The sequence below is a fragment of the Lagopus leucura genome, unplaced genomic scaffold, assembly GCF_019238085.1.
Source record: "Lagopus leucura isolate 7727_CA_CO unplaced genomic scaffold, USGS_WTPT01 Super-Scaffold_100015, whole genome shotgun sequence".
NCBI lineage: Eukaryota > Metazoa > Chordata > Aves > Galliformes > Phasianidae > Lagopus > Lagopus leucura.
The window spans coordinates 11,246,053-11,534,410 of NW_024962269.1; the positions used below are offsets into that span (position 1 = coordinate 11,246,053).

Here is a 288,358-nt window from a genome sequence, read left to right on the forward strand (position 1 = left end):
GTTAATACAAAATATTATTTACTCTTTGTCAAGGGAGAACTCTTCACCAAGTGTTTTAGAACACATCATTACCCACCAAAGATTGAAAACTCCCTAGATTTTCTGAAAGTTTAATAGCTAGTGAAATCTTAAAAAAATAAAAAGCCTCTTGTTTTACAAATGCTGTAGTAACTTCTAATGTCAGGAATCACAAACAAACAATGCAAGAAAAATATTTCACTCTGGTTTGGGGAACCAGTTGCCCAAAACAATGAGGCTCCGACTCCAAAACTGTCATGAAGCAGAAACTAATGCTAGTCTCTCAAGTACTTGAGCTGAGATGAAGGCATAAATATTGAAATAGGGTGAAAATAGGATTCCCTTAACATTGACAAAAGATTATTTAAGCTGCATATTTCTGTCTACACATCAAGTTATTCATTTCCAAATGGCTATGAACAGTACATGTGTAGAAATGTTATGATCTGGGGATAAGAGGAGACCTTAGTGCTGTTAACTTTAGCCCACAGAAAATTCATTGCAGTTCCTAACCTGCCTAAATTAGAATTGACTTTCATATTCACACAAACCCTGGGAGCCCAATCTTAAGATCCAGTGCAGATAATCTACCTCTGTATTTTTGCATATAATACAAGATTTGCCAGAAACATATGGGAAAGCACATTCAAAGGCATAGGTGAACATTCAGGCTCTTTTCTTCCTTTGTACTCTCTCCCATCAAGTTATGCAGATACTTGGATGCTCATATAACCCAGTGGCACAAATTGGAAATGAAGTGCACCTGACTAATGCCTCTTCTGCTGCAGCTAGGAAGGCAGAGGAACAAATTATGCAGAGGTTTCCTCTTTCCTTAATCTGCATGCATGTTGCATAATGTGTCGTACTTCAACATTAGGACCAAAATTTTTTATTATACAAACTTATTATGACTATCAAGTTCTCATTGAGTGTTAGCAAGCTCTGAAAGATGCTATTAAATATGTCAGTTTAACTTTAAATTGGAGCCTATGTATTTTTAATTAATAAGTAGATGTATATGAATGTAGCAGAGGCTGCCACTAACTTTGCTATCGGGTTAGGGAATGGCAAGAGTTCCTCTCTAGCGCTGGCTGTGAGAGCATATTCTCCTTTTTTAAACTTGGAAAACAAGGTACAGTGTTACAGAGCAGAGGACACACTCATACCTTCCATTTCATATGTATCACTGATCTCTACACCCTCACTCCCATAGTTTTGCCCTTTTCTTCTCCAGTTCCCACCTGCATCTGAAATCAAAGGGTGTACGTAGGAGGGGTGGCATGGGCAGGATCTCAAGGGGACGGTGAGATGTTTCAGCTGGATGATACATAAGAAGAAAGAAGGACCCCAAAGGCTGCTATGCACGGGAGAAGTATCCTCACAGCATTGGCTGCTTTCTGTATTCTGGTTCAGTCCCTCACTGACTATACTTGAGAGCAGACATTGGGGTCTAGGAAAATATTTGTGAGGCAAAGATTTCTAATTTTGACACCCTTTGGAAAACCACCTTCCCATGGTAACTTGTCTTGGAGCTGGCTGTGACACAGATGCATAACCCTGCAATGAAGGTGATGTATTCAGGAGCCTTCTTCAAGGAAAATCTGAACCCTCTGAAATCCTCCCTCCTAGCTTTGGAAAAAACAGCCAGGGCTACTAATGCCTTGGGCATTCTACCCAGAACGTGGACTTCTGGTCTTTCGAGATCAGGAAGAGGATCTGAAGAGAAGCAAAGGGATGTTATCTTTAAAAACAAGCAGTTGCTGGAAAGGTGAGATAAGCAGGTTACAATGCACTCTGGGTGTAATTTTAAATAATTGACAGAGCACTCACAGCCCATATCAGGATGCTTTTTCACTGTTCATACATCAAAAGGAATTAAATACATTAAATAAATGTATCTGAAGAGTTAAGTATGTTGAAATGATAAATGGATACAATCTGTTATCATGCAAATTCAGATCGAGTAGGATGAGATGACTGCCTGTATTGCGTCTGGCTGAAAACAGCAGTGGAGAGAAACTGTGCTATTCCTTCATGCCTTTGCTATTAGGCTTTATTACCTCTACTTCAAAATCTGTCACCCAAACAGGCAGCCAAAATGGAGGGGGAACTTGCTCTTTGGTCTGAGCCCAGTACCTTGAGTTTTGTCATTCAAGGTCATGTGTGCTCATCCTAAACAGGTTCCTTGGTGCCATTTAACACATATCAGATATAAAACGAGGAGAGAGGAAGATCCCTAGGTCCTTAACTAAAAACAGAAAGCACCATTAGCTCAAACTCTCTAAGCTCCTGTAAGTCACAGACCACTGAATTCAACTCTGGTATTTCTGTTGAGTACATGAATTTGTTCCTGGCTAGATTGTCCAAGCATCTGGTCTGGGAACTGAAGGGATCTTCTGATGAAGAAAGTACAGATTCCCTTAGTAGTTTGTTACAGTGGTTAATTGTTCCCCATTATCAAATGTATTCCTAATTGCTCATTTGAATTTGTCTGGTTTCAGCTTGTAGCCATTGAGTCTTGCTGAGCCTTTCTGCACTAGATTAAAGAGACTTTTAACACTAACTATCTTATGCTTATAAATGTATTTATACATCCAAGTTAAGTCACCTTTTGCTTTGATGTTTGATGAACTAAACAGAGCTTTCTAAGAATTCCAATTACATGGTGTTTTCTCAATGTGTCAAGTCACTTCTAGATGTCCTGCCTGCACTCCGTCTGATTTTTCATCATCAGGTTGCCAACATGGAAAATTAGGTCTAGATTCAGTAAACTGAATTTCACCTATTATTTCTTACTGGTTGCCTGTATGCCTTTAGAGGCACCTCTCTGCTTACACACTTAATGCTCGCCCTAGACCATTTGCCACTGCTTCACAGGGTGTTCACATTCAGTGAACTGTTGACTCTCGCTCAAGAACCCATTGCAGCCCTACTTTCCTGGAGAAGCTACCTATGCTGCAGGTCTTGTTTCCAGGTGTGTTCCTGCCATATGTTTGTGATGAAAGAGGATGATAAAGAGGCAGAAAAGCGAATCGCCATAAAGGGTTGGGGAGGAAATATGGTAAAAAACAAACATCAGAGCTGAGAGTGGGGGAGTCACTGTGCAGATCAGGAATGAGTAGCTGAGTATTAGCCTTGTTCAGCTGAAACTGGTGACGCACTGCCCTTTCTCTGCCTTGCAAGATCTTTAGCAGCTCCACCTCAATGTGTTCAGAGGTATCTCACAATGCTGATGAACATCAGTAGCTCCAGGAAGGCCAGGATCTGTCTTTGTGAAGCACAAATTCAAAACAAAGAATGCTAGATGTGTTGAAAATATAGCACCCTGTTCTGAACTCCCAAAGGTTGAGGAGAATACATATATGCTTGACATGCACGTGCTTAAACCAACACACCAAATCACACAGCTGCTAAAACCATGCAGCTAATTAGCAGGCTGACATATTTCTGATTGCAGGCCAGATAACTGTAGGAAAGAAGGGATACGTGCTCAGAGTGTGGGTATTTGTATGTGGCTGTTAAAAAGGGTTACGGAAATAAAGGAGTTTTTCACACCCTCCTGCTTTGAATTTCACTTGTCAAACCAAGAAACCACTTTGGAATTGCTCTGATATCCGTTTAATTCCTGGTTATTTTTCTCTGACACATGCAGTCCGCTGGTGCCAATTATGTGCGATATATTTCTGCCAACTTTGCTGTGCTATTGCTTTTAATAATTTATATGAACATGCTTCATATGCTTATGTGCTGCTCTGTACGTGTGTGTGCGTGCTTGTGTGTGCTTGTGTGTGTTGTCTCTTCCCAGTTTTGAAGCCACTTAAGCAAAGAAATCTTATATAAGACCTCCGTAATTCCAATGCAGAAAGAGAACTCTAAGCCCCCATGTCGAAACAGCCAGGGAGTTCTAAGGAAGCTTTTTCCCAAGCAGGACAAGCAGGAATTTAAGTCAGCCTTATCTAGTACTGTTGTTATGCATCCTTATCTTATGAATATCAACAAAACCCAAACTGTTTTCCTGCTGAATTTCTATAATATTTATAGCTGGGCACTCCAGCATAGGCATGATCTATTGCTATAATCTAACATGTCACCAGTCTCACCGGCTGGAAACCCAGCAACAGTATGGTATGGTATGGACTGCTTTGCAGACAATGAACATCTTAATAGGTAACAATTAAATATTCATTTAGGAAGTGATGGAATCAATTCAGTGGAGATACAGCCCTTCTAAAAAGCGCTTTCCACCAATAATTATCTCACTTGTGCAAAAAGGTTTTGTCTCATAATTAAGTCTGTAATCCTGTAGTAGAAATTGGGATGAGGAATCTCTATGCTTCTCTCTCTCTCCACAATGCTTTCTAGGGTTATTAACAGTATGAGATGGTAACAAGAAGGCCAGTAGTTCTCTCTGACCAACGTGATAGGAAAACTGCTGTTTGGCTTCCAAAGAGGGGAAGAAAAAGACAATTCAAAAAAAGACTGAAGTAAGGGAGTGTTTGGAGAGCGAGAAGGGGCATAGACATACACTAAATTTCCTTTATTCCAGCAACAGCAATAAAATTCCCAATATACCACCACTTCATCTCTAGTTCATCAAATTCTCCTCTGAGGGGCAGTTAGCTGCAAAAGATCTCTTTCATGGCAGGAGGAGAGTAAGAAAGAGCTTCTTTGTCTTCAGAAAGAAACCATTTCTGCTTTTGAACTACTTCCTTCAACACTGATAAAAAAGGCCTTTCATCCTCCTCTAAGTGCATCCATTTTAAGCTGGACTCAGTCAGCTTTTCAAAGTTAACACAACTCGATCAAAACTGAGTTAGCCTTGGAAACTGCACATTAACTAGAATTTGATGTTAGATTAAGGAATCAGGGGAAAAGAACAATGAGAAAAGTTCTCTGACTTTAAATATCCCCTGGAGGAAGCACTCAGGCACTACCTCATCTGTTCTGCAACTCAAATGAGAGAGGAAGACAATACAACGTACTTAATATTTAGACATTAACTGGGAGGGATGTGCCAACCCATACTCCAATGCTCTTCTCCAAAAAAAGTCTTTGTGGGAGTACAGCAAATGCTGAAAGCAGTTGGAGGTAACTAACAATGGGATAATGCTGCTTATCCCACATCTGTGTGGTAAGAGCACGTTTCCCTCATAGCACTTAAACCCACCACCCTGATTAAAGGTATCATGGCACAGATGTATCAGCTAAACAACTAAGAAATGATGGTGGCTATTGCACATGAGCCAGTTTAGGCTTCTCAGCTTGGTTTGTTGAGACAGTGAATATGGATGAGTGGGGGAAAAGTCCAACAATTCAACTACAGCAACTTCTGGAAAGTCACAATTATCACTACAAGACAATTAAGGCAGTGATTATTTCTGCTATTGCTATCTATATGCTAAAAGTGGTGTCCTGAAACACGTCATCCCAATATGTTGTTCCACTATCAAAACTTAGCCTCTTCTTTAGAGGATTGTATTGCAGAGAGTGGAGAAACACTGCAGACAGAAAGGAGAGACTGATTTGCAGAAACACAAGTAACTGGGGTTGCAGTATCAAATTATGAGTACAATAGCTTGGGTATTTCAACTCATAAAGCAATTTCTGATGGTTCTCCTGAGAGTCTGTAGCAAAATTAAACCCCATAGGTTCTCCTAGAGGTGCTAGTAATATTGCTGCTGCAAGAGTCCACGTATTTCAGACCTCAGTGACTCTTCTCAGCCCTATTGCCTGTGATGTGCTTCTTAATACAAATATTACACAGAAGGAGTTAAGCCAATTTCCTGTACTTTAGAGGCAATTTACTAGACCTTTCCTTAAGAACTGTTGGCACATTTTTTAGTGATACAGAAATCTCATCAGCGCCCAAGCTACAGCATTATTGAATGTTCCACTGTAAGTTGCACACATTTATGTGAGTGGAACTAATCAGCTAATTAATGTTGCTACCTAAATTATCGTGTGTTTTTCTTATTTATGTGGCCAATTTGCCCACTAGAAAATGGTTCTCAAATCACAGACTACAAAGAAATCCTGAAATTGCAACTCCTATATTACAAAGTCTAAAATGCTCTAACCCAGAGATGCTCTCATGTATTTGGAGCAAACCAGAGGCTTCCAAGGGAGCGACGGACATTGCAGCTTCAGCTGGCTGCACTGCTCCTTTGGCACCCTCACAGAAGGCAATATGCTGATAGCTGATTTATGCAGAGATACTCGCTTCCATTTCCACCAGTCACACTTGATTTGTGAGGATTTTCCCAATAGCAAAAATGTGGATGCACAGGAGAAAGAAATTCTACCTGGAGGGGCTCTGCTATCCTGTCTGTTTCATTGCTGCAGTCTGAGGGAAGAAGGATGGAGCTGTTTATGGTATACCTACACTGAAACCACGAGAGCTGAGAGAAGCTGGGCTCGGGCACTGGAAGGCTCGCAATGGAAAGCAGGCATGTCTTTTCCATCCTCTCCCCTCCATGCTTCTCTCGGAGGAACCGGGCAATCCGTGGCCCTGACAGCACATGAGTGATGTGCTGGTGGCGACTGCCACCTCGTGGGCGACCAAACCAGAGAGAGATGGAGCATTCAGCGCGAGCAGCCCTACCGGTAGAAACCACTCAGAGGATTTTCAGCAGTGGACATGCTTTTTCTTGGCCTGCCTAAACCCGCTCATAGTTTTCTGTAGTTATAACAAATCTCCCATTTTTCACCAGGGACAGAGCTTTAGCTTCTTCCTTATCTGGCACTCAGCCATAACACCATGATTTTACACAATCAGTGTTAATTCTGTCTTGTTCAAGTTGCACGTGCAGAACGCTTAGCGGGGAACATTATTATTTGATCTGCCAACAAACGGGGGCTTTTCACAGGGCTCAGGGTTGTGGATTGATGCAGACAGCAATCACCAGCCACAGGAAGGGAAAGGGCAGAGGAACCCAGGAAACGTTTCTAGGCTCTAGCAATTTTACAAAAACCCAAACTGGCAAACTCTTGTTAACCATGAGCCTTTCCTTTATGAGCAGCTCTGTCCCTCCCCTAGAAATCAATCTAAGTTTGATGTGCTGTTTCCATAACAACGTATAATTAATACAAACCCTCTGCCCCTGCCCAGTGCAGGTAGTATTGCTGCCAACATTTAACATGAAATAAAAGCAAAGAGCTCAGGAAGCAAAATGCCTTGCTTCAATCTCAAGTGTGTTTACAACAGCAGCACGGCGCCTCTGCGCTGAGGATGGGAGGAAATGCTCTGGCTTTTAATTACATGAGATGTACATAGCAAGTAATTAATACAAAGCAGAGTCTGGAGAAGCCTGAGCTTCCAGCCCTCTGATCATCAGCACAGTGCTGGCTTCTGGGAACACACGTGTGGGATGCAGCAACCTCTGAATGCACAGTGTTTGGAGACTGGGATACAGGCTCGCCATATGCCTTCCTCAATACTTGAGTGTTAGGCCCCAAATATTTCTGATTAACACTCTATACACCAGCAGAAGATCCCCTCTCCCCTCCCTGCCTGGCTGCACTCCCCTTCGGGAGCCATTTCTGGAATGCACACAGGCTGCAGTTACAGTGAGGCATTAGAAACAAACAATTCTTATCATTTATATAAATTGGAGATGTGTGGAGACTTTTCTGATAATAAATTCAGAGTTGCAAATAGATCAAGCATCCGCTGGTGTGGTTTCTACAGATAACACAGCCTCTATGTTTTTGCTTATTATGGCAGAACACTGTCCCAGCACATTTTCCAAGGCATGAAGTCAGGCAAGATGATATGGAGAAAAAGAGAAGTCATTATGCTCCCACTGAGTCCCCAGACCAATCTGATTATGGAACACCACCCAGAAAGTATGTGAGTACGTGAGTTGGGTCGAGGTGTCAGCAAAATCCCAAATAAATAACAAACTCTGGAAACCGTCATTCCTAGAAGGAAGGAAGGGGTGCTTCTGAAAGATGATGCTTGGACTCTGCTCTAAAGGCTGCCTCAGCTGGGTGCCTCTGAAAACCCATCAAAAGGCAGAGTTCATTGTCTACTCTGTGTGTACAAGCATGGCTTTCCCATGGCATTCACGTCCCAGGGGTTTTTTGGTCTCTTTTGGAAAAACAAGAAATGCCAGAAGCTGCTGGAGACACCCACTACAATTCACCACAGATCCAGCACATGGAGAACCAGGTTTCATCCTGCTTCTCCGCACAGTGTGGAAGGGACCTGCTCTGAATGTCAGCAGCTGCATTTTATCCTGACCTTAAAAATGAACTTGTTTATCAAACAAATGTGCTATCCCAGAGGTTCTCCTTTAACCTACCTGTTCTGCCATGTCACTTATCAGCATCTGAGTATTTTCCTTTCCTGAAGCTTAATCTTTGCATCTGTAAAAAGGAAGCAAGGCATCCAGTGAGAAATTTACAGTGAGCAGTTTTTGCAGTGAAAATAAATTAAAATGCACACAATGCTTTTTGTTAGGAAACTTCTACTGAAGGAAAAAAAAAAAAAAGAGGAAAAATTCAAGCTTCAGAAAATTTTAAATAACAGAATTTAGAATCAGTCACTGAAATTTAGTGCCAAGTAGAAGAAAGGTTTCACGAATGCTGTACATTGTTTACTCCATAATTTCCCCTGGTGTGAAGAAGGCAGAGGAAGAAGAAAAAAGGAACTTTCCCACTCAAACTCAACAATATCTGCTCTCCCAGGGCCCCTGCAATGGTCTGTTTGTTAATCCCCAGTGAAAAGGCCCTCTGAAAGCACTTTCAAATCCTCCTATGGGACACAACAAAAACAAGAGCCAAACAACAAACCCCAGGGGCTCGGTTCTTTAGCTGAAACAACACTCTCAATCTCTATTACTTCAGCTTTATAAAAGCATTACTATTTACCAGTACATATGACTATTGATTTGGACATGAGGGGATGTCTAAATTAATGCAGGCAGGCAGGACTGATACGTAGCTGGCAACTCTGTTTAAGTTTACAGTAAGCACCCCCCAAATCAGTCTAATTAACAGCAAAACCAATGAGCATCTGGGCCCTGTGAAGCATTTGGCAGATATAAGCTTAAAGTCTCCCTTCTCAGCAGAAATATTCAAGGATGTGTCAGTGGTTATGGGGGGACATAGAGACTGGAGGAAAATAATTAAAGGAAATCAGTGGGAAGGGACTTTATAAATTCAAATACATACCAAATAGTGCAGCTTTCAGCTGGAAGAGCTCAGAATGTGAGAGAGGTCCGACTGTATGAAAAGATGAAACACTGTATTAATGATTTGAATGCATAATGCTGTGTTGCACTGAATGGGAGGAGAGGTGGAGGAATCTACTTGTACCCGAGCACCTGCTCTGGCTGGGGCTGTGTTGAGCAGCATATGGGACACAATGATGACCTGTGGTCCCTGCCACAATAGGATATTACATAAGTCTACAACTACATGTCATTTTCGTGTGCTGCACAAGAGGCAGCAACCACAAGTCTGCTAAAATTCCATTTTTCTTTAGTTTCCTTCATTTTTTTGGTGCTTCTTCTGGCAATGACAAGCAGGCTGTCTTCAGCAGGTGCTAATACAGCTATCCCAACGCAGAAGCTGAAACTCAAAGGGCATTTTTTTGTAGGTGATTATTTAGAGGGAAAGAGAAGAAAAAGAAAAGTCTGCTATGAAAGAAACAGAGCTCAATTATTTGGTTGCAGCATCTGAGAGCATATCTTGTAATGAAGCCTTAAACCTCTGTAAGATTCTTTTTTTCCATGGTTCTAATGAAGAAATTGAATGACAGCTGAGAAGACTCAGGCCTGAAGGGAAAGAGTGGGGCATGGATACAACTGTCTCATTAGGAAGAGAAATATCCTGTTAAAATTAGTGCTTTTCTCTTTAGCAGAGGGAGCTCAAAGCAGGTAACTTTTTTTTTCATCTGTTGCATACTAAAATTGCTGTCAGAGCTGGGTATGGATTTTGCATGAGGCCACATCTGTGGACATAAGAACAGAAATAAAGCCTGGGAGCAACATAGGGGAAAGGAGACAAAAAGAAGACTGGTGACACGAACTGCAAACGATTTGGTTTTAAAGCTTATCCAAACTCAGCTGCTCACCTAAACCCACCGCCACAGCTGCTGGAGACCAATGGTGGCTCATGCTCCTGAGCCCTGTAATGCTAAGCCACGTGGGCAGATTTGTCTGGATTTTAAAACAGAAAATGTTTTGGCAAAGGTGTGGTGACGTTTCAACTCCATGGGCTCTTCAGTCATTCCTTTGGGCAGCAGAAACAACATAAACTGAATGGGCAATCACGTGAATTTTCTAATGCATGGGCTGCAGCCCACATCTGGAAGAGCATCACCTAGCCCTACCATCTAGAAATGGGAAGGGAGTAACTGAGGGATAGTGGAAAGGAAGATTGGCTTGTTTGATTTTGGATCCCTACCTTTGACACCATTTGTAAGTGGTTAAAACAGTTGTATTGAGTTTAAATGTTTATTTGGTCGGTTGTTCAGTTTTTTTGTGGTGGGTTGGTTTTTTTCTTTCATTTTTATGGGAATATACTTTTCATTATTGTGGTTTTACTTTGCAAAAAAATAGAATTGGGAGGTTGAGTTCATCTGGGAACAGGCTTGGGTGGTTTGTGAAATGTTCACCACTAGAGGACTCTACAGCAATAGTTAATTGTCTCTCCACTTTTTTTTTTTTTTTTTTAGTATAGATCCCATTCTCCCCAGATAAAGATAAAGCCAGCTCCAGAAGCCCTAGGTGCTGAGCCCCGGCCAGCTTTTGCAACAGCCTCCCAGACAAGGCCAGATTGTGGTTGAACAGCTTGCCCTGCTCAACGTGGAGAAGAAATGACCTCATTTTCAAGACAGACGAAAATTCAAATGCTACACTACAAGGAAGGAGGATGCCGAGATGCTCCTGGACTCAGCACTGTGCTTTCTGCACTTGTTCCAACACAGAAGAGAGGGTCTGGGCTGATAGAGAATCCCTGGGCTCCCTTTGGAGCCAAAGAGGGCAGACAAGAAGGCTGCTGTGCTCCCCATTCCCACTTCCTCTCTGCCTCTCTCACATTCAAGAGATGGCAGAAAATTGGCCACTGACAGAGGAATTAGGTTATTGGGAATGCTTTTTGTTTATTCTTTCCCCTCTGGAGCCACTCAGAAGGAAGCCTGGATCTAAAATACAGACATGAAAGCTGCAGGCAGCCAGCCAAGGCCTGCATCTGCTCTCAGACCCCGAGTGCTGGGAGCTTCACACCGCACAGCGGCAGCCCTGCTGGGAGCCCCATGTGCCGCTACGTGCGGATGCGCTGGGACCAGCTCTCCAGCTGTCCTTGGAAAGCTGAGACCTTGTGCTCTTCGCTATTTGCCAGACCCTTGAGATTCCACGCTCACAAAGCAGCTAAATCCAAGGCCTCACTGGCAGGCTGGCCTCATTTGGCACAACCTCATGGCACAAGGACCTCTCTCTTTGGTCTCAACCACATAGGCACCAAACAGCATGAGGATGGCAGCTCGGATGCTTTGGATGCTTCTATCTTCACTACATGAAAATAATACTTTGCTTGGGCAGCCTCTGAGGGCAGGGCTGCCTGTCCATGGGTAAGCTGCACCTGGCTTCCCTGCTGTCCCTGACCCACAGTGGATACCCTTCCCCAAGAATCTGCTCCTGGTACCTGTTCCCCAACCCATCATGGGTATATGCCAGGACGTGATACTCCTTTGAAGCAGAATGGTGATGAAGAAAGAAGTGTTTTAGGACATCCTGTAACATATCTCTGCACCGTTCTTTCAAGTTGCTGAAAGTTGTGTTGGTGCCAAAAAAACTCTTTTCTTTACTGCAGCACTAAATCACTTGTTCCAAAATGTCTTTGATCTCTGGTGATTTTCTAGCAATGTCTGGAGAGCGTTGTTTGAAAACAGCAACAATTTCTGTTTCTGAACATTTTTTAGGCCTAAGAGGCATGAATGGAGGCAGGGATTCAGCTATGCTCAGGCATATACTGGACTACTGGAAATAGGGCACGAACCAGGGTCCCCATTAGCAATGCCCAGAAATGCACAGAACAACCCCAAGTACCACACTAGCACACGTTGCTAGAACTCCAGCAGTTAAGTGCAAAACCTCAGCACAATGGGGTTCCCTGTGGTGCAGGCCAATTTGTCAGCTAGGGTCTAGGTGTAAGCTTCATGGCCTTGGGGAAGAGGAGAAACAGTGTCCAGTGCTCTGCTTTAAGCCATCCTCACACGCTGCACACCACAGGGCACATTTTGTGGTTGAACACCTAATTGAGATGAACCAGGCCACGCTTTCCACCTTACGCTTCTTTTCTTCCTTGCTGTGTGTACTGAGAGATCAATTATCCTAGGCAAGGCACGTATTATCGATCTTTCTGACTCTATTATTCCCACTTGTGGTAGCTGCTGTAAAGATTTCGGCTACCCTTTAATCTTACCACACCTCAGAGAGCAGTCAGGGCAGGATCTGATTGCAGCGTAATGCTAGAATTGTTTGCTTTGAAATCCAAAACTAAATCACTGACCGCTTGCAAATGAAATAAGTCTTTGCCAATTACATTTTTATTTTGAGTGGCTTGGATAGATTTCAGAATGAGGAAATTCTCTGGGTTACCCTATTGCATTATGCACTTCATCTGGATTTGGTCCAGGGAGGATTTCTGATGTCTTTGTATCTACTTCCTCACGTTTTTCAGGATCGTGTACACATGGCCATTGTCCTGGGGTTGGGGAATAGTTCCCTCTGAATGCCTAATTGAGCTCTGATTAGCATTTCTTCTAGGAGCAGATGCAGCTTATCCAGCCCAGCAAACAATGCCATCTGTTGTTCTCTTGCTGCAATTTCCATCTGAAAGTCTGCTCTGCTTCTATATTTAATTGTGAAGTATCCTACTGCCAAAAAAGTAAGGTTGTTTAAATTTGCCATTGGACAGAAAAGGCAAAGAGGAATGGAGGGAGATTGGATTTCTATTGTTACTGCAGGGAATACTGAGCTGGTACAGTGTGACTGACAGATCTGCAGCCTACTCTCCTGCGCAGGACCAGACCAGGTGTGAAAGCCTTCATCAAGTCTTCCATTGCATCACCTCCTTGACCTCAAGGCTGCTTCTGCTGGGTCTCTTCAATTGGGTTTCTTACCTTAGCTACTACCCTTCCCTAAATGTCTGAATTACAGGTGACAGCATGGTCTTCAGATTCTGGCACCTTGTAGTGCTATAAAACTATAACGTGATGGAAAGTACACAATAACAGCAGGGTGGCACAATCCTAGGCTGCAGCAAATAAGAAAAAGCCCAAATACAACAGCTGTATACACAGAAATAAAGGAATAAAATTGCTTACCATTAGAAAACTCCCAGTAAGCAGGGATCTCCAGCAAAATACCTTTACCCCCCCCTGCCAACCCTTAAATGAGGTCTGAGAAAGGGTGGATTCTGGCTCCACCTCTTCTCACCACTCAGATGCATTGCAAACACCTGAGCTCCCCTGGGTTGGCCCTGCCTTTTCACCATGTGCTCAATCACCGTTTCAGGCCATAACAGCATTTCTACTACATACCTATAGCATTGTGATCTCCTCTGAAGACTTCTGGCATTCACAACAGGGTGAAAGTATTCACTAGCAATCTTGTCCACGTTCATAGCCCCAGGAATGGCTGAATTTACATGGCCTCTTCAGTCCTTCACTAACTTGCTGTGACTGCCAACAAGGAAGTCAATTGGAGAAGTGATTTTTAGGCATTTATCAACTGCTGTCTGGCTTGAAATCCACTAAACTGATTTCACACGGACCATTTAGCAGCCATTAGCTGGTTGCAGCATGGGCTGTGGTGGATTGCAACCGCTGACCTAGGGAGGGAAGAAATAAATGTTATTGTTTAACCTCTTGAACAGCTAGATGTTATAGAAGAGTTCAGTGAAAAACAGAAAATGGTGTAACATGATTTGCTGGCCAGATTTTACCCTTCCTGCTTCTTCTGTGAACATCACCTACTTAGTCATCTCCCTCAGGGACTAGATCTATGATATAAATGGATAAAAGCAGCTAGGGAATGAGGAGTAGGGTAAACCTTTGGGCTGTCTACCTTCAGGAAAGTGATGATTTAATGGGAACAGAGCAATTAGGGCTGATTTCTATAACAAGTCAGATTAAATACTTAATTTTGCAAACGTTTAAATGCTCCATCATTGATCAATGTTACAGTTAACAAATACAGCCATGGGGTAAATGCTACTTATTTAAAACTTCGTTGTTTTTTTTTTATTATTTCCCAATTTTTAAAATATTTAACCCATATTGCCTTTGACAGGTCATGATGAGTTTTCCAGTTTATTTTCAAAACACAGACTAGTTGCAGATCACTGTCCCCCAGCTGGCTAGCACCACTTATGCATTATGTACATCAAGCCAAAGGTCAACATAGGGCATGATTTGTTTAACAGTGCAAAAGAATTTCCTCAATACATTGAAACCACAACCACAGCACCAGTCCCTGAAATACCCTGAGGGATGCTGGAGGCCAGTATCGTATGTAAGGAGCTCGTATTAACATTCATTCTAAATTAAGCTTCTTTTCCCTACACACGCTTAGATCTTAAATCCTCTTTAACAAGAGGTTTAAAAACGTTTTAAACTATCTGCCTAGGGTTTCATGTGTTTTTTTTCCTTCACTATAAAGCATTCCCATTACGCTCCCACTGCCTTCTCAGATGCCTCAGCCTATCCCTCTTGGCCCTGCCATGTGCCCACAACCCCAGGATCTGCCAACCACCTTTCTGCTCCCCCAGCAGGGGCATGACTTGTCTGCAATGTGCAAGCGGGTGGAACTTGGCCAGGCTGCTCTATTTGGAATTACAGACCCAGGGCTGATGATTACACTGGCAGGAGTCAGCAGTGATTGCGCTGAGATCAAGAGCTAGATGTTGATTTCTAGCATAGCTAGAAAGCTGGTGGGCGGGAGATCAGCATTAGGCATTATGTCTTGGGAACATCTCCTCACACAGCTTTGCAGGAAGCTCTGTGAGCTTTGCAGCTCCCTGTGACCAACTGGTCCAGAAGGAAGGCTGGATTCACCCACACAGCTTACTGGGCCAGGAGTGGGCTTTTGTAGCGGCTCCCTGAAAGCATTTCGGAATTAAGACATACAACCTTACATTGTTCCACAGCTCTTTCATACAGCTGGGTGGAATTCAGCAGCAAAAGGGAACAAATCAGTTTTGCCTTTTGGGTTGCTGCTACATAACAGCTGCACTCAGGATGCTGCCACACCTACCTTGTACACAAATCCCTGCTGTCTTCCTCAGCAGTTCATTAAAGGCATTAACAAGCCCCACAACAATGTGTAGGCCCTCTGGGAGAAGCCATGTTGAGAACTGGCAAAGGAGCAGTGCTAAGAGTTAAGCTGCAATGACCTACAGCAGACCAAAAAGCCAGGAAATTGATACACATCCACATTTCGGTGTACTTTGTTATTTACCGTCTGCAGCCTCTGCCAGCTGTAGCTGGGAAAAAGGGCTGTATTTTCTATTTATTGGGATTTCAGCCCCTATCAGCCCCCTACTGCCTGCTCCCGTGTCCAGCTGGTGTAAAAAATACCAAGCTGACACTTCTGCAATGCAGGAGCCTGAAAAAGCTTACTTCCATGAGGTAAAATGCAACTCCACATCGCATGCCTGCAGGTGGGCACCAGGCTGCATCCTTCCATCCTGCAGTGACCTGGGGGTTGCAGGGCTGGGCTGGAAACGACCGAGCAGCACGCAGAGGCTGGAACTTGGGGTGCCCGCCTGGCCCAGCACCAATGCCGCCTCAGGGACACAGGCCCAGCAAAGCCCTGAGTCAGGGAGCAAAGGCCGCGGCCGGGCAGAGAAGCGTCCCGCGCTCTCCCCGGGCCGGCTTTAGGACCTCTAAGGCCTCCGTAGCCCCGCCCCCCTGCCCTCCCATTGGCCTGGCCGCTCCTCTTGTCCCGCCCCCAACATGCGCCTCTCCGCAGGGGGTGTGCGGGGAGGGACGGCCAACTCCTTCCGTCACGAGAAATACGCTCTCTGATTGGCCATCCGCTCCTCGGGCGGCCCCGCCCCCTGCCCCACGCGAGGCAGGATCCAGCTGCAGCTTACATTGTGCCCAGGGCGCGCGCGGGGCCGGGCTGGGCTGTGAGGGGGGGGGGGGGGGCAGCACCACGCAGCGCAGCGCGCGTGGGCCGGCAACGGCAGCGCTCCGCCCGCGGAGCCGGGGGAGGCTGCGGCAGCTCTGCGGAGGCTTTCGGGACACCGGGAGGTTGCGGAGAGAGGCGGTGAGTGATCTCAGCTTTCCCTGAGCCGATCGGGTACGGAAGGAGCACGGGTGGAAGTTGGCGGAGGGACGGTGCGTTGCGAGCGCGGGGCTGAAAGCACGGGGAATTCGCTGCAATAGCGGAGCGGTGACATCGGTGTGGAGGAGCAGCACCGCAGAACCGAAGCTCCCGTTCCCTCCTGTGTTCGTTTTCCTTATCCGTGGGAGTGCTGTCCGGAGTCCTGCCCCGTCCTGCACGTGAAGGCTGTGTACGGGACAGTTCTGGTAAGGCGAGCAGTGCTGCTGTTTGCAGTGGTCCCTGCAGTGCTGGATGTGGTCGTTTAGAGAGGTAAGGATGGGAATAGCAGTGCGCACACACAGCTGGCAATGCGGGCAGCAGTGGCTGCAGGAAGCGCTGAGCTGCAGCGCGCTGCCCCGGCCTGACCTTTAACCACCATCACATCAACCTCTGCTTATCAGCTTCGTATCCCTGCTGTGAGCATCAGTGCACACAAAGGCTCTGTGTGCCCCCATCACTCGTGCCTGGGAGCACTGCGTGTCCCGTAACTGCTCTCTGCTTGATGAGCATTACACTTTGCAGAGAGTTTTGTAGGAGAGCCTGCCAGACCACGGTGAGTTTATTGCTGTGGTCCCTGTGTTTTGCTTGTGTTGTATGCACAGATGCCAGGACAGCCTGCCTTGCTGCATGCTGATCCGGGATGTGCAAGCTGAGCATAAGGTTTGATGCTGTCCTAGCACTGAAATAAAAGCACCAGAAGTAAGAAGACCAAACAACACACAGAGTGAACCGGCCAGGCACAAAGTTCAAACCCTGAGGACAGAGCTGGTGGGAAGGATGAGAGGTCCCTCCAAGCATGGGAGCACTGCCAGGAGCAGGGCACAGCGTGCAGGGTGGGAGGATGTGGGCATGCCCTCTGCAGTCAGCAGCTCCAGCGGTTATTCTGGCATTAATTTGACACACACCACATCTCGTCCTATAAACCCTCCCTGCAAAGTGGCATGTGGTTCCACTTGTCTCTATTTGAAGCTCCCTGTGCAGCATATTAGCAAGTTGGCTTGCTTGAAAAGGACTTTGTCCCGCTCAGATGGGACTGCGGTGCATACCACGATCCAGTCAATTGTTTCCATTTCGGAGCCTTTTTGAGTATAATTTGGGAGACGGGGCTGAAAGCTTGCTTGCTTCTTCTGCAGCCCTGCATTCATTTTGCAAAGCGACTGTGATTGATCTAGCAGAAGGGAATTCATTCACCAGCGGAGCTAGAGGGCAGGCGGGGAGGACAAAACCCCACAGCAGCCTCTGAAATGAATCATGGGGTCTGAAAAGATCCACTGGGGTTAAGGCGTAGCAATGAAAAGCCATTGTCTGGAGCCTGAACCGTGGCCAAAAGCATTATTTATCCTGATTTGGTTAGTGGTTGTAGGAGGGTGTGGTATTCCCAGGGACTGCAAAGCCAGCGAGCTTAGTGGTGAGTGTGAACTTGGTGTGATTGCCTCACAGGTACCTTCAGAACCTGTATGGAGTAACTCAGCTGCGGAGCAGCAAATCCAACTCCTGACTTGCAAATACAACTGCGTCTCTTGCATGCAGGGCAAGTTTCCTATAGGTACTTTTATCTTGGTTGGAAGATGGTCCCTTTGGCTCAGGTTAGTTTGTGTCACAGATTTGGGGCAGTGCTTTTGCAGGATAGAAGAGCTGATTGGTATGGCTTGGAAATACTGCACTGGGTTTCTATGGTAAGTGACATTCAGGTGGCAGATTCGGGCCACATACAGGTTTAAAGTGAGGGATACTGGGAAGTGTGGGATAGGGAGCAGTGATGGACAACCCAAGTTTCTGCGTTCTGATGTGCTTCAGTGAGCATGTTGAGATACGTGCCCGGACCTTCTCCAGACAATCTGATCTCCTGGAGTCTACAGAACTGGCCTTGGAAAACCTCCCAGTTTCTGTCTGAGCCAACAGAAGGAGCCTTTCACATGGTCTCTCTGTTTTCTGTCCAGGATGTATAGCCAGACGAGAAAGTGAGAAAACGAGAAGAAATGATAAGGAGACCTTCCATTCTCAAAGGCTGGGATTGAACCCCAGATCCTGCTTTTGGGGGCTGGGCTTAACCATCTTCCCTTGTATCGCAGGTATGATGAAATGATGAGAGTTGGTCAGGAAGGCCGAGCGCAGCTTTCTCACAGCAATACCCCTGATTCACAGCAGGGTTACATTGCCCAAATTCCAAGGTGAAAAATCACCGTTGCATATTTGCTGTGTTAGTCATCCTGCAGACAACAAATGAGACTGATGCTGAGCTCAGAGGTGTTGCTGGAGTTGAAGCTCCCCTGTCAGGGTGCAGAGCTGGCTGAGGACAGGGCAGAGGTTGCGTCCTGCAGGTGCCATGCAGGTCCCTGGCTGTTGCCCCCTGGCTGCAGCCCAGGCTCTGTGCCCAACAAGTGCAGTGTTATGCTGTGATGCCAGCTGCTATTTTTATTTCTTTCATCACAAGCACTCTTTGCAGAAGGATGTTATTAGAACTGAGCATTTCCAGCAGCTCTGTGCTGTACACTTGATAGTCCACTGTGTTCTGGAAGGACATGAAACACATCTGAAAAACCCCTTCAGATTTGTTCCCCTTTCTTGCTGACTGCCTCCTTCCCCCCACCTTTTCCTGTTTTGTGTAAGGGTTTTTTTCTGCTTTTGAAGCTCAAGCGGTGCCCATGAGTAGGTGATGAAAGCCTTCGTGTGCTGCAGTCCCCTTCTTCTCAAACCTTTTGACAAACCTTCACTCAGCAATTGCTTTGCATGCTTTGGAAACAGGGCTGCATCTGGGATCTGTATCAGTGCATTGCCACACTTCTCTTTGTCCTGAGCAGCTTCTGCAAGGAGCTCTTCCCCATGAAGATGGAACAGTGACTTTATGTTTCTGCATTGCAACTCTTGAAATAAAAAAAAGGGGAATCAGCTGTCCTACAGCAGTAACTGTGTCCTGGGGTGGTGTTGCTGGCCTAAGCACCAGGCATTGCAGTTCATGAAAGCACTGGAAATGCACAGGTTTTCAGGACTAGTAAGTGGAGAGAACATTTATTCTAGGAAGAAACTGAACTTTTTCTGAATTCGAGGTGGCATTTCACCACAAAGGGTGGATATTGTGAAATGAGGGAGGAAAAGATGAATCTTACACTTGTTTCCTTGCAAAATCAAGCACTGCTGCCTGCTTGAGGCTGCTCTGTTCTGTTGCGTTGTGTCCCAGCCTGGTGCACACAGGTAAATGACTTCTGTCCCTGTTGCTTGGAAGTCAGGCCATCTACCAGCAACCGTGTGGCAGGAAAAAGGAAAGCAGCCAAATGAGCCAGGAGTAAATCATGGAGGGAAATGATGAAAGCTCTGTTGGGCCTGAAGCCTTTGATCTTACCCTCACACAGTTAGCAGTTAAATCCTTCTGACAGCCCCTAGTGTGCATTGCACAGCCCGTGCTAAATCACAATGCTCCCAGGACAGGGGAGGCAGCTCCCCAGCCTCCTTCTTCCAGGTCTGAACAGAGCCAGCAGGGATGCCTGGCTGCTTGTTTGTTTACTTATTTACCACTTTAAATAGCTCATAGTTGAGCAGGGTAGAAAGAAATGCGTTCTGCTTGCTGCTTCTCAGAAAGTCCGATTGGCAAACAGAAAGTGCCGGCTTCGGTTCATGGGATTTGGGCTCTTTGTTGGTGTGCAGCCAACCTTTGCAGTCTGGGGACTTTCATTTTCCAAGAAGAAATGAACCCCCAGAGTCTCACTGGGAAATATCTTGTTTGCTCCCCAGATATTGTCCTTTTAAAAGGTGAAAGCACTGTAGCTATGACCTGGGATGGGACTGCACCCTGCATGTTAGCAGCACACAGGTACAGTCGGATGGGGAAACCCAGATCAGCTCACAAGGTGCAGATGGCATGCCCAAACCAGCTGGGGATTCCCTGCCTATAGGGAATGAAAGTGGAGATTTGTGGATATTCTGCTGGTTTAAGATGGACAGGGGAACCCCAAGCCTTGCTAAATATAGTTTATGTATACTTCTGGGTTGTCCTCTCATACACAGATCTCTTGTGATGTGAAACCTAGGGCTGAAGTGGCTTCAAAGTATTCATTTTCTAAGGGCTGCTTGGATTTTTTCAAGATGTGCTTTGTTTTCTTGCCCTGTTCTCTTTGCCAGCTTTGTTCTGTCCACAGGCATTTTCTTCATGAGCTGGGATCAGGGGGCTGTTTTCTCCCTGACCCAACTCCAGATCTCTTTTTGGATTTCTGGCTTCACGGGAAGGATTTCCAAAGCACCCTTATCTTGCTCCACTGGAAAAAAATTCTCTTTCCTATATCTGCTGTAGAAAAGCAGCAGACAGCCAGGGGAACATTATAGCCAGCAGACAGCCTGGATAGCTGTCAAAAAGCTGCTGCTTCTCTGCACTCATCCATATGGGAGAAGGGTTATCATCTGCCTGTGCATGCAATAAGATCCTCTAAAACGCTTTGCAGCAGATATTTGCTTTTTTTTTAATAACCATTTTTCAAAGGACAAAAAAAAAAAAAAAAAATTGGAGAAAGCCAAGAAGCAGTTTGTGCAGGTCGTGGCTTCTGCTGTTTGAGTGGTGCGTCTGGTGTAGTGCTCTCATCCTGTGTGATGGAGGATGCAGCTGTGAGCTCCAGTAACCCCCTGAGTGCTCACAGAGCAGGTGGGAGCATGGAAAGAGGCACTGACAGGTTCCTTTGTGTGAACTGTTCCTCCTTCTGAGCAGTTCTGCTTTTTCTCTTCAGCTCAGTAGCCGGGTGAGGGATGCGGGGAGTGCAGGGGGGAAGCAATTCTGCTCCTCTCTGGAGTTCAGCATTAATGAAATGGAAGCGTACATTTGTGCACATGACAAACACAGAAGATCCCTGTAGCTGCAGGTTTCCGAGGTTCACAAGGCTGCTGGATTTTGGAAGAAACCCATCAGGTGAAATGTCTGCTCCCTGCAGTTCCTGTTCATCTGATAGGTGTGGGATGATGCCAGATTCTCTGTAGGCTGCGAGAAGCACTGGGGTGTGTTTGCAAAGAGAAGAAATAATGACAGCCGCTTTTCTGCTTGTCCCAGCTGCAATAGGATCCAAGAAGTAGGTGAATTGCTCTGTTTGCCCTCAAAACAACCCGCTTGGAAGTTGCTGAATAAAAGAGAAGCAATCCTTGCTGTTGAGATGGCTGAAAACCAAAGTTCAGAGGCTGTCAGCTTTTGGTGTGTTGGTCTGTCTAGCCACAACAGTGCCAGGAAAGGCCTCCAGCTTTCAGACATGGCTGTACTGGGAAGCAGTTGGCACCTGCACTGGGACATGGCAGTATGAAGAGCAGTCCCAGTAAGGGCAGGTCTGCAACCCAGCAGCTGTACCCCAAGTGCTCTTCAGTACCCATGGCAGAGAAATACTGTTTGGTTCTCATAGGTGTGATGTTAAATGTTAGATGCTTGAAGGTTGTGTTTTGTTTTTGTTTTTAGTACGTGATCACAGCTTTTATATAGACATTTCTTATTTCTAAACAACCTGTTCCTTCCATTCTGAGTACTTGCTCTTCTAATCTTAGCATCAGAATAAATGGTGCTGCCCTCCTGTAATCTTTTTGTTTGTTTCTATATCTGTCCTATATAAATAGCTTGATTTCTTCTTGTGGATAAGCAAATCAAAGGTTAACATTGGAAATGTGACCTGAGCTGTGAGCAAAGGAAGCACTAGAGATGGCAGGGTGGTTTCTGAGGTTGTAGGAGTAGGAATCTAAATCGATAGCTTTTAGCAGCCTCATAAATGTTTCATTTGTTTTCCTCAGTCCAGCATTACAGAGCTTCAATACTGGAATACATATAAGCTCTTAAATTAATGTTGTCCCTGAGCTGGTTGTGGATGGTGGAAACCAATTCCTCGAAATGCGTTTGGATCAGCAGTGGCATTTTCCTTCCTGTTTTAGAGCCCTGAGCCCACACAGCCTCCCATCACAAATGAAATGAGCTTGGCAGCCTCAGCACAGGCTGTGGGAGTTCGGGTGAGGAACATGCAGAAGCCTGGAGAGACCTTTTCCCCGCACTGTGACACAGCCCTGAGGAATGAGCCATGTCTCGGGAGCACCAACCTCAATAATTCACGGTGGCTGGGGGGAAGGAGAGACATGTTTGCAAATATTTGCCCAGTATGGGCTCTTTGGAGGCTCTGGAGGATCAGGGGGGTAGGAACATGTGTGCAGAACATGATTCAGGCCGCTTATCTGGCCATCAGCCTCCGCTTGAGGTCATTGGGCTGCAGAACGTGGGAGGGCTGTGCTGCTCCGGGTCTTGGTGAGGTCAGTGAGCCAGAGCTCAGCGTGGGGCTGAGGATCAGTCCTGCTTTGCCCTTATCTTGCGCATTGCCAGCTGCCTGGGTGCCTGGGCTCATTTCTCACAGAAGGGAATTAAAGGAGTGACATCAGGTTGGAAGGTGATGTGAAAAACCTAACTCCTCAGTCATATCTCAGGGTTGTTTTTTTTTTCAAGTCTCATTTTTCAAATCTTGGGACAGTCATAAATAAAGCCAATAGCAATTGCATTTCCTAAACCTGCAATAGTCTTCATGAAAAATTTGATTTCTGCTGAGCCTGGAGCAGACCAGTACCCTTTATCCTGGATGGAATGCTCTCTTAATGCTGTTTCCTAAGGAAAAATAACTCTTCTGCGGTTTGCCAATACCCTCTAGAGACACTGAGAAGATGTACCACCAAGTTTGGGTTTTGATTGCTTCACATTGTTGCTTCATTGCTGAAACCAAAGGGCAGAGTTTCCTCCCCTCTCTTCCGCCCTGCTGGGTTACATTTCAAGAGGATGTGTGAGTGCAGACACTGCTGGAGATGTGGGTGCTGCCAGTCCGGGCACAGGAGCACCTGTAGAGCTGGGGCTTCGGGTTTGGGGTCCACTGACAGTGTATCAGGGTTGGATAGCAAATGCACATGTTCTGGTGCTGGCTCAGTGCCTCGCGTCAGTAGGAGCAAGAGAATAATTTTCTGCTTCTTTCTCTGCAGGCAATAGATCTGTCATCATGTCAGTCAGCGTCCACGAGAACCGCAAATCCCGGACGAGCACGGGCTCCATGAACATCCTGCTTTTCCACAAAGCTTCCCACCCAGACTGCGTCTTATCCCACCTGAACACCCTCCGGAAGCACTGCATGTTCACCGACGTCACCCTTTGGGCAGGAAACAGGTCATTCCCATGTCACCGCGCAGTGCTGGCTGCCTCCAGCAGGTATTTTGAAGCCATGTTTAGTAATGGCCTCAGGGAGAGCTTGGATGACGAGGTGAATTTCCATGACAGCCTCCATCCAGAGGTGCTGGAGCTGCTGCTGGACTTTGCTTACTCCTCTCGGATCATCATCAACGAGGAAAATGCGGAGTCCCTCCTGGAGGCTGGAGACATGTTGCAGTTCCACGATGTCCGAGATGCGGCAGCTGAGTTTCTGGAGAAGAACCTCTACCCTTCGAACTGCCTGGGCATGATGCTGCTCTCTGACGCCCATCAGTGTCGGCGGCTCTACGAGCTCTCCTGGAGGATGTGCCTGGTTAACTTTGAGACTGTTCACAAGAGCGAGGACTTCAACAACCTTTCCAAGGACACTCTGCTGGACCTGATCTCCAGTGACGAGTTGGAGATTGAGGATGAGGACAAGGTCTTTAAGGCTGTCCTTCAGTGGGTGAAGTATGACTTGGATGAGCGGAAGGCCTATCTCCCGGAGCTTCTGAGGAATGTCCGCTTAGCCCTGCTTCCTTCTGAATGCCTCAAGGAAGCCTTGGCTTGTGAGGACCTGATCATGGTGGATGAAAGGAACAAGCTTGTCCTGGATGAAGCCATTCAGTGCAAGAAGAAGATCCTCCAGAATGATGGGATTGTCACCAGTCCCTGTGCCAGGCCTCGCAAAGCTGGGCACACCTTGCTGATCCTGGGAGGACAGACCTTCATGTGTGACAAGATCTACCAAGTGGATCAAAAGGCAAAGGAAATTATCCCCAAAGCAGACCTGCCAAGCCCACGGAAAGAGTTCAGTGCCTGTGCCATTGGCTGCAAAGTGTACATCACCGGTGGCAGGGGCTCAGAGAACGGGGTATCCAAAGATGTATGGGTTTATGATACTGTTCATGAGGAATGGTCAAAAGCTGCCCCCATGTTGATAGCACGGTTTGGGCATGGCTCAGCTGAGCTGGAAAACTGCCTGTACGTGGTTGGTGGACACACTGCTGTGGCTGGGGTCTTCCCTGCATCACCTTCTGTTTCCTTGAAGCAAGTAGAGAAGTATGATCCTGCATCCAACAAATGGATGATGGTGGCTCCTTTGAGAGATGGTGTGAGCAATGCTGCGGTGGTAAGCGCCAGGCTGAAACTTTTTGTCTTCGGTGGAACCAGCATCCACCGAGACATGGTGTCCAAAGTGCAGTGCTATGATCCAGTGGAGAATCGGTGGACAATCAAGGCGGAATGCCCACAGCCCTGGCGCTATACTGCAGCCGCAGTTCTGGGCAGCCAGATTTTCATCATGGGAGGAGACACAGAGTTCACGGCAGCATCTGCCTATCGCTTTGACTGTGAGACGGATCAGTGGACACGCATTGGAGACATGACAGCCAAGCGCATGTCATGCCATGCCTTGGCCTCAGGAAATAAACTCTATGTAGTGGGTGGTTACTTTGGGACTCAGAGGTGCAAAACGCTGGACTGCTATGACCCTACATCAGACACGTGGAACTGTATCACAACGGTGCCTTATTCACTGATCCCCACAGCTTTTGTCAGCACCTGGAAGCACTTGCCATCATGAGAGGCGGGGCTCGAGGGCTTGTTTTCAGAAGCTCAGTAAGGTGAGGGTGTTCTCTAAAATTTTAAGTACAGTTTGGACTCAAATGCATCTCCACACACTGCACTGAAGCCACAGACTGCAGTGAGCTTCCTTTTTATGAGAAGGCTACATTAAAAGGTGAGAGGGACATAGCACCAGAAGAGAACAGTCATCTCTGGTGATGCTGGAAGTCTTACTAGCTCTTGGTTCAAGATGGTCCCCTCTGCATCTTATGAGATGCATCTACATTAATGGTTGTGAGGAGGCTGCAGCCCCTTTGCCTTCATTCTGAACTAGCTGGCTGTGCCAGCATCACCCATCTAAGAGTGGGTGGGGAGAGAAGGCAGAGCCCATACCCGCTGTCATGGACAGGACAATGGAATACATCCTGTCCCCATTTTATGTAAGAGGTTGTGGTATCTATGAGTAAAAGCACTTAAATTTGAGAGCAGGGAGATAGTACAGCAACAAGTGCTTTGGAAAACATCTCAGTAGGTTGATATTTTTGCTCATTATCTTGGTGTTCGCTTTGATGAATATGTAGGCAAGTGACCCCTAGGATGCTGGGGAATCTTGCATCTCTTATTGTGCTGTCTATTTTCATTTCAGTGGGCAGCAGAAGCTGAGAAGCCATGGTGCATTTGATGGTTCTGGTGTTTATTTAACATCCAAACTGTTGCTTGTTATATCGGTACTTCTGAGACTTCAGTGTGAGACCTGAGTGGGAGGAAAAGGGGCTTTGTAATCAGAAGAAGAATGTGTTCATTGGTGTTTGGGGTGTACGGGAATAAGAAGATTGGTGTCCTGTGTAATTTCGATGCTCCGATTCTCGTGTGCTCAGGAAAGCTACTACTTCAACACCAAATGGAAGAGAACTTCCTCTTTTCCTCCCCAGTGGGATGTTTAGTTGCTATTCTGGTTACCGGTTTTGTCTCACTGAGCTTTGTACATTTTCACCAATCTGCACCAAGATGTAGATGGCCAGGAATAGGTCACAATAGCACAATTGCTTTGCGCTGTGAAAACAAATGCCATCCAAGTGCAAAGTTAACTTCCCAGTAAGTTTGTAACACCTCTGCTAGTTCTGCTTACAGGTTTCTGGCTGCCAGCAATGCATGCAGCCTTGCTGTAGTGGTTGCAGGTGTCTTCCCAGTTAGCTACAGGAGCCGGGAAACCCTCACCCATGGGGCGAGATCAGCAAGCCTCAATTAAGGTTTTCCTTGGAAAATGAGATTGTGGGGAGGGGAATTCTTACATATCTTCATCAAAATCCACTCCACTTAATACAGGGGAAAAAGAATGCTGCCCAAAGCATCTGACACCCGCTGCTTCCCTGTTTCGCACTTTGTGGGGTTGGTGCAACCAAGAATCACTGAAGTGCTCTGAAGTTTCCCAGTGATCTCTTTGATGGCAGCTGGGAAGCCAAGGGGAGCTCCTAGCACCCTTACTGGGCTTTTGCCCAACATGGCCACCTGCTTGTCTCCGGTGGAAAAAGAACCTGGGGTGTTATTTATAATGGCCTTTGATTTGCAAAATGCCTGGCTTCAGCATGCGATGGGCCACAGTGAGGGCATGACAAGAGTGGAAAGGGCTAAAATGAGATTTCCAAGAGCTTTCCCAGCACTGGGAGATAATGGCCTTTCCAAATTCTCCTCCTCAGACGTTGCCTAGCATCCGTCACAGTGGCTCAGTAATCTAATTAACTGCCACTCAGCTATTAAATATTGCAGCAAAGAGTGTGAGGACTCCATCATTTTCTATGTGGGCCAATGGGGCCCCCCTTTAAGAGCTGCCTTGGAGCTGAAAATTCATTTCCTCTGGTAGCAGATGTGTCTGAATATTAAAGCTCAACATCAACCCCGCTGCTTGGAGTGAGAATAGGGAACAGCTTGAGGTGGGAGTTGATTCTTCAGCCACTGAATAAAGAACAGTTTCCCAAAACACTTGTACTTTCTTCTCCTGCCTTTTTACTCTGTGCTCTATTTGGATTGTTCAGGTTTTATGAAGCTCTTTGTAGGGGATAGGTAATATTTCTTACTGAATGCTGGAGCCTGGCACAAGTACAAGAGGAGTAGGAACTGTAATATACCAATCTACAAGAAAAGCTGGTGAAAAGTCAGTGTGTAAGAGTTTTATATGCTTTTTTGGCTTCATTTCTAGTCTTCAGTTAAAAGAAGTATTTAAAGTATACATACGATTTTGCCCGAGAGAACATCTCTTTGTTTTATTTTTCTGGAGGGGCTGTGTGTGTGTGTGTGTGTGTGTGTGTTTGTATGTGCTTGTTGTTTAAATTAATGTTCTGGTCTCAGCCACTGACATCTCCGTAAATAAAGTACCAGGGCTGGCTGGTGAGGACCAGATCCAAATGTTTCTGACATGCAAGCGCAGCCTATGCCTTACTTGTGACATCTCCTACTCTTGTCTTAGCTGGTTGTTGTTGCACCTGAGTCCCCAAGACCTGGGATAACTGGCTATAGGATCCTGTAGCTACTCCATCATCCTAAAGAGGTCTGGCCAAAAGGGTTGCTGGCTTGCAGCTCCTATGATGAGGGGTCTCTGCTACAATACCTGCTTTGTTCCCTATGGGATCCTCTTTCAGGAAGGGGCACCTGGGAGCCAGGTAGGCACTTTCCTCATGGGTTTCTCCAGGTGCTGGTGCACTTTGTGAGCAGGCAGCCATTGCTAATCCAGAAAGGAATGTGCCTCAGCTGGGGAAGGCATAAAACGGCTCAGCTGGAAGCGTGTCCCCAAAGGCTCAGCCTCCAGCCCTCCTGGAGCCAAGGGCAGCCTTGTGCTAGCGCACCTTTGGGCAGTACTCCCAGCACTCCTGCCAAGCATGCAGCATGACATCAACATGGTGCATGCTGCCAGCTGTAATTCCAGGGATCAAGCATGATTAATGGCATAAAACGTGAAAGCCTGGCTTCCTCCTACGTGTGACTGCTGAACTGATGAGAGTGACTCTGGTGATGGTGTGAAATGGGGGAGCTGCACTGCTGCTGTTGGATTGTCCTGATGGGATCTGCTTGGATGTGTCTTTGCTCTTTGCAAACATCACCTGGCCTCTGCCCTGGCTGGAGGCAGAAATTTTGAGTAAGAGGTGTTAAATTCAGGCTGATCTAGGGGGAGAGCTGGCCGAGCCAGCTTTGTCATTCCCGCAGGAATTATGGCATGATGAGACAAATGATTGCAAATGGGAAATGCAGTACTGAGCACTCTGCTAATAATGGCTCTGTGTTTATAAACACAAGCAAAGCCTATGCAGGAGCTTAGGGTGTAACGCTGGGATGATGTAGTGTTGTTCTGAAATGAACAGCAGTGACAGATGATGGGGACAGCTCTGTACCTCCCAGGAGGTGATCTGGGGCAATACCAGGAGCAAGTTCTTCAAGCTACGTGTCTCCAAATTAGAATTGGCTTCTCTAAACTGTCTGTCCTGTGCGACAGCCTCATTTCCATGGGATGAGGTCACTGATGGGCTGGGGACTGGCTCACAGGTGCTAAATCCCAAGTCCCATCCTAAAACCAGTAGATCCTGTACAGGTGACACAGTGACCGCAGTCCCCAACACTTCTTGCCTGCCCTGGGTGAGGCGGCATTGCTAAGTGGGCGCTTATTTTGTTCTGGCATTGAAAAGCTGAACTTTGATCCCAAAGTACCGTGAGGATTGAGGCAACCTGCCAGGCCCAGCACTACATTCTAGTACTGCCAGGCTGTGGTCACAATAAACATCGGATCTGTTCAATGACTCTTTTCCTGATTATTTAATTACAGTGGAGATAACAAGCCTTTTATGAGCATGAGCTTGGCTTCCCTTCTGTGTGGAGCTGGGTCAGCTCACGCCATGCAAGAAGCCGCAGGTTTTTGCTGCCATGCTTGCAGCCAGCTACCTTGCCTTCAGGACAGCCCCAAACCTGCAAATAACCTCCCTGCTCCTAACCTGCTTGCTGCTGAGTTCGATGCTGGAAACCTGTTAGAACCTTGCTGTTATTGCCCAAACAAAGTCACGGCCAGTTTCTGTTGGTGGCTCCTAGGGAATGCCATTTGCATGTACGTAACAGCGAGGCAGGCTGAGCAGGGAGGGCAGTTCTGCTGCTGTTTGTCTCTGGAGCCAGTTTATCAGGCAGTGTTGGAAGGGAGTGGCTGGCCCGGGGAGGAAAGTCAATGAAAATCAGGCTTTTCCGAACCTGGGCAGATGGAAACATGTGCAGTGTGTGCTTGGCCTCAGACTGTGGTAAATCAGCTCCTTGGAAATCACAGTCATATGGATGGTTTTGGAGGAGCTGTAAGCTTGCTGTTGGCAATGCCTGTGGAAGCATTTTTTATCAGCACAAGAAGCTGAGTGTCAGGGGAACCCAGTAGCTGCCAACATGCAAAACCTGTTCTCTGCATGACACCGGCTCTGCTCCCAACACAGAAATTAACTCCTTTTTTCTTTCCCTTCTCAGATGCCGGCATCACATCCATGTCCCCTGCTCACCGCTGGAGCTGACACAGCCACTGAGTTCCCTCCCATTTCCCACAAAGGGTGCCTAGGAGCCTCTCTCATCCCTTCCATCACTACGGGGGCACAAAGGACCTCCTGGCTGGTGGATACTGGTGGATACTGGTGGATACTGGTGGCCCAGTGTGAGCAGGAAGATGGAGGATGTGCCCCAGGCTGCGTCCCCCAGAGTTACTTCACGGGACGGGAGGGCGGGATAAGAGTTTTTAGTATTTTTTCTTATAGCAGTGAGCTTGCCGTTGGCGATGCCTGCTGTCTGGGTGATGTGGAAGCATTTTTATAGGGAAAAGGGGCTGGGGAAGTGGGGGAAAGGGAAGGGCTGAACCCAGAACTCAGCACCTGGCTCTCCGGCCGCAGCACAGAGACTGCAGCTGCCAAAATATCAGAGCGTGGGAGCTGCGCACAGCTGCCAGCAGCACCCAGTGCCTCGGTGGGACGGGGCAGGTGCCTTTGGTTTTGCACCGTGGATCTTTTTTGGTGTTTTCCCTCCTTCCCGGTGCTGGGCCTGAGGCCAGGCTGCTCCCGGCACACAGCTGCCAGGCCGCGTGCTGCCAAAATGGCATCACTGTGGTGAGATGCTTCGCCAGATAAGAACTGCTGCCTGCTCGGAGCTGGGCCTCTGCTTCCCCTCCGTGTGCTCTCTCAACAGTGTGTGGGTGAGGGTGTAATTAGCAAACGAGCAGGAACACAGGCCTTGCTGCGTGGCGGGGCCTTGTCGGGCCTGCAGAGCAAGCGAGGCCTCTTGCCTCCTTTCCTGCAAAGCGAGGCCAAAGGGAAGAGGCAGCACAGGGCTGGCATGAGGTTGGGCCTCAGTGCCCCACAATTGGGTGATCTCTGCACCCAGGCTGCACTTAGGGTCACACACAGAGCCGCCACAGGCACCCTGGCCTGCCTTTCTCCCTGCGTGGGGCCAGCTGGGTGATGCAATGCACTGCAAGCCCTCACCATTGCTTCCAACAGCGAAGGCCTTTTAGGGGCAGCAAGTGCCCTTTGGTGCTGGGAGGAGAACACTTGGTGCACAGCCCTTCTGCAGCACTCTCAATGACACTTATTCACATTTTGTAGGGTTTTGTTGTTGCTGTTTTTTCTCTTCAGCTGCCTGCAAACTTCAATAAAAATGATGATCTGGGAAACCATGTGTGTGCTTTTCACAGGAGTCTTCTTTCCTAAGCAAGTTGGATTTGGGTATAATAACAGGAATAATAACAGGCTTGGCACTCAGTGGGGTGGTTCACAAACAACCAACTCTTGCAGCCAGCCTGACTGTAATTATTATTGCTTCAGAGCTTGGGAAACTGAGGCACAGCATTAAGTGTTACAGTGAGTGACAGAGCTGGGAATAAGATCCAGGGCTTCTTGTGTTCACTGAAAGGCACAGAACACCCTGCTGGGAACAGCCTGCGTGTCATCCCAAAGCTGCGCAGTGATAGCAGAACTTGTGATCAGACCATGGCCTTGTAAAACCTGCCAAATAAGCTGAGTGGGCCGGGCTCAGACTGAGCCGTGCTCCTGCAGACCAAGCCGGTAATTTATAAGGAAGAGGAGAAGCTTTTATACTTCTGTTTTCCTTATTTGCCTTTGCTTGGCTGCTGCAGCTCCTGAAAAAGAGGCCCATTGACAGGCAAAATGGGCTTTCCAGCTGTGTCCCCTGCTCACGCTGCTCTTCCATGTGCTGCTCTCCCTGTCTCAGAGGAGCTGCTCTGAGAGGATCCGGGCTCCACACCTGGAACATGACAGCATTGTTGCTGGGCAGCTTCTGGCACAGCAGGACCTTGCAAATTTGTATTTCATACTCTTCTAAAAGTGGATGCAACAACTGGGGAGCAAAGCTTCCTATGAGCAGCACACACAGGGACTCAGAGGGGTTAGGAACCTAAATATCAAAGCTGAGACCAGGAATACAGCCCCCTAACCCTAAAGCAGAGTGTCAGTGGTGTCAGCAGACCTGAGCTGAACAGAATTGAGCGCAAGGCTCCATAGAAAAAGCTCATTAGTGAGCTCTTTTGGAAACCAATTCACAGCCCAGAAATTAGTGTTGGATGAGCAGGAGAATGAAAAATAGCAAGAGCGTGTGAATGAAATCCCTTTCAGTTTTGTTGATTGAGGTTTTATACAGAATGCTGGGACTTTAAATAGCGGATCAGAGGCTCTCCAACTGGCTAGCTTTGATACGAGCCATGCAAAGACGTGCTCTTTTGTATTTATTCTGGAGCCTGCCCGAAAGACGATTCGAAAGCAATCACAAGCAGCCGTGACAGCAGCAACCTGTTGCTAAGGAATTACATGCAGTGCAAAATACAAAGGTTTCTAAGTTAGCAGCAACAAAGTAAAAAGGGAGTGGGCAACGAACACAGATGAAACAATGCAATGCTGCAGCCAGAGCAGGTCGGGTTTTTAACTGGAAAGGATAGGAATGAATTTAGAATTTTTTCTTTTTTAAAAGAGTTTTTCTGCCTTCTCAGTAGGTAGGGCTCACTTTGGTGGCTTCTCGGGGGCCCTGCATTCCCACTGCTGCAGAAAAGTGAAAAGTGCCCGTGTGCCATGGTCAGTCAGCCCTTGCTGGGGATGGTTCAGGAGCTTGGACACCACCCTCAAAGCAGCCAGGAGCCCAGCCTAGAGATGGCCCCAGCATGCAGGGATCCAGCGCCCACCCAGCTGCCTGTCAGCCCCAGCTGGGATTCAGTTATCGTTTGGAGTAGAGCAGAGGGAAGAGCAGGGAGCAGGAGCTGGGTGCAGACCTCTCCCAGGCCCCTGCTCCAGGTCCCAGACCTCCTTCCCCAGTGAGAAACCATCTGGACCTCCCTGGGGACAACAAGTTGAGGCTCCCATCATTTAAATGAAATTCAAAGTGCCCTGTTGGCTTTTAAATACGCATTTTCCGATCATGACCCCAGCTGCCCTTGAAATAATACTGTTGTGCAACGAATCCCTGTAGGGAATTATCATCTGAGCTCATTCGCTCTTTTTCACTGGAGTCAATTAAAAGCAGAGTAGTTGGTGATTTAATACCTCCGGTGTCTGAGGAAGCCCCGCATCCACACAGAGGCTGGCTCTGGCATTTTGCTTGCCTGTTAGACATATTCTTGGAGTGATGCTTTTTCCAGCCACCCAACATGTTCTCAATTTCACCCATGTCTTTACAGAGCACTGAAGTCCTGTGTCCTTGGCTTGTCTTCTTCCCCTGCACATTAATTAATGCCCAGCATTGCACATCCTCCCTGCATTATGTCCCAGGGCAAGCTGTTCTCCATTCCCCATGCTCCTTTCTCTCTTCAGATAAACCCAAAGCACTTTAGTCTGCGGAAAGGGCCATTCAATGCAGTTACGGTTATATTTCCAAGAGCAGCAGAAACCGTTGCCACCAACTCCCTGTGACCAACTGCGGGAATTTTAAACTGGGCTGAATCCCTCTTGTTCCAGTGCTGAAATGCAGTAGGTGAGTCTGCGAGAGGCTCCTGGTGAGTATAAAGCAGAGGCTGAGCCCATTTGTCCACCCCATTACAGTCTCCCTTGTTCTTTCCATTTCATGACCTCCTTATTTAATGTCATCAACTGTTGTGCAAAACCATCAGCGCTGTTTGCAGCAGTGTGACCTACTTTATCATTTTTTTGCTGACTTCCTAACTGAAATCGTGAGCTTGGAGCCCACCCAAGCCATTCATTGTTTCTCAGCTGAATAACAAATCCAATTAAGTGGAAGAAAGCCTGGCTTTCACGCTGTCAGTGCCTGCACATCTCACTTCCCTCTCCCCGGCGTGAGCTGCACCGCCAGTGTCTGCATCCTACACAAGGAACCTTCTGTGTACGTCTGCGCCCACCTCCAGATGCTGGTGGGGAACTGGTTCCAGAGGACGGGTCCCATTTGTCCTTTCATCCCTTCTGATATCCTTTGTTTAGAGCAAACACTGTAGGATCCTCCTGCTCTCGAAGTGCCATGGGCAGTCGGTACCATGGAATTTCTGGCAGTCTGGGGCTGGTGCTGGGCTTGCTGCAGATGCAGAGAGCTGCGTAAACACCAGTTACTCTCTTCTGGGTCACTGGAGGAACAGCAGATCAGACACATGCACTCAGACAGGTAGATGATTCCCAAGCCTTGTGGGTCCAGCCCCCTCCTCTGCCCACGCTGCTCCCTGCAAGGCCAGGGCACTCCTGAGCTCACTGGGCTTTCCCACAGGGCTCCACTAATGACTCACTGCTCTAATTGAAGTCCTGCCTAATTAGGCTCACCAGCCTGGATGGGAAGATGCAGCTGGTAGGAACTGATTCTTCAGTGAAAGGAAGGCAGAAGGATGGGCACCAGCAGCTATGGTCAGCAAAGGCTTCATGAGTGCTCTGATCTCAGTACTGCTCCAGTGCTGCGTTATTCTTGCACACGTAGATTAAAAAGGTCAAAGCAACATCTCTTGTACCAGCAGCTAATGTCGAGTATTATCTTCTCCTTAATTGAAACACATTCCAACCCTAAACAAATCAACACTTTGCAGTGTTTAACATCCCTCTAACTAATTAACAAAACCCAGGTGCCTTCAATGGCAAAGCTAACTCATCCCTTTACCGTTCACCTTGCATCTGATCACAAGGCAGTTCAGTCAGTGAATTAATGAGGGTTTGTCTTCCCTTCTCTTCATAAAGCTTCCATGAATGAGAAGCCTGTCTGCAAGCTCCAGCCCAGCTCGCACCTGTGCCCTCCCAGCCCTCCAGTTTGCAGCCCATGCCAGGACTGAGTCAGCAAGGGCAGCAAAGAGGATGCACGGAAAGAGCAAAAGGAAGAGGTGATGCTCAAGAATTGTCTAAAATAAGCTGCCCATGTGGCTTGGAGTCAACTCCACCCATACTGCCCAGCAGGCTCTGCAGCAAAACTGTCATTTTTTACTTATTATAAATCACACATAGTAAATGTGCTCTTCCTCCTCCTGTGACTGATGCCCATGGCATGGCAGCAGCTGGGTCTATCAGTGCTGCTGCATTCAGTGCACCAGTGCAAGGGCTTGGGGTGACTCCTGCCTGGTGCAGGGGCACGTGCCCCCAGAGTACCCCATGCTCCTAAGGGGAGAGTCACCTTTAGGTGGGGATTCTGGAGGCACCCAAAGCGTGGGGCTGAGGGGGCTTACAGGAGAAAAAACTCTTAAAATGCTTTGGTAAATAGGTGAGTGGAGATGAATGGGAATGCAAATAAAAGGAGGACTGTGATCAGGCTTGAAGGTACAGGAGAGCCCTTTCATCTCCCATCCCACACCCTGGGAGCTGTCAGGCCCTGAGCTCCATGGCAGCAGGCACATCTGGGGCACAGACACCAGGCGGGTTTTATACACAGCACAAGCAACAGAGAAGTGATGTGGGGGGAAACGCAGCACGCTGCTGGCCAACGGGGTGTTGGAGGGGGGCTGGCATTTCCCAGTGCCTGGTAAGAATCAGCTCTTCTGGCCTACAGCGTTCCCTCCACAGTGTGAGGCAGCATCTCCAGTTCTCAGCCAAATGAGATAAAACACCCTGGGACCAGAGTTACCCAGGTTTTGACTGAGATAAGCCGTCATTTCAGTGGGTGACAAAAAATACAGGCCATAAGAGCACCTGCAGCCACCACCTGCCAGTTATCTTGGTGCCAGGAGCCCGCCTGGGAGCTGAAGTGGTTGAGATAATGGCTGTGACAATTCATCTTCTTGTAAAAGGATGAAAAAGAGCGGGTGAAAGAGCTGAACATCACTACGACCCTTAAGCAGATTGTAAATCTTCAAAGAGGAGAAAAATAGAGTCCAAGGGATGCATGGTGGAACCCTGGTGATAAAAGCCATGCAAACGTTCAATTACAGGTAGGGCTGCAGCTATCGCTTTGCCCCCCCATGCCACAAAGTCAACAACAGGAATACCAGAGGGGTGGGAAGAAATCAGGTAGGAAAACTCAGACTTAAAATCAAATTTATTTAGAGGAAAAATGACTTTACAAGAGGTTGATGCTGATAACTAAAAAGGAAGATAAATAAAAGCTCGTTACAAAACCTAATGGTTTCTGGCAAGTTACAGGAAAACTGAAGAATTTTACACAGTCAATAACCTGCTCACTTTTTACATAATTACAAATTAACATACAGCAATTAGGTTTTACCCTCTTTTTTAAAAAATTCCTTTTTTTTTAAAACTTTTTTTTTTTAATTAATTTTTTAATGGGTTCAACATGAAAATGCAAAGCATATTTTTTATCTCTCTTTTTTTTTTTTTAAAGAAACAAACCAAAGGCAGAGGTATATGGGGTTGTTGTAATACACCCCCTAACGCTCCAGGCATTACTCAAGTGCATTCCATATTAGTACAAGACAAACACCAGGCTAAACTTTAACCATAGGCGAACTGAACTGGATGTCAGATTATTTTTGTTTTGACTCACCGTTTAATATCGATAGAACAATAAAATACTTCAGAGCATGGAAATGATTGATACCTATAGACAGCTTAAATACATACAAAGCTCACAGCTGTAGGCCAAGCAGTGAACGTCATCCTGCCCCCCAACCCCCCAAGCGAAGGAAGCAGAATATATTTGGGCGAAGCATCAGTGTCAGTGAAATGCGTGTGGAAGGAAAGGCATCGAGCCCCAAAATGCAGGTGGGCCGGGAGCCGACGCTGTGCTTCCCGTGCCCCAGGAGCCAGAGGTGCGTCCAGTTCAGCTCACCTATCTTTAAAACTTAGCTGCATCGTCGGATCAAGAACTCATCGCTGATTGCTGCCCCTTCTGACAAGCGACGCAAGAGTTAGGAGCAGTAGGGGAGGGTTGGTTTTTTTTCCTCTTTAAAAGGGTGCCTTAAATTATGTTGAATTCCCAAACCTGACCAGCAGGCAGAATAACTTCCAGAGTTCTGGTTAACAAGGAATGTTTTGTTGGATTTGAGCAGATGCTCTCTCCTGTGCCCCCTGCCCATTCCTCCCTTGTGTCAGACACCCTACACAGCTTCCTTGGCGTTTGGCACCTGATGAACCTCTCCTGACCCGGTGGCAATGGGAAGGGCTGGGTTCGGGCGTTTTGCTAACAGCTTTGAGATATCCTCATGCAGCAAGGAAGGTGCAAAGACTTCAGGCTCTACAGATGCTCTTCCCTGTGTACAAACCCGCTCGAGCTCATGGCATTGCTTCTCAGCAGTGGTCAAACTCCAAGAGGAGGAGGAGGAGGAGGATGGTGGTAGTGTGAGGTCATACAGGGTGACACAGCCAGGCCATCAGAAGCCAACTGCTCCACTCCTGATGCCTGCTCCTAAGTGCCATGGTGTGAGGCCAGGAGGGCTCCATGAGCAAATGGCTGCTGGGCTCTCCCGTGGGGAAAGGGCTCACCCTGCCTGTGGTGGGACCGTAGTCACATTCACATCCACTTTGGTCTAATAATGATACAAAACGCTTGGCCCTTTGTCCCCCCCCCCCCAAAACAAGGGCAGGCCGGTGCTGGTAACACTGCTGTGCAGCTTGGGCTGTGCTGGGCATGCCGAGGGGAAAGCAATTACACAGCTGATTGTCTCCACTTAACCAAACTGAAAAGTGACACGACCAGTTCCATTTAAAGTGCTTTAAGGCATCACACTGAGAGAAAGTCACATGCTGAGATGATCACATCATTTAAGAGAAACTAAGGCAAACCCCACACATCTGCACCAAGTCCTACGCCTACAGCTGCTCCCTGCTCCCGGAGTCTCCTGGTGCTCCCAGCTGATAATGACCACCTTTGTACTTCATCTGAGACAGTGCCAGAACTGTTCTATGCCCCAGGAATGCCTCATGGGATGAGGAGGTTTGGCTCTCTGAGTGGGATTGAGGCTCTGGGAACCAGACCTGGCATCAGGTTGGGTTGGAGGAAAGACACCTCAGCACCTGCAGGATGGGTGCCAGGCCTGGATCTGAAGCAAACATGATTTTAAGGTTGGGAAAAGGTGCTGTAAAACTGGGACTGTAGTCTAGCAGACAACATTAAGCAACCTGCAGGGATCAGAGCAGGAATCAGACTGAGAACCTACGCCAGGCATTTCCAAAGAAAACCTGAGTGGGAAAAAAACCAAAGGCTGAAGAGGTAAAAACAAGTCCTCACCTTCCGATAGGTAACAGAAGGAAGAAGCTGTGTGGGAGTGAAGGCTTCAATCCAAATAAAGTGAGTCATGTAGCAACGTACATCCTCCAGTGACAAAGCTCTGCCCGCTGCGATGTCAGACACAAACAGCTTTGATGTGCAGTATTTCCCTTCAGGATAGTTCTGATTCAAACCCACAGCATCTTTGACAAATGGGCCTTTAGAAATCATGAAGCAAACACTATTTTCTACGAGGGCCCTGGGCGCTCAGTTTAGGTTGCACAGGTCAGAAGAGGGACTGAAACCAGGCAGACTCAGCCCTGCTGCTCTGGGTCTCCCTACTGAGGCCCTTCTCAGAGCTACAGGACACTTCCCTGCTTTGTGACTTCAAGCACTGCTGGGGAAAAGACAGGGATGAGAAGAAAAGCTCAGACTGGCAAAGGCCATTACAGACTCGAGGGAATGCTCAGAAACATTGAGGACCCGATCTCTGTTTATACAACACTAAATGAGCCAGGCACTGCTTTGGTTTCCAAAAACTTCAGCTTGGCACATGTGTTTTCCCAGCCATGCAAACAGTGGGGCAGAAGCTAACCTGCTCTGTGGGTGCTTTTCTTGTTGAGAAGACAACACCAACACTTCCAGCCAAGAGGAGCTGCCCAGATCCACCCAGGCCCTCACAGCACTGCAGGACCCTGTGGTGTTTTGCTCTTCCTTTGCCTCCGAGAAGCATGAGAAAACCCAAGGAAAATATTTAACCCAAGAAGAGAGCAGACAGGACTCTTGTCTGAAGTCACCAATTCTCTTCCCAGACTTTTCTGGCCTGAAGATGCTCTGCCTTACAGAAAGCTCTCAATTGAAATCACGCAGCTCTGGGCACAGCACTGCCCACCCCCCCAGTTGGGTAGGAACCAGGGAATCAGAACGTTGGGTTTACCAATCTTTTGGTAAGAAAATAAAAACAAAATGGGGGGCAAAAAAAAAAAAAAAAAAAGGGAAGAAAAAAACCAAACCACCCCCAAATCCCCAAACAAAAGCAAAATAAAAAAATAAAACCAAGTAAACTTCTTTAAGAAAAAAAAACCTCTTTCAAATAAACAGAAAGATAAATAATTTTGCAAGCCCTGCTTGCAATTAAGAATGAGCACCAAATAACATTAAAAAAAAAGGAAAATAAAAATAAAATCTCAATCCTTTTCCTTTCTTCCTTTTTTTTTTTTTTTTTTTTTTTAATTCTATCTCAGCAGTTCAGAGAGCTTCAATAGCAAGCAGGTGGCTCTTAGGGCTCCTGCACAGACCTTCAGAGCATCCCCCTCACCTGCAGCGCTGCCGATCTGCATCAGCACCCAACTCTGAAAACTGCTGTGTGTTCCTAGCTTGGGAGAAGCTAAATCAAACAACAGTGCAACTAAAGAACTGTGGTGTTGTGTGGTTTTGTTTTTTTTTCATTAAAGCAAAACTGGCAGGAAAGGAAATGCACTCAGCAGCTTCCAACTCGGAGCAAACCCTTGAGTTATTTTGGAGCTGATAACGTCCTATCACTGTTCACAGATCCACTCGGCCAATTGATCTCAGAGGGTTTGGAACAATCGTGCAAGGAACAGAAGTGGCTTGCTGCATTGCTCTTCCCTGCTGTACTCCACAGCTGTATAAAACACCTCACTGTCGGCACGTGCTTCTTTAGAGGCAGACTTGGCAGTGCTAGGTGAACAATTGAGCTTGATGATGCTAGAGGTCTTTTCCAGCTGAAATGACTATGATACTGCATCGAGAGCTGTCCTCAAACCTTCCCCTTCTGCTGAGGGTGACACAGATGTGCTCACACAGCAAAGGACGTGCACCTGGCATGCCAGCTTTTGGATCTGCTGCACAGTGGTTTTGTCCACGTGAATACATTTTTCTGTCCAGAAACAAGAGCACAATGCTGCAGAGGCATGGGTCTGAAGAGCTGCCTCCTCAGAGTTCTCTCTGCTCTGACCTATCTCACCGATGTGCTCTGAAACTGCTGGTGTTCTGCCTTAGAAACAAGCTGGAGAAGCTGACAAAGTCCGGAGGAAGAGAAGCCTAGCGGTAACATAAAGAGTGGAGGAAAGAAAGCACAAATAACAGAACCAAGGTCCCTCAAAGCAGATTTCCAGCCACCTTTCCCATAAGCCATCAGGCTTGCCTGAAGGGATGTCAAACAACTGGAGAAATAGATCCTGGCAATACAAATCTTTATGGGAAGGAGTGAGCTGTAGCTCCAAGAGAGTTCTTAAAAAAAAAGCTGCTTAGCGTTCTTCCTACTTGATGACCTTCTGTCCTGGCTTCCTAGGGTTGCCTTCCAAACCTCCCAGTTTCAATTTTCTGCATCACTTTAAATATACTCCAAGTTCTGCTTGATTCTGGAAACAGTTTGACACGTAACTCCTCCACCCCCCATAAATCTCTTTGGAGAGCTTCAATTTTATTTGTTTCCTGATTTTTTTTCTTTTGAACACCATTACTCTTCCCCAGCGTGCAGTGCCTTGCTGAAAGCCAGCACCCACACCATGAGCACCAAGGGGCGTGCGGGTCAGTGGCGTTACAGCTGGGGCAGTAGGACAAGATATTTGATGTCCAAATGCTCCCTGAAAGGCATCACCTATCCCCACGGGCCGAGCTAAGCTTGGCTGTACAGACCTAAGCATATCCCAGAGGATACATAGATACAGAGATGGGTATGTACAGTATATCTATATATGCCAGTGTGTACGCACCATTTGTAGAGTCCTAATCTTTTTCTGAATGCTTGGTTTTGGTTACCTTCCCCAGAAAAGGGGAACATGAAGGCACAGACCCCTTAAGGCTATGTTCTCTCATCCCTTAGCAGCACCACAGACTGCAAACATCCGTCCCAACCGACCTGAATCCAGGTTTGCACAGGGAGATGGTACCACTTGCTGTGTGGGAAGCCTCTGCGGTGACAACTCACGCAAACCCAAGGAAAGAAGCTCTTTCCCACCACTTTATAAACTTGCAGAACGTTTTAATGAAAACCTCCAGATGCTTGTCAGGTGCAGGTGCAGGCACCAGCACTGTGCTGTGGGTCGGGCAGGGAGATATCCGCTGTATGAAAGCTGAGAGTGACCGACGGAGCCGTCCCCACTCAGCAGAAGATCTCCTCACCCTCTGGAGGTGCTTCTGATGAATGAGAATCTGAGGAGAAAAGAAACAAGTGCGAATCACTACGGGGATACAGCAATATAGCAAGCAGAGCGGGACTCCCTTCAGATACGTGGAAACCCTGTTTCTCCGCCCAATCCTCTGGGGACCTTGAAAGATGTTGAGTTCCCAGTGAGCTACAGGAAATTACAGCCATTGGGAAAACTGCTGAATTTCCTGGACATGAGCTGGAAAACATGAATGAATCAAGATGTATCAGCTGGTCACCTGAAAGCCTGAGATCAACTTGTGTATGGGCAAGAGTCTGAAGTGCACAACAGAGTGCTATGGGGATGAAACACTGGGGGGGGGGGGGGGGGGGGGGGGAGTAAAAAAAAAAAAGCCACATTTAGTTTTTAGATCAATAGACAAGGCAGACCAGCTTGGGGGAAGGGAGAGTGCATGGGAAGGGTTGGAGGCATTGCTTACAAACTAGAACAGAACTATAAATGTCAGCAGTGCTGCTGGAGGGTCTCGAGGCAGACCGGAAGATTCCACGCAGGCTCTGAAAGCATGAAAGCATCCCTTCTGAGGCAGAGCAAGCTGAAAAACACAGAGAGAAGCCAGCTTGTGGAAGCTGCTCAGAATAGGACATGGAAGGGAAGGAGAAGAGAGGCAACATGTCCCTCTGACAACCCCAGCGGCTGTAGAGGAGGTCAGTTGAAGCTGGGAATTTCACTCATCAGACCTGATCTTCTCTGTCCTTCTCTGTTACCTTCTCCGTTCAAGGCCAAATAGTTTCCACAGGTTCACTGGCTGAAAGGGAATTCCAGCTTATTGACCCTAAAAACACATCTGCGACCTCCTGACACTCACCAGATTCCTGGGAGCGATGTCCCCTGCCCTTCTTCTTCTTTTCCTTCTTTTCCTTTGGTTTGGATAAACTGAAGAGGCGAGTAGGCATCTGGGGCTGCTCCTCAGCTGCCTTGTTAGTCAGGTTTGTTGTGCTAAGCAAATGGGAAGTGCTTTTCTCTTTGTGTGTCCTTGAAAGATTGTTCCTTTTGGGGGAGACAGACAGTTCTGCATCAGAGTGCCCTTGCTTAGGAAATGAGGGGCTCTTCTGCACAGAGGTGCCTTCGAGGCTGGACTGGGAGCAAACCCTGGCAAGTTTCTCATGTCGATTTGACACCTATAAAAGAAAAGAAACAAGTTTCACTGGTGCACAGAAGAGGGTAGTGGAGAATGTGGAGAGAGAAAAGATGTTTCCAAGACCACTCACAGAGACCACCACTCATTCAGCAGCTACAAAGCACAGCCATGCAGGCAAAGCCCTTTCTGTGTAAGACAGGCGACGCATACAGAGTACCGCTCCAGTATCTTTTACTCCCACATGTAAAATCAACAAACCAAGGGCAAACATTCTCTAAGATCTCGATACCACGACTCACCCAGAGCTGTTAGTGAACACAGACAGTGGCAGCAGGCCAAGAGGAGCGTGCCTCTCCGGGCAGCATGCAGCACCGGCCAGGCATGTGGCAAAGGAAGCCTTCCCAAGAGAAAGATGAAAGCAAAACATTTCCCTGATTTTTCTTAACGTCTGTCTCAGGGTATAATTGAGCCCTCGCATTCAAAGGGAAGATCAAAACAACAGCTCAACAAAGCCTCGCTGAGCCCTCTATTAATAGCTCTGAACTGTCAGTGAGATGCCTGCATGAGAAGGAGCTTCCTTCCCTTGATCCTGAGCCCTCAGTTACTTTACCTCTCAGCCTCTCCCATAGCACGCATGCCCCATGGATGCTGAGGAAGCTGTGCTGTGTGCTCCTGGCCTGACCAGGGCTGGGCTGGGAAGGAGCAAGCACTCCCTGGGTGATTTGCTTTACAGAGTTTACTGCTGAGCTCTGCAATTAGTCCATTCAGGCACCCAAAATAATTTCAGTTCCGCAATCCAGCATTTACAAGCTAATTTTGTTACAGCTCTAAGCAAATTGCATTCAAAATCAGGGAGTTATAAACAAACAAACGTTCAACATCTGGCTTAAGGTTCAAACTCAGCCCATGTTTTGCAAACTGATGCATGCTCTCCCCAGCATGCTACAAAATGCACAGCACAGAATAAGATCTGTGCTTTTTAGCTGTGGACAGTCCTACACCAGAAGCTTCTCACACCAGTGCAAGTGCCCTTTGGACCACGTCTGGACTGCAGATGTCTGGCCTCTTTAGGACAGGGACAACACTTGTCTCTGCTAGATAATGCTTGTGGAGGCAGACTTAAGCCCACAGTCTGCAAACAGAAAGACATTCACAGGGCCACTCTATGTCAAAGTAAGCAGTAATATTTGGGCTGTTCCTGAGATCAAATCCTCAGCTGCCTCAATGCGCCACAAAGCCAAACCCATGTGGAGTGAATGTGGAAGGCAACACTTCAGACATTCCAGTACATCCTCCCCACATGCCTCTGCCAAACAGAGGCACAAGGAAGCAGGAAGAGCTCAGCAGCAATGCTTCAATGGCTTCTGAGGTGTAAGGAAAGAGCCAGCTTTAAGCTCAGGCCCTGCATACCCCGGGCTGGGCTAAAGCCAGGCAGTTGGTGCCTCAGGGCAGGCAGCCGACTGGGAGCTCCCAGCAGAGCACAGCTCATTGTGAGAGCCTGCCTGCTGCCAGCATTTACCTGGTTGTCATCATGCTCCAACCACATTTGAGGTTGTCGCTCCATGTCCTTCTTGAGTTGCTCCCACTCCTTATCCAGCTGCTTCTGCTTACTGAGAAGTTTCTCCATTTCAAGCTGGTAGGAGGCTTTCAACTGCCGCAGCTCATCCCGCCTGCACTCCAGCTCCTGCCACCCTTTCTGGATCTCCTCCTCCCTCTTGGTCAGTTGGATTTCCAGCTCCGCCAGCTTCTTCTCCCGTGCTTCACACTCCTTCTCTGCCCTCTTCTTCTCCTCCTGGTGCTGAGCCTGTTGCTTCTTCAGGTTGGCAAGTTCCTGGCGCTGCTTCTCCAGGTTGCGCTGCTTCTCCTGCTCCAGCAGCGAGGCTGGGCGGAAGAAGCCTCGGGACAGGGCCCTCTCACTCAAGGCCAGCTTCTGGCCCTCGATGTAGGTGTCCTGCTGTAGGACAACGCCCTGGGAGGGAAGGAGGGAGACATCACTGCAGGGCCCACTCCAGGAGGAGCAGCTCCACATCTGAGCAATCAGGGCACCACCAAACTGCAACTTTTTCTACCATGTTTAGCATTCAGCTGAGGATGCCGTAGTGGCAGCTCTGCCGGTCGAGGTCTAAACATCCACCTGCAGCTTCCCAAATGGAAGCAGCGTGCCAGGCAGCAGCTGATTACTGTTGCTGTGCCGGGAGGCTGAACACAAATCTGCTGCAGGGTATTGGGCCATGCAGGAGTGGGGAAGAGGAAGGGCTTCTGGACTGTGTCCAGGCCTAGGGCACACAACACAAGAAAGGTGTGGAGCTGCCAGAGCGGGTTTAGAAGAAGCCATGAAGATGCTCAGAGGGTTGGAGCTGACTGAAGGAGCTGGTCTTGTTCAGCCTAGAGAGGAGAAGGCTCCTGGGTGAGCTCATTCCATGGTTTGGGCAAGCAGCGTATGGAACCAGAATGAGAGGGCAACATACCTGCAGAGCATTGAGCAGCTTACAGAGGCTGGTAACACTTTGAAGGACCTGCTGCAAGAAAACAAAAGCACTGTTATTAGACATCACATGGTGCTAGGGAACTAATAAAGCAGCTTCCTTTTCCACTGTGACCCACTGGTGAGTCCAACCCGCATGGCTGCCCCTCTGTACCTTCTGTTTTTCTCACTCATCACCTGCAACAGTTCTATCATTCCCTGGTACACAGCCCTCTTTCACCCTGGCAGACCCACACAAATCCTCTTGTCGTTTTACAGGAAAACTGTAGCGCAGCAGACACAGAAATACAGCAAGTACACTAAGGAAGGTTCCCAGAAAACAGGTACATGCAAACACTTGGTGCACTGCCACGTAGCCAAGAGCAAGACACTCTGGAGTAATGCTCTAGCCCAAAACATATGTTTAGCCCAGCTAAAAAATTCTCTGAATCTCAGTTATCCACCTATTGAAGAAGAAAAAAAGCACAGAATAAGAGGAAAACACAGTGGTGTTTGCAATATTGGTGCTATAGCCAGTGTTAAGAGAACAGCTTCTCATTCTGACTTTAATGCTAATTGGAGTTATGAATGTGTATCAAAGGGAGAATAGAAATCTAATTGCCCCAAATCACTGCACCTGCAACATAAAATTAAACTCCCTCTGTCTGCAGATGCACAATAAATACAGTCCTGCACATCCTAGTGGTAATTAACCCCTGATGCCTATAATCAGCACATATCATCCCGCTGGCAAGCAGATGACAATTAGCAAATTCCCTGTCTGAACATCCAAGGTTAAACAAATAAACGACACAGTGGGTTCAGCTGAATGTATTTAAAAGTCCATGTGTGCTCCAGCTAAAGTAATGTCTTTTCTTTTACATTATCACCTATTGAGACAAATTCACTTATCACTTAAACGAAGAAAACAACAACAGAATCGATTCTTACCTCGCTGTTCCTTTTCAGTATGAACATCAGGTTAGCATTTCCAGCCTGTGAAAAGATCACACTTAATATGAGGACAAATGAGAAATCGTAACAAACGTGTTGTGAAGCTGAACTAACGACAGATGCATTAACCCCCCTCCCCTCCACGTTCGATTCTGGGACGATTCATGTATGTTTTCAGGTGAGTTAGAATGGCATCAAATCACACATTAATTAGGTATCATTTGGAGTTATGTGATGAATCGATCCCCAGGAAGAATAGGTGCAAGGCTCCGTGTGACCCTGTCATTTCAATAATGATGCAAAATTAAACACACACTCCAGCTGTTCTGCAGACAGATGGCACAGCCTCTGCCATAAAGGAATACCATTGATTTTAAATGCTTCTCAAGTCAGGATTTTAACTGCAGCGGTGTTTTGGACTCCATACTTCCAATTTGATTTTATATTATTAGGATACAGCTCCTTGCCAACAAATTCAGGCCTTTTTCAAGACTTGAATTGTCATCTTCTTGAACTCAGAGCAGCCCCATAAATAAACTGTGCGATACCTTCTTTAAAACACCATCTGACTCTGTTCTCCGTAGGTCCTGAGCATCGTCGCCTTCATCCTTCGCTCCACCTAAAGCAAGAAGCCAGCATTGACACTGGTTATTCAACGTTTTAAGCCACAGATGAACTTGCCAGTATCTGAGATTTCATACAGACAGCTGGGATGTATCACAAGAAGGGCCACAGAGCTCTCTGCACTTCAACCAGATGTGTTTGCTTCCTTCATGCACTCATCGTGTGAATTCAGACAAAGGCTGACTTTGGTTTCAAACAATGTTCTGATAAATGCAACATACACCTTTCCCTTGTGCTCTGTCTAGCCCCCAAAGTGCTTTCTGCAAAAAAAAAAACACCAAAAAAACCCACCCACATTTACATTTGCTAACAAGTCATGAGGCAGAACAAAAGCAGATGGAGAAAAATAGCAATATCATCTCAGAGCGTATTATTGCAGGCACAGTTTCAGTGCCTCTCTGTCCAAATGTAATTTACAGCTGGGTTAGACTGCTGTGCAATACTGCTGTGTGATTTTATGTTAACAATTCCTCAGTAGTCTTAGTCATCAGAAACCTCTATCTTCAAAGGGATACTGGACATCTCTGTCTAGCTTCTCCCTGCATGGCTCCTATCACTGCTCCCAAGCACTGAACTGACTCATGGGGCCAGGAGGGCTGCAGCCATCACAGACCCATTTTCTCACTACCCTTCTGAGGCAGACTGACCCTCACCCTCCTAACAGACCTTTTTTTTTTGCTGCAACTCATCGTGGGACCTTCCACAGCTGAATAAACAGGCCATGCTTTATTTTCCTAACATCTCCCAAGATCCTCTAACTATTGAACTACAATCTAATTCAAAAGATGGTGTTTCTAGGGGAAAAAAATATTTTAAAAAATCACACATCAAACAAAAAACAAGCAACAGAAAGCAAGGAGGGGGGAGAGTGCTGGGCAATGAACAGCCTGAGGTTGTGCCATTCATTCATCACTACAACAGAAAGAGGCCCAGCCCCGAACAACCAACCCCCTCCAGCCCTCAGCATGAATATATTTGTCACGATGATGACAAGGCCTGTTGAGAGCTTTGCAGCTTTCCAATAGCCGGGAAAATCTCTACATAGTTCTCATGTCTGACTGTCTGCAGCTAACACTGCTCCTTTAATGCAGAAGGTCAGACGGGGTCCAACATCCCAACGCTGAGACAGACACTAGCGCAGCAAAACTGGCTGTACTGGGAGCATGAGAGAGACCACAGAGAAAGGAATTTGAGGACAGGGAAGTTTCTGATGACTAGGGGAAAGAAAGAGAGCATTGGGAAGATGCCAACTCCGCAGCCGAAATGAATATTCAGTCATTTGCTTGAGAGAGATTAAATTGCAGGAATAACACACGCAGTTGTGTGTGGAAATCAAATGCACAGGGAGCACAGACAGAGGAAGGTGCTTGGCACAGCAGTGCCATCACCATTTGCAAAGGCAACAGCACTGGTCTCCTGCTGGAAGGCAACTGAAGGATGAAGAACAGAACTGCGGGCAGAACATGAAGAAGGTACTTTTAATGAAGCCAAATGTTTGTGTGTAGCACGTAAGTAAAGCAGGAAAGATGATTTAGAGAGAAAATAGTGAGACGGGAGCGAAGAGTTCAATCCTCACATAGCCACAAGTTCTCAGCTACTATTTCACCTGTACCTTTTTTCCTAATCTGATATTTAATCTACCTACTAGCATTGCAGAAGAGTAGAGTAATCTAAACAGACCATCTGCTCAAGTCCTTTAGAAGGAACAGGACAGGATGACATGAAATATCATTAACAAATGCTGCTATGGGAGCACGTCACTACTTACCCTTGGAGGCATTCATCTGGTGACTGTCGAATCCTCCAAAAGTTTCTGCCCTTTTAGGAAGAGAGATGGGGCCAACTCCTCCCTCTTCATCAATGGCAGCACTGCTGAGTTGCTGCATAAGGGTGCTGCCCAGGTTCCTGTTCACCAGCTCTTGCAGCAGTTCCACTGGGAAGATAAAATCAGCAATCTGTCTGTTACAGACCACCTCAGGCTTCTGAGCTATTTCCACCTCTATTTTCATGTGTTTTTCTATACTAATAAAAGAAATGTTTCTACAGTGACACAACAATATGCGTCTCCCTTGCAAAAACTCACAACAGCATTTAATAATTTTCACTCTTTCCAAAAAACAGACTGAAAAGTTGTGTGAGTTTTCATTCAACCTCGCATTTGCCAGCAGATCACTTGCTCCTTGCAGACACCCTGAATACCTGCAGGAATTGGAGTCCCCACAAACCTTGCTGAGTCCAAGACACAGTGAAAGACAGCACGGTCTGTATTTCAGACAAGGATGAAATCTTGGGCTGTCCCTGACCTCAGATTCAACACAGGGTTGTTCTCTGTGCTGAGACTTCTTTTGTGCCTTCTTTCAACAGCCATCAATATCTGCTTCCTGTCCTGATCCTCAGTATCTGTCCCTGACACACCATGAGTAGCAGTATCTGTTTATCTATGCTGTTATTCATTCACTGGGAACAAATAGGCTGCCCCTGTAAACGCCGTGCTTGAGAACCAAGGGATTCACTGAAGGTGAGAGCGCTGTTTAGTGCCACGCTGACTTGCTCACCTTCATTTATTGCAGTTTTCATAATGGCTTCTCCTTTTGGCGCTTCTTCAGTGTTGGCTCTGAAGAGCAGTCTGGAGCCCGGCATGTCCTCTTGCATAGAGGAGTCTGCCAGGTCACTGAATATTTTGGCCTTTTCCTCCAGCAAGAGGAGGATCTGTCTATCCTTCTGCTGAAGTTGTTCTGTGGGGGTGAGCAGAAAACAGGAATGAAGATTGAAAACAAAAGCTTTGGGAAGGAAGGAGAGCTATTCCTGAGATACTGGCCCCATCTAGTGGAACGCGGTGACACAGCTCTGCCCCTTGCAATCTTGCACAGCAACTGCATGCAGCAGGCACAAAGCACTGAGCTGTAAACAAGGTGAGGTGCAAACAAGGACTGCAACCATTTGCTGGATGCAGGACCCTCATTCCCCTGAAAAACTTCAACTGTGCACACGGAAAAGGGCCAACAAAACCCACTGCAACAATTGCTGTAAACTCCTGAAAACTTTTTTCAAGCTCTGTCCTTGGCAGTTCCTTACCTTTCAGCGCTCTGATTCTTGTGTCTGACAATTTCTTTTCAAATTCAGACTCACAAGGGACTCCTTCATCCTCATCCTTATCCCTGCATGAAAGAGACACATCTCAGTAACCATCAGAACGTGATCATGTGCATCACTCACCCTTCCAGAGCAGCTTGGTAGCTTACATGGTACTTATTGTGTCTTGAATGATCTGCATCCAGCCGTTCCGCTCTTCTTTGGAGCTGGCATGCACTTCCACCATTTCGGGATCTTTCACACCCATGCTGATCAGGAACAAACCCTTCTCTTCATGAGCCACTTCCCGTACGATGAGCTTCTTCAGAGAGATCACTGTGGATTTCTGGTCCTTCAGTTGGAAAGAAACGGCCGAGGAGGGGCCAAATTACCTCACAATGAACTAACATTCTAAACGGCCCACTACCAGTGCAACCAACACACTCAGGCAGTATTTAAAAAATAAATATTTTTTGAAGCTGTTGGCTAATTAAAATAAGCATTTTGCTGGGGTCACAAAACAGAGAAGGGTTTGCTTTCTTCCATTATTCCTGTAGGAAGACCAATTTCACTTCGGTCCATTTCAACAAGGAAGTAATTTAAAACAGAGTTTGGGGTTTTGAAAACTACCATATTTTTGCTCTATCCCCAGAAGACCTTTGATCTCATCTCCTCCTGCCCACACTCTTGAATCTGTCATTAATATTACAGCCCCTTAAATGCAGTGAAGCTTGCTAGCAGCTGCTTCACACATATTACCTTCACAGTCTCACCCTAGGATAGAATAACACCTTATTTTCACATCTCACAAAAACCTGCCTGTTCTCAGAAGCTCACAGTGGACTCCTGCGATGGACAAGACTTGTAGATAAGAGGGTGCTCACTGTGTGCTATAGTCTCTGTGTAAACAGCCTGCCTGGGTTAAAATATGCTGTGTGGATGCCTTTGTGCACTTTCCAGGATGCTACACTTGGGTGACTTGGCAGGAATCACTAGCAGCACTTCTGTGCAAATCAGCTCCCTCTGTGTAGAGCCCCAGTGGAACTGGAATAACAGATTATCAACTTCCAAAATATTTCAAGGGCCAAAAGGACACGAGGCTTAGCCACTCTAAACTGTGTCTGCAAGGTACAGTCTTAACAGACCTAGTTAGCTCCCAGACTACCTCTTTCTGTAAAGATCAGTGTGTCTCAACCTTTAGGAGACTGCATTCAAGAGTGACAGTTTTGGTTTGGTGCATAACAACTGCATTCTTCTGACATTTATCTGTACGCTGCTCTGCTGAATTTACTGCAGTGGTGTTCCCTACCCAATCATAGCATTTCATAATATATGAGAACACCATCTTCTGCTAAGGTTTGTTTTTACAACGTTTGCCTTATCCCATTACTCCCCTTCCCCCCAGCTCATGGCTTCAGCTTGCATGAAATGAAAAGGAGAACGTGTGTGGAGTGGCGGGAGGATTTTAAAGGCCAATTATCAGCAGTGCCAAGGCACTGCAGAAATCACCAGGGGGAGGTGTGGAACAATGACATGTTTTCCAATTGAAAAAACAGAGCTTGCCCAACAAACAGAAATGTTCTAAGCAGGAAAATGAAGTTGTTTAGCAGGCAGCTGCTGGCTTTACTGCATAACACACGCCAAGGGACCCTCACACAGAAAAGCAAAGGAGAAGAAAAGATTGAAACCTTACCAGTGAGGCAAAGACATATTTCTGGTCCTTCTCCTGAAGGAATACGAGCATGTCAGAGAGGAGAATAGCCTGGACTTCTGCAAAAGGAAAAATATACAAATAGGTGCTGAATAACCACACAGCACACTCCTAAGCAGTTTTATCTTTTAATAACACCGGTGAAGCACAAGGGCTGGTCTGGGATCAACTCCTGGTTAGATGCTGGAAGGGCCATGTAGTGCAGAGCTGCCCTGGGAACACCCCTGGGTGGGAGGGCTGCTTTCCAGCCACAAATTGCCCACAGGTAGGACATGGCATAGCAGCAAGAACTGGAGACACAGAACAGAATTGTTCTCTCAAGCAATCAATATTTCAGCCCACGAGCAAAGTATCGGCACAGGAAGTTGGGGGTTTTATGTCTTTTTCAAAGAGTAGTTTGGGGAGTGCAAATTACTGTGCAACAGCAACATTTGTCAGCTGCAGTTTCTTTCCAGGAAACAGTGACTTCAGGAGCCACCACTAGCACTGCTCACAGACAAATAAAACCCCGGCTAACTCTGAGGGGAGCTAACAGAGCCCAGCTTGAGATGCAGGACCTTTATTTCTTGGGAGAAGGAAGCACAGCATCAAGCAATTGAGAGGATTTTAAATCAGAATACAGACATTTCCCAAAGTACATGTACAGCCTTCCAAGTCTCCTAATGACATAGCATAAAGCTGCACAGTAAGTACCAAGTATAATACCCCACCCATATCCCTCAGTACAAAGAGTTTTTGTACTATGTACTTGGGAAATCTTGTGACAGACAGGAAGCAAACCAAAAAGTGAAATCATCCCACGGTAATTCCTTCCATTCTGCTTTAGGCAGACAGGATCTGTTTTGGATAAAAGAACCACCAAATTTTAATCAAAGCTGCAAAATGAACTCAAAGCCCTAGGAAGTCTGCAGGAATCAGCATCAGACTCTATTCTTCCCTATCACCATATGTTCTGTGCACTCTGCAAGAGGGGAAATGCTGAAAAAAAGCAAGAAAAAGTTCTTCCCAGATTTCTCTCTGGGAAGAGAGAAATGGGAGATTTTTCTCCCATCTAAGTACCACAAAATAGCCAAAGGATCAGAACCAGCTGCTCACCTACTGGGATCTATAGGACCTGCTTTTGCTGGGAACTTGCCCTATAGAAGTAGGTATTTCTGTGACTTACAAATACAAATGCAGCCTGTGCTTATCACAGTATTTCACAACAGCAGCATAACTTGCTTGATCCACCTTATGAAGTCATTAATAAATTTGGGAGCTTGGAAAACAAACATAAACTTCCTGTTTCCAAAACGTCAAAATCAATCATACCCGATTTGAAATTGCTGTCAAAGGCTCTCAGAGCAGAAGAAGAAGTAGTGGAGATACCAATCTGAGGAGCAATCCTGTGCCTGGAGAGGGAAGCATTACCTTTCAGCCGTCCGGCTGCATTTTTCAGTGACACAGGCCCGTCTCGGATGAGCTTCCGGTGTCTCAAGTCCTCTCTTGCAAACATCTGACCACTTTTCATCCTCATGATGGATTTGCTGTCTGTCCGGTTGTAAATCTCATCAAGGCGCATTTTCTTTTCATAGTTACTGACTTTGCTATTGACTGCAGCAATCACATCTTTAACAAGGTTTAATGACTGAGTCAAGTCTTCATGTTCCACTTCATTTTCTTTGAACAGAAAGAGAAATATTTCCATCTCACTTTATCCTTGTGGACATCCCTGTTTTCCCTTTACTTCCTTCCCCTTCTCCCTCTCAGATTCCTGCATTATAACTGTTTAATATTTTCACAACAGGTTGCATCTTTCCCTCCTAAGGAGAGCTTCACAAAACCTTTCACATATACAGCTGAGGCTGGGAGCTGTTCCAATATACTTTAAGACAGTAGATATGAAACGAGCAAACTAACCACATATTTCAGCTGTTATAAAAAAACTAAGCTGGAAGACTCTGGAATCTGAGCGTGCTGGCTGTGTAATTAGCTAGAGGTAGACTATGTCAGTGAAAGCAAGGCACCTGGTCAACTAACACTAAACAGAGAGATGAAATCTGGTTACCCCATTATATCAGGGTGACACAGTGATTGGATTAGACTGCAATTCTAAGAAAATCAATGAAAAAAAGGGTCCTGGAAACGCACACTGGATGAGCAAATCCATGCTTAGGAAAGAACTGGCCCCTACCTGCCGTGTACTGCAGTATCCTCTGTAAAAGAACTGGGTACTTTGTGATTCTCTGTGTTACCAACAAGATACATTCAGAAATCCCAAGACGTCTCACCAGGGAGGAGCTCATTTTTTTCTAAGAAACAAAGATGAAAATTTCAATTTGTAACAAAACACTCAACGGAGCACAGGAAGGAAATATTTTTTTTCCCCATTGACTGTTTCTCTTCCACCTGGTCCTACCTTGACAAAAGCCTGGAAACGTTTGTCCTTTGAGTGCAGATCTTTAAAGTAATTTACTGCCTCATTGTGGTGCCCGCAGAATTTGCCGTATGTCTTCTTCATTCTCTCAGCGTTCTCTCCGGAGAACTGCAAGACAAGAGATTAAAGATCCAACCTCCACTGAGCTCCTGGTGTAACATCCCAACAGCTCCTGTCAGTCTTTCAGAAGAGTTTTATGAAAACAAATTAGTACAAAGCTCTCTAAGCTAAGAAATTAGGTCTCTAGAAAGCAACGAGCAGAGTCTGTGGCTTCACTGCATTCACACTTAGCACAAAATCTGGGACTGCACCTCAACAGAGTTTACAAGCCAAAAGAGAGCAAGTTAGAAAAAAGGAGAATGGGAGAAAACACAGATAAAGAAAAGTACAAGAACCCACCCTAAGTTAAATATCTTCTCTGTACATCAGCCAAGAAACACGCTGCATACATTTCATTGCCGGCTACTGCCTTCCCTGCTGGCTATGGGTCAAATCATGTGGTGCCTCTGTTAGCAAATGCTTCTCTCTCCCACAATATAAACAAAATGAATTTTCATCATTACACCTTCCTCCGAAAGAGCAAAAAGTGCTTAAAAAACAGAGGTAGAGATTTTTGTCTGCGTCTACAGGTGCCATCAGGTACAGCTGCCTAACACGTATAAACAGGAGGCAGAGAGGAGCGAGAACTCAGGAGCACTTGGCTTCCAGCTACGCTTTCAGAAGTGCAATTATTATCCACAGCTTACCTGATTCACCAGGATGTCACCGATCCTCTTGATAACAAAGTTCTTTTCACTTTTGTCTGCCAATGACTCCTTCTTCCTTTCCAGAATCCGCTGGAAGAACTGACTATGTATGTGCAGCAAGTTCTCCAGGCAGGGAAAGATCTTGTCCACAACTTGCTGATCGTACTGCAGCTCTTGTAACATCCCTGCACTGTATACGTCGTTCATTATCTTCAGGGTGCGGACATGATGCATTTCTGTCTGCATGAGCTCTGCATAGGATTAAGACAAGGTCATGGTAGAGAACTTGGGTGCACAGTACGATGAAAAACTGTCATTAGGAAGCTCTTCCAAACAAGCTAATTGGGCTTCTCTAAGTGGTTTCAGAAAATCCCACATCAGGTGTTTAAAATATCAATTAATGACTTTGCTTGTGGCAGAAATTTGGGGCAGAGGAGTCAAAATAAAGAGCCACAAGCAGGTGTGAACCTTGAGTACTGTTACCTTCTTCTGCATTTCACTGTCAAACTCATCATTGTTAATTTCTGTCATGCAGGATGGATTTTGTATCAGGGAGCAGAGGACTTGCTACCTAGCTGCTGTGTTGTAACTGAATTTAAACATCATCAGCAGACAAAAAGGAAGAGGTGTTCTCTATTTATTTTTTATGGCTTCCAGGTAAGTGAAAGGCAGAAAGACAAAGCTTTCAAAGTACACACTGTTTCTAAGAATTTCAAGAATGACACTTTGGCTACTGAGGAATCCAGTTACTGTTCCTATTCACTGACATAAGGTTTCTTACATACATGCACGTGGATATATCAAGAAACCACCTAAAAACAAGTGAACAATGAACATCCATGCATGTCTCACCATAAATTACGTCTTGCCGTTTGACAACATCCTTGTTTTGCTGCTGTAGGAACAGGCTGTCCACTGCTTGGCTCCAGGACTCTGCCTCCAGCTGCTTGGAATCTAGTTCCAGGTCTCCCATCAGCTGCCCTTCATTCATGTCTGCACCTTCACAAAGCAACACACATGTGAACTGCTGCAGGTACTGCTGCCGAACGCTACAGGCATTACATCCATCAATGCAACATGGCATTGCAAATGGCAAATCTTCTCTGTCCCCACAACAAAAAGCCTCATTCCAGTATAAAAAGGCATGTTCTGTCTGTGGCTGTATGAAAAGGCCAGAGGAACAAAACAAAAGTGGAAATGTTTGCCTTCAAGCTCAATTCCAAGTAACTCAACTGTAACTGAAAGCTTCTAAATGTTTTCCCACAATTCAATAAGAAATTACTGTGTGGTACCTTTTTTTTTTAAAGTTATCATAGTAACTTTACATTAAATGCACTTTAATTGTCCATTAAAAAGAAAAACTCAAGTTGAAATGTCAAACTGGATTTTCTATTTTCGGAAAGCAGCACAGACCTTCCTCCTGCTGTAAGTGCCATGGGATGTCTTACCTTCATCAACTAATGATTCAGTGGATTCATTCACCCGGCTAATTTTATGTAAAGAGTCTGTGGACTGTGACAGAAATTTCCAAGTGTGTATTAAGCTGTCATCATTCCCAACCCTGAAAAAGAACAGAAGACAGGATATTGTTTACAACCAGACCTGCAGCTCTAAATGACAGCGCTTCTTCTCTACAAAATCACACCTCAGGTTTTATGGCTTGGGTAACTGTTTTTCATTGCTTCCCATTTTACACTGTCACTTCCCATCCTCATTGTTATTGGAGCAAACCATGAAAAAATGCAGTACAAAAGGCTACCTAGGAGTCTGCACCATTTGCTCTGAGCAAGATCCAAAAAATGGACTGAAATAAGTTTCACCATGAATAACCAGGGCATGCCAATTGTTCACAATGTCCCAATCTATGCTATCGCTCTGTTTGTAGAATTACTCAGTGTGCAGCTAGGATAGGAACCATATATTTTATTTTCTTCTGTGTCTTTCCCTAGTTAATTATGCATAGCACATTCCTAAAACTTTGTGAAGACTGCAGCTCTGTGCATCCACCCTACCATTATGGACACAAAAATAAATACTATGCCTGAGCTGCACAAAATACGTGATCGCACAGTTCCAACCCCAAGGCCACTTGGCTTCCTGGATCCCTGAGCATCTGTGTGAAGTGGTCCTTAATATCAGCAGGCCAGCTCAGACACTTTTCAACTCACGCCACGACTAAACCTAACCCAGACAGTCTGACTGGGCAGAAGACAGCTGGTAGTATCATATATAATATGGGCATTTCTGGTGCTGCGATCCTCTTTTGTATTTTTAACACAGATCACACAACACAAGCTTATTTTTAATGCAATCTGAACTTCTCCATGCTCACAGCAGATAATCCCCACACACCCCAGGCAGAACCCTTACCCTGCAATGTTCTGTATTGAGACACTCTTCGACAGCGCCGTAGGCTGCTGTGATCTCCTGTTGTTGAAGATGGAGGTGACGGTGTTCTCATCGGGAGCGAGTATCGCGGAGCGAGGGCGCTCCTTGGGCTGTGAGCCTGGAAGGGAAGCACCAGACAAAAGTCAGCTCCTGCAACTGTGTTCTTAGCTGCAATGATGGAGTCTTAAAGACAGCAGGTTCTAAAATTCCCTTCCTTTTTACTCTAGAGTTGCCACTGGAAGATCTGCAGCTGTTAGACACAGCCCTAACTACAGGGAAGCCTGAGCCTTCCGCCTCTCCCTTGGCACTCCTGTGCTATTGAAGCAGGACCTGGTCAAAGCAAAGCTCCCATGCTCTGCCCAAGACAATCTAGAATTTGTCCCAGATAGTAAACTTGAGTTCTGGATGCTCAAATGCTTTTAAACAAAATTCAGCCATCATGCATATACAGCATCAGTGATCAGATCTACCTGTGAGACTTCATTGTCCTTAGACCTAACATGTTTAATTTATTTCTACTGTGCAATAAGAAAGCCAACCAGCTTGTTAATTGTGATCTTTACTGTGACTGCTTTAAGTCCAGCAGTGTTCCTGAGCAGAAAAGCAGTGACTGAGATCTTCTCAACAAAGTAAGCACTGCTGTATTTCAGGCAGGAAAGAACATTGACCCTTTTGCTGAAATGACTGCACTATACCTAACAGATTTGGCTGGAATCTCCAAGTCCAAAAACATACACTTGGGAAACCAAACAATGTTATTCAATAAATAATCAATCACATGTAGCAATCTACTGTGTTGGCTTTAATTTCTCTGGGCAAGGAGATCCTGTGGTTATAGCCATCCTCCTGCTTCTGGTCACATCTTTTGATAGGTTCTTCCATCCACATATATTACAGAGTAACACTAAACCCTTTCTCATACTATCACCTATCTGTGACAAATCCTTTCATCTTAACTCTACATTTTCTTCAGATGTATTCATGGTTCCTGGAGCCATTCCTCTGAATTTCATGACGAAAACCACAGTGGGTGGGACTATATGATACAGCATGATACTGCACAGTGATCTAACAAGCTACCACTAACTGAGCTTATCTAATTACGATGCTCCAAAACTCATGTGGGCTATTTCATTCCAGTTCTTTGCCACCTGTCCCTCTGGGTAGCTCAGCAGCACAGCATACACCTCAGGGCAGCTGTACAAACTTTGTCAGTGTTGCTCCTATTCAGAATTTAACTTCTTACTTTTACTACCTCAAAGCATAGGACTAAACCATCTGTACAGCTTTAGCTCAACTTCTTAAGTCTCAAATAGTGCTTACCACGCAGAGAAGATGCACTCATCCCTGCTCTATCTGCTTAATCAGTCACAACAGGAACAGCACACAGAGACCATCACCAAAAGGGAGAAAAAGGAAACTTTACCTTTGTTTCTCATGGTCACTGTGGGTAATGAAGAGGTATCATGTGCCTGCAGCATTCCTCTCTGTGGCTGAAAGAAAAAGGAGATTCACTTTAATTTTTCCTTCTTTCTCCCTAGGGGCTGTGCCACATAACTACAATTAAAAAGCCACGTCTTTAATGAATCCTCTCAGAACAGAGCAGTTCTCCAATATGCATAGTACAAAATGGTCAGCAACTACTGTTGTTGCCATGTATGAAATGGGCAAAATAAGCAGTAAAATAAACAGTAAAATGGAAAGAAAAAGGGCTGGCTACTGAAGGGAACAACAGAGGAGGTGTTCTTAGCTTGTAATGGTACCAGCAATAACTGGCTTGGAGAGTCATGCTGCAGAAGACGCTTCTCACATTTGCCCAGATTCTGCATATCCCTCATATAAACAGCATACATATTTAATACATTTCATCATGCATTATGTATATGCATGTGATGCTGCATAAAAGGATGCAGTATTCAAAAACGAAGAGATGCTGCATTTACAGGAGTTGGGTAAACCTCAAGTTTTGTCAGTGAGAAGCTTTCTTTAAACATATGCATTGATTATATTACATGTGCACAGGAAGGATGCTGTTTGCTCTGGGAATATCTAGTTTCAGATTTTGGATACCCTCACAGTTTCTTTATGCATCACTTCCTCCCCAGGTCTGCTGCTGTCTTTGCTCCTCACTGCAGACCACCCTGAGATGGTGTATATCTGCAGACTGAATCATTTACAGTTCCTTCTTATAATGCAGTAAAGTAGGTGATACCACTAACCTTCATTTTCACCTTTGCACAGGAAGCAAAGCTCTCCTTACAGCCTTTGTGAACAATTGCATTGCAGTCTGTCAGAAGAAAACAGACGAGTTATTCCTCTGATAGAAAAGTAAGGGGGAAAGCAAAAACAGGAGACAAACAGAAACCAATGGTAGCGCCAACGTGTTCTCTGCAAATACAAAGACTGCTCTTATCAAGACCACAACAGTGGGATGGCAAAAGGCAGGGAAAATCAGGGGAATTAATTTACCTAAATCCAGATATAGCAAGCCTAGATCTGCAGTGCGGGATCTGAGTTCTGTACGATAATATGAACAGAAGAAGAAACAGGAGCTTCAGCCAGGTGACAGCAACTGCAGGGCAGGGACTGAAAACTACACTGAAGTCACTGCTTTGAGCTGAGACCACGACATTCAATGCCCTGAGCACCACACTTTAAATCTGTGGTTTCTATAAATTCGTGAAAACATGCTAACACAGCCCATGGACTGTTTTAAGTGTAAATTACATTGCAAGTGTACAGCTCTGAATCATTTCTAAAAGAAACATAAAATTAAAGGAAAAAATATCCAGGGGCGGACTTATAAAATATTCTCACACTGCTAGAATTTCTTAAATTTAGAGCTACTTCATAAAAGCCAGTAATTCTTCTGATGAAAGGTAAGAGCAAGGCTTAGGGTGTTGCTGTTCTAGTCAATGTCCCACAACTTCCTGTGTATACGACAGACAGAAACATACATGGTTCTTGCAAAAACCCACAAGCAATATCACTGTTAAGATCAAACAAAGAAGAGGAACAGAACTCACTTCTGGCATTTAACACCGAAATCAAACAAAAAGAGGCAGGGAGACAATTCAGAACCCTTAAATTCACACTCAAAAGCCTTGAGAACATGAAGTCTGCACCTTACAGCATCCTATTTAGGAGCAAAGCATTTTGCAGTTATCACAGCATGCTTCTGATGAAAAATCTGAACTTTACTCCTCCAGCTAACTCAACCTTTCAGCAGACAGGAAGTTCTTCCAGCTCTTTACTATCAGTGGCATTAATAATTAAAACCCCAAAAGCCTCTTTGCTGCATCAGTAATTATAAAAAATAAAAAACAACACACAGACCTATTAAAAAAATTATTTCCCTTTCATTTCAGAGCACGCTAAGTTGTTCAGCATTGGCTGTTCGTGAAGAGGGGGTGCCACTGAAAGGTTCAGATGTCAACTTACAATGAGTCAATCCTTGGAAAAACATTAAGTCACCTACAGGTGAGACAACAGCAATGATAGCAATGCAGCACTGTCACTGCTGCTGAAAAGAAATGTACTACAAAATGGCACGCAAGCAAGGGAGCCTCTGCTGCTGGTTATCTGCTATTTTCAAGGCATCGAGGAGTTTATTTTAGGATGTGGTGTGACAACACACCACGCTCAGATGTACAGAGTAACAGTCAGCTCTGACCAAACCTTCCTTGTGACAGTCATCTTCTGGGCAATGCAGAAAAAAATGCAATAATTTTCTATTTAAACTTGGAAAATGATGAAATGATGTCTCTACTAAAACACGGTGTTGTTGGATTATTTTAACTCACTCGGATATAAAAGATAAATTGTGATACATCTTCTAAGTGACTTAAAGTAAAGTTAAAAATGTAGAGCGAGGAAAGGGGAAGGATGCATCTGAAAGCCTGTAATTGATGCTGCTTTCCATCTCTCATCAGGTAGACACAGAGCATTGCTCACGCAAACAAGTTTGATGAAATCTCTTCCCTTTCAGGAAACTTCAAATTGCCTCTGGAGATTCAGCTAGCTGCTCCTTCCCCTTCCTACTTAAGATGTTTTATGCATGATCAGCGTGAACAAATAGAGGCAGAGCCTTCTGCCCCAGCCTGACAGCAATGCTGGTACAGGCTTTGCCTCTCATTTCTAGGCAGACAGAGACAATATTACTAATAGCGAAGAAGTGACAGTCTTGAGCTGCAGTGAGAACACATTCTGCAGTTCTGAGTCACCAAATAAACTGGTCGCATTCTGGTTGTGACCACACAAATGCCACTGACCTGATCAGTTATAGGCCTGAGAAACCATATGAGAAATGAGGAAAAAATGACCAAGCTCATAGAAACCCCATTTCTTTTTTGCTCCGTTTGTTTTTGCTCTGACAGTTACTTGTTTTCAAACGGGACTGTACTAATAAAAGATGCAGTTGCTGTACTGCCTACACTATCTTACAAGTATTTCACACGTCACTTGATTGGTGACTGATTGGCATTACATAAAAATGGAGAAAAATGCTAGCATTTCCTTTTTGTATTATGCTTTCACTAAGGGCTCACTGTAGCAGTGTTTCAGATTACTCAAGTACACACAGCAATATAACACTGATGGGTGGGACATCCACTGGAAACAGGAGCTTTGATCCAAGATAGCTTTCTCTGCACAGCATCAGTTTTAACAGAGCACCTCAGCCCCAACCCAAAACACACAGCTGAAGCAACCCAAGTTCTCCAGCCCACTGACACATCTCGCAAAGCAGAGGATGCTGCCATGCAGGAGCTAGGCAGGAGGCTGCAGGACAACTCCATGCAGCCGTGATTCGCTTCTGCACAGCTTCCATAAGTCATTACCACACGAATTCCCACCCCCAAAGACTCCTTCCTGCCCCACCTCACCATTGCTTAAACATGGCAACAGTACAGCACTGGGTTCATGTTTCCCAATTCAGATTCAATGCACAACAAAAACAGAAAGGAAGACAAAACTTACTTGCACAGTAGTACGAATCCTTATTGAAAGGTTTCATACAGTGGTAACAGATTGCTTGGGCTACAACGGAGGTTGCAGTGAAGAGATGTCCATTTAACATCTTCTTATCTTTTTCCTTTTCCTTGGAATCTTTGTCCTTCTCTTTAGTCTTCTCTTTATCTTTCTCTTTTTCCTGCCACAAGAAAAAGAATGAAAGCCTTGTTACTTTGCAGAGGTCTATCCTCCAGTTACAAATTCTTCAGTGTTTGCCTTCAGCACGATGACGATATCGATCGGTGCACACCGTAACAAGGGCCTACACAGCTCCCCAGCAGAAAGAAAACACACCCAGGGCCCCACAGAAATAGATTTACATATTACTGATTTGTAGAGCCCTCTGGACGGGTATCTCATTCAAGGAAATGAAACTGAGTCTGCTCTGAAGGCAGCTGTGTTTGTCCACCTTTGCCTTCTTACATTTGCTTGGGTTAATGACTTACCTTTTTTCTCCATTTGGGCTCTAACTGAGGCCTTCAGAACTTTCAGTAAACTTTATTAAATAACACATTGTACGTATGCCATGTACAATGCATGTCCAACTTACAAAACAATTTTTAAGGCTAGTTCTAAGACGCTTGCTTTGCAATGCATGTGTCATGAGAAAGCAACCCCTTCTATGACAACAGTACAGCACCACTGCCAGATTATCCCTCCTTTTTCCTCCTTACCAGCAGGGACAGCTTTTTTCAAGAGCTTCACACAACCCCAAACAAACAAAGCCAACGATCTTTCATCTCAAAATACGGCATTACAGAAAGACTGAGGAGCAACAGCAACACTGAAAAAAGATTATCCCTTCAGGAAGCCAAAGTTCCACCCTCTGCTCAACGATCACTGGAAAGATGTTAAGCACAGGCAGCTTCTCTGATTTTCAGCAGTTTTTTGTCTTTCTATCTCTACCTGAGACAGAAGCTTGCTAACTACTAAGTGTGAGAAATGTCCCCTGAGACATTTCATGGATTTAGAGATCTCCCAAACACAGCCTATCATCTAATTTTTGTAGGAAACTCCATAGAAAAACTCAACATTTGAATTATAGTGATTCCTCACATTTCTATACGTAAAATGTTGTTCCTTCTATTCATCTCCAAATCTGTATTTCAACTACTACTGAACATTCTATGGCATCTCTAAGAGAAGGCCAACCTGAAACTGGCAAATGCTTCTGTGAGCTTAACTTTGCATTTTGTTACTTATATGCCACACGTAAATATTTCACAAGAGGAACCTAAATATTGGAGAGCTGCAGAGCTCTCTGTATGAGCAACTGCCAAGAAACAGTTAAAAGAGATATCGAGCTCTGCAGCCACCAGGAGGGAAACTTTTGTGCCTTTGATGCTTAAATAATCAGTAACCAAGCATAAAGGCTGCCCTCTCCCAGCACAGCCCAGTTTCTTCCTGCAAAGCCTCATGGACACAAATGCTATTTACTGACCCCAAACTTTATACTGCAAAAAAGCTTTCTTTTTTTTTTTTTTTGCACTGAAGGATGAAATAACTGCCTGAAGGGGAAACCTGCCAGGAAGAATATGCTTTGTAGACATCTCTGCCTCCTTGAGCTATCACCATCCCACCACCATCCCATGTTATCCAACGGCCCACCTGCCTATCTCCCATCAAGTCCAGCCTCATTCAAGAATTAAAACTGCAGCTAAACTCTTGGTGATGGCACCAAAAGGACTGCCAGAGATGTGCACTACTGCCAGGATTTGTGAAGCCCCAGGACAGAGAATCACACAATGCTCCAGGCACACCTTGTTTCCACTCACAATGCTGAAAAGAGATCCACCATCCTATGCTTCAAATGTGCCCAATGCTTACTGGAAAGCCAAGCAATTCTGCAGCCTGGAATAATATTCTTCATAAAATCACTGTAAGAATTATTTCAATTTAAGCTAAACTACTTGGTGAGAAACAGGAAATTGTGCACTGCCTTGAAGGAGCAAACAGCAAGCTCTGCACACGGATGGAGTGATAATGCTGAAATTGTGTCTCAAAATGAGATTATTTTTTGTTTTTGCTCCGACAGCTACTTGTTTTCAAACAGGACTGTACTAATAAAAGCACTGTTCTGCTCCATCAGCGCTGCCACCGCGATTTAAAGCTCTGCTTTACGGTGAATCTGAGGGTGCATCTGTGGGTACTGAAATGCTATATGAGCACACACTAACAGATACTGCAGGCAAAGACCCTTAGAGTTTGATGGCCCCCAATAATGGCTGGTGCAATGCAGCAGCCAGCCCCACTACAAAATAACCACCAAATTCTTACCTCCCAGTTCTTAAGTCCTACCAGCTTCACTGTGACGAGGGGCACCTCCGAAAACCGATGCCTTTTGATGGACATTCTGCCCCCAGGGCAGTAGGGCTGCTCCCAGCAGAGCTAGCCCATGGTGGCAGCCAGCAAAGGGTTGAGCAAAAAGGGGAGAAGGGCGGGCCGACTTCTGCTGACTTCCTCGAAGATGATCTGAGCTACTTTGCTTTCAGCCTGCTCTGCTCTACCTCCCACTGCTGAAAAGAAATTAACTACGGGCAGGAAAGGATGGGGTTAATACTGAGGTTGCAGGTCAGTCGGGGGCCTTGCTTTTAAAACGCAGATAAATCAGTCCAACAGAACCCCTCTGTGATGTCTGGGATATATAAAAAGTAAAAGTGAACACACCTCAGTGTTACAACGCTGTACTTCAGTACACAAAGTACCGCTGAAGGTTCCCTATATTTGCACTCCTCCTGCCCCATGGGTCCTTCCAAGCATTCACAGTCCCTGCTTTAAAACCAAGCTCTGGTACAACGCTGCCCACGAACCACACAAGTCAAGGAGAAATTAGTCATGCTAACCTTTGTGTCGTCATTTCCCAGAAACTCTCTGCCAAAAAGGAAGAAGAATGAGCTTTGCTAACGGACGGGGACGCAGAGGATTGCAGACCTTAAAAGCGTGAAGCAGTGCGTGCTGCTGATTGCAAGAGATTCACTGACTAATCCCTGCGTAACATTCAGCAGACGGGTAAACACACACAGACGTACACCAGTGTCCTCACCACAGTTAATACTCCAAACGTCCTTTTTTTACAGAACTTCCCCAAAACTCATTTTCAAGAAGAGCCACTGCCACCAGCATTCCCCAAAGTGCTTTATTTTATGGTTAATCTTAGAAAACTATGCATTTCTGGAGCCAGGTTTGGAGAAAATCCTGGCTCAAGTTGGAAAGAACTTGCATTCTCCCTCTCCCTGCTGACAGCCCAGACAGCAGCAGAAACCAACTCTTCCTGTTCAACTTCCTCTTTCAAGGTTTGCTGTTTTTCTTTTTAAATCTTGCAGGTTTTAATCAGCCCTAAGGTTTGAGAATTCAGCCTTCCCAAGAAGTCTTACGTTGAATTATTTAAATGTACTGCTGAAGTCCTAAAATGCACGTAGCACAAACATTTCACTAAAAGCAGAAGAGAAATTGTAACGTGGATATCATGGCTTTCTTGTTAGCCAAAACATCAGAACTGCTATGGACTGCAATTTTGAGTGTATGAGTGATGGTTGGCAGTTTGGAGTAATTCTAGTTTTATTGACAGTTTCAAACACAATCATGAACTCAGTGAACTCAAATAGATTACACTTATTTAAGAACAGGTTGATGGTTGGACTAGATGATCTCTGTGGTCTTTTCTTGTCCTTAGTGATCCCATGATTCTCAGAAAGACACAGCAAATATCTGCCATATATTCCTGCTTGCCCCAACAAAACCTGTTGTTTACATTTAGTTCTTGACTTGGAGATGGTAGATCCAAACTGCAAGAACCACTGAATGAATTTCCAGTCTTGTGCACAGTCTGTGCAACATGAGCCACAGCTTCTCACTGGTGTATTGCACTGGCATTTCTGAGCATTTTTTTTGGATGCTGCACTTCACAGCAAAGAACAGCATTGTCTTAAAGCTCTTCAGCAGCAGCCTGGAGCTGTCAGTAACTGCAGTTTGCATCTTCAAAGACAGATCCTTAAAGAGGAACTGCACATTATGGACATTGAGGTCATTACAGCTGATACCTCATTGCAATGGTGATGCAATCTTCCAAAAGTGAGCATTTAAATGTGCACCATGCCACTATACAGCACAAACCCACCTATATCACAGGAGCACAGGGTGACAGACCAAGTGCTAAATGCTAAATGAATCAGACAGGCTGCGACCCCCCCTGTAACTACATGATAGGCACTGTGCATCATGCCACAACTTGTTTCCTGTTTGCTGTTCCAACTCTTATCTGAAGATGTAGTTACGTGTTTCAGGGGCCTTCCAATAGGATTTATCAACACAGTAGTTAGGCATCAGTTAAGCACACAACGTAGACTGCATGCTGTGAGCTAAGGTGCTAAGATAGCTTCTATCTGTCAGACATGGTAAATAGGGATGAGATTAAAGAGAAAAAGATCCAAGCAACAGAAAACAACAAAAAAAACCAAACATATATTCATCTTCAGGGGACAATCTAAAGGAAAAGTAGTCTGTTTTTGTGAAGCACTCAGCATTAATGTAATTACTTCTATAACCAGTTCTGTTCCCAGGAAATTTGACTGTGCTGAGAAAGTGTTTAACCTTCAGCAAACTCAACCCACTTCCTCCAGAAATGGAGGAAAATATAAGCAATAGCCATCTCTCAAGGTCGTGGTCTGAGCAACTGAGCAGTGTGTAGAAACTTTGTGACAAAGGTAGGAAAAAAGGGGAAACATGATAGAAACCTTTGGTAGCCAGCTTTTTACAGCTCCTGTCTTCGTTTTGCTAAATGCCTCTCAGGCCCTGTAAAAATTAGACCCATCAATCACTGCAAAACCGTAACTCATGCTAGAATGCAATCTATTCTCTAAAATGAAAAACAATTCAGCAGGGAAAAAGAGGCCAAAACATTGCACAGGAAACCTTTGCCTTGGATGCATTTTAATTTGGGGCCGCTAAAATTTCCCACACTGCTCTTCTCAAGGACCGTACAGAAGATCCTCCCCTTGCAAAAGGAAAAATAAAGTCGGGTGAAGACATAAATACCACGCTATGGAAACACACTGAAATACATAATTGATCTTTGCTGCCTATAGGTTTCTCATGGCTATACAAACTACAAAAAGCACTTACCTTGCTCTTCTTGCTGCTGGACATTTTATTCCTGAGGTAGCTGAAGGTACGACTGACTTTTGTTCCACTTTTAATAGAGGGGACACTGCTGCTCTCTTCAGATATGCTAAAATCAAAAAAGAAAGAAGCAGGGTTTTATTTTCAATTTTTTCTCCCAAAGCACATATGAAGAGGATAGGTACTTTTTAAAGGGCAAATGTGGTACATTTTTAAAGGACAAATGCATTTGTTATTCTGCAGGGGCATGGATTAATGTGTTACACACATGAAGGCAATAAAGGCAAAATACCAATCAAGCAGTTTGCCACATGTTCCAAGGAAGTCTTTTTTTAAGCAATCTCCATCCTCAAAGCATGCCACAGCACCCTCTGCTGCTTCAACAGCCAAATAACAAATAACCTGCTCAGCATCTGCCTGCTTAGAGGAAAAGTCTGTCCCTTTGTGCACAGAAACATCAGCCTTGGCATTTAATTGTCAGCATGCAGCCTATTTCAGGCTTTGGGCAGGCAGAAGGGATGGACATCTTTTAATGGGAGATCTCCTTCCCGAGCACGGTGCATAATGAACCCTGTGAAAAGGCTGTCTGTAACAGAAACCACACCGTCTGTAAAGCCACCCCAGAGAGATGAGAATACCAACAGAAAATAAAGTGCAATGGTTATTTAGATTCAGTTACACATATTGTGGATGTCATATTTTTTCTGCCTGCCTTTACATGGACCAGCTTATGACCTCCTCAGTTTCTACAGAAGATTAAGGAATTACACCCATTGCAGAGATCACCTCTGTACAGTTTGCAAGGATGCAAAGGAACATAAAAAAAAACAAAGATCATTAAAGAAATACAGACAGACTTGATAAAGGGAGGAAAAACTACTACTTCTAGCATAAAATACAACTCAGGTTAAACTCATTGGGTTAAATAACAGTCTGATGGATTAATCTGCGAATAAAGCCTTGTTAGAGCTAAGACCTAAACCAATTTTCACACTGTATTGTTTAAAATATGCCAAGGGGCTGATTAACACACTTGAGGTTTTGCTAGGAAGACTTCTGGTATTCCAAATGGGAGCACATCACAGGTGAGCCAAAAGAATTGGGGAATCCCAAAATACCGTACCTCTGAACCAAGGAACCCGCGGGGCCACCAAATGCCTGAGTACCTGGAAGAGAGGAGAGATGGCAGGTGAAGGCAGCGTTAGGCTACAGTCTTAGCTCACTGATTTAAAAACAGTTTCCATGTTTGGACAGTCAAAGAGGAGAGGGAAATGTTTATCAGAAGTGAGGGAGAGAACAGATTTCATGTGCTCAGGATCAAGTCTGTTCCCCTTAACCTTAGATGATCTCAGATTAGAAGCTGAGGTGAAAGATTGCTTAGTATTTTTTATCATTCTTCAGCTATTAAGCAAATGATGTGTACCTGTTAACTTGGCTAGTAAATCTGAGTATCTGATACAGAACTGCCAGGGTAATCACAATAGGTATGAAAGCAAATCATTCTGCCACAATACTTTCATTGACACATCACTAGAAGGAATCCATTGTGCAACACATCTGGGTTTCATGTACAAAACTCTCCTCCCTGATAAAATTATAGTTCATTTTCCCAACAAAATCCTGAAACGCTTCATAAAGAATAAAGGAAACAAGGGAAGCCTTATTCCATTTTCCTCAATGCATTGCCAGGACAGAGCTCAGCCCCACAGCACTGTGCTGGATGAAGGCTGATTTGTGACACACTGCTGAAGCTCTGCCACCGACACGTCGTCTCTGTACATCACAAGAAAGCTGCTTGCACAACGCTTGCAGGGCAGGTCAGGTAGGTGATACCATTTACCAGAAACGTGGAAGAATACTGAAAAATGGTGATGAAATGATTTAGAGGGGAGAAAAGACCCTCTGGTTGTCAGGACTCCAAAAGCCCCCAGCTCACTGCAAGGACCACTTGCATCTTGCTGGGCTTCTGCATACGCATTGAAGAAAGCCAGCCTTTTGACTTCAAATTCTGTTAATGCATTAATGCTACTGATGCACACAAAAAGGCACCTCACTGAAGAGGCAAAGATCGTCCTGTATCCAAAAGTGCATTAAGGAAAACTGTGCATACAACATTATGCCTTGTGAGTCTAAACCACACGTTTTCCTAATTGCTGATTGTATCAGCACTGGTTGAGACAGAAGCGTCGCCTCTTTATTTGTGTAAACTAAAGCACTGCATAACCTAATCCCTGCTTGGAGATCTCTCGGGATCTCACCTGCAAAATCTTCCCTCTAACTAATGAGCTATCCAAAAAAATCTGATTAATACCATAACGCATACTGAATGAAGTCTCCACTTCCATTTCCTGATTATAGAGGGTTTTTTTGATACTACCTACTGCCTAATTGTCTCCTAAGATCACAGAAGTAATTCCCAGCCTCCATCCTTGGTGAGACCCCTGGAGACTCTGGGTTTTGTTCTGGCTCTGCTTTTCTTTTGCATGGGTCAAGCCTCCCCACTCTTTCCTTTTTATAACAGCTTACTCAATTGGACTGGATTCACTATTTCACAAATCTTTCTGTTCCTTTGCAGTTAATGTAACAAATGCAGAGGAACACTGAATCAAGAGCTATAAAGATTTGATATTCATGACTGTTTTTCAGCACCTTGAGAAAGTACATTGCGTGGGAACTTCAATTACGCTCTATTTATCTTTTACTGCAGTAGTATTTTGTCTTACAAATGGGAGACTCTTGACGGGCAAAACATATCCAGACAAAAAACAAGGTGATGGCCTGTTTATGATTTCACAGTCCAAGTTTTAGGTTACAGTTTAGCATCATAAAATCAATATTCTGCTGCAGGTTATACAGCCCATGAAGATGAGCATAAAAAAGGACACGCTCCCAGATTGAGCACAAGCGTTTCCTGTCATGGCCAGGTACAAAACTGAAATGCTAAAACAGATTTCATGGCCCACAGAAGAGGTGCTTTTTCTTTCTTAAAGGTCAGAATCGCTGCGTATGTCCATTGCTGTGTCAGCAGCCAAACTTTGGTGTATTTATCTAAACATCTTTTAACTTCACCATTCAAAATTACTTCACATGGTGGCTGGAACTGAAACAATCACTCAAGGTCCATTATGCAGAAAGCAGCAATAGGACTAGCATACTGTGAACCCTCAATGCAGGCAGCAGTTCAACTTCTCTGGGCCAAGAAATCCAAAGGCTTCATCACAACGATTAAACATTTTCTCAGATGCAGTCTGGCTTGTCCAGCCATCTGAAAACCATGTTTTATATACGTGATGAGATCAACATATCCATCCTCTATGAACCTTGAAGATGTGAAGAAAGAAATAGATATCTGGAATTTTTACATGAAAAATGTCCATTTGCCAAGGGGATCTTGAGTTAGCTGTAGCTAAACCAACCTTTATATAAAGTCACAACACTACTCTCCAATATGACAGAATAACACATGTGAAAGAAGCAACATTTCTGTGGGAGAAAATGTATGACCTTACTTCAAATAGCTGTCAGTAACACAGCACAAGTAAGGGAGCAAAGATAAATACTGGCTAATAGAAATACCCGCAAAAATTGCTGTACCCTCACCCAACTGCCAGGAATTACTTCAGTGTTTGGATGCTCAAAAAGAAATACATCAAAAAGTTTAAATTTTTAATTTTTTTTTTATTTTTTATTTTTGCCATAGCACCCCTGCCTTTGTGAGGACCACAAATCGTGAGTTTTGTTAAAGACAGCACAGAGCAAAAGGAGAGGAGAGAGCTTAAATAATGACATGGGTGGTATGATACCCAAGAAGAACTTATAGCAAGGGACAAATCCACAGTGAAGATTGGGAATGGAAAGGAGGAAAACTTGTACACATGCAGCAGGTATTTGGAGTGGATAGGGTTAAAAAACTGAGTGGTCTCAGGTTCAAAAACTGACCAAAATCTGTTGGACTGGAAAGGAATTTCTCCTCTCCCACTGTGCATACAAGGGATGGAAGCTCGTATTAGAACCAGCTGATGAAGCCAGTTCTGAATTACCTCTATAGATAGAGTGTTATCCGTTCTAGTTTATTTCAGTAGTCTAATAATACAAAACACGTTTAAGAAAGAGGAAGCACCTTCAATATTTTTGTTATGTCTACTTAAGAAAAAACAAGAGGAAAAGGAGGAGGAGGTTAATGACTAATTTAAGCTTCTGCCTCAGTTGGATTTACTTTGAACAAAGAAGTTTAGCAGCAGGAAGAAAAACTACCACACATGGCACTATACAGCTTCCTGACAAAATTATTCCAGTTTTAAAATCAGGATCTAACACAAACACCTTGATGATCTTAGGTGTTTGGCTTGCATTGTACTCAGTAGGGCAACTGTGGAGCTGTAACCAAAATTTTCTGAATTTACCATCAGGGCTTCTCTCTTTTCCTGTTCCCATCAAGCAATGTAGTCATTTCTCACATACAGAGGCTCTGTTCCTCCTCTTAATTCCATGTGCTGCAACAATCTCAAGACAAGTACTTTGTTTTTTATAAACAGGTAATGACAACACTGCCAGTTAAAGTGAGTGGTGACAACATTCACCAAATGGATACAGACCAAAATTAACTGGACGAGATTCAGCACTGCTGGTGTACAAGACTCTTTGGATTATAAACCTGTTATTCTGCCATTAGTTAGCATTCAGATACAGGACTAAAATAATGCTGTTAGATATCATGCGACAGAAAGGTTAGTTTAATGTTTGCGAAGTGAAACTTCAAAGTCTGAAGCAGAAACACAGATTTCCCTTTGTTTAGACCCATAATGGCTGCAATGCACAGAAAACGATTACTTACTATCCAACTCCTCCTCCTCATCACTGGAAGAAGAGCCAATAGAAAAGAGAGTTTTAGACTTAGGAATGAGTGGAGAGATGCTGAAGGAGAAGGAGATTCGTCTCGATGGTCGAGTCCGGCCCTGGGCTGAGAAGTGGGTTAACAGCAGACATTAGAGCATGCTTGAAAATGTATTTAATAATAAAAAGGAGAGGAAAGCAGCCAAAGCAAACTAGAAACAAAGCAAAGGAAATGTCTGCAAAGCATCTGGCTTCAGAAGAGGCACAAGAAACAAAGAATTGAGAATGTGCAAATTGCAGAGGGTGCAGGTTTCAGGGGATGCAGGTCTTACTGCATGCACAATGCAACGTTCAAGGCTTTCCTTACATTTTGCTGGCATACATTTACAGGAACTCATAACGGACAAAGGTTATCTGCCTCTCTGAAATAATTGTAAGGGAATCAAACTAAAACAACACAAGATATCAGTTTTATGATGCGTTCTGCAGTTAAATGACACCCCGCAGCTGTCAGATACAGCAAGGATACTTTATCTGAAAAGTCAACTTAATCTACCTGGAGAACTTCTCCCTGTTTCCATTTCTTAAAAAACACAACATTCTGGTAATGTTACGTCCTTCAAAGCTTTCAGCTTTAAAACCGAGAGCCTAAAGCATCCATTACCTTTTTCTCCACCACAAAACAGAAAAAACAACCACCTCTTCTACTGTCTTCTTGTAAAACTCATTATCTTGTTTAAAAGAAAATGCCTAAACTCGAGATAAGCCCCTCTGCATCCTGCCCAGCCCCAGCCTAGGAGTCTACCAAATACAGAGCTAAACTCGGCAATCCGTCTGCAACACCAGATCTCTCATCATCAGAAGGATAACACAAATGAGTTCAAATGCATTTTTTCAAATACTCTCTGCCATCTGCTTATTTCAGTTTCTGAAGTTACATTTTTCTATTGCTGTGCACACTCTCAGGGAATTGCTGCTATTTGTTTATGGCCATGCCTGAAAACTTAGTAAATTAGGATGGTTTACTGCAATTCCTGTTTAAAAAAAAAATTAGGAGCAGAGCACAGCATCAGCCTTACAAAAATTCTTTGTAAGTAGAGGTTTCTCTGAAAAGGGATGTAGGAGCCAGCTGGCACCTCTTTTCACTGATACTGCTACACCACTTCTCATGGAGATAACAGAGCTGTACTTCCTAAAACTTCCCATCATACGATCACAGGTGGAAACCTCTGTGCTGTGATCTGACGAGCACCAGGCTGCTGAATATCCACCACTCCAACACTATGAGGGCATCTGTCCTCTGGTCATGCAAGTGAAGGGGAAGGGCCTTTCAGCCAATAATATTATTCAGCCAATGAAAATAAGAATTTAGAACAATAAAACAGTAAGAATTCTTTGCGTTGCTGATATCATACGCCAAAACTGAATTCAGAAGATGAAAATATTATCCAAAGAATATCCATGCAATGCAATCAATGCAAAGCTAACTCCCCTGAAAATTTCCTTCAGCCATTAGTCATAAATGCCATTGACCAAAAGGGTTTGACTCAAATTACGTACGTGCTTCTTCAACTTAAGTGCACACTTCTTCAAATGAAGCAGAGCAATTCTAAACTGGAACCCAGTGAAAGGCATTTAAAGTGAAGAACTTCTGAAAAGACTCAGACATTTATTTTGTTTAGGCTGCCTCTCAGAGGAGTTCATCTGGTATCCAAGATCTGAAGAACACGACCAGGCAACACCATGCTTTCTTTCTTCTGCAGTCTACTGTCTATTTAGACTAAAAGTCAAGATGAACAATAATACTTTACCGCAAATAGAACAACCTCCTCCAGCACAGTTCAATTCAATTCCCATTTCAGTGCTTTTATTTATAGCAGTTCCTGGCTTTATAACAATGCTCCATACTGGAAATTTGCTATTCCAAAGCTGAAAGCAGTCTTCCGAGCGCTCCAGCCAACAGCTCTTGTGACCTCCCTCCATAAAACGCTAAAAAACTAACAGTTGTGAATGGCCACAGCAACTCTTGGAACATCTGAGACATCAGATGGAGCGTGGGTTAGAAACTCAGTGTTGGAAACTGCTTCTGCCTCAAGACTTCGAGCAGTATATGGGAACAATAACAGAAAATCCTCCATCTGTTTACTTGACTGGATTTAATTTTTGAAGCTTTTCTGAAAAACATGTTGCTGCCCTTATCACTCAAACATATTTGCAGGGGTTGGGAATTCCTTTTTAAAAAGCATCTACCATAAAATGATGCAAGTGGAATATAGAAACGTAGATAATTACATTTTCCTAGATACACCTGCGTGAAATGAAGGATTTATTCTGCATAGTTCAAAAGCATTCTGGTGCAATAACATGAATTTCAAAGGAAGGTGACAAGAATTGAGACTCCCCTCATGAAAAACACTAAGCTGCCAAACATGCACTCACAGCTCTCAGTAACTTTATTCCTCTTTCAGAGCGACTGAAAAAGTAATCTACTGAAGTTTCCCAAGTTAGGAAAGTATCAGAGTTGGGAAGAGACTTTGTCAAGTTGAGTAATCCTTCTGGATGCTCACTTCAGCCACCTCAGAACAGCAATTTTCAGAAACCACCTTGCTATAAAAATGAGGCTCTCCTGAGGTGCTGCAAGCTGACTATTGAAAAATTGAAGCACACAAGCATCAGTCATTTTTAATACCACCATCCAAAACTCACAGACGTGTAACCTGAAGCAGAACTAACCCTGCTATTTCTTCTACAGTCCCTCTAGGCATCTCGTATCTTCTTTTCCTTCTACCTCAGTGAGACCATAATGGCTAGGCTGACAATAAAGAGGGAATGTGGGACCACCAAACTTGTCTACCACCAACTTAGGCCTCAATGACAATTTTAATGTGGGTGATTTGACAAAAAAGAGGGGCAAGTTGGCAATTTCTCCTATTCCAAGGCAGTGGCACAAATCCTGGGCATGGTCCAGGCACATTTTCTGGACATAGTCCTAGGCAACCTTCCCTAGATGTCCGGACCAGGTGGCATTCAGAGTTTCCACTCCAACCTCAATCACTCTGTGAACCCTCCAGTGTCATCACACCCCTCTTCTCTGAGTTTGAAGGAAAGCATCAAGCAAGAGGGAGAACAGCATCAACCTGCTGGGTCCTCTCAGCCTCCGAATGTGCATTTTCTGGGAGTTGGTCAAGTTATTTACAGTGTTTGGTTAGCAACTGTGTGCAACGGCAATAAATTGGTTGCTTTTAAAAAATCATGAAAGCCTCCAGCACCAGAAGGAAAGAAGACGAAGCACAGCATGGAGCAGGAGCTGGTCTTTTCATGGGATGGATTTGCCAGTGTTTTGGTTACCATTGCTGGGGCCACATCTGTTAAGCCACATGCTTATTAATCATGGAAGAATGATTGTAAAGAAGTTAGAAATGTCTCCTACAAACACAATCTCTGTGAGCTTCTTCCAACAGATGAATAAAATGCCTTTCTTTGAAGCACCTTTCCATGCCCAGCTTTGCAGAATTTGTGGTTCCTCCACACAGCTCCATCTGCACCTGATGTTTCCATTCAAGTTAACAACTTGTCATTAACCTCAGCTGCACAGCACCAAAATGCATCTCAATGCCTCATCTGAGGGCGTACAGCCATCACGTAAACCCCTTGCCCATCTGCTGACTGCATGGGAAGATGCTTGGCCAACTGACCACAAAAAAAAAAAGAAAAAAAAGTGGTGGTTTGGTTTTGTTGGGGAAGCAGGGTTGTGCTAATCACAGCACATGAGCCCTGGGCCAGGCTGCTGCCCTGCACTTCTAATTGCGTGCAATAGGAACAAGATGTGTATGGCACAGCTTCAAGGAAAAAGCACGCTAATAAAGAGGAAAAGATCAGGAATCATCACCGATTGACAAGATGTGATGTAAAAAGTCAATACATTTTCTGGCTGGCAGTTAATAAAATGAAAGCATGTGTAACATGGCCCTTCCTAAGCACATCCAGCTGGAGCCTTCCGAGTGACTTTTTCAGCTGAAAGAATCAATTCAGTGAAGCTGCAAAATTAAGTGCTTTCTATTGCTTCAATCAGGCTAACCTAAATTGAAAAACTTCCCCTAATCAACATTTACAATTTGCTTCAGGATTGAGATTTAATAAATGGCACCCATCTGCCCCCAAGTCATTATCTCAACAAAAGAAATAGCACCAAACTCCCCCCAGGAGACCACGACACATAGCAACTTTAAAAAAAAATCAAAAGCAGGAAAACAACATCCCAAAAGGAATTTACCTCAACACCAAAAGCAGCAACTCTGAAATGGTACAAAATTCAAACATACTTTTTTTTTTTTATAACGAACTCAATACATCACAGTTTTCATAGCAGTAGTATAATTATGAAAGAAGCAAATGAAAACAACATAACTAGAAACAGCAGGGATATACTGGGAATAACAAAATAAGAATCTAAACTGAATGAGTTCTGGCTTTCCACCCACAATTTCATTCTGCAGTGAAATATATATGTCACATAAAATGGAAAAGCAAGTGCTAGTAAATTGTGCCTTGGGAAGGTAGGTATATATAACACATAGGAAAAGAGAGAAGAAGGAGATTATGGGAATCGTGTTACTCACTGTCCAGAGATGGTTTACTAATTGACATTAAAGACACAGATTTGGTCAGTGAAGACGAAACGGAGGAAGTGCAGAAATTGAATCCTTGTGGGTGTGGTGCTTGATGGATCTGCAGAACAGAAGAAAAAATAAACTATCAAATTACTGAAATTCATGCTTTCAAACAGTGGGAATTCAAACAATCCCAGTGTAAGGCACAGGTGAAAAATGCAAGAACCAAAAATGCAAGCAGCATCAAGTTGTTAAAATGCAACATTTTCTTTTAAGTAGAAGGCAACTAACTGCTTTTGGAATAGAAACTAGCTGCTAACTTTTCTTGCGAGCTATTGCAAGGTGGATGTTCTCAAGGCACAGAAATTACTGCTGTGATTCTGGCTCCTCGCTGTAACAAACCTGACGCTTAGCTGTACTTCTCCAAAATGCCATTCCTCAACACAAGAGAAGGCATAAGAGCCTTCACACATCAGTTCTCACTGGTCAGAACCTGCAAGACTCATTTACTGCCCTTGATAGACAGCAGTGACTCCACGAGGTAGAGAAGGTGGGCTGACTAATGATTCTGGCAGGTTCCCAGAATGAACCATGGCTGAAACACCAAGCTCTGAAATAAAGGGTATTTTAAAGTATTTAAGAGCATAATTGCTTATTTAATAAAAATAATCAGAGACTCTCACAATGTTTTGGTCCATCTACCCTTAATATCACAGACTTCTGCTCCAGAGATCACACTAAATGCAATTAACATGCAATTAAAATTTTGCTAAACTGTTGCTTATAATGTGCCTTCTGATTCTAGTTGTGTCTGCGAAAGAAAAGAAACACACAAACTTTGGCTAACCTTAAAATGTTAACTGACAAATTACTACAAGGCTTATTTCTGTCCACTAGGACATCATCTATCAACTGTACTGCTTCAAGAATCCAAGCAGCACATCTGAACAAAGTGGCAATTTCTCTGTGTTAAAACAGAAGGCTGATTATATCACACGTACAGGGTAGAAGCCTTCATTGCCACCTTGAAAAAGGAAATTTTAAAATGTAGATGCAGACTTTCCAAGAAATGCAGTAATGGTTGGGCAGGTTTACCTGGTGATCATAGTCTCTGATTTCCCCTTGCTCAAGTTCTTCAGTGAGCAAGACCAGGGAGCCGCACTGGTTGCTGGTGAGTGTGCTCCGTGGAAGGTCTTTGGAGCTCAGAGAAGCAGCCTCCATGTTTGCAGAGGGCTTCTTCTTCTCACCAGAGTCTCCAGCAAGGCCTTCTAGGCTGTAACTGAAGAGAAACCACGCAGGTTAGATCCTGAGGAGCTCTCAGCAACGGGTGTCATACAGCTCATAGTACTTTCAAGTGTAAATCAGAATGCAGTCACTAGCTGAACCACTCAGAGCTATGCTGATGCTATCCCTCAGCACATTACTCTCAACAAACAAGTGTAGATATCAGGGGAGATATTTACATTTATGCTATAATCAGAAGAAACAGCAGCACCTTGTGTGACACAAGACATACAGCACAACACTATCTGTCCTGGACCACTGCCCTCCCACAAAATCAGCACTGGGCTGCATGCAATGTTCATCTTTGCAGACATATCCTCTGAATCCACTTAGCACTTGCCACTGCACAGAGCTTGGGTGCCAACAACGTCTTTCTGCCAAAGCTGTTTTTCCTTTAATTCCTGTTTTTTTCTCCTCATCAGCCACTCAGTGTTGCTTTATCACTTGCTGATGAAGCTAGCTCTGACCAATGGAGCTAGACACAATCACTCAGTGATATTCAAAACACCAACCTTTGGTGTGCAGAACATGGTAGCTATAAAAGATCTGGCCAACCTCTGTAGAGACAGCACCTGCTGATAGACAGGTGACCTCTACAGAAAATAAAGCTAATACACTCTCTTTTCATCTGCACAAAACAATTCCCTTTTAAGATGTGATTACTTCCATCCGATCTTTCTTAGCCCTCATATTCTGCCTCTAATCCTTGTGCACCTCATGCCAAAACTGAAAAGCCCACTGCCATATGGGGTTAATATGCACGTTTTGCAGATTCACACCTCCATGACTAATGCTCGACCTCGTGCACAAATCCTATTGGTGAGAAGCAAGATAAACCCTACGTATGTACTCCAGCTTGGTATACAGAATAACACCAAATGAGCAAGTAACATAAAGGTTGATCACTTTTTAAAGCAATTTCTGTTTACCCACAAAAAAATAGTCACAAGAAACACAATTTACCGACTTGAAAGCAGGCAACAAACAACTAGCACCAATGTATGAAAGGGAAAACACACTATGGATTGCACAGATTAGTTGAACAACCAGAGGAGCTTTAAATTCAGGTAGACTTGCATAGCAATGATTCATTTTCTGCATTCGTTTAGAACCATATTGATAAATACGCAACTTCAAAGCCAAAAATGCTACAAGCCTTGAGGAAAAAGATCTGTTGAATTTTTTAAGATTTTTTTCATGTTGATTAATGAGAAAGAAGGCTGGATGAGGCATTTACAATTCAATCTGCTTTAGAAAGATTTTGATTCAACAACGCGTATCAATAGCAGGCACCGTAAAGCTAATTCTAAAACACCTGCAAAGAGAAATGAGTCCCTTTCTCACCAATTATTTAGGGCTCAGGAACATTTTTTCTTCTATCCCAAGATAACAATAACAATATTACAGAGTACAGAAAAAATGCAGTTTGTTGTAACACAAAGAACTCTGTTCAAAACTGCCATAAAATAGCTATCATTTAGTAATACCATTCTGTAATTGTTAGTACGTAGATGAAACAGAATTAATTTTGTAACTTGAAGGACAGATTAACTTCTTTCCCAACATCTAGCCTTTAGAAAGAGAGTGTCAATAGCTCTACCCACGCCCAGCAAGAAATGCCAGAGAAAAACAGGCTGTAAACTCCATGAGGGTGGCTTCCAGTTATGCGAAAGCATGGCATCAGGTAGAGATCTGACCTGCAAGCATTAGTTCCAACTTTGAAGACTTCTCCTGAAGGAGCGAGTCCTGAGAGCCTGGGAAACGTCCATCTATGACTGCTGGACTGTTGTCACAGAAAGCGATCAGCCTCTTCGAAGGAGGCTTTCAGCATACAGGGAGCAAACGAGCTGTCAACTGAACTCCTCAAAACAAGCTCTCAACTGAACTCCTCAAGAGATGTGTCCACAACACAGTGTGTGTTCTATGGTTGCCATAGTTACCAACGTGCAGAAAAACACACCTTAACATCATCGTGGAGCAGAGCAGTTCGGACCAAAAGCGCAGTTCTTGGACACCCAAAGCCAACAAAAAGCAGCCACTGCCTTCACCCGTACCCCAGTTTGGGACACCCATAACCACAGCTCATGGCTGAAAAAGCAGACGAAGCAAACAGACACGCGCACACTTCAGCCAGAGCAGCAGAGGAGAAGGCAATGCACGACAAGCTGACAACACAGTTTGCGGCACTCGATTGCTGCTGCAGCACATTTATTTATACCATACCTTCTACAATTAAAGTCAGGACCCATGGCAGCGAACTGCACACCAGAGGGACACCAGCTCAAACTAGGAACATTGAAGGAGGCAAAGAAAGGAAAAGGGCTGTGATTATTGGCTAGTTACGGCACAGGGGAGTGTTAAAATACTCTCATTTCTGAATAAAATGAAAACAAACAGACACACACACAAAAAAAGCCCTCAGAAATAACCGTCACTAACGTATGATTCCGGCTGTGAGAACACACCAAACAGGTAGCGGGGCAGCCCGTGCTTCCCTCACACCCATCCCACCCTGCCAGCGTACAACAGAAACTGTTCCTGGTGGGGAGAGATGCTTTTGGGAACACAGGGCTGAGACACAGCAAAGTCATTTTTGCATAAGTAATCACACAGCCATTGTGTTAGTAATGATTAGTATTTTCTGGTACCTGTCTCCTACAATCAGAAAAAGAGCCCCTTACAAATATTTAATCACGCAAAGTCTCCTCCACACAAGAATTAATAACTTCAGGCTACACTTGGGAAAAATAAGAAAGGGGAGTTACATTCTTAAAAGCTGCACAGCAAGTCAGTGAAAGAGGCTGGAAGGAAAAACAAGCTCGTCTTGCTGCTAACTTGGGATTCATTCAAATCAGGGTCCTTCAAGGAGTGCTTTGACTAGAAAGCCTTTCAAATCCCATACCCCCGAAGAATCCCAAGTTGCACCAGGAAAGACATAAGCAATGCAAATGCAGAACGCAAATATTTTGGTTGTCATTTTAAATACCGCTTTTGTTATTTTTTCTCTGCGATCTCATGGGCCAATTGCAGCTTTTGCAAATACAGAGAAATCAATCTTCTTGTCAGCTATGGCATATAAAAGACCTCTAAATACCAGAAAGGCTGTCCAGGAAACGTAAGTCTGAAGGAAATTTTGCATCAGCATAGATCTGCCAAGCAGTGCTGCACCAGTCCTGCTCCCAGCCCTCCCCTGTGGGCCATGCATGGAGAGGATGTGGCCAGAGCATGCTCTGATCCAAGCCAGGAGCCTACAGCATGAGCAGCACAAGTCTGAGTGTCCCTGGATCACGGTTTGTGAAACGTCAGGAACCTCAGATGTCACAAAGAAGTGTTTAAAGTCACTGACTGCATCCGTTGCATGTCAAGTTCTTGCACTGCTCCCATGCACAGTACAACACTGGAAACATTTCGGAAGTATTTATGGTTGATATTCAGTGTTGGAATTCAGATAATTGCTACTTGCTTTATTAAGATACATCTGAAGTACCTGTGCTTTGCAACCCAAAGCTCTAGGTGCTTACCTAAGAAGCTCTCGGCTCAATACCATAAGCACTCCTTATGGAGACCCTCCCATCATACATCAATATTTCATTATACAACTACACCATGTGGCAAAGGAAGGTATAAATGAGGGATGTGGCTAAATACTTAAAAGAAACATATCCTCGTGTTCACAGGAAACCCCTCAAACCCCTTTGCACCATCAACCTCAATCTGCACTTTCAGACCTATGTTCAACCCTGAGCTGGGTCAGTAAAACCCACCCAGAGGAAACTAGCTGAAGGCTGAGCAAGTGTCTCAAGGAAAATATCATCAGTGCTTTTCCTTTTCTTGCTCTCCCAAGCCACCTGTTTGTGGCCACGAGACTGCTGGGCTAAGGACCCTTGGAGCTGTGCTCATGTTGACTTCCTGTCACTGACTTGTTTGCAGAAGTCAGAAGCTCGTGGTTGCTTACAAATTGAACAGACAACTTTACTCCATAAAGATGTGTACGTTTACACCAGATTCAAAAGATGCCTCTATTTCTGAATGATGTCGCGGTATAGTGACAATCTCTAATGCTACAACTGCAGGGAAGGAAGGCAGAAGAGAGGAGGGGGAGGAGCTGTGCATGCATAACAGAGGAAGCCAGAAAGTGGTGCAAGATCTCAAAGAAGAATAAAGATCTTTTGGCAAGGGTTCTGGAAAGCAGAGTCTTCCAGAATTATAATCTTGCTGATGAACCACCCACAATCTGCTGGCAACACCATCAAACTGCACAAGATCATTGCATAGCATGCAAAAAGCCTTCACAGAACAAGACTTGGGGAAGAGGAGTGCAATTATAGAAAACAGCCTTGTGTGAGATCTGCTGAAATTAAATTTCAGGCTGCCGCTCTGCAACTGGTGTTAGAGGGGATAACAGCAAAATGGTTGGGAAGCCAGAAAAGAAGGACAGAGAATGCTTATGAAAGAACATCAGGACATTATCAGATTTGACTAAACATTTTGGGTTGCCTGTTTGAGACATTTTCTTTAAGTTCAAAGTTTCAAAATATTATGACTCAAGGTCTCCTCTGTGGGAGCTGTAACAGTATTAATAGTGACTGCTAAAGAGGTGTTCATTTGCATAAACTAAGAAGATGAGTGCTTGCTTCCTCCAGAGCAGCGTCATGCAAATAAAGCGGCTTCTTAGAAGTAAAAAAGCACGTTCTTTCTTGTGCCTTTCCTGTCAGAGCCCTCCCCTGAACTGCACAGCACTGCTCAAGCGGCTTCATTTATGCTGATGCACGGTGAGGCCCTCCTCACATTTCTCCCACATGTGGAAATTTGGTAGTCTGTTTAAACACACGTCTCACACGCACGTCAGGTAACCACAGCTGTGTCATGGGAGGTCCTCAGTTAACCTGCTGCAGGAGGAATGGCTGCAGGGGGTGGGGAGGGAGATCAGAAAAGGCCAAACTGCTGAAGGGGAGTGGTGAAACATCTCTTTTTCTGGAACCTGAAGATGTATAAATATGGACAGTCCACACAAGTGCTGAGTCAGAAACGAAGCAGCCTGTTTCATATGTTAATGGGCAGCTGAAAGGTTGTGTGAGTGAAAGTATGTATGGATGCGGAACTGAAAGTTTGCTATGCAGAAGAAAACTAGAAAACCCATGGAAGCAAAGAAAAAAAAACACTTTCTATTTGTCCGGGAGGTTGTTTTAAAGAACAGCATGTAATTTAACCAGCTGCAGACCTGCAGAGCAACCCATGACTCTGAGGTTGTTTCGGTGCATCTCCTCAGCAATGCCCCTCCTGCAAGTCTTGGCGCACAGCTCTCGTGCTCTAGGAACAAGTTATGCCCCTGCCTGCAGGTAAATGGTTATTGTCATAAATCCCAATCTGACACACGCCAAAGCCTATGTCTGAGATTGCTCCAAGCTCTGGAGAAAGTGGCTTGAGCTTGTGCTCAGGGTTAGGTTGGAGAGGGAAAGCAGGCAAGCGGGACACGGTACTCTAGCACAGCTCTTGGAGAGGTGGGAACTCCAGGTTCATTAAGGTGACATATGGAGTTAGTAGACATTTAAACACAAAATGGTTAGTCACGTTAGCTGGCTTTGTACCTTCTTCTATGAATGGGAGGCTTCTTTATACCATCCCCCAGAACTCGCATTGAACTGAAAATGAATCATGGACAGTGGTCAGACACTTGGATGGAATAAAATGAACAAATGACAGCTGAAGGAATGCTACCAGACAGACAACCTACAGGGGGAATGGAAGTACAGAGAAAACACAAAAAGAAGTACTGCAGGAAGCAATGAGACTCTTTCAATCCTCTCAAATCTCATTTTTCAATTACAGGTAATCTGTTTAGCAAGTATTGACCATGTTCAACTTAACTGCTGCCCATGATGGGTCAGGTTTAAGTTTAGGTAAGGGCAAACCACTCGATAGAAGCTGTTAACAGCCATGGTTAACAAGAGCTCCAGTTTTGCAGCACTTCATCCATCAGTAAAAAATGCAGGCATTTCTTTCCTCAGACACCAAAGTGAAAAACACTGCATTATTGTTGAAAGACAGGCATTTCAAATCTGCTATGAATGTCAGGAATTACTGAAGGATGAACATCCTTTTGTGGAAGCCTTGTTCGCTTCCTTTGTGTTTTCAATAGCAAAATGTAGACGCAGGAATTATCCACAAACAGAGGGGGTGCAGAGGGGAAATAAGCATGTTTTCATAGTTTATTTAAGATGATTAATTTTTTCCTAATCTTCTCTGTGAATAATTTTCTACGCTCATCTCACTTGCAAACAGAAAATGTAATAGTGAAAAAGACCAAATCCTACAAAAGATGGATTTCTTTGTATGTAGGCTCCTTGCATCCCACCCTAACAGGCTCTGTGCTGGAGACAGGACTGTTTTTGGTGGGACTGGGGGATGGACCCAGAAGGCATCTCCTGCTGCTTGGTTGCCAGTGTTTCTCTGTGCAGCACAGCTGTGCTCCATGACTGGGTCTGGTGGCAACTCCCTCTTTTTTTAGCTCATCTGATACTAGTGAGTGCAAGCTGCTCAAACAAGGGGTGGGATGGGGCAGCACAGGTTTGAACCTTAGTGAAGGTTCATGCTTCACATAGTTTCATTTCAAAGGTTTGCAGAAGTCAAATTACAGTGAGGGCTTTCCACTCTTTAAGTGGAAAAGTATCCACCATACGTGAAAGAAAGCACACACTCCAAATTTAACTGCCTTGTCTGGAAGCCACTTGTTTGGGCTCTACTTTCTTGGTATTTCTTTTTGCTCACTAAGCAACCAGAACCTCAGCATCGCTACAGCCATGTATGAAAAAAAGAAAAAAGAACCAAAGATAAAAGAAAAAAAGCAAAATAAAAACAAGTAATTCAAATTCCTTCCAAACGAAAACATAAAACCAAATGGGAATCAAGTTATCAGCAAAGGTCTTCCAGTTTTTCTTTTCTAATTGACCTGTGTGACAGATATCCTTATGTAGTGGCAGCTGCATCTAGGAACATATGAGAATAATTACTGTTCCTTTACCGAAATTGTCTTACATTTACAATGAGTGTATTTTCCCATATCAGAAACCGCCTCTGAACTCTGATGGAGAAGAATTTAACCCCATCTGTTAAGCATTAGCAGTAACTGCCAGCTATGCAGTTTATTACCATCACAAATCCTTACATAACAGGTCCTGCACTGAAAAACAAATCTTTCTAAACGAGCTTGTGAGCTTATGGACTCGTGCTGCCATAACCCTGGATGTATACCTAACACTGACTCTTCTGTAGCTTTAAAGTACCAGTATTGCCTAATCCATTGAAATATTACCTGGGAATGAAGAATAGAGCCAAAAAAAGGGTGGTAGCAGTAAGCAAATAATAATTAAAATAAGAAATCGTTCATCCTGTGTTGCTCTGTGTATTTTAAAAGCCTGCTGCCCACCTAGACAGCAACGCTCAGCTGGGACAGGCAGCCTGGGTGCAGTGCCATGATTCCTGCTCTGCATTAAAATACATAAAACTCCATGGCCATGCTTCCCCTAGTTTCAGCATGGTTTTGATCACCCTGCAGCCCAAACAGTGCCAGCAGCACAGGGCATGGTGATGACTGAAATACAATTATGTTCTTAGTCTGCATCTTCGTCTTTTTCCCCCACTGAGATAGAGGATTGAAGAACAAAAGGGAAAAGGAATTATCTTTCCTGGAGGCATGGTGATGTGTTTGATGGGACTTACTATCCATGAGAGAATCAAGTAGAACCAATTCCTTGAGAATGTACCGGGAGTCCAAAAGGGACCACACAACTCTCCACTACATACCTTTTCTTAAACCTTAGAGCCCATTCTATCTCTTCATATAGTCAATGAGATTTAACACTCCAGTTACTCCTTTAACAGAACTCTTCTTACAGAAAGTGGTGGTGATGTTTCAAACTTAAGATCTGTCCCAGGGTATCTAGAGAGAGGCTATAAGAAGGAAAGGGACAGACTGAAGGTCTGTTGTGATAGGAGAATGGAAAATGGTTTCAAACCAGAGGAGGGGAGATTTAGACAGGATTTAAGGAAGTTTTGTTTTTTTTTACAGTCAGTGTGCTGAGGCACTGGCAGAGGTTGTCCTATCCTTGGAAAGACTCAATGTCAGGCTGAACAGGACTCTGAGCACCTGACCAGCTGTAGGCATCCCCATTCATTGCAGGGCAGTTGGACTAAATGAAGAGACCATTTTAACTCAAAAGATTCTGTGACTCTTTGATTTGCATTTGCTCTAATAAACTTTGAGGTATTCTTTCTGTCCTATGGAAACCAAGAGTGTTCTATAGGTATTAAGAATTTTCAACCTGAAAGTTAATAAAAGATATATATACATATGTTAGGAGGCTGTTTTCACTCTTCAGAGGTAAAAACGTTTCGAGGAGCATCCTCAATTTTCTGTTTCATTACGCTGAGTCCAAAGCTCAGATAAGCCCATGTGACTGGATGCAAAGCAAATCTGGGCAGCTCTCTACTCACCTCCTCTGATTGATTTCTGTTTCATTGGTGGCATTCTTCCCTGGCCCCCAGCTGTGGCGTCGGAAAGGTGACAGCGGCCGCATGGAGTTTCTTGAGACGGAGGAAGGAGCAGGCACGTCTGTGATACTGTCCAGCTCCTCTTCCTTCTCTCCCAAGCCAGCGAGTTCACCCTCTCCTCCCTCCACAGCCACCATGCTCGTGCAGCTCCCATCCAGGCTGCGCCTGTCCTTGGGCTGTGCAAAGCTCACCGCGGGTGGGAAGGGCAGGGACGTGTCGCTACCCAGGGATGAGTTCCTCTCCAAGGACACGGTGTCATCAGCAGAGGAGCTGGAGCTGGTGACATCTCCTGCAGACTGTTCCTCTTCAGGCTGCTGCAGGGAAGAAAAAGAAAGATGAGTCTTTATCTCTGTGTTACCGCACAGCAACTCCTGTTCTCGCTGAACCTATTATCAGCCACAGGGGCACAAAGCTGCCAAAGATGTCCCAGGTGTTAATGATGGAGAGAGATGAAACTGGATCATCATGGCTCCCCATGACCAATGCCAGTCTCTCCTGGGTGACAAGGGGCCAGTCTGCGGCTTTTAGCCTTGAGAGCTTGAAGGCAACAACACATTGTTGTGCTGCATCGTGTGGTGAAAAAGGAACAATTATTCAGTTGTAGGAAACAGACACAAAAATAAAAACTTAATTCTTCAACCCCCGCTACTTTCCATTAAGCAAAAAGTTAATGCCAGGGTTTGCAGTATTTCTTCAAACCCAACCGTAATTGAAAAATACTGTTCTATGGGATCAGCCACACTTTATTACAGGCCTCCATTCATACTGCAATTTTTGGTTTACTTTGCTCCAAAAGCAGTAAGTGGAACCCAAACTGGTTCTTTTTGGCAAAAGGCCACATGCTGACAATACAGCCTAGAAAGAGCCTATGATTATTCTGTGTTCCCCGTGGCTAGGGCAAAAACACAAGCATGTATCTGACATCACCTTCAGTCTGAAATGGTGTTTGCCTCAAGAGACTGACGTGGGAAGTTTCAATTTATTCTCCTGCAGAGCTCTGCACTGCATCATTTGAAATAATAATAGGCAGAAATGAGTTGTCAGATCATATATAATGGACTATTCACCAAAGCCACAGCAGCTAATTGTCCTCAAATAGCAGGCTGGGCTGTCAGCAGAAGCTGAGCATTCGAGGAGCTGCAGCCTATTTGGCAGAACACAACATCCTGTTCTGTGAAGGGCAATGGGCACCACGAGCCACGTGGGAGATGAGCAGCATCTTCATCTCCCATCAAGCCCAGCATGGTTAGATGCTCCAGGCACTGCTTTCTCATGGGCATACAGCATAAGATAAAAGTTTCCTGCTAAACTGAATAAAAACACACTGCAGTGTTCATAAAGCATGCTGACCCAACATTTCACAATGTAAAGGGAAGCCCTATTTCATTTTTGGCTATTTCTTATTCTTATTTCAGTTTAACAGGTACACAATAACGTTCCTAAGGTGGTGTCAGTAAATGCTGTCACACTACTTTCCCCCTCTCTACCATTAAAAAAAAAAAGAGGAACACAGCATGCACAGCACAATGCCTGCTTTCACCACTAAACATCAAATGACCACTAAGAACAGAGGCATACATTACATTGGTAAAGAACATCAAACATTAGCCACGAATTTATGTAAATTATAGTAAATTTACCATAAATTTAAATTATTGGATTTGACACATATTTAAATAGGAAGCATAGGTTAAAGCAAGAGAAAATGGAAAGGCATACCCTGCAAAGTTTTTGATCAAGTTTGGCATTGTTCAAGATTATCTGATATTTGTTTGATTCAGGATGAGAGCTTAGCTTAAATCCAGACAAATTTAAGCAGTCATTGTGTGGATAACACTCCTGCAGTAGAGAGAACAGCCTGCTTTGCCTTCCTGAGACACAGAAAATACTGTTAAGACATCAGGGCGGCACAGCAGGAGGGATGACAAGATGCCAGCTGTGCAGTGGAATGGGACAGTTTGGAAACATTAAATGTGGATGCAAATTTGGTGAAAATATTGCAGAACATTAAAACGTAGAAGGATATCTTTGCCCCAGAGTAAGAAGATTTTTTATTTCCTGGATGAAAAATAATACTGTTCCATTTGAAAATGCAGGACAAAAACTGCTTCTCTAGCAAGGAAGATTTAGGATTTCTCCCACAGCTCAGAAAGAGGATTGAAACTGCACAATATATTTGTCCAGTTTGAGTTTTACCTTGAGCATCCAATAGAGTACAGAGCACAACAAACACTTTCCTTGAACCTGTAGCCCAAGCAGTTACTATAAAACCTGTTCTATCTTCACTTAAACAATGTCTTCTGTTCTGTTTTTTGAAACAAATGAAAATAGTGAATATGAAGGACCAGGACTCTGTCTGGAAAATGCCAAGTGTGGCAGGCACCTAGGGAACATTGTATTGTAGTCAGCTCTGCCAAACATTAGCTAACTGGCCATGTGTCAGTGAATAGGCATTGCTGTTTAATCCTATTTGAGTCAGAAAGCACCCTGTTTGCAGAATGGAAATGGTTCTCTAATTCTTTTCCTAAAAGAATAACAAAACATTAAAGAAATATTAACTTTCCTCAAGTTAGGCTTGCTGCATTGCACCTCAATGCATTCAACCTGTAATTATGACAGTAAAACTGATGTGTTTGCAGATATGCTACTGGACACATTCTTTGCTGTCAAACAGTACTTAGTGAGAAACAAGTGAAAAAAAAAAAAACAAAAAACAAACAAGAGGTAAAACTTGAAAAGAGAGTTTTTTGGAAAAGAACGTTGTCCTTCCTGGGTAGGGATGAGAGAGATCAGTAGGATGGTACAGGGCTGCAAGTGAACTTCAACTAAAACCCTTAATCTATCAGAAGTCCCGAGAATTGAAATGGTAATGTTCTTTCTTATTATTTTCTTGATGACAACAAGCAAAACATTGAGAGATGAACTCAGTCTGTTCTCTGGTCTTCCACGTGTCAAAGGCATTGATGCTGTTACGGCGTTTTAACAAAAACAACAAAAAGAAAACAAATAAGACCTTGGCATGCTCAGCTTTATTTGACATAGCACTACATGAAGGGAGTCAAATTGTTTGGTTGGCTTGATACATAGTTGAGCAGAATATTTTTAAATTCAGATTTACCAGTGGCTCCAGGATGCCCAAAGTTAACCTTGGTAGTGGCATCCTAGAAATTATTTACCATTGTGTTTACAATTTGGAGTGGAGCAGCTTTCCCCCACTGCAAGCCTTTTTCTTCAAGCTTTAAGTTCTGAGGGCTTGTTTTCTGCTTTAGAGAGAGAAACAATAACTCCAGGAAAATAAATGCAAAAAGAGATCTATGGATTTGTGTACTTCCTTGATCAACTCAAAACAGAGGCAGAAACTAAACATTAAGCTTCAACTCCTTTCTCTGACAATGAGCTGCAGGTCCCCAGCTTCCCAAGTCCCTTGCAGGTGAACCATTTCCCAAGGGGTGCCTTGAGAGAGTTCCAAGTAACGCTGAATTTCAGTGGCAGGTTAAAAGTTAACATGAGCAAAGTGAATGGGCTACGCCCCAGGACGTTGCCAGATGATTGTGAGAAATGACCTCATGCAGCATTAATCATCCAAGAAGGAGAGTGTTGCAAAGTCTGCCCAGACGGCTGGGTAGAGATCGAGAAGGAAGAGGAAGATGATGAGGACGTGGGAATGAAGCACTGACGTCAAACAAATAAATAAATAACTGAGACCTCATGTTGGACATGATTCTTGGATTTCTGCAACGGCCTATTTGGTCTGAAAAAAAACAACAAGTCGGGTTGTAATGCTACAGCTGTCTCAATCCTGGAGTTGATGCTATGCAGCTCAGCATGCGTCACTCCGAGAGAGAAAAGGAGACAGTGAGGAGGCGGCAATGAGAGCCCACAGCTCACATCAGGGACACTCCAAAGCACCTGCAGCTTTCATGACTCCACAGACCCCAATTTTTCATGGTCTGGGGACAGAACCAGGGCTTAAAAGTACATGGATTTCAGCTTATCTTTATGGAAGCGTCCCAAAGACCCTGGACAGACAGTAGCTCATTCCTTCAACATTCCTTTAATGTATTTAGCAGTTAAGAGAGGACTGGCTTGTACAATAAAAAAAGGACAAAACTCTAATAGATAAAAGATCAACTGGTGCTCCATGCAAAGGGAAAATCCCTTAAAAAAAAAGCATAAAAAGGGAAAACTACAATAGGACCAATAATAACAACAGCAGTAATGATACCGAAATGTTTGAGATAGAACTTCTCAATTAAATAAGCAAATTGCAGTACTTAATATAGTTATAACAAATTGAGTAAAATCAATAAGTATATCTTACAGTATCTTCCAGAAAAAAAAGACTGAATCCAACAATAATGGTAATAGTTATAAAAAATACTTAAAACTAGGCATTTCCACTGGCATTTGCACTCAGTAGCCTAGAAGAAAGGCTGACCCAAGGAACAAGCCCACAACACCCAATGAGTCCTTATGTAAATAACTGTAACTTTAGAAAAGGTATTCAGACATATTTGGAGAAAAGAGATGGGGAATTGAGTTAGTCAGCAAAGCAGGGACAAATAAACCAACTGACTGGGGCTGTGATTAGCTTTGAATGACTTCCTAAACTAAACTTATAAACCTTTTGAACTTTACCCATTCCTGATGAAGCCTGCAATCCACCGAATGATGAGAACAAGGCACGGGCTGCCAAATTAAGAGGTTTCCTTTTCTACAAAGAAAATTTCCTCACCCTACCCTTTCTTTATCAACAATTGAAGACCCACTTCCCCACCAACTTTCTTTTCGCTGTGGCACTGCCATTACTTTGCCCTACCTATCCTTCTTAATTTTTACTTCGTACATTTGGAGAAGCAAACTTTCCACATAAAAGGAAGGGAAAAAGCTAAAGCTCTGTACGTTATAAAATGTACTGTGTTCTCACAGCACTATTCTCCCACGCATCCCCACACAACCATTAAACGAGGCTCAAATGACAAAGTCTGCTGTTGTAATTCGTTCTACACAAGCAAATTGAAGACAGTCTTCTGCTCTGCCAAACAGCTTTACATTCTCAGAATCCAGGGTCCCCCAGCTCTGAGAATAAGATGGGAAAGGGTGAGGCTGGTGAGCTGCGTGCCCTGCCACATGCGTTAAGAATGACTTTACTGTTCATTTATAGCACATGAGATCACTTAGCCCAGACTGTGGTGTTTCCCGTCCTGCTGGAAAATATTCACCATCATCTGATTTGATTTAACCAAACAGAATTTTGTTTCATTAAATATATTTCTCTGCAAGCAAGTGTGAAACCTGCTCTAAAAATTTAGCTTATCAGAGCAAGAACTGCATCTGCTTGAGGAGGTAGGTTTGAGCTGCTTAAAGCCATGCAGAACCAAAGCAGATTATGACCAACAAGGTGGCTGATCAATGGAGGCTTGTGTCCATTTGCACCACCTCCTGTGTGCTTTCTCACCATCTACCTATGGCAAGAAGCACTGAAGTGTCAATTGCAAGATGGTTTTCGAAAGGCAAAAGCCAACTGTCCCCTCAATATCTTTGGGCAGCCTCAACGCAGATGGCAGAATGGCAGTGCTGAAGTGAGGCATGCTCTGCTCAGGAGATTAGTTCTGTATCTCAGGTTTCACCCACTCCTCCCTCCTCTTCTCATCCACGAGCAACACAAAGGGCACAGAGATGACTAAGGTTAGTAATGACTTCTGTTGTTGATTTTAAACAAACTTGAAAACATTTTCCTTCGGCTTGCACGCAAAAAGGCATTAGAGGTATGTTGCCCTGGAAACAAAGCTATTCCCTGGAATTGGCCTTAACTATTTGGAATGAGTGTTTCCTTCCTATTAAGGGAGTCACACTGAATTTAAAGAACACTAGTTCTTCTGAGAATTGTAGTATATGATTCTGAATGTGTCAGTACAGAGGTTATGTTTGCTGGAGAAAGCTCTCTGTTCCATTAGTTAAAGATGGCTTCCATATCATCTGTGCAGTCATTAATGACCTTACAAGAAAATCCGCTTTTTCAACTATTTAATGTCTGATTTACTTTTGTGCAGTCACAATTGCTTTCATCTCTTCAACATCAGGGGGTTGCACAGTGTACATAAATGCACCCCTCAAACTGCTGCATCTGAAGAGGGGACCAGCTCCTTCCCATCTACGCCATTCCAGGTCCATCCCTTCCAGGTCTCTAACTCACCAGCAAAACCAAAACAAGAAGGTTGCAGTATGAATTTATAGAATCAGGTCTTGAAACTTTTCTTTGCCCGTATCCCAATCAGATTTTCCTACCTTCCCAAAGACAAGATCTTCCATCCCATCACCAGGCAAGGAGAAGAAGTCAGACTCGCTGCCAGACTCTCTTTTAAGGACACCCTGTGATGAGGCACAGACGCTGCTCAGCCCATCCTCCAAGAAGTTCTCACACTCTGTGGGAGCAAAGCAGAAAAAGTTATGGTCTGATGCTTTCTGTAGCATTCAAACCTCCAACTCACATACGCTCAGTCAATTCAAGAGTTTAAATCAACAGCAAGCACAGGTTTATAAATAGAATTCACCTCTTATAAACAGGATGACAAATTTTTATTAATTTATTCATGAGTTAAAAACTCATTTTTTTGAAGGCAAGGAATGCACCACTGAAGTACATTGCACAAACAACTCTGCATTGAACAGACATGAGCATACAAAGTGATACGCTACATGTCAGTACCTCACACTGAGCATAACAGGGTATTATTTTTCCTATTGACTGCAGTGACTGCCAAATTAGATTTATATTCAGTAAGTATCTAAGTCAACAATATTAACTTTCTCAATTAAAAACAATTAATGTCCTCTAACATTTAAATGCCAAGGTGCTTTTGAAATGCTCATCAGCCCATTACTTGATTGCTTCTTCTATATTTCCCACTGGAAAAGCAACAGTAAGTCTTCTATGACAAGTTTTACTTTTTAAAGATTCAAAAATTGGGCACTTATTTCAATTTCACAAGCTTTCATAATTGCTGACATTTAAATCTAAGCATATCGCATCTCTTCCTTCCATTTCAAATACTTCCAGCTGTTTGTAGTGGAGTGATGAGCAGCACAGAAATGCACCCCAGCCGTTGAGAAAGCCCATTTCTTCCAAAAACCTTAAGGGCTATGTGCCTGCATCCACAATGCCAATATATCATTTCACTTTTTTTCAGCCTGCAAGCAGAGGTATCAGTGACAATTTTGGCATGAACTGAACATTCTTTTCTCCCAGTTAAAAATACTTGCTGATTATTAGTATTTATGAGAAAAAAAAAGTGTTATTTTTCAACCTACTGTACCTAAACAAGATGCCTCCAAAACACTTCAGCTTCCTTCAGAGGAGCCAGGGCAATAAAACACTTGTTTGCTCTTAAATAATAGCCAATAAACTCCATCCTTGGCTGTGGCAGGCTCACACATCAACACAGGGAATACAGATTTGGGTTGGGTAGCTCGAAGCCACTTTTTTTTCCCCTTCCCTGTGGAAGGGATGGAGGCAAAGGTGCTGCCCCGGGGCCATGGGGATGGTGAAGCTGGCTGGAAACCCCATCACCCTTCTGAGGAGTTTCCACACCAGGGAGAGCTGGAAAAGCACTTGTTGGAGAAGGAGCAAGTGTTCCCTCAGCCTTTTCCCTGTTCAGTAAACCTGGAAAATCTGAACTGCTTTTCCATAATCGAGGGGGATAAGGGAGAGGGGAGAGAAAGGGGGGAAAAAAAAAAAAAGTAAAAAGAAATAAAGAAGGGAAAAGCAAAGTTGAGACGGAGTGGCTGTAAGAGAGAGGGCCAGGATGCGGCCCGCTGGCCAGCTGGCAGATGGCAGAGCTTGTCCAAGCCCAGACTGAAAAACAAAGGAGCTCGAGCCACGTTCCAGTGGAAAATGAGCAGGGCCGGTCCAGATGCACCACCGAACGGATACCTCGCCCAGCCGATAAATCACAGCAGCACTGAGAGGCCCGGCAGGAGCCAGCGAGTGACAGTGAGGGGTGGAAGAGGGCTGGGAAGGCAAGGAGGAGCAGAGAGAGGTGGGGGGACCCCACATCTCCCCTCATCTGCGCTGAGGTGTTCATCTCCAAGTCCTGACTCTTACCTCACCTTGGCTGTTTCAGGAGGATATATGAGTTCCCCCCCCTCCTTTTCTCAGTTTGTTGGGCTCGCCCTGCTGTTTTGAACCATGCACACATTGCACAATGCTGACCTCTGTCTCTCAGTTGCTCCCACCCATGACCCTCCGAGCCCTGCTGGCAGCGCTGTCACAGCACTGGGGCATGTGGACCAGCCCCCATCACACTGCACACACCTCATTTATTGCATTACTGCACTTATCCATTTATCCTTACTGCATGCAACTCCACAGACATGATGACAACACACTTCTCCACATGATACAGAAGAAAAAAGCTACACAGTAAAAAGCTCTAGGATGAAAATTTCCAAATAACTCCTTTACGTACATTTTCCAAAGCCTCATAGCCTCCAACGTGGGGCTGAGCCCTCTTATTCCACACTGATAGCTAAGTAGCTGCAATGCAGCTCCAAAGCATGTGCAGAAAACGAGAAGCTACAATTCCTGAAGTTTTCCTCCAAGATTTGAGGACTGTCTCCTTACAACTGATTACTGCAGGACTATTCAGTAGGTGAAAAAGTTGTAATTCCCTTTCAAGTTGTGTACTTTCACATTACATGTGAGCAGTCATTACATTATTTCTGGAATGCCAGCACTTGCAGACCCTGAGCTCTTCCTGCTGCTGCAGTCAGACAAAAGCACATTTCCCTTGTCATCTTCAAACTTGCCTCAATGTGTTACAGACATGTACTACTGTAATTATTAATTTATGTCTGCAGATATAACTGATTGTATACTACATATATTTCTATAGCATAATATTGTATCAGATAACAAGTATATAAATAATATTGACCCATATGTCTGCATGATTATAAATTCATCAAGTCAAATGAGCACATGTAATTCTGCAGCCAAATGGAGCACAAAAAGTCCAAAGCATAAAAGCATCACACATAGACTCAAGGGATGCAGGGAAATAATTAGCAAAGAAGCAGTGTGATAATACTGCAGGCTCTCTTGTAAAACACTAGCAAAATAGCTATTCACTGATCATGACTATCCTAACCTGCAAGTCACAGCATTTTTTATTATTATTATTTAGAGAGGAGGAGAGGAGGAGAGGAGGAGAGGAGGAGAGGAGGAGAGGAGGAGGGCTTATTTCACTTCAATGGGAGCTAGGACTTCTAGCTAGAATAAGCCCTTCAGGTCAGTCACCCAAAATGTCACTTCCTAGCCCATGCTCTGAAAAGATGAGGTTTGAATTTCAATTCAATAGTGATTCAATCCCCATTTTTCTTTCAAGCATCTCAGATGAATTGAAGGAGACTCAGGTGAGATTTCTACACGTATTGCCAGTAAAACAAGTACTCAATGAAAAGTCCAAGCAAAGTCTCTACTCAGAGCTCTGGTAAATTACTGTATTTGTTTTGAACATGCATGATTCAATGAGAGGAAACGCTTTTTTTTCCTATCTTGGACACGAAGCCCTCTTTGAAACTTGCCAGATGAGATTTTCTGTCCCTGTGGAAGAGACAGAGCACCCGCCAGCATGCAGAACTGTGGGCAGGGTGTGGGAACGATGGCTCTGAACTGCCTTTCTGTTTCCTGAAGTCTGGAAACCATGGGAACTTTGAAGAAAAAAATAAATAAATAAGCAAAAAAACCCATGAAGCCGCTAATCTTCATCTGAATATGGATTATGAGAATTTTTGGGTTTTTTTCCTTTTATTATATTACCATTTTGACTAGAGAACACGTCTGTTTTCTCCATCGCACGTCTAAAATCTGATAGAAAACTGAAATACTGAAACATTTCAAGTGCACAGTTAAGAAGGCGACGCACCACTCAGCTCACTCTGTACTAACAGTGACTCATTATAGACTTGTTACACATTTTCTTTAGCTTATATATTTTTTTCCATTGAGGTTAGGATGACAAAAAAAAAAAAAAGAAAAGTTGAGGAAAGCAGCAAGAAGAACAAGAGGGATGCTCTACTGAATGCATGCTGGTCAAGAACCCACAGCTTACCTGGAGACTCTCCTGTCCGCTTGCGCTCCAGCAGCGAAGAGTCAGGACATGGCTCCAGTGAGCACCAGCTTTCACGGTTTATCTGAAAGAAAATGCAACAGCAAATTAAAAAAAAAAAAAAAAAAAAAAAAAAAGGCTGTTTTTGCTGTCATCCCCATTAGCCTCTTCTGCAACTTAATTCTGCATCGACCAGTGGATATATATTATGGCTTAATTCCATAATAATAATAATAATAATCGCAAAAGTAATTTACCATTATTTTCTTCAGTATCGCTAAACAAAGCACTTCGATATGCCAAAAACTGTTTCTCTGTGGAAAGTATGAGGGAGAAGTGGCTCCCGCTCAAGGCAGGAGTTCGGAGAAAGGATGAGCCAGAGTTTAAGCTACTGGTGGAGAACTCAAGAGACCTGGCTTCAGTTCTCACTTCCATTTGTAGCGAGACTGCAGGCAAGGTACTCCCCTACTTTCTCAGTTCACTATCTAAAGAATAGTAATTTCTTACTACCCGTACTGCTCCAAGTGTAACTACCCTAAAGATGGCAGGGAACTCTGATAATGTAGAAATGAGGGCTACAGAAGTGTCCAAGTCATGGTAAGAACCAGAAGCACTTTGTACATCTGACTTCACATGTTTGCAATAACTGCATCGATGACTGTGTTAGAAAATCCCATTTAACACTGAAACATCACATGCTTTATTTCAACATCAGCCTTATCATTTCACACTGCTCCTCATCCTGTCTGTAACTTCCAGTCTTTCAGTAGGGATGACTGATCTATGCTCAGCCTTCTTCCTGTGTTTTACTCTTCATCACTTCGGTTCTTTAGTCCAACTTCTCGACCCTGAACTCTGCTGGATTATCCATGGCCCTTGGCTCACCCAACACATGTTTCTCACTGCTTTTGTCTATAACTGGTCTGGAAACCCCTTCATTCTCTCGTCTTCAGCAGTTTGGCTGCTCTTCCTAGATGAACGCGTTTTCCAAACACAAATCCCATTGAGATCAAACCCAGAAGTTGTTTCCCCTCCTGCCTGGCTGCTCCTCACTTGCTTCAACACACAGGGTCTCACATGTTCTAGCTAAATAGTTGCTCAAACGGATGACTTGTCTTACTTCACATGACAAATGTTTCTCCTACCCTCTCTTTGGCTTTCCTTTCCCTCTTCTCTGACAGACAGAATTTTTGCTTTTTTGCCTCTAACCTGTCACCAAATTTCCTTAGTCATCCTGCGCCTCTTCACCAGACTCATCCCTTATTCCAGGACCCTTCTACTCCTGATGGGGCTCACTGCTCTAAGAACCCACCTTCCTCCTCCTCTTCTCATGAGCTGATGAGCACAGATTTGCTGTCCCAGCCTGTCCTGCACCCACTGCTCTGCAATGGAGAGTCTCCCTCCAGGGCCTCCATTGAGCTCTCAGCAAAGCCAGCACTCCCCCAAGACCTGTCAGCTGCTTTCTGCACTACATATTTCTTGATCAAGTTTTGTCCCCCTCCATACTTCTGCGATGACAAAATGCGGTTGGAAGGGCCCTTGACAGATCACTTAGTCCCTTTGTGCTGCTCCAAGTCAAGCTTGGCTACAATCTGAGAGGCCTTCATACAACACGCCTGTAAAATCCTCCAGCAGAGAGGATGCCATGGTCTTCCCAGCCAGCAGCTCATGCTCAGGAAGGTCTGAGAGGAGAAAAATGAGCTTCCCAGGAGAGCCAAAGGCCTCATGCTCTACCAGAGTGAGGGCTCAAGGTGCAGAGCCCTGGGCATCCCTCCTTGCTTCCAGGTATTCCACAGCCTGGTTTTCTTCCCATTAATTGCTCCCTGCCTCTGCTCCTTGAATGCTCATATATACATTAATATAAGATCCCCATCAGACTCTCCTATGCACACACATCTCAAGTCCTTTCCTGCACCACTGCTCAAACATATGTATTTGCACACACATGCATACACATCTTCTCTCTTGTCTGCTGCCCCACACCATTTCACCAGTTGCACACACACATGGGCTTCAGTACAGCACCTTCGTCAGCAGATAGCCACAGACACGTTAACAAAGGGTGCAGAGTGAAAGAGGCAGCGGAAAGGCAGTCTGAAGCTCAAGAAAAGGTTTTTTTAAAGCAAATAATTAAAAGAAGGATTCCTTATTTTCCAAAGTAACAAAGACATTTAGCTTTAAATGTTGCATAGACAGTGGGTCACCTTTCTGATTGTTTCAGTGGAAGAACCAGCCTGTTCACAAGGCTCAGAGGTATCTAACCTCAGCAATTAAACTTCACCACAGAGTCTATACATATTTTTCAGTCTTAGAAGAGCTGTAAAGTCAATAAACATCAGATTAATATTCTTTTCTCTTGAGCCAGAGCACAGCCTACTTTGGAGTACATATAATTAAAGGCACATCTAGACATTGAGTCTGAACATACACGGGAGGACAAATGCAAATTTGCTCAAGTCCACACAATGAAGGAACGATCCATCTTGATATAAAATCAAATCCTGCCTCCTTCTGAATGGTTTGCACATTACTCTTTCCTGAAGACACTGCGTCTCATTCTTCTTACTCTTACACCGATGTTACTCCATCAAATTAATGGAAACTGCTCTTGGTTTATATTAACATGCACTGCTGGAAAATGATAATGCAGCACTCTATTCAATAATTATCAGAAAGCAAGCAAAGAATTAGAAGATTCAAGACTGTTTATAACCAGTTGACTGCGGTAGAACACATTAAATTAGGCTGAATTAACGTTATATTTTTTCCTTTAATAGAACCAGTTGAGTCATTCCCTGAAAATGCATTATAGACATTGGCATTTTTTCAAAAAAGATTTGAATATTTTTCCCATTACCCAGCCAGCTCTATCCTTTGCCAAGTATTGAAAATGTCTGCTTTTTCTTTTTTTCTAGAAAAAGCAGTAATGAGAAAGTAACACTGAAGTTTAAGGTGTTTTTTCAAACGTACATGGTTGTGCACAAAATAAAGCATTATGAAGTATTTATCTCAGCAGCCCAAATTCAGGAATAATAGTAATCACCACCAAAACACTAACAAAGGAAACCACTACTATACATAAGCGTTCCCTATGCCAAAAAGAGACCAGACAGGATTTGAAGGTTTACTGCAGCTCTCAGGAAACTGGGTGGTCCACAGAAACTGAAAACATAAAACCCATCATACATTGCAGAACACTGAGTACTGCTTTCCCTCTTCAGCAGCTGAACTGAGGGTGCAGACAGCATGGGCTGCAGACAAAAAGCCATCATAAAAGCACCTGATCACCAGGGTAGGGGGATGTATTAGCATGAGATAATCAGAAATGAGGTTGCTTTGGAATTTTGCAGACACATGCATCTCATACATAACAAAACGATTCCTCCCTATTTCCCTTAGCCCTTGTTCAGCCACAAGAGGAGCTTGACAACAGGACCTCAGGCTGACGGCCACAGAAGACAATAAAAAAACCCCTTGCTTTCCGCTATGCCCACACTGATTATAGCCTATTGCTGCTGGGCATCCCACATCGCCGCGGTACGAGCAGAGAGGACGCGCTGATCAGATGGCAGAAGGCAATAAGAAACAGTCCCTGGGAACAGAGCTTCAATATGCTGCATTTGAAAGCATGCCAGGAGAGAACCAGTTATTTTTCCATGCCGAAGCCTGACTGTGTTTATCTGCAGCTCAGACTCTGAATGAATCATGGGAGCATGTCCCCAGGCACCAAAAAGTGAATCCCAGAGGATTTTCTGTGTGCCTGTGAAACGCTAGCAGACCGAATGTCCAAAGAGGGCTTCAGGACAGCAGCTGGGGCTGCAGGCAGCAGACAGTCGTGCTGCTCATTCTGGGCACGCACGCCTGTATTTCCTGAATCTCAGAGACATTTTCCTGCAGACATTTAATTTGAAACTCGACGTGACTTAGTACAGAAGCCTCTCTGCATAAGAAAAGGACAGCACTAGACAATCTGCGAGCCAAACAGGCCGCGATGTTCTCCATCATGTGGGAGCTATTAGTGGCCGCCAGCCTCTATTCCCTCTACTTCCTATTCAGCATCTCCCTCGGCTCTTCCTTCCTTTCCCCCGCACACCCATCTGTCCGGGGGAGTTCTCTAACCCTTTCCAGACCTCTCAGAGTCTGCCCACCAGAATCTGTTCCTCCTCCTCAGATGACGTTTCAAAGTTGCCTCTCCTCACTTCTGCTGCGCTGGCTTTTGGGGACCAGCTGTCATGGCCTTCACAGCCTCCTACAAGGGACTGCCCCTGCACGAGAGCTTCCCTTCCAAGGCAGGCACTGGAGCTTCCCAAACCTGCCAGGCCTTCCTGTAACTCAGAAGATTTAGATGGGGTGATAACCGTAGCAAAGCCCTTTTCTTTCTCCCTCTGGTTTCATCTAAACTCTTCTGACAGCGCTTCCATTTCACAACAGGAACACACTGACCTCTCAGGAAATCTTCTCCTGCTTTGAAAGTTTGCACTTGTCACCATCACAGTTACCAGTATAAATCAGCACCAAACATCCCTGAGCAGAAGGAACACGATTTTAGCTTTCGTTTCCTAGCAAATCTCTAGAGATTCATCTTCTTTCCACATTGTTTTAACTTCGTCCTCATTTTATAAGTTTCCATTTCTCTCTCCTTTTTTTTTTTTTCTTTTTCTTTTTCTTTTTCTTTTTTTTCCAGCTTCCAATCTAGCATAAAGGAAAATATTTAATAGAGTAATTTGAGCTTGCTTGGTGTATCATTAAGTACTTGTGCACCATACTGAGCAGTAATGGACATTAGGAAAGATTTGAATAACCTATAGAAGAATTAGAAAAGCAAAAATTAAACTTATTTCTTTAATTGCAATTATGACTAATCTGTGCCATAATCAGAAATGATAAAACTGTCTCAAAAGTTTTAATGCAAATCTAAGCTTTTCTTTAGGAACTCAAAAAAATTCCTGTAGGATATTCTTTTCAATGTTTCTTCTAACAAACTTCTAACTTTACAGCCTCGTTGGTAACAGAATAATCTGGTTGTTGCCTTTTAATTCCTGAACTATAAATTAAAGCTAATTCATCCCCTTCCAAAAAAAAAAAAACAAACACCTTTTAAGATCCTGCAAAACTCTTGGAAGAGCAGTGTGAGGGATGGGGCACCTAAAAGGATTTCCACCATCCTCCTTCAGCAGCCACTGATACAAACAAATTGCACCTGCACAAAGCTCAAGAGCAAAAAATTCAAAGCAATGCTTTGATAATCACCTTTCCAGATAGCATTGGGACATATCAATTTACTTACAGTTTTAGATAGATAGATATTGTACCTCCCTGTGTATTTTCTTGCCTTAAGCTTACTAGAAGGTTTTACAGTATGCATGAAGGACACAGAGACCATCCTCCAATGTATCTCAAAAAGGACAAAGTGACAACACTTTCCCATTATCTACTTATCATCTAGTATAGTCAATACACTACATCAAATCTTCTACCTCTATTGAACGCCAGTACTGGTACAACAATTTTTCATGGAGGTCCTTGCTCACAGCAACAAGCACACAGCGCTGAAAAGAACCACACTAAAGGAAGAGGCTCCTACAACCACAGGACATATTAAATGGCTGAATAAATTAGCACTTTGTGGTATAACAGCAATGCTGAATTCCTAGAGTACATTTTTCTTCCTGGCAATGTCCCAAATGGGAAAGTGAGCATCTTGCCCAAGAACATTTTCCGCCCTTGGCACTGGGGGATCTTCCGCCAGTAGCAGAATTAGAGCCCTGTTAATAACAACCTTTAATTAAGCTTTGAATACAAGAACAATGGCTTTACATAAAAAATAACAAGTTCTGACTGAAAATGGGAGCAATTAACCTTAGGCACATAAATGTTTGCGTGAAAACCCTTCCATTTCATTTAAGCTATCCTCCCTGTTCTGGTTCTACACGAGGCATGAACAAATCAAGTTCTCTGCATCGTAATACATGCACCTCTTACTACTGAACCCTTCAGGAACAAAATCACTGTGGGTAGATACTGTTTTCAGGATCAAAGTTTAGATTTGCTTTAGGGCCACAAAGCTCAATGACAAAGGACAGTGCTTCCCTCAGCCCCAGACCCCAAAGCGGGAAAGAAGACGGTGCAGCTCAGTGAGATCTGTTTATCCAAAGGGCAGCTAACTGAAAACTTTTTTCCCTATTTAAGATATTCTGCTTACCAGTAAGAGCTTGAGCATTCATCTACAGAGCTTTAATGTAGACAGGATCAACGAAAAAAAATGAAAAAAACAACACACTTCCAGTTGTGACTGCCCAGTCTCCCATTCTCAAAACAAGCCAATTTCTTATTCCCTAACTGCAAAGAACAGTCTTGTCATCCAGACTTGGACATTTCTCTAACTGCGTGTACTTGCAAGGTGCCAGCTCTGGTGGTATCTGTATTCTGTCCCCAGACAGCTCTATTTGTGGTGGCAGGCACCACATGGGATACAGCTGCCAACTCACACATGAGCCCATTGAGACTTCCCATTTTGGGCCTAGGAATAACGCAGTGCAAACTGCTTTACCCTGCCTGGAGCTGACTGGGCTCAATTAACCATTCAGCAAGCAGATATCCCACCCAACACACACCTTCTTCATCTGCTGCAATGCGATCTCAGAAGGAAAGATGATGTCAAATTGTTATGCCATTTCTGCATCAACTAGGGCTTTCTGTACAGTGGCAAACCACTGTGGTCAATAACCAAGGACATCATGTTTGCATTGCTGGAGCAGCAAAAAGAGCTACAGTGAAGATGAAACAGCAAGCTAAGACATGGATTTACCCACTGCCTCTTGTGCTCATGTGTGGGGAGGAAGAGGAACATATCTTAAAGCAAAAAATAACTGTGTGCATCAGCCCTCAAAATTGCTGAGGTTTTTTTTTGTAACTTCACAAACCACTTTTTCAGGCACAATCTAAACATGGAAAATTTTAGCCCCAACATAGCAATCCTTAAGAAGGCACATGCATTGCAAAATAGTTGGTAGGATCCAAAATTCTTTTGCAACTGTATCAGGCTGGATGGGGCCCTGAGCACCTGATCAGATGTAGGTGTCCCTGCTTATTGCAGGGGAGTCGGACCAGCTGGCCTTCAAGGGCCCCTTCCAACTCAAATGATTCTGTGGTTCTACAAAAATACCATCTATAAACACATAGCAGCCAAAATGACAAAAGACATTCTTTGTTCACAGCTTGTTCCAGTTGCCTTCCCCATCAGCTGTTTTTCTTTCCTATGTCATTATTACTGAGTTCCTCATCTTCAAATGAAGAAAGGAACATATTCACCTACCACCCAAAGAAAAGACAGCTTGCACAAGCTGATCAGTAGGCCAAACTGAAAGGTGTCAGGCACTTAGCAGGTATCTTGTCCCAATTTCATTCCAATCAAACACTGTAAATGGAGACTCTATTTGGTTTTGCTGTAAGGATATTTATTTGCTATTCAATGTTTGACACTTAAGAAAAGCCTACACACTGAAATATGGTGACCTAGATAAGTATTTTAATTTAAAACAAAACCAACCAAAAAAAAAAAAAAACCAAATCCCAAATAGCTCTCTCGTTAAGGGTCTGATCCAGCTCCCATTAACGTCAAGAGACGATCTGCCACTGACGCAGTCTAATGCTGGCTTAGATCCCTGGATCATCAAAATTTAATTTAATCTACTGGTTATGCTATAGAAACCAGCTAAAACATAAGAATGACTAAATAACAAGATTAAGCTGCTTGTAACATAGCTGTCACTAGCACCCTCTATTTTAAACATTTGCACTATTTACAGCCGATGTTCAGAGCAGCAATGCGTGCACACATGCACACATGTATGGACACTGAGTCATTTGCAGGAACAGACATCATAACCCACAGTTTTGAAACTCAATTAGGAAAATACTAGTGGGAACTAACAAGAGCCATACTTTGTTATAAAATCTAAGCTTTGCTGAACAAAAACTAATTTAGGGAACTAATGACATCAGAAATACTGAAGTCAGATAATTATAGTGAATTACATTTCAACCAAGGCATCCAGATACTCTTCATGGAGAAAAAGACTGTCTTTTTTATATTTGCAACCATAGTTGTCAGGGGTACCCCTTATCCCAGTCTCATTAAGCAGTGATTTGACACAAGTAGTGTGTGCACAGTATGTCTACAGCTCTCAATGACTCATAAGGTTTATCTAGAGATTGAATCCCACAGGATTCAGACATTAAGATAAAGGTTCAAACATTACTCAACAGGATCGAGTTGGTACAGAAATCTAGTTGTAGTTATTTCTGCTTGGTGTCACACACAAAAAAAAACAAAACACCAAATGATTCATTCAATTGAAGTGAAAAAGAAAAACAACTTTCATACCTAAACGATGCTAATTAACCTAAGAAGTGCTAGGTCCATTCTACTGCACGTGAATTAGAGCCAGGATCGCTGAAGATAAAAATATTTATCTCTTCAGTCTTTGTACCAGCCCTGAAAACGGGCACGCAGCAAAACCTGTGCAAAAGAAGCCCCATGGTGGTGCAGAAAGCCACTGCCTCTGCTAAGAAAAGGACACAGAGAAGAAGAGAGGCAGAAAGAAACGCTCGTTCAGGAGTTAAGATATCAGAGGCAAGCTGTGTTTTGCAGTCTCTCTGGCTGCTTTCCGATTTCCATCCACTTTGCCAGGAAACTGCTGAAGCTCCAAAAAGCTGTTAGGGAGAAGACATTCCCAGACTGCCACTGTGCCATTTGGTGGAGCGCTTGCTAATTTTAGATTAGCGAAGGAACGCTGGGACAAGTAGCCAAGAGCTGCTGCCGGCTCTTGCTCTGACCAATCTTCTGACAAAATTCACACCCAAACAATAAGAACGACACCTTTCAAATATAAACAAAAAACAGAGGCAAGGGAGGATCCACCATGCCTTTTTCAGCAGGATGTATCTTTGGGGAAAGGGGTGGGGGCCACATTTCACTCCAAAAATGAACACTGGGAATGAAAATCCTTGACTGAAAGGCACAGAAAAACCACCTGTGACTTGTGAGGTTTGCAAAATACAACAGGAGTGTTTAATGGGGAGAAAAGACCAGGGGGAAAGATGGCCAGAATGGTTCTCTGGAAGCGTGTTTGCATGCTACGATGGATAATTCTGAGATAACAACAAACCACTTCACGCTCACGACTGCAACCCGTCTGCATGCTGAAGGGCACAAGCTCCTCCTGAACCCCAACCTGCAGCACCCGAGAGAAGGAGCAGGATAAGCAACGTAAACAACCACCATACCTTTAACAACACCACATCTACAGTCCTGTCCACCTTGGAGATGTCGCACAGGCTGTACCGCCTCTTGTGCCGTTCGTACATTTTGTCCAGAGGGCCGCGAGCAGAGGCACAGTGTAGGGAGCAGAGCCCACCATGAACCCCAGCGTGCCTGCTGCGCTCCTGGCCACACGCACGCGTGCTCAGAGAAGTCCCCGCCGCTCCGAGCCTCTCAACAGGAAAAAGAAAATCCCAGAGCTGCGACCGGTTGATAAAGTCTTCTTGGAACAGATTTGCTTATACAAACACAGGAACTTATAGAAAACAGAAGGTATATCGAGAGAGCTTTATACATATGATTATTACTTCTTTTGTAGCTGCTAAGAATGGTATCAGCCTTCCTGTTATATGAATACGAATAATAAAAAGTTTTCCAGACAACTCTGATATCCAAAAAGCATCAGAATAAAAATTCTGATAGAGAACAAAAGCCAGACAGATGCGATAGGAACCCTGATGCTCCAAGGGAGAAAAGCAGAGGAAGGCTCAGCCACGACGCGTCTGATTCAGAAGGAAAAAAGAAAAAGGAGAAAAAAAAAAAAAAAGTCGATCACTGTATCCAAAGTAAGTACTGTCAGCAATGTGAGTTTTCTTTCAGCACACAAAGATTTGAAAGAAACAACAAAAAAAAGTGTTTTCTTCCTTTTGAGTCCATCCGCCGTTCAGCCGAGCAGGCAGGAGGGCTCGGTTTTGCGTTAAGTTTAAATTTCTAATGACAGCACAGGGCGAAAGGAAAGAAAATAATGAAATAAAGCCACTCCCTCCTGGCCTGAGCTGGGACGGCCCTACTTGCCTTTTTAGTACTGCACCACCAGCGTTCTCAGCTTTGAAAATGTCTTTACAGTTGTGGGAGCATGATTCATCTCCTCAGAAAGAAAGGAAAAAAAGAAGAAAGAAGAAAAAAAAAAAAGAGAGGGGAGTGGAGGAGGAAAAAGAAGCAGCTTTCCATCGGCAGCTCCTTGCACCTCCTGCTTCAAGCTCTCAGCCTGTTTGCTCGATACAAAGATGGAGAAGTGAACGGACGCATTTTGGGAGAGGTGAGGAAAGGGAGGACGGCTGTGTTTCCCTCTGCCCTGGGGCCAGGTGGATGCCAGACAGACAGACAGACAGACAAATTCAGGCGCAGCGCTTCCCCAAAATGGGGATGGAAACTTACGATGTAATCAGTGCACCCCCCCCCCCAAAAAAAAAAAAAAAAAAAGGGGAGGAAAAGGTTTACGCGTACGGAGCACAGAACAATTCAAGTTTATCTCATTTATTCTAACTGAGAAGCAGAGCTTTTTTTCTTTAAAAAAAAAAAAAAAAAGGCAAACACAGGGTTTCTCAGTTTTTCTAACGCTGGGCTAGGCAGCAAATCTCTCCCCTCTCAATAGCTCATTCACATCAGCTGGGCCCTGCATGCATGCTGCCACATGGTTTCCTGTTTTCAAACTGCCCCCTCGCAGCCCCCTCCACTTTCCACCCCACCCTGACCTCACCAAGGAGAAAATGTTTCCATCCTTCCCTGACTTTAGACATTCTCTCATTCACCGATTCAAAAGGGAACGGGGGAGGTTTAAAAAAAATATATAGTGAGAGAGAGAGAGAGAGAAAAAGAGAAGAAAAAGGGAAAGAAGGGGATTGGATCCGAGCGCAGGAGTTTGCATTGAGGAAACTTGCTGCTTTGGTTTGGAGAGAAAGCTGGAAACAGAGGGATTGTTAAACTTCTGGTGCAAAGCAGGAGACGCGGATGTTGGAACCAGTGCTACCAAACCAACATTTAATTGCAGATCTCAAAAAGCCATCCTAAGCAACAGCTGATGGATGCTTCCACTGCAGGTCAGAATGAGTTTGCAGCACATGAATGCAAGAAAACTCTTCCAAAGGAGACCTAAATCCAGAGATCCCACCATGCTGGAGCTCCTCACTTTGTAGTGCTATTTGCTCTTCTGTCCATCCAAACTGAAGCCTGCCCATGAGTTACACAGGAACTGACTCACACACACACCTCTTCGGTAAAATAATGAAAAATGGGAGTTTGCAGAAATGCTAGGCATTGTTTTGGGCTACGCTGGGTGTGACACCCCCAGTCTGTACAGTCAGATCATGCAAAAGCCTAATTGCCCTCTGGATCCAGCAGGAAATGATGCTGGATGATAATGACATCCCAGCTGAGGGCCATCGTTACCTCAGTGCTCGGCGGTACAGTGACCAGGCTCAGCACTGGGCATAGATGTGAGGAAGACCTCCATGCTGAAGCAGCGCAGGGACACAGCGTGTCACCCTTTCCCGGCACGTGGCTCTTACCTAGTCACTGCAAGGCATCCCACCCCGCTCTCACGAGGCTGCAGGCTCACCCTCACAACCCAAAGCTTCATCTCCCCAGCCCACAGCCAACTGGAAGGATCTCCTTTTAGGTCTCCCCTGCTCCAACATCCCCAACACGAGAGCTCAGCCAATGACTCTGTTCTTCCCAGTAACAAACAAAGCTTCTGCTTTCAGTATTAGGACACACACAGAATGTGGTAGTGCTCTGGGGACTTTCTGGAGTCACTGGTTTTCTCTACATGTAATGAATCCCAGCAATCACGTGCCCATCAAGATGAGGAATCAGAAATGGCTGTGACAGCATTCCAGCCCCTCAAACGCTACCATAAAAGGCTGGGATTTCCTCAAATCTAAATTTACAGGATAGGAACCTATAAACAAAGCGTGTGAATTCAGGTCAGGTAAAGGAATCTACAGCAGTCACCCTGCCTTAATGATGCTCTACTCTTTGTTATGTAGCACCCATATTTTTTAACCAATACAGCAGTTTTTGTTTTCACATCATTCTGTTGATAGCTGCTGGCATGTAAGGCTTCTCCTCCACTGGTCAAGATTCACCCAAGGGACAACTTCACAGCTCTGTGCTTCACTTTAATGCACATCACCTTTAACCACAGGGCCTCTCTGACAACTGGGAGACTGCCACTGAGCATTACTACTGAGCGCACAGCGCATATTTCAGGAGATGTGAGATAGGTCAGCCCTGTAGCTGCACCACCTCCACGTCGTTTGTGGCTGCACACGCTCACTCACCCTTCCCAAAGGTAAGGAGAAATGAGAAATGTCTCTGGCCAAAGGAGGTGGAGAGATGAACTGGGAGATGTGCAACCTTTACAGCAGAAAGAAGAGGAGGACAGTTTTTCTAAGCTAGGAGCATCTTTGTATGGTTGAAAGCTACAGGTAACCCAATGCATGTTGCCATGGGACAGCAGGAGCAGAAACTTCAGGTGCACATTGCAGGCAGGTTGACAGGGCTGGCGAGGTCTGCGCCCTGCCTGTGACTCAGGAAGACCTGCCATGCTCCGTAAGTACCATGCTTTGATCTAGCGAGGATCAGGAAGCTAATGCCAACTGATCCACTTGGATGCTCTATGCTTTCAGCCACAAAGTGAAATGATCAACAGAAAACAAATAAACCTGTAAGAAAAATCCCTGCCTCTCTCCTCTCTTCTCAACTTTAAGCTTCCAAATCCCTAATTTGTTCCGAGAGTTTTTTTCTGTGGTTATGTTCCTGACTCACAGCCAAGATCAGGAGGCCAGTGACGACTGCAAGCACCCGAAGTTCATCTCATCTTAATTTCCACCCATCTTGGACTGCTGGGGGGAGGCAAAGAAAAAGCACACAAAACCCCCACATCATAATATAAACAAACAGCAGATAATGGGCCAGACGTACTCCCACTTGGGAGGCCATCACTCCCTTCCCATGTTAGGTGGGGCTTTTGCTGCATTGTTTCAGGGTAGAAATCCTGCCCTGCACACAACCCTGCAGACACACAGGCATGCAGAGGAGATGCAGAATGCAGGCTCAGCCCAGCCAGAGCACAACAAAGGCTTCCAGCCCCTTCTGCCCATCTGTTTAAAGCAAGTCTCTGAATGCCACGTGCGCGTTTGAACATAAGGCCACATTTAGGCTCAGAAACAAAATGCACAAGACAATCAGAGGATAAGGATGAAAAGAAAACAACTCCAACAAATAAACAATTCTGTCTTTTGCTCTCCCTTCCTTCAAGTGACTCAAAATGGAGAGGAGACGCGCGCAGCCCAGGCCATCGGCTGCTGATGCGACACTTCTGGGATGCTTATTGAAACCATCTGGAAGCACTGAGCTGCTCGGTGCAGACAGGAGTTTGAAACTATCCAATCGTTTCATATCCAAACCAAAGTCCAGTGTTGTGAATTTCAAGGGAAGGAAAAAAAAAAAGAAAGAAAAAGCAAGCACTCAGTTGCACCATATGATCTGTAACTCATCCAGATAAAACTTCTCCTCCTCTCCCCGCTAACAGATCTCTTAATGACAAGGAAATCATGGTTATTCTAAAACAGACAGCACTATTGTTATCTGTTTCAAATTACGTTTGCCATATAGTTATGAAACACTGAAAATGATGCAATCTGCAGAAATACTGAGGAGCATTAACATTTTAAACCGTGGCTCTGATAGGAACTAACGGAGCCGCACATGAAAGAATTCTCCCTCTCTTAAGCAAGTCAAAACCCACTATTGGGCACTAGATGCAGGAGGTAATAAATTTGTCAGACAGCAAAAGAGAATAATTACAATTCAAACTGCTCTTTTCTTCAAAGAAATCAGTTTTTTGGAAAGTGATTTAAAAATTCTACATTTCTGGCCTTGCCAGGAGAGACAAAATAGACTCCTTTTTATTCCCCAAAACTAAATAAGGCAAAGGAAATCTGCACTCTAATACTGTAAAGCCTCTAAGAAGAGTGTGTCCAATCTGGATGGGAAGGCACATCCTGCGTGTCTGGGAGGCAGGTCAGCACTGCAGAGCACAGACCAGGCAAATGCTCCAGCACATGGTTTGGAGGTGAAAAGGCAGGGGCTGAGCACCAGCAGACACCCATGCTGCACTCCTCAGTAAAGATTAAGTGAAAGAAAGCATTTCTCATTCTTGCAAGAGGATTGCAAGACACAGAAGAGGGTTGAGATTCACCCCTTCCAGCCCAGCCTGTCCACCTGCATCATATTTTGGGCTAGGGTGTACCCCTATGGATGTGGCAAGACCCACCTGTGCCCAGCTGAGCAGCATCCTCTTAAGTGGGCAGCCCCAAAAGGATGGCCGTGACGCTGGATTCCCCTATGAATCCAAAAGAGATGGCAGGGAGAGGGGTGAGGATGGTCCCCCACAGTCTGTCACATGGATCCTGTCCATGACAAGCACTGTGCTGCTGTAGCCCAATTTAATCCATGGAGCAAATCTTCTGCAGCACCAAAACAAATCTGAGTTTCCAGCCTAGGCATCCCCAGCTCTCCTATATGCCCGTTTAAATCATTCAGATCTTCACTCCAAGGTCTGGAGAAGGACACCTCCTTGCAGAGCCACCCTGTACTTTGGGAGACGCAACTGAGCCAAATCCTGCATCCAAACAAAGCTTCGTACAGCTGCAGCCCGTGTTCCAGCTCAGAGACATAGCTGCCTAATAAACAGTTGAAGAGCCACGAAGAAGGAATGAGGAGGACTTGGAAAGCTGTCAGACACATGCATACACGGAGCGCATGGTTTGAGAAAACACAAAAACACCTTGAGAGACCTTCAGCCATTTCCTGACCTTCACTTTTCTAGCATTTCTCAGAGGCTTGCTGTACATTTCTCAGGAATTTCCATTGTGCAAATAACCTTCAGAAAAATGCCGAGGCTTTTGTCTGCCATGGAGCATGCCTGAACATCCTTTCAGAGGAAGCAAACTGCCCATCTTATTGCTCCCAAATGGTTACAGGAAAAACACATCCCACACACGAGATTAGCAACCTCTCAGTTGATCTTACATCAGTCTGCAACATACAGTTCTGCCTTTACCAAAAATAACTGCAAACAGAGGTGGCTGGCTGGCTGAAGTGCTGTAGGAGCTTGGACAATGTCAGATGGTGTTAACTTCAATTTCGCTTCATGTTTTTCATTTCCAATGTGCAAATTGTATATTCTCACAATGAGAAATTATCTTTGCTGCCATCCTAGTAGCCCAGCACGTGGCTCACCATTGCCAAACTCTCTCCAAATGAGAATGTGGGGCAGGGATAAACCAGGATTTGATCCCCATGTGGAATGTGATTATTGACCATTTCAGTAGCTCTGGGAGCAATGCAGGTTCTGGTGATCCCAGCCTCTGGGATCTGGAAAGATAATGGTGTAAATAAACAGATTTAAAGCAGGGAATTGTATTTACAGGGGTTTTCAAACTATTGTAAGTATTACAGAGTCACTTGAAATTGGTACATAACATCCCCTAAATACTACAAGGGCTGTGCAATCCACGTGGTACCCAAGCAAGCAGTGGCCAGTAACTCATTCTGTAGGGGAGTTAATTTGTCTCAAATGCACAAAAGATGGGGATGCTTCATTACCTATAAAGCTGACAAATTGAAAAGGAATTTTTCAATTGTATACCATGCATAACAAAAAAAAAAAAGCATATTTTGACATCACTGGGATAAACCTTTGATATGGACTGACACACAAAAAACCCTATGCTCCTTTATATCATAATTACACATTCCAGAAGGAGTAAAGCCTTGCAGTGGAAGGTTAGGATGAGTTTTGTGTGGGAAAGCAGACAGCCTTGCATTTGCAGAGTGCAGAAAACACTGTCTTCCCACATAACAGCTCAGTACCCAGTGCTGCAGGCATGGCACAGGGGCAGGCAGCACTGCCTGAGCCTCACCCTAATGAGATCCGGTCAAGGATAGGTCTGGGGATGCTTCTAGCAAAAGAGAGCTAAAAACAGGGACAGGATAGCAGATTGCACAGATGAATTGGCGGATAAAGCCCAAAATGAGTGACGTACAGCACCAGGGAGTAAAATTAACAGACAATATAGAAGTGACACATCTTTAGCTGAGGAAATTATTCAAGTTTTACCATTCTTTCATGCCTCCACTGTACTCCAATTGAGAAGTAGTGAAGGTCATTCAAACGAACAAATCGTGCCAGAAAATGATTCAGCTTCCCTCCCTTTTTCTTTTTTCCTTTTAATTGAAGTTGCTGGGATTCAGCCACCCTAGGAAACCCACACGACCCCTGTACTGTCCCGGCCGGGCACTCTGTCAAAAAGGAAAAAGTTCTCTTTTCTTCCGTCTTGTAACTTGACAATCCACAATCTGGAAGGGAAAGCAGTGCTTGATATAAAGGCACCCACCATATTTCCAGGTCAGTTTTTCACTTGGCTGCTGTTGCAGGCAGGGGCTAGAGGACACTGTGGGATTTGTTTTGCCCTTCTAGTGGTTCCGTTTGCTTTGTGGGAAGGAGGAGCTCCAACCCAACTGGTAAGCAAGATGCTCTGCCCATGGCCAGGACCCTCTCTCCCCAGCAATAACAGGCACACCAGCACACCCTCCAACCTACACTTACATCCAACCAATATTTCCATACCCTCTCCCCATGTGTTTGGAAACTTGAAACAAAATCCAACACAGAGGTCGAGAGAAGGCATTTGGGTTCCAACTCCTGCCTGGGAGGTCTGCTTTAGGACCACAGGAGTACTAATTTGCTCACTGTTTCATCTGTTTCCCTGGTAATCCTCTGTAAAGAATATTAAACAAACATGTATTAACAGCACGAGAGCCAAGGAAAGAATGTTAACCATGTGAAATAAACCTGTTTTACTAATTTTTGCACCACTTTTACCTCACTGGTCTAAAGATGGGTACGCAAGGACAAGGATTCACCAGGCTCATGAACGAAAGCTTTCTCTGCTCTGTTCAGACACTGCCATAAGCACTGCTACACCCTGCATGTGTTCCTCTGTAACCTCATTTCAGGACATAAAACATAAGTTTAATTAACAGCTAGGTATGTTGAATCATAGCCATTAGAGTGGAATTTTCTCAACTACTGACATCATTCACAAAAAAATGCTATAATATTTATTTCTTGGGTTATAAACTAACATACCCTGCGTCTCTTCTATCTGCTTTGCAAAGATGCCTTTGCAGCAGTGTTTGTTGTTGCAGGTATAATTCCTGAGTTGAATAATGGATCCAAAACCCAAAATCTAATCCATAAACCTAACCCAATGGACAGTGATAAGTGGGGCCAAAAATGTCAAACAACAGCATTCCACATATATGGATGTCTACTGCCCAGCTATCTCAGGAGCTGTCAAGGTTTGGAGCTGCAGATAACAGGGAAGATTGCTCCAGGGTAAAAGATCACCTGAAACTCCTCCTGTTGAATGCAAGGAAGGGGTTGGGTTTGCTGTCTTGGGAAGAAAAGGGAGAGATGTCCCACAATCCTTGGCAGGCTAAAACCCAAAATGTTTACAGGACTCAGAAGCAAGAAAGCTTGCAAATAATCAGCTGATGCCTGTCCAATCAATGCAAACCAGTAATCACAAATGGGATGAGGGCGGATTATACAGCACGGTTCTGTACAGAAAAAATACCCTTTCTAACATGAAAAGGTTAAATAACCTTAACAAGAAGCTCCTCCTATCCCAAGTTAGAATTGCTGACTGCTCAGCTAGTCCTTTTGGCCATTATGTAGCATTAATCTCTGTTTCTCAAGTCAGCCTTCAGGAGAAAAAAAGGCAACTTCAGAACATGCAAAAATTAATGAAAGCCATATGTGGGATACTGTCATTATTCCATGTTTATAAGAGGATCATGTTTTGTTAAATGGGCTTATTTAATGCAGACACATAAGAAAAAATACCCAGCAAAAAGATCTGAACGCTACTGAAAGAAAAATATTTTCTTTTGTTAACCCAGGCAGCCAGTAACAAGCAAAATGACACAACCTAAACTAGAATACATTATATACTTTAGTGTAGCTTTGTTTACAGCTTCACCAACAGCTTACAAAGTTCTCTTAAGTAGAGAAAACTCTTCTAAATCCATTTTACCCTTTTAGACCCTTTTCACTCTGTACTGTATTTAAGCTGGGACAACCTAAAAATCAGTGGCTTACAGAAACATCTGTTGGTACAGGCAAACAATTTAGCCTTTCTTGAGAGCTGTTGTTATTTCATGCTTTCTTTGGCTAGGAGATTTGGTAAGGCTGGAAGAAAATGTTATTTGGGCTCCTTCCCTGATTTTGTCTGCGCAATGGCTGCAATCAGTGTCCTGCTCTCCCTCTCCTCTGTGCAATGTCAAGGAAAAATAGTCAGAATGCCTCCAAGTTAGAAAGATGATCAGATCAGATCCTGGTCACCACCCTCAGATTAAGGAAACAGCTCTCAGACTCGCATAATCTCACTCACTCACCTAAACACCGGTCTGACACCTTCACTGCTGTGGATGCTTGCTGTCCTGTACCAGCAAGCAAACCTCACTGCAGCACACCCTGCTGCCCATCTCTTTGGCTGCTCCTCCATTTCTAGCAGCGTTAACAGTTAACCCCAGCTCTTTCCTGTCTCCCTCCTGCTCTTTCAGTATGGGATCCAGACCTCAGCCGATGTCCTCCGTAAAAGGATAACACATATTTTAAGAGCCAACCTGCCAAAACGTATTCTGTGTGCCAGACAGCATTACTTACCAGTCAGGGAACATGCAATACTCATAAGAAGACATGCAGAGAAACAGAATGTACTTTCCTTGAGAGACTAATGCCTACCTAAAAAAAAATATCTAAACTAAACCAAAATATCCTATTTTTAAACTGGTACTCAAAACAGTACGCTTCTATATCAAATTGCGTTTTCTGGAAAGAGAAGGAAATAACTTAAAAAGCATTTGAGTTGCTCTAAAAATCATTTCTTAGTGTACTGAGTTTCCTACTAGAGCTGAGAAAGGCAATCCCGAGAGCACAGATGTTTCCCCTTGCTCTTTTAAAGAGAGTACTTGTCTAACCTTACCTTTAAAACGTCACATTCTGCTGCCATACACTCCTACATCCCAGTGGGTATTGACTGAATTGTGCCAACCCCTGCCCAAGAGGCCAGGGGAAGAAAAGCCAGTTTAAATAACCATCGCTTATCTAAAGCAGGAAGAGCCCCAGGTTCTCAAGCAGAGGAGATCTTTCAGCTTTAAAGAATCCTAGGATCTACTCCAAAACGCAAATTTTGGTTGTCTGGTGCACTGTGAGGATTTCAAGCCCAGAAAGAAGTTATTTATTTAGTCTATATACTTAGATTTATAACAAAGACAGAGGATTCATGTACACTGTTCTGGGTGCCTTTTGCATCATTTACGACACAAGAAGTAAACCTCAGCTTCCTCAGAGATAGCAAACAAGTCATAAACAAGCCTTGACAAGCAAATCAAACACAGTCCCTCAAATATCTACTTGCTATTAACAAATGAACTTTTAGAGGTTTCTCTCAACAGCCTCCCCAAAAAGTGATTAAAATCAGAAGCTACAAAATGCCCTAAAGCCAAAGTCACTGTGATGTGAGTATGGTCTTGGGACATTACTGCTGAGACTTTATTCAGCTGTAGGCTACAGCACTGCCCATCAAATCAAAACACAGGCTGCAGTTTCTTGCTCTTTGTCATTCTCTTATCTCTTCCCTTTTTCATACCAGGGCACCCCAGCCTTTACAGTCAACAGCTCCTTTCTGGTATCCAGAGGTGAGAATATTTGAAAACTGTGCAAGTTCTTATTCTCTTAAAAGGCTCAAAAAGATGCCTGGATGCTTTTTACTCACTCCTCACATACATGGCCACCTCCCTCTGGGCAAGCAGGTAAGAATACACTTCCTCCCCCTGTTACAGTAGAAGAGTTTAATACCTATCTCTTCCTCCCCCCCCAATATCTACCTTGTGAAACTAAATACCAAGAAACACATATGTTACTTCAGGAGACTTTATCAACCCAGTCTTGTCCATGTCTTTGGTAACAGTACTGCATTCTGCTAGGTAACGTTTTGGAAGGGCAGAAAAGATTTCTAAATTCCCAAGAACAAGAGCTCAGATTGAAACCAACATGAGAAGTGCACCTCCAGACTTTGAAAATGTGTACTTTGGAAACAATAGCCCTCCTAAGCACTTTTGGGCATTCAGTGCATCCAGCTGTGTTAAGAAACTAAGCAAAAGTTCAGAGTCAAGTAAGTTAGGATTATGATCTTCTCGTGATTTATGGAGGTAAGCACAGTCTCAGACAGAACAAAAACATGTCACTTGATGCTAAGCAGACTCATTACCAGGGCTCAGACTAATGAGTTAGGGAGGGCAAAGCTTCACGTTCCTGCTCTTATCTCACCAGCTGGAAAGCCCATGTACAGGAAGGAAGAACGTGCTCGGTTGTCAATGAGGTGGGCAGACTTAGTGCCACGGTACCTGCAAAACAGTGTTGCTGCTCCCATAGCAGCACAGAAGATGCAAATGCTTCAGGACAGGGAGGCACGCTGATTTGACAAGGGTGCTGTGCTTTCTGCACATAGAATGTGCCTCCACGTAACTAAGTGCATAAATAAAGTGAAACTGTTATTGTCGTGACTGCAGTGGTATCAGGGTATAAACCCTGGGAGAAGCATTGTCTAAGCAGGCTGACACAATCACAAAGCAATCATCTGTCTTTTCCAGATCCGAAATAACAGCAGTGTTAACTCAGGTTCAACACAAGCTGGTAACAATCACTGCAAATTTAACTGCACAGACAGAAGAGAAAGCAAACAAGATAACCCAGAAATATTGGTCCTATCTTCTGGACTATCCTCCCGGGCACAGCTACTGCCTTCAGTTTTATCGAGTACATTGCTGGCACTAAAAACACAGTATGCAAGCAGGGAGGGAGTAGCTAAGCTAACTACTGCTTAAGAGAAAATCAAAAAGTTGGTTGCATCAAATACATGCTTATATAGCTATAAATGTAATCCATAAGCAAAGCAGAACAGGAAGATGAAGGACAAGAACTTTGTTGGCTGGAAGAGACTAAGTTGAAAAGAAAGCCTGGTTTAAAATTTGCTTCTGCCCACTAATTCCAATATAGCTGATAAAGCTTATTTTATTAAACCACTGCAAGCTCTGCTGCATGCCTGTTACAGCCTCCACGTTGTGTTTTTTTTTTCTTTTCCCAAAAACAAAGTCCAAACCCAATCCTTTCCATGCCAGTGAAGGGCTTTCATTGCAGGTGTCATAGGCTTTGTTACCAGCACCTCTGTATAGACCTAAGATATTCTGATCTACTTCAACATTTGTCACCTATTCTTGTCTTGCAGCCCCAAGCTGAAAACTCCACCATTAACACCAGGCCAAATTTTACTGCACTGCTGCTCTGCACCAGAGTACATGCTTGTAGATGAGGCAGAAATCAGCAGGAAAACTGACAAACCCTGAAAGCAGTGAAGCTGCTCAATATGAGGAAGGACGCTGCATGGAAAGACAAACATTTTGTATCACTGAGGCTTTTATTTCATCTGGTGTTCTAACAGCAGCCTGTGACACAGTCGAGTCATCTGGGGCCTCACAAGATATACACATGATCCCAAGCAGTAGCAGTAGAGACGCTGGAGGAAAAGAATCTGAGATTTCCACCTCTGCTTGAAAAGTATATAAGGGAAGACTGACCCACCAAAAAAGGGTGGGGGAAAAAGGACCGAAAACGATAACAGAAAGGGGAATCTGTGCATCTACTGCAAGGCGAAATGCCTTCTGCTTCATGTTTCCATGGAGAGAGTCTTAACAGCACTGGGTAAAATGCCAAATATGTTTTCATAACAATTCACACTGCGTGAGTGGAAATACTTAAACAGAAGAAGTATTCTTTCTGATCAGCGCTCTAGCTTTGAATACAATCCTCTCTTATTTGTTCTTTACCCTTTTCTTCCTCTTCACACCATTCTTTTCATCTTTGCTGAAAGACTATGTCAAAAATGCCATGCCTGGAAACTGGGGCCTGCAGTCCTTCATCTGTGCCCCCATGAGTGCTCTCTGATCACACTGCTGGGGTTCATCTTCTAAGACAGGAGACAGCACGCAAACATCCAGCCCGTCCAAACCCCCAGGTAACTCAGTGTAACTCAGTATTTCTCCAGTAGATTATTCAGAGCTGCAGCTTATCTCTCCATAGAACATCCAGTTCTTGATGGAAACTTCAAGCAACAGAGAGCTCATCTTTCCTGAAGTAGTTACTTAAAAAAATAACTCTTTTCATTCCTGAAAGCCAGAACTGTCATTCCTATAGTCTCAATTTGATTAGCCTCATCTTTTAAACCCCGCATCACACCTATGGCTCTTCCATCAGAGCTAAGAGTTGGAAGGAGTCTCTTTTCCATGAGAGTGGTTCCAGCTCAAAGGAGGCTTCTCTACATCACAGGGCTCCAACTTCAAACTTCCAAAACAGCAGCATGGAGCAGGGTAGGTATGCTGAGAAGGGGAAAAACTCAGTGATGCGATGCACCAGAACACCCATTTGTCATAATAATGCAGTCCATGTTTGGTCTCCCATGTTATCATCTTAATTTCCTCTATATTTAGTCTAGGAATTTAGTGTGTGGTAACCATGTCTACCATACAACAGTTACACCACAAAACTTTAAGGGATTTCGAACACAAATAAAAGAATCCATGTGATACAGGAGATTGAACCATTTGAAAACAGAGTGGTATTTTCCTCCTCAAGGTACAACACTCACTGCCAACACTGCTTTGCCGCAGACTCTTATACATCCATTATTATATGTACCCATACTTTCATGGCTGCATTAAAAAAAAATGAATACTCCAGAACCAGGATTTTCTATGGGAGAAATCATTTAGCTCTGTGTTTTTCAAACCTGGGAAACAATGGAGACTGCAGTGACTGAAGGGGAAGGTGTAGGGGATATGAAATAACTCACCACCTCCATGTGGCTCACGAAGGAGCCCCATTCATCTGCCCCATCCTGCTGGCTGCAAGCAGCATCTTTGCATCCAGTTGCAGATTTCACTTGTCTGCCTTCCTGCTTCTCTCACTACCATCCGTGAATCCTGTGCCTGAACTTGGAAAGGGCTGCCCTGAGCTGAGGATTAGCAGAACTCAGGACAAAAAGGAATCAGAACTGCAGTTCTCAGTGAAATTAAGTAAAGGACAAAATCACAGCCACTGCAGTTGCACAAAAGCCTTCCCGCTGCAGATTTCAAACCACAAGCAATAGTAAAGGCCAACAGCAATCCCAAGCTTGTTTGAATTGCTTTTTTTCCCCTGCTTTTTTCTCCTAACTTTACATAACACATGCTATAGCATTAACAGCTTATGCAGCAATGCACAGAGTGTCCCACCAGAAGCAGCCCACAGCACCAGGTGGGCTACTCTGCAAAGCAATGAACAAACACAGGAGTAAGCATCTGATAGAAATTCCTCCCAGCTCTCTTGAGCCCTCAGAGACACGCATAGGATGCCAGTGGGTGTGAGAAAGGGCGCTGCAGATGGCCAGCCCAAAGCCCTGACCGATGCATTTGTGTCACCATCTAGCACTAATGCCAGGCTCTGGGCAGGCTCCTTTTTGGCTGGTTTGCTGTTGTTTTGTGTTTTTTTTTTTCTCCCCATGTTTACTCTAGTTACAGTACAATATTTACAAAGAGAGAGTTACACAAGTGATGTTGAAGAGGCAGGCTAGGCCACAGCCTATTGTTAGGGCTGCACTTTCCACCATGGCACTCTGCTTTGATTTGTTTCCAGCACTCCAGTCACTCGGTCTGCAATTCCCCATGCTGTTGGGAGCCTTCCTGTGCTGTTCTGCACAGCCTTTGGGACACAGGAGCTTGCAATCATGCAGCTGCAAACCATCACATGGTATGGACAGATGCATCAATATAGGCAGACGTACAAATGCACACAAAGCAAACTGGCTTCAGTGCGCACAGGCAACCTGAATTTTGGTGAATAAATCCTAAGCAGATCTGCAGAAATTAAATGACACGTTTCACCATTTTTCAGCATCTCTCTACTGCATGACTCCAGCACTCCTCCTCTCTGAGCAGCAGCTACTAGAGGGGGTGATCCCATACAACACCTTGGCCGGATTGTCCTCACTTCTCAGCTGACACCAGGGATGAGGGATAAGTAAGACTACAGCGAGGGGAAAGCCAGACCTCGGGATCCACCATGTTTAATGTCCATCCTTATACCTACCCCACTGCACAAGTCTGTCACCTACAAGTCCTTTGCCACCCAGTCCATCCCTTGCCCTCTTCCTACCTCCAGTGCATGCAGGTGAAGCATACAGGAATCTTGCATGAAAGAAAGGGAAAAAATTATAAAATTTCCCACAAAACCTAAGGTTCTACAAATCAAAACGAATGGACAACAATGGACCTGGGCTCTGCCTCAATGAAGGTCATCTGTCTTATACATAACCACTTCCAGAAGAGGTTTTTATCCTCCCTAGGTGATCTTACAACAGTTTCACAATGATAACAGGAAGTTTTCCCAATATGTAGCCTCAATAACTTTGGCAAATTAGCAAATCAGTAGATTAAGCTGCCATGGAAAGGAGCTTACACGTTGGAAGTCTGTTAGATTGCACAACAGCTTTCTTTTAGTTACACCGAACAAAGTGAGTTCTTTCAAACTCTTCTCACGTTTCTCAATCTTCTTTCTGGACACTTTCCAGAACCTCTGCGTCTTCCCTGGAGCAAAACACAAAACTGGATTGGATGACACTGACGAGGCCTGCAAAGCGCCGCACATGAGTAAGTCACCTCCTGTGTCTTAGGATGACACTCTTTGCAGAAGCCCACAACAGGATCCGTCTCTTTTGCAATAGCATCTCACTGATAGTCTACACTTCATTTGCAGCCCTCTAAAAATCCTTGGTCATTTTCTATTCATCACTCTCCAGCAATCCTGACTTAGTAAAGCGAGTTCTTTGATTTCTTCTCTGCACACTTCGTATCTTTCTTCATCTCTTATCTGGATTACCCTCTGGTTGTTCAAGGTCACTTTGAACTCTAACCCTGCTCTCTCCAGTGCTTGCAACCCCTCCCAACCTGATGTCATCTGAAAGCCTTATAAACACACTTCACTCTTCCAAACCATGACTGAAATATTGCAAGCTCTCCCCAGAAAGCTGCTCTATTACAGCTGTACTTGGATGAGCAGAGATCTGGGAGTGCAGATCAAGCTTTGTGCCACACAAAAACATTTTGCAAGGACGTGTTTATCTGGTCAGCTGCAACCTCTGAAAATACAGATGTTCATTTCAAAACTAACTCATGTGGTGAAGGTAGGAAACATTAAAGTTAATAGGATCCGTGTAATGGAATCAATACAAGAGAGGACCATTCCCCAGTTAATTGTGTTTTTGTGCTCTTCCAGCTACAGTTTGTCAGCCACAGGCTCAGACAAAGGAAAAGGAACCCAGATGAACCCCAAAGTGCAACATTATCCATGCAGCTGCATGAAGACAAAGATTCAGTGACGAATTAGTTCTGATTTTAGTGAGCAGCACAAGAAGAAAAGGACAGCAGGGCACAGCTCATCCCACCTCGCTTTACTTTCATACCACTGCAGCCACCAGGATCCAATTCTCAATTACTTCTAATATCGCAGCATACAAAAAGCCAAATCAGCTTTCCCCTTAAAAGTTAAGGTTCTGAAGTCATTCAGTGTACAAAATGCTAAAGCCTGATTTTAATAGATCCCATCAAGCTGCTCCCAGCCCCCCTGAGCTCCAGCAGAGCCTCCCGGTGAGGAGTGCTGGGGTCTGACTGCACCTCCCATCCAGCACAAAGGGAACGTGGAAATTTGTGGTACAGTTTCTATAGCTGAATAAATACAGCCGCTGAGAAAACATTCTGGAGAAACAGACACTTTAAAAGCCCGTTTTAATTGGAAAAAAATATTTTTCCATTATTTCCTTTTCAATGTTTACAACCCTACAAACCATTATTTTCCTAAACAGTTTTCAGCTGCAGCTTTTCCATGACATGCACAAGAAGCTCTCTCAAGCAAAGCCTTCTGAATAGACTGCAGGGAAAGCATGTGTATCTTATACTTGTAATACTGGAGCACGCTTCTTGGCACCAAGAACCCAGACAATGCTACGCTTCCAGAAACCAACACACAAGAAGGAATTTTCCCTCTTCTTTTCCATTATGTTTTATCTTCTTGTTATTCAGCCTGATTCCAATATACACAGTTTCACCTGTTAGATGCTGATAGCTTTTAACAGCCCCTGTGTACAAACAGCTGTCCACATCGCCTCGCAAACAACATGGTGCAAAACTCTCCCTCACAATCCAAGGGTTAACGCACTTCCCAGCAACTTATCCCAAGTTCCTGCAAGCAGGGGGAAGGCTGCTGAATACCTGCAGCTGCAAGCAGCGTTTCTATTTGCAACACGTCCAGAAAACCACTTTTACTAACCACAAAATGGCCCGGTAATGAGAAGGCAATGAGCACCTGAAAGACTTCTGGCTACAAAAGAGTCAGCACTAAATAAAGCAGAGGCAGGACGGGGCAGGAGAAGCGCCTTTCACGCCTGCTTTCACTGCTCCACTCCCTGCTCAACCTACATGTGTGAATTAAGCTCTATTTATAAGCCTTCCACCCATTTTCTTTTTCTTTTTTTTTTTCTAGCAGCCTTAATATAGTGCAGTTGTTATTTTGTTTCTGTCGAACTTAGCAACAGGAAACAGTGTCAGTCCTGCAGCAAACTTTCCATTCTCCTGACACTCCCATTCCTGCACCAGAAAAGCCAGATTTCTAAAGAGGTGTTTGATGGGGCGGGAGGGGTGGAAGAGAGGGGGGGGAAGAAGAGAAGAAAGAAGGCACAAAAAATCCCCATTGCCTGTCAAACATGCAAAATGGAAGCCAGACTTTGTGTTTCTTCCCTTTTCCTTCTTGTTTCGGAGGCTTGAAATGAAACGCAGGGAGCATTCCCAGGTTCTAATTTGCACTTTCTAAATATGCCTTAAAGTACTACCAGGTACGTGAGTATTAGTCACGATATCTCTAATAAAGGGTCAGTAAAACAACATCTGCATCTTCACCCTCACGCATCCCATTAATGAATATCAGACACACAAATGTTACCTCGAAAAGCCATTAGTTCTAGTCCCTGGCTAAGTCGTTGAGCAAACAGCTACAGAAATAAAGCCTTCGCTTGTTAAAAACAAAATAAACCTGATTTTATTACAAGCTTTGGCAAGACTGTGCTGCTGCCTAAAGAGCTTTACTGTGGGATGAGCAAAGTTTTTGGTGCTCCACCCTGCAGTGTTAACTCATCTTCGCAGTGCTTTTTTTTCTTTTTAACAGCTTCATCATTGCAGGCTGACACACAAACACAGCTGCTCAGCAGCAACATGCAAGAACACAGGCTTGGAGCAATTCAGCATTTACAAAATACTTTTCTTCAGGAACAAGAAGCTACGTATAAAACGCGGGAACAAATGCGCACACAGCTAAGAAAGGTGAGAGCAAAAACTCAGCTCTTGGTAAAGCAGAACGCACATTAGGGGCTTTTTAAACCAAAATCACATTCCTGTCAAGCCCAGTATTTATATTATTACTGCAAAGCAGAGGGGCCAGGGGAAACGGCGAAAAGGACACAACTCATTTTGGATCTCCAACACAACCTTTTGCTATCATTTCCCCTATCTGAAGAATCCGGGGCTTTCCCTCCTCTTTGTATATCTTCTATTCAGAACGTCACTCTGTTCATCCAGCACTGCCTCATGAGGAACCTTTGGGGCCAATCTGCACTCCTCAGACTGGAACAACCTCTCCGTGTGGCTTCACCCAAAGTGTGCTAAGTACACAAGAGCTAAAAAAGCCCATGCTATTTTTAAAAGGCTGAAACAAAACGTGACCACGACTGACGATGTTCAGCCCTGCAAAGGCTGCAGAAGGAAACCAGAGCTTTGCTGACCACCTGCAGCATTTCTTTAAAAGGCACATAAAAAACAGAAGGTGAAAATGCACAAATGACACTCACCGCTCCCTCGCGCGCTGCGCTCTCTCTGGGGTCCTTCATAAAATCCACCTCATCTTCAGTTTTCATTTTCAACTTCCCTGTGAAAAGAGAGGGTTTGCACAGGCAATTTAAAACAAACTCCTTTCAGCACTGCTGAGATTCTTCTGCTTATTCAAACCAGCCTCAAAAAAAAAAGAAAAAGAACCAACAACAAAAAACCCAAACCCCTTCAACAAGTCCATCTCACTCCCAACATCTGGTTTCATTCCTGACTTTGCTGCTTGTTTGTTATTAGTTTTAACAACTGTCGTGTCTGAGCTGAAGGAAACACTGAGAAGAGCACAAGCATGGGGAGAAGCACGCCGAGCAGTCCTGGGAGGCTCTAGGTGAGGCTGAGCACATCCACGTGTCTTTCTCCATGTATTCACTTGGCTCCCATCCCTCCAGTAAAAGAACTGAAGTTTTTTTTGCTGTTTTTGCTCTTACCATAGCCTGAAGAGATTGCAAGAAATGAGCCTTGCCTTCTCCATTGATATTTTCAGTGCTGATAAATGGCAAGCTTCAGAAATTCAGCCCTGCCTTAAAGATGGTGGTTAGGATGGGGGACCAGGAAGGCAAAGCCTTGTCTGGTGGGGTTCACCAAGTCCCAGCTGATTCCCACTCTTCACCACCACTGTGGTACAAACACCATCCCAGCTGCTTTCTTTGCCCAGCAAAACTACAAAAGCTTTCATCAGTCACCACTCCCCAAGGGTTCCTTCCCTTCTGTGTACCTTTCCCTGGCATTAACATCAAAGCTGTAAAAACCTCTTTCCCTCAAGCCAACACCTCTCACAACACACGTGAACACAAAGAATGAACACAAAACCAAAAATGTTTCAGTGACAGGATTTCTGTCTGCAAAGCAGTATGTCCAACAGACTCATTTATGTCTGTGGCAGTGCCATAGCCATGCAGCCCAGGCTGAAGAGCAGTGCAATGATTTGGCAAAGCCACCCATGCGTTAGGGCTAAAAACCCTGCCCGAATCCCATTCCCTTTCTGACTTCTACAAAAAACAACCAATGAACATCAACACCTTAAGGGAGATGCACATTTCCAGTGGCTTTTTCTCATTTGAGGAAGCAATTTTGCAAGAGGTTTGATCCATGTCCACTGGAAAGCTGCTGTGACCGCTGCTGCCGATTGGCTTTCCATCTGCTTTTGACTCTGGGGTCTTAGGAATATTTGCAAGGCACTACTGACAAACAAACTCAAGTTGGCATAATTTCATCGCAGTGAGTTTGAGTACTGCTACAGATAGACTCTCAGAAATGACACAAGTTTCTGAGAGTCCCATTTATTAGAGAAGCAGAAATCATAGTCATGGGGAGAACAGCTTGGGGTCACAGCAATGCCATGGTGGGGAGAAGCATGTCCTGACAACATGTCCTCTGTACAACTGAACAAGTTACTGAGTTTCCACTTCCCCACCGGAGAAACACTAATTACACTTCCCTCCCTGATAATGGACAACCCCAGCAGTGTTTGTGGCACTGTGATGTCCTGAACGTAGTGGCAAGAATTCTGCTCCTTGTGAGGCCATCAGTTAGCATTTCAGCTCAGTTCTTTTGCACTCCTCCACTTGAGCCTGAACAGCTAGAACCCCAAAGCAGAACCTAGCATTATAATATTATAAGAGGCTTCTGGGGGCACAGAGCACCTTATCACACACATAATCAGTGTCATTTCTTACCAGCTCATCCTGCTACTCTACAAGGGGAAGGAGCCTGTAGCAAGCACTCATTTACGGAACCATAAGGTGAAATATAAGGTGATACACTTCTACCTTGCAATGAATGTTTGTTTTTGAGATCCATAGCAAGAACATCCAGGAAATCTCTCCCAGAAGAGGCCTCAGCAGTAACAATTACAGTATTTGTTAATGGCTATAAGGCACCAGACCCCAGCTACACAGCTTGACTTCACCGGGGTCGCCTGCTGTCAAGAAGCTGCATCAGCTTGGAGGCATTTGTCAGCACAGCCCTATATAATTACAAATACAAACTCAAAATATTAAAAATCCAATTTTTGATTTGGAGTCATGGCAGCAGCAGTACCAGCTGATTGAGTCTCTGATAAATTAGCATGACAATAAGCCTCTGACCACACGCGTTTCTGAGAAATGGCCTCATGACCTACACTTCCTATGAGAAGGCTCTATTGTAGCCTATTGAGACAAGATTTGATTCATTCTGAGCACACCAGCGACTCACAAAATGCTCCACACAGCCCCAGACTGCAGGGAAAACTCCGCAGCACTGACACAGCAGAGAGGAATTCACACGGAGCCCTGACAGACCAAGGACACAAAACACACACACCGAGCAGGCATCAACACGAGTGATGCATGCAACACCAGCAAACACCCCTCTGACGTCTCCAACTATTATTTTTTCTGCTTCAGTTACTGTCTTATAGGGCTTTTGAGTCCCTTCTCCTTTAAAAACTCCTCTACACAGCCTCATGCCTCCAAGAACCCAACCAGAGAGAGATCTGAGCTGTAAGGAGGCACAGTCCAAGCAGCTCCCCACATTAACACTCCCAGGTGTTGCCTTACAGCCACTCCCATCCTATTGAAACTTCAAACTGCCAGAGCACAAAAACAAATTTCCTTCTGCAAGCAGCTGTCTAATGCACCTTGATGCCATCCTAAGTATTTACTAGTGAACTCCTGAGTAACGTTTACTGATTCTCTCTTGACAAGTCAACTTCCTAAAGCTCAAAGAACTCGAAGAAAAAAACATTACTAACAGAGAACCCCCCATAAACCAAACCTTTCCCCCACCCCCAGTTATTCTGCCTATGCCACCCCTCTCTCCTGTATTCAGACTAAGGAAAAGCTCCCAGCATCACGTCAGTGAAATACCTTAGAACTTTAGAACTGCATGATTTATATCATAGCAGATTTGCTTTTAAATCATTTCTATCTTATTGTCTGCTTGCTTGCTTATTCAGTGCTGGGAAAGAGAATGCACTGTATAATTATCTCATAGCAAAGAAAAAAACAGCAACTGAGAAAGTTCAGCCACTTGCATCCAACAGCTGCTGGAACAGGTGGGATGCAAAGGGAAGCCCAGCTGCACTGAATTCACCTACAATTTAACTCCAGGCTGCAGTGACAAGCTCCTTTCTCCCTCCTGCAATTCATCCGCTTGTTCCCCATCTCTTGGCGTTACCTGAGGCAGTTTTCTATCGGCTCATGCAGCACAAAAGCAGGTCTGAGCTGTGCCCACAGAGGCTGTGCTCCCCACCATCACACCGCTCCCTCCCAGCAGATCCCAGCAGTCAGGCGCTGACTCCTCGCTGCATTCCCACCCTGCTGAAGTGCACTGGGAAACACCCGGCTGTTCAGCCCGACAAAAGCCTCGCAGACAGGAAAAGGCAGAGGGGGCAGGGCTGGCCCTCTCTTTAAATGACCTAATGCCACCAATTAGGAAGTGGCTTTGCACAGTTCAGAAGGACACCAGCAGCTGTTTCAGTAAAGGAAAGAAAACGCAAAGCAGCACTGCTCAATCTTCTGATTTCATGCTAGTAAAAATACAGGGGGAAAAGTGAAGGAATAGCTCAAATTAGCACTAAGCAAACAAACCTCGAGGCCCAAGAGCACAGCATGAAAATACGGGAGTCTAAATATCTCTCCCATTCATCCATTCCCCAGAAGGGATGTATGTGCTGGAAACCCTTCTGCACAGCTTCATATGACATGATGTCCTTTCCCGGCCTCAAGTGCCAGCCAAGTGCCATCCTTTTCAACTCCAAGTTTAAAGTTCAACCCCAACTTAAACTGTAACTTCAGTTTTCTCTCTCAGATGAGGAGGAGGAAAAAAAAAAGAAAAAGCAAACTCCAGACACCTACACTTCCCCTGCACAGCAGCCCCTTGCACTCACTTCCCTTCCTTTGCTGATGCGATGCTAGAGGCAAACCAACAAAGGAAAGCTACGCAGCATTAAAGGAAGTGATTTTCCATACCTGTGGCAGGCTTGGTTCCGCGAATGGCCTGGCTGACGTCCTTTCTGGCAGAGGATCTTAAATCTGCCTCTCCGTTAAGGCCAGCTGCCACATCCACTGCAGGCTGGGGCTCAGGCCCCACTTTTCCTTCAGCTGGTAAGCCAGGAGATGAAGGGGTCTCAGCTGCAAAAACTACGGCATCAAAACTTTTTACCATTTTAGGAACTTTATCCAGAGAAGAGCCATCATCTGCCGAAACTGAACTCTTTACTCCCACATGCTCGGGTGACTCAACAGCATTGAAGCCAGAGGAGCAGGGTGAAGGGGTTGGCTCCGATATGCCTTGGCTTTGCTTACCCTCAGGCTGTGCTGTGACCAACCCTTGTGCTGCTGTCGAAGTGGGAGCAGAATCGCCATCACCGCCTGGACCCATGGTGTCACTGCTGGAGTCACTGTCACACGTGGGCTCCTCCGCAATGGGCTGCAACGTGGCTCTGGGAAGGACACTTTCCATCTCCCCCTGCTCTTCCTCATACCCTGTGATGGAGGTTACCGCTGCTATCTGCAACGCTTCCTCAGCCTCAAAAGCAAGGCTCGGGGCTTCCATTGCCAAAGCATCCTTCAATTCGGGGGTGCTGCTGCGCGGGGAGACATGTTGCAGGTTTGAACCACGCTCCTGGGGCAGCCCTGCGTCCAGACAAGGGTTACTCCCTGCTGCTGGCCCAGTTCCTTGCATGATGCTATCTCCTGCTCCTGCTGTCCCAGCCTGGTTTGGGCCCAGCTCCTTCAGCCCAGCACCCGCATCACTGCTGGCTGCGGGCCTCTCTGCACTGCCGACAGAGGATTTCACAACTGTGGCAAGCAGATTCTCCGACAAAACCTGCTCCTGGCTGCTGTTTGAGGCCTCCCTCTCAGCTTTGGCTGTATCTTCTCCTTCAGCATGAGGCTGTAGGCTTTGCTTGGGAGGGCCTGGGGCCCCCGCATAGTCCTCCAGCACGCCGGCCACCCCGCCACGCTCCTGGCTGTGCGGCGGGGCCAGCTCAGCCGATCCTGCTGCTGCCACTTCCTGCTTTTGTTTAGATTCTTCATTACGAATTACAAAGGGTGTGCCTACAAAATTATCCTCTGTACAGTCTGCGCCCTTGGAACATGGAGGTAAAACAGGGTCACTACTGCACAGGGGTGTCTCCTGTCCAGGAGGTGCCACTATAGCATCTCCTGTCCGACCTGAAGCCAGGTCCCCTGCATCAGGATGGGGCATCCCTTGCCCTGAAGCAATTTCTGTTCTCTCTTCAGCTTTTGGAGGCTCCTTCCCTGCTGAGAACGTGCTTGCATCCTCCAGAGGGAGCAATCTGGGCTCCTGCACACTCCCTTGAGTGCCATCCAGCTTTAACTTGTCCCCTGTTTCATCATTAACAGTAGTTTGATCAACAGGAGGGCAGCAGCTAGCAACTTCCTGAGCTCTGTCTGCAGAATCTATGCTTCCTCCCTCTCTGCTGCTGCTGGTATCAGTTCCCACTGGCTCCTTGCTGTGGGCTCCACTGCCCTCCACAGCTTTGCCTATACACTCAGCAATGTCACTGCTCCCCTGGCAATGTGTGGGTTTTTCACTGCTTTGTTTAGTTCCACCAATATTGCCATTTTCAGCTCTAGCATCAAGGCCATCAGTTTCCACGCTGTCTTCCAGGGAGGGTGAGCTGGATTTGCCATTTGTGCTACCCACTTTCACCTGCCCTTCAGGTTCCACACTCTCCCTGCTGTCTTGGCTTTCCGCATCAGGAAACACTGGCACACACACAGGTACCTTCACTCCATTCACTGAAGGCAACGGTGCCCTGGTGCTCGCAGCGACTCTTGGCCTTTCCTTGACACAGGCACCACCTTTGCTTTCCAAAACTCCATTGTTTACCAGATCAGTGCCTGACACTCCAGTCTTATCATTATCACCACTCTTGCAAAGACCAACAGAGACATCAATGTCAACATTTGCATTTGTACTGTCACACTCCGGTACCACTCCCACATTTGCATCCTCCCCACCTGCATGCTCAGTGCCATTAAAGCCATCAAGCAAGGGCTGAGCAACACTTGCGGGTTCTTCCTCAGCTGGCAATGGTTCTCCTGGATCCTCAGTCCTCGTTGCAGGGGTCTCAGCCATCCCATCCTCTACCTGCTGCTGGCCCGGCGCCCTGTCAGCTGCCCCAGCACAGTTCCTGCACTCGGTCTGGCCCATGGCCATATCCACGCCCTCTCGGGAAGCTGGGGCTTCACCGGCAGTTTCAACCACAGCAACAGTACTTTCAGCTGCACACTCCTCAGCAGCTCCCACTTCCTGATGGGTGCTATCTTTACTGCACAAGCCGGCTTGATCCAAAACAACTCCAGCAGATGTCATTCCAGCTTCCTCATTTGTATTTCCACAGGATGGGAGATTTACAGCACCGTTGACGCCTGCACACGGGCTGACTGTGCAGCCGTTCTCATCAGATACAGTCCCGGAGCTCTGAGCAGAGGCTGGCCCCTCCTCTTCCTTTTTACACAACGTCACCGTATTTTTGCTTTCACAGGAGCACTCTGGGCTCTCCACCACCCCCAGACTCAGCGAGCCGTTCGGCGCATCAATAGCACCAGTTATCAGTGACCTACTGGGGCACTCGTCCTTCTGGTGGGCTTGGTCTGAGAGCTGCCCACTGTCAAGGTGAAGGACATCAGATGGACTTTCCTTCCTTCCTTCTTCTGGCATTTCTCCTAGGCTTTGAGATGAAGCAGTTGAGTGACCAACTGGCTCAGCTCCATTGCCACAGCTATTTCCAGAGGCTCCCAGTACAGTCTTCGTCCGCTTCCTTGAACTCTGTTAAAAAGCAAAAAGAAAATTTTGATTATTTTGCTCTGTCACACTCTTACACTGTATTCAACATGTATAAGACCTATATCTTAACAATACAAACACCTATTTTATGTGGCTCCTGCTGTACACCTGCATGACGCTTGCGACCCCTAGGGCAGAACCACAAACATCACATATTGATTTGCTATGCAGTAATACTAAAATCATTAGAATAACAGAAACATTAGCTGGAAGAAGCATCTGGAGGTTGTGCAACCTCCCCTCTGAAGTTGGCCTCTATCAGCAGTGCTCCGTCAGATCAGGCATGACTCTGGCATGCCAAATTCCAAAAGCCTCCAATGATGGAGGAACAAGCATCTCCCTGAATAACCTCCTTCAGTGCCACCCCACCTTCCTGTCAAGGATTTTCTTCCTAGCAGCATGTCCAAAATACCCAGAGCTGAAATTTGTCCCTCTAACTCCTTGCTACACCATCTGCAGAGTTCCGTCATTTTTGTCACTGCTTTTGAAGTAGCTGTACACTTATTTCTTCAGTGCACTTCAATCCAAGATCAGCAAACAGCAGAATTCAATCTACCAAATAATGGTCCCAAAGGGCCGAGCAAACATTGCTTGAGAACAACTTCAGATCCCTGCCCAACGGCACCTCTCCAGTTCTGATCAGTGTTGCCCTGTTTCCCTCTCCTGTAGAAACACCACTTCAGACAAGGCAGTCGGCTGTCAATGTCTTATCACAGCCACTCGTCTCCTACTTCTAGGACCAAAGTAATCATCTAATCCCTCCTAAGAAATGCATGCATAATTAAATATCTGAAATATATTTCCTAAGTGGAAATGAAAATTTCAAAATGACAACATCCTATTAAAATTAATATGTGCAATATTGTGGAACAGTAGCTAAGTACTCAGTTCCTGTCTAATCTGCATTTCCTTTCAAGCATGTCCACTTTGTCCAGCGTTCACTATGCTTTATAGCTAGATACAATCAAATCTTTACTTAAAAAGAGCCATCTCTGCTTTAATATCATCTTTTTATTCTCCTCTCTGCTGTATTCTAGTGTTCAGGAATCAGAAAAAAATGATTTGTTAAAATAATGAGCAAGCCCAGCCCTTCAGAGGAAACCCCACAGAGCTTCCTTGGTTTTCTGTAGGAAGCAGCTCTGAAGGCAAGCTCTGGGCTTTCACTGCATGCTTTCAGAGGGCACACTGCTTTCTCAGTCAGCAGGATGGGACTGCCTGCAGCTCTCTAGAAATTCAGCACTCTAATGAATCTATTTCAAACTTCTTTATTTTTTGCATATACAGGCAGTGGCGACGATCTCTGCTGCCCTCAGGATATTGTGTTTGCTATTTTTTCCACAATCTGAGGTTTGCAACTGTGACCACTGCCACCAACTCACTGAATCACAGACCACTAAACCTAATTCTGGTGTCTGTGATGGCTCTCCTATTTGAAATAATCCCTTCACCTCGCTCCCACACAGCTGATGATGCTGCCAGCCATGGCACAGCTCATGTCTTCTGAGGCAGCCTAAGGCAGGTGAGTCCAGGAGGCAGGCAGCATGGGCTTGCAAAGCTGCCATCTCCATCTAACACCGTGCTGCTGGCCTCCGGTCAGGATGGATGGATGGATGCAGACAACGGGACACTTGCTCTGGAACGAGCACGGATTTCAACAGGAGGGTCCAAAGCAGCCCCAGCATCATCATGGCAAAGTCGCTGTGCCAACAGACTGAAAAATACAGCCGTCTTCAAAGGAAGCCAACTGGCTTCTAACTGACCCTAAATGAACCTAAATGAAATAATTACAGGGCTGCATTCCAAATCCAAATCAGATTAGACGTGAAGTGAAACAGCGCTGGAAAGAAAAAGTCTAAACATAGCCTTTTGTGATTTCATTGTCAGACATGTACACGTCTGGCATTCGCTCCAGCAAACATGAAACAAGCTCGATATGCTGGCCGTGTACAGCGCTATTTGATGGAAAGGAGAAGCACAGGGAGGAGACTTCGTGGTAAGTTCTGCTGTACCACCAGTTCCTGCTCAGGTCGGGAGTAATTAACACCACCCACTCAAAGAAGGGTGACGATGGCTTGGGTGGCCAACAGCTTTGGACCCCATTTTCCTGCAGACAACGGTTCTCTCCTTGCTTGTTAAGGGAACAGAAACCCCCAGGAGCAGTGTTATTTAAACTCCACACCCCCCAGCAGCAGTTCTGTGGGTGATTAAACAGTGGCAGTCATGCTACATGCAGAGCGGTTCTGAGAAATAGCACAGAAGCGTCTCGCTGCTTCATCTTCCTCTCCTGAATGAGTCCCTTGGGCACTGATTTTCAGGCACTGAGGGGCAATGTCCAAAGTCCCTGCCTCGTGTCAGCGCTGCTCCTGTCACCAAACCACCATGGGCCCCAGCAAGGGCAGGCCTGTGGGTACGCACACTGCATGGCTGGGGTTGGCTTGTCCCCTGAGTCCCGCAGGCACGAAGAAAACCACTGTTTTCTCCATCAGCATCCCAAAGGCTTTCCCTTCACTCTTCTCTCTGACCCTTTCTTGTCTGGACAGAGACATATCTACTGTGCTAACCCCTACTGACCCCAAGACCCTCCAGAGCACATCTAATGCAACTTGACACTCCTCTCTGCCCTTCTTATGTGTTCTTGTGCTAAGGATGCCCCAAACAAAGGTAAAGGCAGGAAACAAAAGAGAAAACAGGTAGGTTTCTGTCTAGACTCACTACTAAACATGCACCCAAATGGTTCCTATATGTGGACATCCCTCCCAGGTACCAGGCTGCTGCAAACACACACTTCTCCTTCTGTTCAGTCACCACAGGGGTTTCCTTACCACGTGCTGGTGGCTTTGCATGTGCATCTGAAGCTGCCGTATGTCACTCTCCAGGCTGGCTTTTGTCCCTTCCTTGGTTTCAGCTGTTAGCGTGTAAACATCGAGCTGCTGGTGGTGCTTGACGCAGTAGTCCCCAGTGTGCACAGTGTGAGACAGGGTGCTCCACGAGTCGGGCTCCGTGGCTTCCTCTCTGAAATACAAGCAGTGCGGGTTAACCTGTGAGTGAGAAGGAATGCTGCATTGCAGGCGCACGCTGTTCTTCACGCTGGACAGTCATCTAATCAATGGCCCAAGAGAAGCAGAGCACAGGCTCCAGGGCCAGACAGCCGAACACGCATGCACACACGTCTCCATCCTGGAAATGAAGGTGACTTACAGCTAACTCCAGCCACCAGCTCTATTTCACAGCCTTTCTAAAGTAGAGAGACCTGCTGTTTTCCCCTAGACTGGAAGAGCGTGAGTGACAAACAGCAACAAGGGGTACAATTGCTTTTTAAACAGAACCTATTGCAGGTGTAGATCACCAGAGTAGCTGCTGTGGAACAACAGATACCTGAGAGACAGACCACAGTGGGACAAGTCAGAGGGAGTGACAATTCTGTGATACAGATACTACAACTTCTACACTGAAACCAGCACGCCTCTGCACAAAAACCTAACAGCCATCAGCTTGTAGCAGTTTTGTCACTCCTGAAATGAATTTTGCTTGCCCTGTGAAACTGCTTCTATGCAAGTCATTCTCTCTATTATGAGACAGCCAACTTTCTGCAGTAATAACACAGACGTTCTTTTTACCAAAGGAAAAGAGGATAAAAGGGTGCTGCTATAGATTTCAGATTGAAAAAATAACTCAGCAGTTACTTCTTGTCAGTAGAAATTTCTACCTAGTCATCTCAAAGCCAAACCCTGACTGTGAACAAGTTTGCAATCCAATGCTGTACCACCTCGTGTGGCTGCTGCCACCAAGCTGTACAGAGACAACATGGGCACAATAAGGGCGTGTGGAAGCACTCACCTTACCAAGGTGCTCACCTAAAGCTTCAGGTCCAGAACTTCCATTTTGAATCAGAACTGGCTCAGGGTAGCAAAGATCTGTTTCAATGATCATAAGGCCAACTGAGAGCCACAGCCAACGGAGGGCTAACAGCTGCCTCCACAGTGCCCCAGCGCAGTGATCCAACCCCTCCCTGTGAGTCATTTTGGGTAAAATCAGGACACAAAGCAAAACTATGCCTTCCACCCTTCTCCACAACGTAACTCAATTGACTTCTGCAGAATTACTCTTGATTTAAACAGAATCAATATTTCTATAGAGAAGCAGGAGGAAGCGTACAGTTTTTTGTGGTTGTTAGTACAAATCCAATCATGGAGGCACTGAAGTCGACCAAGACATCACAAGCACAAAGAGGCTACGGAAATGACCTTCCTTTATCAAGGAAATACAGACATTTCTGTATGGACTATTTTTCTTTTCAGCTGCCATGTATGAGAAATCACTGTGCTCAGGGCCTACTATCAAAGCACGATGAAGCAGTCATCACAAAAAACCATATTCACCCATTCATGAAGCCGCCACCAGCAGGCTTCCAGAACACAACAGCCTTCTCCACTTTCTCATCAGCTTCAAGTATACTTACTAGCAAACAGGCACCCACAGAGCAGCCTGCAGAGCTATAGCCTCAGAGAACCCTCAAAGGCTTCAATACCTGGAGTGGGATTGCAGGAGAGCACGGCGCCCTGCAACATGATGAGCGCATCCCACCATTGCTACCGCTGCTGCAATCTGCCACCTCCATCTTCTGCAGGTCAGGCGGATCATTTGTGAGCAGCGGTGATTGCTGCTGATTCAAGACAGCACTTCCTTTCCATATTAGTTGTAAATCTGCTTTGCAGTCTACAAAGGGGCTTATAAGCCTTTTGGAATAGCCTAGATCTTTCTCACATCACAACCTAACAGATAACAGAGCTCTCATTTTTAGGAGCAGTCACCCATGTTGTACATAATTAAGATGGCTCAATCCACCGACTCCTCCAAGTCATACAGACACATCCAGGCACTGATGTACTGCAGCAAAGAGGACAAATGAGTGCTCACAAGTGTCAACTTGTTTGCACACTGCTATTTCTGTTGCTCAGACAATCACTTTCAAGAGGACGTAGATCACATGAGAATGCCCTCCTGCTCCTTTGCCCCTGTGTTGAGCTTAACCATTTGTGCGTCTCCTTTCTGGCTCACTGCAAGCCCTACCTTCTATTGAGAAATTACAAAAACATACATTCTTTCCGAAAATAGGATTTAGACCTATGTTTACTGCTCCCTCATTATGAAAAGCACTCATTTTGTACAGATTAGCAATTTCTGCAGTGGTTGTAATTGTACAGGAGTACATACCCAAGGCGAACTACTAGGAGATAAAAACAAAAACGCAAATATTTACTGAAGATTTATTAACAGACATAGATAGAAACTCCAGCATTTAAGTAGCCTGAAAATCTGCTTTCATTCAGCGAAAGTCTTAACCACAGTTTGCCTACAACAGGGGAAGCAAGGCTTACAGGATCTGACCATCCTGGGTCAATTCTTTCTGCCCTTTCAACAGAAATACTTGGGAGACAGCACTGAACAGAAAGTTTCCCTTATACCAACTTTGAGCCAAACTTTCGCTGATGGAAGCATCTCCCTTGGCACAAAAGTGAAGGACTGACCAACGAAGTCCACAGTGGTCATATGAATGCCTTCACCTCCAGCACAGCCCGCGGCACTGAGCCGTGTCCCACTGAGAAAACCTGGCAGGAGTCTCCAGCCCCGCTCTCCACTGCTTCACGCCCATTTTCTGTTGCACAGAAAGGAAATGCCTGCCTTCATGAAAGAACAGTGCTTGCATGGAGAAAGACTTACCAGCGGCCTTTCACCCATGGAAACGGGGCTCAAGGAAGGATGTTGACCCCAAACACAGCGAGCGGAGGAGCAAACTCAACCCCTCACCACCTCCAAAATGCTCTTGGGCCATGACTCAAACCACAGCATCACCGGCACATCCAACACATGAGAAACTACAAGCGATACTATTTTTTAGACTTCCACAAGCAAGTGCCATCCCCGTTGAAGGAGGAGCAGAGCGCCGTATTTGTGTGCAGATCTATTCTGGTCTTGTAGTGAAGCTGATAGGATGGCCCCCAGCCAAGGAGGGGAGGAAAGCAGCAGAGGAACGGCTGCAACGACCCAGTGCAGCTCCCAGCTTCCTGCAGATACAGGCAAGATATTTATAAAAAGAGGGAAGATAAGCGAGAGGGGGAGAATAACAAGCGCTCTGACTGGAGGAAAAGCCCTTCAAAGTTTCAGAAGCGGTCATCAGTTGGAGTGGTTTGAAATTTGGCTCCGTCAGGGCTCCAAAAGAAGCGCCTTCCCGTACACAGATAATAGGATTTATCCAAAGGGGAGAGGAAGGCTGAGGAAGAGATTGGACAAATGATCCAAACAATCTCAGTGGGTTAAGCAGAGCCTCACACTAGGAAGGGGGATCCCACAGGCGGAAGGCAGTGCAGGAAGTCAAGGTGCTGTTTCCTGGGGAAATCCCTTCACATTTCTCAGCCAGACCTTGGCTGGGACAAAGCAAACCCAGCAGCACTGCTGGCTCTTGGGATCCTACTGTGACCTTAGCCACAGCTGCGGGGTGGTTCTGAAAGCATCAGATTCATGTGATAAAGAAAATAAAATCACAATTAAAAAAAAAACAAAATAAAAGTGCTATGGTTATGGCAAAAAGCTAGGAAATGCTAGAATTTAGATGCTCTTTTCTCTAAGACAAATAAAACCTACACTGGATTTTAGTGTCACATATCTTACATTCCTATTCAAATTTTGATTTATGGCTGTTATTTTGATAACTCACTGAAAATACGAGATCAGACAGATAGGCTGACTGTGGTCCGGGATAAACAAGGAACGGTGCCTACTGGGACAGGAAGCTGGGCTTTGGTGGCTGTTGCACAACACGTCCCTAACACTAACAACTTACATACATCAAGCCAACAGCCCCTCCAATGAAAATCCACACCCAGATTTATCACAGTCACCAGAATGTCAGAGCAAGACTCCAGAAAACCATAACAAACAAAAGGCAGTTTCCTCAGCTCATCACACACAGGGGTGTGGGGCTCCAAAGTATCTCCTTGTTCTTCAAACAAAACTGCAGGCAGCCAGCAACAACCAGCTACTGATAATGCCAACAACTGCTCATTACTAATTACAATTAATGCTTAGTGGAAATGCTATTACTCCTGAAAGGACTCAGTGTGTCCCTTTTGACTGTGTGTTCCCTTCGTATCCTTTTAACAGTTGTTTTTTTTTGTTTTGTTTTGTCCCACTGCAAAGTAAATGGAAACAGATAAGACAGTAAATCAATGCTGTTGCAGAATGTTGGGTAACACAGGCCTTGTATGGGTCTGATCAGCTCTTTGTCAACAGCCCCACTGTCTTTAATGGCATACACAGCACAAGTGCACAGCAGCACTTCCATATCCCTCCCCATTTTTTGGAATATCAGTATGTATCATACAGGAGGACTCAAAAAACACATGCAACTGACACATGGTAGAACGGGTTAACACAAATGGACTGCTCATACACAGGAAAATGATTTAAAGACAGTGTTTATACCTCAGGTGAGTGTACCAAAAGCTATTGGAAAGCAGGAGAAAAGAAAAAAAAAAGAAAACAAATATTTCTCACATAAGGCAAATCTTCTCACTAACTGGAATGCTTTTGATGTTGAAGGAAACAGTTCATCGCTGCAGAAACGATGAGTAACCACTTACGGTGCTCCACGCAAATGTGAACAGCAGAGGGTTTGCATGCTGAACTGAGTTCAGGACTGCATGACTAGCCCTCCAGTATCAGATTAAATATCCAACAACTGAATTCAAGATATTTAACGCTAACTTCTCAGCCCAACAATCAACACACTATACAATAGGAAATCATACCAGAGAAGAAAGCTGGCTTGTTCCCTCAACAGTTATTTACAGACTTGCAATCCCAGGACAAGTCCAGTTATCTTAACAAATGCGATATATTTTCTACATCAGGGGGTCTGAACTCTAAAACCCAAACATTTCTCAGGCCTCATCAAATATATTTACCAAACTCTACAGCGCACATTCCACAGGAATAGCTGCCTGTTGTTACATCCATTTTTGCATTAGTTTCACCTTCCTAGCTTTACCTACAAAGGAAGATCTCAGTATGGATTTTGGAGCACTCCAGGAAAAGAGTAAAAGCTGGTGCATGCAATGAGTGAGTAAATGGAAGGTGGGAAGCAAGAATGCCTCTTGCTCCATCACGCTGTCCCTGCTGCTGTCTGTTCCCCTGCTGTAATGCCATGACCAGAGGAAAGCCACAGCATCTCAGCATCCTTTTTGCCAGGATGAACTAGCAATTAAAAAACTCTGTTGCAAAAAAAATCATCTGGAAGTTCAGCAATAAAGCACCTGAAACTAGATGCCTGTTGGATCACTACTACTCCCATGCTTCTGTACCCAAGCAGCAGCATCTTAACACACAGATCTCTCATCAGATCCTCCATCTTTGCCCTTTATTTTCTCTGAACATCCCTTTAAATGGCAATTAAAAGGTTTATTGCTTGGTTTTGTATGGAAGAACAGAAGGAAAAACAGGAGATGCATCAGCATTACTTCAGTAAATTCTTCAGCTGCTGATTCTGGTTAGCACAAATGCAAAGTAGAGCAAAGCAATGGGCAGGCGATGCTGCACAACCTGCAGGACACCTGCATGTCCCCAGCTGCCTCCTGCTTCTTGCACAGGGAACCACAGAGAAAGAAATAACAGAGAGGAGACTCAGAGTGCTGCCACTCAGCTCACAGTTTGGGAAAGGGTGCAGAGAGGACCAGGTCAGCACACTGTAACGCACTGCCACAGCCTGGCACCAAACTCACTGCAGTCGGTGATGTTCCCAGCCCAAACACCCTGTGATTTCAGAATGCACCTGCACCACACACAGCCGAAGACAAACTGGACATTTCTGAAATCAAACGCGCTTCATGGACTTGCTGAACTGGTGTGTAAAGAAACGAGACACCAGACAAATCCTCTTGCAGCCCTGGCCCAGAAAAGCAGCAAAGAACTCTCAATTAGAAAAGTGACTGAAAACCCTTCCTCATCTGCGAGGCACCACGGAGATTACAGCACAGACATCACCAATTACTTACACAAAATCAGAACAATAGCAAGTGATTATCAAGCATTGCAAAATGTTCACAAGAAACTTCTGCTACCAGCAAGCTGTTCCTTATGTGTGTTAATTAAATCTAGGTCAGTTTAACTTTGGAAATCTGCACTAATACTGGTTTATGGCTTCACATTCTGGGACACCACGCTGCTACCCAAAGGTTTGACTCACAGAGACACACAGAAGTGCTTCATGGTAATAAGAGGCCAGCAGAGGAAACAGAAAAGCAAAGTGAATGCAAGAAGCACAAGAGACTTGTGCTCTGTATCTTCCCCTATGCACTGACTGGAAAATGCAGGAGTTTTTCTTACAGACATTACTTTTCTTTTACCCTCACTCTCAGCCTGCAAAGGAACACCACACATTCGGCTTCACTGAAAGAAGAAAGAGATCAAAAGATCCTTTTGGGCTGCTGGACGGAACTTTGCTCTGCAGAAATGAAATCAGGTTACAAAATGAGAGTATGTTTTACAGAACAGCACTCCGACTCCGAAATTCAGAACACAAGCTATTTCTTGGAGCCATTTTACTTGCCTGACTTACACTGAAGAACATGGAGCTGGCAGGCAGATTATGTTACTACACTGAACCATATTAAAAAACATCAACTACTGCAAAACGCAGCCGTCCTGTTGCAGAGGCCAAGTTACTCACCCTGCCCTGGTTAGAGCCCTGCTGCCTCCTTGGAGCCCAGTCTTTGCACAGCACAGCAGAGCTGCCAACGCCCTGCAGCCAGCATTGCCCAATTTAAACATGAGGAAGCAGCAGGCTTCAACAAAGGAGCCTTCATTTTTCAATTCACTTCTCCCGCACTGGGGAACTGTTGAAACTCAGAGAGAGCTCATGCTGCCTGCTTCCCAAGGCTTTTCTATGGGAGATCAGGTGCATCCAGCCCTGCCAGCAGCTCTGGGTGCATCCCTTCTGCCAGAGGATGCACACCACAAGCTCCAGCCTACAGTAAAAGAAGCTTCCAGACTTGCAGCTCTGCAATGGAAGGCATCTTGCATCCTTAAAACGAACTTAAGAGCTGAAAAGAGAAAGCTCATCTGACAAACAGAAATTCCAAATGTCACCAGCGTCATTAGTTTTTGAGAAAAATATTTACACTGCAGCTGAACCCAGACAAAACTGCATCAACAGAGGTTTTCTGTCTGTTTTTTTAATGATTCTGCCTTAATTACAGCAGAACTTCACCCCTTCCCCACACTGACGAAGAGAAGAGTTGTGAAATGCAGGGTCCTACAAATTAGCAACCAAAGCGAACAATAAAATCCCCCCAAGGATAATGCAACACAAAACATGCTGCATTCATTTATTTTGCAAAGTGGAGCTTAATTACTTGTAAAAATAATGGCTCCTTTGTACAAGCTCTCACTAACATGCGTTGCTGCTCCGTATTTTGCTGAGTGGTACACACTGTGTGCCAAATGTGTGTGCATGGTTTATACAGCCTGTGCATAAGCAGAGTGCAGAAAAGAGGTTGCACAGTATCCATTGTGTTTTGACAGCACATAAATAATATATACTCTTGTCATGGAGTTTGGCTGCTCTTCCCTGTTCTGAAACTCACTATTTCTCTTCCCAGTATGGATTTTCAGGCACTGATCCCCTGCAACTGCAGAAAGCACCAAGCATAATGAAACTTCTGCTATGGAAACAGGCCACCTTCATTGCATCCACCATCCACTGGAAGCTTTTTGGAGTAACAAGATGCATAGCACACCTGTCAGATGGTTAGGCATGGTATTTCCACCCAAGAGGAAAACTAGACATAATTCTGCTTAACTCACCTACATGGTTTTAAGATGCACTAAAAAGAACTAAAAAGGGTGCTACAGTATCTTGTGTTCAAAGATGTACTGCAAAGGTCACCAGAGAAATTCCTTAGATTACACCAACAGCAGCTGTCCCAGTGATTAGCAGAGGGCAATGCCACATAACCAAGTGCTTTTGCTTATTTTCCCACCAAGAAAGGACTGCACTGGAATTGCTTGTGAAATACATGAACAGCAGTTGTAACAGCTCTGCTAACTTGCCACATCTTTTAAAATTACCGACTCCGCTCATTCAGATCACAGTGTTTGCTGTGAGCTTTATAATCAAGTTTTGGTCAATTCAGACTTTGTGATAGTATGCAAATTCTGTCAACATCATTAGTCTCACCTTGGAGCTCTTGGCTGCAGTTTCAGGATGAATTTGCTTATTCCAGTTTTACAAAGCAGCCTGCGAGACCGTTAAGTATTTTCACATTATGACTGCTGTCGAACTCACGTGGGAAAAAGAGAAACACTGCCACCATCTCTGTATTGATCCCAGCCAACAGTGGTGAAGAAAAGGTCAGACAGAGCACAGCTCCTGTCCCACCCCTCCCTTTCTCCTTCACCCTACCTGCTATGTGGTTGGCTTCACTGCCTCAGATGAAACTTAAATGCAAGCACATGAGCAACCAAACTTACTTAGCTGCCTCTAACATCCTGTCCAACAACTATAGAAAACAGAATAATTTACAATTTGTAGCATAAAGAAACGTTGCGTGAGAGCATGGACAACACAGAAGAGTCCTAAACATGACACTGGGTCACTGAATATAAAGTCTAAGCATTTGAAAATTCCCATCAGGGAAACAAAGTTAATAACAAAGCTTAAGAGAACTGGGCATCAGAACAGCAGACATGCAGACCAAAACTTTTACAAACAGCCCTCCCGCCCCAGAACTTATTTAAAGCTCTTTGTCTTTATTAGCTGCAGCTTTTAAAGCCAGCAAGCCAAACGTTTGCTATTCAAAAATAACTTTCCATCTTCTGAAGTTCTTCTGTCAAACTCTGCAGCGAGGGCTCATGCAACAAGTTACTTGCTGCAGTTGGCAAGATCTGGCTGCTTCTCATCACCCTCGTAGAACAGAACAGTTTCTGCTGCAAATACTTGCCTTAATTTTTACTTAAATTCTGACTTATACCAGCAGATATCTGTTCTCTACAAGACACTGCTTTAGTTCAACAGAATTGTTACCATTTCATCTAACCAAAAATCCTGTAGATCAATGAAGTACAAATGTGACAGTCACAGTCACCAGCCTGCAAGCTGCACTCCTTTCAACAGCTGTACTTGTTCGAAGACAAGATTTTTCACTTGTGTTTGTATAACGTTTGCCTTAATTAGCTGATATTATGACTCACGTTAGGTTGCAAGGCACAGCTGGAAACAGAACAACGTGAACAGAACAGAACAGAAAAGGAGAACCCAACAGTATTACTGCACTTACTTTGAATACTAAGGTCATTCTCCCATTGTTTTTAGCAATAAAGGTAAAAGTAAAACCACAAAAAAAATTTCTTCAAGAGTAGAGTTTAGCTTTTGGAATCATTACGGGGGAAGGCACCTCTAAGATCATCTAGTCCAACCATCCACCTCCAACCAATACTCCCCAGTTACACACTCTTCAGGGATAAAGTAAAGGGAAGCACGATAAAGGAAAAACAAGCAGAGGAACCATGAAGTCATCCTTACTCGGTCAGAAGCTGATGCAACTTCTGGTAGCCCCTCTCCAAGGCCAAGCTCACGGGCGTCGCGCCGTCGCGGTTGTGGATGCTGAGAGCTCCTCTTCCTCCTGGCTGCTGGAGCAGAAACCACGTCAGCCTCAGCAGGCCCTGCCTCACTGCAAAGTGCATCAGTGTCTCCCGAGGGATGTTCTCTGGAAATAAGGAAAGAAAAAGAAATATGAATTTGTAGGCTGCCGCTTAGGTGAATGCCATTCCCCCACATCCTTGTTACTGGAGACAAGCCACACGCATGCCAAGTGCAGCACAATGGCTGGCATGGAACTAGAGGTGCTGACAGCCAAAAAGCCAAGGAACCTAAACACTGCAGCACCTGGAAAAACACGCTCTGCACAAGCTGGCTGCGAAATCCAGGAGACACCGCTGCATGAAAGCGAGGGACTGGCTCCAGTGGGACTGAATGTGCTCGGGACATCTCGGGGTCAGACTGAAAGAGCACAGAAGTCAAAGTGAAAAGAAGGGCTTTGTGGACAGCCATGACAGCCACTGAGCTGCAGGGCTTCCCTACAGCTCCTGGCATCTTCAGGGGTGTACATTTCTCTGTACATCCAAGCCTTTTTTAGTCCCACGGCCAGGACCAGCTTTTAGGAATCTGAGAGTTATGTTATTTAACGGAACATTGATTTGTCCCAAGGCATGAAAAAAATCAATTACAACCAAAGAACAAATGCAGAGCAGTTATGAAAGAGAACAGTTTTAGCCTCTCATATGGACATAAAAACGAGGTTTTTGATTTCCTGGCTTGACTGTGCCTTAGCCCAGCTTTTCTCAGCTTTCTGCAGTAGCACTGTAATTCTGAGTAGCAACATTTATAAACTAGTAATCTCCTCTGCTGCTTTTTATGTTTAATAACCATGACTTTCTAATTCAGTAAAAGTCACTCTTGAGCCTAAGCTTTCATCTCAGAAAAGTATCCCCCCTACTCTAAAAGCTGCAGCCCGAGAACTTCCACCAGAAATGGGCTCCAGATGCACCGCTGAAATACAGCATTTGCAGACCAAAGCGTGCTGCTTCTGCAGGGAGGGAGAAAGCATTTGGGTTAAAAAACTGCAAGAAATACAAATTTGTTCTTTTAATTAACAAAGGATTTCAGTATTGACTGGCAGCAGCAAAAACAACAGAAATGCACCAGCTGAGTAAACCATGCCAATAGTTTAATACCTTTAATATTGTAGCGGTGATTTATTGGGTTATTAATTTGGTTGCCAGCCAAATCTACATAGTAAATTTAAAAAATGCAAGTGCATAATGCCTGTAAGATTTAATTATTTTTTCCCCAAGAAGCACACCCCAAGAGAAATCGCTTCTGCAGTGTGCTGTTTTCTTGCCTGCTTTCTCAAGGGACATCATTAAGGCCTTTAGTGAAAAACAATGCAAAAAGAGGGAGTTATCCCTGCCTGACACACAGGCTTTTCCCACTTTCTGGATCAGCTCCTGAAGAACTGATCTGTATTCAAGAACTACAACTCCCTGGCACTGTCTCTCTTCCATATGACTCCACATAGGATCTCTGGGCTTCAAACCAATCCCTCCTCCCTAACATCCTTTTATTACTCTCAAGCAAAATCATGTTATCTTGAACAGAGGAGTATGCCTGAATGGAGGTTCCAGCTGACCAGAGAAAAAAGAAATAGCTGGTCTTACTCACAGACAAATTCTCAGCCTATGGGGGAGTTAACAACAAGGATTTTGGTATGGAGTGCAACAGCGTGTCGTGATTCAGAAATAAACAACCCAACAAGGTGGTTAATCAAAGACTGTCAGCTTTGGGCCTAAGGTATAATGAAAAATAAGACAACAAAAGGGAAAAACTACTGACAAGGCTGCAGAAAGGAGGAAGTGTGGATACAGGACTGGACTTAGCGAAAGCATATGGCCCAAGTTTTACCCTGTGAACTTGTACTTGCACAGAGCTCCTACAATAACTGCACTAATAAACTGGCAGTCAGCTAGCATAATTAAAACAGTACAACTCTTCCTGCCACGGATTTAGGAAGCACCACAGCACTTCTGTTGGAGCAAATGACTGCTGTCCAAATAAAGAACATGTTGCACTGGTCTGACCACATCTGGTGCAGCAAGGATCATCTCCCACTCCAGCTGCCTCGTTGAAAGGGAACATCATCTTCCTAACTGAAACAAACAGCCTTGCACCAGGGCAGACCTGAAAAGCATAAGCATGGATTCCTGGATCAAAACACCTCTTCCTCCTTTAGCTGAGAGCTGCACAATTAGGGAGCAGCATCTTCTGCTTACCAGCTCTTGGTTCTCCAATAAAAACACACACCAACTGCAAGTTTGGAAAGGTGCCTGCAACCATGCATCCCCTGATCCACCTGGGTACCCGTCCCCACATGTATTTCCATAGAGGAATTGCTTCTCCTACTTGTCCCAAACGTTCAGGTGATTTAATCTGCTCATTTGAATGCACTTTTTGAAAATCCTGTCTTTTCTTCTCCACTTTTTAAAAACAACCTTCACTACTGTCAAGTTAGTGAATACAGGTGGATGGAGGTGGTTACACATGCAACTGGCCTGAACTCAGCACTGCCCCAGTGCCTCTGCACAACCACGAAGTGCACAGAAGATGAATACAAGACATGGAGCCTTGCCATCCTGAGCATATTAAACACAGACTCATTTTCCAGGTCCATTGGAAAGGATCTGCCTGACATACAGACTGGCTCCAGGCCATCCTAACAGATGGGTATGGACGATGGCAGCAAAGAGACAAAGTGCTGCACACACAACAACTGCAGGGCCCTGGGCAATGGCTTTAGAGGGGTCTGGAGTGTTTAAAACTCACACAGCTATGGTGAAAAGGAGTGTGCCATCTGTGGACTGGATTAACTACTAATATACAAGGAGAAATACATCCGCTGGTGCACAGTGTTGCTCAGAACAAGCCAAGAGCAGGTGTGCATTGAGTATGGAAGTGCTGCATGATGGAGATGGAGGGAGGATGGGCAGCATGCCTACAGCCATCCCAGCTCTGTAGGTCTGAGGCTTGTAGCGTGGGATGCTGGAAATTCAGTCGATGATTACAACGTCTTGTCATGGTGCAAAATTCCTTTCGCAGCTATGGAAGAACAACAGAAGCTTTAACCAGCAGTAGCCAGAGCTCCTTCTCCTACCACATCACGCATGAGCTCCTCATCTTAAAATGGCTGTCCTGTAAAAAAGGTTCTTGTAATTAGGAAAACTGTGGAAACACAAGACACACGATACTGGAAAGACCAAAGTTGTTTTTGTTCCTTTCTTGTTTCCTAGTAATAGGCAAGAGTTGAAACATATGATTATCATCCCATAATGGCAGGGCACTCTAATCCAGCTGGCAAAACAGAAGACTTTAGATGTATTATTTTAATTTTTTTTTCTTTTTTTTTTTTTTTTCAGCTGTGACACATGAACAATTTATCTGAGTAGCTAAGGTCAAAATTTCCATAGAAGAATATCAAATGTACTTTGCTAACTGTAAATGATTAAGGCTTAAGGTGCTTTTAGCACTAAATAAAAAAGCACAGAAGAAAAAAAAGAAAAGGTTTGGGTATGACATCTGAGAGCACACAAAAAGTAACAACTTGCATTGTAATCCTGATTAAATAAAAGGGGAAAAAAAAAAAGAAAGAAAGAAAAATCAACTAACCTCTGTATTTCTTTTTAAAATTTGCTTATTTATTTAGAGAAATCCATGCTGAATGGCTCAGTTTACCCTCCATACCTTGAGACAGCTCAGTAAAGAAGAGAAAGCCATGGATTGGAACAGCTCAAAGAATCTCTTGCTACTCTTCCCATGATAGTGACTTCCCCTTGTTTCTCACCCAAAACCATGTATTGTAAGCAAATTCTAAGGGCTACCATCAAATCTTGTGTATGGCTGAAAGGGTTCTCAGTGCTCAGATCAACCCTTGAGCAAAACCCCGAAACAAGCCGTCACCTGGCACTCGAGAAGGCAATGGTACTAAAGGAAGGGCAAGGTGGAGACACAGAGGTTGGAGTTATGAGTTCAGTTAATGCAAAATGTGGGTAATTCTTTTTTAATCTTATAAACGAGACTTTTTCAAAGCACACTGAAGGACCTTCGTGTCCCTCCTCCCACTAACACCTAAGGGAAGAAAAGCACCTTAATGCCAATGGTTTCTCAGCCACAGACACCAGCTGAACATTTTCTGCTTCCTATTTTGCAATGCAGAGTGCATTAAATTCAGGGAAGGAAAATATTTTTTTTCATCTTATCAAGTACTGTAGCTGAACAGCCTGCTTTGTGCTGTTTGCTCAGAGAAGATCATGCCCATTTATACTCTACAAGCCTTTATCAGAGGGCAGAGAGAAAGGTGAGAAGCAGATAGGAAAGAACACCAGACTCAGGGAAAAGAAAACTGGTAACTATTATCCTGAAAGCATTTCAGTAGAAACTATAAACGGAGTGCAGGAGATGAACAGATTAAAGCTTTATGTCTGGAAAATACCATCAGCCACCTCCCTTCAACGTGCTCCAGTGGAGAAAAAAAGGTAGCTCCTAATTTCATTGCAGTCAGTCCTGAAAGTTTGTTGGTTTTTTTTTTTTCCTAGTAAGGCTTTTTTGTTGCTGCTACTGCTCTCTTCAGACATTCTGTTTCTGTTTTCAGTATCCTCTTGAGATCTTTCTGATCTCTACTGATGTGGTCCATTGCACTGAACACTGCAATCCTTCTGGGTTCCACGCACCGTTATTAAACGTAACTCCCAACTATTTCAGACTGGGCCAAGGCAACTTCTTCCCCACCACCTCCTCCCCATTGAGCTCACAGAGCTTTATTTCTCAAGAAGCATTATTGCATATGGATGTTTGCTATTCAGTGCTTCTGGGAAGCTGCACATATTCAAGACGTCTTCAAGACGTCAGTAACTGCATTCCTAAGGCCTGGGAGCTGCTAAGTGTTTTATCTGCTAAGATGGTATTCTGGTTATCTGCCTGCAATCGATGCTATCTTGTAGCTCATCAAAGGGACAGATTTTCCCAATGTTCCCATGGGGAATCACTTGCTCTCATGGCTGATCATCACTGCACTCTGAAAGCACCAACCTGAAAAGCTCACACCACCAAAACCAGAACCAGTCTGGATTTCACCACTTATTTTGATGAGCAAACTGAACAGACTGTTTCCCAAAAGAAGTTTTGAAAGCAGTCTGTTCACTACTGATAGATAACTCAAGGATTAGTTCTCTAAGCTTTCCATACCTTAGGTACTCCCTTATTTTTTTGTCATCTTTTTCTCCCTACTGCAGCACAAACAAGCCATAATTATTACTCATACCTCCAAATATTCTGCTCTGGTTTTCTAGTTAGTTTATTTTCTGCTTAATCATTTAAAATAGAAAATTACAGTCCTGCATTTATGTTGCATATATCCTCAGAATACATATTAAATTTTGATTTCTAGATATAAAGTATAACCCATCTGTTCAATTCCAACAACAGCCCTCTGAATGTCACAGGGAACAGTAAATAACCCTACGCTTAACAGCACTAACAACTATGTTCTTTAGAAAGTTACAGTGCACTTGCAGTAATTAAGACAGACATGATAACACAGCACCTGAAAGTAATGCTGTGTTTGGAACACCATGGTAACAAAAGTCATCCTTAATTACAGATAGTCTGAAATAAACTTGGGATGCCATCTGAGTTCATTCACATGAGTTGATAATTAAGGGCAAAGCCCAGGAAGGACAGTGCACAGCAGGTAAGAGCACAGCACAGCTCACCCAGCTGCCCTGGGACAGCAGCAGCATGCATGGAGAGGGCTGAGACATCTATGCCCAAGGTGGTTTAGATGAACTCTGGACTTGGAATGCAAAGCCTTCAACCTGCACATGTCCATGCAAAGCCCTGCAACACAAGCACATGCTTCTGTACAGCATTGTGTGTGGTGGACTTGATGATCCTGAAGGTCTTTTCCAACCAAGATGAAGCACCAGGTGGGATGTGGTACCCCCCTCACCCAAAGTGCCATGACCTGACCTGCATAACTGGCACAACAGCTTCATATTCCCTGTGAAATATTTTTTGTGTGTGGATAAACAGGTATCTACTGAAATGTTACTGCAAGACTTCCTGGAGCCCTTTTCTCTAAAATATGGGTTAAAGGCTTCTCTGGGGGCTTCTTCAAATAGCAAATAGGAGGCTGTACCTCAAGCAGGTGTGTTCACGGAGAAGGAGGAAAGTAAGTGGTAGAGACTGGGAAGGCAATTTGGGTCAGCTCATTCTGCACGGGAACAGAGTGCTGATGAAACTGCCCTGAAACTGAGTACCCCCCTGACAGCAGCTGATGTGAGGAAAGCTTGAGAACAGGCTTTATACATATATGTATTTTATTGGGGAAAGTTATCCATAAAGAAGCTGTTACTCAGAAACCTAATTAAAGCCCAGTCATGATCAGCTGTAGGTGTCCCTGCTCACTGCAGGGAGTGGGCAGACGACCTCTAAGAGTCCCTTCTGACTCAAATGATTCGATGATCGCACCAGAAGGGCAAAGAAATGGGAGTAAAGAATTTCACCTTTCCATGGAAAAGCAAACAAGAACTCTGAGGTGAGACCACTGACCAACAGTTTCAGAGAAGAAGATTCTGTTTTCTGAACTAGCTTTTCTTGCCAGGGGCTCCCCATTTACAGCCACTGCCCTCCATCGCACAAGCATTACAGACGCTGGCAGGACCAGGCTGGGTACCACACTCCACACCATTGGCTGCTGAACACAAAGCTTGTCATCAAAGCCCAAGTCGTACAAAAAGAGAGTTTGGTGCTAAATTTGGCACGGCAGGCTCAAACAGAGCTTGATGAGATCCAAATGAATCCACTTTTTTCAACAGGTTTTAGGTGAAGAACGAAAGCCTGTGATCACAGATTATTTCAGACTTTTTTGCTGTACCAGAGTAACACCAATTAATAAATACTGGTTTTGAGCAATGTTAACCAAACAGCTGCAATAATATTACCATATGGATTAGATTAATCAATCCTGCTCAATGCATTTAATTTTGGGACAGTTTCTTTTTAAGCACTAAGAAGTTTTTTCCTTCTGGACCAGCAAATGAGAATACTGTACACAAACATACTGGGATTGGAAATACACTGATGAGCTATACAGGAATACACACTGAGTTTATTTTCAATTTGTTCAAATGAAAATGATGTCTAAAGAGATAAAAAGACAGAAATGCAAAGAAAGCATAGTGTGAAATACTACTGGGATTACTGAACCTGAGGAAACTTCTCTTGCTGAATGGCAACAGCTAGCTTAAATAGGTTATGGGGGGAAAAAAAAAAGAAAGGTGTTTCACTGGAATGCTTACAAATGTCCTCTGGCTGTTTTAAATAATGTTAGAGGCATTTCTAGCCCACAGCTGAAGCAATGCATTCTTAACAATTTGGATGTATAAATGCACCACGCCTTTAATCTAGAGCAATGGCAAACTCTTGAAGAATGAAGACCCTGGTTTGGCAACCAAAACATAAGCAAGCACATAGTTCTTACATAGCTTTGGACCACAACAATGCTGCACTTTTACTTACTCAGTGTTATGGCAGCATCTTTCCTGTCCTTTGGAGCGTGACAGCAATTAACTCCTTGTGTTCTGCAAGAAGAGTTGGGAATGGGCAAAGGAAAGGAGAGGCCTGTGCAGAGCCAGAGAGGCAGCCCCCCCTCACAAGCCTGCACCCTGGAGCCACCATCCAAGCTCTTGCTGCAGAACGGCAGCCACTTCACGCCTATCTCCAGACTGGAGCCCTTAGAAATATCTTCTTTCAAACATGCTTCACAGCAATGCCCACCTCATAACAGCACTTCTATGCCCAGATTGCTGGCTGAGGCTCTCCGCTCGCTCTGACTTTCAGAGGTTTTGCTAAACAGCAGCGTTTTGTTTCCAACCCACAAGAGCCCAAAGAGAAATGTCAGCTTAGAAGCAGCGTGAAAGTCTTTCAAGAACGGATCTGACATTTTCTTTTGTTCTCATTTCTATAGCATTTTCTCCTTCAAGACGGTTATTTGCAGTATATGGCAGTGACATTTAGCGAAACGGGAAATATGAATTGAGATAACTGTTCATAGGTAGTGATGCAATGAAGGATGGGCGGTCCCACTAGAGGGGCACTGACCAGAACATGTGCATAATTCTTCTCATGCTCCCCCAGTTTCAATCTGTGCAATGATTTTCCCACTTTCCCAACCCAGATTAATGCACAAGCACCACCACTACAGAGGTGCTGTTTTCCTAATGTAGCTCTCCATCACGAATCAGAGACATCTCTCCAACCTTGTTCTCCCAAAACAGGGTTACGTGACCAGAAGGATGCTTATATATACAAATCTTTCCTGTCACAATCACAAAAATTCCCCAAAAGTCCCTGTGTATAATCAGCTTACTGAAAAATAACTACCAGATATATCTGCCTCCAGACCAAAAGCCAACCAGGAGATGAAAAACAGACCAAGACATCAACAGATTGCCCTTACTCAGTTACATGTGAGAAAACTTACTGCAAGAGAACATTTTATTAGACCAGCACTCTTAGATGAAGGTTGCATTTACTGCTGCTGAATGCCACAGCCTGTACCACAGTGATTTTCAGGCACAGAAGTGTATGCTGAGCAAATCCTATGGCAAATCCATAAGCAAATCCCTTCTCTAACTTCTGATTTTTCCAAAGAGGAACCAAAGACCAAAAAAAAAAAAAAAGAAACTAGATCTGAGCCTTCCTGCAAAATCAGTAACAATCCAGTGCTTCAATTGAGATTTTCATTAATAAAGAGCACTTTGCCAGTCTTTTACAATATTTTTACCACTTCAGTAAAGCAGAAATTCCTGCATTATCACAGCTTTCTAAAATGCAAAAAGAAACATCAGCGTCTTCCATGGAGAGGGAAAAGATACCAAGTGTTTATCTCCCAGTAAACAGACAACAGCATCTGAATTTCTATCCAGAAACCACTAAATACGATCACATCACTGAACCTCTGCTAATGCTGCTTTGATTGCCTGCCCGTGCATTCATGTTTACAAAAGCAGTCACTGAGGCAGTGACAATTAAAGCAGGAAAAAATCCTGCAGAAAACCCCATCAGGGCAAGCAGAACTGCAGCCGCTGTGCTGAACAACTCATTCCTGTTGCAGTGTTTAGGCTGGTATATCCCATAACAGATAGGGAATGCCTCACAGCCACATTCCTCATGTGAAACTATTTACCAGAATACCTTAGAAATTTATGGCAACACTGGAATTAGCCCCAGAGTGCACCAGTATGCTTCCTTAAAACTTCCCTGTGACAGAACTCCAAGGCTACAGCCATGTCACAGCATCTTGAACATGTTGGCTCTGCTGCTTTTACTAGAGGTTTTGGGCCAGCACTGACCTCTATTTATAAGCTCTCCGTAGCACTCTCTGCTATGGTTAAGGGCTCATGTTAGCCAGGCTTTCCCACTTTTATTCTGTTTTATTTGCAGAATTATCTGGGCTCATTTTAGGGAAGGTCTGCGCTCACAGACAGCTGTACAGGCAGGGATGCAGGACTAATCCTCAGGGTGCTTTGGCATCAAACATGCTGCCTGTAGGCAGCCTGCCAGCTTCTCCAAGAGAAATCAAATGCGTTTTACGCACATTACAGTTCCTCTGCACCTGTGCTATAAAACCAGTGTTTAGCAAACACACCAAGGCTGTGGCACAAGGCCAAAGCATCAGGCTTCCTCCACAGACCCATCTTTTTCAGGAAATCAAAGAAACGTGATACTGATGCATGCATAACACTGCACAGACAAAAAACCCCTATCTGCACGTGTTGCAACACTGACCACTTACCACACTGCGTCCTATTTTATAACAGAAGATAAAAGAAAACATGGGTGACCTGTATTTCAAAGTGGCTGAAATGCAAAGTGTAGGACACAGACACGGTACGACACGTTGGCATACAGCCTGTCCCATTTCTGTGCACTAAGACCAATGAATATTTTGAAAGACAAGCGGATGGCTCCCAGAGCAGAAGGCTTTTAACCCCTCTCCCCACCCACACCTCACACACGTCCCCATGCTTCTCACCGTTGAGGGACTGATCCGTTCCCAGCACGTTCCATTCTGCAGGCAATTTCAGGTGTCGAAATGCCAAAGCCACTTTCTCATCCAGAATGTCCACATCAGCTGCAGGTGGTCTCGACTGGTCCAAGAAACGGGTGAAGTTTAGTGCCTGCTGGTTCCCTGCGTACGTAGCCAGAAACTGGGCTGCATCGTAGGCTTCATCCTGGATGAACTTGAAGCTCTCTTCTGCCACCACCAGAACAGGGCGACCTTCCTTAGAGGCACAAAGTGCCACCTTCACCGTCTCACAGCAGTCATGGCCTGCAAAGAAAACCAAGGGAAATTGTAGAAGAGAACAGTCGAGTGCTGAAGAAAGCCACAACTGAGCAGCATTTTTGACACACACATTCCTTATATTAATTCAGATAAATACAAGTTATCAAGAGTTACAACTCTAAATTAAAAGCTATCTTGGGACCTCAATGTGTTTGAAGAGAAAAAAGTATTTTTTGTAGATGTTTAAAGATGTGTAATCCTTCTGTTTGGTATAATATAGAGCCAGAAATATCTAAGCAGCTCTACTCTGACCAGCCTATTTTGGATCAGCTACAAGTAAATTCAAGAGCACTTGGTAACGATTTTGCTAATGCACCTATGGGAATTATGATCCAATCAGCCAGATTATAGGGTCAGACAAACTTTTTCTTTCCATCTCCACTCGGGAACTCACCAGAAAGTAGAACCTGAGAGAGGAAAAGTTCCTGCTCCAAAAGCTGGCACAGCACTTGGCTTACACCGCAACCACCGCAACATCACCTAACACACAGACCTACAAAGCAGCAAGAGCTGGTAGAGCACAGCCTGAAACACAAAACTAAAACTAAGCTTCTGCTAAATAAAAACCCAAAATGGCTTCTTTCCATATTTACCAAATAAAAATGGTAGAACTTTGATACATTTATTTAATTAGGGCCCAAAGCAGCCAGTGCTGGCAGTTGTCAGACATGCCCCTTCAATAATAAGGTTCGTGTTTCAAGTTCACTGTGCAGCACAGCTCCTTGTTCCAGTGTCAGCCTGACGTCAGTGCTGTTTTTGCCAGAACAGCACGGACCCTGCACTAATTACTGGAAAAGCTTCTTTTTGCACATGACCTCAGCATCTAACCACATTCATGGAACCCTACTTAATTAAATACAAAATGACGACTTATTTTTAAAGGCTCGAAAATTCTCTTTAAGCCCCTATTTGTGGTCAGTGGGAAAGTTTCCTTCTTGTGTCGAGGCTCTTTGCTGTTGATTTCACTCACAAAAGGAAAATACGTCCCTAATCTCTGCAGCCATTCAGCCAACCTTCCAGATCTGCTCTGAGGCTTTTGGCAGCTGTACAGGTTTGTCTGCTGAAAGAGGCAATCCTGAAGTTAATTGAGAGGTCAAAACTGCTATTCGGACACTGTGGGTAACACCAAAATTGTCAGAGATGAGGCTGTGTGACTTCCTAAGGAGAGCAAGCGCAGCTGGAAACATATCAAAGGAAAATGATGTGAAAGTTGAAGGAACAGACACACTAACACTGACATTGCAACAAAGAATAAGAGCGGGAAGACCTTTGGGGGCTCTCTGGAAGCTATGGAGAAGTCTAACTTGGAGGAAAGCACAAGATACTCTTTCTAAAGCAGCAAGGACTTGGAAAAGTTACACGTGCATTCAGAGTTTAATTCATCACCATCTGATGGGACTGGCAGTGGCCCTGAGGAAGCACATCACAAATTACCTCCGTCCTCACTGAGGCAGCCTCAAATATCCAAAGGAGAAGGCACAATTTCGGGGGAACTCCTCTTCAGTGTAGACCTTTACAACCTTCCCCATATAACTTCTTGCTTTGCTCCTTCTAAAGATATCAGAACAAGGAGCTAAGAAGACATACTAACATTGTTTAAAACCTCTACCAAAGCCCTGAGCCGCACACAGTGTGAAGAGCCATCCTGCAAAAGCTGACTCGGGAACTCTGAACTTGGCTCTTCCCCATGCAAAGAAGTGGAAGTTTACTAAAATGCAAAGTTTTTTTTTTTTTTTTTAATAACAAAAGATTGAAAGATTGCTTAATCACATGAGAAAAGCTAAACCTTTGATTTTTACTTTTTTTTAAGCTATTTTCTCTCTATTCCCATAAGAATCCCATCTGCAAAGTAACCTAGAAAACAGCTACTCTGCCAGAAAGGCAGCTGAGTTTCAGGAGTGAAGCTGCAGACAAGCACAGCCTGCTCGCAGTCAGACTGCAGGACAGTCACTTCAGTCACTTCTTCATGAGGAAAGCTGCTCCATTATGACAACACAAACTTCCATAGAGCAACGTAGTTGCCTTCAACCAGCACATCGGACTAGACGAGCTGTGATCTGCTTGCACTGAACACGTGTGGGACTTCAGCCTTGCAGTGCATTTAAGTAAAGCCACAGAAGCACAGATGCAACACAAGCAGAGGTGACCACCAGATCAAGTCCTGAATCACAGCCAGACGTGGTTCTCCTGAAAGCCCCACGAGCATCTAATGCAGCCTTGAAAAAGAGGTGCCCGAGCCGACAATCCATGGACATCTGACAGGATCAAACAAGCATCCTGCTAAACCCTTGGGAATGTTATTCCAAAGGGCAACCCCTCACAAGGCTTTGATATTCTCCTTCCCTACATCTGACGAGATGTCAAACTGGGGGTTAAGAGTCTGGGACAGGTTCTGACTTTGGCAAAGAGTTCAAACACAGGAGGAGGAATTAAGTAACAAGCGTGGCAAATAGTAAAAGATTGCTCAAGAGGTCTCTGCCCCCTGCTTTGAAAGAGCCACAGGGACGTCACCAACAAAGAGCTCAAACACCCGAGCACACACAGGACCTTCTGCAGGAACAGCCAGTACAGCAAGGCTGCTCTCCACATCAAAGACCTGCTTCCTACCCTGGGATAACAGTTGAACTTCAGCAGCCCTTTTCCCAGAGCACGTTAAGCAGTGTTAGGAAAAGTGCGCTCAGCTTTCTGGCACCCTTGGGAGATAAATGGTTATCATCCACAGAGCGAGCCCAAAGCTGTTTGCATGAGGTTAAGGAACTTGCCCAGGATCACAAAGAACTCAGGGCAAGGTTGGAACACATGCTATTGCTCTGAATGGTCTCCTTTCTGCTCCAGCAGGCAGACAACGGAGTTTACCCTTAGCAGGATGAAGGATGGACCCATGCATGGTGCCGGTGTGCAGCATCCATCACCCAGCCTACAAACAGCGTGTACAGCACCACGAGCACCACAGCACACGGCCATTAACTGCTGTGCTCCTTCCAGAAGCAGAACAAAGCTCTGCAGACTTACTAAAAACGTAAAAAACCCGGGTGCATCAGGAGGAACCATCAGCTTACTTATAGCCTACCTGTAACATTTGTATTTCAGAAGGTTCAAAACATGGGGGACCGAATAAATTACACACATGGCTGCACCCACAGAGGGCAGGAGAAATCCAGGCATTTTAGAGCTCAAATGGGTTTGCGATGCTGCGTAACATCTCTGCAGATTGCCTTCACTCTCCTCCAGAAATCCGGACATCTGGCCAAACAAGCAATCCAAAGCAAATGGTAACATTCTGAACACTGCCACACTATTACCATCCAGCAATATTCCAACTTGAATTCTAACTTTTCCAACAAACGTAACAGTGTTTCTACCATTGCTGTTTGCTAACGTCTCAGGCTATTTGCTGGCATCCACACTGTTCTCTTCTTCGTACATTTTTTTGCCACAGTATGAAATTCCATCATTTATATGCTAGCTTAACTGTTATAAAAGTCAAATAATCCACCCCTTAATTCTTCTTGTATTGAATTTTCCCTCATTTCTCCTGGTCCTCAATTATTTCAGATTTAGAAGCAACTCAATACTTAGGAGCTGTTCTAGGATCTGCCAACACATTGCAGGAAAAATACAGAAATTATAAAACTTTCCAGTCTGCACAGAGATGGGTGCAGCAGTTGCTTCTGCCACGATGAAGTGAATTCCCCAGTTTCACAAACCCATGCTTTAAAAATTGTTTAAAGCAAGACAACAAGTCTTCAATTACCAAATTCCTTACTAGGCCACTTACTGGAACTTGCTTTGGGCAATACACAACAACAAAAAACAAGGAACATGAAGCTCTGGCCTCTCTGTACTCAACCCTGATGAGATGAGATGCACTGGTATGATAGCACTGCCTCTTCTACACAACAACATTTGCAAAATAATACTGCAAAAGGTGGAGATGCTCAGCTGCAGGGATTTTATAGATAAGTTAATGTATAGTCTTAGGCTTGGCCATCCAAGTAGTATCCATTTTACTGACCTGGGGTGTGTTTAAAAGGGTGGCAGCAATGACTCTGAACAGACTTTTTATCATCAAACAAGGCACACATGGAGACAAAACATCGTTGCTTCGAAGCAGAGCTTTTACCAAAACATGATTTCATTTCCTACTCCTCTGAAAGTGGAAATCCTGTCCAAGCCACCTATTTTCAGAATTAACATTTGAGATATCAGACAATGGCCCCCCAGCCTGGGCAGCTATTTAAAGCACTGCTGGAAGCACATGTTTAGGTTTGCCTGGTTGGTGACTTCTGTGCTAACTGCGTCCTCTGAGTTATCCTGGTGGGGCTGTATAAAGAGATCTTATATGGAGGTCTAAACAGGACAGGAAAGCCAGACAGTGAATGCTGTGAATCTCCCAGAGTATTTTCAGTCTGCATCCAACAGATGTTGCCATCTGGTGGCTTGTAGAAAGGCAAGTCAAGGGATCTCCTGTGGCCACTTGAGAAAAGCTCTCTCCTTCAGAAATCCCAAATTCTGGTTCTGAAAACTAGAGCCCATGCTCGACACGTCTGATGCACAGTTGCTCTATTTACTCTTGCAACATAAGAGACCTTATGAAATACATAGGCCAGTAAAAGTGATGGACAGGAGCCTTTGTTTTTCATTACAAATCCTGTACAATTGTAGAAAGATTGTTTTAGGTCCTTTACGCTGCAAAGGTCATATATAAATTGGTAGAAGCACAAGACCCCACACATTACCTCATAAATAACTTCAATACAAATTCAGTCAATTTTTCCTGTCGCTGAGGTCATCTAGAAGTAGCATCATTTCCTTTTGATTGCACTGCCTAGAGCAATTAAGTACACTAAAGAGAATGGACTGCAAAAAGTCTTCTTGGCTATGCTGTTCTGTTCTATTTTAGGGGGGTTTTGTTCTATAATTAAGAGTATTTTAAAATCCACAACTAGCATTGCCAAGAGATCACTTGTTATGCAACTTGTTTACCATTTTGGTCTCCCAGTACGAAGATTGCAATTCATGAAGTATAGCTTTTTCTATGAAAAGTTGTTTCCTAAGGGAAAACAGTCTGGAAGAAGAGAATAAAGCAGGAACACATGTAAAGGATTTCACAGTAAAACAGAAGTTTGAAATGAAGATATTTCCAAGCTAGCTGAAATTCATTTTACTTTATCCTCTCAACTAGGAGAAAGGAAGGAGGAATGAAACAAAGCAAAGGACTACAGGAATTTGGAACGAACGCACCTTGAGCTCTGGCAGCTCAGGGCCATGCCCTGTAGTGAAGAGCCTTTTCCTGATATCCAGTCTGACCATCCTCTGACACAGCTCCATGCCATTCCCTTAAGTCCTCTCACTGTCACCAGAGAGAGGAGATCAGCTCTGTGAGGAAGCCATAGGTGGCCACCAGGAGCTGCAGGCTGCCATGAGGCCTTCCCTCAGCCTGCTGTGCTTCAGGCTGAACAAACCAAGGGACTTCAGCAGCTCCTCGCACATCTCACCCTCTAGACCTTCCAACCGTTTTTGTTGTCCTTCCTGTTGCTCTCCTTCCCTTCCCCGATACCTGCTAGTTAAGCACAAAGCCGCATGGTGCCCAATGGAGCAGCCATTGCATGATGCACACCGCACACAACACACAGCACTGTGAGCTCCTCCAAACACAGCTGGCAAAGTTCTCCCCAAATCTGCCCAACAGCTTGCTGATCTCAAGCTCTGCTACACACTGCAGTTGGGGCTTTTGACTCATGTGAACAGGGATGAGGTCGTTCCTTTTTTATTGTTTTGTTTCCCAGATCACAATTTCAGGCTTGATTTATTTTTGTTTTCAGTGGGGGAAAAACTGCTTCAGAAGCAGAGGCAGGAGATGAGGCTGCTGCCTTGTACTCAAGTTTCACTTCCCTGTTTTGACAAACTTTCTGTACCACCACGTGCCATCCGGTCAGCCAGTCAATGCCTCCACTCTACCCTCCCTACCCTGCAGAGATGTTGGGAAGAAAAATACATTAAAGATTACGACAGGCTCAGTTGCTACACTAACAAGGACTTATTGAAATGCTCAGTTTATGACTGACAGTAAGCAGGACGAGTTTCTCTTAACATAAACAGACACAAACTAGCTTCAAACTATGTAATTTCAGAAGCAAAAAAAACTGCTGAGCCACAGCAGCAGAGGTGGTATCACTTTCTACATCCTTCCCCACTTAGACCATTGGTATTTTCTTAGTTCTGCAAAGCCAGTGGCTATGCTTTAACCACCAATGATAATCAAACTAGAGAAACACACAACAACACACAATTTTCTGCTTGGTTATTACCAAAAAAAAAATATTCTCAGAAAGAGTAGCAATGCATTGGAACAGGCTGCTCAGGAAGGTGGTGGAAAAGGATAGTGGGTGTTCAAGGAAAGGCTGGATGTTGTGTTGAGGGACATGGTTTAGTGGGAGCTATTGGGAATAGGTGAATGGTTGGACTGGATGATTTTTAGGTCTTTTCCAACCTTGGTGATTTTATGATTCTATGGAGGCCACAAGCATGGGCTGAAGGTTGGACTGGATGATCTCAGTGCTCTTCCTTAACTTCAGTGATTCTATGATCTCTGCCTGCCACACAGATGGACCTTAACACTGGAACTATCTGACAAGGGAATGTTTTAAATTGTTCCACAGAACTATGAAGTATCTCTGGTGGAGAGGAAAATTTCTTTAATTATAGAAAATTTTAGATTAGATCATCTGGAAATTGAAACATCTCAATCATCACAATAAATATATTAATATTTAATATTTATATATAATATTTTATATATATTTATATATTTTAATATATCACCTATATTATATTAATATATAATATATAATATATTGTATTGTATTTAATAATTAATAAATACTAATAAAGTAGTAGCAAACAAATCTTTTTGTTATTTTTCATCGAGGCAAACAGAAGCTTAGTGGGATGATGCAACCTGATCTGTCCTAGACTAGCACAAGAGGTACTGGAAGCCTACAAAAGAATCACTGCCTAATTCCTGAAACTCAGGAGTTTATTCTGACAGTTATGACAGATCAGTTGAGAATCTGTTTCTTATAAGGGGAAATTATTTCTCCTAAATTTGCAATATAGCCAAATGTGGGGGCAGGATAATCACCCATCCCATCCTTCAGAGCAAGTACAAATCCACAGTTATTACTCATCCTTTGCATGATTTCTGAATCGACACTTACCTACATATTCAGGTATCTTTCTCAAGGCACTGAATCTAAAAAGATCATTAGATGCACAGTTTTTTCCCTAAACCAACAGAAGACTTCTAGCACTGCGGCCTAGCAAAGGATTAACAATCGTAGGCTGCTTCCAACTTTCCTACTAGGGGCTGGTAAAAGCTGTTGATCACGTAAACAAGGCTGCAAACCAGGATACATCCTACATCCCTGAAATCTCTGGGGTCTCATTGCTGCCTCCCTTTTTCCTATAGTGTGATTCACAATTTTACTGTATGTATTCTGAGCACTTTTTTCCTTTCCTTTGTATCACTTTCCTAGTCTTTTCCTGTCCAAAAACTCCCTAGTACATATGCACCTGGCTACCAGAATTCAAGATGCTTTCACTTCAAGCTCTATAGCACACGCAGCTGTCAGTCTGCAAGCAAGCTTACACTCCTGTAAAATAACAGATCCTTCCCTACAGGTCATCCAGGACCCATCATTTGCACTGACAACAGAGTGGTTACACTTACTTCATTCAGGAACAACAGATTCTCCACTGTGAATCTTTCTCTAAATTAAAAATATAATGGACATCAGTATTTTCCCCCCAGGGCCTCCTCATTTCACTTGAAATCTACACAGACAAGGTTCAAGACACTGGCTGACATTCAGATCAGGCTGTAAGCCCTATTCTCTGAGTAGGCATGGGGCACCAGGCTGTGATTCCAGCAAGAGAAGTTTCTGGCTAGCCAAGTTGCATAAAAGAAGGTACAGCAGGACTGGCAGCCAGATGCTGTTTGGCATGGTGGACAAAGTGGCAGTGCTTCAACACTGGCTGTTGTTTTCTTTTCCTCTCATTCATATCCTCTTGCATCCTTAAATCAAATATGCTTACAGCTTCACATGTCTGCTCCTCACAGAAGAGAAGTTTCTAATCTAAAATGTTAGGGAGATGAATCTGTAGAGGGAATTAATGTATTTTACACCACCATGGAGGAAAAAAAAAAAACACCTCTACACCTAAGTTAAAATTCCCTAAAGGCAACCAAATCTGCATGCAACATTCCAACATTTTATTATGCTCTAACGAATGCTGTATAGAGAAGGCATAGCCACTACATAGATTCATGACATAAGCCATGGGAACCTGAAAGCCCATTCTCCTTCCTTTATAAGTAATGTATAATGTATAAGGAATTTGTATAATTTATTAATTATCAAGACACTGAGTGTGGGAAGTTCCACAGCACCATCCTGTGAGCATCAGTGCCAGGGACACACCAGCAGCTGCGGAGTTGCAACTGATAGAGAGTACATGACAAAACAGAATGCAAAATCTAATGTTGCAGTTGAAAATCTTCTCTAAGAAAAAGCTGCTCCCACAAATTTACAATCAGATACCCCTTCTTTTATTATGAAATAAAAAGCTTCCACTTCAACATTGAAGAGATATAGCTAACAGTGCCGTTCAAAGCTAATGATAAAGGTGAGATAAGGAAGAGGCAGACTGTTCTGGTAACTATATAAAATACAGCAGTCATTTGACTGCAGTTGTATGCTTAATTAGATAAAGTGTTCCAGGATGCGCAGAATTTTCACACATGGGAATCCAGAAGGTATTCCAAACAGTTTACATCTCCATTCCATTTTCTGTAATTTCTCATCTGAAATGACCTTTTTTTTTTTTTAAACATGATTTCATTTGAAAGTTTTGCTAAAAACACTCAATTTTGGCAGCAAATGTAATTAAATTATTTCCCTTTCTGTTTCTTACACCCCTACACATCACCAAAACAACTAACAAAGAAAAAAAAAAACAAACTAGACTTTTGTTTTAAAATTAGCTCTAACAGAATTACAGCTCCCCCTGCAACCACAGATGAAGACTTTGAACTGCATGAAGCCATGAGGACACAAGAAGAGGATGAAGAAAGAGCCATGGGCTACGAAGGGAAGCAGAGGAGGTGGAGGGCAAGGCTGGCGGAGGGCTTGGAGTATTTATAACAAATCAGCCCTCCCTGCATCCACCAGAGCCTCCAGCAGCTGCTGCGCTCCTAGGGATGTGCAACAGTGTGCCAAGGTAAAGGAAAGATGCTCCCAGATGAAAGAAGGTCAAGGTTCTGGCTGCAAGCTGTCTGCAGAACTTGCTGGCACAGCACTGACTGCCTGCCTGGGGTGTTTAAACAGGGCTGGTCTCCCACACACCGCCTCCTGTTCATGGCTAATCCTGCTCAGAGGTCAAATAACGCCAGCCGTGAGTCACCACAGCATCTCCCAGGCAACTGGTCGAATATACGATGTAAACACACAATTACAGATTGACTGCGGGGATCAGGAAGGAGAAGGAGGAGGAGGAAGAGCTGGGCTGAAATAAGTCATGCTTGTATTAAACTCAGTGCTGCAGTAACACTGGGCAAGCACGTCTGTGTCAGCAGGATAGCATGATTTCCTCCTCTCACTTTGCTTCTCCCCAGCATCTTCTTCACTGAAGTCTTTTTTTCCCCCGCAGATAATTTCTCCAAAATGAGGTACAAACACAGGAGGGGCTGTTACACAAATGGCTGCATTTAAGAAGTCACCCTCACTCTCAGCCATTCTTCTAGTACACGTGGGCCTGCCTCTCCCTGAGGCCCCTGTTCAGTGTTGGTCTGATCTAAGCTGCATCACGGGACAACAATCATCCTTATGGAATATCCAAGAAACAAAATCATCACGCAACTAAACCAAAAAATATAAATTCCCATTATAAATAAAGGAACAATCGAAAGCAATTACCTCCTTTCCCTCTGAATCAGAAGCAGAGTCAGATTTCCCACTTGTTACAACTAATGGCAGCAAGAGCAACCCAGGGAGCCCTCCCCAGTGACTCAGTTAGTCTTGGGGCCAGCAGGACAGGGGAAGCAGAGCCACGGAGCTGGGGACAAGCCATGGCCACCAGCCAAGCCATGGCACTGAGGATGCCCAGGCGAATGCTGTAGGAAAGCATTACTGCTGCCCGGAAATCCCATCAAGTATTCTGGTTCCTGAAGGCAAACACAGCATCCTTTCAGATCCTTTCTTGGCAATTTGGCCGCTGGGTCCCAGGAGGGAGATGAGGTCACACCACGCTGTCACAGCCCCTGCGCGCCCCATGCACACGCGGGCTGCGAGTCACCGCCTCTCCCCTTCTGTGAGAAAACAGACGCTGAGCTAATTGATTGCACAGGAATCAGCCACTGTAAAAAGGCTTCTCTTCCCGAGTAGAAAACAGCTCCAACAGCACAGAAAGGAGCGGAAATGAGCAAATGAGGTGGCCAACTCTCAGCCACTAATCACCAGGAGGGAATGGTGTATTTCATTAGCTAAGTCTTTAGTCCAAATCGTACTTCATGCACATCTCTTACAACAAATCACTAGACAGACAAACAATAATAATAAAACAATACACTCAGTTCCATAAGCTGTACTGTATACAGAGGAAACGTCAGACGTTTTTCTCACACTAGTACCAATGTGTTGCACAGCAAGAAGTCAGAAGGGAAGGTTAATTGTAGGGATCACAGCCTAGAATGTGCTCATTCCCACGGGCCTGAAGTCACCAAAGAAAACTCCGTGCTGATTTGTTTTAATTGCACAAAGGCTAAACGAGAGCGGTGTGCTTTAAATGCAAAAAGCCGTTCTGTCTGAGCTCTGCTGGAGGGATGGCACTGAGCACCGCACGTTTCCTCCCTTCTGCAAGGGTTTCAGAGAACGCTGTGTTTGTTCTGAACTGCACAACAAGATTTCAGAGAGAAGGGCTGTGTTTCACAAGGACTACAGCAATGGACCTCATCACACTAATTAAGCAGATCCTAAGAGGAACTGGAACTTACCAGGCCATACACCATTTGGACACTAGCATCTTTAACACTGCAAATGTATCCTCCAGTATCCTGCTCACATTTAAAACTTTTTACTATGTATTAATATAACTTCATATTTTCCACAATAGAATTTCATCAAACATTAAATATTTACAAACTGAAAGTCATACCATTCTAGCAAAGTCAAGCAAGAGATTTTTAAACTGCTAAAGTGGTCATCCAAACCATATATTCTATACTCAATGAATGTACAAATGAGAAAAAAGTTGACCAAAACAGAATTACATTTAAATCCACTTGAAAAAAGCAGATTTCATAGGCTGATACAGTTGGATGCAAAGAAGAGCAACTATTTACCAGGAGAAATTGTCTCCAGACTCCCAGGATTAATCTTCCTAGTGCTTGTGCAGTGCTGGACAGTTGACCCAGTGAAGATCAAGTAGAAAACTACATCATCTTCAACCTTATCTTCCTCAGTCAGCTGCACTGTAATAACAGAGTCGCCCTGGAAAGAAGAACAAAAAAAAAGTCATTAAGTTTACATATCCAAGAACTGCATTAAATAAAACTGCACTCTCAGGCTGCTGCTTTCTGTTCATGCACTCCTTTCAAATGACTTGGGGCCCATCCTGATTTTCAGATATGCAAGTCATCCTCAGCATGCCTCTTAGCCAGACTATCAAGCATTATAGCCAGCCAACCAGCTAGAAAATATGTTGAGCTCAGCTCTGGGAAGAAACACATAGAAACCCCCAGAGTATATTCAGAATAGCAACTTAACATGGGGAAATCTTGCCATTGCACTGAAGTCTGATAAACACACACCCCACACGGGGTCTTTTATAGGCATGCACACACATACAGATAACTCCACGCACGTACATATCACATATACTTAGCTAAGACAACAAAACAGGGTTGCAACTAATATGACCTGTGTTCACTAGTTTAAATTCCCTCATTCTTTTCCCCTGCCACCCTAGCCACTGTGCTGATGATAGTTCCAGCGTGACCAACCCCATCATTGAATACATTCTTCCATCAATAAACACAAATGCTTCACAGCCACTGAGGTTTATGAGATAAATAGCTGATTTCTGCTCAACTTCACAGAGACTTCATTTTAGCACCTGAGAGCAAAACCCTTGTAGATGGAGGGCATATATCATTATCACTGCTGAACTGGTACAGGATACAGTAAATATACCTGCAGTTCATGCACTCCTACAGACCACAGGGTCTGTACAGACCACATATCCAACAAATTCAGTTTTCCATGGAAAAGGGGAAGCAGGGAAGGGGGATGGACTTGCAGTTACCATACCAATAAGTGAAGCACGTTCACTTGATCTGACTGCCCACCATTTATGTGCCTGAAATACACAAAGCATTGAGACACCAAGGACGGGCTGAAATGACCTTCTGCCCCAGTTCCCTCTAAGATCAAAACCAGTTGGTTGTCCCAGTTTTACACAGCAGCTGCATTAGCCAGCCCTCTGCCACAACACTGAGCATGTGCTTAAGGCTGCAAATCTGGAAAAGATTGTTTTTATTATTATTTGTGCCGATTATGTAATTCTGATTTGCATAGCCAATGGAAGACACATGTCATTCACTTCAAACTTTCTCCTTAAAATCATTCAGTTAATCTCTTGAAGAAAAATCTAAGACTTCCAAGTCTTCACGAGCACCCGTACCATGTTAGTGTCGCTTCCCACACTCCATTTCCAGTCTCCCCCATCTTTCATCATCACTTCAACTCTTTTCATGCCCCAGCAGAGCTTCCTCCACATCCAGTGAACTTTAAATTCTTCTCTCCCCTGCCCTGGCTGGTAGCTCTCACCATGGTCAGACCGCATGGACTGCTTTGGACACAAACAAGGTTTTTCAGCGCAGTGCAGCCTTCAGCCTTAAAAGATATGGGTCAGTCTTTTAATGCACAAAATCATGAACTCGCAAAGATAAATGAAGCAGCAAGGAGATTGCATTTCCACAGGCTGCAGAGTTCCAAATGGACATTTCAGGAAAGTACTGCATGATAACATCACACCAGGCTTCCAGCTGGGGATAAAGGAAGCACAGAGCAAAAGTATAGATTCTGTATGTTCAGTGTCAAAACAAAAACAGGTGCAAAAAGAAAGAAATTAAACTCAAGCATGACAAGTTCACATGCTGAGCTGAAAACAAAATAACCCATTGCAAGCAAATGGATCCAGTTTTGAGCGAATGCTCAATTAAAAAAAAAAAAGTTTCAGCCTGCAAATCCTTTGAGCTTGGACTTTTTTTTATCTATCCATCTTTGTTCAAACTGTTCCCCCCTTAAGGCATGAACACACAAGGTACTTAAACAGACTTAAAAATGAGGTGATGTTTAAGGATACTCATCAATGGGGCCAATTGTTTAAGCCATAGCTCTTAAGGGGAATTGTTCTTTTCTTTAACTCACAATTCAAGTACAGCCAGTCCAACTCTCATAAAGCAAAAGCAAATCTGCAGAGAGTGCACGTGAGAAGACACCTGGCTATACATGTGAACAAGGCACTTGCCAGCACAACACTTGATCTAAAAAAAAAAAATAGACAAAAAGAAGCAAAATAAAATGGTGACTACAACTGACTGTGTGTAAACACAGGTAAGAAACCTGAAATCTGCCCAAGCTGAGGCTTAACAAGATGTGTGAACTATTCATATAGAAGTCTGAAATTGCCAAGCAGTCAGGCCCAGTTTTAGAGGTGGCCCTGCTTTAGGCAGGAGGGATAGACCTGGTGACCTCCAGCAATCCCTTCTAGTCACAGTTATTCCGCAGTTTGTATGTTTTATTTTAGCTCTGTTTACCTTAGTGCACATTTAAGCCTAGGGGAAACAAATTCTCCTCAGCTGCTATCGGTCAGCTTTTCAGCTGTGCCTACACCGTGCTTCATGGAGGAACGCTCTCCATCACCCTTCTCCTGATCTTTCTGGAGGACCCGGTCCAGGCCTGATTAGAGAAGCCCAATATCCTAATTATGTCAGCTAAATATTATAATTTTTCTAAACTGAAATCGTACATTGTCTCCAAACGTCTGCAGCAAGATGGATAAGGTGCCACCTAAACGCTGCGTGCTTCAGTTTACTCTCAGCTGTCTCCTGAACGAGCTCTTGGCTGTGCTATGCACGGGACAACTTGCTGTACGTGACCAGAGATCCCAGCGGGAACAAAACACAAAGTGCAGGCCGTCCTTCAACACACATCTCTCTCCTCGGTTATTAACAACTTTGCTACCCACTGCCAATTTTTATTTAATCTTCAAATGCCATTTTGAAACAACGTATTTATTTGAAGAGGAAACAGTGCACAGAACAATCCTCCCTCTTTCAAACACTTGTGGAGCTAAAGAAAATCAGTTACAAACGCAGCCAAAATTCCTTCGATCCTCACAGAAGAGTTTCCAACAGCTCTATTGCATTCAGCCTCCAAAAACATTTTAATTGAAGTGTGTTTACCTTTATTCATTTAATATTATCCAAAAAAGTCATCTGTTCAGTATCACTGCCGCACAAGGTGGTTATTATAACCCTTCTTTCATCCTCAATGGCTAGAACTGGATGGCCAGTCTGCCAATATCCCTTTGGTGAAAGTACAGACAGATCAAAGCCGTTCCCTGGAATGCTCCAACAAATAAGAATAATTTAATTTCAAAACTAGTTTGGATTGACTAATATTTACTTGGCTCAAAGCCTATTGGAAATGAAAACATTCCATTTTCGTCCATTCATGAAAGAGGTCACCCTCGCCTTCATTTTGATCTGAAAGTCTCTGAAAAAGCTTTTTGGATAGCTGTAACATGATGCAAAGAGCATGAATGCTGCTCTGCACTCAAAATACACTCCCTTTCTCAAGCGGAAGGGAGGAGGAGCACAAGCTGCCTCCTCAGGGGATGCACGCGTTGGGAAAACCAGACCTGGCCCTGGGCTTCGATCCACCACAACCCAGCCCAAAGTGATGCTGGTGCAGCTTGTCTCTGAACAGCCAGCTTCCTTAAGGCAGTAGAAATGCAATTGTCTCTAAAAAGGCCCCAGCACAAGTGGAACCTCCTAGAAACAAAACCAGAATGCGGCAAGGCACCTGTTTGCGGCACAGGGACAGCCACACCATGCCAGGCATTTGTTTTTCAAGTCCACAGCCATAAAGGCGTGTGGGTTGTGTGCACAGAGTATGAGCAACTCTGAGTAATCATTTCTTCTGACGCCACCTGGGTTCCACATCTATAAAAGTGGATGATTTCCCTTCAAAGGAGGCTATACAGCAACATTTGCAAGCGATGGCACAGCAGATAATCAATCCATAACTGAGAAGAATCAAGATCACCTGTGCTATTAGGTAGGCGGTAATATCTACCTTGTAACAAGCACCTTTTAAAATCTTTTCTTTTTTTTTTTCCCACTTCAGTCTCTAGAAATCTGCCTGTTTTGAGGGAACCTGGCACAGAGGGCCCTGAACAGCAGCACCACGAGGGACAGCCCTTGTGAGCACATGCACACAGCCCTCAGCCTGAAAGAAGAGGTTCTGCCATGGGACACCCATTCTCCAGGCACGTTTCCCTATTTCCCCTTTGCAGTCTATCTCTATGTTGGGTTAACAGATTTTAAAGTTTCTACCAAAAAAAAACCCAGCACAGTCTACTTTTGCATGTGGAGTGCACTAAAGCACTCCAGCTTTAATTTAGCTTTCAGTGAGAAAACACTGCCAACCAGTAAAGCTACTTTTGTTCCACACAGAAAAACCAAATTACAGCTGATGACCACTGCCATCTCGAGCTGCTTTTTACTCCTGCAGGTAAAACCTATGCAGTTGCATGGAACAGAAAGTTGAGAGATTCATATGCGAAGAAAGAAACCTCTCTCCAATACATTCCCTTCTCCAGAGCTGTTGTAGAAGTCAGCAAGGTGATGCTTCATTCTAGAGGCTGGATTAGGTTCTGAATTAGATGAATAAGCGTAACCTGCCAATGCAGCAAGTTTTGTTTTGTTTCCACTGTTCATAACATGAATCAGGTTTTTGTTGGGTCATTGCTTATTGCATTATGTTATGACAAAAAAAAAAATGGAGAAACATGCTTTTGAAACAGAACTTTTTTCCTTCCCCTTTGGAAAGCTCCAAACAGCTCCTAGCTGAGCTGCTCAGTTGACAGATGCAAAACCATAGCTATGCTTCTTCCTCTCCTCCAAGGAATTTAGACTCACTGGTACTTCTATCTTTTAATTCACAGGTGGAGATGAACTCACTTTTATCCCAGCTGCAGCTCAACACAACACACAGAATCAGGCTGCAATTGTAGGGGACAAGTCCCTTCACATCCCTGTGCTCCAAGTTCCCTATCAATGAAATGGGAATAATGGCTCAAACTCGCTAAGTGCTCTTCATTCAAACAGCTCTTACAAGAAATGCTGACTTTTCAATTACATGATGTATTCTTTGGAAGCTGTTCAGCACTGAGAACAAATAAGTCTGACAAAGTCGAAAGGAAAGGTGAGATGCTTCCACCTCAGCTGAAATTGTAGAATGCTCTGAAATCAGCTGGAGGACAGAAAAGGCAACATCACAATAACTTTCAAAAACACAGGAGAAATCATCTCACAGGAAAAAAAGACCAACAAAACACAACTATATGGATGCTCTATAATCCATTACCACTTATCTCTGCCAGTAAACTAAGTCACAACAAACTTCTGCTCCTGGCAAACTTCAACCCCAAAGTGCCCCATATCGGCTGAGTGACTTGGAGCATCCCTCCCAGCTGAGCTGCCTTGGCTTGGTGCAAACACATGCTGAACTCCCCCACCTCATTGCAGATAAGTGAAATCTGGGGCAAATTCTACCTTTGAAACATCCAGCTGCATCATCTTTGTGTGGTGATGAGTGCATCTTGCATTGTTCTGAGGGCATCTTCCCTCTTGGGAACACGACTAGGGCTGATACTTCAGTTCCTGATGCACCCAAGCTCTTCTGCAGATGGGGCCCTTTATCCCACAACCTCTGAGCTCTATACACTCCTCAATGTATATATTGAGAAATATATACATTTCCTTGCATACAGAAAGGAATGGAAGAGGTCAGAGGTGTGCTACAATGAGATAACAGCAGTCCTTACAGACACCCTCAATTTTAGCAATCCTCACCAAGTCAGGAGAGCACTCCAGAGAAAATCTGTGTCCAGCACAGACCATTCTGCAGAGCCCCAGCCTTTATGAACAAAGGTAGTGCTGTGCAAACTGCCTCAACATGAGCAGCTCCAGCAAGCCCTCCTCACGTGGAGATATCCCCCTCGATAACAGCAGCGACCTGGGTCAGCAGTGCAAGGGAAGATGGATGTCGTTCTGCCGGGGTGTTGCAACCTCCTGCAGATAAGACCTCCAGGGAAAGACTTCAGAAATAAACAGAACGGCAAACAGCCAAGCTTAGGGGAGGGTTGGGTCCTTTTTCACAGTGAACAACTACAACTCCTTGATCTTAAAAGTGCACGAGACAGATTTTATTATTATTTTTCAAGGAAACAGATCACAAAGGAAGACACAAAGAACAACTGGTTTGTAAACAACTGGTTTAAAACTAAAAATTAAAAAATCGTAACCTGCAAACCTACCTAACTTTACTTTGCTCTTGAATTAACAGCAGCACTATTTGGCTTGCCAGATAAAAGTTTCAGGTTACTACGGTGGAGGCTGAGCCCCTCTTTGATGGGAAAGACAGATTTTGCCATGCGGTCTCTTGCCCTTAGGAAAATACAATGGCAGCCCACAACTTCTTGCCCACAGGCCACCAAAAGAGCACAATGATGGTACAGGTTTTTCTGCCAGCCCACACAGGAACTCCAGGTGACACTTCCCACATTTCATTAACACCACACAGAACCAGCCCAGCTCCTCTTTCAGCATTAGCCACAAAGTCATGACCGAAGCACTGACATGCATATGCAAAATAACTTCCTTCTCCCCAATGCTTTCTCCTCACAAAGATGAGAAAGAAGAACAATACTTTGAAGAATACTTTCTTATACAATATTTTGCCCCAAAATAAGTTCAGATTAACATGCTGATGGATTGATGCAGGACAAAGAATGGATACGGAGTCAAAAGGCCATTTAATTAAGATCCCTTGGGTAAGAGGAATAAGTAGGAAAACAGGGACACCTGTGATAAATACAGCTGCAAGAAATAGTCTGCTATGCAGTGCTAAGTGGATAGAGGGAGCTGAGAACTACCAGTAAATACAGATGTTATTGGAATTGCTGCTTCCAGGTGCAAGCTGGCTCATGCGGATCTATCCTGAGTGCAACCTGTGCTGAAAACGCAGCACAAACCTTGCCTGTCTGCAGAGCCAGCACCATTAGCACTGATTTATTAAGGCAGCCTCACAGCCACACAACATCCCACACCAGTTCAGGTGCCTAATCCTGCAGCAGGGTTTGTTTGCAAAGAGATAAATGGCTCAGGGACAGCAAGGAGAGGGTTTCCTACTCTGAGTCAGTGCAACACAAACGCCAACAGAATTGGACACACTTAAAGAAGCCCATTATTAGCAACCCATGTCCTTTGACAGAGCACGTCTGCATCTCTAAATCAATCAGCTCTGTGATGAATCTTTATTGAGTGTCAAGAGGCGATTATAGGTATTACACACACATTAATACAGGCAGCTTGAAGGAGATCTCTACAGACTGCCAACAGAAAATCCATCAAAGTAAGAGGATCTCGTTAGTGCTGAAGGCAACATAATTTATCTTCATGGGTGCATCTTTATGACACGTTATTTAGGTGCACAGAGCCAGGGAAGTTACTAGAACTGGCTGTTAGTAGTCAGTCTGGATGCATTACTGCTTTAGCACAGAGCTCCACAAGCTCTGGAGCACTTCCATTCCCAGCTCTTGTTCAGCAGCTGCAGGAAGCTGTACTGCGCAGACAACTAAACAGCCATGAGCATTTCTGAAATTATAAAATTAACAAAAAAGAGAAGAAAAAGGTTAAGTAGAAATACAGGAAGGATAAGAAAAGCATCACTGAAATGCTAGAGAATAATATCTCAGGGAGATCTGTACTGGGAAGAGTAGCGTAGCTGGGAACATAATTATATTGTGTGGTTGAAATTGGCAGTGTAGTAGAGAAAACATTGATTTATTTTCATTTATTTGAGTGGGTTAGCATTGGCCAGGTCATTCATTTCAAACACTGTGTGCTTGTTGCTGTGGCCTGCACCATCTGCGTGAGCAGCCTGCCTGCAGCAAGCCCCAGACAGCTCTGGTGTTGGGAAGAGGCGTGCATAGAGGAGCACATGCACTAACACTGGGGGACTGACCTCTCCTCTAGGCAAGTCTCCACACAATGCCATCACATGAAGACAAGACAAAAAACAGGGAACCTTCTGCAGAGCAAGATGTCCACTCTGGTATCACTGATATTCCCCACCAAGGGCTGATCTTACTATTAAGAGTTTTTCTCAGAACCAACCTCTGGAAACTACTGCACCCATTTCCTACAAAAACACATCCAAATTGATAGGAATGTCTTGTTCTGTCCTCTTTCTGAAGTCTATTCTATTCTATTCCTTACTACACTGCAAAACAAAGCACACGATTTATTACCAGCTGCTTGGGCTGATAGTGCTCCCTGCTAACTACTCACATAGCAATAACAACAAAAAATCACAGAGTCTGGAAGAAATAGCAGACAGCCTGAGTGTGCTTGGTGACTAAGAAAGAAATCCAGCGATCCTCCTGGCATCAAAGAGCTGAACAGAGTCACAATTCCTGGAAGATAAAGTACGTGTGATCCTGGGAGATAAAGCACATGTGATGACACATCATTTGAAACAATCTCCTGTCACCGCAGTATTTTCACAAATAGTCTTGATGTGTCTCATAGGAAAAAAGTATTAATAATCCAATTTGAACACAAACATTCAAAGGCACAAGGACAGCATTTTCCTTATACTTCAGCATCCTCTACAGTGCTGCAAGCACCTCGAAGAGAGACAGCCCAGAGAGCACACCAGACTGCTGATTTTCCTGCTAGCTGCAAAGCATCTGCTTCACTCTGTAAACATTTTGCAGGCAGCTCTTGGAGCTACGCTGTGGTGATAGAGGCACTTTTTAAAGTTGCATCTCTTTGTTTGGGGGGGGATAAAACCAGTTCCAGCCACTATCCACAACCAGTGAGCAGATGACACTTTCGCAACACTGAAAAGAACCCCTTTGAAACAAAGATGCAAACGCAGGCAAGCTCTACAGGCGGCTGTTCTGCAAACGTGCCGCAACAGAGCTGCCACTTGATGGCAGCACACTGCACTGATCTCAGCACGCAGCCATTAATCACAGTTCAGTTTATTTTCCACTTAGGAACAATGTGGGATTGCAGGGGATGAGTGTTTGCAAGCACACTGCATGCAGCACAGCCTTCTGAAGGACAGGAGCCAACAGGCTTTTTGCAGATTTGAGAGCCTGTTTGAAAGCATCATGCCTTTGTCAATTCAAGGCCTTAAAGTCACCCTGACAATAGCTCTGCTGTCAGAACTGGTTTCAGCCTAACAGTTCTCAAAACAAGTGTCAGGATTTTGATGCTGGGATATTTGTTTGGTTGTCCTAAAGGTAATGGAAATTCATAAATTCTCTATATAAGTACAATCCACAGAGGAAGAGCATTTTCATCCTCTTAAACACCAAGTCCTGCACTCCATCAATCAGGACAGGAAGCACCGCAGGGGTTGGGACGCAATCTCAACTTCATTCCAGATACCAACCAGCTCATCAGCTAGTGCAAGACCCAAAAAAAACTAAATTTAGACCCTCAGAGGTATAAATTCACCTAGGGTTTTTGTTTTGTTTGCTAATTCAAACTCAGTGTGACAGTATAAGGACTGCTTCTGCCTGTTTGCAGTGGGGCTCAGTTTTTGGGAACAGGTTGAACCAATCTGATAACTCTGCCAGAGAGGTGATCATCATCTCATCGGCTTTCCCACCCTTGCCCTGTGCCAGGCCTGGCACCTTTCTTCTGGAAATCTTATTATTTGAAGATTGCATCTAATGGTGCAAAGTAACACTGACTTAAGGGCAGAACTTCAGACAGCAAATGCTCCAGATGTTAAGTTGGTCCACTTGTTATATACACACTAAAAAAGATCACAGAAGCAAAGATCAAATAGAGAATTACAGCAGGAGGACTCGGAACCCAAATCACCATCATTTTTAGTTTGGCTAATAGGAATGAAGTGCTGAGAAGAGACCTCTGAGCTGCAAATTAATCCACGGTGCACCTGGAAGAAAGGAAGGCAGTGCTGATGGCCCTTCTGGCTCGTCCAGCCAAAGCTTTCCCAAGTACATGCATAAGATGACCGCTTTACAAGAAATCCTACACTGAGTAGATCCCATAAGCCAGAGAATGCTTCATCTAAGAGGAGCAAGCCAAGCAAACAGCTTTGTGATAACCCATCTGAGCCAAACCACCAGCACTCAGGTGCCCCAAGCACTGCTAGGTGCCCATTTCAGCAGAAGAGGTGACGTTTGTTCCATGACATACACCAGAATTTGAAAAGAATTCAAATCAAGGACTTACATAACAAAAACTCACAAACAAACAAAACATGAGGATAAGCACAGACTGGGAAGGATATCATTTAGTCTGCAAAATGAAAAAGAACCAGGAAAGTCACAAAGTCCTGCTCTCAAAACAAAGTTTGATCTGGCGCCCCAGCTAAAGTTCTTAAAACCAAACAAGAAGCAGGTTCTTCCACAAGGAACACAAGCAAATATTTTATTTGTAAAGGGCGCTCAGAGGCCTTCCATTCATAAATCAAAGACACTTTGAAGGCGAGGCAGAAAACTACTTTGTCATTAAGAAGAAATCAAGCACTCAACAAATAAAAGACAAGAGGCTTATCAGATCCTCTCACTGCAGAACTGAGCTGAACATCAAGGCCGATTCTCTTCTTGCCTAAGGACCTCAGGAGAAAGTAAGACAAGACTCTGCTTAGTAATTTTCATGAGAAATTCCCACATCAAAAACAAGCGAGGCATATTCCACTTTTTCTGCTGGACTGATTTCAGATGTTAATATCCCAGAGGCTTTTGTCACTGTTGATGGACACTAAGTAAGCAAATTCAGCTTTAGTAGGAAAGTAGACCACAGCTGGTGATCTCATGGCAACAGTTCACTGTGTTAGGACTATGAAAGTATTTCATTCCTTCCTTTTGTGTCTTCGGTAGAGATGGAAGACCACTGATTACTTAGCAGATAATATTGCACAAGCCGTACTCGGGACCGTCTCAGACATAATCACAACCCAACAGACGCTGCTGCTAAAGCCTCAAGCTCTCTGTGTTGTGCTTCTTTTCTCGTGTAATCCCTTATTATTTACTCCAAAGAGGGTTCCTCTTAAAACACAAACATCAGAGGTTACCACACTTGTTTTTCCTCAGGATTATGCGTACGAGGTGCACTCCAATTGTCTCAATCTGTGTGAGATATGTAAGTGAAAGAAATATATTCCTATTATTAACACCACCTTTTTCTTCCCACCTACATTAAAACAAAACACACTGGAAGACTTACAGTAGTTCATTCATTAACAGATCTACTGTACCCAAAGCTCAGGTTATATTAAGAGAGGGTCAGTGCATTCTTGCTGAAGCTTTTGAAGTTCATACTTCATTAAGTTGCATGGCATTTTGGCGTGGAATTGAGAGCTCTCGTCTCTACCAAAACTCTCTCAGAGAAATTCTGAGGGTTACCCAGCTCCTAAGTGGCAATTTATACAAGAGACTCAGTCCACAGACTGATTAAAGACCAAAGTCAACGGGAGCGCCTTTATCAATTAAGTGCTTGCCCTCCCATACATTCACTAGGTATGACACATTTAGCTTTGTCATCCCAAATAATGTAGGCACACCTTAGACAAACTGTGCATAGGAGTGCTGTGATTTAGAACAAGTTCATTCCTTTTAATCAAAAAGAAAAAAAAAAAAAAAGGCAGTGATGCATCATCCTTCCCCAGCTGCTAATCTTTTCCATTTCACACCCACTGATTATTATCATTGCAAAAAAAACCACACACCCGTCTTAAAGGTGGATCTAAAGTTGTAGTCTTGGTAGTAAAAGTCTTGGTACTAACAGAGAGAAGGTGGCAGAAGATGACACTGCTTCACACCTCATCCCCGCACATCACCTCAGTCTGGTCTGACACTTTCATACCTGGTACCACTCTCAGGTTTTACTTCTAGAAAACAACATGGACTTCAGAGTGGCAGAAAATGTGAATGGGTTTAAAAGAAGAAGTCAATAACATTACAGTAACCCTAGAGCTAGCAGCCAGCAAGGCTGAGATCAGAAGCCACGAAGGCTCTTCTGAATTAAGATTACTGGGACATTATGCAACTGATTTGATTGCAGTCATTTACTTGTGTGCACTCTGTATTTACCAGTTTGGTTAGAAAGTGAGACATGGCCTGTGATCCTTGATGCATTTGTACTTAAATCTCCTGCTGGATACCCCACTGGACTCTCAATTAATGACAGCATTTATACAAAGATCACCACTTTGCTTCCACCAAGCTCTTTCCCATTTCCTTTCTGTCACTACAATTTTAGCCTCAGTCACATTTAAGTGAAGTGATTGATCTCAGCTACTTAATTTATAAACAGAGAACTTCACCAATTTATTGCAATAAAATAAAAACACTTAAAAGTAAGCCTCTGTTACTTAGAGCAATGCTGATCCTTTTTTTCCTATCCACATACTCTTGATGAGTTAAATATTCCAATAATACCCCAGCAAGAGCTAGGCAGTACCCTACAATGCTCAAGTTGAAATTCTGACTTATGTTACTGGAGATATTCAGCTTATTCAAAAGGGTGAAGATGAAAGAGGTCATGTCAGGTATCCACTGAAAGCAAACAAAACTGAAGCTCCTGACTTTTTGCATCCCATGAATGCCAGAGTTCTGCAACTTCCCCACTTCACCCTGAGCCCTGGCAGCACATGGAGCATCTCAGTCTTTCATTTGGGTTTTTGGATGCACAAAGGCCCAGAAAGAGCAGGAGCAAGATTTGAAACATTGTCCTACATCCACTCCCTCATGGTTGATAGAGCTTCTCTACCAGTGGGACAGCTCTGAAGTACAAGAGGGATACAGGTGAGGCCACTTTCAGATTTAACATGATACCTGAGCACCAACAGAGATGTTCCCCAATACTGTCCCAGGACTGCTCAGCCACATGAACTTATTAGCAAATCCTGCAGTAAAGTACAGTTGAAGAAACCCACGTATGTTAAAAATGTTCATAGAGCAACTCTTCCACAGAATATCCACAGGCACACCAAAGCCTCCATATAAAGTCTGACCAATACAAATAACATATTAGGGAAAAAAACACCCCCCAAAAAAACACAAATCAAAAAACAACAAGAACAGAAGAACACCAGCAACAAAAACCAGAGATCCCAGCCAAGCAGCAGCTCCTTTTCATAACCTTGAGCAATGCCAGTGAAAAAGCCAGGAGATGAATAAATCCTGGTCCTTACTACAGCCCTACGTGCGATGCAGATTACAGCTCTAGAAACTATCGCTGCATTGAAGCCAAGTTTGTACAACAAGGTCTAGGACCACTACTTTGCAAAGAGACGTGAATCCTTCATCACAGCTGCACAAAACACAGCAGACCTTACTAAGGACTTCCCAGCTCTGCTGCCCTGGCTCTTCAGAACCCAGCTGCTGGCAGCAAGGCAGAGCTAAGGTTTGTCCCCCAGTAAGCAGCTTTAGAAAGGAGGTAAGGTTTGGATATCTTTCTTTCCAATTCACACAACCCTGGGCCAAAGGCGCCACCGTATTTAAACACAACTGAGTGCTGACAGCCATGCAGCTCGGGTAGCTGCTGGCCTGGCGTTAAGTGTCTCGCGCTGCGCCGAACTTGCACTGCGCTATATCAAGGAATGCATAGCTGTCCTATCTCTCCTGGCACCAGCTCCTCTGCCTTGTGACCATGCTGCTGACAAACCAGGAGCAGCACCGAGCTCATCCCTATATTAGAGCATATGTGGAAGTTCTGCGTTTTCTATCACCCGCAAAATTTTGGTCTCCAGTAGATTCAACACCTCAGGTTCCCAGTTTGTCTTTCGTAATTATGAAGTTACAAGTCCAGGCAATCTGTTGATCATCAGATAAGGAGTAACATGCTACAAGCTGATAGACTTCCAGGAATAGATCTGGAGACATCATCTTTTTTTTTTAGCTTCTCCATTCAAAAGTAGATCAGTAAAGTTGCTACAGTCAGACTTTTCTAAGGCATTTTAGCATTATTTCTGTGCATTAGCCCAAGTCTGCACTTTACATGGAGCTTTCAGGATGAAACTCATGAAAGATTCAAATTAAATAAATAACTTTGAATCTAACCTATTGATTTAAAAGAGAAAATGTATGAAGGATGCACTGCAAAGGCCCCAAGCACAAAAGGGTAAAACCTGGGGGAAGCAACATTCCTGAAAGTAGGCAAATGAAGAGAGATTCCCTGATGTGTTTGTATTGCCTGCCATTTCCAGTCATCTATTCCACAAAGCTGTAATTAATTATGGAGAAATTCATTGGACACTGTTCTCAGCTTCCTGAAAACAAGCTGGAGGAGGAACCCATGCAAGGAAAGCAGTTATCACTGCTCTGAACAAGGTTTGGTATTCACCTGCTAACAGGCCAGCCCTTGAAAAAAGAAAAATACAAGGAAAATGTATTTTCCTTTCTGTTCTGCTCACCTCACACAGTTCTCAGATGAGCTGAACCAATTCACACCTCCAGGAACACAGCAACTAATTTTAAAATTTGCATAACATCAACACATTCAAAGGAAATAGGAAGATTAAATATCTAGTTTTTAAGGTTGATGAGTTTCTTTTTGTTTTCTCCTCTTCCTTAAGCCACCGAGATTTGTTTGTTTTGAGAGGGATCTGATCTGCATAGACACCTGGTCATGGGATCATCAAGGGGAGAGAAAAAGGAGTCCCTGATGCAGAAATAATGTTGCCATGAACTTATTCCCATCTGAAAGAAAAAAAAAACAATACTGAGTGCTGTACAATCATTGTTTTCCACTGGGCAAAGTTTGACCTCAGCCAAGTCCTCCTCACAGTCACGTGGGGAAGAGGACTTCTAAATCAGCCACTGAAATACGTATTGAATGCAAAGCTACACAAAATGGTGGGAAAGTAAACTGAGTCAGATGATAAGACTGGGAAAACAAAGCCTCCTGATTTGTTAAGGCATACCCTGCCCAACAGACATAAGAATAATTTTATCCTGCTTTCTACCATTCATATATTTTTACTGTAGCATCTGCAGAACATGTTTATACATAAGTCTGTTCTTTTTTTTTTAAAAAAAAAAACAAACAAACCTAAAGTTTAAATAAAAGTTTATTCAAAGTCACTCTGTTCAGCACGTTTGTGTTTTAACAGACTTCAGTCTGATCTGAGCTCCACAATAAAACACAACATGGCATTCTACTGCAGGAAGGCTGTTTTGCTCAAGTCAAATCATCCTACAAGGTGTTCATCTTCCTCCCAGCACCACACTTAGCACAGTAAGTACAGAATGAATTCTAATGCACACAGCTTCCAGGTGGTAATGAAGCATACACAAAACTTGAAAAATTCCACGAAATTAAAAGGTCAGTAAGTTCACTGTTTACCACAAACAATGCTTTCCAAGCTACAGCTCATTTACTTGATGTGAGAGTTTCCTATTCCTCCCGCAAAGAACTACATTAGTAAGCAATTTTTCCTCCCAGCTTTCCACTCTTGCAGCACACAAACCCAGGACAGCTTAGCAGCCCATCCTGCTGTGTGCACGGCAATGCAGAAAGTAAATGGTTACAGCCTTGGCTGGCAGCTTTGGCACAAGTGTCACACACATGCATCCACACCCACAAATTTGGGTCTAATTTGACAGTCCCCGTATTCTGCAACAAAGCTGCTATTCAAGAGCAAAAGGAAGCTTGTTCCCTATTAACGCAGCCAGGGAGGCTATGAGCTTGCAGGAGGTGCCACAGTCCGTGCCCTGCTGCAGGAGCCTGTCAGCCCAGCCCCAACTGCTTCCAGACGCCCCCTGCCACATTTAAAACCCTGAGCAGAAAAACCATCATCAGAGTGAGCTGTGCATTGGATGCTCTATTCTCCACTCCAGTAATTCTTTCTGTAAGAAAGAATTACTCTCGACACACCAAGTGAGGAACCAAAAAGCAGGGGGCTCCTGCACTGCGCGGCTACGTGACACCAGCATTACCACGTGCCACAGAATCTCCTTCAAACCGAGTCCTTGGAAGTCAGAAGGACTCAGTAAACTCACCTGAGGGTTATCACTGTGTATTGGCAGTACAACTGAGTGAATACAAGCAATGTCTTTAGGGAGCAGGGAGGAAATGAGCAGAATCTCCATCACTGGTGGTGAGAAGCATTTTACAGGAATAGGAGGAAAGGAAAGAGCTGCTGAAACTTTTTACTCACATATAATGGAGCTTGCTGTGGATTAAGTTTCATGACCTCAGAACACTGAAACAAAAAAGAAAAGACAAATTTAGGACTGTTTTCCATAAAATGTTAAGTACTTCTCCATAGCTGCATGATGTTACATTTCCAATGTGGTACTAGCATTCTTACATTACTACTTCTAATAGAAAGTTATGTAAAAAACTATTTTCTGTATTTTCCCTCTTCCAGGTCAACACGGATCTGCTATTTTTTCATTTATGCAGTTATTAAGCAAAGGCAATTCTAAAACAATTTACTGAGCAAATCAACGTTTGCTTCCCATCTGTTGGCTCTTGTGATATTCCAAAGTGAAACTGGCTTCCCATTCACACACCCCTAAACCCACCCCTCCTCCTAGCAACCTTTGCTTCTTATGACAACGATCAGTCCTTCATTACACATCTGTCCATATATTTCCCTCGCTTCCATAAGCTTTCCCATTTCTCCACTGCAGCAGCAAACAGCACAAGCAAAAGCTGTAAGATTCTGTTTAATGCATGTATAAAGCAATCCAAGCTCCTGAGAAAATAATTAAAAACTCAATCTCTGTCATTGCTCATGTCTGCAGCGCTGCAGTCTGCACAGCAAGTACTTTAACCCCATTTCAGAAGGAGATGAAGCATCACTCTGCTTTTCCACAAAGAAGCAACCTACACAGGATCTTCTTCATTCTTTGTTCCCTTCCAAAACCCCCAGCTTGCCTTTAGTGAGACAGAAATCCAAAAACAGTTGACGTTCTCATAGCTGATTCCAGCTTTTAGTGCTCCCTCACACGCTCTCCTCATACTGCAAAGTGCTTTTGCACTGGTTATTCTCAGTGGCTGAGCTACCTGCTGAGCTGCTCGGCCCAACACCATCCTGCTGCAGAAGGTCCCACACCACAGACAGATGAACACCCCAAAATACTTCTAGATTTATTCAATTCATAGTTATTTTCAGCCTCAAGAGTCCCCTCCAACAGCAAGGATGCCTCAAAATGGTTACACTTGATAGTTTTCCCTACCTCTTTGGATTTACAAAGAATTACTTGCTGGTGAAAACAAGGGACAAGGAACACAAGCTGTCGTTTGGGCTGGTAAGCTCCAAAAGCAGCTCTGCAAGCAATCCTCCATATGATATGCTCCTGCCACGCCAGTCCTACTGAGCTCTCACAACGAAAAGCAGAAAACAGGGGGGGAAGGGGGGGGGGGAAGGGAAAGGAAAAAAGACTAAAAGATAATTAAAAAAACCAAAACCAACAGAAGTGCAAACCATGCAAGCCTTGCCAATCTGCCTCATGACCTACCTGAACGTCTCTGCTATTCTGAACATAGACATCTTGAACAGGGGAACCGAAGCAAAACCCAGCTGAGAGCTGTTATTGTACCTTACAGAGATTAAACCAGAGTTGGACAAACTCCCTTCAAGCCCATCCCGCATTTGAATTTTCACAAAGTCTCACTGCAACAGAGCAATTCCCTCCTGAAGCAAAATTAAGTCCCGCAGTCTGGCTCAGCAATCTGGTAGCATTTGGATATGACTTAAAAAAATATATTGCTGCAGAGAAGCAAAACAGTTGTGTCTCAGATGAGAATGTTTAAAGAGATTTAAGACAAAGCACTGCTTTCTCACCATTTCTTTTCAAGTCATGACAAGTACATGAACTACTTCTCTTTTTGCTCATAAAAGATGCTGTGTGATATACCTTCAAAGTCAACGTGCCTACATTTTTGCATTTATAAAAACTTTCAGGATCACTCTTTATCCCTGAAATTCAGCCATACCTCCACACTGGCTATATTACAACTGGCCTAAGATACAAGTTAGAGAATGTCATATGAAACATTCAGGAGAACAGAACATAACAGGTCTGTATCTCCCCAAGATACAAAATTCTACTCCTCGAGTTCCTCCCCATTCCCAAATAATTAGTTTTACTAAACTCTCGTCAGTTATTTTAGCTTCTCAGAAGTCAGCTCCGACGAAAGGAAGTCATTCTAACACACTTGAAGTCATCCTTTCCCCGTCATTAAATAACAGCTTTACCTCTTCCACATCAAGGTTCACAGGTATGTTATTGTCACCGCTGTCACCACACAAAATAACTTCTGTGATTTGCAATCAAGTTACAGCTGCAGTTACCCACGACGCCAAAAAAGCAAACATACTCTCAGGAAGCTTGCACCTCATCTTCACCACAGCCGTTTGCTTTGCTGGGACAAAGCTGTGGGGCAGGGGCCAATGTGCCCTACAGATACAGGACTGCCATTGCTACCTCCCCACCCTGCTCCTGTTAGCTACACCCAGCCATCAAGTCAACACTTTCAAAAAAGCCCAACCCAAAGCCTCACCAACCAGGCAGGAAGCATCCGCCTGACCCCAGCGCGCTGCTAAAACAGCAGCAGGATTCATTCTGATTTATTGTCCCACCCCTGGTGCAGGTTTGAGAAGCAGGAGAGCTGCCGACAGAAGGGATCGGGTATGAAGCCAGACCTTTAGTCACCTTTTTTACTGACAGCTTCAGCCTACCTCCTTCCAGCTAAGCCATGGAGGGGCCTTGTCACACCATGCTTGGTGTTTGGGCTGCCATGCCATAGCGCTGAGCCACTATGAGCCCCCTCCCCTGCTTTCACAAGTTTTGTGCAAGGTGCCATCCTGACTCCTACTGCTAATGCTCCTCACACCTTCATACGCAGCAGAAATTGCAGCTCCTGCACTCCATCACAATGCCTACTGTCAGATTTATCCAAATTAAGAAGCTGTTACACTGTACATCATGCCCAATACCATCAAATCATTTTTCTTGTAGGTTCCATTGTGCAAACCCTGCACTCAGGCTCCATTACATTTTATTGTTGTTTGTTTGTTTGTTTTTAAATCAGATCACTTTAACAAAGCAGACAAAACAAGCAATATTATGAACTCTCAAGATCTTTGGTAGAAACTAGTATAAGAAGTCTGACTGCACTGATGGTGTCAAAGATGTGTACAAAACAGCAACAGTAGAAGGGTATCCTATCAACAGAGCATTTGGATTTTTGCTATTCAAGTAATCACGTGGCCTTGCATACTCTGACCTCTGCCACCCTACAGAAATGCATATTGCATTGCTTCATCCCCTTCCTGGCAGATGCCTGGCAGCAGCTGAGCAGAGAGAAATAGAAAAGAACACATGCAGGTCAGGAAAGGAAGGATGGGCTGGTTCCAAACTCCCACAAGATGAGGTTATGCTGTGGGAGAGTTGAGTATCGTTGAAAAGACTGCGGTCACAAGTTGCAGGGGCCAAAAGAAGGCTTCATACCTAAGGAAGTGAAAATACTGACACTGCTCATGAAAGAAAAGGGGATGCCCAGGAGTTCAAACACATGGCTGGGCTGGTGTGGGATTTTTGTCTGTTTGCAAGAGAAGTTCATTGCAGCAGCAGTGAGGTAAGGTAAGAGTGTGACTGTCTTGATGCTTGATCTTGACAAACAAGAAAAATATCTGGAAATACTTCCTGCAGGAAGATTTTCCCCCTTTTATCTTCCTAGAAGTCTTCACATCAATGGCTTAAATGAAACAATTTAATATTTCATAATATATATGTCAGTCCAATTTTTCAAAGTAAACAAACTTCATTTGCAAGGAGACAAGCAAGTTCTGAAGATATTTTATCTTGTTAGGAAGTGCTCTGGCAAACACATATGAAAAAACCAGAGTGACAGATAAGTATGAACGACTGTTTCGCATCAGCAGAGGACTAAAAGTCAGTTTCTGGATGTTAACTTCTCCAGCCAGTGGGTAGGCAGGCAGCCTCCGAAAAAAACAACTTAGGAAAATGAAAAGAAAATGAAAACAAAAGACTGTGATGGTAATTATTAGAGCAAGATTCATAAGGATCCTGATTTAATTTGGACTGCTTTAAATGTAAAATTAAAAAAGGGGGGGGAGGGAAGAGGAAGCAAGGCTCTTCAGTGTTGAGAAATAGAAAGCTATAAAACATTTTCTTCTGTATTGATTAGAGGAGGACTCATAGGTTAGAGGAGGACTGCATAGATTAGAGGAACTCATCTTTTGAGTTGATGCCTGCTCTGCTCCCCAGAAAGCAGTTCCTATTTTTTGGACAGGTAGTACCACATCTGCCCTATCAGACAATGCAAAGCGCAGAGAGAAAGCCTGGCCCTGTTGTGAGATACGGAGTTGGACTGCAGCAGTAAATGAACTGCTTTGAGAGCCAAGCCAACAAGAAAGGGCAAATAACAACCCCACACCCATCCTTGTTTTAAGGCCTTCAACCTGCTACAGTTCGTGTTGCAAAGAAAGAAAAATCACATCCACTGCACCTTCTCCATCATCAAGTCAAGCCAGAAAAAAAATGAAGAGTATACTTAGGAGTCCCAGACATAAATTCAAGTGAAAACCTCACAGGAAGAGCAGCTCGCTTTCTGCAGGCAGGGCACACGCAGCCTGCACTGAAACATGCTGATGTATTCTATCAGAAACAATTGCTGCACGCGCTCAACCTAGGATCTGCCTACAGAATCAAAAAGAAAATGACCGTGGCAGTTACTGCCAACTGGAAGGGCTCAGCTCTGTCCCCAGATGCTACTTGTCACAGTGCTGGAGCAGGCAATGCGACTGCTCTGAACGCTGACTCGAGGCAGCTTCCCAAGCTGTGATGCACAGAGCCAAACTTTTCCAAGTGAGCAAAAGGAATTCCAGCACCACACTCCCCGATGCTGGGGGAAGCAGCCCTGCAACCTTTGCACAGACCAAGGCTGTGCTCTGGGTACTGTCATGGCAGCCAGCAACACTGCTTTATGAGCAAGCAGTCACCACGGGTGGAAATAGGAGTGTGAGGACCTGGCTGGTTCTGCTAAGTCTGCAACAGACCAGGTGGTCACAGCACCCAAAACGCAATCTGCACCCACTAAAATGCATCTCATGGCACCAGGAGTGGCGAGAGCATCTCCATCCCCCAAAGAGCAGCACATTTACCTTATCTTCTCCTTTTCTAAATCAAAATATTGGCCAAGAGCCTGGCACTTGTTTCCTCATCACCCTGCAACAGAGCTTTTATTAAAGGAAAATCCTGAAAGACACACAAAACAGACTGGCTTACCACACGACTTCTCAAACATGTTCAGCCCCACGAGGGCAAACGTGCTGATAAAGATTGCAGCATCAGCTGCATTCCTCAAGAAGCGTGCTTTCACCAGGGCTAAAACAACACAAATTGATCCTACATACACTGCAAGTGCACCGCTTTCACAAGATCCAGCAGCCACTGCAAATGCCTTTTTTAGCAGAAACCTTCATTTCCCTCTCAGACTGCTCAATCAGAGCATTTCATCAGCACCACTCCACATACATCTCTGGCACCACTCGACATCTGCCCAACTAAGTATCATATAATTGCCTTACGAAAATGCAACTGGTGGGAAGTACTTCTATCATGTCTCAGTCACACAGAAGATGGTCCTTACTACTTACTACACAGCCACTGAGGGATCTTGTAGCCCCACAACTGCCCATCACATAGGTTTGCTGTATTATCTATAGGACTAAGTAAAGATCCCTGTTATTAACAGAAGGAAGGACAGTCTCCCCTCCAAACCCATTTACCGAAGCATTTACAGAAAGTGAACAAAACAAATTAGTCTGACACAAATTCATTCTGTCTTCCTGCATGTACAATTAATTACCTATGGGCACACTCAGACGTCCCCACATGTACAGTTCTTTTCTTCCATTAGTGGTTGCCTGTACTGAAAACATTCATATTCCTTCTTGGAAATACCTGCATCTTCCAGATTTTTTTTAATGCCATGCTTTAAGTCCATCCAGACATCCATCTTGCAATGCTTCCGGAATTCTATTAGCTTTTTCCCCTTAGGATACCACAGTGAAATCCCCTCGTGTTTGCAAGTTTTAAAGCAGGACGTGAAATAAAAGTCCAGGTTCCAGCTCTTAAAAGCAACAGTGGTTTCAGGCATTATAAAGAACTGCATAAGTCAGGAAAATTGAAAACTACTGAAGCCTTCCCAGAATGGGGAGGATACCTTTCCGCTCCACTAAGCGCTGAAGAACAAATACAGTTAGTGTTATTACAGCCTCTTGTGGAGAAATTCTGTGTTATTCCACATATGCCATGGAAGAGAACAAATTCAAATTCTTTGGATACTGTATTATCTGACAAGAGGTGAAAAGAAGAGCATTTATTTGCTTTACTGTGGTTCCCGAAACCTTAGCCAGGATCAGGGCCCCCATCAGCTCACATGCTGTAGAAAATGTCAATGCAAACAAAGTTTCTGCCCTGAAGAGTTTACAAACAAGCAGAAGGAGCAGGAAGGGATACGAACACAACGTACCTAAATAATAAATCCTCTCCATCCACTTTTCCCAGCTGCTATTTAATTTCATCTTAATTAGTTGGCTTATTTCTTACAGGCATCACAAAGTGTATCTTAAGGACAAACCTGAAAGCTGTGCCTACGGCCCTGCACAGATAACACTGCAAGCCTGTGCACACAGCACAGCTCAGAGCTACCAAAACGGCCTTGAGATTTTCCCATCGTGTCTCATTCACACTTGCTCTTTTTTTTCCCCCCAATCAGAAAGGAAAGCAATAGGATGGGCAGGAACAAGAAGGAGAGGCACTGAAGCCATTTGGTATTTCCATGCAAGCCCACCTCTTCCATCTCCTCTCTCTTATACACCACATGTGATAATTTACACTTCAATCTTAAGTCTTTGAGGTTCTCAAGCTTTTCACGCTTCATGCTAAGCTTTTTTTTTGTAAACTTTCATTTTAGGTATTCCTCAAGTTTAAGCTCTGCTGAATCCCATCTTCATCTCAACACTTATTTTATTTTTGACGTCAGAAACAATGATCTGTACTTTCTGAGCCTGAAGCACGCACTCCCAACGGTACAAAAACAGCCTCAGCCATAAAGAACTCGTGGTCACGGGAGGGAGAGGACAGCCAAAATACACACTGATGAAGTTACAGATCTCACGGAAAGCATTTGAATAGATAAGCAGAAATACAGAGAAAGCAGGATGACTTCCCAAATGTAAGGGCTCTGCATCTCAGCACTGTCATGCTGAAAGTCAAAAGGAGGATTTTTTTTTTTGTCAAAATGTCACAAAATTTGCTTCATGCAAGCTGTTCTTAGCATAAGGACTCCGGACCTTGTAAGGACTGAACTTCATGCCTTCAAGTATTTAGGGTAACACTCTAGGTAGTTCATGCTACATGCATCCCATAGAAATTAGAGAAACCCTATCTTTCAGAAAGCCAGTCATCAGCAAACTTCCTTTTGCACTGCAACACTACCACCAATAGATACACACGTGATGGGGTAACCTTCATTACAATGCCTTACAACCAATCCTCAGATCCTTCCCCTTTAAACAAACAACCCATAAGCTGTAAAAGAGTTTAAAGAAATCCAGGGATTACTCTGCACATTTATCTGAACCCATTTGGATCTGCTCCGCGCTTGCTGGCACTACAGGCAGTCCAACCACTGAACCTCACCCAACAAAGCACCACGTCCTCACCACTCCCACACGCTCTGTTTTCACAAAATGTTAGTTTATGAAGTGCTCAGAAATATCAGGAGGATTGGGTTTCAGTCCCCAAAGCGCTCATGTTCTAAACTAGACAAGATAAACAAAGGCAGTAGGAAACAGCAAGCGCGGGACAAGCTGGCCACATGCAGACAGATCCCTGCTGGAACCCTGAACTTCATGCAAAGAACTAGAATAGCAACATCTTTCCCAAGTTAACTGCCCTCCCCTAACGTCATGGGAATCACTACGCTAGAATATTCCCCTTTTCTTGGGAGTGATATATAAATTACCAAGTTGTATTACTCATCAATTGTCTCCTTGCATTTTTATTCTAAGATAATTAAAATTTGAAACAAAGCCATTCTTGTTTTGGTTTATGTATTTTATTCTTTAACTGTAGCAGTAAGTCCAAAAATAGAAACAAGCAATGTTAATTTTACTCACACTGTCTTGCCTGGTGTATTTTTTCCGGGTATCCTCCTGCACAGTTTAGATCAGCAATGACTTGCTCTCACTCTTCAGTATTAGGTGAAAGAAGGAATGAATTGTTCAGACAATTTGCCCCACTGTTTTCATTCATTCTGAATGGATGCCAGAAGTCACCATTCACAAAATGAACTACCTTTCTAATTGATGTATTAACGCCCTCTAATGTGCAAGCAGACTGAATAAAAAAATAAAACCGAGAGCAAAACCAACAAGCGTTCTGTTTAGGCAGGAGAAATAAACCAGTGACCCAATTCTTCAGCTGTAAGCAGGGAGAAATTCGTATAAATCAAGCAGCAATTGCAGCAACTAAAACAAACCTTACCCTGACATCCTGTGATTCTGTGACAGAAGATGAACGTACGTGTTTCCAGGCATTACAATACTAAATGCAGAATGACTTTCTCTGTAGCTATATTAATGCAGGATTTTTTAGCTAGCCAGAAATAGGAGGCTGGAGGAATCAAGCAAGCAACCCATTCAAAAGTTACCTCACAAACACATAGGTACACAATCCCACTAGGAAAAGCCTCTGAATGTAGAAAGGGGTGAGGAGATGAGCTGCATCTCAAGCATGTGGCAGCAATCAGGGTATGAGTGCAGGGCAGCACAGCGTGTGCCATTGCAGCTGAGGAAGTGTTGAGCACAAAACCCCAGACATTTGTGTACAACCACCTGAATTCATGTAACTTGCTGAAGGTTAGGTTTTGTAACTAAATTGATTCCTTACAAAAAAAAAAAAAAATCCCTCCTCCACCATTTCCACAGGTGATGCTGCCTGCCAGCTGCGTCCTGTCTGCAAACAAAACCGTATGTTGCCATTCAATTACAGACACAGAGGAGTTTCATTTGGCTACAAGCAATGGAGAGGAGATGTAAACACGTTTTGTATCGGCCTGGCCCTGCTGTCCTCGCCTCCGAAGGACCACTGGCAGGTCTTCGAGTCCCCACTGCAACCAGGTGCATGCAGACAGCTTTAACAGCACCAGAAAGAGATGCAACTTCATGACACTCTCCTTCCTCAGCAAAGGATGGAGAAGGAATGAGTTTAACTGAAAAATCAGCCCTAAATGTTAAATGCTGTTGGAGAGCTCAGCACTGCAGCCTTCCCCATGCAGCAGGCCCCACCAACAGAAGGCCAAGAGTTGCTACAGCAACAGCTTAACTGCATGCAGAGCCTCACTGGAACGAAAGCTAACAGAGCGTCACTGATTTAATTGACTGATGATTTAATAAAATGCTCTGGATATAGATTAACTTGCTTTGCATAATGTAGCTTGGCTTCCATTGCTGTTAACGGGCCGGAGCCCAGCCTGCAGCACAGGGCTGTGGTTTTTGGGGCTCCCACCTTACCACCCAACCTGTGGAAGGGGATCAAGCCATGCGGGGTAAACCAAAGCAGCCACATCCCCCAGGCCCAGCAGAGGAAGGCAGCAATCACTCCCAAAACACACACCTGGTTTCTCCACTGCCATCGTTAGATACAAAAACCCCACAAAACTCAAATCGCTGTGGTTATCACCATATGCTCCACATGCCCGGTTTCCAAGAAACAAAGACTCTGTAGAAGTTGAAACAACAGAGAGTAAAAGGATTATTAGCTAGCTCTAATTATACAAACTGATCTCATCCTCTTGTCATAAGCCTCTTTCCTGTGTCCGGAATCTATTTGTGTATCATAAAGACCAGTCTCCTGTAAATGTACAAGGGTCATCAGCACAGGGCGATTCATTTCACGTTTTACAGTACACACATATTGTCAACCAATCCACTTGTAACAAGATATAACTGCCCTCACTTGTCAATTGCTACTTGAAAATATTACTAATGGCAAACAGTAATTAAGATACCGAGTCCTAAAACCCAAGCAGCATTTTATAAGTAGCTACCATGTAGCTGTAATAAAATAAAAAGCACAGGCTCTATCTTCAGCTCAAGTAGCCACATCCTAATAAAGTTAAGAACTAACAGTCGACTTGAATTATAGTGCAGCATGTACGCAAAAGCACACGTATGTTTATACTCAAATTAAGTCCGCCAACAGGTTCTGGGGCAGCTGTTTCACGTAGGCACAAAACATTTATCTCAGGCTCAAGTATTAACTGCCAGAAATCCTTAGCAGACCTTCTGGGTGCCTCTTCAAATGAGCAAAATTCAGCTGATAGCCTTTAATACACTGCATAGCTAGAATACACATGATGGGAGTCTTGAAAAATGTACATCATTGACCCACTCCCAGCAACTAACGGAGCCCTCTGGTACTCATTGCCAGAGAGAAAAAAGCAGAGTTACAGTTTGTAAGACACAACATTAAGTATACAGCATGCAGGGAAGGCATCACAAAAAGCAAAACCCAAAGCAACAGAGTATCACATCTCTAAAGCAGAGATGACAGAGTACACATAGAAATCTGAAAATTAAATTAAAAACAAAATCAAACAAATTCAAATGAGCACAGATCCTACACAATATCACCACCTCACCCCCTGCGTCCAATCCCTTTGGCAACTAGCCCACAAGCAATAAAGTAAGTTTTGCAAACAGACATCCAAGCTTTGCACCTGAGATCATTGCTTCCAGCAGCCCTCACAAAGCAAGCTTTCAGGCTGGCCCCTCAGGAGCCCAATGGGTTAATGCCCACAGGTTGCAGTCACACCAGTAAATCATTTATTACCCCAGCTCAGGGACAAGCAGCTATGCAGAACCAGGAGCCCACGCTGTGCAGCTGTTCACCAGCCAGGCAGTTCTGCACAATTATGTTATAACACAGGATTAAATTTGGGGAGTGGAAATGCATCCCTTTATTATTGATATTTCTTGGGTTTTTTTGTTTGTTTTTCATCAAGTTATGCAGCTATTTTAAATGTTACAGAATTCATTAACATGAAGTTCATTAGGCAGTAACCATGAATGAAATGAAGGGATCATCATTACAAGCACAGTTAGGGAAACGCTGGACCAGCAGCCAAAATGAGGGAAGGCTTTGAGGAATAAGGAAAGCTGCTCCTAAACTCAAGTTTAGTTTTTTTCCTAGACCCATCAGAGAACACACATCTGAAAGCAGTCGTGGTGCAGATGTTGGTTCCCAGAGAGCCAGGTAAACAGCACTCACTGCCCTGGCACTGGAAACCTTTGCACCTTCCTTTCCAGCAGGCACTGCTCAATGCATGCTCCTGTGCTCCAGAAATTAACAGGAAGTTAAGAAACTACTCAGAAGGGTGATGAGGCACTGGAACAGCTTGCCCAGAGCTGTGATGCCCCATCTATGGCTGGACGAGGCCCTGGACAGCCTGGTAGCAAATCAAACAGCAAACCACTTGTCTTACACAGAAACTCATGTATTGCATTCCTCCACTAGCCATGTGCAGCACATCCAGCTAATGATCGGAACTCATGATGGATGCAGGGACCAGCCCTCTGACAGCCACATCCTCAAAGGAATGCTTTCCCAACAGAGGTTTCATTCATAATTTCACCCATGATTCTAAGACAATTATTTTTTTTCCCTCAAAAACAGCAAACAGGTACAACACCCCTACCAACCCCATCCAAAAAAAAGGAAACCAAAATAATCACAATAAATGCTTGTCTCCCTAGCACAGCAGCAGCTTATGATTAATCCACCCAGCTGTTGCTATAACACTGCCAAATGATTTGGGCCCAGCATTGTTAACCACACTGCTTTGCACCAGTCTTCTTGGGCACAGCCATGGAAAATGTGAGACTCCACAGAAGGTAAACAGGTTACACACACAAGAGGAGAAAACAACCCTCTGACAGAGGCCAAGCACTGCAAGCACCCATTTCCAAAGAAGGCTCCCGCAGTTTCTTTGCTTTAGGCTAACAGTTTTTTTCCAACTTAAGTATTTTTGGAGAAAACGACTATAACTGCATGAGACACAACAGTTCCTGACGGTCCTACAGAAGCTACATGTCATCCACAAGTCAGATCCATACCCTGGTCTGGTTCACCACATTGAGAGGCTACGGGAACTGAAAAAGCAGCACTGAACACACACCTGGAGCACTGCAGGATGGAGCAGGAAGCACATGGGGCTCACAAGAGGCTCACAACGAGCCACGCTCCCCTGGCAGGAGCCCTGTGTGCCCCAACTCCATCCCCAGCAGCTTCTGGAGAAACCCTCAGGCTGAGAACACCAGAACCACCTGTCTACCCCCAGGGACAGGTGCACAGTGCCTTAAAACAATAGGGAAGAGCAGCTGGTGCCTTAAGTGCTATGGACTGTTTCACACTGTGGCACACGCTCAATGGAACAGCGAGAACACGTACAACTGCAGTATGAATCAAGTTCTGAGTTCACTTGTGAGACACGTAGTCTCCAATGTAATTCTTCACCAGCACCTTCAGCACTCTTCGTACCATTCAATACCATTCTACTTTTTTCTACTTTTTTCCCCTCAAATTTGCTTGTCATAATGCTTTAATATCCTCATCCCCTCCTTGCCATCCAGCAGGTAAGCTAGGCAAACCCATTCCCCAAAACACATCGCCTCAGCATTCGCTTGTACCCAAGAGCTGTCAAAACATGCGAACTTACTTGAACTGCATGAAGCAGCACCAACAGTCCGAGATGTCCTTCCGGGCCTTCCCCCAGTGAGCATAGAGCAGGACTCGAGGTTCAGCTCCTGCAAGAGAAGAAGGAGGAGTCACCAGGGTGCAACAAGGCCTGTCCTGAGAACGTACACCCGCCCCACGCCTGGAGTATGGAAGCCATCCACCAACCTGAGCCTTGTGGCCAGACAGAAGACAGTAGCCTCTGAGTGCAGCCCTGGGCAGAGTCCTGCTTCCAGGCTTATATGAGAGCAGCATGAAACCCATCTGTGGGTCTGGGCTTGATCCTGCCCTGTTCCCCTCCACAGCACAGATGGGTTGGTATCTGTTACCCTTACCTCGAACATGAAATCCTGCAAATTCATCCCCTTACACCTATCTTAATCCCTTCAAAGTAGTTGGGTACCCTCATTATCACAAGGCACTTTAGAGAAGACAAAAGCACCCAATACAAAATGATGGCCAGCGAGAGTTGGTTGATGAAGCCCATAATCTACCAGCAATCCTCCGCCAAACCCTGATGGGCAACCTGCACTTCTCCACAGGCAGATTTCCTGCCTCAGCCCCAGGGCTAAGCCTGCCCTATGGAGCACACCTGGAAAGAGCAGTTAAAAGGACTGAATGGCAAGTCAAGAAAGAGTAGGGGTTGTGATTTTGTGTATTAAATGTTGTGTGAGAGATTGGATTACATAAATGATAGTCACTGAGGCCCCTCTGACCACCACTTCATTGCCACACCAGCAGTGTTTGTGGGTAGGCACTCAGCACCCAACGAAGCACAACGTGCCACTGCTCTACCAGAGACAGTGCCCCCTTCACTGTCTGCACAGCCCAAAAGCACAATTACAAGCACCTCAAGAATAATGACAAATGGCAAAGCTTGCTAGCAGCTAGAAAAACGATTGTGCTCCATGAATTGACTGGAGAAGGTAAAAGCTGGCAGATGGAGCATTGCAAAACAAGCCTCCTTCATTCAGCCACAAAGGCACAGCAGAACCTGAATGCTGCCACATCAGTTGTACACAAAGTTTTTTGTATTTTTTGTAGTAAATTTTTACTAAAATTTCCCTTAATTCTGCTGGTGGGCTCCTGCTGAGGGACAGCACTTTGTAAGGCATCATAGGACACTGCAGGCAGAAAAGGGTTTTTTCCATACACACTTCAGCACAGACTATTTCAAACTGGAAAAAGGAAAAAAAAAACTTACCCTCTTGTTCCTCTTAAAGCAGCAAGGAAAAGAGGGGAAAAATAAGGAGCCCATGACTCCTTGTTCTGGTATCGTATTTCTAAATTACATTTCCATGGCAAAGTACTGAGCTGAAAGAACTACCTGAACTCTCCAGTACCAGGCAAAGGAAGCAAACCTCCTCTGGATTCATTAACCAGTAAAAACCTCCCTCCCAGTCCGAAGCAAACAGACTGGAACTTCCCTCCAGCATTCCTGCAGAGCTGCTTTCAGGACCGCACATTAAAGCGTGGTCACAGTTTGATAAGGCGATGATTAACTACGTTAAGTAAGAAACATTAACCCAAGGCTCCTGGTAGTGATCCCATGTTGATCAGAGAGTGATGATCAGCAGCTCTCTGCAAGGCATACAGTACAACTGTGCAGTGGTTTCACTTGTTTGTGAGGCTGATAACTTGGCTTTCAATACCACAGAGCTTCAGCAAGCTTTACTGCTACTCCTGTAAGCTGGCAAGCACTATGGGCAGAGATAACACTGGTAAATACACAGTGAGTGTGCAGTGAATCACTGCAGGTTTTTCATCGTACCCATTAAGGAATGAGGGTGTGTATATGGAGGCACACATGCAAAACTCACTGGGATGTTTATGACTTGGAAAGTATTAGCAAGTGGAGAAAATCAAGCAGCTTCACAATAAGACATTACTCTTTTGGGGCTTTCTGTTCGAGTTCATTCTGGAGGAGTTTTCAGTTTAGCACAAGCAGGTGCAAAGAATATTAACAAGCCTTAGATTTCTAGTTCTGTATGTGAAAAGCCTGCACACTCTATAAAGCTGTCCAAATCAAGGAATTAACTGCCCAAAGGTTTCTCCTTTCCATGGAAATGCATCGAGATAACTCCTGCATGTGTAAGTAGACTCATTTTAGAAGGGTTTCCCCATATGGGTTTCTCCTCATCCTCTACTGTGAAATAATTTCCCAGCACTTACAAACACGGACATCGCCTCTCTTATGTGCACCTTAAAGAATAGACTTAAACATCTTAAAGAATAGAAAAAACAACTACGTCCTATAGCTGTGTTTATACTGCTTAACAAGGAAGAAAATACAAAATCTCTTCCACATCATTACAGGAAGATGACATGCAGTTAAGCAAAGTGGTTTGCCCATGCCTACCCTGCCAGGCAGCAACAGCACAAGGAAGAGATCTCAGTTCAAGCAAATCTCTTTCCACAGCAAATTCTCTAGGCTAGGACAATAGGAAAAAGTCTAAAAGTATATTAAATAGGGGAGAAAAAAAAGTTTATTGAAGGAAAATAGCTGGAGATAAAATCTCTTTTCAAGTTTTAACTAGCATGTACAAATACATGCTGTTTTCTATATTTACTTGCAAACATCATCAGTTATAAAAGGCTCCTACACCTCTGTCAGCACTTCTCCATTCTGACCCATAACTCTGAGTGATTTCTGCCCAACAGGGCCCACAGTGACACTGCAAGTAGCACAGTATCTCACAGTGCTCACTTAACATAAACGGGAATATAAAGAGAAGTCCCTTTGAGACTCGCCTTTACAGAATGTGTTCCACTTGAATTTAATGAAAAAGAGGAAAAAGAACTTATTCATCAGGACAGAACTGAGGGCTGATTTCCTGTGGTCCCTCTCCCTTCATACTGAGATGGCAAATGCAGAATTTGCCCATCAATGCCAAGTGATGAAATGTGCTGATGGATAAGGACAGCATTATGGTTATCTACGTTCTTAAAGAGAGAAGGTAAACAGCGCTGAGGAATGGGATAGTTACATACCTAATTATCTTAAAGAAAAATAAATAATAAGCCTAATAACTTAAGGGTGATCTACATCTTTACAGGCAGAGGAGCCAAGCGGCACAAGTACTCACTACTCATTCATAAATGAAGTCAATGTCAGGGGCTGTAAGCACAGCAAGATAGAGTTGTCTGCATCTAAAACACGTTTAGGAGCAGCCAGCTGGGGCATGGAGAGCTGAAAGGTGGGCAGGGACCAGCAAGGCTCTCCTGAAGGTTCAGCACAACCCAAGCATGCAGATCCCAGGGTCTCCAGCGCTCAGCTGCTTCTTCTACAGAGCCAAGTCAATCAGAGAGCTCCCAAAACACGGCCATCACACAGAAACCACTTCCTACTTGTTTTTTGTTGTTGTTTTTTATTTTATTTTTCCCCTGAACAGAAATCCAATTTCTTCTTCTGAGAAGCACTACGCAGTTTGTTGGTTTTTTTCCCCCCTCTGCAAACTGATTGTTTTGACACATAAAATGAGTTACCTCACCATCTGTTTGTAATTGCCATAATGAAGCTTTAGCAAACTCAAAAAAAAAAACAGCATCAAGAACAGGGCAGTAATGGTCTGGGAGATGAAATGCTGATTATTTGGGATTATTTCATATGGCTGGGATCTTTTGATAGCCAAGACACCCAAACAAACCTCTGCAGTATTTCCAGGTTTTGGCTGTTGCATGCTACGAAATCTCCCTATAATTACATATCAAATGACGTCAAGGAAAGCTCAGTCACTGGATCCATGCCTGTGTGCTGCTACCTCGTTGCTTTTAATACATAGCCTATACTTAAGCATCATGATATTCACAATACAGGAAGTCCTTTCCCTGCTTCTACTGGGCTTCCAGGAGAAGCTGGCTCACAAGACCTTTTTTGGAAGTTGGTCTGAGCTTTGCTTCCTAATTCCTTAGGGAAGGGAGCCTGGACAAGGCATTCCACAAGCTATGAAGCCACCTTCACAGCACCAACTTCTTCCCCACTGACCACAGGGAAAACCAAAGGTCCCACCAAAGCTGGACAGGAGCCCAGCAGCCATGCAATTCAGTGGGACAAAACCATTTGCTATGGCTATGGACACACATGGGCAAAATAGATGTGAAAATAAAAGATCCTTTCCCTAAAATCTGCTTTATTTTGGACAGATGTAAAGGCAAAGAGGGTCCACGAACCACAGCATCACACTAAATGTTTACCAGAACAGCAGAGGGTTGAATGCAGCCATCACATTTACCACACACACCAGGTTCCTCCAAAACCAAACAGCAACATTTTGTTTAGAGGGCTGGATCAAACTCGGCGCCCGCACGAAGAAAAGCTAGGAATTTTAAAATAATAGTAAATAAATAAAACACAACTACATGCCACACCACGATTGCCATTCTGCAGACAGAAACTATAAGGAAAAAAATGAAATGCATAATAGTGTTTTTGTGCCTCATTAGAGTTCTCACTGATACACCAAGAAGAAAATTAGGTCTCGCTATGGGTATTTCATCTCCTTTAAAATGATGTATGCCGCAGCATCCATCCCAAGTAGCAACTATTGTTTTCTAGATGGTCTTGTAGAATAAGAATGGCTACGGGAGACTTCAAAACCTACCTCAAGGAGATTAGAATTAAACGTTAAGGTGTGCTGGACCTCAGCACTTCACTAAATCACCACAGCAAAGATCACCATTCCCTATGCTGCTGGGGAACTGTATTGGAGTGATGAGCTAAAAACCAAAGCAAACAGATGCAGTAACATCCCAAGCCCACTCAACCACTCCCAACAGACAAAGTCTTCAAATTCTGGTACAGATCTTTCTGCTTCTCCTTTATTTTTCCCTGAAACAGCCAGGCTTGAGGCAGCCAGGGCAGGCAACCTGTCGCCCTGCAGAGCACTGCGTGACCTCAAGAAAAGGAAGAACTGCTGCAAATGAGACACTGAGATAAATGAGGGTGGCTCATGAAGGTCAGCCGGCCAATGCCCTGATCAAAGCACGGCTGTGACATCATGGCAATGACATCAACCCTGTTCTCTCTCTGTTTCAAACTGTCACTTAATTGTGGTTTCTGTCTCAATTCTCAGTTGAGAAATGGAGTGAGAAAGAACTGCTTGGCCACTGGAAGTCAAAGTCATTAGCAGTTGTGAGGTACTCCAACTTGAGAAGAAAAAAAAAAGTGAAGACAGTAAACAGTGATTAGTGTACTTAGAAACCTTCTGATCAGGATGGAAACATGCACATATTGCAACCAACTTCCTTTCTCTACTTAAAGGAAGCTTATGAAAAAAATGGAGACTGACTTTTTACATGGTCTGATAGTGACAGCACAGAGGGGAATGGTTTTAAATTAAAAGAGGCAAGATTAAGGTTAGGTGTTAGGAGGAAATCTCTTCAGAGAGCAGTGAGCCCCTGGCACAGCCACTCAGAGAGCTATGGGTGCCCCATCCCTAGAGGTGCTCCAGGCAGCTCAAGGTTGGATAGGGCCCCGGGCAGCCTGAGCTGGTAGAGGGCAACCAGCCCACAGCAGGGGTTGGAACTGGGTGGGCCTTAAGGTCCCTTCCAACTCAAGCCATTTTATGATTCTGTGATTCCAATAGCACACAAGCGTTAGCCAACGAACACAAATGAAATGCTCTTCTGCTGTGCTGGTACAAAGCAGCAAGTGCAAGCCCAGGCTGCATGCAGTTGTGGCTCCATGAACAAGGTCCCCATGCTCAGCCCATGGATGCAGCAGCTGGGGTCTCTTCGCCAGGCTGTTTGCATATCAAACAGATTAAGTGCTGGGAGAGGAACAGACGGGCCCAGAAAACACAGCAACCCGCCCAGGATGCAACCATCACCTCCCCACCCACACAACCACAAAGAGTGCCACCCAGCATCAGTGTCCCCACAGAGAATCAGAGTCCCCTGCCCATGGAGCAGCTGCTCAGAGTGCCAGGTGCTGTGGGATTACGTTATTTCATTGCTCAAAACAACCTGTCACCAGAGCTACGTAGAGCTTAATTATATAAATAAGGAGATCTGTATAATGTTCCTAAACCAATAATGAAAGAGAAGGTCTAATGATGCAACAAAAATCTGCAACCCGGCGCTCAGATTACAGGCTGTTGCACAACAGCTCAAGCAATTTGGCACTTTGGCAGCTAGCTGCAGGGTTGTACTGGGGATGATGCTTTCCCAGAGTCACCCAGATGCACCCGCCTCCCCTGCACCAGCAAGGGAACGGTGAATGGGAAGCACTCTGCTCTAGCGGCAGCACCATCCCCAGAGATGCTCCAAAGCAAACACCCACTGCATCCTCAGTCATGTGCCATATTTGCATCCAAAGGCTGTTCAAGCAAGAGAAGTGCTGCTGTTTCCAGGGCCAGGTCACATTACAGAGGTGGCATCGCCCAGCTCCAACCTGCTGCTTTATAACCACAGTGACTTTTGCACTGCTGGGTGATCTCGCTCCCAGTTGCAGCCCTATCTAAAAAAGCGTTATCAGCACTAGATCAACAGAGATATCACGCATCAACTGTGACAATAAATGTGGCAATTTAGCTATTTGATCAGCACTCACAGCATGAGCAGTCTACACGGAAGTGATTGTACGTATCCCAAGACAGCTGAGTGGGTTTTCTTTTCCTGAGTAGGCTCAAATACTTCCAGATAATATTGATCTCTATTCATAGCATAGCATAACTGGGAAATCATTTGGCTTGAAATGGCTTTTCTGCTATATTGACACCTTACATCAATAAACGTGGTACCGAACTGCAGCTCAGCAGCATCATTTTAGTTATTTCTGTTAAGCAGTCAGATGAAAAACACCGTGCCAGCGCCAGGGCCAAGAAGCGTCGTTTGGGCTTTCAAAATCAGCCAAGTGCCACAGTCAGCACAGGAACTGAATGCTGACAGACTCCAGAGCTCACTCCCACGTGTTTCCTGTCTCGTAGGCCATCCCTGCTGTCACTCTGGGGCTCAGCAGCCGCTCCGTGGGCTGTGGCCGTACAGCTGGCGATGAACAAGGCTCTGTGAGGCCACAAAAAGCAGGCACAGCTCAGAGGTTTTTCTTCATAGATCACTGAGGACTCACAGTGAAACCTCCAGGCGCATCCTGTGCTGCAGGTTGTTGCTGGGTCTGCTCCATCCCAGCCCCTGGGAAGAAGTTTGAGCAAGTGGGCATTTCATTGCTGAAAATACCACTGAGCACACAGCACCAGAGCTGGGAAAGCTACACAGCATTTGTCCTTTGTTTCCTTCATGTACAGATCCATTTTTGCCCCAGCAGATCTTATCGCAGGGCACTGCTCTGAGCCTCTTCCAGCCAGGATGGATCAGGCAGCTCATATCATTGGGTGGCTGAAAGCAAACAATGTGCAGCCATGGAGAATCTTTCAGTGGGCTGTCTGCTTTACTTTCATGCAACTTTTTTCTCCTCTTCTAACAAGGAAACTGTTCTCATTCAACTACTTTTGTATTTTTGCCTTCCCCCTTGAGAGGCAGAGGTTTGCAGAAAGATCTTTAAAAGTCACAGCTACTCTGCATACTGCGAGCAGAGAAGCAAGGGACATCAATAAACAGCATGAGCTCTTCACAAGGACTTTGCTCAACAACAAAACAGCCCAGTGCTCCTGGGGAGGAAGCAAAAGAAGACTTCCAAAACAAGTCAACAAGCATCCATGTAACACGCCCAAATCATTGACAACAAATCTACCTAAAACCATCTGAGCATCTGCTGCTGCATTTCTCCCCCCAGCCACTCCCTGCAGCAAAGCTTCTTCAGTTAAAACAATAAAAGCAGTTTTCACTGAATAGACTTCCCTTCCTTCTTGCAGTTACACAGCAAAGGATCTGACTGATCAACGCAATGAGCACTGCAGGGAAAAGTCAGCATTACAGCTGACTGTAATTGCAGCACACAACCTTTGGCCAGTACACCTGTACCCGCCTGCTTGTGCAATACCCTGGGTGTCAGCAGTCCCAGTGGGTGCTGCCCAAGCACGAGCACAACAAAGGCACAGCCCGCAATTCCACGTGCACGCAGGGTTTCCAGTGTCCATCTGCCCATCTGCCGCTGTGTAAGCGGTGATTCACTCACTGCAAGCACAACCCCACATCGTTTGGATCTCCCCTCTGCTGTATTCCTGTTGTCGATGCTAATCTGTTCACACATTGCCTGCCTTCCCCAGGACTTGTGGTAATCCTGCACAACAATAAACAGGGTTAGCTTGAGCAAAACAAAACAAACCACCAACGATATTTAACTGGTTTTCCTGAGCTGAGAGGGGCTCATCAATAGCACATACAGCCTTTTCAGTACACCGCAGTTATAAGGACCGGTAAAGACTTTGCTCCTTGTTTTGTTTCAGCTGGCCATAGCCAGTTTACAGCACTATGCATGGCCACTGTCTGACCCAGGACGTTTTTCGTTGCTATCAATAAGGGAAAAGAGACAAAACTGACTACAGCAATGCTGGTCACAGAGAGCCAAACGCACTGCTAAAGTCCACCTGGCTGATAGTCCATATCACCACTAAGCTCAGCAGCAAAAGTAGTATTCATCAAACCATTACTGCTTCAGACAGACACCTGTCCCTACGGGTGACCACACGCACTGGCACTCCGTCAAGATCCACAACACTTGTCTGTTTTTAAGTCACCGGTTTGCTCAGTATTTTGTGATTTTATTCTGAAGGAAAATGTTTTAAGGCAGGGATCACAGCATCGTATTTCATGTTGTTCTTACCTCTGGTCAAATACCCTTACTCTCTGTGCTTTTCATTTGTTGATGCTCAAGTTATCTTTTTCCATGATAACGATTTCACTTCTGTTTCTTCTTTTCCTCCTCCAGGTGCCCTGCCCTGAACAACAGCAGACTTCAATCTAGACGTTACTCCGCAGATAACATCTATTGCTAAACATCATTTTTCTGATCTATACTTACAAAGTGCACCAAGATATGCTCAATTAAAATGCTCACCGTGACGTCTAAGGGCACACACGCACTTTTTCCTTAGCACTGTTAGAACTAGAAACCAGAACTTCATGCCATGAAGAACAGTGATACAGACGCCAATTCAATTTTTGTGTTCCCTGAAAATGTAATCGTATTTCTACAGATAACAGAAAACAAAGATAGCAGAATGGCAGGAAAGGGCTCTTTGCTTACACCTAAATTCTTGCCGATGACACGGGAGTAAGAGATCTCCTGAGAACCTCAGGTGGAGGAAGGACAACCAGAAGCTGATTAGCTTCCAAGCAACAGAGATCTCTGCATGCAAACGTCATGAGTGGCAAAAGGCTGGCAGGTATGCAGGTGATTAAGAAAGAATGAAAGGGTGGTGGCACACAAAGAGGAAAAAAAACAGTTTTTCCAGTGTTCCTACATGAGATTAGCATCTACTGACTGACTGACTTTGCTTTTTCTTTTTCCCCTGGCACCTCAGGCCAAGAGACTGTTTGTTTCCAGGCTTTTCCAAAATGACGTTAGGGTCAGAAGAAAGCACGAGGACCATGTAAGTTCAGTTGCTTCTATCAGAGGCTGACAAATTTCACCCACATTTTCCACTCAAGCCGTAAGTTCAGGATTGGGTCCACCTGTAACTGTTTGCAGGAGAATTCAAATTGAAGACCACCAACCCCAAAGAATTTGTCTTCGGCAATTTTTTCACAGCCAGAACTGCAACTGTTTTCCTCTGCAAGTTCCACCTCTCAACTACGAGAGCATTGGGAGCAGAAAGGAGCACAGCGCTATGACTGGAAATAAAAGCTTAATGCAGAGCTCCAGGATGAGATCAAATCCCATTTTGCTGCTCAGAAGTGCACCCATCTGGCTCCTTTTGAGCATCACCAGAACCTTCAGGTTCGACTTTCCTTTTTCATCCTCAAGGCTACGGAACAAATTAGGAGCCACCCAGGACTAAAAGCTTCCTCCACACCTCTGCAACTGGAATCTACTTTCTCTGACCTACTTTTTTAATAACTTGTGCATCTGCTGGAAGTAAAACACAGGTTCTTGATTTGAATCCTGTGTGCCCCACCTCTGAAGCTCCTCTCCTGGCCACAATCTTTCCTTAAGCAACTGAGGAAATGAAATACAAAACACTGAACAAATAGGAGGGTCAGACTTAAACCAACAAAGACAAGGAAATTGCAAGTTAGGCCTCCTGTTCTGCCCTTGATTCACCTTGTTATGTTCAGCTACCACTCCGTGCACAGACTCTTCCACTCTCCTACCAGCTGAGAGTAAAGGACAAAGCAAACAGCATGGTTTATGCACAGATGACATTCACTCCTATCAATAGGTCTTGATGCAAAATCATGAGAGATTTGTTTAAGGTATCCACGTCTAACAACTTGTGACACAGATGGCATTAACTCCAAAAGCACAGAGCAAAACCAACTTGCCCAGCATTGCTATCCCAGCCCCTTATACCTCTACAGGTAGGGACCTGTTTTAAAGCCTGCCCTCTATGTGAGACCTGGAGTGAAACCTATTCACTGCCAAACAGCACCGATGGGAGTAGAATTAGCTGCAATTTTTAGCTGGCTGACATCAAATGAAATAATCTTATTGTCCCCAAGTACTCGTTAATCAGTTGCTAGCAATGAGCACTCGAGCCCACCAGAGAGCCAAGGCCTCAGAGCCTTCCACATTGCTCAGCAAAGTGTGCACTGCTTTATAAATAAGTGGGTCACTGAGGTCAGCAGCAATAATGCTGCCTGGCTGGCAGTAAATAAGCGAATGAGCTCACAGCTGGATTAGAAAGGCCAGTGCTCAGCCCCCTGTGAGATTATCTCACAAGGAAAGGTGAAGAAATAGTCTAACAGTAGTGCAATCTGCTCTTTTAACACGCATAGGAAACATGCTTGCTTTTTCTTTTGGGGCTCAGAGCATCTGTGTGCACACAGGTGTGCTTATGCTACCTTAGAGAAGCATCTCAGTGCTTCCTAAGTGACTTTAGGATGAATTCTGGTAGGAAAGCCAGCAAAGGTTTATTCAAAATGCTCACAAAAAGTTCAAACAGTTGCATCATACTCATGAAGGATCAGAAGCTCCATGAATCCAAGCTTGCAAGTTATTAAAATAACAACAAGCAAACACGTAATGCAAGAGGATATGCAAAAATAAACATTACTATCTTGAAGGCTATTATTGTTATAAATACTGAAACCATTGAAAATAATTGGGAAGAATCTAGAGGTTGGGTTTTTTGTTTGTTTTGCAAAGTATCTGTACAAAAATCAGAGATATAATCTCACAGCTCTTGAGCCAGGACAACAGATACAGCCAAAATAGGTGTGGGTCATTTCTCAGCATTTTAAATGCTTTCACAAACTCGTACAGAAATGCATTTCAAAGCCTTTACATTGAGAGCATGCATACATTGCACGAGAGGGGAGGGATGGGCTAGATACCAAGTGCTGTTACAACTTCAGGGAACATTGAAAGCATCTTTCATCCTCAGTTACCCCATAGGAGCAACTCAATACTGCATATTTATTTCCAATTCAGCAGTTGTGTCCTTTCTCAAAGCCTAAAGTTGTCTTGTGATCACACGCAGCTGATCGCTACCATGGGCCTTCTCCAGAATGTTTTCAAGAAGCACCAAACTACCAGCCCACCAAATGACTTCAAATACAATTCAAGAGACTGCTCTATTTCTTCTTCTCGCCGTCTTTTAGAAGGACAAGTCTTCTCATGGCAGTTTAAGATCTTAAAGAGCTGGGAGTCTGAAGACAACAGCACCATTTGGGAAACTGAAGATGTGGAAAACGTGCTGGTAAACTGCTCTGGGAAACATCTGCATCGTGCAGGGAACGCAAGCCATGCCGAGAATCCAGTTGGGTCCCTGCTTCGCATTTCCTCTCTCAGCTGAACACATCATTTGCCAGAACTAAGCATTTCTCTATGCCTCCCAACTGTAATTCAAATCCTCTCTTTTACTGCTAGCCTTGCTGTCCCAAGACGATCTCACAATCCAGTCACCGCCAATAGATCTTCCATCACAAAAATCAGAGATATCCTTCACTATTACTACCATTTCCACAAGAATCCAGGGTGTTAACAAGCAGCACATGCCCAGGGATGAGGGGAAGGAGGAAGTGTGATCACACTTTTTCCTTGCTATGAAAGTCATCTCGAGCTTCCCACGAGTCTGATTCCACACACAGTTGCGGTAAGGCAGGTTATGTTACACTTGTCCAACGGTTGCTATTACCGGACCTGGCAAGAAAGCATGTGACACAGAAAAATGCAGCTGCATTTTTGGCTCAGAAGACTCTAACAAGCAATGAGTCATGAGCCAAAAGGCCCACATAAAAGCAACAGAGAAGAATGCAAATTCATTCTTCTTTTTATTGTAAGCATGTGTGTCTCTATTGCACAGTGAAACAGGAAGCAAACAGTCGTTACGAGAGGGGAAAAGTCCTTTCCATCAGGTAACACAGGCTCCCATCCACCCCAAACTCACCTAAGCATGTACATAACAGCCAGGTGTCCTCTGACCACAGAGCACCTGAGCCACACAACAGCATAACACCAAGACGTGCCTCTGAGCAATATTCCTCTTCAGGACTTGAGGTAACAGTTTTTACTTTGCAGAATTTCTCCCTGCGAACTCATGATATCTCAGGTAAGAAGGGCTGAACTCTCCAGCTGCACTGCGAGGCACCATCACATCCCTCACCCTACTGCGTGGCACCTCAGGAAAGAGATCCCTTAGTCCTTTATTCTCCCCCCAGATAAGCCAAAGAGCCAGCAGCTTGCATTTCTTCCCTTCTGAAAGGTTCTGTCACTGAGCTAGCACTCACACCCAGCTTCTCTTCCCTTAAAGACAAGCTGTGATCGCTCTTTTTGGCCACATGAGCTTACTCCTCATCAGCAGCCTCGACAATTAACTAGTGCAACAACCTTGTGCCTTTCCTCCCAGGTACACTGTGTACCCCAAAGAAAGCTGTTCCAACGCAACACAAAGCAGAGCAGCAGGCAGCAGTGGCAAAAAAAGTAAGGAAAGTGCCCTAAAGCGGACACAAAACTCTTACCGATTTCTGACGGAGAATTTTCCAGCCCCTTCTGAACTAATGCTGCAGGAAGAAAGTACTCAGGGCTGTATTTAATGTTTCTCGTGGGGCAGCAAGACGAACCTTTCTCCAACAAACATTACTGGATACATCACAGCTCAAGTGAAAGGGATGACCATTTTTGCCCACCTCCACCTCATCATCCTCAACAGCACTGCAAGGGATAGTTGTGCAGGTTGGTGCTGAGCCCTCTGGTCTGGAAGGGCTGACAGGAGGTCTCCTTTGGGAACACAAACCAATTCCTCTTGAAAAGACAATTCCCCAAAACAGAGCTGCAAGCTCATTCCACATCCAACACCTCTCAGCGCTCACGTAGCAGTGCTTTGTCATGCCTGTGCATTGGAAGTCACGTACCAAGTCAGAATCACAGGCAATATTCAACCAGCCACACCTCTGGTCGGTTAAATATTCGACACCAAGGTACCTGAAGCTGTCCTTTGGGTGCTCTGTGCTAGGCAGGCCACAAACACAACACAGCAGTGTTTCTGTGTAAAGGCATTGCAAGCTCTGCCAGTGCTGTTCATTACTCTTCAGGAAACGACAGGCTCAGTTTACAGAATGATAAAGTCCAGTGAATTCTTCCTAAACTGGATGGAAACCTGAAAGCTTAACAGACATAATAAATTGTGCATTATCTGTATTCTGGAGCTGCTCTTACACAAATAAATACATCTAAATTCGGCTGCAACCTGCAAACTCTCCTTCATGCAAATAGCAGCTCTGATTTTAGTGGAGTTGCTTTCGTAAGTCAGAGAAAGTGGGGTCTTCTCTTTCATATTATCTAAACCACGCATTAATTCAATTCTTCACACACAAAGATCACACATAAGCTCTGCTGCAGCTTGCTTCTGGCTCCTATGCTGAACATTCATCTCCATGCAGCTCCAAAAGGTGCAATCACAAATTTTAGGAAAGTGTTGGGTTTTTTTCCATTCCCTTGCATGTAACAACAAGATTTATGCCCTTGACAATTAAAAAAAAATATACATGTAATCCAAGAGCATAGCTAAAATGTTAAAAGCAGCAAGTATAGAGACCTGGAAGTGCTCCTCACCACCATCTCCAACACTATTACTTCTCCCAGGCCTAGGGCTCCAAGCAGCAATTGTGCATCAAAGACCATTCGCTTTCTTGAGCAAATTTATTTGCTGTATGCTGTTGGCAGCATCCAAACCACAACTCTTAGAAGGTTACTGCAGCACAAGAGCTAACCAGAAAGGCTACCAGTAAGCTATCTCTATCGTTCTTAAATATCATCACTTTCCTTTTCCTTTTTTTCCATGCAATGAATTTAAAATAGCAACCTGTGCATAGGCAAAGTCTTTCAACCTGCACAGTATAGAAAGCAACGGGCAGGATTCACAAATGCTTTGAATAAATGCTAGTAATCCATTCCTTTAAGATGCTTAATTAGAAGACAGATTAAGCAGAACTAGTTTGTTAGTTGGGCTGCAGTCCTTGAAACAAACAAACAGGCTGCAATCTGCGCAGATTTTTCCTATGTATAGGATTTTTTCCTTTATATTCCCAGGGATGCTGGATGCAACAAAGCAGAAAAATTTTGCTTTGTAACAGGCACCAGTTCAACAAAAACCGTACAGCCAGCTTCCTCCTTCCTTCCCTTCCTCTCCCAGCCCTGGGAAAAGCCACGAAATATGAGTTACTGCTGCAGTAGGCAAACATTAATAGCGACTGAAACCACTTCACCACCTGACCTATTCTCCTTTCCCTTCCCCTCATTTTTATTTTAAGAAAACCCACACAATGCCCTGCAGAAGGGTCCCAGCGTGTCAGAATGTTCCCTGCTTCACTAAGCTGAATAAAGACCTAATTTAGGAGTAAGAGAAACTCGCTGTCTGTTTTAAACCATAAATATTCCAGATTAAGATGAACTGATGGACTCGGCCTGCAGGACTTCACAATTTGAGCAGTGCCACATATTTCACTGCAGGGAAAAAAAAAAAAAACAATTATTCCCTTTTAACTGCTCAGAATACAAGCAAAGAGCTGAGTACGGGGAACTCGGTAGGGACAATTCCTGCACATTTTCAGTGGCATGCCAAACACTTCAAATCTCACGAGAAAAACCTCTTCTTCTGTAACTCGGCTCTACTCCATTTCACTACGTTCAAAGTGTGACCAACATTAGGAGGCCTGATCAAATTCCTGGCTTTATCCATGCTTGAATTAAGGCCTTGGCTCAGCAAGGGAAAGCAGACTGAGTTACACGAGCTTTTCTTCTTTCAGAGCACGTCAGCTGTGAGCACTGATACTGGGGCAAATAGGTAACAGACAGACCCAGGGAGCTTCCATTCTGTTACAAAAGGAAGGGATTTCATTTTTTGGTGATGCAGGTGGTATTTCTGCATCTCTAGCTAGAGAGCCCAATGCTAGACCCCAGTTTTCATCTGCAGGTGATATATTTCAGGGATATGGTTTATCAGGCAACACTGGTGGTAGGTGGACAGTTGGATTAGATGATTCTAGAGGTCTTCTCCAACCCTAATAGTTCTACAATTAAGCCTATTTAAAAGTACAGCTTACTCTGACCCAACAAACAAACATTTCTTTATAAACAGATAGATAATAAATAAGCTGGTTTTCAGTTGGGCAAGAAGGCCAACACGTCCATGGCACTACTGAAGCAACCCAACAGGGTAATGGGAAAAGACAGCACTAATTAGCTTCAAAGGGGCTGGGATGGAAAAGCAGGCAAGAAAACTGATTTCCAAAGGACAGACTGCTGAACACATGGCAGGAAGATCTGGTGGCTTTGGTCAAGCGGGAGGAATGAGCAGATGAGAGAACCAGGGTAGGGAGAACCTGCACAGCCCATTCAAGCAGATGCACAGTGGGAGTTGGAAGCCTCAACTTTTAAGAGCACACACATATAAATGCGATAACATTTTATAATCCTGTAACACTTTCAGAGTGCCCCAACTGCTTCGTTAATTATGCATCAATACCCACAAAACAGAAGAATAAGGAGGAGATGCAACAATCTCACTTAAGGAAGCAAAAACTACTTGCAAGTAGTCACATACCCTCACTTCTTTCCCAGTCCCCAAGAACGCTTGCAGTACCCTGCACGCAGACTGCACAGCCCTGAAAGAAGCCAGTGTTCAGGATTTGAATCCAGGCTCCTTTTTCAGTGTGCAACCCGATGCCGTGGGCACTGCAGGCGCTCCCACTTCAGCTGTCCCGCAGCCATGCCTTGTTCACCAGCCAGCCCCCATGCAGAGGTCATCTTACAAGAGTAACACCAATTTGGGGAACTGTAAACTGGGATTTTGTGCTGGAGTTGTCTATCGGCCCAGCATCACGGCTGCTGCAAAAATTAATCATCTTCAGAAACTTCACCTGAAAGTTCGTGCTTAACAACACTAATTTCTCTTAAAAATATATTTTTTTCTTAAAAAAAAAAAAAGTCACCCATTATGCCAACCAGACTTGCCAAGTTTTAAGAGGCTACACCATTTTCTCAGCTGCCCAATTTCACATTCACCTTCACATACAGCTTAAAAGGAGGCAAAAAGTCATCATGGAAAGTAAGTGGGATGTGATGCTTAACATCAAGGCTTACACTGAGTGCGTTTCTCAGCACACACTGAGGGCCAAGAAACATGAATTCTCCACATAGTACAGGAGAATTAAGGAAGGAGAAGGAGGAAACCTAGCCAAAGCTTGGAGGTGCGTCTACCCAATTAACACAAGGCTACTAGGAGAAAGCAGATGTGAAGGCACACCTTAGTTTTATTTGGGGGAAAAGCTAAAGTCTACAAGTTGAACTGATTCCATGCAGTGGCAGACGTTGAAATAGAGCAACATTACTCCTTCAACATTAATAAAACATGTTGTATACAGAGTGTTTTTTCAGCCCTTGAAATCTTGCCAACTCATAAGCTTTTCATGGGAACGTTGAAATGGATGTCTATGCGAGCTGTATCCATATGAGTTTTAAGTGTTACCACTGCACAGAGGCCAAGGGCTCCCTCCCTCCCTCCCAGCCCCTCACCATCTGCACGTTTGTAGTTTTTGAAAAGCCTGATGAACTAAAGCTCAAACCGCTCTCAGTGGGTGAAGATACTGAAGTCACTCATGAATCATGAGCAGAAGGCAAGCCTTGAAAACATTATGAACTCCTCCACCCACTGAACTCAAGTTCCTTGGAGGTAAGATTTTACATTTTCTATAATAGACGAACATTAGCTACTTCATAAACAAAGTCAGACAGCCAGAGGTCACCCTATTACCCTTTATTCTCCTCCCTTCCCTCCCCACGTTCATTATCATCCACCTTTTTCAAGTCCTAAGCTTCATTTTTCCATGAAATTAACACTGATTCCCAGCAATACAATGGCACTGGATGCACTGGCATTCAGACAGGCACTTGATCACTTGGTTGTTCCCTCTATAGGAATAGTTAGAAAATTTCTTAAAAACAAAGGAGCTTCTTGCTTCCCTTTCTAACGCACCTAACAGCCTAGCATGGAAACCCCTCTACAGCATGACAGTTCTGGAACTAGTCTCATCCTTCAACCCCCTAAAAGACTTACTGCAGCAAGCAATCTGCTGCTTAACCCTTTCCAGTTTAAATATTTCAATTTGGACTCTCCTGTACCAAGCCAAAGAGAGCAGCAAAGGTACTGCACCAACAGACCCACATGGTATCCACCATCCCCAACATCCTATATTTCCCACATGTATTCTACAACTCAAACTGAAACCTGTGTCCACCACAATACATACACCCCTTCTGTCATTGACACAAGTTTCAAAAGGTTATGAAATTGGTGTACAACTTCAATAAAGAAGTGAGCAAAAAAAGTACACAACCTACGTCCAAGGAAATCTGTCATCAGGTCCTTGTGATGCTGGGAACATCAATGTTCTTTGCATGTCATTGTAACGCTACAATGTGATGGAAAGTACAGCAATAACAGCAGAGTGGCACAATCCTAGGCTGTAGCAAATGAGTACAAGCCCAAACGTAGCAACTAGGGATGCAGAAACAAAGGAAGAAAAACTGAGGCCTCAGGCACACAGGGAGCTCCAGAGAGATCTCCCAGATCTCCCCCCTGCCACTGCCAGCCCTTAAATGAGGGCTGGAAAGGGGTGGATTCTGGTCACTCAGCTGCATTACATTGCATTGCATGCACCTGAGCTCCCTGGGTTGGCCCTGCCTTCCCACCAGGTGCTCAATCAATGCTTCAGGCCACAACTTAGCATTTCTGCTACAACATCCTGATTTATGCCTATTTAAATAATGACAAATATTAGTTTTAAAGTTATATTAATTGCTTTATAAGAGATCTCTAGTCCTAACAGGATAAAAAGCTCATACTAAACAAAACAGCTTGTTTATACTACATGTATGTCTAATAGGAAATACTTGGAATCCCACATGTTCAAAGCAAGACCAACTCTCACTGCAAAGGGCTGCAGCCTCTGGCTATCCAGGGGCCAGAAGGGCCACACATGGGTCACAAGGCTTGGAAACTCAAGCTGAGAGAAGCAGCTCTGCACAACATCACAGTCCACTGAAAAAAGCTGTATCTACACCAAGGCCAACAAAGAAAAGCAAAACAAAAACAAAAACCACCCTGTAGTTGGGAGCAGTGTAAAAGCTAGAAAGCACAGGAGAATTAAGGAAGGACGAAGGAGGAAAGCTAGCCAAAAGCCAGAATTATGCTTGTGGTAAATACCAGGCTACCAAGAAAAAGCAGATGTGAAATCACCCCTTGTTTCATTCAGAGCAGAAGCAAAGGACTACAGCAGGTAACGGTCTCACTTGGAGCAATAAGAAATGACGAAATTGGGTTTTAAAGACAGCAAGATGATCACCTCGAGCCCTTCATATGTTTTTGGTTTTTTACCACTCCTTTATTTAGGGAAGTCCAAAACAAATATATTCATTCTGTTACTCTTCTTACTCATTTATATCTACAAACACATACAAGTCAAAGGTTTAGTAACTGTAGAGCCCAGCACTTCAATGCAAACTGATTTCTGTCAGACATTTTCCATGTCCTCTTGCAAAGCCTCTGAGCCAACTCTCCCCTCCACCTACAGGCTGCAACAGCATTTCCCCATTTGTAGATGAATGGCAGTAAGTCAGCTTTTGAAGGGGGAAGGAAGAGAAAGGCAGCACTCAAAACTCAAAGGATTACTTACAAATAAGCTGGAGCCCTATAAACTTGGCTATTGAAGAAAGATAATCTTCTGTAGCTTATGCCAAGTGGGTCAGACAGAGGAAGAATCTGAGCAATCTTCAAAATCAAAGCAGATGGGGAAGTGAATAAATGCCTATGTGAGCAAAGAGGAAACAAGCTTCTGTTCATTTTAGCTTGTTCCAGAGGTTCACTTTTCTACACACCATCAAAAAAGTCAATCACTTAACTGACAGGAACAGAGAAAGCTTACTTCTGGAACAAATGCTAGGAGAAATGCATACTAGTTACATAGCTATTGCTATCTGTGCAAAAAAAAAAAAAAAAAATCCTAGTGTCTGCAGATTGATAAGATTGCCCAGCTGGGCAGTAAGAAGACAGATGAGATGGAGGAAAGGTGCTAAGAGGCAGGTTCTTAAAGTTCCTAATCATTAATGCTTTAATGTTATTGATACCAATAATTACGTGGCTGCAAATTAGGCTACAATTAAAGCTTTTTTTTTTCTTTTAAACAAGCTTGTAGCCAAATTTTTCCCTTTTGAAATTAGGATAATAATAAATAATAATAAAAAAAAAAGACAGCAACATGCCACAGAATGAACATATACTGCATTTTTTAAGAAGCTCAAGTTGACCTCCTGGTCCTTTCTCAGGCTTTACATCGCTAGACAAGATCTGGGCCAAGAGCATTTCCATACCCGGAGATGTATCTCTGTCTTGGGCTAACCCCATCACTCAAGTGGTGAAACCTAAAACCAACACATCTCTCCCACGGTCGTGCTTGAGGAGCTGGGGAACCCTGCATCTGCCTCAGCAAAATAAAAAGACTACTGGATGCCAAATAAACAGCACATCAACCAGACAGCAACCCCTCTACTCAATGTGCTTCATGCCATCCACCACGGGTGATCAATTTTTGATCAAAATCTCAACAACTTAAAAAAAAAAAATTAAAAAAAAAATAAAAAGAAGAAAAGATCTGTCATACTCTGAAGAAAAAGAGCTTGTGTGAGCTGACAACATACAATATCTTTTGGATTCATATCAGGGAAGGAGTCCCCTTCCTCTCCACATTCCTGAGAGTTTTGCAAGCTTTCTGGAATCAGAAGAACCCTGACGGAGCACAGAAATATAATTTACAACACTGCTTTATTACCAGGCCCTTTTAAACTGACAGTGGTGGGAACAGGGGAAGAAGAAAAAGTTCTGAGCGCTGTAATTTGTTAGGGAGACACAGAGAGCTCAGAACACAGAGATCTCTGGAGGTGTTCAGGAATGGTGGGGACGTGGCACTGAGGGACATGGGAAGTGAGCATAGTGGAGGTGGGCTCACGGTTGGATGAGGTGATCTCAGTGCTCTTTTCCAGCCTCAATGATTCTATGATCTTCCAATAAGAAGACCTCTATAAGCAACAGGTATTCTTCCACCACTGGGGGAAGGGCTGGTTTATTTTTCTTCTATATGATAAGTGACTTTGACCTGGGTCAAACACAGCAGTGCGGGGAGCTGAAAAGGGATCACCTGATAAAACCAATTCCCTCCCGCACTGCAGGAATGACAGCTGAGCACCACAGCACACACAGTCAGAGCCTTCTGGAACAGCACACGGTCTGTGTCAGCAGAGCAGCACTCGCTGAATTAAAATAGAGGAGTGACGACCCTTTGGAAAGAGTAGGGCCTCACTGGGCTTCCACTGTACCCAAGGACATCTCAGATATTAAAACTGGTGCAAAGAAAAAAATTATTAAATCGAAGGGAGGAAAACAATGTCAGCCTCATGCGCATTTTGTTGCTGAATAATGATAGTGTTTACCTTTCTAGCATAATGCATTACCACTCTGGACTCAACTTTAAAGCCGAGTGCACGACAGGATTAATTATGTCCTTTCCTCTTAACCACCTTTCCCCGGGTTATTTATTAGCTAGCTCTGCACATATTCATAGATGTGTCTAACACACAAAGTTAAAAGGCTCTGCTCATCCGCTGGATTTCAAGCTGCTGCCTAACGGCTCTCTTGCTTTGCAGGACCAGTGTGAAGAGGAACAAATGCCATCAAGAAGCAGACTGAAGCAAAGATCTGGCTTGAGACTGCATTAACTTCACTCCGCTGTGGTCTGTGATCTCATGGGACAGGGGCCTGCAGCTTCCAAGTTGGCCATGCCCTGGAAGGGGATCATAAGGGAGGGAGGCAGGAAGGGTACAGCCCTGGGTCCTGCGGCACAAAATGGAGAGAAAACCCTTACACAGACACTTCATAAAGAGCAGCACATCATCTGTAGTTGCAAGCACAAATGCTAGGGTGCTCTATTCGCCTCTGATGGCTACAGTCACTGTTTGATCTCATAAAGGATCACAAGCAACTCCAGCTAACATGTCAGATACGCTGCGTATCTACAGGCACACTTGTTGCTTTGCACCAGGGGTCAGACTCTTCCCTCCATCACAAAAAGGAAAACAGTGCCTTTTGACACAGCGGTGCTCTGTTGGTCCCTCTCTTCAAGCACACCACAGCTGGGCTGGAGGAGAGCTCATTTTCTGCAGTATTTAAAAGCACAATAACAAGGTTTGCATGTGTATTCAGAAATAAACAAGGTGTGCTTGCAATCAGCCCTCAGAAACCCCATTTGTCACCAGACAGCTTGGCTACACCATTTCAGAGGTTTGAGAATGGATGTGTGCAGGGGGAAAGGGTGTATTTGATTTCTCACAGTGTTAGGGACAAAATAAATAAACAAACACACAAATCTTGAGCCTTCTGTGATTTCTCCTCCACGTCAAAAATTCTTTCCAAGAACTGTTGAGGGAATAGAGGGGGAAAAAAAAAGGGATGGAGAAAAAGTAACACGCTTTTGTTTCCTAACAAAATGATAGTAAGCAATGCCAACAAAACAGATATCCCAAAAAAGGCCAAAAAAAAAATTAAAATTAAAAAAAAAAGCAGAGAAACTCATGGAAAAACCAACTTTTATAAATTGATAATATGATGCAGTAACACGCAGACGAAAGCTGTATTTCATTATTCTGCACATCAAGTCCACTTCATGTGATTAAATTAATAAATGAGGTCCTCGTGTCGTACTACAGGCACTACCCTACTTTTGCTTACTACATCCTTCCAGCCTAAACCACAGCACACGCAGTGCAGCTGGTGGGCAGCTCTCAATTACAACACAACACGCAGAAGAATTCAGATTGGGGAAGTGATTCTAAAAAAGGGCCCATAAAAAGGTCTTGCTTCATTTTACCTAAGCAAAGCTGCCATTTGAGGGTTTTTTACTACTAAAATCCAAGAAAAAGGGTCTGAAACGACGCAGGAAAGTGCAACGTTGTAGTTAGCAGGATAAAACTCTCGTTCAATTAGTATAAGAAATCTGAATCACACTGCATTTCAGACAGCAACGTGTGACAAAAAGATGCTCCTCAGGCAGCAAACATATCAGAAACAACAGGACATTTTCCACTGGTGTTGCCAGTATTACATCAGTGCAACTCCTAAACGTCGATCGTATCGGCCTGCAATAAAACCAGTGCTATGCAGCAGACAAGCCAGGCCTAAAGCAATGAGCCAAGCTGAAATGCAAGAACTTATCATGGGCCTAAAAAGCAGACTGCTCAAACACACAGGACAGTAACTGGCAGCATCAGCAGGAGCATGTGGGCACAACCACTGCTGCACAAAAATTCACCCAAGACTCGTTAAAACTCATGAAAGCAGACTTCAGCAAGAGCAAAAAACAAAAACAAACTGGCTGAGGATGGATGTCTGCAGGCCCCAAATCAAAGAGGGAGCTGATGACTGTTTAAGAGGAAGAAGTCTTTGCTTGTTTCAAGATTAAAAACTCATAATTCTGGCCCCAGCTGAAGCACTATCATTCACCAGACTGGTACAATTTCGTTGGGCTGATCCTGTGCTCAGACAGACAGGCCATTATCAAAAGTTCCTCTATTCATTTTGCTTCCTGTTTGCTAGTGAAAGCCCCTTTTATATGTGCTCCTAGAGAGGCTGTTAAACAGGGAAGACTTTCCGATGGAGAAGATAAGGTGGTCAGATTTATTCACAGCAGAAGGAAGGGAAGCTGTACGGGCTGATTACAGTTGCTCCAAAGCAAAGCAACAGAAGTTTGCAAGACAGAGATGGAAGATGATTTTTTTTTCTTAATGGTAAGCATTATATTAATAGCATTATTGCTAGAATTATCACAGAACAGCTTGGGTTGGAAAGGACCCGAGGACCCACAGGACCTTGCACTTGGCCTTGTCGAACCTCATTAAGCTCACATGGGCTCATTTTTCAAAACTGTCCACGTGCCCCTGGATGGCATCCCTTCCTCCTGCCATGTCAACGGCACCACCCAGCTTAGCATCGTCTGCAAACATGCTGAGGGTGCACTCAACCTCAGAACTCAGTCCCAGGGCTTTTCAAGTCCTGAGGCTGCTCCGTATTTCCTGTGATGATATGGATCAGCCCCAGTGTCACAGCACACAGCAGGCCCATGGTAGGTCCCAGTGCTGCCAACTGGGCTCCTCTTGATACTCAATCAGAATCAAGATCTTTATTATTTTTTTCTTTTTTTAAGTTAGCATTCCTAAATACACAAACGTGGTTGAATAATTCAAAAATACACCAACAAGGCAGAACAGATTTTTTTTCCCCTCGCTCACTCTTTTAGAAAAGTTAAATTAAAAAAAGAAAAATCAAAAATACCCAAGGCCAACCAGATAAACCACCCAGGGTCAGAGGAAAGACACCATCTAGGAAATGCTCTCCAGATTAAGACAGTTCACGTATAATTTTCAGGGTCAGATCCTGTTCGTGTTCCAGACATGAGCACTCAGACTTCAGTGGAGTGGGATGGCGATTTCCACATTATTTAACATGTGTCAGCAATTTTAAACAGTTGCTTTGCAGATTCTCCGAGCTAACCAAGCAAACCCGACCACTGAGAGCCTGGTGTAGTACTTGGCTAATGAAAAGCTGCCTGGAAACTCCATCAGGACACTGAAAACCATTCCCCCCATTAACGTTCAAACAGTCTGGTACAGTTACAATTGTTTTAAAATGTAAAAAGATGGAAATACAAACAAAACCACATTTCTCAAGTCTTGAAAGGTCAGGCTAAAGAAGCTAACTTCTACCAAAAGTCAGGGCTAACAATAATGGTTGCAAGGGCAAAGCCTGCCCCTTCCTTCCCTTCTCCCAGACTATTCTTCCCCAAAATAGCTGCAAAATAAACAAGAATCAAAACACTCGCAGCAGAAAACAGCATGCAGCTTTAGAAGAAACCAACTGTGCTATTCTTCATGACTCCATCCATTCCAAATAAATGTCAAGTTGTTAACAGCTTTCCCTCTGACAATGCTAAATGAAATTAAGGCAGGCAAAAATAATGAAATGCTTATTACACTTCTATGTGGGCAAAGATGTAAAGCACAAGGTAACCAAGCACAGGAGAAGGGAACCAGGAGACAGCAGCTGCTTTTAGTTCTGCCACCAGCCTGTATCTCTGCACACATCACTCAAGGCAAAGAGCTGGCACTCACCCTCCTCACACTGGAGATATTGCCTCTTGCAATCAACAGCTTCCATCGTAAACTACAACAGCTTAGTTGGCAAACGCTCAGATTTAGAGGGGATTTATTTCATCAAAAGCAGCCACGTCTCGTATTCCCCACATAATAAATGGAAGCAATATTGCTTACCTGTCTTTACTCATTCTTTGCATTGCAATGGCTAGGACACAATATCCTGTTACAGATATACAATGCACAAAAGCAATCATTCAGATTACTTAATGTGCACTTTTACACCACTAATAATGGCAAGTTTGTCACAATACAAAGGGTGTTGCCTACGGTGGGAGTGTCGTAATAGGATGACGAGACAGAGCCTGCTTGTTCTGCACGTTTTGTAAGATCGTTGGGTCTTTCCTGCCATGAAACAACCCCTGTTGTACAAATAATTAATTAAAAACAAGCAAAGAAAGTGGGCCCAAACCTTTGTGTTTGTTTTCAAGTCTGAGTAGCCAGCACCAGCAATTTGGAGCTGATGAACCCTTGCTACTCACTGCACTGCCAGGAAACAAAAAGGCACAGAGTAAGTGTTCTTCAGTCAACAGCTTTCACAATAGGAAAAAAGAAGTCACAACAGACCAATGCTCACTGGCACTTATCTGGATGCAGCTCACCTTGCTGCAGTTAAAATAAGACTTAGTGCATGTGACAGCTTTAGGAAACCCGAAGATGAACAGCTTTGCTGGGCTCCGACACATCACTGGCTGACCTCTGCACATCCAAGACCATTTGTTGTCATGCTTTTGGGGGCACTTTCTGAGAACCAAAACAAGCGCTACTACTTCTGAAGATCATGCTACGGCTTTGTTTTGTTACTATTTTACAGGCCTAGAGATGAATGCCTGGCTGATTTCCAGCCTCTGTACCTTTAACACTTGGAACATCGCAACTGAAGGAAGCAGAGGATTTCAATAGAAGCTTCTTTGTCACTCCAACAATCTGCTTTGCCACACAAAGCTGCAAGTTCAACGTTCTGCAGCTATGCTCAGCACAACACCCACACTTCTCAACACGCATTTCATCTGCTTGAAGAGTTTTTAAGTAAAGATCAGAGACAGAAGTCAAAGAGAACCAAAATCCCAAAGTCCCATCAGCAAGGCTCTCCTCCAAAAGCAGGACTTCATACCATGAGAAGACCCAACTCAAAAAAGGATCATGGGCATTTTCAGCTATGCAGTGATGCTAAGCAGACACAGCTCAAATGTCCTGCTTGCTCTCATAGAAAGAGGGGAGAGAAGAAAATAAAGTCAGAAACAGTACTTACCAGAAAGAGAAAAAAAAAAAGCAAATATTTTAACATCAGTACTGCTACTGTTCTAGAAAGGCCTGGAAAAAAGATACAACTGGAGTTCCCTTAGCCACATGTTCAGATTTTTAGTTGCATATCAGTCAGCCTAACCGAAGGGCTTAGCTGGGAATGCTCAAATGAAGTCGAGGGTCCCGCATCCCCTCCCCTTTCCCTAAGTAAGCAAGTGAGAGTTTCTGGCATGGACACTGGTGTGCAAGATTTTAACATTCCCCTTTCCATAAACAGTCGTACATCAAGCTCTGAAAATTTGCTTCACAGAAACATTTGCGCTAGTAAAACTCAATTATTCTAATACTTGTGTGACACATGCAGGAGGGGTGCATAAAAAGGTTATGGTGAGCTCATTTAAGAATTTAAACAAGTACTTGATAAAAAGTTTTTGAATTATTCACTCAGCTCAACTATTAAATCAGGCTTCCAAAGGAGTCTTTGAACAATAGCACAGAAGATGCTGTATTTATAACAGGGCAGCACTGCAGTTATCACTGTGTCTCACAGGGAGAGCCATTCATAATTACAGTGGTAACTGTGGGACTCACAAGACACTTGGAATATTTATGCTTCTCCCTTTCTGAACATGCAGCCCTATTTCTGTATAAATAGCTGGAGAAGTCATACTCCTGATAAGAGTCATTCCTTCATGAACGATTTGCTCCTTGTGGGCACCCTGAGCTGTAGGTGTCCCTGCTCATCATATGGGGGTTGGACTAACAACCGTTAAATGTCTCTTCCAACTGAAACAAATCTGTGGTACTATGAATGCCCCAAACTGAGAGAAGCACTCAGAATCAGTGATAAGCATTAACACAGTGAACATGATACCACACCATGAATGCCCCACTATGTCTCCCAAGACATCGAGGCCAAAGTCAGCTGAAGACATCAGCACATTCCCCAGCTACAAACCTTTGCGCTACAGTTCTGCACAGCTCTGCAACTTTCTGCCCCTCACATGCAGAGCAATTTCTTCCAAACCTCCAAGCCCACATGGAATAGTGACTTGGAAGAGATAGGTTGAGTGCTGCTCCACTTATCTTGTGCATACCTCTCCCAGCCCGCTTCCTTCCTTCCCATTCCTTTTTCTTCTACATCACAGACCTCTTGATAGTTCAGTTCAACGAATACGAGCCAAGATTCTCCCAAAACTCCTCCAAGACCTTTTTGGCTATAATCACCACCCAGGGGAACAGTCCTGTTTGCTTGTTAATGTTAATATCATCCCCTCTCCAGCATCAGCGTGTTCCCAAACAAACTCACAGCCCAATGACACAAGGTCATAAAACTCAGAAAGAAAAAAAAAAACAACAAAACAGGGTATCCTCTCACAGCATCCAGCATCACTCACATCACTTCTTTTTTAGAAGGGGGTGGTGCTTGGTTTTTTTAACCCTTGAATTCAATTCTGCTGCTGTACTTTCCCTCAGACACCCACCCACCGCCCCACTCGCGTGCTCTGCCAAATGGCACTGTTTGGAGAGCTGGTTTCACCGAGCGGGGTAAAACCAAGCACCTGCATCACTGCAGATGTAATCACAGCAAAACACCACAGCTATTTGTAGACTTCCTGTTCATCACATAACGTTAGCGTACCTTTGCCTTGAGCAATTATTTACAGTGCTGGAAATCCTGAAGAGACATTAGAAGCAATCCCCTCTGCGTTATGAAATGATCGCGGTGAAGTTAGAAATGACTCAGAGGGGAAAACAAAAATCGGAATAATTCTTTGTAAATATGCCCAATGACAAGAAGAAAAAAAACACCCCACCCTAAATCACTTCAAATTTGGGATTAGCTGACTCCAATTGAGACAGGGAGGCATTTTACACTGCAGCTGAATTGGCAGCTCAAATTCGATTGCAGGTTCCGATGCAGGCTTTAAGTCAAAGCAGAGTGAAACCCTTGCTGGCTTGTCTTCACTGCACTTTTAATCTTAATTAACTCCAAGTATGTCATTTATGTTATGAATAACCCATCTTTCTTATTTTTTTCTTTCAGAACTGGCTACACTGCATGCTGAATTACTTGCTGGCGAGCAGAGCTAAGAACTCCCTTAGAGAAACAGTATTTCACGTACTGACAACAAGGAAAAAATCCAACAAACAAGACACTGATGTTTTAAAAAACACACAGAAACATTTTCATAGACACATCACAGCAAGTTGCTTGAATTCAACCCCTGTACCCCCAACCCCAAGGGAATCCAGCCACACAATCCTGCTTTGCACCAAAGCAACGTAAGAGGGAGATTTTTGACCTGTTTTAAAATCTCCAAAAGCTCTGACAGCACTGCTGACAGCTTACAGGAAACCAGCAACAAGGGGAGCACAAAGTCTGCATGAAAAGTCAAAGCTGCCAATGCTCCTGTTGCACAGAACCCACCCGTGTCACTACTTACATCCTCCAGCAGGCTCAGGGCTGAGCCCCAGTTACCATCTCTCCCAATCATGAAACATTCATTACGTATTTCCCGCATTATTTACTTCACTTCTTGGACTTTTTTTTTTTTTTTAATGCCCACTTAGCAAAGATTTACTGAGTTCTCCCAGTTCAGGCTCAAAAAAAAGCCCCGAGCGTTAGCAGGGTGGTTTCCCACCTGCCTCTCAGTGCTTGCTGCTGCAGCTTCATGGAGTTTCCTTCCCTCCCACTCCTGCTCAGGGCTTGGTTTCAAGTGCAAAAGCCAAGGAGACTCGCTAGGGCTGGGCTGCACGTAAGGCTCTGCCCAGAGCAAAGCATAACGGTGCAGCTGTGCGAGCGCACCGCAGAGGGCTCATGGACAGATGTTTCCATTCAAGGATGCTTCCAAGGAGCTGGGAACGTCGGGTTCACTACCTTGGTGTTATTTACATTTCTTTACATGCAGAAATAACCATACCACCAGCAGCTGAATGAAGGAAAACACGGAGCAGCAGGAGAGCATCTCACCCTGGCCTTTGTTGAGGGGGCAAAGCAAAACCCTTTCATGTTACCATTCTTAAATCTTAACAAGTCACAGGTTTTGTCTTCCAGAGATAACTGCACTCCTGCAGCACTCGCCCAGCCCTCCATCCTGAGCCCTAACAGGTTTGGAATCAGCTACTCCTCTTCACGCTGCCTCATTCACCCCAAACACAGCAGCCTTGTGCTCAGGCTGCATCCAACAACAGCCTCAACCCCCAGCACCAAGAGGAAAAAAAAGAAAACTGGTATTTTCTTAAGCTTTTAAGGGTTTCCATGCTTCAAAATATTGATGCAATACACCCTGCATCATGTTCCCTGTCAATTGTGGTGCTGGTGAGCCCTGCACAGACCAGGAACCTCACGGAGAGGAGAAGAGCTCCACTACCAAAGCAAATCTGAGACTAATGCTCTTTATGGATCTCGCTGCAGAACTAGACAGGTTGTCCAGCCACTATTCATCTTAGAGGTCCCATCTAATGGGTTTTATTTCACAGCAGGGAGATGTGCAAAGAAATCCTCACGTTCTGCCTTATTTCTTTTAAGGAAATGTATACTGGAAGAGCAGTGGGATAATGGGCACTAAAGAACGACAGCTGCAAGAAAAGGCTGATGTGTGTTTCTTTGGGGGACAGAATACTTTGTGAAGTCTTCCTCGCTTCATAGGGGAAACCTGCATTAGAATTTCCAGAGCCATACAGCAGGACAGCATTCACCAACACTGATTTTCAATACCAGCACTGCAAAGCCCACTGGCTGGCACATCCCTGTTACACTGGGAAGCACATGGCTGGCACATCCCTGTTACACTGGGAAGCACAGCTTCATTCTCACAAGCATTTTCACAGAAGTACCTTTGCATTTAAAATGCCAACTGTCAATGTATCTGCTATTCAGATACAGCACTCACAAATACATCATCAGATAGGCAGGGAGTTTTTACAAAGCTCTCAAAAAGCCCAAGGACATTTGGAAGGGTAGATGCAAGTTTAGAATGAGTCTTAGCATATCATCAGCAAAAAACAATTCTATTCTTAGATATCTCCCTTTGGTGTTTCCTCTAATGTTCTTCCCCCCCCACACTCCTTTGAGAAAGTAAGTTGTTTGGTTATTAGAAAAAAAAATGGAAGAACCTGTTCTGCAAGGCATAGGAACAAAGCAGAATCTTATGAAAAGAAAAAAAAAAAAGAAAAGCTCACTGAAAGGTATGTAAATATTAGGGCTGGTAACACAAACAATATAACCACAGGAAACACAAGAAATTAAGAATAGATCAGGAGTTATTCGATTTCCTGGCTGCATCAGAGCCTCTCCGGGCTGGGCATGGCAGATTTACTCTCTAACAGAAATCAGAGAGCTGACAGAAAGTAGGAGGTGAACAGAACCAGTGAGCGTGGTCTGCCCAGTACCAGCACCAACCCAACCCCAATGCCTGGGGTGCGATGGATACAAACCTAAACCTCATCCTTCATTCCCCAGTTATCTGGCAGCTCACAGCCAGCACCAGCTAGGACAGTCCAAAGGAAACCCTTACAAAGGGAACACCAAGTGCTGCAGCTTTCCTGAAGACAAGATTTAAGCAGAGTTTAAGCTCACTTCCACCAAAAGGCCTAAGTTTTCTCTTGGCACTGCACTATCATAAGCCCAAGGGATAAATACATGCAGGTATTTATTTATGCAAACAGTATTTTAATTAATATCAGAAGCACTGATGAGACTGGATCTTTACTAAAAGTTAGCAAAGATATCACAAATTATGGGGAAAAAAAGAAAAAAAGCCTTGCACACGGAGCACGAAACACTTGATAAAGTTACACTCACTGAAAACACTTCATTTTCACACCTTTCAAACACTCCCTCGTTTTGCACAACGCAGTCATACAGTAACTGTGGGATTGCTATTTATCCATCATTTTGGAACTTGCTGTTGGCACCCTGAAGTGGAGGCTTTCTGTAGGTTCAATGCCTCTGCGACAGGATCTCCCTTTATTCTCCAGCAGCCTGATGACTTCTGAACTTTGAGATTACAAAGCAAGAAAGTTACTGGAGGCTCAACATGCAAGTTGACTGGCTAAGAAAAAGCAGCACAAAGTCCTGCCAAAATCCTAGTTAATCTGATCAAGCAAAAACCAGAGAGGTCTTAAGCACTGTGCAGTTTAAACAAAGCTCATTTCAGCTGCAGAAGGAAGCCCACCTCTTCAGCAGGTAGCCCAACTGAAGAGAGAACATTTACCTGCTTTAGGCTACTACTGCCCATAAGCAAGCTGAAGGGCTGAAGAGTAAAATACCCAGATAAAGAAAAATGTGGAACTTGGATGGATTCTGCAGATGGACAAACATTGCATACAGTCCAACAGGAAGGTGGGAAAAACAACGATACGTACCGAACGTGCAGCCAGTTACCTCTTGAGTACTACTTCAATTTTCCTACTTTGCAAACAATTAATCCTCTTAACGTCCATGCAAACACATTTATTCTCCCCAGTTCCAGCTTGTGAGCCCTTCCAGCAATGAGCTGGCTCATTTTCTAAGTTAACCCATTAAAACTGGGACCAAAGCTCTGCTTTAATCACAGAACATTGACCGAGTGACGATTTCCCATCACCCCATTCCACAACACCCCACTGTCTCCCCATCACCCCACTCCCCCCAACACTTTCCAGACGAGCTGAGCAAGACGCCCACTCCAGCACACAAAAGGGCACTTTTAACCCAGCCAGGACTCAAACCCTCAGCCTTTGAGCTCTCCATCAGGCAGCAGCAGCCAACAGCAGGCCACAGAGCTGAGCCCACATCAAACAAGGGCTGGATGGGGCACTGGTCCTTGCACTGAAGCCAGCACAACACAACCCCATGACAGACCTATTTATTTTCCTGTTGGTGACTGCACTGCTTAATACTGGAAAACCTGCAGCTAACAGTAATGTTTTGCCTCACATAACACAGAAGTGCAAAGGAGTCACCTGGAGCTGTGAAATGGATGCTGGTTGCATGAAACTTCTCTCTGCAGCAGTACATAAAAAGGGGGTTTAGTATTAATTTCTCTACCCAGCCCTCAGCTAAGACAACCCACCTTCACCACAGCTGCTAGGAGAAGAGAAAGCACAAACATTTACATAAACAACGCAACCGAAGGTTTGCTCACCACCTCGTGCAGGGCTGTGCTCTCAGACGATGATCACTCATCATAAAAATGGGTGGAGCGGCTGCAAAGCACTCAGCAATGGAAAAACTGACGGCCTCACCCAGGGAAGCTCCTGCCTGGGCTGCAAATCCCGCGGAGACATGCAAAGCGCTGTCGGTGCTCCCCGTGTGGGAAGTCTTTCAGCTACGGATGCAAAAACATTTGCTACGTAGCCATGTGAACTGCAGCACTTTGCTTTCATCTCCAGGATCGATATCTGCACCGACTCGAGGAGTTCAGATCGCGCTACGGGGCACTGTTTACATCCAGGTCACCCAAAGTCATTCATCGGTGGTTTGTGTTTAACGCAAAGCACAACGCTCCTCAAGTGCCAAATGTGGAGTTTCAGATGTGCAGATTTATGGCATGGAACAAAACGAGACTCATCACACACAGCTTCAGTTGAATGGTCTAAGCCTGACTCACCAAGCGATTCCACCTGAGGAAGGAGAGCTCTGCTTTTGCTGTGATCTCACTGGGGGTCCAGCAGCTAGAAAGCATGCTGTGCTGTGCATGGCCCATCCCTTACTGTGTATAACCACCAAACAGTGCCATCCTGCATCCCTTCCCCCAAAAAGCTCACTTCCCCCTTCCTTTAACACCTGCTTCCTCCATCCTAGCATCCATTGTCCAAACACTATTATGGGATCGAAAGCTCCAGCATCCCAAAGGAAGCTCAGGAGGAAAATGACTCTATAAAACAAGCGGTTTCCATACAAGACTTTCTCATTCATTGCAGCAAACCCAAACCTTACCATTCAACATTTTCTCTTCCTTACTATAGCCCATGCTGGATGCTCACAGCCCCTTTGCTGCCAGCAGGAAGAGCTGCAAGAGCCACCATCTGCGTGATGCACAACAGGTGTGTTAGCTCCTGAAAAAAGCAGGAGTGAGTCAGTGTAAGAGTCTGAAGGCAGACCTTCGTGCCAAAGCACTTGTTTGCAATGGTTTTATTAGCTTTTGCACTCAGACTTACACAGCAGCTACACCACTGCGGGCAGAGACACATTGGGAAAGAGATTTACTTTCCCAAGTAACTTTGCCAGGAACTTCAGATACAATTCAAATGAAGCTACAGAGCCTGTCACAGGTCTTAACATAACTTACTGCTCCAATCTGCATTAGCCACGGGTGATAAAAAGCTCAGAGACACAGCTGGGATTGAAACACAGCATGTCAGGTAGGCTCTCAGCACAGGGTCCTGAGCATCGTCGTCAAATGCCACATATCCTGCTCTTCTCCAGGATATTCACTGTACATCATACACATCAAGAAGTCTCACTAGCATTCATCATCTTCATTTAAATGAATTCATCACCCATTTTACTTCCCCTCCCACCAAAATACCTGAAGTCACAGCTACAGGAGGAAACAGAATCAGTTGCAAGGGCTGTGATCAGACATCTTAAACAGCACCACCAAGAAGCAGCTATGTAGCATGCCATACTTTTAGGGGTATTTTCTTCTTAGACTTCCTCCAACCCAGTATCTGAGAGGTCTCAAACTAGTGCAGCTCTGCACTTGGGCTGTGGAAAGCACAAGGTCATTCCAGAAAGGATTTCAGCTTTTTCTCACCCACTACAAAAATCACACGAGAAATTTTCCAGCTTCTGATTTTCAGGTTTCTCCTTTAACATACGTACAAAAATCCTGTTAGAGCACATGACAACATAACACAGGTCAAGTACAGCTCCAACAGAATTAAAGTTTATTTTCAGCAAGTTATCACACTGCATTCTTTTTTAGGACTGTTGACTACTTAAAAGTATTTGCGATTACACCCCTTTGCTCAACAATGTGAGTGTACCTAAAATGGCTATTAAAAAAAAAGAATATAAATGTCAGGGTTTACTTTTGCAGAGGACATCGATCCTCACTATGCACAGAAGTCAACTGCAGACTTGAGGAATTTTAAAAGGGAACAACTTAACTCCTAACTCACTGGCTTATCTCAGTAACATCTCCCATCGTCATCATCAGCCATGCTGTAAAACAGGGACAGGCACTGCAGCCAGACACCTTCCGCACCAACAAAAAGCACCAGAGGCATTCACTGACAAGTCACCTCACTTGTGTGACAAAGGGAACGGAACAGAAATACATGGATGCACGTTTTTTAGGGAGAGCTGTACAGCCTGACTTCAGCACCAAGTTCCCAGCATAGCAGCTTACCCCGCAGTGCTGCCAACATATTTCCTTATCACTAAGCAAGGGAACTAAGCAGCCAGCTCTGAGGGATGTGCTCTGCCTCTTCATCTGCATAAAGGTCATTTGCAAGGGAGAAAGGCAGGTTTAAAAAAAAGTAAGAAAGAAAGAAAGAGGATAGCACGCCACATCCATGGCTTTGTTTTCCATACAAACAGTAAGGCTGGAAAAGACCACTAAGACCACACAGACCATCAGCCCATCATCACCACGTACACTAAGAGCGGTGCTGTCAGGTTGTGGCACCACAACTTCAGTGTCTGAACATTCAGTGAGGGCAAGGAGGGGCCTTTCACCCCCAGTTCCTAACTCCTTCACCCTCCTTCCCCACTACAGCAACACTGAACCCATGTAGGCACTTTATACTTATCTGCTGCATGGTTTAATTTACTCCAGACTATTTATTGCCCGTGTGGGGGGAACCCCTATAGAAACAGCATTAATAGCACTCATGGAGATGGCAGAGATAACCAGCTACAGCACTGCTTCTAGGATTGTTTGATAGGCAAGTGGAACACCACCGAACACCAGGCAGGAAAACTGATAGCTGCTGTCCTGGATTCAGAGTGGAAAAGAAATAGGTGCAGCAGGCACAGTGACTTACATTGCCTTTTGTTAAACAGATCTGTTTAAAGCTATGCCAGCAGAGAAGTACAAAACAGCAGCCCCTGCCCTTGTAACCAGCAGAGCACACCCCACAATAAGCCTACTGGCATTTTTTCCCCCTCTAGTATAATTTATTGCCCGCTGCCCTACCTCAGGCTTTGGATAGCATAACCAGATTCCTTCAGCTGCACTTAATCCTCCTCTTAGCACAGGGGCATACCCTGGACCAGAACACAGCTTAGTAAGGAGCAGATCCTGCTGGGAGATTAGCGGTGAGTTCTGCGTAACCCTGGGTCTCCCAGTTCCACCACACCATGATTCAAAGCCTCCACTTACCTGGCAGGACTCCGTACATTAGAAGTACTTGTGCCGTGCTCTGTTGTCTGAACACATCTCACCCTTATTGCTTGGGCCATGCCAAGCATCCCTTGGCCACCACAGCAAGCCACAGGCTGGGACACCAGGCCATGGCACGGTGTGTCCCCACAGAGCCCTGTCATCGAGCTGCCTACAGAACCTGTCTGCCCTGCAGAACCCCTCAGCCGAGCCCTGCCAGCAGCAGCCCCAGGGCAGACCAGCACTGAGAGGACAGGCAGTGCTACACTCATGCCATACATGCACAAGACGTGTACAGGTCTGAACTCATGCCAGATATCATCACCTTGCTTAACGCACCCATACTCTGCTATGAGGCCTGGGGAAAAAAAGAAAAAAAAAAAAAAGCAAGAAAGCAAGATAATGTCCTTTGGCCCCTTAAAACCAAACTGGGATTGCATGAGCCAGAACTGGCAGCACAAGAGCAGAGCTCAGAGCAACTGTCTGAGCGCTGCTCGGGAGCTCTACGTGCCTGACATAGTTCTCCCGCATCACATATCTCCATGAGCACCTCAAGGCTGATGGCTGCCCGGGACCACAGGGAGCAGCACGGCTCCCAGCTGTCTGCTGCCAGCACAGCACCCCAATCCCTTGAGCAACCACAACCAGCACAGCGTGCCCTTCCAAACTTCACAAATCACATTTCCTACGCCCAAGCTCCAAGGATAGCAAAGCTCACCGGGCAGAGCCCCTTCAGAGCTCAGCAACGTTGCTCTCACCAACCCCAGCTCCTTTCCATGACTTCCATAGCACAGACACAGGCAGCGGATTAATAGTTAATAATTAATAAACTCTGATGATTTTCAGGTTAAGAAACGTCCAAACTTTGCCAATCCTCGGCCAGGAATTCCCACATTCACTTCCAAAGCGGTATAAATTCATTTGAGAGGGACATCAGCGAGCAGCAGCGCGAAGGCACAAACCAGGCCCGGTGGCAATGACCCTTCGAACAACTTCAGAGCACCAAAACACTTCAGCCCCAAAGGTGGGAAAAACCAACAGCGAGCGTCGCTCGGGAGATCCCGGCACGAAGCTGAGTCTTCGGTAGCGATAAACTCGACTACAAATAAACGAGGAAACAAACAAATGCGACTACAAAGTTGCGTCAGCGCAGCTCGAGGGTTCCCCCCGCCCGCCCCTACATCAGCATATCAATGGTTTGAATAGAGGGGAAGCGGAGGGAGGCTGGGGGCCAGCCCGGGGCTCCAGGAACGCCGTGCATATCCGTGTGTATGGACGCACGGACGTGTGCACGGTGCCGATGTCCCGGGCCGGGCTCGCCCCATCCGTACCCCCGGAGCTCGGGGCCGCGCGGTACCGCCGCGGGGAGAACCGCAGACAATAGCGGCGGAGAGAGCAGCGCCGCGCGAGGAAATCGACCCAAACTCAGGCAAGAAAAAGCAAAGAACGAGGAAGAAATGAAAGGAAGCAGAGGGACGCGAAGTTGCGAGGAGAAAAGCTCTAATGAAGATGAGGAAGAAGGGTGGAAGCCTCGCGGAGGGGCAGGGGGTTCCTCCGCAGCCCCCTTCCGCCGGAGATACCCCGGGAAGCTCTCCCCCCCTCTTCCGCTTCAGCCGCCCCCCAAAACTTTCCCCCCACAGCGGCCCTTCGCTAAACTCCGACGGGACGAGCACTCACCGCGGGGCCCGGCGGACGGCTTCGCCCCTGGAACGGGGCCGGGAGGGAAGGGAGAGGGAAGGGGACGAGGGGAGGGGGGGGGAAGAGGCGGCTGGGCCGGGTGCTCTCCGCCCGGGGAGGCGGGCAGGAAGGAGGGCCGGGGGCTGCGGCTGCAACCTGAGCACCGCCGCCGCGCCCGCCGCCAGCCCGCATGCGCCGGACCCGGAGCCGCCGCGGAGCGGGGCCGCCCCTGAGCAGCGGGCGGAGAGCGGGGGGCCGGGGCCGGGGCCGAGCGGGGAGGCGGCAGCTGTGAGTGGGCTGCGGTTCTCGCTCAAGTTTGTGGAGCTGCTCGGTTGGTCCTCTTCTTCGGAGGCACGCTGGGAGCGAGGGGTTCGGCACCTGGGGAACACCTGGCGGCTGTGCTGCTCGGTTGGCCCGAGGCGGTGCGCTCAGCTGCTCTGCGGGATTGGTGGTAGCGTTGTGCTTCTGGGGGCGAAGGGACGCGAGCAGCTTTGGATGCAGCGGGTTGTTTTTGTTTAAAGGGGTACTTCCTCCCCACGCGCCAAACTTCAGCCTCACGGCCTGTTTTGCTCAGAGGTACATTGCTTGCATCCCCACCTCCAGCTCTTGTAAAGCTCTCCCAACACACGTTGCCCAGCCGAAATCACACTCAGCTGCACCCAAACACTGCCTCCTGTCCCTGGCACAAAACCAAGCAGCCCCAACGCCCCGTACTGCCCCTCACTGTATTTCCTCAGGGCCCGTTGCTCCTCTGCCACTGCACAGCCTGTGGAAGTTTGATCGAGGAACATCTCTGTAATTATTTCCACACCTTGCCCTGGAAAATGGTGGAAATGGCAATGCTGCTGTTAGCAAATACAGAATCATAGAATCGTTTGAGTTGGAAGAGACCCTTCAAGGCCACCTGGTCCAACTCTTCTGCACTGATCAGGGACACCTACAGCTGATCAGGTGCTCAGAGCCCTGTCCAGCCTGACCTGCAGTGTCTGCAGGGATGGGGCACTCACCTCTCTGGGCAATCTCTTCATGTGGCTGGGCTGGAGGAGTCTGCTGGAAAGAAGAGGCATGATGTGCTGCAGTGGGGGATCTGCCCTCTGTCACCATTTCTATTGGAAGCTCTTAGAGGACGTGATTTTTCCTATCAGAAATATTCCTGCAAGTGAGCTTCTCCAAAGAACCAGTTGTTAGCCATGACCTAGGTGAGGAATTACCACAGGCTGCAGGATGGGACTAAGCTCCCCAGGCTGCTCTAGGTAGGCCAGAGCTCCCCATCCCTATGTGGGAGTCTCATACATCCCCTGCCTGGGACCAATGTGGGGAAAAGCTCAGCCAGCCACTGCATCAGATGCCCGGCCGTGCTCTCATCAGTGCCCTGCCTTCACCAGGATGTGGTCAGTGCTCCACTTCCATCTTCAAATCATTAATTCTGTCTTTAAACTGTTGTCCAGACCCAAATCCTTTATCTCATATATTCTTCTTGGACCCACATAAAACCACAACCTGAGATGAAGGGGTGTTTGTGTAGCAGTGGTGTGGATGCCAGCCTTCTGGCAGATCATTTGCGGGCAAATTGCCTTTGACACTGGTTCCTCCAGCTTTCACCGTAAGTCTAAGTCTGCTTTTCAAATGCTAGCAAGAAATTGGAAAACTACAAAGATCAATTTGTCTTTCGTTCTTCTTCTTAAATTTGTCATAAACTGCTGCAGGGCTTCCTACTTCTTGCTAGGGAATGAGTTTTAAGTGTGAGCTGCACTCATGAATGAGAATGGAATTTGGATCTGCACAACATAATCTGAACATTTGTGTGTAGTGGCATGAATTAGCAATATGAGCACATTGTTTCCATTTGCTGGAAATTAGCTGTCCTTGCAACTGAATAGAAAACAGAGTTCAATGTAACGATGGAAGCAGCAGCTATTAAAGATTTGTTTTCATCATGTTTAAGCAGCTACAAACTGAGATGCACAGAGAGGGTGAGTGTGGCTGACAACAGTGTGCCGGGCTTTGTTCCAGTGCCTAGAAAATGAGGCACTGAGATAGCAGCAGCCACACCTGGAGAAGTTGACCAACATTTTACTTCTTCACACTCTGCCAATAAAGCCCCATGAGCTGCACAATCTGCTGCAAAATTATTGCCTGTGACTGAGGGCAGCCTTCTGCTGAAGTTTCCCCGTAAGAATAGATCTCGGTCAGCACACAAAATCCTCAGTAAGGCACAGCAGGCAGACTCTGGAATTTGCCCTTAGGACAGCAGATAGCCTGGAGTGACTACAGTAAAAACACCCAAAGCAAAATGCAAACATTGTTGACCTGCAGTATATTATTCATGAAATGTCTGTAATTCCCATGGCTCTCCTGTGGGAAGTGGGGCTCTGCACCTCGCTGTCCCCTGATGCAGACCTCAGCTGCTCATCACTGCCCCGTCTGCCCCTCCACCTGCTGATGGGCTGAGCTAACACCCAGCTCTTACATATGTTGCCGGAAGCCCTGATGTAAACACTGCCTTTTTTCTCCTGGTCAGAACTGTGAACCTGCCTGTGTTTGTGGCAGGAATTGACACTGCGTGTCCCAGCAAGGCTCGAGCCATGCCACAGCCCATAGGATAGGTGTGGGATGCAGCAGGAGGGCAGGGAGGAGAGGAGACCTGCAGACTGTCAACTGTTACCACTGAGCCTCGAGGAAGGTTTTTTTTTGGCACTTCAGCTTTACGCTTTGTGCTTTTTCAGAGGACACCGTTAGAGGCGCCTGCTCTGGGCACTTTGTTCTTTTCAGGATGCATTTTAATTTAATACAATTCTATTTCTGTCCCTAGCGATGGTTGTTGTCCAGTTACTTGCAAAGCGAGAGACAGACCAGTCTATGCCAAAAGCCTTTATTGAAGGATCAGAAAACATCAATCAAATCAATTTACGAAACTGAATTATGTGGGACCCCAGGAGTAAAAAATGACAAACACAGAGACTTAAATTGATAGCAGACCAGGATAAAAGCTTTTAGTCAATGCAGGCCATAAAATTAATCAAATGCAGTATACTCCCTAAAAATTAGAGCAGTTTCCCCATCCCCTGCACTCTGCTCAATTTCAGATCTAAATAACATGCAAAGTAGATTAAAATTAATCAATACAGCAGATCCCACAGTAAAGCAAGTAATCAAGAAAGCAACACATGCATTTGCAACCCATTATTTATTACCATCCCCACGTGTGGCCAGGATGTGAACGCATATGGCATCCCTGGCTTCTCTTGAACCACCACCAAAGCTGATGGGTCTATTTGCTTTTCGTACAAGCCAGTAAAAGAAACCCTCAAAGTTTAGGGCATTTGGAGACATTTGCTTGAACCTTGTAAAGATTATAAAGGCAAAAATCGTATCTATAACATGGATGTGGAATGGTATCTTCTCTGTCTAAGACCTGAGTGCTCTTTCTCTTGCTCCCAGTGCTCAGATTATCTCTCTTTATCTCTGTGGGTTGGATAAGATTTCCCAAATCACAGAGGGAGGGAGAGAGTTCTCCAGCTGTTGGGAACCAATACCATGTTGGTGGTGGCAAACATTTCCAGCTTATCTGAACATGTGAACGCATCCCACCTTTATATCCTTTCATTAAGTACTAAATCAAACTTCTCGTACTGATTTTCATGAAGTTGTGATTGTTGAATGAAAAAGAAGTACAAGAAGAGATTCCTTCCTCAGCAAGCAAATGGGGAGCAGATTTCCTTCCTCTAAGGGGGATCCCTTTCCTTGGATCTCTGTTTCATCAGAGGAACATCATCCAGAGAACCCAAATCTCTGAACATAGAATCGTAGAATCATTATGGTGGTAAAGGCCACTAAGATCACCTAGTCCAACCATCAACCCAACCCCACCTTGCCCACCAGTCATGTTTCTCAGAGCCACATCCACCCTTTTCTTAAAAAACCTCCAGGGATGGTGACTCCAGCACCTCCCTGGGCAGCCTGTTCTTATACACCACCAGGCATCATCAACTTCAGGCATATTCACAAAACCCATGAACCTGAACTGCTTAAAACACTGCCCCGTGAATCTCCATCATGAGCCACCCACCAGCTGTTTTGCCAACAGCAGTGCATTACAACACGTACCTGTGGCAGTTTGTGGTAGTTGGCTTCATGCACTAAGAACAAAGTAGACTCCCTTCAATGAAATTCCCAGTGCAGGGGAACCAGGAAATTCCCCTCCCCATAGCACGAAGCCCCTTTTGCTTGCACACCAGCTCTGTGCCTGCTGCCAGCCAGCCCAGCTCTGCAAGATGATGTACACCCACCAGATGGTCCCAGCACTTCTGCACCACCAATGCTGATGTGCACAGCAATCAGCAAAAATCCACTGTGCTTTTCCTTGACTAAACACGCTTCCAAATCACAAAGAAATACAAAAGGCCATTGAACATCTCTCTGCTCAGCAGCACAAACAGTTGGTCTGTCGTCAAGCGCAGATCTCTTGTGGCAGCGGGTCAAAATAACTTCAGTTATCAAGAGGGGAAAACAAAGCTGCTTCACCATGCCGTGTAAATGAATGTGTAAATAGAGCCTAGAAAATCAGAGATGCATTGCCACAAATCCTAATGGCAGGAGAGACGGTGGGGGTTTGGGCACTCACTGGGTGCACTCCTGTAACACTAGACTGCTTCTCAAGCACTTCTCAGCAGCCTGAAGAAGCCCATTACATTGGTGGTGTCAAGAATGGGGTATGGCATCTCTGGCATCTCCGGCTGGGCAAGTTGTGTTTTGTAATACACACTGATGTGCTTTTGTATGGAAGGGATCTATTTCACACTAAGCAGCCGTCACACGGTATTTTTGATCACCACCTGTAAGCAAATCCAAGCAAAGCTCATTCCAAGGTCAGCTGGGTATTTCTGATGACTTATCTCCAGCCTTGCAGGCTGCAGAGTGGGCCACAGCATCAGCCATTGAAACCTCTGGTAGATCAAACAGAGACAGAGCTGAGCCATGCTGGCAAGAAATAGATTAGGATCAAACAGCCCCCACTGTCCCTGCACTGACAGGTGTCCTGGATGGCATTACAGTCTGCAGATTTCTCCAACTAATGAGGGCTTTGTCTTCACAACACGTGTATTAGTTTTTCCAGAAACACATTTCCCCCCTTCCCATGACTTTCCCACCTATCACCCCCTTCCCACTTCCTTCCTTCTGCTTTTCTCATGGTGCTTTAAGATGTATCTGCCCTGGGGAGCAAAGGGTCATGGCAGTGGCTCTTTTGGGTGAGCTGCCATCCCTGAGAATTTGTGGCTGATGAAGTGACCCTGTCACCTGCAACTTTCAGCAAATGCTGTTTCCCTTTTTTCACTCTACCCTTCCCCCACTGTCTGCCTGGGGTGGTCAAGAGCAGAAAGTAACTCGTGTGCTTGCAGCAAGAGATCAGAAAGTTGAGAGTCTCCTCATTGAGGAAGACTGCTTGATAGGAGATTAAATGTCTCGTACCATAGAAGCCTTGACTATATAAAAAAGTCAATGCTGCACACATAAACATAGCACTGGGTGACGTTTCTCTTGCGTAACGTACCCTTCAAAGTCCTTTGATTTGATTTTGAGTCTCTCTCTTTTATAGTCCGTTCCCAAATGTTGGCACTTGTTTTTCTCGTTTGTCACACAGCAAGAGCACTGATGCATGTATGTGTTCAGCCCCAAACCACATCTGAGGATTTAGTGTTACGCGGAGAGAGAATCAAGCCAACACGCTCCTAACTCTTTGTTCTGCTGTGATAGGAAGAAAGGTGCACATCACAAACCATCCCGCAAAGCATTGGGCCTCTTGGTGCGGTGTTACCTTCCCTGTTTCTGATGGAAGATAGAGAAATGACACTTCTCACAAACTGGGAACACTGTTTATTTGATTGCCTTATGAAGAGCTCTTGAAAGCCTTGAAAGTACACAGACTAGAAGATCTCCTTTGCTATTGTTTGGCTGATTTACACACAGATCCAAATATCAATAAAACCATTTGCAATTCCTTCACATCTGTAGTTATTAAGACCACAGACACTCCTGCCAACTAAGGACCTTTCTGAAAGTGAAACCCGGAGGCTCAGCTCTCTGTGCCAGCACTCAGTCACGTCAGGTAACTGCTGCAATGGCAGGAGATTCCTTTTTGAGCACTTTTAAAATGAGAAAAGTAACTGAGTTATTCTCTCAAGTTTTGTGGCACCAGAAGAATAAAGCAAACATTACTATTTGTGCAGAAACCTCGTGTTAAAAAAAATTGTTTTGGGCCAGTAGTTTACAGCTGTGCCTTTAAAGAACACACACATAAAAGACCAAGACATCTTACTGGGCACATGTAAGGCTATTTTGAAAGAATCTGTATTTTAAAACCGATTTTATAACTAAGAAGCCACAAACAGAACCTTCCTGCTTATTTGCTTGCCTATACGCATTGATTGTGCAGACAGCTGATGGAAGTTCAAACACTTCTTAATAGCTGATATCTACAGTCTTTGCACAGCAGCAATTTTTGTCATGTCCCATTACCTTCAGGTGAGCCATGGCAGCCCCCTCTATACACTCTGACATGGCTGTGGGACAGAATTTATTGTGTGTTTTAATGAGAGGAGAAGAGACAGCACCAGAAACTTAATGAGCCATGGAGTGTTTATACGTCTTTGTAACACAGTTTTGCTGTCCACTGTAGCAAAGAGCAGTGATAATTATTCTGAAAGTGAGAACGAAGGTGTAGACTAATCACCTTCCCCCATCTATATAGAGTGCTGGCTGGATCTGGAACTTTGCTGGGTGATGGCTTGTGTAATATGGCAGCCTCAAGTGTGTGCTGAAAGGCTGAGTGAGGAAGGGAGCTGTTGTGTTTGGCACAGGGAGGATGCACATAATGCATCTTTTTACTACAGCTTTGTAGGAGCACAGAAGCTAACATCTATTAGACCATGTATCAGGCTTCCCCATAGCCTCACACTACTTCTGCTAGCAGAAGTTAGTTCCCCAGAGCCCATTTGTAGCATTTCATCAGCTAGACTCAAACAGTCTCTCAAGCAGTGTCTCAAAAAGTGAAATAGCCATTTTTTAAATTATTATTATTTTTTTTCTCCCACAGAGATTTCTGTGATCTAACACCTCACTGAGCTGTGTCTGGCTCTGCTGTCCAAGCAACTTCTCCCCAAAAGCCAAGCAGCCATTTGCATGTAATCCATGCTTACCAGGTGAAGAGCAGCCCTTGAGTTTCTCGGCAGCCTTGCTGAGGCTCTCACTTGGTTCTGAGCTCCAATGGGTCACAGTAAAGCCATTACCTCCATGCATGTGCACACCACGTGCCATCCCTGGGCAATTCCCATTGTAACTCAGCATCAGCTGCTTAATGGTGGAAACGGATATACAGCGAATTAAACAAATAGGGAAGAGGGAAGCACTATGTGTCCCCAGCAGATTTGCTGCTGCCTGAAGCACTGGCTCCTAACATTTCCATACCAGGTCTTGCATCTGCTCGTAAGGAGCCTGAAGTCTTCTTCTTTCCCCATCAGGGAGGGCAGAAAGTACATAACCTTCAACTCAGGTTCTGGCCCCATATGTCCCCACAGGGCTGATGGCAAAGCGGAGTGCTGCCAGCTGGCCTGAAGCCATGGCCATATACATGTCCAGCAGCTTCTCCATGTGGCAACGCTGCCCCACCAGTGCCTGGATCCCAGCTGCTCGGTGAGAAGCCATCTCCCACACACGTACACACCCTCTGATGACTGCATTTCCACTTGGAGAGCAAAAAGAGGCGTAACGTCGGCTGGAACAGGCTGAATGTGCTCAGCCACATTTCATCATGACCGAGACAGAGCAAGGCACAACATCTCCATCAGAGCACAGTGTGAGAGCACTCTGTTCCCCTGGTACTGGGAGTAATGAGCAGATAAAACACAGGCACAGGGAGTGAGTTTGTCTTCATAAATTTCAAAGGCAGACGTTGACAAAATGCCAGATTTCTGAAAAATTAACGTCCTCTTTCATCATACAATGAAAAAGGCCCTCTGTCTCTTAAAATAACGTTTCAAGCTATTCTAAAATACGCTTACAGTTATTTAAAGAAATTTAGTTATTTTTAAAAGAACTGTTGACTTTATTTCTGGTGCCCTACTTATTTTTCCACAATGGCACCTTTTTGAAAAGCAGCAATTGGCGTTCATAGTCACCTCTCTGTTTGCTTCCTTAAAGTCGAGGCACAGTTCAGCTTGACTTTCATAGACCCAAGCCATTGAAAACATCAAAGGCACTCCACATCTTGCTGCACTGCCGGCTATGTACAAACAGGCCTGAAGAAATATTTTTACGGATTTCAACATGCAATCCATATTATATCTTTTTTTTTTTTTTTTTCTGTCAAGGCTGTGATAAGAGTCAGCCCAAATTGCCATCAGCTAGCTGGAAGGATGGGTGGCATGGGTCTATAGAGGGGACAAAGGCAAAGTGCTAGAGACAGGAGAGGTTACCATGTCTGAAAGACTCCAGAATATATACATATATATATATAATCTCTATACCACACTGTCTTAAAGATACCTGGGCTGGAGAACCAAAGCCTCCCGGGGGTCTGCATGTGTTAGCTCTCATTACTGGGGGCAGCTGGTGGGTTTGGAGCTTGGAGGTGAGGAAATAAGTTGTGCAGCCACTAAAATCACCCTGTGCAGAGAACAGAAAGGGTTGCTGCAATCCGACCCTGTCTGCAGCACACCTGGGGGTGCTGGAGCCAAGATGTGACACCAGGAGAAGAGAGGAAAACCCACATTGGAGGAAAGAGTGCTTGACAGCAAAGATCGCGCCAGGGACATCAGCCCTGGAGTTATTTTCAAGCATACAGCAGTGGCCTCTACTGGTCCTCATTAGGACATCAGGTTGCTTTTTGCTGCTTCTCTTCCTGCCCTGCTGCTGCTGCTTCTTGCAACAATGCCCAGGTTTGCAGGCTCCTTTTCCCAAGGGAAAAGTGAGAGCTGTGGAAGTAGAAGTGTGTCTGCAGGAAGCAGGAAGCAGCATACCTAAACTAATGGGGCTATTTTGGCATGTACAAAAGGTGTGTGTAGAGAAATGTGATGAAATCTGGCCCAACTTCATGAAGTGAGCCTGACAAAGTGAGCACACTGGGGCTACAGCCTGGCATTTTGCAGCACCAACAACCCAGGGCCCCTGTTAACTGGCTCAGCTTCTTCCCTGTCCTCTCCATGGGATCCTCAAGGAACACCCCACTCTGCTCTGCAGTATGGATCACCAAGGAAAAGCACTGAGAGGCTGGGAGCATCACCCAGCTTCCCACTCCCACTTAGGCTCCTTGGCTGCTTCCCTGCCACCCACAACTGCTGCTACCCTCTGGGAGCCTTCCAACAGCCACAACTCCTTTAAGACCCTGCCCACACTACTGCTGTATTTATGTATTTATGGCCACCAGGCCAGAGCAGCTGATACATCCCAAACGCAGCTAGTGCTATAGGCAGACGCACGGTCACGTGCTGAAAGCTGCCTACATCTGCTTCCCAGCTGCTCGTTCCCCGGGGCCATCCGAGAGGATATCGGGTAATGTGGCTGAAGGCTTGTGGGAGAGCTGTGGCGAGATTCCCCCCATATTAAGCAGCCTTTAATTTGGCCCTGGCTGGGAGGAAGTGACAAGGACAATGCAGAGATCAGACACACAAAATTTTTGTGCTCAGTGTGAATATTTTACATGCTCGTCAAGCTGTGCAGTAAACGATGCAGGGCCGTAGCCAGCTGTAATTTAACACAGTGGGATCAATCCAATATGAAGAGCAACAGACTGTATCTTTCCTCCATATGGACATCTAAACAAACGTTTTATTGATTTAAACATTTCTCATCATTTATGGGAACAATTTATCACCATGGTCCTTTAAAGAATCCCGTTTTCAAGGATCATACAAACTTTTTCAACCTTAAATGCTTAAAAATCGCATCTGCTTCATTATTGTTCTTAATTACTAGCTTTCAACTGAAATTGCTTTTAGCAAAGTCTAGGACAAAAACGGAAACTTTTCTAGAGCGATATGCAAACAATACAGGAAGCAAAGCAGGTCATGCCCCACGGCTGGGGCTGTGAGCACAGGGATGTCAGTCTGTCCTTCTGGCTGCTTGGTTGGACTCCAACGCAAGGCTTCTTGGAGCAAGTGCTCCCAGATGAGAGATGCTCTTCTGTGTGCATGACCCCACCACTTTTTTCCAAAACCCTGATAAACCAGGATTGTCTGTATGGTCTAACCTGGGACAGAGGCAGAGCTACCTGCCGAGCTTAATTCTTTTTCTGGGAAGTCCCAGTCTTCACATTTAGAATTTCGATGTTCACATGACACAAAAAGCACTTTGCCTCAGCTGTTGAACTCAGATGTTCTCCCTTTGCTGGTCTTTCTGATCCAGTCTGCCTAGGAGTCTATTTTCCCCTTGCAGCATCTTCTTTATTCTCTTTGCAGGTGTCAAACCTGTCCCACTTGTAAGCTTTTCTCCTTAAAACTGAGGGGTGAAACCACAAGTAGATTGAAAAGCTGAGACTCCTGCTTCATCAAGGGGGTGAAAAATCTGGCAAAACGCTTTTTTTATTTTTCCTGCCTCTGTCTGTCAGTGCAGTAACAGAATCATAAATCATGACTCCTTGGTGCTGGGTGGGATTCTGCGCTCTGACGAGTCCTGGTGAGAAGTTGCATTCCTTCAGATTGTTTGTTCCCTTGTTCATAAGCCAGCAAAACCCATGAAGCTGCAAAGGGTGTCTGCATGTGTGAGAGTCTGTGTGTGACTGCGTGTTTGTCTTGGGTCCCACACCCAGCACGGTCAGGTCAAAAGATATTAGATAAGTGACACTGTAGCTTGGATCACTGTACCTCCACTACAATAACAGCAACATGAGGGAGTGCTGCAACAGCCCAGCTGTCCATCCAAGAGTTTAAATACATTGTTGTGCACTGCTGTAAATCGGAGAAGGCTAAAGCCACATCAGGCTAGATGAGTGCAGCTCTTGCCTATCCCTGGCAATGTATGTGTGACATTTCCATGGGGAAACATCCCCCTGCCAGGGACAGGCAGCCTTGGCCTGTGGCTCAGCCCAAGCCTACTGAGCCCAAGGTTGTGTTTGAGCTGCTCCTTGGTACCCTTTCATATCTGACCATCAGACCAAGCAGACAAAGGTTAAAAGGATGCTCTGAGTGTTCTGCCAAGAGCCAAGTCCAAATTGGAAATCAAGATAGCTCCATGCAAAGCTGTGAAACAGCCATGTTTTTAAGTCAAACACTGTATCGTGTGGGATGGGGAGCACAGCTTTAGCTCTTCAAGCTCTGTGGATCTAAATGCTCAGGAAGGAGCTGAGCACATCCTCCTGCTGCACTAGAGGGAGCTGCCTCGATGTCTGTGGTTATCCCTGTGCATAGCTGGACACAGCCAGCAGCAAGGCTCAGTGGTTTTGGAGTGGCAGGTGAGGTAGTGCAGACACAGCTGATGGAGCTCATTCCAAAGTGACATCATTTAGCAACAATTCCTAAGAAATAGGTCCTGACTAGTAGCAAGGAGTTGTGCCTGTAGGCAAACAGATGCTGGTTCGAGGCTGTTATCAGGTAAAGTGTGTGGGTGAAAAGCTCCACAGCTTGTCTGGTGCCATGAAAAGAGGCAAACAAAGCAGAGACGAGGCTGGACTACAAGTGGATGAGGCTGCTAGCTGTCTGGAACCACATGTCTGCTAGAGATGGTGATGAGATATTTCCTTCTGATGAGAATTGGGGATAGGCGACATGGAAGTTATCTCAGCTGTTTGCATGGCAGGAGTTCCAAGGAGAGTGTGCATCTCCAGATCCAGAGGCCCAGCAATCCCGAAGGTAAGCAGTGCTGAGATGCTGGGTGAGAACAAGTTGGGTTTACTTGTGCTGCTGGAGGAATCATGCTGGAGCCTGCAGGTCAGTGCAGAGGTATGCAATGAACCCATCATTGCCACGTCAGCTAGAGATGCCTGTATCCTGACCTGAAAATTTATCAGAAGGCACCAGGGATCTATTAATGACCTGATATGTTGATATAACCACACATCAGGCTCTCACAAGGGAGTTTGGGGGTCAGAACTCTCTTTTTCTTTTTCTTCTTAAAAAAAGTAAAACAAAGAGATCATATTTGCCATTTAGTCAGGGTTGTTTGGTTTTTCCAGCTCTTCTGTGTCACTTTTGGGCATTCAGAGCATGGGGAGAAAAGAACTCAGGAAGAAGTTTTACATGTAGACACAACACATTGCAAGGACTGCCAGCACACTGCAAGGCAGTGATTTCAAGCAGTGTGAATGGGGATCCTGTCCTTTCCCCTCCCCTTTCCTGTTTTGTGCATAGAAGTGCTATGCTTGCAGAGGAATACAGCAGCTGATTGTTTGCAGCACTGGGAAATAGTGTGAGCTGAGAATAAAATGTCTAGGCAGCAAGCATCTGGGCAGATGCACACATATGGTGTAGGGAGATGATTAAGGGAGTGGGGTGCATTTTGCACATGGTCTGCTTCCCAGTCTGTTAGAGACTGGGCAGAGGTGAGGCTGCAAAATGCTGGAAAGAAGGCCAGGAATTGAATCTGCATTGCCCTGGCAATCCCACGGCACCCATTTCCCCCATTCAGTCTCCAAAACTTTAGGATATCTGGCTGCTTTCAAGTCTGGCAAGGACAAAAGAGGCTTGGATCCCTCCCTGGCTCAGTTGCGTGCATGCACGCACATGAAAATCATGTTCCTTTGAATGTCTTCTGGAACCATAATAAGGAAAACTCACTTCATGGAAGAAAGACCTGGACGAGCTTATCTGTGAAGATGGAGAAGCAATGCTCCACCAGGAGATGAAGTGGGCAGCATAATACCATCATCAGGGAGGATATCAGGGATTACAGTGTCTCCAGATGAAATCTGCTTATGCCACATGTGCTTGGTCATGCCATGGAGGACTTCAGACTGCATTCATAAAAGCTGTAGCATCTAGGTTAATATGCTCATGGTCTATACACAGGAGAAAGGAAAGAGAAGGCATCAGCTGGGAATCATATATGCGTTCACCAAATGAAGCTTCAACCTTCACAGTGATCAACTGCATCTTATTTACAGTGCTGAGTAACTTTGGTTCAGCTGGTTGTTTTGTGGCACTTCTCAGTATGCTGCACATCCCATGGTGAAAGGGTAGATCCCTAAAAATACACAGCCTTAGTGATGTGTTTGACACAGCACTGACGTTATCACATATCCTACAAAGAAAAGGACATGGACAGAGACTGCTACTGTATTAGGCTTCTGCACATCACTTAACAGTACAAGGAGTACTGTTCAGCATGAAAACTTTGCTGTTATTCTATGGTGGTGCTCCACAGCTATGTTTAGAAGAGTCATGTACATGATGTCAGGCATCTACTTGGTCTCCTTGAGGACTCTTACAGGTGGCCATGCCCTGATCTTACAATGAGAGCAGCAAACCAACAGATGCCCCAGAAGCTCAGAGCAGGGCTGGGCCCTATCTCTAACATTTCAGATTGCACGATACAGAAGGCACAGCCTGGAAATCACATGAGAGGCAGCCTTCTTGTGGGGTACTCAGCTAGTCCTGCTTCCAGCTGGACAAGACAAAAGCATCTTTATTAGCACTGAGCAAGCCTGTGTGCCCATCCCTACTGTGAGGATCAAACCCTGTGTGTCTTGGCAGTGCTGTTTGTGGTCACACGCTGACCCACCAGGCTGACACTGCAGTTCCACTTGTAGCTCAGAAGGATAGAAACATGAGTCACGGAACTTGCAAACTGTTTTCTTCATTAGCTTCAATAAAGAACAAAACCAAAAGTTTGTGGGTTTCCTTTGCAACCCACCCTAGGGGGCTGGGTGAAAGGGAGGAGTCTATCTTGGCTAATGCAATTCTCATTGCGGGGCACATGTGCACGCGCAACTGGCATCCAGCTGGCTCCAGAGGGAAGAAGACGGGTTGGGGAACGAGCAGCTGTGGGGTTTAAGAGCAAATATCAGAGCGGCTGCCCGAGGGACTCCCAGGTGGCAGGCAGGAATATGGATGGCTCCTCATTACGCTTGTTAATATACAGCAATAGCTAGCCGCTGTGGGCGCTTGGGATCAGCCAGACCCCGCCGCCATGTTGCAGCCAGCAGGCCGCCTGAGCCCGCCGCGCCGCGCTGCTGCTGCCCCCTGCTGGCTCGCGGCGCTCGGTGCCGCTGCCCTCGCCCCCTGCCTGCTGCTTCTCCCGCGTTTTTTCTCTACCTTTCACCAAGGGAGGCCCCTCTGCTTCCCTCAAGGACATTCCGCAGAAGGCGTACCTTCAGGAAGAAAAAAAATAATTAAAAAAAAAAAAAAAAGAAAAATATGAAACACGAACCCCCACCTTTGTCTCTCCCTTTCTAGCATTGCAGCTCCATATAAAATGTCTTTGTAATATAATACAGCACATTTTCTTACGCCTCTAGCTGCCCACATAAAACGCAGTGCTCCTGAAAGTCACCCAGATGAAAAGTGCGCTGTGCGGTGGAAACACAGGCAGGCCTTGGAGTGTAGTGTTATGGGCAATTAAAGCTGATTAATAGCCACAGCTGCAGGGCTGGGGGAGCGGGATGGAACTGCCTCTGACCATCAGCTCTATGGCAATGGGGACAGGGAGAGTGGATTGGGGACAGTTTTCGTCTAATGTAACACAGAGATGTGTGCGTCTTCGCCTGCGCTTTCAAGCATGCTCTGTCTCTGATTTCTGCCCTGCTCCCATGTGAATAGCCGTGGATTTGCAGGGGATGCATGCAGGTTTTAGGCTATTAAAATTTCTCCCTCATTTCTCACCAAATTAATACCTACAAACACATACAGAGCAGGCTGTAATGTTAAGGTGTTGATAAAAGCTGAAGTGCACCACTGTAATAATTCCTATCTTAACATTACACGCAGTCCATAAAAGCACAATCTCTTGACTGCTGGGCTGCCATACAGCACAACAACATCTCTTCTGTTTTCCAGTTTCCACTCTGTGAATTTCCACCAATAATGGTTAATTCAATTCCCAGCAGCTTCCAATCTCCTGACTCAGCCCTCTCTGGATAGCAGTCGGGCATGAACATAACAAAGGATGTTAAATATTAATGCCAAGGTTTTGTCACCGGTTGTGCTATTAACATGTAGGGAACCATTCATCCTTTCCACATAAATAAGCTCTGCCTAGCGCGTTAGTGCTCTGCAAAGTCATTGCTGACCCGATAATGCATCCTTCCTCAAAAGATATAAAAACAAAGGAAGAAAAAGCAGTTTGAATCGCTTTTTTGGTGGTTCGCTGCAGTTTTACTCGGGGTTTTAAATCTCAACTAACAGAACCATTAGCCAAAATAAGAAAAAGGGGTAATGTTTAAGGTGGTTCTGATAAGGATGCAGTGGAGCAGAGCCTCATATGTGACAGTGACAGTGCTACACTTCAGTGGGTCTGACGCTGTCAGCACAGGTCCTACCATGCTCATTAGCTCAGCCTTTGCACCAACACCTGCCACTGCACCCACGTCTTCCACTCAGGCCTGTCTTATGGAGAGGTTTCTGCTGGATCAGAGTAATGCAGGCTCTCTCGCACCTCCATGCTCAGTCATTTGCAGCCAACGATGCTGCAGGTGGGAGCCTTCTGGCATTGCATCCCACTGGCCTGTCGCAGCACATGGCAGGGACACAATTTGATGGAAAACCAAAGTCTCCGTATTACAAGTCGTTTTCTGCTAGGCTCTTACTATTATGCTCATTTGTTATTTTTTGTAGCATGGCTCAGCTCTCCAGCTCGTATTCCCGGATCAGTTAATTTGCTATTGCCACAATGGCTGTGCTTTTTCCCATGCCAACATCATTGGAGATGTGTCAGTTTTAGATAGCAGGGAACCCCTTAGTTTTGAAATATGTCAGAGGGTACAAACAGAGGGTGGCATTTTGCAGCTTGTGCTATGTTTCACCAATCCATGGAGAGAATGAAGCACTGCTGGAACCTTCTGCCCCTCTGAAGCTGCTGGCTGCAGCATCCAGGTGCTTAATCCATAACCAGGTGCTTGTGCCGAAAGGGAAGTGACAGGCTGATTTAAGGGGAAAAAAAAGTATGTCTGTGTTTTGTGAAAACAGAGCCTTATTCAAACAAGCTCAGAATTTCAGTGGAAAGTAGAAAATGCACTGAGATTTTTCCTCCTCTCCCTCATCCCCAGCCATTCATCTCTACTTCTAACAGTAGTATCAGCAGACTGGCATTGTGAGGCAGCAAGACTCACACTTCAGGTGTCACCAGTGTTGTTCTGTTGTCTGACCAGCTCTAAACAATGCGCCCCATTCAACAGGTACACAGCCTTCTGACTTTGCTTTAGTTTCCCTCGTAAGCCTTCTCAGTGGCATTTGAGAAGCTGCTAAAGAGTGGCACTCTGATTTCACGTCTTCACAGCACAGCCATGGTTAATGGAGGGAGTCACAGAGGTGCAGAGGTAATTATAAGCACTGATGGTCACAGAGATAAGAATCATCTCTCAGGTTTATCGTCCCCTTTCCTATTGGTCCTGCAGTGGCATTTAATACGATCTTACTCAAGCTAGATCTATCCTGCATAGAAAACAGAACGTAATGCAGATGTAAGTAATGCAGATGTGGATGTAGGAGCTCTGCTAGGAGTTCAGAGCAGCCCAGCAGAGCCAGCAGGGTGCTGGTTTGGCCATCCTACTGTGTTCCTCCCTCTCCTGTGATGTCACCTGTAAGTGCAAAGCAGCATAAGGCAAAGCAGCCTTCCTCCGTTGCAGCCGCAATGGGCTTCAGAGAGTGCCTCTGGGGCTTCCCTGAAGTTCCCTCTGGTGAAATGTAATCATGGAAGGAGCACGAGGTGCAGTGGGTCTGACACAAAATGCTGTGATTTGAAAAATTTAAAGAATTAATGAGCTGAAGGTCTGGCAGGAAGAGTGATATGTATGCAAAGTGATTCTCAGCGACACTGTGATAGATTGGCTTGCTTTTTAGTTTTGCCATAGCCTTGATATTTGGCCTACAGCATCCAGGAGAGATGATAATAATTTGACTTCTGAAGTGCTCCCACATCAAAGCAATCAGTGCACTGTACCAAATGCAAAATGCAATTAAACTAATGTGTCGCACTAGGGAGAATAAAGCTGAGCCTCAGATTTTATTTTTTAAATGAGTGGGTGTGAAAATAACCACATTAATCATCTACTGAAGTTTTCATATGGAAGTGATGCCACCAGCACAGTCACAGGAGTTGCACCAGCAAACAATGTGATGAAGAGAGGTTTTCAGGCCCACAGCAGAATTCTGTTAACAATTGCAAACACATCTGAGTTGGAGATTCACATCAGGTGAACTGAGGTGGGTAAACGGGCTACAAAATACAGGACAAAGGGACTTTGGGAGCATCCAAATGATGACTCCTAGTGTCTGACAGGTGGGTAAACTGAGGCACAGGTAAAGCTATGGCTTTATGGCAGACACCTGCTGACAGAGCTGGGAGGAGGGCTGGACTTGCAGTCATAATCTACCAGTGAGTCTTTATTACTATTTTCCATTACTCCAATTCCGTTGGAGTAATTTGGGCACCTCTGTGCACAGAGATGTTGCAGGGTGTGCTCCCATTCCCAGCAGCACTGGCAATGCTTTCTTATTATCATTAATTCAATGGGCCCATGCAGAATACGCCACACTGCAGTCTGGTGCCTGGGAGCAGGCTGTTGAGCAGTCCCCATCCTGACCTAAGCAAGCTGGGATTATAACTGCATTGGAGTGAGCAAATGGTACAAAATCAGTGGGGAAATGCTGGGGCATCAGCTCAGTCTGAGCTCTGAGCTGCTGGGACTGGAGCACGCATAGCTGGAGCTAGTGCAGAGTTGTCTACCTGGGGAGCAGCCCTGCAGTGCAGCTAAGCTTGGTGTGCTTCATTCCTCAGTAAAACACCTCTTTGCATTTCCCACTTATCTCTTTTAATAACAGAAAGTAGTTTGGATTTTGCAGCAGAGTAAGTTCCGCACGTAGTGTCTTGTAAGCACAAAATTGCATAGGCACTGGGATTTTTTCTGCTCTTGGTGTTGTTCTGGCAATGGACTCTCAATTACAGGCACGAGGGGTCTGTGAGCAGAACAGATTTATCCTGCAGTGGGGCTGTCCCTGAAATGTGGCACACAGAGCGTCATCTTCCACAGCCTCACGCTCTGCTCACTCCAGGGACGGGGTCTTGCACACAGCAGTGGAGTGAATAAAAGTGGAGAGAGTGCCAGAATGATATCCTGTCATGCTGGGATTCCCTTCTACTTCCAGCTAGAAGCATGCCTGCATGACAGCAATAGCAATAACAATAAATAATTTTTTAAAAAATCCATGTAATGCAGAACTCTGCTGGAGAGCTGTAACGTAAGGCAAGGGGCTGGATTTGATTAACGTGATGAAATTACACAAGCTTCTCCTCTCTCCCTTAGTGCCTGCCAAGCAGCATCTCTCTCTCTCCTCATCCCTCTGCTCCCTCTCTTCTTGCTCTGCAGCAGAGCTGGGGCAGGCAGTGCAGTGAGGTAGGGTAGGCAGCCCTCCACTTTCCTCTCTGCCCTGGGCTCCCAGGATCCCGGGATCCCCCCCTGGGCTGCATCATTGACATGCAGCACCCAGCAGGGCTGCATCACTGCTAGAGATGCTGGCACGGAGCCTCCCGCTGCGCTGCGCAGCAAACAGGATCGGCTGCAACTTGGGGTGCCCAAGGTAAGAGCAAAGTCTTCTCTCTCAGTTCTCGGGGGGGAAAGGAGTGAGAAGAGGCTGCCAGAAAACCAACAGCTCCTGGGGGCTTGGTGCTGAGTGCTGGGGAGGCAGCGTAAGGGGCAGAGAAAAGCTCTCTCTAAAGATAATACAAAAGGTGCTGCTGAAAATGAGGATGCTCAAGGAGGCGGTTGGTGTCTGAGCTGTGATGAATCCATGGGAATCGTTGGGGGGCACCGTAGTGCAGTGAGATCTGGGGGGAAGCAGCAATTCCAACTTGCTCCGTCACTCTGTCCAGCTCCCTGTGCTCACTACAAGCTGCTGCCTTTTATCTTCTTACCTTGGGTTGAGGCGATTTTTAAAGAACTGCTCACATGTCCGTCTGCATGCCTGTGTGAATGCTGCACCCTGGGCTGGGTGCAAGTGTGCTGCACCCTGCACACACCAACCCCACACACACTGCTGCCCTCCCAGCTGCCAGCACACCTACGGCTCGTCCTCCCATTTTTTATCCTTCCCATCCTTCTAGGAGATCTTAAACACAGATAAAACTGAAACCTGCAGTTTGTCAGTTCTGTTAGGAAGGATGAAATGAAGGTAAAGAGAGAATGAAGCGTGGGGAGCTGGCAGGATTTGTACTCTGAGCAGGGCTGTCATGGGATGTGGGTTCTCCAGTGGGGAGTTCCTGTGCACGTGTGTATGCACCTGTCCTTTCCCTATGGCACATCCAGACCTACAGAGCTGTAAGGACTGATCTTCTTTTGCTCTGATAGAACTGTTGTTCAAGGGAAATTTTACTCATGTATCTAGCTGCAATAATATAACTGAACCCACTGAAGTCCTATTAAAAATCATGGGTAGCAACTGGATTCAGAAGTAGTTCAGTTGTCGTAGATCACCTTCTCTCAAGAAAAAAAAAAATGGTAAAAGAGTAACAACCCAATGATTGTAATGTATAGGTGGGGAGGATTGCAGTGCTCAGGGAAACCTGTGCTGTGTTGAGATCAGACACTTTTAAACACAGCACCAGAGCTTAAAGGGGTTTCTTTCCATGGGCAGAAATTACAGCAAGTGCAGCACATCCTGAAAACTGCTGCCTCATGTCTGGTTCTCCAGCATTATCCTTTGGGAGAAGAGAGAGGGGTTAATGCTTCAGAGAGAGGAAAAGGGTTAAGGCTTTGCCTTATGTAGCCAGATGCTGGATGTACAGTAAAGCCTCTGTGTCCTCTTAGGGTGCAGTGTTGAGCCAGAAGTCTGACCCTGCAACAGAAAGAAGGGAGGGCATCCACGAGCTCCTGGTGGGCTCCCAGTGCCTCCTGTCTGCAGGGCCCTGCTGGAGAGCCATGCCCACTTGTGTCAAATGGAGTCACATTTGGTTTTCCTGATGTGATTTTGCAAAAGTGTAATGGGAAAACCATACAAGGGTATCAAAGCCAAGTAGAAAACATCCACCAATAGACAGCCTCTCCAGTTATCTTACCCCTTGGAGTATCAATGTGATTTGCACCACTTATATTCTGGGACACTGAAAATCAAGGAACAGATTGCTGTTTCTTGAGGGAGCTGATTTGAAGGTACAAGCCCAGATTTCGTGTATCCCTCTGCCAGGCACAGCTGAGTGCTATCTGAGAGGCAGCCAGGCAGCCTTGCCCATACAGATGATCTCTGTAAACCTGGCTGCTTGTCTACAGGCAAGGTTTGGGCATCTGCTTTTAGAAGTACTTTCCAAGTGGATGTGAGAAATGTCATGGTAAGTCTAAAAACATGTGCCATGGTATTTGGTACAGGCAGTATGTGAGTTTAATTTCAAAACTGGGATTGATTCCCTGCAGGGAAAAATATAGGATGGTGAAGAAGTGGTTCTATCTTGCTCTTGGGACAGGCTGACCAGGGAGGTGGAGTCACAGTCCCTGGAGATGTCCAAAAAACACGGAGATATGGCACTAAGGAACATGATTAGTGGGCATGGTGAGGGTGGGTGAGTGACTGGACTGGGTAATCTTCACGGTCTTTTCCAAACTTAATTATTCTATGATTCTATGATAACAATTTCTGAGTTGGGAGCATTGTCTTTGGTGCAATGAAATGCACCAAAAATGGGAAGTGAAAAAGACAGAGAAGCCCCTGTGCTATCAGTGCTGAGGACTGTCATCTTTGCCTACACTTGGTGCTAGCTCTGGCTTCTCCTCCCACTCCTGGTCTGGTGGCCAAATCCTGGGGTGAGGAACGGTCTTGCTGTGGAAGCTGGAGCCAACCTCCAAGGTCTTCTTTCTGCATTGTCAGCCTGGCAAATTAATTTTTCAGATCATGAGCTGAAACTCATGAAATTGTTCTTGTCTGAGAAGATTATGGAATTACTCCCATGCTAATCAATGCATTAATGTTACAGCAACTGAAAGTCCCATTAGGGCTTTGACAGCCAAATAAAGACACTGCGGTGGCTGTGCCAGACCTCACTCCATGTCTGCAGCAGGTGGGAAGAGGAGTATGGCTGAAGCTCCCCCCTTTATTCCTCCTTCTGTGGGGACAATAGGGAAGGCACAACAATATCCAGTGCTTTTCCTACTCTGCAGCTCTCCGGCAAATATCCATTCCTGGGGCAGCTCTGCTGGTTGCAGCATCCTGCTGTGAGATCATCTAAGATTAGCACTACCCTTCTTTCTTCTTGAGGCATTGATGCCATACTGTGTAGTTTTGGACCATGACACATGTCCCCAAATACACGGTAAAGCAGCGTAGCCAGGACCCCAACAACAGATCCCTGGGGCGAGATGGGGCAAAGCACAGGAGCTGCAAGGCGAAGGGAAGGCTGCTCTATATTTGGGTGTGGGATCTGCACAGAAGGACTAATCCTCTTTCCTCGAATTATCCATCCTGAGGATTAGAATGCGTTAAACCCCCTGGGCCTCCCCCGCTGGAAGGGGACAGGGTTGGGGGTGCAGGCAGGTTGCTGATGACTCACGGCTGCCGCAGCCCTGCTGTGCCTTCCTGGAGGTCACCGGGGGTCCAGACGCAGAGTGACACACGAGTGACGTGTGGCGAGAAAGGGAACGTGGTGGTGTCCCGATTAGGAGAGAACACAGAGCTTTATAAATCATTGCAGAGATGAGACAGTGTGGCAGAAGGTAGGAGGAAGGACGGGAGATCCAAAGCTGCGCTTTCCCAAACTGAAAGAGCCTCACCAGACTTTTCCAAGTTCTGTCTTTGTTAATCAGAAAAATGAATGCTTTTTGGGTTGCAGCCAATGCATCTGAGGTGCTTCCAACCTACCTTCTCTGTCTGGCTCTGGAAATGTGGTTCTGGGGACAAGTTCAGGTTCATCTGTTTGGAGTGCGAATGAATCACTGTCAGTACCCCATTAAAATGTTGAAGGGAGGCCAATAACACAGCTCAGGGACAGTGTGTAGGAGGAATAGAATGTGAGGAGGGTGGCACTCAGAATGGCACCAAAAACGAAACAGGGATCCACTGCTGGGCACTAGCTGGTCTGGAAGGTCGAGGTAGGTGGTACAAGTGATGATCTGAGTCTGGACTTGTCACGGGGCCATTGCTTTTCGTCAGTCTCTGGAAGCTGAAATCCATCTCAACAGTGCTATGGTCCTTTCCTGCATTTAAATCAGTTTACTCCATTCCCTGCAGTCCATCCTACATGACCCAAATCAGGGATTAGACGCAATTGTATTTTCCTCTTTCCAGAACTGAGGCAAATGGGAAGCCTCACCTTGATGTTCAGCATTCCCAGCATCTAGAGGCTGTCATTTAAATAACTTCAGAGCAGCTTCGTTTGAACGGGGCATAAATGACTGTGCTCCCACCTCCCATTTCAGAAGGGAAATACCTTTGACTGTGCATGAGGTAAGAACTAGAAATCATCAGGAAAAGCCTGGATAGAAGAGAGAAAGAGCAGAAAGGGGGAAGACCATGGGAAACCTCTGCCTTTAACGTGAGCTAGTGCCTTTCCTCCCTGCATCAAGCATCCTCAATTTCCTGTTTAACTTAAAGTCAACACATCTGTCACATTAGCATCTCCCGCTGCCTGGTTCCCCTGAGCCACCCCCTCCCATCTGCTCTGCCTCCAGCCTCCCCCTGCTCCTATTGCTTTGTGCCTGGGGTGTGCGTGCATGCGCCTGTGTTTGCTGTTGCCTGATGGACTTTTCCACTGCTTCTGCTCCGGTACCTGGATGCAGGCGCAGTGGGATGATCGGCTTGGCTTGCAGAGCATTTACTTCTAATCTCCGGCAGAAAGGGGAGACCCTTTCAGGAGCAGCTCTGCAGGCTTGAAAGAGGGGAAATGGCTGGTGAATGGATGCAGTGAGATATTTCACAGTTCTGGTAAGAGATGATTTTCTCTTTGGTTCCTTTCTGGACAATTGGTCGGGAATTAGAAGTAGTAAGATTCAATGGGGTAAAAAAACAAAGGGAGAGGAGCAGAAAAAACAACAGAAAAGAAGAAAAAAAAATCAACAGTGAAGGCAGTTGTGTTTGTACTGAAGCTTTTCCAGGGGTCAGTGCCCATCAAAGCAATTTAATGACTATTAGTGAGAGGCTGGGAGGCGAGCAGATCAGACAATGCATGTACCCAGGCAGTTGGAGCAGCTTTAACTCACATACCGTTTCATTGCCCGCTTGGAATCTTCATTTCTGTGCTATTTCCAGCTTGGTCGGGGTCACACTGTGAGCTGATGGTCTGACACCAGCGGTGCTCCCGTGGGGTGATAATCCTGGATGAGCTGCTACCGAAATGCTGCTTCTCTGTCCTTTGCAGGAGTTTTGGAAGGTCATGAATTCGTGCCCCTAAGTTGATGCATAAAAGCCTGTCATATTTTCTAGCTGATAAACTTTCTCCATTGCAAAGTCTGTGTTTTTCCTTGAAACCAGCCCCTTAGGCATTGAGAATAGCTGGTATCTTGGGAGCACAGATAAAGATGCTTGGAAGGAAGGGTCTGGGTGGACTATACTGCTATCTGATATCCTGAAGGAAAGGTCTGTGAGTCGGTTTAACTCTCATGACTTCCCCAGTGGGCTTTCTGCACCTAATAGCAGAGCTCTGACACCAGGGATGAATTTAGGGACCTTGCCTCAAGAGGATCAGGGAATAAAAAACCTAAGAGCAGCCTTAGTAACCTGGTGGTACCGAATCCATAGAGCTGTACATAATGTTCCTCTGCTGAGGAAAAAAAAAAAAAAAAAAAAGAGGAAAGGAAAGGAAAATTAATAGAGTGACAAAGCTTTGGCTATTTTGCTGACAGTACACAGCTATGACCTTCTGGACAGACCTGTGTTCCAACCAAATGCTGGTGCTTTGATCCAGCACTTCCTAAGGTTATTTAGTGAGAGGAGGCTTTTGAAATCTTTTGGCTTCATGACAGCAATGCAAATTCTTTCTTGATTTATTTACGAGTGGAATAAATAAATAAACAAATAAATAACATTCCTGAAACATTCCTGGAGAAAATAGCGGGGGTGATTTGTTTATAAACATGTTCCTCTCCTGGAGTGTTCATAGAGAAACCTCCACCTGCAGTAAACTCACACGTGTTGTGCTCCCTGATGGCAGGTACCTGGGGTGAGGACTCTGCTCCTTGTGCTCACTCGTGAGCAGCCTTGGCGTTTCAAGCACCAGTTTCATTATACTTAAAGCTCTTTGTCTTCTAAATAACAAGTTTTGGCTTTGATTTTTGTTTCTCGTGGGCTTCAGGGCGACAATCTTATGTGCAGGATCTGTGTCTTGTGAACAGTGGGTGAAGTGCATGCAGGAACGGGGAGTGAGCTTTGCATGACTGAATCCCTGTCTTGTGTAAGGAGAGAGTGCAGGAACTGCCAAACATGTTGTCTTTGGAGAGCTGGATGACTGCATATGGAGGGAAATCTTGAATAAGGCAGGGTTTGTTTCCCCTGAAGATCACAGAGTTTCTTTGCTATTTGTTGTGCATCTGTGCACCTGACATTTCCCCCACATTCAGCCCGAGCCGTTGGTCAGTGGTGACTGTGCTTTCCTGATCTCTGCTGCAGTGCTGCCTGGCAGGGTTAATTTCCCCTGCGTGATTAATGGCTCTGTAACATTTATAAGGAGAAAATCCTCATACTCATCTGTGGTAATGTTGGTGCATCTGCCAAGAGTCCAGGGCCAAATTAATATTGCCGTACGCTAGATGTATAGATTTCTTTATCATCTCAAAGATATTTCCTGAGGGATGCTGATTTGATGTTGGGGAAGAGAAGGACAGACACTGAAGTCTTTGGCTGAGGACTTCTGCTTGAATTTCAGTCTTTTCTCATGGACTTTGGGGCTACAGAGGCTAGATTTCTCCAGTGAAAAATCCACCTTGTAAAGGCAGCGAGTTGCATGAGATCCTAAATGGAGAATACCTGTATCATTCTTGTGAAGACACTTAACATCAATGTAATTATCTCTTCTGGACAAGGTAATCAAGGAGATGGAAGATGAAACCTTTCTTTGCCAGGGAAAATTCCACAGTACTTGACTGACATTGGATTCCAGTCACCTCGTGCTTGTCTGTCCAGATTTTTCTTACCACATCTGTTAAGTTATTGCCAGTTATTTGTGTTTAAAATGAGGGCATCCTCCTGCACAACCCATCTGCTCAGCATGTTTGTCTTCCTGCGCAGTCATGTCTTTGTGATCACATTTATGCGAGTAGATGCATGCTGCTGTTTGGTGGTAGAAGAAAGCTGGGGAGCAAGGTGGCCTTGTGGATTCGTTTATCTGAGATGAATTAGAAGGAAGGACTGGGTCAAAAGAGGGTGCAGAACCCTTGTAGAAGAGATTAGAGCCTGGGTAAAGGAGCCTGGAAGTTCAGGCCACTTGAAGGACAAATAGCTTTTTTCCTAGAACTGTCCTATAGATGCTTATGATCAGACTTAAGAGATTCCACCACGTCTAAGGTGACCCAGATCTCCTGTGCTTGTTCTGGAATGCCTTAATCCCAGAGAGAAAAAAGAAGTCAAGGCTTTTCTTCTTTGGAGGTGGATGAAATGTGAAAGTGTTTTAGAGTATTTGGATTTGCCACAGTGAAGCATAAGGGTTACTGGCTTTCAGAGTTGTTTGTTGCTCTTCTTGGTATTACAGACTGGGGATATGGCTGTAGGTATGGAGGGATAGCATAGATCTACAAAGCTGTGAGAGTCATGGAGGCAGAGTAGAGCTGCATACTGTCTCTTCTCATCCAAGACCCAGAGGACATCAGATCAAGACAACAGAAGCCAGATACAGGTCCAAGATACTTCTACCTGTCCTCTCAAAGGTGAGGCAATCTTGTCCCATAACCTAAAATACCATCTCCAAATAACAAGAACTCCTATGGCTGACATGGCTTACAGACCAGAACTGCCCTGTGTCCGTTGCTTAAATCCATTTTTGAGAAATGCCTTCCTCTGTGTCTTGCCTTGAGGTTGTGGATGTCCTGCAGAAGACAGAGACCTGGAGAGCAGGCCTGATGCTGGATGAGCTCCTGCAGGAAATGCCGCAGGGCTGTGTGACAGCTGCTTCTGTGATTCAGTGCTTTGGTTAGACTTGATGTTTTGCTGTGATTCACAGCAGCTCTTGTGAAGTTCATCCACTCTCAGCTGGGTGATGGATGTGTTTGTTCAGGCTTTGGTTCCATCTGTGATGCCAGCACAGCTGTTGCCTCCTTAGCTTCATGTCCTCCTGAGCTGACCGTTAGCAAGAGGAGTAGATGTCCTCAGGACAAGACAGCCCCGGTGTCACCACTCAGCACCCCTGGAGGTTCACAGAAAAAAACCTCCTGGTGTGCTTTAGTTAGGAGAACTTGTGGATGAGCTGTTAAATGATTTATAGCAGACCCAGATTGAGAAATCCCAGTGGTTTCTTCTCCTGCTACTGGCTGCTAGCCAAGGTTTTTGGCATTTGGGAGGAGCTGAGGAGCCTTTCCTTTTGCGATAGCCCCAAATTGCAAACTTTGATGGAGGCCCAGAAGGAGCATGGAGCCTACTTCCAGTGCACGTGTGACAGATCCCACCATAACCACTGCCATCCACGAGCCCTTCTGGTGACTGTGGCAGTGCTCTGAGGTCGTGCCATCCTCTGGAAAATGAAGGTATGTTCTTAGATCTGGTGAATTAAAGCAGATAATTTGTAATTAATCTGGCATTTATTATTTATCGTTAATTACATCTGCTTTGGGCTCTTTTTTCCTTTTCTCTTAGATAAGGATAGTTAGGGTTGGCTATTAGGTTCTCTTTTATTATGCCAGCAGGAGATGATCTTTGCTGTAAGGAGCTCAAACGCCATAAATCATCAGAGAAGGTTTTGTGCTGCAGAGCCAGCAGGTGCCAGGCAGCACGGGCATCCCCAGCCCTGCACTGAGATGTCAGGGACTTTAAGGGCAGTCTGAGAGACAGCAAGGAGCACAGCAGCTTGGGGAGGGTGCAGGACCCTGATGGTCTCATAGGAAATGCTCACAGATTAGAAAAATCCTGCATTTGCCCCTCTGCCTGCTGCAAGTTCTGCAAAGTTTTGTCCATAGACAAGATTTACACAGAGAGAAGTGGGCGAGAGCTCAAGCCCTGCTGACTCATGAGTCCAGGCTGCTGAGCACAGCAATTTCCAATCCATAAGCAGGAAATAAAGCAAGATTTACACCTGGAAGGCAACGGAGAAACTGAAAGAGAGGAATGAAATATAAGGTGCCCCAAAGAGACGCTGTGGCAAGGGCTCCTGTTTGGCTTTCTTGCAAAGGAGGAGGGAGGCAGCCAGGGCTGGTACCCGCTGTTTCAGGCCATGCTGCTGATTAAATATTGAAAGGGTTTTCTTGTTGCTTGAAAGCTTCTGTCTGGATGGAAATGAAGTTAACACGAGGACAAGTTAGTGCTGGCGCAATTAGTCTGTGCTTAAATAGGGCTGTCCTTACAGAGGCCAAAAATAGCTTTGTGGTTTTTAGCATAAAGGTGTTGTTAAAACGTTGCTTTGGGTTATCCTCTTTCTACTCTGACCTGTGGGGCAGCACAGTGGGGAGAGGGGATGCCATGGGCATTTTCCAGCTCTCAGCTGTGCATGGCCAGGAGCCTCCTGGGCTCTGAGGTTTGGTTCCTTGTTTTCTGCACCTGTACAATCAGTCATGTCTGCCACAACTCAACTAAATACTACTATAATTTGGTTGTAGCATCCTATGGTAAGGACCTCAGTAAAAATGCCTGTGAGAAGTCATATAAGCTAAGCTTTGCTTTCTTGCAGCCTAAGTGACATTGGACAGTATTTGCTTTAAGGTTTGCAAAATCCAGCAAGGAACATATTAGCTAATTTTTTAAGTGGAAAGGGAGAAAAGACAGATCACTTTTATCTTTCCTGTTCAGACTTAGGTCTGCAGCAGAATTTGCTGTTCATGACACATTTCCATTATTCTTTAGAACTAATTGAAAGTAATTCTGAAACTTGATTTCAAAAATTGCATTAAACAGTTCAGCTTGTGCTGGCCCTAAGTGGTTTTTAATGGCGTTATGTGATCATCGGTAATTGTACTTGATTAGAAGCACATATAACAGGGCTGATGGATGAATTCTCAGCAGTTACAACTGGATTCATGCACAGCCCTGAGATTCTGATCCATAAATATCTGAAACCAAATTAAAAATCCAGATTGGTGTTATTAAAATGGGATGTGTGTTCATGGAGAAAGTTATTTAATACAATTTTGGCATCTTTTCTGTTCTTTCTGAGTGTCTAGTGTCGCCTGTTCAGATTCAATTCTTTTTTCCTAATTGTAATAAAACAATTGTCTTCATACTCAGAAATATTCCAGCTGGAAGACTTCCAAAATGTTTTCTATAGCATTTGAAAATCAAAATCCTGAAACTGATCTTTATTCCTACAAAACCGAGATCAACCATTCAATTAAAAACCATCCAGATTTTCCATTTCCAAACGGTGTGCTGTCAAATGCAGGAGCTGATAGCACTTTCTCCATTCCTAAGGAAGTTATTTAATTAACTGATGATAATTTTTTTTTCTCATACCTGCTATGAAACAATGCCGTGATTTTGGCAGGCTGACAGCACTTGAGACCAGACAGCTCAGCAGAAGAGTGTATGACACACAGGAAAGAAAACACTGCCTCCTACATCTGTACTACACAGGTTTTCCCTCAAGTGGGAACTAATACAAGCTCCATCAACCCCAAAAAGCCACAGGAAAGCTCCCCAGGTTACAGTTCATCTCTTGACAGGTGTTTCACGGGGGCCTTGATCCCCCTGTGTGTCTGCCTTGCTTGGGATCAGAGTAGTTTCTTTTTTGATGCTCTCTCCAATTCCAGCAGGTCAGCAGCACAGAATGAGGAGCTTCTCACCCTGCCAGCTGGTGGATGCCTGCCCATGGGGTGCAGAGAAGAATGGAATTGCTTCCCTGCTTGCCTCTGGCTGCTGAGTTAATTAGTGGCCAAATCTAGGATGCTGGGAAAAAGACATTACTAATTTGAGCATGAATACTGCTTGGAGCTGGGATGGCGTGGAATTAATTTTGCCCCCGTCATTAACGAACATCAGTTTCAAGATCTATTTCCAAATGAGCATCTGAGGAGGGGATGCCACATCTGCTTCTATTGTGAGACTCATCAAGGAGGGGAAACTTGCTTGCTCCAAGCAAGAGAGATCAGAGTAAAGCTCCTGAGGGATGCCTGGAGATAAGCAATGTCACTGCAGAAGTAGAGGCTCACTCTGACCACCCACATGTGCATATAAATGCAGAGATCTCTCAAGATCTCACATGCAAAGGACCCACAAAACCTTAAGTACTCTCTCAGGAGAGACCACTCAGGCATGCACCAATTTGGAGCATCCCAATGAATATGCATGTCCCTGCAGCTGGAAAAGAGCTGTACACAAATGTTCAGAGCAGTAGTGACCATTTAGCCATAGACTTGGCTCCATGTTAGGATCAGCACCATTTTTTCCCTGACTGTTCCAGGTAGACAGATGTTTTCTTCAGTGGTGTTCTGAAGGCTGTAAAGTGGTTGGATCAGGGTATCACTGCCTGCTTTTGTCACATGCTCTTTCTGACGAATATTGGCTATAACAGCCTCTGAGCAGGTGAAGGGTGAAAGGGGGAGTGAAAAGGGGTACAAGGGGTAAAACAGAGTTGCTTGTTCAGTTACAGAGCACAAAGGAAGGCTTTTCTCTCTTTTTTCTCCAGCAGTTGCTGAGTCAAATGTGCATATCAAAGTTTACTGAAAGAGCCTTTTCTGCATCCTCTTATGCAAAATGTTTCTTGCTCAAAGATAGAGCCAATTATTGTGCATGCATTTACCCAGTTCTACGAGCCTGCCTGGCTTGTATCTATATTTCATGAGCCTCAGTTCTCCCCGAGGCTTGCCGCACTCTGCTCTGCCTGCAGTGAAGGGCTCCTGCACTGCAAAAGCGACAATGACTCAAGCAAAATGCACAAATAGATGAAACTCTCTGTGTTTACCTCCCCTGGTGGCCTGGCCTTATCTCTTTTAATGCTGGGTGGCATTTGGATGCTCTTTCAGAGCCTGCCAGGCCAACCTGCCACTGGGCTGATGAAGAAAGCAAGCTGCTCTTCACGCCGTGTGCATCTTGCCCTTCAGCCCCACAAATATTGCAGTCAGGAAGCTTTGTCTGACCTCCAGCCCCAGGTTGAATTTCAGGCTTTCACATCTGCTGTAAATGTCCCAAAACACGGCCAAGTTGATTTCTCATTTGGTGCAACTGGGGACAGATCAGCAGGAACTCAGCACTCCAGCTTTGTCCTCTGGTTTGCTGTGCTTGAGAAGTTGACGTGGGGTTTTTTGACTCACTGATTTCTTTGAAGTTTGCGTCTTATTCCCAGTTCCTTATTTCCTGACCAGTTCACACTCTCCTTGTTCTTGAGCTCACATTGGATGAAGTAGCATTTTTTCTGTTCATTTTCTCTCCCCCTGCTCACTGTGCAGCCTGGTCCAGCTGGGTAGGGAAGACAGATCATTTGTACCGTCCAGTGTTGCCAAATTCCTTCATGTAAAAGAGAAGCTCCCCATCCTTGGAGAGCACATTCCATCTCTCCACTCAACTTTCATCCAAACATTTTATTCACAAAGGGGAAAAAAAAAAGATCAATTCTGGACAAACTGGAAATGTTTGAGAAGCAACTGTTCCCTTCTACCCATTTTCCATTGAAAAAGACTGAACCAACTGCAATATTCTGAACCTCTGGGGAGAATCTGATAAATTTTGAAGAAAATATTGACTGATATGAAGAAAAAGGGTTTTTTTTCCTTTTTTTTCCCCATAGAAAACCGGACAATCTTCTAGCCCTTTCTCCCAGATTTATCTGTCTGAATAAAAGAAACAGACAAACAAGGTGGACAAAATAGTTCAGACTCATTTTGTAATGGCCAAGCCTATTCCACTGGTTTCCAGCAGACTCCTTGTTTGCTGAGCATCCTTAGAATCACGTGAAAGAAAGGAGTGTCTGCAGAGCTGTATTCTTAGAAAGGATGCAGAAAATAAAGATAAGGCTATATTTCTTTCAGCAGGGTGTGGGCTTTCCTATGGTGCTCCCCTTTCTTTCTATTGAATTTACTTTAGGATTGAAATATCCTGAACCCAATTGTACCTATGTGATTTCTTTCTCTTGCCTTTATTGTAGAAAGAACAAATTACTCATCAGGGGCACATCTTCAGTCACTGATAATGCAGTGTGCTATCCTTCCAGTTGAGATCAAGCCAAAGCAATAACCACATTTATCTGTATGATGTGTATCTCTGAGATCTGCCATTCCCATTACTATGCGATCCAAACCCTGGTGATTTTATGACTGCTAATAAGCTCCATAATTAGGAATCTAATTAAATATCCTCTAATATTCCCCTTCTCTGTGTTGATCAGCTCAGAGGCTGCTTTGGATTCTCCATCTCCCACTTCATGCAGCCTTGTGCTGGAAGTAGAGCACGGATGCTTTTCTCATCCTTTGAAGTCTATCAGATAGTGCTCATCAGCATCTCAGAGCTCAGGGACAAATAGACCAACAGCATGAGCCGATGGGGCTGGAAAGTTTCTGCAAATGATAGCAAGTGCATTAAGAAAAAATCAGACAGAATGTCTGAGTGAGAAAGGAGCCAGGAAGGGCAGGAAAGCCTTGGCACCTCCCAGCAGAGAGTCAGCAGCACCCCAACCATCTGTATCAGAGCAGCTGGCGATTTGTCAGGCTGGTGTCAAAACTGCTCTGAGAAGACTCTGATCTGTGGGTGCTGTGCAGAAGGATCAGCAGTTTTGCCTTCACTTGGCAGCCAGGATTACTCTACCAGAAGAAATCAACTCTGTCCATGAGCCAAGGGAGCTCTCTGCATGATGCCATGCTGCAGGAAAACCCCTTGCTGCACCAACCTGCAGGCAGTGCTTCCCTCCTGCCATGCACCTCCGAATACTGCCCAAGACCTGGAGCCATCTTGCCTCTAACCGAGCCTGAGCTCCAACAAATGGCTGCCCAGGCATGCATTTTTCAAACTGTTTTCCTACCCTTTCCATATTTTACAGAAGAACCATACGTAATACAGGAGCAGAAGTAGCCTGAATTCAACTCTCCTGGCATAAATTGCGCTGACGGCAGTTTGACTTTAACTCCCATCTGCACTGTCGCGTCCCTACCCACAAGCATGAGTCACACTGAGCAATAAATAATAGCTAAATCCTTCCCCTGCCTCAACAGGTGGTTGTGAGGATTTTCTCTCTTGTGTGCAGATGAGCTATGTTACGGTCTATTCTGATAATATATTGAACCTATTAATTTTTGGAGATGAAGATTTTTCATCATTAATGTCCATCCTAAACATGGGAATTGATTAGGCTATTTGGGAGGCAAACATACAGCCTTCTTACTACTATAAAGTGCTATGCCTAACTGCATATATTCTGCCCTTTTACTGCCTCAAGGTAACATCAGTTTCCAAGGCTGGCTATTCCAGATAGCAGTACATTTCCTCTCCCTTTCTTTCTGTCCTTCACCCTGCCTTGTCCTACCTCCCTTGCTATATCTCACACTCCACAGCAGCTGCTAAGACTCTTTTGAGTTGAAAGCCTCCTCATGGGTATAAAACACAAGATAAATGCAGTGTTGCTATATATGAGGTCTTGTATTGCTGTTAAATCAGTGCCAATATATTCCAGACCCTATGTGCAACTTGAGTTTGCACAGCTAGTGAGTGAAAATAAGATCTATCTATTTTTGTGATTTGCTGTGAGATGCCTGTTTCAAAACCACGTTCTTCAAAAATCTGGGCATCTGAGGTACTCAGCATGCAGTTTGCAGCCAAGACAAGCTTTGCAACTTGCTTTCTGAAAGAAGAAAACATCATTCATAGTGTGCATATAGCAAATACAATAACCACATTATGCTATCTGTTGGATGATCCTGGATGCTACAAATTTCAGGTCTCCTTAGTAGTATTTCATAACCAGGAATGGTCAAAGCAATCAAAATGCAATGAAAATAGATGGAGCAAAGCCAATTACTCCCTTACTTTCTCTGCTAAATAACCTTGAAAAGAGTCTCAGAGTGAGCATCTCTTTAAATCTGCTGCTGCTTGCGCTTCTATTTCTCCACAGGTAAGGTGCGTAATGAGCAGTGCATCTGCAATTTTAAAAGCTCTTGTGGCCCCAGAACAATTGCATTGGAGGGTCATGCAAAAAGAGAGAGAGATGCTGGATTTGGTTTGAGAATCACCCCTCTTATTTGAGCAAGCTCTTAGCTTTGTAATAACTACATTTCCTGAGACTATTTTCTTGTAGCCCCAGAAGGATGGACAAGTAACAACCCTGTTAAGGAGCACAGTGGAAGCATAAGGTTGGCTGTGACAGGCTGCAGCACGGGGGATTTCTTGGAATGAGCCTGTGCACTGGCATGGGCAGTGACTTGGTACACTTCACTGGAGCTGGCAAGCAACTGTCTCCTGAGACCGATGCCTGAGCACCCTGGGCTGGAGAAGAGCAGTTCCAAACAAAAGGAACTGTTCCCTGCAGGGAAAGCACTCAGCTGGTGGAATTCTCTGCTAGAGCCCTTCCGTAACACACTCTTAGAAAACAAGAGAGGAAAACCTTGCAAGTGTTTTTGGTTGAGATGCATTCAACAATTTGTCCTTCTGTCTCTGGTTTGTGGAGGAGTTTGTCAGTCCCACAGGTGAACCCAGGAAATAGGACAATGCAGTCATTTCCTTTGTGAGATAGGAAATAATCATAGAATGGTTTGGGCTGAAAGGGACCTTAAAGACTAATGCCAATCTATGCCAATCCCATATCATGGGCAGGGACACCTCCGACTAGCTCAGGCTGCACATCCAGCCTGGCCTTGAGCACCTCCAGGGATGTGTGGCACCCACAACTTCTCTGGGCAGCTGTGGCAGTGCCTCACCACCCTCTGAGTAAAGAATTTCTTCTGAATGTCTAATCTAAATCTACTCTTAGTTAAAAGCTGTTACCCCTTGCCCAATCAATACACTCCCTAATGAAGAGTCTCTCCTCAGCTTTCTCATAGGTCCTCTTTAAGTACTGAAAGGATCTGGGCAAAGAATGATTCTGTGGCACAACTGCCCTGAAGACTATCAAGAGAGTAGAGCCAAAGTGAGGGGGATCTTCTGGTTTTGGCAAGGCAGAAAGGTGAGAAGGACAAGAGCAGGGAGTGCTGGAGGGGCACAGACACAGCAGACCTTTGACACCGCTGTGTTAGCTGGAAGCTAATGAATGAAGAATGAATGAGGTATTTAATAAAGATACTTGCTCAAATCAAACTTCTTCTGAAAGAAAGCAGCATTTAGAATTCACTCAGGGTTGCAACTGCTTTCACAACTCTGCCACTGGAGCAAATCTATTCATCACAGCCCTGTATTAATGAATGAGTTAATTAAGTGGCCCATTATTTAATAACACAGATTGCAAGTGTGATGAAATAGAAATCCCCTTTGTAGCTAGAGTCACTTCTTTGCCAATGAGCTAAGCAGTTCATAGTTAATCAGGCGTGCTTGCTCTCTGACACAGGGAGAATTTGCTGAATCGTGGGCAGTTTGTATTCAAGGTTATTTCTTACAGTCATCTCTGGGACCTTGTCAGGAACTCCAGGCCCAGGAAGGTTAGACCTTGTAAGCTGTTCAAGGGCAAGTACACCTGGAAGTGTCAAACTCATTAGAGGGCACCAGGGCACTGTTATTTCTGAATCAACACCAAGTTACCTGCAGTTTTATGCTGTTAGGTGCATTGCTGCTGAAGAGATTGGTTTATTAATAAGCAATGAAGTCTAAGAGACTCTAGCTCTCTAAGATATTGAAAAAGACAACCACATAACAGAAACTTGGATTCAGTGCTTGACACTGATGTGGCTTCCCTATGACCTTGGGTTAGCTTCTTGGCCTACATCTATAATGGGATATGTGGAAGCATTGCTTGATACCCAGGTCAGGTCTTGTGCCTCAGCTCCACATTAGGAAGAGAGATATGGGGCGTCGGTGCCCACCGTCATCTTGGTCATGGTGTCAAAGATGGATGCAAAAGTTAGAAGGAGATCTCAGCTTGGCTGATCTGTAGGGGGCCTGTGGCTATGGGACATTTCAATGCCCCTGTGAAGCTTAGGTATCTTTGCCTCAGGTTATGATGTAAAAAACAAACCTAAGTACTTTTCCCTGATTTATGTGGAAGTACAAGCACTGTAAGCTGCTTAGGCACTGCGATAATGGCACAGCAGGGGGAATAGATGATTAGGAGAGGCTTAGAGGCCATCACTATTTCCTCTGCAGAAAGATGTTAATGTCAACAAGGTGGCTGAATTCCAGTTCAGGCATATGCACTGCTAAGTTTTCTTTGCGTAAAATACCATCTCCACAGAATTCTGGTCTTGAGACCATACCCTCCTCCCACCAGTCCTCCTGCTGTGATTCTCTTCCATCATCCCTGGGTTTGTTCTTTTCCCCTTCACCTCCTCCTTCTGACTAAGACTTCAGCTGTGATTTCTCCCTCCTTTTGCTCCTTGAAGCAAGTCTGTTCATTATTTATTAGCTGCCGTACTCTTACACCATCTGTCTCAACTCATTATCCATATTCAGCTTGTCAAAATGACCTTTTATGGCCTTTTTCTGGCACCCTAATGTGTAGTCTGGCCCTCCTTATATAGCTTTGTGCTGCTACACCATTACTTTCCAACTCCTACTGTTAGTGTTCCTCTGTCTCACGAACACCCAATTTACTATTCTATGTTCTTAAATTCAGAAAAGCTGTTTATTCTGCTTGACTGATGCTTGTTCCTTCTTTCATCTGCTCCATATTCGCTGTGCCAGCTTGCTGCAGCACATACTGTCTTAGATACGACCTTTAAAGCATCTGCACAAAAATATAAAATATTATAAAATATAATCTCCCCCTCACAACCGGGGGGACTTTCTGTCCCTCCATTCATAATGTAACATGGTGGATTACAAGCTCAGCCCTCAGTCACTCGATTGTGAAAGTCACCACCACATAAGGTGATGGGATTTCAGTGCCTGATGCACTGGAAACCAGGAGTTTCCCCCAGGGACAGTGGGAAAAAGTGTAATGGCAGAACTTTTACCCCATGTGTCCTATCTGTGCTGCAGGGGAACAATCAGCAGGTGCCACCTGCACTGCTGAAAGCCAGCTCTGTGAACTGAGTGATTTCAAGTCAATGACTCAAACACCTTGCTTTTCTTTAACTCACTGCGACTCATACAAAACTCGTTACAGATATCTTGCTCTATAAGCTCCACAGAGAGTTTTTGAACCTGTGCTACAGACCTATCAAACAAATCCTCAATAAAGACGTCTTAGGAGAAAATGCTTTTTATTCTTAGTTTTCACTTAGTGCAGTATTCTCCCGGGAGGCCCCAGCAAAACACAGCTCTTTATCCCAAGCTCAAAGCAAGCTCTGCTTAAGGCACCTGTTACAGACAAATGGGGAAGCTTTGCATTCACATCTCCTGTTGTCCAACCCTTGTTAGACTCCTGTATGTATTTGCAGGTACAGCTGATTGTTGTAGCAATAAACACAACTTTACACATGAAAACCCTATATAGCCCTATATTGGCATGCTCATATGCATAAATACCGTGTAGCTCATCGCAAAGTAGCTCAGTTTTGCTCTCAACTACAATGTCAGTTGTTAGAGAACTCATATGCCTTGATTTCTTGAGATGAAGCAGAAAACAGCTGCTGACATTCCTAGAGATCAAAGGGGTTTCTGACCTTGAGCTGTGCTCTGGTCCTCTCAAGAATACTTGATGACCACAGTTTCATTTGGACATACTTTTTTAGGACAAACATCGCTTCTATTTTTGTGGGATGGGAGGACTAAGAGGGAATTTTCTCTCTTATAGGTGTATACAGCCCTCATTCGTCCATCAGCAATTGTATATAAACTTATCTTCCAAAGGCTGATCTATATTTCTCAAGAGGCCAGATCTTCAGTGAATCAAATCATCCCGAGTTACTGACTGGTGTTCAGCAACCAGGGGTCAGATCTTCAGATGTCCCACTGGGAACTCCTCAGGGACTCCTTTCTCATCAGCACTTTGGGATTAGGATATTTGATGGAAAGAGAAGTGACTGCTGGAAACCTGCAAGTCATGCCAGTTTTGATACAGTCACCTCTGTTAGAGGTCAATGAATGTTTTTCCTGATTGATGTTCCCCATAACCATCTGCATCCAAAAGAGTCACAATCATATCCTCCAAAACTTTTCTCCTTATCTGATTATTATTTTGGCAGCAAAATACTGTTACAAAAAGTCAAGCAAGAATTACTAAGGATTATGGCTGAGCTCTAACAGAGATGGGTTTATAATCCTTCGGTATGAAGGGAAAGCTGCTGTGATTACTGAACAAAAGGTGCTATTTCTTCCACCACTGGAGCATCAATAACGTGCCAGGGCTTCCATCCTCCCCTGGCCATCTCCCACCTACTCTGAGCATAGTTTGGACCATTCATCCATATACTCAATCCCTGGCTCTGGATTTCACTTGCTTTCTACCTCTCTGTAACCAAGTCCCCTCATTCCTTTTTTTCTAACAGCCCTCACATATGAATCTCTCCATTTCTTGCCACTTTTCCCTCTGCAGGATCCTTGCCAAGAACTCAGCCTTGCCATCTGTCCAGGAAAATGATGATACTGCTAAGCTCTGTTCTGGATGTTGAATCATATAGCTGGAGCAGCAGTGTTAAGGTTAGCCAAAAAATAAAAAATCCCAAACAGAATAATAACAAAACAAACAAACAAATCCTGAAACTGAATAATCAGTGGGAAAAAGTCTTTTTCTGCCTCACACCAGAGATCAGATACTTTTAGTCATATGCTTACTTTTCCTGTATTGTATTTCTCTACTTTCTCTTCTTAACGATACTCCTTAGGGAATACTATATCCATAAGGATAAACTGAAGAGTTTCTGATGCCATTCTTGTTAACAAGGCAGTGATGAAACTTTGGGTTTTTGTGTCCAGCACTGAGGTTAGTGAGGACATGTGCTGTGTGTGATGGCAAGGCTTAAACCTTGCCATCCTGTCTCGGATCAGTAGCTGCCAGTGTAAAAGGGCCCAAGGTTGTAATAGGCTTGTTGTGATGTGTACATTTGTCTCAAACTCTCATGCATCACTGTAAAGTGTAATTTAAGTAATCCAAGCCTGCAATCTTTATAAGAAGTCATGATTTCTCATCTAAATGCTAAATGGGGCTGCTAATAGGAGTGAGTGCAGCTCAGCTTGAGTGAAAGGATGTTGAAGAATCGGGTCTAAATCTGCCTGTGTAAATGGCAATGAAAGGAAGAAAGCAGTCTGGAGTATCCAAGTGAAGTACTGAAGAGCACTAAGTTACAGACTGCCTCTGGGCGCTGCTCCTTCTTCTGGGCAAGATATCTATCCTACAGACCAAAGAGGAGCCCATCCCTAACATTATCACTTCATGATAAGTCCAGTTTTCAGTACACTTCTGTCGCAACCAGAAGACAAGAGCAGTGAGGTCACTGAACTTCCTGCTCTGAGGGCATTTGGAAGCATAGCTTGCAAATAAATTATGCTTAAATACTTCCACAGCAAGGACTAATGATTCTTAGCACATATTGTTCTTTCTTTCTTCCTTTTAGTTTTGTTCTTTTTTTTTTTTTAGTTTTCTCTTTCAGACACCCTTTCCCCTACTTTTCAAAAAACAGAAGTCTCCATGGCGCTACATTTTTACTACCAGGGAGAGCATGCTGTTAGGTCATAACGCAAATCTGTGTAATTGGGAAAGTTATTGCAATTCTGGGAGGTTCTGAGTCTCAAAAGTGCTCTTGGATTTTTTTCACTATTGGTGGTGACGCTCCAGCATTGAAACAAGAGCTCTCTACCCCATCCACGTGTTTCTGATGGCTCTATCCTGATATAGGATAGCTTTTTAGGTAACAACACGTACACACGTGGCACTAAGGAACATTGGGTAGTGATGACACTCAGTAGGTCAGGTTCATGGCTGGATTTGATTATCCATCATAAATGATTCTGTAATTCTTTGATATGTATATATAACCATGTCATTTATTAGCTGATTTACTCTTTAAGCTCAAAGTTTAAAGTCCACATTTTGTGCAAGCCTATGCTGTGCTGGCTCCTCTAGCGTGACTATGCTGTGATTCTCACATGCATCTCTGTCCAAGCCTCCTTTCCACAGCTGTGTGCAGCAACAAATGTAGGAGAACACTGGAGAGCCAGCTGGCTCAAAACTGCTTGAAGAATAATGGAAATCAGGTGTCTAAAATGAGAATGTGTTTAGATGTGACTTGGCTTCCCTTGGTTTTCCCTGTAGAGAGCAGTGATTCCGTATTAGCTTTATCTTTTGCTCTCTATGAAAATTGTTCTCCACTGATAGTTTGATATGAAAGAACAGAGCTCAGTATGACTTTAGGTGACTTTATTTTGGCAGACACAGCCTATTAGTTGTACATCTGTCACACAGATGGGGAGACGCCAGAGAAAAAACAGAGAAGACATCAAATAAAATTAATTTTGGGATCTGGATGAGAGAGAAAAGCAAGGTCATATTTTGTGGCATTAAGATATTAGCCATCATAGGTACTCAGGATGAGCTTGCTCTGGGTAGGAACACATGTAGAAACAGAAATCTCTGTTTAAGCAACCAAGCTTGGTACCCTTCTGTTCTCTTTAGAAACCAGCACAGTATGTGTGGGAAGCAGAACTTCTGGGAATGGCAGAATTTTGGACCTTGCAATCTACTTTAGGTTTCTCTATATTCTACACTACATTTCCAATTAGTTTGGCAACCCTTAATGCTTTTTTTTTTTTTTTTTTCTTCCTTTTTTTTCTGAAGCTTTGGGCTTTGCAGATGCAAAAGCATTCCCCAAATATTCTGTTGCCATTCTTCACAATGGAAAATGTGCGCTCAAAATGTTGGCTGTTAAATTCAATGCATGTGTTCTTGTAAGCTTATCTTTCTCTCATTGCTATTGTTTCCTTTTTCAGGACATGACCTTCACCTCCATGATGAATCAGGAAAAACCTGTCAAGTCCTCCTAGCTCCCTGGCTGTGCCATTTGCTGTTCCCTTGCTGTTCACCAGACAGCAGCCCCAGCTCTTCCTACCCAAAGCAAGGAAGAAGCCAGCAAACCACACATGACAGCTGAAAAGTGAAGCATTATCAAAAGCTGTGTGAGACTGTCAGAGAGAAACTTTATATAGTAATTCTCCTTCTGAGCCTGGGAAGCCGTGCATCACATTAGTTACAAGGGAAAAAGAGAAGACATGCTCAAGTAACTGAGACCTGAAATTGCACAAATCAATACATACATTTGAATAACTACATACAGTGTTCAGAAATCTGCATTCACAATGGATGATGGATACAGAAACACAAACCTCTACCAAGGGGGAAGGGAGACAAACCAAGTCTCAGATGATTACAGGTACCAGGATGGTAACTACGAGGGATACGCACCCAATGATGGCTACTACCGTGGTGGGGATGAACCCACTCATGAAGAAGACGCCCAGAGTGATGTTACAGAAGGCCATGATGAAGATGATGAGGTCTATGAGGGGGAATACCAAGGAATCCCGCACCCAGATGACATTAAAGCCAAGCAGAAGAAGCGAGCTCCTGCCATGGATGATGAGTACAGAGACCGTGCTGACCTTATGGCAGAGAGGATGGAGGATGAGGAGCAGCTTGCCCACCAGTATGAAAACATCATTGAGGAGTGTGGCCACGGACGCTTCCAGTGGACCCTCTTCTTTGTTTTAGGGTTGGCGCTGATGGCAGACGGGGTGGAGCTGTTTGTGGTTGGATTTGTTCTGCCCAGTGCTGAGAAGGATATGTGCTTGTCCAGTTCAAACAAAGGCATGCTAGGTAAGTGCCACTTGAGCAGCTCTTCTAATCTAACTGACAGTACCTAGAATATATTTTTCTCATGACCAACTGGCTTCAGAACCTTCTGGGGGCCCTTTTTAGAATGTTTTATCTCATGCATAATTGTGTCTGGGTGGATCTGATTCAAAAGAAGATTGCTTACTGCTGCAAAGGCAGCTGCTGTAAAGCAGTAACAGAACCATACCACATCTCAGCCCAACTTAAGGATGGGCTCCAGGGCAGGCCACCACAGGCTGGATTTGGGCCAGGCAGCTCACAGCAAGTGGGACCACAAGGCAAAGCTCCTAGGAACATTCAGAGTCAAATACGCAAAAATTTACGTGTGACTGTTCCTGCTTAAGCATATAATGATGCAATTTTCAGTGCTTTTAGAAATTAAATGGTTATCAGAAGTCTGCAAAGCAGTACTTTCTGAGTGTGATGGATGTAACAGACAGGGATGCACTTGGTCTGGATCAATCTGCTATTATACTGTGTCTCTCGTGCTTCCTCGCTCTCTGGTTTTTCACTGCATCCAGGTTCACCTTTCATTTAGCAAAAAGTGCCAGCTGGCAGATCAGAGCAGCTGGTCCTGCACGCTGACTTCTCGGCCAGAGCACACTGCTAATATGCACTGGGTCAGAAGTTGCCTGTGAAGGTTTCTTCTTAGGTCTGTGGAATGAGATTAATGTGCTGAATGGAGATTAAAGGGTCAGGCTACTAACAACATCACTATTGACACCTCCCTGCGGTCAAAATACAAAGGCATAGTTATTGTGAGTATGGGTGGAAAAGGTTGGATGAGCATTTTTTTCCCCTTGCACATAGTAAGCCACAGGAGGAATAGAAGTCTCCCAGATCTCTAAGAACCAGGAAAGTGTCCAGCGTGTCCTGCAGTGAGAGCCAGCTGTGCTTAGTACAGCACATCTGGAAGGAAAATAAAGTAGCTTTTGATAGAACTGCTGTAGGAGGGGATGGTGTGTCTGGAGGAATGTGCACCAAGGTCGCAGGGAAACCATCGGGCCTGCTAAGCATACATTTGGGCCAGAAGCTCTGCCCAGAAGAGGGGAAATGTGGATTTTGGATTAGACCTTGACTCCGTTCTATTTGCATTATTTTCATGTAACAAAGGCAATAGACAATTAGCCTTACATAGACTTCTCAGCTTGGTGCACCAAGGTCCTAGAGACTCTTTTTCTTCATCTGGTTTTCTTTCCTGCATCTTCTTTTTTCTTCTCTGAACTTGAGGATCAGGATGCTTCTTTCCATAGTGAGCCAATTTTGTACCTGGTTTTGTGCCTGCAAGGGTTTGGTAATATTTTTTGTTTCACAAACCACACTTCTAGCTCAAAATAGCTCAGGTCAGATACATAAAAGTGAACTGCTTACAATTGAATCCTGATTTCAAAGGGACTTCTGAATTCACCAGCTCCCGATGGAACACCAGGATCCCTATGGGTGCCTTTTCAGTGACAAGACCTTTTTTGAAAAGCAGGTCATTTATTCTGGTGACTATACAGAAGCTGAGGTCTTTTGAAACTCCAGCCCCATAAATATCCATCTATGTAGTTGAGACAGAAAACTTCAAATGTCACAAGGAAAATCTATCTTTGAAGTATTTCTGGCCCAACCACAGTTAAGAGAGAACAAGAGATCTCCCAACGGAGCTCTTTTTTTTTGCATGCTTTTTCTAGCTCAGCATTTGCACAGCTGAAAGTTCAGGGTGTTCTGATGAGCTCTGGATAAGCAAGGAGATATCTAGATCCGTATCCAGCTTGAGCTCCAGCTCACTGCACATTGACTCAGCTGGCCTGGAATTCCTAATGATGGAACAGCACTCTTCTTGTGCCTTTTTGTGCTTTTGAGAACCTGGTTTTGCAGAACTATTTCTTTTGTCCTTGTTTATTCTGAAGGTTCTCCTGTCAAAGCTTGTATGCACACTGTATTTTTTACTTAAAAATGAACAAAGGGAAAGAATTTGCCTAAGAACAAAATCAATTGATTCATCTTGGTTTGAGAAAGATTGAGAAGACCAGAAAGCAGATATTTACAATAGCACTTGCTTGTTACTGATTGGTGTTGCACAGAAGGCAAGTCTCTGATTCAGTGGCTTTGGTTAAACACATTGCTTCTATCACTGGGATCTTCCTCTGCTGCAGGTTTTCTCTTAGATCTGAGGTTTACCAAATGATCCCTTGTGAAAAGGGATTAAACAGAGCTTAGAAAGCATTAGACTGCAGAGTGGTTCACTGACACGAGTAATGAATGCTCAAGGGCATGGAGAAGTGAGGATGTAAGGAGAGCAGAGTGGGCACATGGCTGCAGGTGGCAGGATGGGGAAGTGCTATTGATGGAAACGAGAACAATCCTCCTCAAAACCATTCCTGGATTAGCTTCAGCACCCATCCACCACTGACAAGAAAAAGATATCTGCCCACAAAGCTCAGAGCCTCCAACATATGCTCATTTCCCTCGTGGTTCCCATTCCCTTGTCTGTCTATGTGTCGTGCTGTCACAAATCAATCTTGCTAATGCCCAGGCTTCAATGATCCTTACAGCTGACTTATCACAGTAATAGTGGCCATCAAAGAACTCTTGTCCTCAATTTCTGCCTAATGCGTACTGATGATCTTGCAAGAGTGCACCTGCACAGAATGGAGAGAGCGTTGACTGGAGAGGGTGCGAGTCTTCCTTTCCTTGCCATTGGGTTTTAGGGACGTAGTGGCATTACCCACAGAGATGCTACTGCCCCTTACTTTATCACCATCAGCCATAGATGTCTACAGTGATCTGATTGCTCCCAGGTGACTGCTCGTCTCAACACATTTTTGCTAAGGAAAAGTAATCAGACTATCCCAGGTAGACTGAGGGTTGCTTCCAGGCAGCTGTGCACAGATAGACACCCACAAGGCCTCAACTGAGGCCAGGAAGGAAAATATGGGAAATAAATCAAGTAGCTAATTGAACTTACAGAAATAGGAGGGAACAAATGAGAGCTGGAGTAGCTATGCGCTGAAAACTAATTGAGCAAAGGTCAGCTTTTGCTGAAAGGACATTTCGTGTTAAATACTCAGTGTATTGCATATTTTTCCTCCCTCAGAAAGCAAGAGTGGAAAAATATCCAGCAATTTATGGCCAAATTATGCAAAAAAATTACAAATAAACGGATGCCCACAGTGTTTCATGGAAAGTGTGAAACGAATGTGACACCTCTTAGAAAACGTTTACATTTTGTTCTGAAAATAAACATATCTACATCAGATGCAAATTAACAGCTATTTTAGCCCTAACTATCCCTCATGGGACAAAACGTATTTTAAGTTTTTCTGTGATGTGAATTATTATTTTGAAGATTTTAGGAATATTTAATAAAAGAAAAAAGGAAAAAATAAGAAGAAAAACATCAACAGCTCTGTATGCTTTAGATGTTTGATTTCTATCATTTTTAAAACTAGCCATTCAGTGTAGGCTTGCTAACCTTTCATAACATAATTTTCATATATTCCTCTTGCAGATCTACTTTTGCTGAGCTTTCTCCAGCAACAGTCATAATAACAATGCATTTATTAAATTTACTACGACAAAGTATTCCTTTTCAGTATAATACATCCTGTTGGAAACAGAGTATTTGCTATGGACAACCATACAGAGAGTTATACATTTCTATTTGCTGACGAACCAAAGGACACACAACATCATTCTTTGGAGAAATATCACATAAATACACAACTTCAAGTGCTGTTAATCACCCCTTAGAAGACAGAATCTTGTATTTGCAAGCACAGAGCAGTAAGTACACAGCCAGTAGAAAAGATGGTGTCATAGTAACGTTTTCAACTTTTTCACATCCTGCATATGAAAAACTGAAGGCACAGTTGTATCATCAGATTTCCCAGGCTCCAGAGCTGCAGTTATCATTTCGCAGTTCAGTAAACTGAGACAAGAAAAATGTGAGCCCTTTGCCCATGACTGCAAAACATCCACTTAAATGCTGAGAGTAAAGTCTATCTTTCAGGCTCACATTTCCTCTTTCTTATGATGGTATTATAATAATAATATTTTAAGGAGAGCATCATCTTCCAGGTTCTTAGCCTTGCAGAGTTAGATTGAAAACAAGAAAAAGAGATCCTGTTTGTAATCATGCAGTTATGTAGATATTAAAGCTTGTCAGTGTGAGTCCATTAAACCAAATGTATAACACTACCTCCCCTTTTAGTTGTCCAAAGAGGATGCTTTGTTATCAGTGCAGATAAAACTGGCCTCATCTTCTTGCTGACCTGAATTCACCTGATATGACATTAAATCCTAATCCATTTGTCAGAGATCAGTGCTTTTTCTTTTTCTGGATAAATACAGACTAGGAGCCCAACCATGGCTCCCATGCTGTTTCCCACCTTGTTTGGCTGGGTGGGGGGACCAGGTGGCCCTATGCATATCAATGTGATGGACAATCCCAGTGGAGGGGCTGAGTTGCTTGGCATGCACTGCCTTTCCAGTTCCATGGCAAATGTGTGTGGATTCACACATACAGCTTTGGCTTACAGAATCCCCCCAGTGCCTGCAGCCAGATCCATTCTGTATCTACCCCCACAGCTCAGCAAATGGAAAGCCTTTAACATGCACAATCCATTTCTCAGAGGTAGAGGAGCCATTAGTGCAGATAGAGTCTCTCTCTTGATGTTCAATCAACAAAACACGTACAATGGGACTACACTTTGATGTGATTCCCGTTTAGGAGATCAGTGAGATTCAAGGATAAAGCAGTAATAATCTCACAAGGAAGAGCAGACAAGTAATTTCAGGAAGAAGGGGAAAAAGTCATACAGCCCAGAGCCAATCCTTTGGGAAATGTTGGCTGTTGTTGGAGCACAAGCCAAGCAGGATTTCTTCTTCTTCAAATCACTCAAGCAGTATTGAGTCCTGTGCCTTGCCTCATCCATCTTCTAAATAGCTCAAAACTGAATCACAAAATTTTGGTGTCCATAAAGTACATCCTTGTATAACAGATGCTCTGCTGTTAAGTGTTTGGGTTTTGTTTTTATCACAGTTTGAATTTCAAGATGTAGAAGATCCTAATCCTTTAGGATTGTGAAAATGCTTTCAAAAACCTTCTTGTTACTGTACTGGTAATGGCCTCTGCTTGGAAAGTGGGTAGGAACTCCCACGTTCATGTGGCTGCTGGCTCTGTGCAGAGCTGTGAGAAGAGGTGAGATGCTGCTGCACTGGGAACCATCAGCTTCCTCACTTCCATGGCAGCCTGAAGGGATTCAGGACCAACTCATCACGTTTTCTGCTTGAATTTTCCATTTATCCCTTGAGCCCTTGTCATATCTTGATAGTGATACTTTCCAGATGTGACTTATTTTTAAGAACTTTAATTCCATTAAGGGTAGACAAAAGTAATTCATGCTTGTGATGGACACTTTGTAAATCTTGAATTTCTCCTTTCCTTTCCAAAGCCCTTATGAGCTTGCTTCTAATTATGCTGAAATAGTAAAAATACAGCTTAGCACACACATAGCCATCCCACATCCACCTTCTTCAGTCCTAGAACTCAGCCTTTATGACCAAGATTCCTGTCTTAGTTTGGAGCACATAGCTTCAATAAAGGCTAATAATTTTCTTAATGTGAAAATTCTGTACATGCTACCTCCTTTCCAGTGGGAATAAGGTCTCATATTTTCCTTATAATTTCAGCATTGCATGACTCATAACCCAAAATTTCATCTCAGATTTTCAGCTCTTTGGTTTTCCACAGGTTTTACGGGAGGCTCTTGCAGACTTTCCCATAGGCATTCATTATTCCCCATTACTTGCAGAATAGCCTGCAAATAATGGCTTATTCAGATTTACCCTTAACCCTGGAGCTGGATTTCTTCAAAAGGTAACAGCCATCACCACATTCTCCTAATGGTACTCAAAAAAACACTGCACACTCCACACCTCTCTGGGTCCCAGCCACCGTACTGAAACCATTTAGCATCTACTGGTTGCATTGCTGTATGAATCAGTAATTAGTGATCCTGCTAGTGTGCAGTGCTCAGATTGGCTCTGAGTGAAAAATCACTTTATCAACATGGCTTTTTACCCAAAAATTAATGAAGTCCATTGTGCATTCCATAGTGCAGAATGGCCAGATTTTCTAGTCTGGTGGCTCTACAACTGTGGCCATGCACTGGCCTCTTGAAACACCTGAGAAGTGCAGGATAAAGGCAGCAGGGTGCCAAACCCACCTCTGGGCTGCGAGGAGCATCCAACTCTTCCCTCTTAGCTGAGGCAGTTCCTGGCCAGAACCACCTGCCTTGCACCAGCCAGGGAATTTGGCTGTAATAAATCAATGTAACAACCTCCTCTACCTCCTTCTAATCTGGGACATTTTCTGTTAAGAGGCTTTAGATGAACATCTGCCATGCAGGGATTTTCTCCATATGTATATATGTACATGTACACATACAAACACACATAGATATACATGACAATTTTTTATTCTTCATCATTTTCTGGCCGTGTGGACTGGGCTGTGTATCTGATCCTGTTGTCTTTTCCTATCGTAACTCACACAGGCTTCAACAGGCATTTTGCTAGCATGCCTTGTGGTTCTTCCTGGGCATATTCTTGCTCAGTGAAGTCTCTAAATCTTGGAAGTAGTTAAAATAAGTGAAAGAAGATGCCCCTGGACCTGTGAGCATTAATAATTAGCATTACTTGCACTGCTACTCACATAAAGTAAAAGGCAATGTAACAGGTGGTCCTTCTGGTGAAAATCTCAGTAGAAAACCTAAAGACAAGTGCTTGTTTTTCTAGGCCAGAATTGCTATCAGATAGTGAACTGGATACAGAGAGCCTATTCTCTCTTATTCAGTCTCCACTAAACATGCTCACTGAAATTGTCTGTCTTTTGAGGACCCCATATAGAAGATCTAATGAAGTCAAGTTAAAATGAACTCATTTTTTTTAACATTAGAATAATTACTCTACAGAGCAAACCGTCAAGGCAAACTGTAGGTTCTTCCATCTCCTGAAATGCTCAGATCAAGGCTTTATTCTTTTCTGCAAGTTGTCCTTTAGTTAGACATAAGATTTTGGCCCAGTAACAGAGGAAGCATCTGCACTGCACAGGTCAGATTGGCAATAGATTGATCCTTTCAAATGCTGCTAGGAAAAGCAGAGAGAAAGAGGCGATGTGCTCCAGAGGAAGCATGGGCAGGATGGGTAACACACAAAGAGATTTATCCATGCTGCAGCAGCCTCTCTCTCCTCTCACAGCTTCTCAGTGTCACTGCACTCAGGGGGGTGAGTGGAGTTAAGGCACCAGACTTCTGTTGTACCGTTGGTGGCACACAGCTGGGACACGTGCATGCTAAGCTGCTTATGCCTGGCCATTGCTTACGTGCAGAAGATATGTGAGCAGAGAGGTCGGGAAAGAAAGATGTGGGTCTGATCAAATGTGGGTATGTCTATATTGCACCATGTGATGCTGCAGGGAGTGGTGAAAGCTCACGAGCGGAAAATGGAGGAATTAGATTCCACAAATGGATAGAGCTTCTGGTATCTGGGATGGCTCATTTGGGAAGAATGGGAGTATGTAGCTTTCTTTTAATGCATGCACTGCTTTTGAAAAGCTTTGTCTTCATAGCTGGTTTTTTTTTTTTTGAGAGTAAGAAGTCATAATTGGCATGCAGAGCCCAGGTGAGACCTTTCACTGCGTTATGAATGCTGGTTCCTGACAAAACTGGCCTGTCATTGACATAACTATGTTATTTGTGAAGCCTTCAGTGGTATTTCCATCTTTATTTCTCTCTCAAGTGGTAGCTGGCTGTAATGTAAGGGAACAGCAGCTGATGTTGTCTGTGTATGGGACAGCAAACCATTTCCACCTGACAAGCAGGAGGATGGTGTTACCAAACTCAGTGTTTCTCTTCCTCTCTTCTAGGTCTGATAGTCTACCTGGGAATGATGGTGGGGGCTGTCATGCTGGGTGGCCTCGCTGATAAACTGGGAAGAAAGAAATGCCTCATCATATCACTTGCAATCAATGCTGCCTTCGCCTTCCTGTCCTCTTTTGTCCAGGGATACGGATTCTTCCTTTTCTGCCGCCTTATCTCAGGCCTCGGGTGTGTAACTGGTGAATTATCCTTATCAAAACAACTTTTATTTTATATCCAGTCTTAATCTCTCCCCTTTTAGTTTGAAATCATTTGCCCTTGTCCTGACACAGCAGTCCCACATCTGTGGGTGTTTTAACCTGAACAATCCCATCCACATGACATTGAAGAAAACTCATTTTTTCCATGTGCTGTTTTTTCCTCTCAGTATTGGGGGATCCCTCCCCATCGTGTTTGCCTATTTCTCTGAATTCCTGTCTCGTGAGAAGAGGGGTGAGCACCTGAGCTGGTTGTGCATGTTCTGGATGATCGGTGGTATTTTTGCTTCAGCAATGGCGTGGAGCATCATCCCACATTACGGTAATGGTTTTGTGCTTTTGGCTTTTGACAGCGCCACTTTCCTGCACCACCACACTACTCCAAAACCCGCACAAGTTAACATTAATCAGACCTTACACATCCAAGCATGAACGGTATTGAAAACAGTAAATATCTGAAGTGCACAGAGAAGGTCTAATAAGGGGGCTGATTGATTAATTGACTGATGCTAAGTAGTAGTACACTGCAAAAGAAGTCATCCAGTTATCAATAGTAAGGAAATTTAATGGGGGAATTACTGGGTGCAATGAATGCTAGTAGTGAGAACAGCACACATTCCTTTCCTTAGATAAGTGCCACCACTCTTAGGGCTGTGTATCTGGTGGCATCTCCCCAGCATGCCATGGCCTGATGTCAGACATGGCCCCACCTACCTGAGCTCAGGAGTGAATTGGGTCCCCTGTGCAGAGCTGCACCCAAGTGGACTCTGAAATGTGCTCCAAAGAGCAAAAAACTTCATGTCCTCCTCCTAGCTCATATGTGTACATTTGGAAAACACCCGAAGCAAATATCTCCTGGAGAAGATTAATTCACTCAGCATTCAGCAATAGCAGCTGTCTGAAAGATTCTGTTTGAGGAAAAGTGGGACAAAGACCAGGAAGGAAAAAAACATTTATCTACCTATCAATTCATTTTATTGTGTTTAAAATGCAGTCAGTATAAAGCTCTTGGTTCTGATCAATACCACAGAGATTGCTGGAACAAATATACAAAGTTACTGCATAGCAATGACTTTTTATTATTATTATCTATCAATACACTTCTTTAAAAAAAAAAAAAAAAAAAAAAAGTCTGTATTTACATTACATTCATTTTCTGGATACAATTTTGCTGTTATCCCTTCAGATTTGAGCCCAGGGAAAGGAAAAAAAGGCTTTTATTCCATTTTTTTTAAACTTTAATCATCTTTTGCTTTGAGAATCTACACTGGTGTATGTTGTTACAGGAACAACATAAGAATGATGCTGTACTTTCTACTCCTTATCAGAGGACTTGCTTTGGTATCAGGAAAAGGCAGGAGAGGGGGAATCCCAAAAGCTGGACGACGGTCCTGATTCTTCTGAGTTTGAGTCTCAGCTCAGATTTTGCAATTTTGGAAAAACAATCTTGTCTTCCTAGCTTGCTGTTATTAATAGTGAAATATGTGTGTGAGGTATGAGATGGAAAGGAACTGCTTCTAATGTGCCTTTCAGATCAGAGGAAATTTAACCTCTGTAAACTTTTGGTGACATTTCTGAGAAGCAATAAATTCTGGCCCTGATTCCTCTGCCCCTTCCCACTCTGACTTGCCTACAGCTGCATGGAGCTATTCTTATTGCTAGGTGATTTTTATACTCAGAGATAAAAGGAGCTTTTTAAAAGGCAGAGCCTGAGCAAGGATGTTCCATTTTCTGTAATGAACGTGAACTCACTTGCTATTATCTGCTGAACATGGTACTGAGCCTCTAAAAGCCATCATTACTAAGAATAGCAAACTTTCAACCTGTCGCCGTGTAACACATAGCTGTAAAGTTCAGAGCTGCTTTACGAGAGAAAAATCAATCTGCCTGCTTGGAATTTTCACTTGTTGGCTCTTGCTGTTTCCAGGCTGGGGGTTCAGTATGGGAACCAAGTACCACTTCCACAGCTGGAGAGTCTTTGTTCTGGTCTGCTCCCTGCCCTGTATCGCCTCCTTGGTAGCACTGAAGTTCATGCCTGAAAGCCCGCGGTTCTTGCTGGAGGTAAGATGATGATTTATGTGAACATCACAGCCTGCCATTAGCAGAGGATGGCTGGTCCCTAGTGTGTCACCATCTCTCTTTCTTTGTCCCATCAAACACTCAGTACAAGCTCGGAGGCAAAGGCACTCCTACACACATAAAGTATCTGCATAGATTGCTGCAGCCCCAGAGGCTGCAGACTGTGACATTAGTCAGGGGTGGTGAGTGGTTACCTCCAAACGTGGCACTGGAAGAAGGCACAGAATTCCAGAAATTTTGTATCCAACAAAGACATATTGAGTATGGGCATATAACAGGTGAATCCTGATAGAAGTACCATCTCTGCAAGACCTCAGCAGAGATGGGAACAAAGTCCAGGTCTTCTCACACATCTCCTCTTCCCCGATCTGTTCCCCTTCTGCTCCAGCCAGTTTTTGGGCAACTCCTTCCCTCAGCACAGATGTGCTGCACTGTGCACACAAACCATCCCTGCAGATCTTTGCCCTTCAAACAGCCATGCTTGATGGATCTTCTCTGGTGTATTTGACCTGTAGAACTGATTCCTCTCTACACTTATTTTCCTTTCCCTTGGTGCTTCCAGATGGGTAAGCATGATGAAGCCTGGATGATCCTCAAGCAAGTTCATGACACCAACATGCGGGCCAAGGGTGAGCCAGAGAGAGTGTTTACGGTGAGTTTTACAAAACCATTGACATATAAAAGAAAAAATGGGCATAACTCCCCCAGTGAAGCACAGCACCTGTTAATTCCTTCTTGGGAATCTCCCTTTCACTGTGATCACCCCCACCGATCAGCACTCTGAGATGCACTTAATGCATTTCAAGTTGAATGCCAGCCTGCTATTTCAATCATTAGTCAATCCTGTGAATTGCTGTGAATACTCTTCATCCCTGGTGTTTCACTCCAGCATTCCGAGCAGTGATTTTCCAATTATATGTACACTTAATCGGTTTGCTCTAAGAGACTAGAACCAAGTAAGAGAGATATTAGCCATGTGGGAGATCTGACTCACTTCTTTCTCCTTTCCATCTTCTAATCAAACTCTGATTAAACTTCATGTACCTTCTAATGAGCTTCCACCTGCCTCATACCCAATCTTTAATCTCTCCCAGGGAAAGCGAAGTGAGTGATTACTTCTCATTAGTTTGCTGCTTGTGAAAAAGTCCTCACCAGGGGTCTTGATTTATAAGCAAAATGAGGGAAAAGGTGTTTGCTGGGGTTAGTTGCAGATTTCTATAATTCAGTTGTAGACTCCCAATAAGCCAGCCGGGGAATAGATCTAGATTTATGCCTTTAAATTTAAGAAGACAGATACTCTTAAAGGACGGATAGAAAGAGGAAAAAGAGATGCACTTGTACTTAAAACATGCTCATTGCTCCATCCAATGGTGTCATGGTGCTGCGGGCTGAGCTGAGCCAAGCTCTATACCTCGAGGCTGAGTCAAAGTTGAGTGGCATCTGCTGGCATGAGCGGATGGTACATCGGGCTGGTGTGGAGCAAACTGTCAGATTGTGTGGTTTTCTGATAGGCCAGAAGTTGCAGCTTGTGGTGAGTCAGTTGTCACCAGGACAGTTCCCAGAGATGACATTTAAGTGGTGCCAACAAGAGGAACACAGAGACTCCACAGCCGAGCCAAGGCACTCGTTCACACTCTGAAATTTATTCAGTGAATTTTCACCTCCCTTGTATTTACAAACAGATTGTGGCTTCCTGGAGCATATCCTCCATTTAAAGTTACTGAGCAAATATTTTCCAGGACTCGTTTTTAAGGTTTCTAGTCAGCATTCAATGTTGAAAATTCAGACTATTTTGGTGGAGTGAAATGATGGCATGATGTGGGCTCAAATCACGACTGGATGCATTTTCAGATGCAAAGATTCCCATCCACACCTTCAGTTGATGCAGATATTCTGCCAGAAGTTCTGAAAAGGTGTTAAATGAGAAATACCAGTTGTGATTTAAGAAGGAGGTCCTGGGGCACAATGAGATGCAGATACAAATGGCTGATCACAAAGATGATTTTTACTGTTGTTCAGTCCTTATTTCAAGCAGGAATCTAAAGGATGCAGAAATAGCATAATGCACAGTCATATTAACCAATGTACGAAAGACTAAAGTGGATGTAATGCACTTCAACTACTTCAGGGAGGGAGAGAGAGAGAAAAGATGAAAGGATATAGGGATGGAAGGCAGGAAGGTGAGAAGGAAGGCAGGATGGAAGGAGGGCAGGCAGGAAGATTTCTTGCTGTAATAAAAACTCTTGCTGTAAATAAATTAATTAACTAATGTCTATTGATAACATTCAAGAAAAAAATAGTAAGGGATATCAGGCTCAAACTCTGCTCAGAAGACTGTGTAAACCCAGTATTGATTATGGAGACTTTGGGTCAATGTTCTTTTTCTCTCTCAATCTCTTTTCCTCTTTAGGTTTCTTATATCAAAACTCCAAAGCAAGTTGATGAGTTCATTGAAATTCAAAGCTCAACAGGGACTTGGTACCAGCGGTGGCTGGTCAGAATCACAACCACCTTCAAACAGGTAAAGAGATGCAAACCCATCCCATGGGGGCTTTTGAGCTCAGGGCTCAGTGTCACTGGGCTTTGGAAGCCCAACTCTCCCTCAAAAAGCCTGCTCTGTTTGCATGCTGATTGCAGTTGCCATCAGATGTGAGCATGTGCAGATGCCACACTGCCCTGAGATGCCTCTGTGAGCAGCACGGCGGTCAAGCTGTGCTAATGGCAGAGCTTCCAGCCCCAGCCCCAAGTACTTGACTCTCCTTCAGAGCAGATAGATATCGATTCCCTCTCCTCTAAGCCGAAGTGAATTTACCACCTGCAGTGGATTGAGAAGAGTGCTTGCTACTTGCTCCTGCTGAGACTGAGTTTATAACAACCTCACATTATGTCTTCAGCTAATTTAACCCTTCATACTTGCTATGCTTACCTATACCCAGGCAAAACTTTGTGGACAAACTTGCTAGATTATTCCCATTAAGAGGATGAGCCTCAAATAAAGGAGAGTCCATTTGAACTAATTGCAATGCAGGTGCTATGTTGTTGTTATATTTATGTGGCAAGTAAAGAGCACAAAGAATTATTTACCTGTATGCTCCTGGCAGTATTTCCTGCTGTAGCTCAAGAGAAGACTTTGCTCTCTGTCTTGCTCTTCTTGGTTTCATCCCTACCTGAGTTTATCCTACCCCTCCTAAAGCACCATCTGCATTGAGATTTTTGCTTTTCAATGAGCTTCAGAGCTCGATTTGAAAGCAGCCCTGAGGCCACACCTACAGGTGAAAAGACAAAACTGTCAGAGGGTCTGGGATCCTCATCATACACACCAGCTCACTATACAGATTAAAGACCTTTGCACACAGTTGAACATGTGATATTTCTGTAAACCATTGATCTAGACAAACATAATTTTGAACTAACCCTGAACATGCATCTGATCTTCCCCCATTGAGCCCTTTACTGAAAATATTAAATCTATGATGCACACAGAAATTAATCTTGTAAGTCTCTGCTAGGGTTTCCTTGCAGATGATTCTTTGTTGTGGATTTGTAGGTCTGGGACAACGTGCTATATTGTTTAACAGCCCAGTACAGGATGAACACGCTGATGCTGGCTGTGGTTTGGTTTACTATGGCCTTAAGGTAAGGTACTTACTTAACATTTTTGGGAAACTAGAGGGCTTTTAGAGTCTCAATACTACAGCCTCACACTTGCAGAAATCCGTCTTTCAGGGAAAGCTTCCAAATTTTTTGCTGTTCTGCTGGTCTCTTGGGCAGCAAGGATATAGCACATTGCTGTATTTTCTAGCAAAGGATTCACTGTCCCTAAAATTTAAATTAGTTGCATTGCTTTAGGTGAACAAAAATGAATCAGTGTGCATCTGAGAGCAGCATGTTACAGAAGGGAGGCTTTTTCTTGGTCCTGTCAGACCTAAGCAAGGATTGGCATCAGAAATTTATTTGCGCTAGGAATTTAGCAGGTTTACAAATTATGAACTGGATTTTTGGAAAAGCACTGTGATATTTTCAGTGCCAGGGTCCCTAATATATTTCTCCCACTCTGCTATAGTTACTATGGCCTTATTGTCTGGTTCCCTGACATGATCCGCTATCTCCAAGAAGAGGCCTATGAGTCCCGAGTGAAGGTCTTTGATGAGGAAGAAGTGTCACACTTCACCTTTAATTTCACCCTGGAAAACCAGATCCATAGAAACGGGGAATACAGAAATGATAAGTAAGTGAACAGAAATCAGTTTGATTGATGCTGATGGGGAAAAGGGCATGAGAGGAACTGGGAATGAGATCCACCAACATATACAAGGCATTTGGAAAAGTAACCCTCATTTCTAGAAAGCTCATTTTTTTCCATTTCCCACAAACTTGTAAATCTCTGTTGTTCTTCTGGATACACAATCTGCCTCCCGCAAATCCTACAGGGAGTTTTCCACAGAACTATTAGTCTTTGGTGTCCCACTTTCCACACACCTTGCCTCAGACGCCTCTCCAACCCGAGGGGGTGCACCAGGGGCATGGGGATGCAGTGGTGACTTCTCTTTCCTTAGCACACACTGACATCTACTGGTCTTGAGCAACAAAGCCAACCACCGCAAAGGAAACTGTTGTTTTGCTGCATTTTGTAGGTAACAAATTGCGTTGTAGACCTTGGAACGACTTCTCCCTACCCCACAGCCCATTAGTGTGTGTTGGCTGATTGTACTGGTGCGCTTCTGCTGTGCCGAGCAGCATCTCCCCATGGCATGTGCCACCTTCTGTTTTAGTGCTCTGAAGTCAGAGAAGGCACTCTGGGAGAGTGTCATCATTTTCCTCCCTTTTACCTTCCCTGAATCCAGCCTGACCCTGGTCATTCTAAACTCCACAGCAGTGTAAATCCTAGTGATGTGTAGCAGGTCGTTTTTATTTTCTGAATTCCAAAGTAATGAGTGGGGAAATACCCTTATCATATAGTGATCTCATTGCTGCAGAGAGCCTAGAAAGGCTGCTACTCCAGCTGCTTTGCACTATGCAGGAGGTCACACAAAAAATTTATTATTCTAGTCTTCATAACTGAAGCCACACTTCACTGCCCATCCAGGTACATCTTTCCCCTCAGGAGCTGTCTCAATTTATCTCAATTTCCTAGATGTACAGATTATGGACTTTGATGGAGGACCCCATCCTGACCCCCTACACCCTCCCTGTGACCTTTCTTGCAGTAAGGATCTGTGCTTGATGGTGCAAACTTAGCCCTGTAATTCCTATGCCCCTGCCTACAGAGAAGCCAAAGTCCTGTGAGATGTGGGTGGAGGCCAAATTTAGGATTTGAGGACTTTGGTCTTATCCTAGAGGAGATCCTCAGCTTTCCCTAACCTCCTTTGGAGTTCAGGATGCTCAGCACCTTCCAGGATGAACTCATAAAACTGTGGTGTGTATCACTGTACTGCTCCTTTTGTCTTCTCCAATTTAATAACTCAAAACATGATCAAACTGCATTCCAGCTATGTCCAGAGCGTATCTCCTTATAATTTATAGGTCAGTTTTCCCTCTAGCCCTTGCATGTGAGCTAAAACTCCATCAAACACCAGGCTGTTGCTGCATGACTCTTTTAAAGACAGATGTTAAGAAAGCAATCTGCAGGCAAAGGACTTTTAAGGGCCTTTGTGAGCACATACATCACAGGCTATTATTGAGCAAATGCAGAACAGCTTAAGTGTTGCTGTAACCTATGAGACCTTCTGCACAGTGCAAAAGACTTGAGTAGTCTTCTTGTTACATTCTGAGCATTAATAATATCTGTTAGTAGCCACAGTTAATAAGCCCTGCAGTGTTCTCTTCATGCTGTAAATAGCCATCATGCTAGACTGTCTTGTAAGTGCTCAATTCAATTAAGCTTCTGGGTATATGTTAGAAGCCTTTTTATTTGGTGACAGTTGTGGCCTCCTTAGCTAAAGCAATAATGCTTGCACTTACTAGCTCTTTACATCTTCCTGTACA

General features: G+C 44.5%; 3 protein-coding genes across 13 annotated transcripts in view; 2 read left to right on the top strand and 1 right to left on the bottom strand.

Annotated features, from left to right (window-relative positions):
• The first annotated feature begins 16,210 nt into the window (after positions 1–16,210).
• KLHL25 (kelch like family member 25) lies at positions 16,211–30,768 on the top strand. Of its 2 annotated transcripts, none has more exons than XM_042876088.1 (3): positions 16,211–16,298; positions 23,322–25,148; positions 29,575–30,768. In XM_042876088.1, exon 2 carries the CDS (start codon positions 23,339–23,341, stop codon positions 25,106–25,108), a length of 1,770 nt encoding a protein of 589 aa, XP_042732022.1. In that variant the 5' UTR covers positions 16,211–16,298; positions 23,322–23,338; the 3' UTR covers positions 25,109–25,148; positions 29,575–30,768. The 2 variants fall into 2 exon arrangements, with proteins under 2 accessions (XP_042732022.1, XP_042732023.1); XM_042876089.1 differs by lacking the exon at positions 16,211–16,298 and adding an exon at positions 18,109–18,427.
• An 8,105-nt stretch (positions 30,769–38,873) lies between these two features.
• On the bottom strand, positions 38,874–231,170 carry AKAP13 (A-kinase anchoring protein 13). 9 transcript variants are annotated; one of them, XM_042875599.1, is made up of 40 exons: positions 231,082–231,170; positions 194,015–194,102; positions 181,410–181,454; positions 165,251–165,398; positions 153,538–153,834; positions 143,415–143,598; positions 133,660–133,849; positions 127,990–130,819; positions 124,000–124,076; positions 95,839–95,920; positions 92,015–92,151; positions 85,670–86,040; positions 82,765–82,818; positions 79,400–79,462; positions 76,988–77,171; positions 75,902–76,010; positions 71,284–71,409; positions 67,573–67,615; positions 66,453–66,558; positions 61,299–61,470; positions 58,541–58,608; positions 57,748–57,814; positions 56,304–56,439; positions 55,382–55,494; positions 54,786–54,932; positions 53,934–54,184; positions 53,170–53,295; positions 52,945–53,062; positions 52,182–52,430; positions 50,754–50,830; positions 49,231–49,412; positions 49,064–49,146; positions 48,544–48,723; positions 47,757–47,921; positions 45,913–45,983; positions 45,362–45,406; positions 44,415–44,462; positions 43,466–43,915; positions 41,674–41,986; positions 38,874–40,851 (listed from the first exon to the last, which is right to left on the bottom strand). In XM_042875599.1, exons 3-40 carry the CDS (start codon positions 181,440–181,442, stop codon positions 40,802–40,804), a joined length of 8,145 nt encoding a protein of 2,714 aa, XP_042731533.1. In that variant the 5' UTR covers positions 181,443–181,454; positions 194,015–194,102; positions 231,082–231,170; the 3' UTR covers positions 38,874–40,801. The 9 variants fall into 9 exon arrangements, with proteins under 9 accessions (XP_042731533.1, XP_042731531.1, XP_042731532.1 ...); XM_042875597.1 differs by having other exon boundaries at positions 44,415–44,465; XM_042875598.1 differs by lacking the exon at positions 231,082–231,170 and adding an exon at positions 230,123–230,396 and having other exon boundaries at positions 44,415–44,465.
• A 40,464-nt stretch (positions 231,171–271,634) lies between these two features.
• Positions 271,635–288,358, top strand: part of SV2B (synaptic vesicle glycoprotein 2B) — a 21,850-nt gene continuing 5,126 nt past the window's right edge. For both annotated transcript variants that reach the window (XM_042876073.1, XM_042876074.1), the window contains exons 1-8: positions 271,635–272,151; positions 280,085–280,265; positions 280,465–280,616; positions 282,222–282,355; positions 282,936–283,025; positions 284,784–284,894; positions 285,921–286,009; positions 286,437–286,601. In XM_042876073.1, coding sequence (XP_042732007.1) covers positions 271,635–272,151; positions 280,085–280,265; positions 280,465–280,616; positions 282,222–282,355; positions 282,936–283,025; positions 284,784–284,894; positions 285,921–286,009; positions 286,437–286,601 — 1,439 coding nt within the window. The remainder of the gene's footprint in view (positions 272,152–280,084; positions 280,266–280,464; positions 280,617–282,221; positions 282,356–282,935; positions 283,026–284,783; positions 284,895–285,920; positions 286,010–286,436; positions 286,602–288,358) is intronic.

Excerpts from the sequence above, each read along its gene's own strand:
- AKAP13 (XM_042875597.1), bottom strand. The coding sequence starts at position 181,442 with ATGAAACTTAATCCACAGCAAGCTCCATTATAT. Across the intron at positions 82,819-85,669 it reads ACAGAAATCAATCAGAGGAG|TTCAATGCGAGTTCTGGGGG; the intron begins GTGAGTAGAGAG and ends ATTCATTTTCAG. Across the intron at positions 49,147-49,230 it reads CAAGACACAATAAGTACCAT|GGATAAGGATGAGGATGAAG; the intron begins GTAAGCTACCAA and ends TCTTTCATGCAG.
- KLHL25 (XM_042876088.1), top strand. The coding sequence starts at position 23,339 with ATGTCAGTCAGCGTCCACGAGAACCGCAAATCCCGGACGAGCACGGGC.